This window comes from Littorina saxatilis, linkage group LG16 (genome assembly GCF_037325665.1).
Source record: "Littorina saxatilis isolate snail1 linkage group LG16, US_GU_Lsax_2.0, whole genome shotgun sequence".
Taxonomy (NCBI): domain Eukaryota; kingdom Metazoa; phylum Mollusca; class Gastropoda; order Littorinimorpha; family Littorinidae; genus Littorina; species Littorina saxatilis.
The window spans coordinates 43,176,488-43,442,620 of NC_090260.1; the positions used below are offsets into that span (position 1 = coordinate 43,176,488).

Below are 266,133 nucleotides of genomic sequence, written 5' to 3' on the forward strand. Positions count from 1 at the left end.
GTATCTCTTCAATGTATGTCTCAGGTCCTTTGTACTGGAAACTTGCATTCTCCCAGTAAGGTAATATATTGTACTACGTTGCAAGCCCCTGGAGCAATTTTTTGATTAGTGCTTTTGTTAACAAAAAACAATTGACAAGTGGCTCTATCCCCTCTCCCCCCTTTCGCCGTCGCAATATAACCTTCGTGGTTTAAAACTACGTTAAACACAAAAGAAAAAAAGAAAAAAAGGTTAGGGGGAGTCCCATATTGGTTGGGACGAGAAAGAATTTACCCGATGCTCCCCAGCATGTCGTAAGAGGCGACTAACGGATTCTGTTTCTCCTTTTACCCTTGTTAGGTGTTTCTTGTATAGAATATAGACAAATTTTGTAAAGATTTTAGTCAAGCAGTATGTAAGAAATGTTAAGTCATTTGTACTGGAAACTTGCATTATCCCAGTAAGGTAATATATTGTACTACGTTGCAAGCCCCTGGAGCAATTTTTTGATTAGTGCTTTTGTTAACAAGAAACAATTGACAAGTGGCTCTATCCCCTCTCCCTCCTTTCCCCGTCGCGATATAACCTTCGTGGTTGAAAACGACGTTAAACACCAAATAAAGAAAGAAATAAAGATGGAATCATGTGTCGGAAAGGAAAGCATGATGTTTGGAAATTGTGTGCGGGTTTCATGCTTGGATATTGAACTTTGCTGACTTTTCACAGGTTAATTTACATTTAATATCAGTTTTTAACTGCATCATCCTTCACACATTATGTAAACATCTTAACATTTTCTCCAAATGGTGCAATTTGGTGTCATCTGAGCTTCAAGTTTGCCATTAAAATCTGTTTTTAGAACCATTTTTGCCTCCCCTATTTATTTTTTCGACAGAACAAAAACAATTTCGGCGGAAAATTGCCTTTCGGCGGACAATTCCCATGTCGGGTGCGTGTTTTGTTGTTGTTGTGTGTGTGCGTGTTTTGTGGTTGCGTGTGTGCGTGTTTTGTTGTGTGTGTGCGTGTTTTGTTGTTGTGTATGTGCGTGTTTTGTTGTTGTGTTTGTGTGCGTGTTTTGTGGTTGCGTGTGTGCGTGTTTTGTTGTTGTGTGTGTGCGTGTTTTGTTGTTGTGTATGTGCGTGTTTTGTTGTTGTGTTTGTGTGTTGTTGTTGTTGTGTGTGCATGTTTTGTTGTGTGTGTGCATGTTTTGTTGTTGTTTTGTTTGTGATTGTTTACTTGTGTGTGCGTGGTTTTTTGTTGTGTGTGTGCATGTTTTGTTGTTGTGTGTGCATGTTTTGTTGTGTGTGTGTGCGTGTTTTGTTGTTGTTTTGTTTGTGATTGTTTACTTGTGTGTGCGTGTTTTGTTGTTGTGTGTGTGCGTGTTTTGTTGTTGTGTGTGCATGTTTTGTTGTGTGTGTGTGCATGTTTTGTTGTGTGTGTTTTGTTGTTGTGTGTGTGTTTTGTTGTGTGTGTGCGTGTGTTGTTGTTGTGTGTGTGCGTGTTTTGTTGTTGTGTTTGTTGTGTGCGTGTGTTGTGTGTGTGCGTGGTTTTTTGTTGTGTGTGTGCGTGTTTTAGTGTTGATGTGTGTGTGTGTGTTTGTTTTGTTGTTGTGTGTGTGCGTGTTTTGTTGTTGATGAGGCCTCTGTGGAGGAAAGCGTGCCGCTGAAAGCAACTAACTTTAAGTGTTCACACACACACACACACACACACACACACACACACACAGGCATACGTACCCTGATCATAGCAGTCAAACCGACTGACACACACTCGCGCGCACACACGTACACACACTCATTCACACACCATGCCGTGACACACACAGACACATTGTGCCATGACACACACAGACACAAACCGTGCCGTGACACACACATGCCGTGACACACTCGCACACACACTTCAGACGCTACATGATATGTGTGATGACAATAATCCCAATTGTTGTTACACTTTTACAAAGACAGCTTCGATCAGTACATAACAAATTGAATGACAGACAGATGAACAGTTCAACTGGACATGATTTTGTCTTTTCTTTCATGATCATTGTATCTCATTGCTGGGAAGTGAGGACACAGTGGCGCCCCCTTTTAACACTTGAGAAAATAAGGTCATAAAAAGGGGGGAGTCTTAAAATAAAGGTAAATTTACACAGCTTATAAACAGAAAATCTGAAAGTGAGGTTTAAAAAAAAAAAGGGGTGGAGATCTTATAAAGAGGCTTCCGCTGTAACTTCTTCCCATTGGAAAGCTGGCAGCAACAACACTCGCGTTTAACTCAGCTATCATCAGTCACCTCTGCTTCCAGCAGGGATGACCAAGGTCTTTAAATCAATCTGCCACAGCAGTGACAGGGGTAGGGGACACGGATACCTGAATCACCACAGCAGGTTGATTGGTGTTTCACCCAGCCTGGATTGGAACCCCTGACAATTCCAACAGTCTTGTAAATTTATCAGGTAAATCTCTTTCCCTTTGCCACACCTGTTCTAGGCAGATTGTGTTCAGTGGACACCCCCTTTTAAGACACCCGCCCACCCCCCCCCCCCCGAATTCACGACGTCCTCTATCTTTAAGCAACTACAGGCTTGAACACATTAATTTCCATATAAAATCTATGAGTTTGGTTGTTTTCTAAATCCAAATCTAACGATCAGTGCAGAGAAACTCGCTTTAGATCTCTTATGAGTGCACGCAAACTCCCAAGGCAAGTAACTCTCGTACGACAAGAGTAGTTCTCCTTCCAAATTTTTTGAACTGAGTTGCTTGGACAAAAGACTGCAATCCGACGGTTAGTTTTCGACAATATTTCATTTTATAAACGGATCACACGCAACCAAATGCACAGACATCGCATCAATTTAAAGAACATACAGCGGTTATATACACTATTTTGCTCCAGAAAACTGAACTTCATACAGTTTTTAACGTTGGAACACCGGTGCAAAAGTTTGTTTGTTTGTCCCATTCGAAGAAAGAACATTTCCTAAGCAATACCAGAACACGCCTTTACTGCCACAGCAGAATAACAACATAACTAACTGTGTACTTGATTTTAGTCCAAAACAGGGAAACTGACAAGAAGTGTTAACAGAATTGATTGATTTTCCCTGAACTATACAACCGCGCCTTATTCAATCGCCAGCGCAGGTAGACTGGTTGAGTGATTTGGATTCGATCAAACTTTCGCACAAAAACTCCTCTTTTCTCTGAATAACTGAAGAAAGGAGGAATAAAGAGGTTACATACCCCGTCTCAGTGATTATTAAAAATAATGGTCTCAGTTCGCATTTTTCATGATCCGCTAACTTCGACCATTATTTTTGATAAGCACTGAGACTCGGCATGTAACCCCTACGTAAGTGTCTGAAGCTCCAATACTTTTACACAATCCAAACTATTCGTATGAATCACTGAAGGTTCCATAGGTCGCTGGCATTTATAGTGTTAGAGGCTGTCCTTGAAGCTGACGACTGTCTGTCGAGTCTCTGCGTGTCCATTCTCCTCCCAACATCACCTAAATGACCTGTGCTCACATGACCTTCACCATGACCAGTTCTTACATGATCTTCACTGTGACCAGTTCTTACATGACCTTCACCGTGACCTTGTGTTGTGGGATTTGTCAGGAGGCTGTGTGTCCAAGTCTTCCACTCCGAGGTAGATGCAGGTAGATTGTGTGGCCGCTGTGGTGTGTTTAGTCTCTCTGTCTTCAGCCTCTGGCCACTGTGATGGTTCATTGGTCTGGTCGGCGCAGTTGTCGTCATCACTGATGTCATCTCTGTTGTCGTCACTGATGCACGATGTCGTCGATTTCCTTCGTCCTCGTCCTGGGTTTTTCACGGGTCTCCTCTGCCGCTTGCCTGCCTCTCCTACAACAGGAAAATTACTTTGTGTTGGTTATCAAATAACCAAAGGGAAGTAAGCACTCTAAATGTATATCTTCTTCTTGTCGTTCGCTGTTTATGACATGTGTAATGGAGTAAGCGAGAGTAAGACATAACCAATCTCCTGGCACCTGAGAGATTTTTTATAACAAGAATTGAAATGAACAAGGGACTTTCATCCTCACAAAACAAAAGGATGATCGCTGCAAGCTCATATGTTCATCATTCTCCAAGGCACTGTAACTAACGCTTACAGAAAGTCATACACAAGAACCAGCTTTTATTCCTGACCGGACATCGTCCTCAGATCAAGACTGGTTTTTAAAAGAACAAACGATTGGCGAAATGGCGCAGTGGAAAGACGTCGTGAGTTCGAATCCCGGTCGCTGCCGCCTGGTGGGTTAAGAGTGGATATTTTTCCGATCTTCCAGGTCAACTTATGTGCATGCAGACCTGCTAGTGTCTAAACCCCCTTCGTGTGTACATGCAAGCACAAGACCAAGTGCGCACAGAAAAGATCCTGTAATTCCTGTCGGAGTTCGGTGGGTTATAAAAACACGAAAATACCCAGCATGCCTACCCAACGAAAGCGGAGTGAAGCTGACTATGCTCTCAGAGTATAATGTGGGGAACCCAAATAGGCAAACAAGCTCACACGTCAACAGACATTTCTGGAATGCTGAAGAAGAAGAAAAGAACAAACACATACATTGTTACAGGGTCGTCTTGAAAGTATCTGTGAGAATGTTAAACACATGAGGCAGAGCGCTGTTAAGGGCCTATTCCACACAGACCACGAATCACCACAAATTGATACATTTTAGGATTCGTAGTTGAATCATAATCAGTTCGTGAAATTCTTAAACTGATTCATATATATATTCGTAGTGAGTTCTTGCAATTCTTGAGCAATCAGGAATTCGTGACAAAAGTTTTGAGCCATTCAAAATTTTAGCCACGAATCCCCAAACAGTCAGATATACCTACGAATCGATTAGGATTCAGCTACCAGGCCTAAGAATGTACTACAAATTGATACGAATTAACTACAAGTTTCTGGAATTGTGAGTTTGTGGCCAAAATTTGGATCGTGGGATTTGTGGTCTGTGTGAAATAGTACCATTAGAGATCAGATAACCAAAGGGAAGTGTGGGTCCGTATAACTCTGGCTTACTCCATTACACATGTTGTATACATTTGGAGCGCTTACTTCCCTTTGGTTATTTGATCTCTTGACAGCACTCATTCTTGTTTTCGTCAGCATGAAACTGCCTTCCCATGAAAGCTACCTGCTCCCTTCTACCGCAGTCATTTTTTGTAACATGTTTGCTGACACTCGCTGTACTGTAATGTAGAAACATGATTTGTGTGTTCATGTTTGCGTTACAAATTTTTGACTATTCCTACCTGCTTCACTGCAAGCGCTCCCAGCTGCTCCAACCGCCTCAGATTCTTCCGTCTGAAAATACAAAAAGTTTGATGATGCATTTTATGTAAATGAGCATGTGCACACACACACACACACAGTGACACACACACACACACATTGACACACACACACAGTGACACACACACATACAAAAACACACTCACAAACATGTGCACACACATACACCCCCCTCCACCCACACACACACACTGATTGATTGATATCTGTTGCTTTTTGGGTCCAGCGGACCATATAGGCCAAATCAGGACCCCACACACACACTCAGTACGGTACTGCAATGCAACCCCCATTTTAAGACCTGATTTTCTCAGATTGTTTGAGGTCCTAAGAGAGAGGTTCCACTGTGCTGAGCGATCATTATCACAGACTCACCAGCTGACCAGCCTTATGGCTGTGGGCCACAGACTCACCAGCTGACCAGCCTTATGGCTGTGGGTCACAGACGTTGGCTCAAGACACTGCCCGGCACTGTGACTGGTCTCGAGGGACGCAGACTTGACGCTGGTCACTGCACACTGATTCCAATCGCCATCAGTGTCACCGGCCCCTGGCGGTGAAGAGGGGGAGGAGAAGGCGGTGACATTTCGGTGAATGTCTTTTGACCCGTCTTCAGCTTGACCAGTCAACATAGCTGGACATCTTTTTGCTGATGTCTGGCCGTCAGACCCTGAAATAGAGATATATGGACATGTTAAAGACCAAATCTTCTTCTTTTTCTTTGTTCACGGGCTGAAACTCCCAGGTTCACTTATGTTTTTGCATTAGTGTTTTTTTTACGTGCATGACCGTTTTTACCCCGCCATTCAGGCAGCATACGCCGATTTTGGGGGAAGCATGCTGGGTATTTTCGTGTTTCTATAACCCACCGAATTCTGACATAGATTACAGGATCTTTTCCGTGCACAATTGGTCTTGTGCTTGCGTGTACACACGAAGGGAGGTAAAGCACTAGCAGGTCTGCACATAAGTTGACCTGGGAGATCGGAAAAATCTCCACCCTTAACCCACCAGGCGGCCGCGGCCAGGATTCAAACTAACGACCTTCCGATTAGGAGGCCGTCGTCTTACCACTGCGCCACTTCGCCCGTCAAACACCAAATCGGTTGTATAAAAGCAGACCTGACAACCCGTGTAAAACCTCAAGTGTAAGTGACAAGTGTAACAAATGGGATTTTTTTTATGGAATTTTCAGCGTAGCAAATGGTGCTTAAGTGTAGCATTGCACATCTGCATTTATGCTACAGTGGAACCCCCTTTTAAGACCCCCTCGTTTTTAAGACCCCCTCGTTTTTAAGACCCCCTTGTTTTTAAGACCCCCTAGTTTTTAAGACCCCCTCGTTTTTAAGAACCAATTTTCAGATGTTTGGGGGTCTCAAAAGAGGGATTTCACTGTATCCCACGCAAAAAAAGAGAAAAATTTTGAAAGCAGGAACATTAATTATAATATCCATTAGAGAATGGCTGCAGTTGATACTTTTCCTGATTGGACAACGTTTTCTGACCGGGACACAGAGCGAGAAGCAGAAATGAGTACCAGGACTCACAAGAAAGAAGTAACTGTTGCATACTTGTGATGGTTTGTTTAACACTTTCTACCACACATATGTTGACCACGTTTTTTAATCCGAGACCAGCTGTGCTGCAGCAAATCACTCAGAATTGTAGTAACTGTGTACGGTAACTGTGTATCAACACGCTGGAATGCAGGTGTTAGATAGACGTTATAGGAAGCGACTGAAGCTAACAGTCTGAGCGGATATATCCGTACCTGGTCAGATGGAGCCATATGAAGTAGTCTTTCTGTGATAGTAGTAGTCCAGTGGACGATACCTTCCGCCTGTGATCAAACCTCAACTCACTCAATCAGCTGATGCAAAAAGTAACCAATACACAGCAAAATGATAGTATTATCTAATACACTCGAAGCAATAACATAACGATACACACCTTATGAACGGTTTTGATCTAAAACAGCAAAGTAGTCGAACAGTCTTCGTGATTCATCGGTTGATGAACCAGACGAAAATAATTCAAGTTGATGGAGTTCGCTCCCTTGATATAAGCTCTTCACCAGAAAATCTACTAAATTTTATGTCTTTTTACCAAGATGTCTTGAAATACATAATCAGCGTATCGGTGTTGAGTCACATCTTTCACTTTCAAAAATGTCTGAGCCCCCCAAAAAGCATGTGCAATAAAAACATGTTCTATAAACAACAGAAATGAGCACACACTCAGGCACTGGGTCTCTTCAGTATGTGTCAATACATTATTTGCTTTGTGTCTATTCCTTTCTCATTTGGCAGTTTTGTGCAAAACGACGTTACGGAGGAAATCATTGTTACGACTATCGATCTGATTGCTTGTTTAGGCATGGTGTCTGAAAAGCTTGTAAATCGAAAGATTGTAAAACTGTTGTGTTGAAGCTAGGTTGGTTAAGGTTTAAATGAGTATTTTGATATGCTTTAGTGTGTTAAATTCATAGCTCAGAATTCAGTGGCATTCTTTACTTATTTTTGATACAAGCCAAAGAACATTCATTATTTTGTCGTGAACTTAATTGACGGATTGAGCTCCAAACTTTAGCATAATTGATTAATTTGGTTGTTTGATCGATGAAAATGACGCCAGAAAGCTTACGTTTTCAACAAAGCGACATCATATACACGACAGAGAACTTTATATATCCCCTGTCGGAATTCACGGATAATCATAATTCCGTCTTTGAGTTTGACGCATGTAAACGAAATGCATTTGTACACAAAGATACAGTTCATTCCGTGACATCAAAGGGGTCTAACATGAATTGCTATACTTACAATTGCAGGTTCTGCAAATTTATAGGCTTAGATGCCTCTGAATTCTGAGCTATGAATTTAACACTAAAGTTCAAGATTACCGCTAATTGCTATTGTAGGATGTTGACTTGTGTGTTTTGGAAAATATGATATGTAGCTCTAACTTCTAAGTGTTCCAAAGTGGTGTCGAAAACGCCGGAGTGTATACAGGACTCTGACCCCTGTATACTTCTATACACTCCGAATGCGTATAGCCAGTGCAAAACAATCAAAAAATCTGATGCTCCACGGACTTTAATTATAATATAATGTAGATTTCATTCTCTGAGTGTACATCAAAGACCAGACAACCACATCAACATGCAGATTGTCATTCCGGCAACGCCATTCATTGTCGATTCATTGTATACATATCAAAGTACGCTTGGGACATACACAAACAAAAAACAAACAGTAACACACACAAAAACTGTTGCTCCACGGCAGTTTGGAACACACTTTGTGACCCAGAAGTGGTTGTATACTATGTAAATGTACATTATTTGCCAACCCTCGACACTCCGAAAAAGAGATAGCGGAAGTCAATGCATCATATATATATTGGTTTTTCATTGGCTACTTCCTAATAACCTAATAACTACAATATTATAGGGGGCATTTCATTGACAAAAAAGTTGTAACAGAGCTTTTCATTGTCGGAGTGTATACAGACCTAGCAATCCTGTAAACACTCGGAGTGCGTATAGCTTTTGCCTTGTTTCACCTGTTTATTGCTGATTTCTGCATACAATGACTACGTTGCATATAGTGATATATACTGAGGGGCGCGTGCCATGTTTGTAGTTTGTGAAAACAAAACACTTTTGAAAGACAAGACCACGACTTTTTTCCCTTGAAAAATTGAAAATGGCTGTTCAGATGTTCCTGTGGCGGCTGTGCTATTTTGGTGGTTGTGATGTCATGTGGGAAGAATTACCATAACGACCAGCTGACATAGATTTTTTTTTTGTACTGCAAGTGCAAGCAGAATAACCATTGCACCATTTGATCCTCGTTTTCTTCAAATACATGTACCACATTTTTTGTTCTTTTTCTACAGTAACGCGGTGAACAGTGGGGAACCATCAAGGCCTTCACTAGTGACCAGATAGGTACATGCAGAAGCTTCTCACTGCAGCATGGAGGAAGGAGACACAGCAATTCTGTCTGACATCAAGATAGAGATTGATGTCGCAGAAGAGACACCGCAGTACTGGCACATGACGGAACCAGAGCCATACGGTAAGGTTAACCAAACCTCTCTAACACTAACACTGTAATCACTGACTATGAGACTTTGGTTTCCTTCTACTTTAGTGCCAGAAAACACAGAAACAAAGCGTGTCTAGACCAAAACGACGAGATGCATCAAATTTGTAAGCTATGTTTTTAAAGCAGAAACAGGGCTATTCGCTGTATTTTTCGACCACGAAGGTCCCGTTGCTGTCGATTTTTTTATTGCTACTAACAGCACAATCATTGTCACATACTATGCAGAAACTTTTTACCCAAACTTGTTCACGAGTTTGGCAGTCAGCGACCAAACTGCGAAACCCAGACTGCCCTTCTTCATGAAAATGTCAGTCTCCACAAAAGAAGGGCCGTAACTCCATTCCTAAAAGACCAAATGATCTTATTTTTGCCTCACACTGTCTTCAGACCTGAGTACACCCCTTGAGATTGCTGAACATACCCTCTTTGAACATCAGACATTTTGCCAACAAGTTTCACTGCACCCAGGACCTACAAAAAAGCCATCAAATCAGAGCTGAAAAGCAACATCAAATAAGGCCACCTTAAGTCCTCTTCTGATTGGCTTAGACACTTGTGACTCTGCATCGATATTGGAGGAGAGTAGTTCTAATGACTGCTGTAATTTGGGCCAGATACGCCAAACGGTCTCTGCGAAAATCACATTTGATCGTTCTATACAGTAGAACAGATTTTACCCCACATGCCAAACTCCTACAATAACGCCAGATTCCTTCTGCTGTACTGAGATTTAGAAAATTGCTGCCGTTTTTTTTAAGCGAAAGGTAATATTTGACTAGAGCTGACTTGAAGTCACTGATTGCAGTTGCACACAAGACGCTAACGACTGCAGTAGCCTAGAATAAACTATTGATGCGCCTGTGTGGTTTACATATATGTGCTAATTAGCCACGCAAGAGACCTGTATGCATCATAAAATGGTGTTGAAGGCTATGGGGATATTTATATAGCGCTTGACGTTCCCTAAGCGCTTTACATATTAATTTTTGCCATGTGAGATGGAATTTTTTATACAATATATCACACATTCACATCGGCCAGCAAACCTCAAGCCTATTAGGGCGAGCATTCACCTTTCACGGCCGTTATTCCAAGTCACACGGGTATTTGGTGGACATTTTTACCTGTGCCTGTACAATTTTGCCAGGAAAGACCCTTTTGTCAATCGTGGGATCTTTAACGTGCACACCCCAATGTAGTGTACATGAAGGGACCTCGGGTTTTTGTCTCACCCAAAACTAGCACTTGAACCCACCACCTAGGTTAGGAAAGGGGGGAGAAAATTGCTAACGCCCTGACCCAGGGTCGAACTCGCAACCTCTCGCTTCCGAGGCAAGTGCGTTCACCACTCGGCCACCCAGAGTCGGTTTCTATGACTTTTTTTGTGAAAAGCTTTGTTTCTTTGGGTTTTTATGACTTTTTTGTGAAAAGCTTTACTCATTCTGTAAACCTCCTGGTAGGCGGAGTGGGGCTTTAAACAAGACAGGCAAAGAAAACTGACTGTTTTGGAAGAAAATTGATTGTTTTCTTGACATATAAAATGACGGGTGGGGTGGTAAGATGTCGGCCTCTTAATCGGAAGGTCGTGAGTTCGAATCCCGGCCGCAGCTGCCTGGTGGGTTAGGAGTGGAGATTTTTTCGATCTCCCAGGTCAACTTATGTGCAGACCTGCTAGTGCCTTATCCCCCTTCGTGTGTACACGCAACCACAAGACCAAATGCGCCAGGAAAAGATCCTGTAAGCCATGTCAGAGTTCGATGGGTTATAGAAACACAAAAATACCCAGCATGCTTCCCCCGAAATCGGCGTATGGTGCCTGATTGGCAGGGTAAAAACGGTCATACACGTAAAAACCCACTCATGCAAAACCATGAGTGAACTTGTGAGTTTCAGCCAATGAACAAAGAAGAAGAAGAATAAAAAGAGATATAAAACTTGTTCAGTATTTGCTGCTTCTTTCTGCTACAGTGAAACCCCCTTTTAAGACCTCCAAGAATCTGGGAAAATCAGGTACTGAACTTATTAAATCCAGGTGCACGGAGCCCCTGGTGCTTTTAGTCATACCTCAGGCAGCTATTCGTTGGAAGAACTACCAAGTTTCATTGACTTGCACCCAAAGAGTCAAGAACTGCGATATTTTTACGAATTAATTTTGTACTCGGACCCGGCTGGTCTTGGCCTATTTTGGGATCTAAATTTAGATCAGGTCACCACATCATGCACAAAAAGACACGTCACTAGCAAACTATGTCAGGCGTCATCATGAGTTTGTGTAAAACAAAATGGAGGCCGGAATCACTCAGTTGAATCGAACTCCGACCAAACACCACGTACTAACTAGGTTAATTCCCGTTGCGATATAACCTTGAATGGTTGAAAACGACGTTCAACACCAAATAAAGAAAGACTAGGTTAATTTATGCACTCGCGTGAACAAGAAACTGTCGAGCTTCACAGATGTCGTCGTTGGGTAGTTTTGGGTTTGTTTACCTACCATAGGAGGATTTTTGAACTGTAAATGCACTCAGCTGCAACAAAAACGCAAAATGAAGGCTGTGAGCTGCACTGTGCCTTTAACAAGTCGCGTAAGGCGAAATTACATTTAGTCAATCTGTCGAACTCACAGAATAAAACTGCAAGCACTGCAGTGTTTTCACCAGGACAAGACACCTTCGTCAATCCACGCGGCAAGGAAGTCGCTCAATTTTTGGGTGCAGCAAGAAGGAAACAGACATGCAAGAATAGTAAAATAGCGAACTGAGGTAAGCAGGGAAGCGCGCTTTTCTGTATTCTTTTTAACTGTCAGCTTGTTTCGAATACTTCTTCTTCTTCTTCGGCGTTCCAGGATGTTTCGAATACAAAATGTTATATGTACATGTTTTTGGAATCAGGAAATGATTAGGAATAAAATGATCAATTTCTTGAATAATTATCGAAGTATTAATTAACCTATTGGCAAAAGAGGAAAACAGCTACTTCCGGTTCGAAGAATCACCTTCAGTAGCTTTCCAGCTTTCTCGCCTTTTTGCCAAGCCCGCTCCTTCTGGCATCGGGTTGCCTCCGGCGGCCGTTCCGTTGCTGGTTCCTCATGGTTCAGCTCCGGACCCGGCGCTGGAATACCTTGCCGCTCCTGCGCAGGCTTCCTCCTTCGTGCCCTTAGTGGCTCAGAGGAAGTTGCCTTGGCCCAAGTCGTCACGGAACCTTCTGTCGTCTTTTGCCCTCCCGCGTGCTCCTTTGCCGGTCACGCCGGAACTTCTTCCGCTTCTGACGAAGCCGTTGAGGAAGGATTTTGCTCTGCCTCTCTCTGAGCAGACTCTCCTTTACTCCGAGGAAGTGGGCCGACAGCTGTTGGAACTCAGTTCTATTTCCAAGACTCTCCTCAGATCGCTTTCTCGGGCTCTGACGGATTCCTTGGCGCCCTTTACTCTTAGTAAAGCACGGCTGTTCCTGGCTTGCTTTTAAGGCCCGCGATGGGGAGTGGTAAAAATAGCCAGCGGCGCGATATCACTGCTTGCAGACTGTCAGCCGGCGACTTTGTCTGCGCATCGCCGTTTGCGTTGTGCTGCGAGGCATATCAGCGCAGATCAACGTTGCCAGAGACCAAAGAAGCGCTTTACTCTACCTCGCAGCGGCAGCTTACTGGAGGAATGTTCATTATCTGTGCTCGCCTGCCAGCAGACCACAGGCACACCCAATAAAGTTCGGACTTGTACTGGCAGAGCGCGAATGCAAATTCTTGTAGGCGTACATAGACACAACATAACATGTACAGACAATAACCCCAACAACACTTCAACAGCATATGAATGGAATACAAACAAATCCGCAAATCGGGCACAATACACCAGTTTAAAAAATAAGGATTACCAAAACGGCGTGCAAAAAACACACTGACTCGGAGAGGAGAAACATTTATCACACGATGTGGATAGCAAACATTAAAATAAAACAGACAAGTCAAGCATAAAATAAACACAAATACTGAAAACACAATAAACAAGGGTGAAACAAACAAAAATATATGCTTGCCGACAGTCAGTGTGTGTGTGCGTGGTTTGTGTGTCAGCGGTGCGTGTGTGTGCGGGCGCGTGTTTGTGCGTGCGTACGTTCTTGCCGCGCGTGCGTTTGAATGAGAAAGAAGAGAGAGAGAGAGAGAGAGAGAGGATTGAAGAATGAGGTCACGGTATCTGTCAAATGAATATAGACACACACACACACACATCTGGTATGAAACACTGACTCACCGAAAGCTGAGTTCCGTTATTCTGTAACTACGGGTACGGGAAGTCAAAGGCTACTCCATCCTGGTTAGGTAATCCAATTGATAGAATCCATGTATTAAACACTGGTACACAACCATTAGAGGGTCTCGATTGTCTGCTCCTCTGCTCCAACCAATACTAGTGTCAGTTCTCTGATGATTTTAAGTCATTTTCTGAGGGGATAACACTTGACTTAGAGGGCCCGTTTTGGCGAATACCCGGCGCCACATGATAAAAGCACACGCTTGTAATCTGTATAATACCGTTTGTTTGTCACGCTCTGATCTGTTGCGATGAGACATCAGGTTACCCATACTTGAGTAAAATTAGATAAAGACAACTGAATGGTCTTTTTAGCAATATAAGCACACATATAACAACCACGCTGTGACTAAAACAAAAAAGTGTTTTATCACACACGATACTCGTGTTGGCTGTTTTGATCATCAAAAGATGCGAAGAACAAAGTGAAGATTGTACCACAGCTGAAGTTCAATCAGGAAGTATAGGTGGTGGATGTTATGTGGTTACTTGCTGTCCTACATTTGTTTTGCTCTTTTGGGAGGAGTAGCCTGAAGCATGGGGGACGATCTTGTCAACTGTTCAGTCATTAGGACTCGCAATCTGTCTTCGTCCTTCTTCATTCCCCAGGCTCTCCTTTTCAGCTTCCCGCGGTGGGGCACTGCGGTTATGAAATTAAAGGCCCCTCCTGTTTTTGGAACCGCAGGAGCTTTCTAGTTTGCTGTTAGGTAGATTTTTGGTTCCTCTTTCCTGTCATGCTCTCTTTTTCTTCATGAATTCTTTTCTTTTTTCTGCCTTCTTGCTCATTCACCTGTATTTTTTCCAAAAATCTCTTCTCTTGCCGCTTGTCTCGCGATTCATGTATAGTTTAATCTGTTAGTGTTCTGATGTAAGTCCAGCAGTAGATAGGTTAAGCCTATTTTAACATACTGGAAACTGGTAATCTTCCAGTAGGTATTAATTTAGTTTTACTAAAGCCTGCTGGGACACAAGTAATGGGTTAGTGCATTTGTAAACAGGAATCGCTTGACAAGTGGCCCCCTTCATCCCCCCCTTCCTCGTCCTGATATGGCTCTGCGTAGTCGGCTGGACGTTAAGCAACAAATAAACAAACAAACAAATCCTTTTCAGCTGATTGACTAAGGCGTGAATTTGCTCGCCACCCTGCTCTCCATGAAGACCCAGACCAAACCCCCAGTTCCTGATCCATGGCACACAATGAGACTCGAGAATATGCTGCTTAGGAATAATTCTGACATCAGTAAATGTAGATCTGTAGAATGTCATGTATTCCGTGATGGAGTCCTCAATTGCAGACACATTATTTTCACTGACAGGCTTTGTGTGTGAAACTAGCCTGTGGACAGCTGAAAAGAGCCTGTTCAGTTTGATGAACTTGGTTTTGATGCCTTCTGCGTCGTTGTGAAGATCGTGGTCGTCTGTCACTTGATAGGTCCTTTGAAGTATGCCATGCCCTAAATCGGTTATCACTGCTTCGTCGAGGTACCGGTTGCAGTGATTTCCGATAAAGGATCGGCTGTGGTAGGCTTGTGCGACGATGTTGTGCATGACGAGGATGGTTTCCAGGTTTGCCGTCACAGGTCCACACAATTCAGAGAAAACAGTAACATGTTTCAGCTGCTCCATTTTGTTTTCTCCACGAAGCCTTTGCAGGTACTTTACTGCTTGTGTGAAGTCGGGGTGAAAGCCTGCGTGGTTCACTTCGCTTTCTTTTGACAGAGACAGCGCTATTTGTTTGTCAAGATAGTGACATTCCTTCTCCAGGAGATCGTGGTGCTTCTTGACGACTCCTAACAGAATGTGCAGGTACGGTGGCGCGACATGGTCCAGTTCAATGTCCCATATATGCGGAGTCACCACGTTGTTGTAGGCCTTTGCTGTCGCTTTCTTGCTGCCAGCTTTTCTATATTGCCTGAGGTCACGTTTGATGTTTTTGAGTGACCTCATGGGGTATTCTGGCTGGTCTGATGGCGCTTTCTGTAGCTGCTCTTTGGACGCTTTGCACCATAAGCATGGATGGTAACTCTGAGCCCCTGAGATGCCGAACATTTTCAACAAAAACTCATAGTCCCCAAAAAGAAAAACTCTCAAGTTCTTGCCCTCCCATGTCATGGCATCAAGGTCGCTAATTTGTCTGGTTAAGGGAAACAAAATTCTCTTCATGTTAGCGACGCTGTCCTTGCATTCCACCATGCGGATGAGGTGAGTGTTGTCGCTGGAATTTGGACTGGGCACGTTGGCAATTTGCAGCACCAGTTTAAAACTTTCCCCTCCATGGTCCCCTCCCACTTTAACCCAAACCTCGTCTTCCGGAATATTATCATGCCAGGTCAGCTGTTGCTTTGCTTTGTACTGGTCCAGAAGATTGGTGACAAAGCTGGTTAAGTCATCAACAAATGCAACAGGTATCTCTTTTAGGGATCCTATTCCAGTTCTACTGTCATAAAAGTAAAGGGCATTTTGTTCTACGCAAATATTGCCACACATGATCTCTTTCTGGAACTTTCTCTCTTTTTTTTCACTGGCAATGGTAATGCCGACACTCTTGGACATTTTCCTCAGCTTTCTCTGTTTTGCCCAACTGAGTGAAAGCTGGGCTCTGATCTTTGTTGACAATTTGGAGGAAATGTGTACTTGTGCACAACCAGCCGCCTTCAAAATATCACTTCGTTTTTGTTTTGTAGTTACTGTCAGTTCTGTGCTATGTTGTTTCACGGAGTCGGCAGTTGAAGAACCAGAAAACTTTGCACGCATTTTCTCAAGATATTTTGCGCGTCTCTTTCTTAGAGGAGTGGCTGCAAGGGACGACGTTTTCCTTGGTTTGACAACCTTTTGTAAGACTATTGGTTGTCCTTTTGTCTTACATGTCACTGTGTTCTTGTCATCCGACTGTGCCAGTTTGATACGCACCAAACGGGTTAAGTAGGCCTCTTCTTTTGTCAGGGGAGATTGCAGCTGTTCGACTGGACGAAGTTTATTCCTTTTGATGTTAGCGGGAGATTTGACAGAAACTGACAACACAGGTGTACAAGTAGGATTATCTATCGCCGCTTGTGGTTGTGGCCGGGGCGTTGATGTTTCTGTAATATACACAGGTGTACCGTTGGGAATGTCTTTCGCTGTTTGTGGTTGTGGCCGGGGCGTTGACGCTTCTGGAAAGGTGAAAGAGTCGCTGTCCGTGAAGGACACACATCCACTAATATCACTCTGGTTTGCTTCTTTGCGAGCAGACAGAAAATCAAACAGGCGCTTCTTAACGGTTTTGTGGGGCGATGACGACGCTTGAGCTTTGAAATCAGTATCGTCAGAAACGTTAGTGTGACCAGAACTGGTGGAAGCAATTTGCTGATCGGCAACCGTGTGCACTTGTTTAAATTTCTTGCAAGGTTTCACAGGTCTCCCCCCTTTCAACTCAACTCAACTCAACTCAAATTTTATTGGCTTCAATTTTCATAGAAGAATTTGTCTTGCGCTTGGAATTAAGACATAGGCAGAAAGTAAGAGTATAACATATAAAAACAGCATTGGGTTTCGAACTCACAGCAAACAGAACAGTCAGTAACTTTCAAAGAAGGGTCAAATGGTGTCCAAATATGTTTTGCATTTTCAATTTGGACGATGGCTGCCTGGAGACTAACTTCAGACGGGTTGTCAGACGATCTGAGCTTTGTCAATCGAGTATAACATTTGGAACAGAAAGTCCGTGAGAAAAAATCGGCATTCGTTTCTTCTGCGATGTTTAGGCCGTAAAACCTTGCTAGATCCGACTCATACTTTATGCACAATTTTGCTGGGTTAGAGTCGTACTTTCTCTTCGATCTTTCTCCACATATTCTGCAGAGAGCTTGGAGTCTCTCAAAGTGAAGGCTTTCTACATGCGCCTGTGAAGCCATACTCACAGTACTCCAGCTACGAGAAATGTGGGAAGCGACACACAAGCCAATAAGTACAAGCAGGTTAAACGTCCAGGAAATAAAACACACAATTTCACTTCTGTGTGATAGAACTTTCATTCACACAATAAAATCCAAAGTTTGAAGGTAACTGAAAGTGGGGTTTGGCCACCGGGTAACATTTTATAACAACACACATCGCAGATATGTCCACATCGTACTATAAGTACTAGTATCAAAGAGAGAAACAACACCTGATTAGAAACATCCTCATAGAAATAAAACACAAGGCAGAGCTAGCCCCATTTTCCTTCTGTTGGATAGAAATACCATTCACTCAATGAAATCCAAAGTTTGAAGGTAATTAAAATTTGAATGTTGACGCAGGGTAACATTTTTTAACACCACACATCGTTGATATGTCCAAGTCATATTATGAGTAAAAAATTCAGAAAGAGAGAAGCAACACCTAATCACATCCTCCTAGAAACACAATGGAGAGCGTGCCCCATTTCTCTTTCACTTCAAGGAACAACCATTCAGAGACAAAATTCCAGAGTATGAACACAAACACAACTTGCAGTCCAGAGCGAAGATGATTTAAACACACCAAATTGTGAAAAAAACACACACAGCACTTCCCCGGACACCCGCACGCAAGAAGGAAATAAGAGGGAAAGTTCTCAGATAGGGCTGGGCTGAGGTGTTAGGTTACAGCCTGCAGCTGGAAGCGGTAAGGGCTCGGTGCTATACTTTGCGCGGTCTGCCTGGCCAGCTAAAGCAGCAAAAAAGGGGCCATCGGAACAGCCGTGAAAGAGCAGGACGTGGAGGACGTGTCCACACTCCTCTCCACACTCGCAAGGGTGAACGAGGAACAGATGAGGCTGTCCTCTCTGCATTATTTCCATGCGGTCTTGTGCAGAAGGGACTTGTTCCTCGCCCACTCCCAGGTCTCCGAGGAGTCGACGAGGAACACCCTCAGGTCGTCACCCTTGGTGGACGGTTCTCTCTTCGGCAGCATGGCCTCTGATGCCAGGAAGCAGGAGATTGACACCAACAGAGAACAGCAGTTCTCTTCTTTTGCGCTTCAAGCTCTGAAGCAGCAAAAGCAGGCTGCACCTAAGCAGGCTCAGCCTCAGCAGGCTAAGACCTCAGCTCAGGTGCACCCTGCTTCCCGGAAAAGAGCTCATGCCCCTTCCCGTGGTTCGGGCAAGAGGTCTTCGTCGGGCAGGGGTAGGGGCTCTTCCAGTGGAAAGCCCCACCCCCAATGAAGCGTTCCCGGCTTCACCCCCCCTCCGCCCTCCACCTTGGTGATGGCGGGGGACCTTTCACGGTCACTTTCACATTGGCTGACGTCCACACACAGCCAATGGATAGTGGGTGTTGTGGGGTCGGGATTCCGCTTACTCTGGCAGGAGGACGAGGCACCTCTTACCAGGTGTCCTCCAGCCTTCAAGCCCCCTTTCTCTCAAGAGGCAAGGGCCGTCCTCCAGTCGGAGGCTCTGGTGGAGAAGGGCGTGGTGGAAGCGGTCTCAGACCACAGCTCCCCGGGGTTTTACGGGCGGCTTTTCGCCGTCCCCAAGGCCTCGGGAGCTTGGCGCCCTGTCCTCGACCTATCGTTTCTCAATACCTTCGGTTCAAGATGGAGACGCCTGCCTCAGTCCGAGACGCTCTCCGCCCAGGAGATTGGGTGACCTCCATAGACCTGACGGATGCGTACTTCCACATTCTGGTGCATCCCGCCGACCGGAAATGGCTCCGTTTCCGGTGGGCCGATCAGGTCTACCAGTTCCGCGCACTTCCCTTTGGGCTGTCCCTCGCCCCGTGGGTTTTTACCATGGTGGTGAGGCAGTTCTGCGCGCTGGTGAGGTCACAGGGTGTTCGGCTGAGAGCATACCTCGACGACTGGCTCATCATGGGCCAGAGCGAGGCACTCTGTTCACAGCACACTCAGATGGTTCTCCGAGAGGCCTACTTGCTGGGTTTCTTGGTCAACCATGCGAAGTGAGAGCTAGTACCGTCCCAGGCATTTACGTACCTGGGGATGACGTTCAACGCGGTCTCATGGACTGTCCACCCCTCTCAGAAGCGAGTGGACAAGCTCCAAGCTCTCATACGCTCTACTTCGCTTCTCCTGCGGGCTTCCCTCCGGACTCTGGCCTCCATCCTGGGGCAGATGGAGTCCATGGCCCTTCTGGTTCCACTGGGGAGAGTTCACAAGCGCCCGCTTCAGCACGCGCTGAAACCGTTTGTGGACTCTCCTTGTGTGGATTGGAACGCTCTGGTTCCCCTAGGGGAATGGTTCCAGACTGCAACCCTCCCGTGGCTGGACTCGGGATGGGTATGCATGGGGGTTCCCATTGTTTCCCCCCCTCCCGACACGGACCTCTTTACAGATGCGTCCCTGCTGGGCTGGGGGGCTCACACGGATCGGCTCACGGCCTCCGGCCTGTGGTCTGCGGAACAGAGCACATGGCATATCAACTCTCTGGAGTTGGAGGCCGTGTTTCTTACTCTGGTCGTGTTCCTCCCTTCCCTTCTGGCCAAGCGCGTGCATCTGTTTACAGACAATACGACAGTGGCTGCCTACGTGAACAAGGAGGGAGGTTCGCGGTCCCCCACTCTCTCGCGCAGGACTTGCGAGATCTTGACTTGGTGTGCCCAGCACCAAATCTCCCTCTCAGCACGGCACCTGCCGGGAAGCCTCAACACACTTGCAGACGCACTCAGTCGCTCCGACAAGGTGTTGCAGTCGGAATGGACCATCACGCACGAGGCTTTACTCCGTCTTTGGGCCATTGCTCCGAAGCCTCTGGTGGATCTCTTCGCCACCAGATTTTCCAAGCGCCTTCCGGTGTTTGTCTCTCCCTTCCCCGACCCGGAGGCTTGGGAGACCAATGCACTGGAACTTTCTTGGACAGGCCTAGAGGCTTACGCCTTTCCTCCGTTCCAGCTTCTCAGTCAGGTTCTCAGGAGGGCGGAATTGGAGAGGCCGTCTCTGCTTCTGGTCGCCCCTCTGTGGCCGTCTCAGACTTGGTTTCGAGACCTTCTGAGACTAGCTCACGGCCCTCCAATTTCTCTTTCTCTGGTAAGAGGCGAACTTGTTCAGCCTCGAACCGGAGTTCCTCACGAGGACCCACAGTCTTTGAATCTTCACGTGTGGAGACTGTGCGGTCCGCTCTGAAGCGTTCTGGGGCTTCAGACCGTACTTTGGACTTGGTGCAGCGCTCTCATAGAGCCTCCACCTCTTCAGTGTATTCTTCGCACTGGAGGTCTTGGGTCACTTGGTGTCAGTCTCATGGGCTGGATCCGGTGGCTCCACGCACTATGCATGTTGCCAATCACTTAGCGGATTTGTCTTCCCAAGGAGCCTCCTCCTCCTCTTTGAAGGTCGGTAGATCGGCGATCTCCACGACTCTCAAACAGATCGGTCACTCCATCAAAGTTAGTGGAGTCGTTGCTGGAGTTATTAAGGGCGCGTCCCTCGAGGATGTCAAGCATCGCTCTTCCTTGCCCAAGTGGGACCTCTTCCTGGTCCTAGAGTTTTTACGCTCTGCGGACTTTGAGCCTTTGGGAGATTCCAGTCTCTCTAACCTTACTCGTAAGGTTCTTTTTCTGCTACTCTTGGCCTCTGCACGCAGAGGTAGCGAGATTCACGCTCTTTCCGGCAGTCCTCAGGACATAGCCCGGTAGCAGGATGGTTCCTTGTCCTTGCGTTTTCGCGAGGGTTTTCTGGCCAAGAACCAATCACCAGGCCAACCTTCTCCGTGCGTTCTGGTGAAACCTCTGTCCCACATTGTGGCTCGAGACGACCCCGATATGGATAATTGTCCGGTTAGGGCCCTTGAGGCCTATCTTGCTCGCATTCAACCTATCCGATCAAGCTCTCAGAAGCTCCTGTTCATTTCACTGAACACGTCTCCAGATAAGGATATTACGAGGACTACCTTGGCCAGGTGGGTGTCGGCTCTCATCAAGCAAGCCTACATTTGGAGCCTGTCAAGAAGGGGGGCCCGAGCTCACGAATCCAGGGCCTGGGCCTCCTCCTTGGCCGTTTTACGGTCTCGGAGGTTAGACGATGTCTTGCGCACAGCCTACTGGCGCTCGGACGACGTCTTTATCACTTTCTACCTGAGAGACATTGCTGCTGTTTGCCGAGATGGATCACGGTCCCTCCCTGCCTTGGTGGCAGCTGGGCAATGTCTCTCCAGAATTTAAGAGTGAGTTTGAACTTTTTTGATCTTACCCACCACCTTGTTGGAGTTATCTGCTATTATGTGATTCGGAGTAAGAATATGTAATTTAATCGAAAATTTGTAATTAAATTTTCATTTGATTAATATACTTACCCGTATCACATAGGTAATTCCCTCCCACCTTCCCCGCTCTTTTAGTTTCTATGTATTTTAGAAGTCGAATGAGGATACCACGTGTGGGGCACAGAAGCTGTGACGTAATGCACACTACGGGAGGTAACCCTGTGTGGCAAGCTTGCTACTTTTTTGCATGGGTTGCTTCCCTTATACTATAGACGGGATAGCGTTTTTTCAGACCTTAAGCATCTTTGACTACGTCAATGCTATTATGTGATTCGGGTAAGTATATTAATCAAATGAGAATTTAATTAAAAATTTTCGATTCAACTGTAATACCTGTTATTAATTTTGTAAGAAGGCACATGCAATCCACAATGCTATGCAATCACACACACACAAACTTACACACACATACATACAGCATCACCCTAATCTCACTCCCGCAGTGGGGCACTGCGGTTATGAAATTAAAAGCCCCTCCTGTTTTTGGAACCGCAGGAGCTTTCTAGTTTGCTGTTAGGTAGATTTTTGGTTCCTCTTTCCTGTCATGCTCTCTTTTTCTTCATGAATTCTTTTCCTTTTTCTGCCTTCTTGCTCATTCACCTGTATTTTTTCCAAAAATCTCTTCTCTTGCCGCTTTTCTTGCGATTCATGTATAGTTTAATCTGTTAGTGTTCTGATGTAAGTCCAGCAGTAGATAGGTTAAGCCTATTTTAACATACTGGAAACTGGTAATCTTCCAGTAGGTATTAATTTAGTTTTACTAAAGCCTGCTGGGACACAAGTAATGGGTTAGTGCATTTGTAAACAGGAATCGCTTGACAAGTGGCCCCCTTCATCCCCCCCTTCCTCGTCCTGATATGGCTCTGCGTAGTCGGCTGGACGTTAAGCAACAAATAAACAAACAAACAAACCCTAATCTCACCATCCCAGTCTTCCACAAAACAATTAGTCAAATCTTGACTATATTTCAAAGGTGTATACATAGTTAGAAAACTTACCGCAATCAGTCTAAGATTATTGCAATTTGCATTCAATCAGTTTTGACGTTATGAAGTGCTGCTTTCATAAAGACTCGACATTGATGCCTAATTGTTACTTTCAACGCGCTGTAGCCGGGTGGTAAGACATCGGCCTCATAATCGGAAGGTCGAGGGTTCAAATTCTGGCCGCGGCCGCCAGGTGGCTGGAGATATTTTCGATCTTCTAGGTCAACTTATGTGCAGACCTGCTAGTGGCTTATCCCCCTTCGTGTGTACACGCAAGCCAAAGACCAAGTGCGCACGGAAAAGATCCTGTAATCCATGTCAGAGTTCGGTGGGTTATAGAAATACAAAAATACCTAGCATGCTTCCTCTGAAAGCGGCGTATGGCTGCCTAAATGGCGGGGTAAAAACGGTCATACACGTAAAATTCTACTCGTGCAAAAACACGAGTGTACATGGGAGTTTCAGCCCACGAATGCAGAAGAAGAAGGAGTTACTCTCAAATACCGGTAGATGCAAAGCTAAGTTTCCCCCTCCCCCCATCCGAACACACACACAGAAGTACAAAACAGTCACAAAAGAGATGCATTTATTACTGTAATAGATACCAGAGACTATAGAGTACATAGAGACGCTTCATCCTTCTTTGCACAGCTGTGCGCAAGTGAGACCGGCCGCCAGCGCGCGGGAAAAGAGCAACTCCCTGCCGCACAAGGAAGTTTGCGTATAGCGGCTGCTGTCGGCTGTGTTTATATATCACGTTTGTATTGATCTATCTATTCTGTCCGGCTGACAGTACTGCAAAAAGTAACTGAATGAAAAAATATGTTTGGTTTGTGAACATCCTTTTTAAATGACCATATAAACACCGCAGAAAATGGTGTAGATTGAAATTAAATCAAATTTATTTAGGCAATACCCGCTGCATCGCTCAAGTTATGCAAACATGATTTAAATCAGTGTCTTTTCGTGAACTAACCGTCGTTATTTTTGTGTGTTTTAGTCAAATACAAATACATACTGTATACATGGGCAGTTAAGCCTGAGAAAATATTGTCAGGAATAAATCGTTAACAAAATAGTTCCCGGTTAAATCAGTAACGAAGGCATTTAGTCAACTTTGCGTCGTCCCAGCACCTCAAAACTGATATGGGTAGTCAATTGCACGGAGCTAAGAAATTATCATGTAAGGAAAACTGTACACTACAGCAACTTAAACAACATTCTTCAAGAATCTTGTGACCAAGCTGACTTTAATTAAAGAATCTTGATCGATCGATGATTTTCTTATTTCTTGTTCAGAAAGCTCTCTCTCTCTCTCTCTCTCTCTCTCTCTCTCTCTCTCTCTCTCTCTCTCTCTCTCTCTCTCTCTCTCTCTCTCTCTCTCTCTCTCTCTCTCTCTCTCTCTCTCTCTTTGAGCCAGTTACATAAACACACACACACACACAAAGACCATGCCCCGCTGTGTTTTCTTTATGGTGCGGCTTTGGTTGTGTTCCACGATATCTCTACTGCTGTGGAAAGCGAAAGTAGGTTTTTACATGTGTCCGCGTGGTGGCGCCACAGGGCTTCCTGTTTCAATTTTCAGCGCCGTATGAAGCGTCTCTGTGTACTCTACAGTCTCTGTAGATACTAATTTGCATCACCTATATCACTTGCATTCTTTTCAGTGCCGGACAGGGGGGTCAAAACAGCTACCATGACTGCAGTGCAGTCATTGGGCGGAAAAGCTGCAGTCAACACAGCTACCATGCCTACAGTGCAGTCATTGGACGGAAAAGCTGCAGTCAACACAGCTACCATGACTACAGTGCAGTCATTGGACGGAAAAGCTGCAGTTAATGGGCACAGCGATGCCTGGCTCAAACCAGAGATTCAGACACCAGAAATACAGACTGCAGTCGATAATTGCAGTCATACTTGGCTGAAACAAGAGATACAGACACCAGAAACACATACTGCTGTTAACACTCATAGTGATACCTGGCTGAACCATGAGATACAGACACCAGAAAAACAGACTGCAGTCGACAATTTCAGCGATACTTGGCTGAAACAAGAGATACCGACACCCCAAACACATACTGCAGTCAACACTCATAGTGGTACCTGGCTAAACCAAGAGATGAAGACACCAGAACCACAGACTGCAGTCGACACTCATTGTGATACCTGGCTGAAACGAGGGAGATTGATAACAGAAACTCAAAGCATGGGTAGATTAGAACTAAATGAGAGACATGAACCAGATCCAGTTCCAATGTCTGACACCACATTCCCGAGTTCAGGTCACAAGAATCAGCAGGTTGTGATTACAACACATACAAGGCAGAAAAAGCATGCATGCAATGAGTGTGGTGCCAGGTTTTTACGGTCTGGTCAGTTGAAGCGACACATGTCAACACATACGGGAGAGAAAAAGTATGAGTGTACTGAGTGTGATGCTAGTTTCAAACTGTCTTCTTCTTTAAAGCGACACATGTTAACACATACAGGGGAGAAAAAGCATGCATGCAATGAGTGTAGTGCCATGTTTTTATTGTGTGGTAATTTGAAGCAACACATGTTAACACATACGGGAGAGAAAAAGTATGAGTGCACTGAGTGTGATGCTAGTTTCAAACTGTCTTCTTATTTGAAGCAACACATGTTAACACATACAGGGGAGAAAAAGCATGCATGCAATGAGTGTAGTGCCATGTTTTTATTGTGTGGTAATTTGAAGCAACACATGTTAACACATACAGGGGAGAAAAAGTATGAGTGTACTGAGTGTGATGCTAGTTTCAAACTGTCTTCTTATTTGAAGCAACACATGTTAACACATACAGGGGAGAAAAAGCATGCATGCAATGAGTGTGGTGCCAGGTTTTTACGGTCTGGTCAGTTGAAGCGACACATGTCAACACATACGGGAGAGAAAAAGTATGAGTGTACTGAGTGTGATGCTAGTTTCAAACTGTCTTCTTATTTGAAGCAACACATGTTAACACATACAGGGGAGAAAAAGCATGCATGCAATGAGTGTGGTGCCATGTTTTTACGGTCTGGTAATTTGAAGCAACACATGTCAACACATACGGGAGAGAAAAAGTATGAGTGTACTGAGTGTGATGCTAGTTTCAAACTGTCTTCTTATTTGATGCAACACATGTCAACACATACGGGAGAGAAAAAGTATGAGTGTACTGAGTGTGATGCTAGTTTCAAACTGTCTTCTTACTTGAAGCAACACATGTTAACACATACAGGGGAGAAAAAGCATGCATGCAATGAGTGTATTGCCACGTTTTTACGGTCTTGGCAGTTGAAGCGACACATGTCAACACATACGGGAGAGAGAAAGCATGAGTGTACTGAGTGTAATGCTAGTTTCAAACTGTCTTCTCATTTGAAGCGACACATGTCAACACATACGGGAGAGAAAAAGTATGAGTGTACTGAGTGTGATGCTAGTTTCAAACTGTCTTCTTACTTGAAGCAACACATGTTAACACATACAGGGGAGAAAAAGCATGCATGCAATGAGTGTGGTGCCAGGTTTTTACGGTCTCGTGAATTGAAGCATCACATGTCAACCCATACGGGAAAGAAAAAGTATGAGTGTACTGAGTGTGATGCTAGTTTCAAACTGTCTTCTTATTTGAAGCAACACATGGTAACACATACAGGAGAGAAAAACCATGCATGCAATGAGTGTGGTGCTAGGTTTTTACGGTCTGGTCATTTGAAGCTACACATGGTAACACATACAAAGGAGAAAAAGTATGAGTGTACTGAGTGTGATGCTAGGTTTAAACTGTCTTTTAATTTGACGAAACACATGTTAACACATACAGCGCAGAAAAAGCATGCATGCAATGAGTGTGGTGCTAGGTTTTTATGGTCTGGTCATTTGAAGCAACACATGTCAACACATACGGGAGAGAAAAAGTATGAGTGTACTGAGTGATGCTAATGTCTTCTTATTTGAAGCATGCAATGAGAGTAGTGCCATATTTCTACAGTCTGGTGATTTGAAGCTACACATGTTAACACATACAGCGCAGAAAAACCATGCATGCAATGAGTGTGGTGCTAGGTTTTTACGGTCTGGTAATTTGAAGCGACATATGTTAACACATTCAGGAGAGAAAAAGCATTTCGGTACAGAGTGTTATGCCAGGTTTTTGAGAAGCATCGATGTTGTTGCCGTTTTCTGATCGGAGTCGAGCGACTCAATGTTTACACGTACAGAGCGTGTTAGGGGGAAGAATTTACCCGATGCCCCCCAGCATGTCGTAAGAGGCGACTAACGGATTCTGTTTCTCTTTTTAGCCTTGTTAAGTGTTTCTTGTGTGACGGGATTGCCGTCAACACGATACAGTTTACAGCAGCAAAGACGATTCAGAGTAGAATCTGGATTGTTATTGCTAATGCCAGCTTTTCCCAATGTGTCATAGAATGTAAACAATAATTTGGTCAGAGTTTCTGAAAGAACAGAGTTTGTAGTTTCACTATTGGCAATGGCCGCCATGTTTGTTTACTCGACAAGTTAGATGCTGAAAACAAGATGAAAAGTTGACAAACCTGTTATTGTAGCGTTATTTGACTAGTTGAATGTTTAAAATAGTAGGAGAAGTTATAATAAATATGTTCCCGGGTCATTAGTAACCCGTTTCAATGCTCGGTAGAAAACACGATCGGCCTAGTGACCGTCGTAAGTACCCCCCGCGGGTTAGGGGGAGTCCCATATTGGTTGGGACGAGAAAGAATATACCCGATGCTGTCCAGAATGTCCTAAAAGGCGACTAACGGATTCTGTTTCTTCTTTTACCCTTGTTAAGTGTTTCTTGTATAGAATATAGTCAATGTTTGTAAAGATTTTAGTCAAGCAGTATGTAAGAAATGTCAAGTCCTTTGTACTGGAAACTTGCATTCTCCCAGTAAGGTCATATATTGTACTACGTTGCAAGCCCCTGGAACAATTTTTTTATTAGTGCTTTTGTGAACAAGAAACAATTAACAAGTGGCTCTATCCCATCTGCCCCCTTTCCCCTATCCCATCTCCCCCCTTTCCCCTATCCCATCTCCCCCCTTTCCCCGTTGCGATATAACCTTGAATGGTTGAAAACGACGTTAAACACCAAATAAAGAAAGAAAGACCGTCGTAAGGTGTGTTCTATCGATCAACGGTCCGATGACCGGAATGGACGAAATATTAGTGTAGCCTGTAAGTAAAGTTCTTTTGAAGAGAATGATATGGTAGAATAAGTAAATATGTAAAAATGTTAATGGAACGATGTCTGCGGACATCGTAATTGTAGGGAAGAAATAGATAAAGAGGGATTATATTTTTGCTGCGGATGAGTTCGCGAGAGAGTCTGCCATTGTTGCCATTTTAGCCAATGCAAAACATCCGTACATTGTTTTGGGTTGCTAAGAATGAAGGGGTATAAAAGACTCGGGAGACAAAAGATCGTTAAGGTTTTGCAGAATAAAGTTGTCAGAGTAGGGTAAATTGCTAGCAGTAAAGAATCTAGAGATTCTCTTTCATACAAATAGGCAGAGTAGGAGTACAGATAGCTATAAAAGAAGATCATCACCACTCGGGCCAGTCGAATTGTCTGGTTCCGAGCGATCCAAAAGATAGATAGGAGAAAAAATCGTCGTAGATAGATAGAAAATAAACCAAATCGGACCGGGTAGGTCCGACAAACTTAGACAGTTAGGCGACAGTAAAACTATAGGACGCACACGTGTGTTTGTTAAACCCATTGCAGTCGGGTTTGGACATCTCACTCTGCGTTCATAAATAGGAGTAGAACTTTGAAATTAGGGACAAAAATATCGTGGGCGAAATAAGGGCCGCGGCCTGGGTTTCCATACGATCAAAAATAGCAGTAAGAAGTCTCAGACTATCCTTGTAATAAAATATTTAGCCTGGTGAGGAAAGAACTGTTCTTCCGTTTGTAGCCAGAAGAATAAGTAGCATCCCTTGCAGAATTTTAGCCACCCAAGATTTAGATAGTTGGGGAACAAACATATCCTGTACGGGATCAAAGACATAGTTAGCTAGGCGCCGGACTGCAAAACCTCCTCGTAGATAGATCTGGGGTTGGGAACTTAGGTGTCTTTTTAGATGAACATTTATCGAATGAAAGCGTGAGCAGGCAAATGTGAATTTGGTATTACATGTAGTTTGTATTGATATAATATTTATGCTGGTCATTTGACCTTTTGGTAAATAAACCTGGTTGGAATTATACAATCTAAGTGTGGACTCCCTTTGTGTCTGATTGACGTTCAAGTTGATTGAGTTCCTGTTCTGTTTATAGAATTAGTTGTTGACCAGTTGTAGTGTCTTTAAATGCTAGAGTGTATGTATGAGTGGAACTATCGCTATGTGCTTTCGCTCGCAGCCTTCCAACATGCACACGGATTCCGCCATTAGTCTCCAACTGATTTAATATTCATGAACCACGTGATACACCAGAACCAATCGTGGTGGAACAATATTACATCTCTTCCTTTCTGCCAGGAATAAAACAAGAACATCAGAACAAAACATAACATTCCGAAGAAATAAACAAAAACTTCTGAAGCACAAAGTCAAATCAATGATTAAAACATTTTCGCATCGCTTATCAATTTACTCTCATTTTCTCTCCCCAAGCGCACAGAAGTACAAGAGTTTGTAGGAACAAGAGAAACAAATAATAATCAAAACGCTAATAATGTAGGCTACCAATGCAATACTGAGTCGACAATCTTTGTAGGCTTATAAGAAAACCAAAAACCAAAACAACAGTGAGCATGGAAGATAGAAAATCAATAATCTGGCATTGATAATGCGCTAATACAGTACCACGTCAACGCTGTTTGTTGACAATAAAACAAAAGCAAATATTGTGCACGCACATCTGAGTGCATTACTTAATGCATAATCAGCTAAAGAGAAGAAACAAAAAATGGGGGTTAGTTAGTTAACTTCTGATGTGATAGCGTTTGAATCTCAAAATCAGTCACATAGTCTTTGAAACGAGTTGGGGATTTCTTTTGACGGGTTGACCGCCTTGGATATGAGGTCATAGAGGGGGCAATACTGACAGTCTGTGAGGTGATAGGAGATGTTTGTGTCTGTGGTTGCGTGAGAGAACATGGTTGTGTTGACGATGCTGATGGACCGCATGCTTCTTTCACGCCAGTCTCTGGGACAGTGTTCTGAGGGACAATACTTTCTTGAACGTCTAAGGGAGGTTCATCTACGTCATCAGCAGATTGATGGCGATCTGGTGGCGCATGCTTTAGCTTTTTGAAATATGAGCTGTTGCGGGTGAGTGTGACTGGCTGTCCCTGTGAGGACTGAGCGGTTGTCATGGAACCGTTTGTGGCAGTGACCACCATGGGAGTCGGTTTGAACGGCGGTGTGAGTTTGTTCCTTTTCCTTTGCTTTGCTAGAACAAAATCACCAATGGCGATTTCAGCACGTTTGGCGTGATTTCGTTTGTCTGCATAGAGCTTCATCTTCTGTTTTGCGCAAGCGTCATGCTTTCGGGCAAGCTCTTCAGTTGCTCTGTTTTGGGGATGTGCATATATTGGTGGCTCTGGAAGTTTGGTTTTCGGGTCGCGTCCCAGTAAGAGCCTGAAGGGTGTAAACAGTGTCGAAGTGTGCGGTGTCGCCCTGTATGTGCGAATAAACGAAGTGAGCTCTAATCGCCAATTTTTGTGTAAGTTGTGCGTGTGCCGCACGGATGGCTTTCTCTAGTGGCTTGTTAAAAGCTTCTGCTTGAGCACATATGGCGATAACTTCTTCTTGAGGAGCCAAATTCACTATTATAAACAAAGTGGTCTGTTACTCTTATCGGGGCCTGGAATCTTTTCGCGGCATGCGTCTTGGACAACCCGATAGCGGCAAGCCCCCACCCCCCACCGACCGTCGGCGCGCTGTGTCTGTTACACTAGGCCTTGGCAGAAACAAGATGGGTTAAAATCTAACAGGCCCCTGATCTTAAGACTTTTTTTTAATTGAAATAAAATCGAATTCATTAATATTATGTTGTCTGTGCGCTCGTCTTTACTCATACACTCACAGGTTTCGTACCAGTGTAACATCCCCCCCCCCCCCCCCCCCAGCTTAAAACTCTTTGTTTGGCGACTTACTACTGCAGAACTTAAAACTGTTAACCCTCTAGTGCTCATGCTAGCAGCGTTTCTAAACTTGTTTTTTGTGATGTTTGGTAATTCATTATCTCCAGGCAAATATATGCACTTTTATACAGCCGCGAAGTGTGTTTCGAAGTGGTGTGTGTTGCGTGTGCCTATGCACACTAGCTTGGCTGAGGAGGGTGGAAAGCCATGCAGCTCAGAATCAGATACCGATCAAAGTCACTGTGAAACCTGCGATGAGACCCTCTTTAAAACACATCTCCATAATCCCGTAACTACAATATTCCTACAAAACGCAAAAGGGTTACTGGGTTGGTTGTTTCCAGAAGTTAATTTTAACCTCAAAGAGCAACAGTTTCTAATCATTTACGCATCACGTTGGTCTGCAATTTAGACTGCTTTGTGATCTTCGCAGGTTTCACTATCTCCTTTGGAATTGGGTCTGAATGAAGTTGGTGGCAACGAGTGAATTTGTTTGCCTCAAAGCGAATGTCCGATACCGGTCGTTGTCGTAAAGAAATAGCCTGGTCTCAGTAAATTTGCAAAAAATACACTATCCTCGTTTTCTAAGCCATTTTTCTCAAAGGTTTGGTAAACCGAGGCTTTTTTGTTTTCAAACGCATATGATTCCATCAGAAACATCGAACACGCTTTAAATGTTGCAACAACAACATCATAATCCAAACGCAGGTAAAATACTCTCTAACTATACTGAATTTGTGTTTGTAGTGCTGTAGTACAAGTTCCTTCAGTTTTACACTACATTTTTAGCTTGAAGGGATTGTAGTATGTTATATTTTGCAATATGAATAATTGTACATATCAATATAATGAAAAAACAAGCAAATCGAGTCCAAACTTTTAGGTTTCCAACCTGGCAACTGAATAACAAGATGGCGTACATTTTGTCGTCTGCTTCCCCCTAACCCTTCATAAATGTAGAAAAAGTCCCAGAGTTTCCCCCTTCTTCTTGCCTTGGCTGCAATGTTTACGCGGCTGGGATTTATCACCGCGCGGCTCGCTGACAAGATAAAATAAACAAGCTCCCCCACTGGAATTGGGAGCTAGTGGCCATATGATTAGCCTGTCCCAGCCAGCAAGACATTAGCGGCCGATAATCGGCCGAACACCCTTCAAAAAGTCGGGCCGGTGACGTCAAAACATACGACGCGGGTGTTGGCCCGACTAACTTTTGCAAAGAGGCAACGATGCGGCCGATAGGCGGCCGAACACCTGCACTATGGCGGCACGCATCCGGTCCGATGTTAATCGGCCCGATGACTTGTTTGACCTGCGGTCCGACACCTTATGCCGACATCGGGAAGATATCGATTTCAGCGGGAAGACATCGGGACGATGTCGGCATAAGGTGTCGGGCCGCAGGTCCAACAAGCCATCGGGCCGATTAACATCGGACCGGATGCGTGCCGCCATAGTACAGGTGTTCGGCCGCCTGTCGGCCGCCTCGTTGCCTCTTTGCAAAAGTTAGTCGGGCCAACACCCGCGTCGTATCTTTTGACGTCACCTGCCCGACTTTTTGAAGGGTGTTCGGCCGACTATCGGCCGCTAATGTCTTGCTGGCTGGGTGCAGCTACAGATACAGCAGTATGTACCACCACCACCCCCCCCCCCAAGTGTAACAGTGCAAAATTCACTTACAGCTACAGCAGTATAACCCCCCCTCCCCCCAGTGTTACAGTGGAAAACAAACCTACAGATACAGCAGTGTGTACAACCCCCCCCCCCCCCAGTGTAACAGTGCAAAACAAATCACCAGCTAGAGATACAGCAGTATGTAGAACCCCCCGCCCCTACCGCCCTCACTGTAACAGTACAAAACACACCTACAGCTACAGATACAGCCGTATACACCCCCCCCCCCCCCTCAGTATTACAGTATAAAACACACCTACAGCAACAGATTCAGCAGTATATACAACCCCCCAAGTGTAACAGTGCACAAATTACTTACAGCTACAGCTACAGCAGTATGTACACCTCCCCTCCCCCTTAGTAACAGTGCAAAACACACCTACAGCTACAGCAGTATGTACAACCCCCAACCCCCCCCCCCCCTACCACTGTAACAGTACAAAACTCATTTACAGCTACAGATTCAGAATTATGTACATCCCCCTCCCCCCGCTGCCACCACTGTAACAGTACCAAACATACCTACAGCTTCAGATACAGCAGTATGTACAACACTCAACCGCCTTCCCCCGTGTAGAGTGCAAAACACACTTAGACCTACAGATACAGCAGTATGTACAACCCCCCCACCCCCCACCCCCCCCCCCACCCCCTGTGTGCAAAACACACCTACAGCTACATATACAGCAGTATGTTCAACCCCCCCCCCCCTCCCCGCCTACTGTAACAGTACATAACACACCTACAGCTACATCAGTATGTACAAACCGCCCCCCCCCCCCCCAAGTGTAACAGTACAAAACACGCCTACAGCTACAGATATAGATCAGTATGTACACCCCCCCCCCCCCCCCCCCAAGTGTTACAATGCAATACCTACAGCTACAGATACATCAGTATGTACACCCCACCCCCAAGTGTAACAGTGCAAACCACACTTACAGCTACAGATTCAGCAGTATGTACTCCACCCCCCCCCCCCCCCCCCCCGTGTAACAGTGCAAAAATCACTAACAGCTACAGCAGTATACCCCCCCTCCCCGTACAGCTACAGCAGTATAAACAAGAAGGGCAAAGCCCATACGACTCACATGCTTGACCTTGACCTTTACATGACCTTGGCCTTCAGGGTCAAGGTCAAATAACTAAACCTAGCAATGACATCATACACTAAGAACTGCTTTACACATTTTTCCTACCAAAATACATGTGACCTTGACCCAAGGTCAAGGTCATCCAAGGTCATGCAACACAAAGCTGTTAATTCAAGACATAGGAAGTACAATGGTGCTTATTAGCGAGCTTTAGATTGACCAACGAAACTTAGTTCGTAGCGATCCCTTTCGTTTCCGGTTATGCAATCGGGAAATCCCTGCGAACTTTTCTTCGCGCCTGCGGTTCTGAGGCGGTAGCACCTTTAGAAGCAGACGAAATGTTTGTCGTGCTCATCCAAACCAATGGCTAAAACATTGGATAGTGTTCGTGTGTTGCACCACACTTTGAATTGTTGGGTGTGACGAAAACTCGTGGTGACGATTTTAAACCATGTTGGGTCACGCATGGTCCAATCTTACATGGTCCAATCTTACATGGTCCAACCTTACATGGTCCAACCTTACATGGTCCAATCTTACATGGTCCAATATTACATGGTCCAATAATATATTGGATGTAAGATTGGACCATGTAAGGTTGGACCATGTAAGATTGGACCATGTAAGGTTGGACCATGTAAGGTTGGACCATGCAAGATTGGACCATGTAAGATTGGACCATGTATGGTTGGACCATGTAAGGTTGGACCATGTAAGATTGGACCAATCTTACATGGTCCAATATTACATGGTCCAACCTTACATGGTCCAATCTTACATGGTCCAATATTACATGGTCCAACCTTACATGGTCCAATCTTACATGGTCCAATATTACATGGTCCAATATTACATGGTCCAATAATATATATATGGACCATGTAAGATTGGACCATGTAAGATTGGACCATGTAAGATTGGACCATGTAATATTGGACCACGTAAGATTGGCCCATGTAAGGTTGGACGATGTAATATTGGACCATGTAAGATTGGACCATGTAAGATTGGACCATGCAAGGTTGGACCATGTAAGATTGGACCATGTAAGATTGGACCATGTAAGATTGGACCATGTAATATTGGACCACGTAAGACTGGCCCATGTAAGGTTGGACCATGTAATATTGGACCATGTAAGATTGGACCATGTAAGATTGGACCATGTAAGATTGGACCATGTAAGATTGGACCATGTAAGGTTGGACCATGTATGGTTGGACCATGTAAGATTGGACCATGTAAGGTTGGACCATGTAAGGTTGGACCATGTAAGGTTGGACCATGCAAGATTGGACCATGCAAGATTGGACCATGCAAGATTGGACCATGTAAGATTGGACCATGTAAGGTTGGACCATGTAAGGTTGGACCATGTAAGATTGGACCATGTAAGGTTGGACCATGTAAGGTTGGACCATGTAAGATTGGACCATGCAAGATTGGACCATGCAAGATTGGACCATGTAAGGTTGGACCATGTAAGATTGGACCATGTAAGATTGGACCATGTAGGTTTGGACCATGTAAGGTTGGACCATGTAAGATTGGACCATGTAAGATTGGTGTGCATCAGTGCAAAACACACCACCAGCTACAGATAGATCAGTATGTACCCCCCCCCCCCCCCCCAAGTGTTACAATGCAATACACACACCTACAGCTACAGATACATCAGTATACATACACCCCACCCCCCAAGTGTAACAGTGCAAACCACACTTAAAGCTACAGATTCAGCAGTATCATGAGTATGTACTCCACCCCCCCCCCCCCCCGCCCCACTGTACAGGACAAAACACCTACATCTACATCTACAGATACAGCAGTATGTACTCCCCCCCCCCCCCCCCCACTGTATAACAGCAAAACTAACATTAAAGAAAAAAAACACCAAAATCACTTACTCGCTGGATCCGTCGGTTGTCCTCGAGTTGACGTTAACAGCTTGAACACACCTGTAGGTTTCCATCCGTCCTTGGCTCCACAATTTTAACTTGTCAACTATCACCGCCACCACGTGGCACTGGGACCAGCACTCAGATTGAGATCCCGAGGCGACATTCGTCTCGGATAACATATCATCAATGTGCTGTCCAACATTCGCAAGAATGTCTCTTCTTTCGATATTAACTTGAACTAAGAAAACAAATAAACTTCGCTCACGCGGGAAAGTAGCAGCTAGCCGGCCATGTTCACACTCAATCTTGTTTGTACCGTAAGGAAAGCTATTAGAGTATTTCAAGTATATATGATGGCGTATTTTTAAAATGTAAAACTCATGGTTTGAGCTCATGCTGTATTTGATTGCAAATATACAAACAAAACTTACAATTAATTATCCTACTCCTATGTGAAAAAGTCAACAAATATGAATAATTTAGTTTCGCATTTGCAGAGTCATGTCACGCCGTTCCCGACGCTTGAACAGGGGACGTAACAAATGCTAAAATAATGATAATAAATTCAAGTTGTTATCTCCCGTAACTCTGCATATTTTTATCGACAGCAACATTGCGTCGGGCCGATGTCGGGGTTTATTACGTACATTTGCTGAGTTTTACACACAGTCAAAACGATATCGGCGCGACAACGGACGTCGACACACGACATTTGACGACGTCACCCGACTGAAATCGTCAGTCGGCCGACGAAAGCTTGCTAGCTGGGGTGGCCAAAGTGGCGTGACTCTGCGGTGTTTGACGCCCGATCTTTTCATAAATGACCTCCATTGGTGGCTTTGGAATGGGGGCCCGTTGTCCGTTTTGATCACCTCCGGGTACCCGAACATGGCAAAGGCTTTGTCAACTATTGGAATCACGCAATCCGCTGAAGTGCTGCGAATGATTTCTGCGATTGGATAACGTGAGTATTCATCGACCAGCACAAGGATGTAATCGCCGCTTGGCAGAGGTCCACAGAAATCAAGAGACAATTCAAGCCAAGGGCCTCTTGGAAGGTCGGACATGTTCATGGGTTCTTTCTGACTACGATTTGTGTTGGCCTGACACGGAATGCAACTCTCGACTTCCAGTTCTACTGCTTTGTCCATGCCTGGGAACCAGACTTTGCTGCGTATGAACGATTTCGTTTTCGTTATACCCTGGTGCCCTTCATGGGCCACTTGAACGACCCATTTTCGCAAAGAGGCGGGAATCACGAGCTGCGTACCTTTTAGAATGACATTGTGTTCGGCATTGACGCAGAGATCATCTTTAACGTTGCGAAAACGTATCAAGTCTTCCAAGTTTGCCTCAGGATCTGCGAGTTCTTTGAGTGCATGCCATTTGCCTGTGCTGATGATTTTCATGACTGTTTGCAGTGTGGCGTCTTGTACGGTTTCTGCTTTAATCTCATCAAGCGTGACCGCAGAGAGTGTGTCAGTGTCAGCGAGAAAACTGATGTATGCTTCTGCCATCTTTTCATGTTTTGATGCAGCGACTGCATGCGTTGGGTGTCTGTCTGGACATGTAGTCAGCGGGGTTTTCTTTTCCCGGCTTGTACTTCATCGTAAGTAAGTACGGTTGAAGGCGCAACGACCATCATGCGATCCTAGTGGGAGGTGATGGCTTCTGCCAGATGTTGAGTAGAGGGCGGTGGTCGGTTATGACTGTGAACGGCGCACCACTGACATAAATGTCGAAGTGCTCGCATGCCCAAACGACAGCAAGGGCCTTGCGTTCGGTCTGAGAGTACCTCTGCTCCACTGCGGTGAGAGCACGGCTCGCGTAAGCAATCGTGCGACCTTCCTGACACAAAAGGCCTGCGACGCCAACGGGACTGGCGTCGACGTATATTTCTGTGTGTTTCTTTGGGTCGAAGTATGCGAGAGTGGTTGTCGCTGACAGAGCTTGTTTGATCGTACCAAATGCGGTCTCGTGCGTTTTGATCCACGTCCATGGCGTGTTTTGTTTTGTAAGAGAGCGAAGTGGCTCGGTGATGGTCGCAAAGTTGTTGATGAAACGCGAGCTGTATTGGACCATGCCAAGAAACGAGCGGACCTCGGATGCATTTTGCGGCCTGGGCATGTCATGAAGTGCTTGCACTTTTTTGGGATCTGGGCGGAGGCCTGCAGCGGAGAAGATGAAATCGAAGAATTCGATCTCGTCCTTGTTGAATTCACATTTCTGTCTGTGAACGGTTAGCCCAGCCTGATGGAGCCATTTCAAAATCTCATCAAGGGCCCGATCGTGATCTGCTTGATCTGACCCGAAGACAATGATGTCATCAGAGACATTTCTGGCACCGGAAACGCCAGAGATCACTTCTTGAATAGTGTGCTGGAAAATTTCCGCAGCTGAGTTTCCCAGCCAGCAAGACATTAGCGGCCGATAGTCGGCCGAACACCCTTCAAAAAGTCGGGCCGGTGACGTCAAAACATACGACGCGGGTGTTGGCCCGACTAACTTTTGCAAAGAGGCAACGAGGCGGCCGACAGGCGGCCGAACACCTGCACTATGGCAGCACGCATCCGGTCCGATGTTAATCGGCCCGATGACTTATTGGACCTGCGGCCCGACACCTTATGCCGACATCGGGAAGATATCGATTTCAGCGGGAAGACATCGGGACGATGTCCGCATAAGGTGTCGGGCCGCAGGTCCAACAAGCCATCGGGCCGATTAACATCGGACCGGATGCGTGCCGCCATAGTACAGGTGTTCGGCCGCCTGTCGGCCACCTCGTTGCCTCTTTGCAAAAGTTAGTCGGGCCAACACTCGCGTCGTATCTTTTGACGTCACCTGTCCGACTTTTTGAAGGGTGTTCGGCCGACTATCGGCCGCTAATGTCTTGCTGGCTGGGCCGGGTGCAGCTACAGATACAGCAGTATGTACCACCACCCCCCCCCCCCCAAGTGTAACGGTGCAAAATTCACTTACAGCTACAGCTACAGCAGTACCACCCCCCCCCCTCCCCCCAGTGTTACAGTGGAAAACAAACCTACAGATACAGCAGTGTGTACAACCCCCCCCCCCCCCCAGTGTAACAGTGCAAAACACATCACCAGCTACAGATACAGCAGTATGTAGAACCCCCCGCCCCTACCGCCCTCACTGTAACAGTACAAAACACACCTACACCTACAGATACAGCCGTACACCCCCCCCCCCCTCCCCTCAGTATTACAGTATAAAACACACCAACAGCAACAGATTCAGCAGTATATACAACCCCCCAAGTGTAACAGTGCAAAAATTACTTACAGCTACAGCAGTATGTACACCTCCCCTCCCCCTTAGTAACAGTGCAAAACACACCTACAGCTACAGATACAGCAATATGTACAACCCCCAACCCCCCTTCCCCCCCACCACTGTAACAGTACAAAACTCATTTACAGCTACAGATTCAGAATTATGTACATCCCCCTCCCCCCGATGCCACCACTGTAACAGTACAAAACATACCTACAGCTTCAGATATAGCAGTATGTACAACACTCAACCGCCTTCCCCCGTGTAGAGTGCAAAACACACCTAGACCTACAGATACAGCAGTATGTACAACCCCCCCCCCCCCCTCCTGTGTGCAAAACACACGTACAGCTACATATACAGCAGTATGTTCAACCCCCCCCCCTCCCCGCCTACTGTAACAGTACATAACACACCCACAGCTACAGATACATCAGTATGTACAACCCCCCCCCCCCCCCCAAGTGTAACAGTACAAAACACGCCTACAGCTACAGATAGATCAGTATGTACACCCCCCCCCCCTAAGTGTTACAATGCAATACCTACAGCTACATCAGTATGTACACCCCACCCCCAAGTGTAACAGTGCAAACCACACTTACAGCTACAGATCCAACAGTATGTACTCCACCCCCACCCTCCCCCCCCCCCCCCCCCAGCGTAACAGTGCACAAATCACTAACAGCTACAGCAGTATACCTCCCCTCCCCATACAGCTACAGCAGTATAAACAAGAAGGGCAAAGCCCATACGACTCACATGCTTGACCTTGACCTTTACATGACCTTGACCTTCAGGGTCAAGGCTGAAGGTCAAGGTCAAATAACTAAACCTAGCAATGACATCATACACTAAGAACTGCTTTACACATTTTTCCTACCAAAATACCTTGGGTCAAGGTCATCCAAGGTCATGCAACACAAAGCTGTTAATTCAAGACATAGGAAGTACAATGGTGCTTATTGGCTCTTTCTACCATGAGATATGGTCACTTTTAGTGGTTCACTACCTTATTTTGGTCACATTTCATAAGGGTCAAAGTGACCTTGACCTTGATCATATGTGACCAAATGTGTCTCATGATGAAAGCATAACATGTGCCACACATAATTTTTAAGTTTGAAACAGTTATCTTCCATAGTTCAGGGTCAAGGTCACTTCAAAATATGTATACAATCCAACTTTGAAGAGCTCCTGTGACCTTGACCTTGAAGCAAGGTAAACCAAACTGGTATCAAAAGATGGGGCTTACTTTGCCCTATATATCATATATAGGTGAGGTATTCAATCTCAAAAACTTTTCAGATGTAACAAGGGGAAGGAAAACTCGAACATCTTGTGTAGAGTGTGCATGGGTTTATTCATCACCTCACACCTCACACCTCACACCTCACACCTGGAACATGCCAGTATAAAACAACATAAGAAAATGTACAAGATCAAAGTATAAAAATCAATAGAAAAGTATTTGTCATGACTGTCATAAAGACAGTGAACACACAAATAGTTGCAGAAACACCAACATGTGATGAATCGCAATCATCCAAAAAAGAAATAGTCATAACTATATACAGAGAGATCACAAAGAAAGAAAACACCTCATGAACATTTGTCTAATATTGTTAACCTCGACAAACAATCCCATTAGACACACCTTCCGCCCAATCCGGTGCTTAAATTCTCTTATGAAATCATCACTTTCAATCAGACATCCGTCTGGACTCATATGTGATTTAGGTTTGTAATCACACACACACACAATTAAGTATTTCCAGACATATTATGATAACACAGGCACAACTGTCCTTCCACAATCAACAAAACTAAGCTGACGGATTAACAAGACAAAGTAACCGTAATGTTGTGAATTTGCAGGTAAACAAACCTCAGAGCAGAAAATAAAACAATAAACAGGCGGTCATGGGTCGCCTCACATCATCAGCTGGTACCCGTAGGCATCAGCTTACATACTGAAAATCCAAAGACCTGAGGTCACTAATCCACACAAAAATAAACTAAGTAAAAGAATTTAGAAAAAGAATCTAACCTGACAGAAAGATATAGGGTAAGGGTATCTAATTCCGACCGATTGAGATCATTGTTTTATCCTCAAGGCTCTAAATCGTAAAGTTTAGCAAATATGTCTTGTCTGGTAAGACCGGTGTTTTCCATACGCAATTGGTGTTCTAAATAGGTGCCTGTGTCGTTGCTTTCCGTCGGTAAACATTGGAGGTACATGTAGGTGTGGGAACCTAAATCCGACCGGGGGGTATCTAAATCCGACCGAAATCTACTCGGAACTAAATGACAGTGAACGTAATGTTTCTCTCAGGCTTGTTTTGATCGTGTAGTACACACACAAGCACACAACTTCGGGACTTTCAGTGAGCGAAACACTCTATTAATTACTATTAAGCTTACTGAGGCTTACATGCTCGCAAACACTGACAAGCACCCATCCACGCACTTGCGATGTTGGTGTCGATTCATCAGTTTAGCAAGACAAGAGTGCGCGCACCTGTCATGAAGTGGATGGTGTTGTTGCGGCTTTTACTTTATCAAAACAAGATTCACTGGACATTATAAATACACAATCTGATACCTTCCCCTGTTCATACGATTTTTCAAGAGACATAAACGTAAACAATCAATGCTTTTAATGGGATTTTGTACAGCGTTTTGCATTCTCTGCGAGGTGGTTGGATTTAGATACCCACTCAAAAACTGGGTATCTAAATCCGACCGATAAGATTTTCTCCTTTTCGATTAAAAAGTGCCAGAAGACTTAGTCCGAACTATCAAAATACCCTTCCAAAAACACTTAGTAACATCCATTTTAGTCAAACAGAACTCTGTTCATCAAGTTTTGTGACCTTTTTGTAAGAAATGTATGACGTACTTTTTCGCAACAAAGTTGCAGTTTCGCTCTGCGGGGGATCTGGCAAAGCAGACGACACAAGGCAAATTTTCGCGCCGCGGAGCCGATGACGCAAATCAACTCTCGTGACAAAACGATTGGTCTGTAAACGTAAAGTCGCGTCATCAACCGGTTCATGACTGGCCCGAGTATGAATGGCATTCCTTCTGTTGTGGTGACCCAGCCAGCAAGACATTAGCGGCCGATAATCGGCCGAACACCCTTCAAAAAGTCGGGCCGGTGACGTCAAAACATACGACGCGGGTGTTGGCCCGACTAACTTTTGCAAAGAGGCAACGATGCGGCCGATAGGCGGCCGAACACCTGCACTATGGCGGCACGCATCCGGTCCGATGTTAATCGGCCCGATGACTTGTTTGACCTGCGGTCCGACACCTTATGCCGACATCGGGAAGATATCGATTTCAGCGGGAAGACATCGGGACGATGTCGGCATAAGGTGTCGGGCCGCAGGTCCAACAAGCCATCGGGCCGATTAACATCGGACCGGATGCGTGCCGCCATAGTACAGGTGTTCGGCCGCCTGTCGGCCGCCTCGTTGCCTCTTTGCAAAAGTTAGTCGGGCCAACACCCGCGTCGTATCTTTTGACGTCACCTGCCCGACTTTTTGAAGGGTGTTCGGCCGACTATCGGCCGCTAATGTCTTGCTGGCTGGGTGCAGCTACAGATACAGCAGTATGTACCACCACCACCCCCCCCCCCCCCCCAAGTGTAACAGTGCAAAATTCACTTACAGCTACAGCTACAGCAGTATAACCCCCCCTCCCCCCAGTGTTACAGTGGAAAACAAACCTACAGATACAGCAGTGTGTACAACCCCCCCCCCCCCCCCCCCAGTGTAACAGTGCAAAACAAATCACCAGCTAGAGATACAGCAGTATGTAGAACCTACCGCCCTCACTGTAACAGTACAAAACACACCTACAGCTACAGATACAGCCGTATACACCCCCCCCCCCCCCTCAGTATTACAGTATAAAACACACCTACAGCAACAGATTCAGCAGTATATACTTCTTCTTCTTCTTCTGCGTTTGTGGGCTGAAACTCCCACGTACACTCGTGTTTTTTGCACGAGTGGAATTTTACGTGTATGACCGTTTTTTACCCCGCCATATAGGCAGCCATACGCCGTTTTCGGAGGAAGCGTGCAGGGTATTTTCGTGTTTCTACAACCCACCGAACTCTGACATGGATTACAGGATCTTTTTCGTGCGCACTTGGTCTTGTGCTTGCGTGTACACACGGGGGTGTTCGGACACCGAGCAGAGTCTGCACACAAAGTTGACTCTGAGAAATAAATCTCTCGCCGAACGTGGGGACGAACTGACGCTGACAGCGGCCAACTGGATACAAATCCAGCGCGCTACCGACTGAGCTACATCCCCGCCCCTAGCAGTATATACAACCCCCCAAGTGTAACAGTGCACAAATTACTTACAGCTACAGCTACAGCAGTATGTACACCTCCCCTCCCCCTTAGTAACAGTGCAAAACACACCTACAGCTACAGCAGTATGTACAACCCCCAACCCCCCCCCCCCCCCCCACCACTGTAACAGTACAAAACTCATTTACAGCTACAGATTCAGAATTATGTACATCCCCCTCCCCCCGCTGCCACCACTGTAACAGTACCAAACATACCTACAGCTTCAGATACAGCAGTATGTACAACACTCAACCGCCTTCCCCCGTGTAGAGTGCAAAACACACCTAGACCTACAGATACAGCAGTATGTACAACCCCCCCCCCCACCCCCCCCCCCCACCCCCTGTGTGCAAAACACACCTACAGCTACATATACAGCAGTATGTTCAACCCCCCCCCCTCCCCGCCTACTGTAACAGTACATAACACACCTACAGCTACATCAGTATGTACAAACCGCCCCCCCCCCCCCAAGTGTAACAGTACAAAACACGCCTACAGCTACAGATAGATCAGTATGTACACCCCCCCCCCCCCAAGTGTTACAATGCAATACCTACAGCTACAGATACATCAGTATGTACACCCCACCCCCCAAGTGTAACAGTGCAAACCACACTTACAGCTACAGATTCAGCAGTATGTACTCCACCCCCCCCCCCCCCCCCCATGCAAAAATCACTAACAGCTACAGCAGTATACCCCCCTCCCCGTACAGCTACAGCAGTATAAACAAGAAGGGCAAAGCCCATACGACTCACATGCTTGACCTTGACCTTTACATGACCTTGGCCTTCAGGGTCAAGGTCAAATAACTAAACCTAGCAATGACATCATACACTAAGAACTGCTTTACACATTTTCCTACCAAAATACATGTGACCTTGACCCAAGGTCAAGGTCATCCAAGGTCATGCAACACAAAGCTGTTAATTCAAGACATAGGAAGTACAATGGTGCTTATTAGCGAGCTTTAGATTGACCAACGAAACTTAGTTCGTAGCGATCCCTTTCGTTTCCGGTTATGCAATCGGGAAATCCCTGCGAACTTTTCTTCGCGCCTGCGGTTCTGAGGCGGTAGCACCTTTAGAAGCAGACGAAATGTTTGTCGTGCTCATCCAAACCAATTGCTAAAACATTGGATAGTGTTCGTGTGTTGCACCACACTTTGAATTGTTGGGTGTGACGAAAACTCGTGGTGACGATTTTAAACCATGTTGGGTCACGCATGGTCCAATCTTACATGGTCCAATCTTACATGGTCCAACCTTACATGGTCCAACCTTACATGGTCCAATCTTACATGGTCCAATATTACATGGTCCAATAATATATATATGGACCATGTAAGATTGGACCATGTAAGGTTGGACCATGTAAGGTTGGACCATGTAAGATTGGACCATGTAAGGTTGGACCATGTAAGGTTGGACCATGCAAGGTTGGACCATGCAAGATTGGACCATGTAAGATTGGACCATGTATGGTTGGACCATGTAAGGTTGGACCATGTAATATTGGACCAATCTTACATGGTCCAATATTACATGGTCCAACCTTACATGGTCCAATCTTACATGGTCCAACCTTACATGGTCCAATCTTACATGGTCCAATATATATGGACCATGTAAGATTGGACCATGTAAGATTGGACCATGTAATATTGGACCATGTAAGATTGGCCCATGTAAGGTTGGACCATGTAATATTGGACCATGTAAGATTGGACCATGTAAGATTGGACCATGCAAGGTTGGACCATGTAAGATTGGACCATGTAAGATTGGACCATGTAAGGTTGGACCATGTATGGTTGGACCATGTAAGGTTGGACCATGTAAGGTTGGACCATGTAAGGTTGGACCATGCAAGATTGGACCATGCAAGATTGGACCATGCAAGATTGGACCATGTAAGATTGGACCATGTAAGGTTGGACCATGTAAGGTTGGACCATGTAAGATTGGACCATGTAAGGTTGGACCATGCAAGATTGGACCATGCAAGATTGGACCATGTAAGGTTGGATCATGTAAGATTGGACCATGTAGGTTTGGACCATGTAAGGTTGGACCATGTAAGATTGGACCATGTAAGATTGGACCATGTAAGATTGGACCATGCAAGATTGGACCATGTAAGATTGGACCATGTAAGGTTGGACCATGTAAGATTGGACCATGTAAGATTGGACCATGTAAGGTTGGACCATGTAAGATTGGACCATGTAAGGTTGGACCATGTAAGGTTGGACCATGTAAGATTGGACCATGCAAGATTGGACCATGCAAGATTGGACCATGTAAGGTTGGACCATGTAAGATTGGACCATGTAAGATTGGACCATGTAGGTTTGGACCATGTAAGGTTGGACCATGTAAGATTGGACCATGTAAGATTGGTGTGCATCAGTGCAAAACACACCACCAGCTACAGATAGATCAGTATGTACCCCCCCCCCCCCAAGTGTTACAATGCAATACACACACCTACAGCTACAGATACATCAGTATACATACACCCCACCCCCCAAGTGTAACAGGGCAAACCACACTTAAAGCTACAGATTCAGCAGTATCATGTACTCCACCCCCCCCCCCCCCCCCCCCCCACTGTGCAGGACAAAACACCTACATCTACATCTACAGATACAGCAGTATGTACTCCCCCCCCCCACCCCCCCCCCCCCCCCACTGTATAACAGCAAAACTAACATTAAAGAAAAAAAAACCAAAATCACTTACTCGCTGGATCCGTCGGTTGTCCTCGAGTTGACGTTAACAGCTTGAACACACCTGTAGGTTTCCATCCGTCCTTGGCTCCACAATTTTAACTTGTCAACTATCACCGCCACCACGTGGCACTGGGACCAGCACTCAGATTGAGATCCCGAGGCGACATTCGTCTCGGATAACATATCATCAATGTGCTGTGCAACATTCGCAAGAATGTCTCTTCTTTCGATATTAACTTGAACTAAGAAAACAAATAAACTTCGCTCACGCGGGAAAGTAGCAGCTAGCCGGCCATGTTCACACTCAATCTTGTTTGTACCGTAAGGAAAGCTATTAGAGTACTTCAAGTATATATGATGGCGTATTTTTAAAATGTAAAACTCATGGTTTGAGCTCATGCTGTATTTGATTGCAAATATACAAACAAAACTTACAATTAATTATCCTACTCCTATGTGAAAAAGTCAACAAATATGAATAATTTAGTTTCGCATTTGCAGAGTCATGTCACGCCGTTCCCGACGCTTGAACAGGGGACGTAACAAATGCTAAAATAATGATAATAAATTCAAGTTGTTATCTCCCGTAACTCTGCATATTTTTATCGACAGCAACATTGCGTCGGGCCGATGTCGGGGTTTATTACGTACATTTGCTGAGTTTTACACACAGTCAAAACGATATCGGCGCGACAACGGACGTCGACACACGACATTTGACGACGTCACCCGACTGAAATCGTCAGTCGGCCGACGAAAGCTTGCTAGCTGGGGACTGCACACATCGTCATTGATGTGACTGAGAAAATTGGTCGGATTTAGGTACCCCGAAAATCGGTCGGAATTAGATACCTTTACCCTAATCAATAAACATAGTTTTATCAAAAAGCATCAAAAATAGTTACACAATTATATTCATTATATACAACATATTATAATTTGTTTGCAAAAACAATGCATCAATAAATTAAGTCAAAACAATCCACACAAATCTAAGTCAACTTTCATCTAAATCAGTGCCGGAAATTCCCTAAAGTAACATACAAGAATCAGCTGTAACACTAAACAGAAAGCGGATAAAAACAATTATAATGACAAAAGAAAACCCAAAACTGAAGTTTAAAAAAACCCGGGCCAAGTCAGAGAAGAAGGGGTTCCCTTGTTTACCCTTGAATACCGGAAGTAATGTAAAACTTCCTTATATGGGAGGAGACTCCATATCTCTAGCTAAAAATAGATCTCCAGCGTGAGCTTCAGTGACTGACCGACGGGTTTGACCTAGTTTGGAAACCCACGCTTTGAGAGCGGCCACTTTGAATCGGACCAATTCTAGAAACAATCAAAGTTCTATAAAGACTGATAACAGCAACGTCCCTTCCAAAAGTTACATGAAAATACCCCATGATCAACATCAGCAGTTGAGTTAGACTCGAAAGAGAAATAAACGATTCTGGCACTGATCAGACCCACGCACTGATCACAAGACTAAATCAAACAAGTGTTTGTGAAGAAATCTTAATTCTTCAAAATAAGTATCCTAAACCAAAATAAGGAACATAAAAATCGTCGCATACACAAAGCAACTTTCCACAACAATGAAATTACAACAATAGAGACATACCGGTCCGGGAATCAGATCAAACTGATGAAACGCAGCCAGAAGATAAAAGATGTTGTCACTGGTTCAAGATAGCACAGTGCGTAAGTGGACAGTCTGATGGGAGGTGCGGTTGTAGATGTGCTTGAGTTCCAACAGGTGCTCGTGCCATCTCCTCTTCTGATCTGTTGAAAGGGTTCTGAGAAGGCCGTGCATGGTCCTGTTGAATCTCTCGCATTGTCCATTCCCAGCAGGATGATACGAGGTTGTTCTGGATTTCTCGATACCATAGTGTCTGCATAGTCCCTGGATGAGGTTCGGAGTGGATTCTTTGTGGCACCCCGTAATGGACAAACCAGTGCTTGATCAACGTCTTTGCCACTGTCGCTGCTGTCTGGTCTTTGGTGGCGATGGCTACAGTGTATTTGGTAAAAAAGTCTGTGATTATTAGATCATTCTCCGTGCCATCACTGGCTGGCTCCAACAGCGTAAAATCAACTGCAATGACCTCCAAGGGTTTTGACGCTAGGAGATGCCCCATGGGTGTGTGAGTTTTGGGGCTGGACTCTTTGGCGAGCTGACATCGTTGGCACCGTTGACAATACTCCTCCACGTCCAAGTGGATGTTAGGCCAGTACGCCCGTTGCCGCAGTGTCTGAAGGGTACGGTCAGCTCCCTGGTGCCCGCGCCGTTCCTGTCGTGGGCACTGTCCAGCACGGCAGCACGAAGTGACTGAGGCACGACAAGTTGTCTCACAGGGCTGAACAGTTAGTTATTGTTCACAACTTGCTATTGCGTCGTCTGCTACCTTTCTTTGTTTACCGTTTCGGCTAGTAGGTTAGCTCCCCTGATTCACCAAGACTGACCTCTTTAGAGGCTGACCTAATTACCCAGTCTCATTGGTCCAGCGAGCGATGCATAGCTAGTTGTGAACAATAACTAAGTTCTACTTTGCCTGTTAACATTTGTAATTGATGTTTTTAAAGCAGAAACAGGGCTATTCGCTGTATTTTTTTACCACGAAGGTCCCGTTGCTGTCGATTTTTTTATTGCTACTAACAGCACAGTCATTGTCACATACTATGCAGAAACCATTTTACCCAAACTTATTCACGAGTTTGGCAGTCAGCGACCAAACTGCAAAACCCAGACTGCCCTTCTTCTTCATGAAAAGGTCAGTCTCCACGAAAGAAGGGCCGTAACTCCATTCCTAAAAGACCAAATGATCTTATTTTTGCCTCACACTGTCTTCAGACCTGAGGACACCCCTTGAGATTGCTGAACATACCCTCTTTGAACATCAGACGTTTTGCGAACAAGTTTCACTGCACCCAGGACCTACAAAAAAGCCGTCAAATTAGAGCTGAAAAGCAACCCCAAATAAGGCCACCTTAAGTCCTCTTCTTCCCGGTTGCCTGGTGGGTTAAGAGTGGAGATTTTTCCGATCTCCCAGGTCAACTTATGTGTAGACCTGCTAGTGACTTAACCCCCTTCGTGTGTACACGCAAGCACAAGACCAAGTGCGCACGGAAAAGATCCTCAGTGTAATCCATGTCAGAGTTCGGTGGGTTATAGAAACCCGAAACCCAGCTAGCATGCCTCCCCCGAAATCGGCGTATGCTGCTTGAATGGCAGGGTAAAAACGGTCATACACGTAAAAATCCACTCGTTCTAAAAACATGAGTGAACGTGGGAGTCTAAGCCCATGAACGAAGAAGAAGTCCTCTTCTGATTGGCTTAGACACTTGTGACTCTGCATCGATACTGGAGGAGAGTAGTTCTAATGACCGCTGTAATTTGGGCCAGATACGCCAAACGGTCTCTGCGAAAATCACATTTGATCATTTTGTTTGGATCATACCTCGTATAAGACGTAGTGGCTATGTTGGGCGCAAAGTAAGAATCCGGGGCAGAGTTGGAATAATCGGGATTTCCCGAAACCTCATTTGATTTCCAACAAAGCTCCGCATTTCCGGAAACGAGCTGCCTCGTTCTAGAAATGGCAACCCTTCGACTGGAACAAAAAAGTATACTCTTTTCACAGGTCATGAATAAGGTATATGAAAAAGCAAGGTCTTATACAGGGGAAGTCTTGAATTGGGGGTGTGGGGGGGGGGGGGGTACACTGTGTAGCACTTCTCTGAGTGACACTCAGCGCATGCAGCTAGCTAGTTGCTGCTGTCTCGATCTATTTTGAACACAATGATTTTTTTTTCTCAGAGTAGAGTGTTAGTTTGTTACAACAGGCTGAAATCCTCTTTAATTTGAATCAACATTTTGCAACAATCGATCACATCAATATAGCGCACAGACTTGCACATTACGTTTCAAGAGGCTAGATTACCATGCAGTTACAAGAGCCTACTCACTAAAGGGACGTAATGCTGTCTCTGCAGCCCAGAGAGACTGTGTGAGTTTAATATATATAATCAGTTAAGACTGAGTAAAAACTTATTACAATCGATAGTTACCAGTGAAAAGTTATATCGGAACACTCTTGTTGTGTTTTTGTTGTGGAATGGGTCGTTGAACTGTGTTGTTACAGCCCGCCAAAGTTATCAAAAGTGTTTTTGCTTTTTGTAATTCGGTTGGTTTGATGCGTTATACAATGCATCTGCTTTTTGAAGACTAAGCATTGATCACTTTAAAACACAAGGATCATCATGGGCCATCATGACTTGTGTCATTTTACATCGCATTCTATGAAAGAGCAGAATTCTCACTATGCGCCGAATCCGTGCCTTCTCCTCGGTCCTACCCCCAAATCCATTACCAGCTTCAGACCTCATCTCACCATTCTAACCTCACTGGCGCAAAATGTGTGATTATCCCTTCCTCATGTGTGTGTGTGTGTGTGTGTGTGTGTGTGTGTGTGTGTGTGTGTGTGTGTGTGTTTGTTGTGTGAGTGCGTGCAGGCGGGCAGGGGTGTGTGTGCCCGTGTGTCTTTGTGTCTTGAGTGTGAGAAAGCGAAGCTTTGAGAAATAGTGACAGATAAATAGTGAAAGGAATCTACAAAGTGAGAGTGGGCGTCCATTACGGCATTGCGAAGCGGACCTGTGCATCTACACGCTTTGTTTGTCTGTTTGTTTATGTGTTCGTGTGTGTGTGTGTGTGTGTGTGTGTGTGTGTGTGTGTGTGTGTGTGTGTGTGTGTGTGTGTGTGTGTGTGTCAGAGTTAGTGTGTGTCCATTTGGTTGTATGAGTGTGAAAATGTACGTATTAAGGGAGGGAGGTCCCGCAGTGGGGCACTGCGGTTATGAAATTAAAGGCCCCTCCTGTTTTTGGAACCGCAGGAGCTTTCTAGTTTGCTGTTAGGTAGATTTTTGGTTCCTCTTTCCTGTCATGCTCTCTTTTTCTTCATGAATTCTTTTCTTTTTTCTGCCTTCTTGCTCATTCACCTGTATTTTTTCCAAAAATCTCTTCTCTTGTCGCTTGTCTCGCAATTCATGTATAGTTTAATCTGTTAGTGTTCTGATGTAAGTCCAGCAGTAGATAGGTTAAGCCTATTTTAACATACTGGAAACTGGTAATCTTCCAGTAGGTATTAATTTAGTTTTACTAAAGCCTGCTGGGACACAAGTAATGGGTTAGTGCATTTGTAAACAGGAATCGCTTGACAAGTGGCCCCCTTCATCCCCCCCTTCCTCGTCCTGATATGGCTCTGCGTAGTCGGCTGGACGTTAAGCAACAAATAAACAAACAAACAAAGGGAGGGAGGGGGGGTGGAGGGTGAGGACCTATGCGTTTGGCTTCATAGTACCTTCATACGAGTGACTTTGTTAACAGTTCATTATTCGGACACAGATTAACAAGTTACAGAATGTTCGTGTAGAACAGACACTTAGCCACAAAAAAACACCTGGTTTTGAAATAAATTATTACCTCGATTCCGTTCAAAGGAGCTTTCCCCAAACACCTTTTTTACAATATCCAATTGATCTATGAGGTATGGGTCCATGCGACGCCGAGGTCCCCAATGAGGTACAGAGGATGCCTGTTTGCGGTCAGGGGGCAAATTGGGGGGGGGGGGGGGGTGGGGGAGAGGACCGGTACAGGAACCCCCAACCTTTGTACACATTGCAAAAAAGAGGTAACTAACACGGTCTTGACAACAAGACTTTGTTTTGTTTTGGGAGTTACCTCCCCCTGTTACCAGGGTCTGTACTTCAATGCCTAAGCATCAAACGGAAGTTATATATGTGTGCTATATATGTGAGTTGAGTAAGTACATGTATATTAATTAAATTAAAATTTTCGATTTATTACTGTAATAGATACCAGAGACTATAGAGTACATAGAGACGCTTCATCCTTCTTTGCACTGCGGTGCCCAAGTGAGACCGGCCGCCAGGGCGCGGGAAAAGAGCAACTCCCTGCCGCACAAGGAAGTTCGCGTATAGCGGCTGCTGTCGGCTGTGTTTATATCACGTTTGTATCAACATACTATCTGTTCTGTCCGGCTGACAGTGTAGCGGAATGTGGGGAAGAAAGATTTAGAAAAGTAGAAGTACTTTCAACATCCCACACTTGAGTTTTATTGCTAAAAAAACTCAACAACAAACCATATCAAAACAGTGGAGGCGAATTCAGTATTAGAGCTCACAGTCCTGTGTTATAGCTGCCTTGTTTTGTTTAGCGTGTGCTGACAAAACAAGCCCCTGGTCCGTCAAGTGTTAAACGGTTTGTCTTTCGCCGCTAGCCTGCAGGCGAGTTGGCGTTGTTTATCTCTGGTGGCCACTGTTTATAATTCAGAATCTCGGAACCGAGTCTCAGTAAAAACTCTTGGAGAAGTCTGCAAAGCGAAGACCAGAGCTTTTTTGCTATGTATGTGGGGGTTTTGCAGACGACATTTTGAAGCATACGCGTTGCCATGACTGCATCAAAATGTTGTATTAAAAACTTCGATAAAGTATCTCAGTTGCACATTTTAGCAAGGTCAATCATTATACTAATTTAAAATCGCTTCAAGCACTTATTGATTCAAACCAAAACTGTGAAATATAATCTGCTAACACTTTCTTTTATCTATCTAGAGAGTATTGCCAGGATGGTCACGTGCTTCCGTCTTAAATAAACGGGATTATGTATGGATGAACCGGCCGAGTTGCATTCACTGAAGTGGCCGTAACACAGGTTAAATAGCAATCTGTTAAGCACACAATCTCCCCCCCCCCTCCCCACCCCCCCCCCCCCAAACAGATTAACAAAATAAAAGAAGATGATTTTAGAAACAGCAGCCGGAGAGAGGCCCCGGGGGGGGGGGGGGGGGGATTAAAGATTGGAATTTTAATTATAATTGGATAGATCCGCCGCACTGCCAAGAAAAGTGTACAGTGTTTCACCCACTTTCCCGAAAATATATGCATCTGTGTTAAAATTGTCAAAATGGAGTTCCAACTTATCATCAGTGATCAGACATAATTATGTAGATAGATGATCAATGTAGGCTATATTATATCTCTGTTATCATGCACTACTGACTCAACAACACAAATACTTGCTGAATATAATATCTCTATTTGAAAGCATATCCAAAGGAACCTTTTGTCTCTGTTGATAAATATCGAAGTTCATTGCATTATCTTTACTCTAGACATAGACCTATATTAGAAATATAGGTCCCTGCTCTAGACTTGTATTCAGTTTCTCTGTCAGAGCAAAGTATCGTCTGCTACAGACACCGACCCAGCAGTAAGAAAGCATAGGCTCTAGCTGAATACATTTTATTTTTTTCTCGTCAAAAGTAGAAAATACATTCATTCGTAAAGAAGAACTGGGGTTTAGATGAAAAGGTTAGTCAGTGTAATATCATATATATACCAATAGATTAAGGAAGATTTTTTAAGAAAGTGCCGATTGTGTTTTTTGTGGTTAGGCCTATCTTTTATCGCGAGTTCCGACAGTAGCGGCTCGGTTACTGCGGACCAGCATAACTGAGTTCACACAGAACTATTCTCAGCTGCACTCAACATGGAAAAAACCCTGTGTTAATTGTTTCAAGACAACCACATTTTCAGTGTAACACTACTTTGAAACTTCTGCTTCTTGTCATCATTATAATCATTGCAAGGGCTCCAGGAACTGAGAAATGTTAAACACACTTAAAACCACGTAAATGTTACAGGAAGGCGCCTATGGTGCCACAGATTTCCGAATTCCTGCAGCTCAGCAGCTAGCGGCCGCCGTGACCTTGCAGGGCGGAGCATCGAAATTTGCGCGGAATATTCAAAAAGCTTAAACCACACTCACTTTTTTTTCTTGAAAACAGCATAAATATTGTTTTAAGCGTAATAAGTTTAATCTGTATGTATGCTGGAGGTGTAAATGCACTAACATGCATATTTTGTTGCTTGTAAGATGTAGTGTTCACTTACAAAACTTTGACAAGTTTGGTCTTTCGGTTGGCGGTGTAATGTGATTCTTATGTACCGGTTCGACATGTAGGAAACAGCAGTATTTAACTGATTTCTTCCGCATTGAATCTTTCTTTGTGCAATCAGTATAGAAGATTGCAGAGAGTGTATTCTGATGATTTAAAATGTGTGTATTATTATTAAGCAGCCCTGATAGTACTGACTATGTCTCTTTCTACTAAACTGACTCAGTGTGTGACTTCTTAACTGTGCACATTTTCAGCCAGAAATTCATTTCTCTTCCTTGTCTTGCTTGCAAATTTGTTCTTTCCTGGCCGAGCGATAAGATAAACACCCCTGCCAAGGGTTGTGTTCTGCGATGTTTTAGAGCTCGGAAAGGCAGCAGAGGGCTTGTCATCAGCTTTCTCTAAATGGATTGCTTGAGGGCTAATAAGGAAGGGATACTGCTATATCAGTGGTGGTTGTTGACATCTTGTATATATACAGCTTGCTGAATCCTAATGCATGGGCCAAAGAAGGAAACTCGGCTCCACTGATTTGATATGGCAATTCTTTATAGGTGGATTCTACGAAGTATAAATTTCGGTTTATTTTTCTCCTTCTTTGTTGTCTTTAGAAACCAGATAGACTTTGCATGTTTTTACAAAAGAAAAAAAAGTCTTTCCGATGGATGAATGGTGTATCCAAAAAAGAAAAGATTCGAAAAGTTAGGAAAGTTAGTTCATCGCGCACGATTCATATCACACGAGTTCGAGAGACACAGAACAAGCACGTCTGTTTTTTCTTAGTGTTACTTAAATTAGTTCTGAAGAACTGGTTCGCCTGACGGTCTGAAGATGACGAAAAGGTTGATCCCAGTTGAAACTATGCTTGCTCGTGACTCGTTGGTTTTCCCCATCCAGTTCATGTTCTTTGAAGTGTTCGGTAAATATACTCTGCCTCGACGTCCTTGGACATCTTCACCCAGAACCCGGAACCCGGAACCCGGAACGTCTGCAATTAACAAACCTTGGTTCAGCTCTATAATTGGTTCATACAATCATAGAACTTACTGAGTGGTTTGTTCTGCGGCTGGTCTGGTCCTTCTCCCATCGCAGTGACCAGCTAAACAAAATAAAACAACTGAGCCCAAAGTGCTCTAATCCAAACGTTCAAGTTGCCGCCACATCACGGCTTCTACTTGCACAACAACTACATAACACGATACATGCATCATATTACGATATTACAGAACAACAAGAAAATATTTGCGGTAACGACTTGACCGTTGCGAAATCTCCCGGCTGGCCATTTGGTTACCAGCTGAGTTGACTGCGCAGGCGAAAATCGGAAAGGCTTTGGCAAGCTTGACTTGAATGAGCTACTCACCCTTCGACGTAAGTTATTCTGCTATTAATGTGACACGCGTCGCATGCTGTTTCTTGACCAGCGAATTAAGACGTTCGTCAGCCTGCCCGTGCGCCTGTCCTCGTGTCTCAACGCAGAATCCCAGATCGCTGTTGACCTACCTCCTGATAATTGGCTGCGCTATACGTGACGCGAGAGACTTTTCACACGTCACTAAAGAAGACCCTCACGCGCCGTCTCCTTCTGGTCTCGGTACCTTCATGCGCCGTCTCCTTCCAGTCTCGGTTAAATCGAATAAATATTATTGACTAAACATGACTAAACACTGCAAACCACTGCAATACACAAACTTATTTTCTGAATCGCGTTCCGCGACAGACAGTGCTGCAAAAAGTAACTGAATAAAAAAATATGTTTGGTTTGTGAACATCCTTTTTAAATGACCATATAAACACCGCAGAAAATGGTGTAGATTAAAATTAAATCAAATTTACTAAGGCAATACCCGCTGCATCGCTGTAGTTATGCAAACATGATTTAAATCAGTGTCTTTTCATGAACTAACCGTCGTTATTTTTGTGTGTTTTAGTCAAATACAAATACATACTGTATATACATGGTCAGTTAAGCCTGAGAAAATATTGTCAGGAATAAATCGTTAACAAAATAGTTCCCGGTTAAATCGGTAACTAAGGCATTGAGTTAACTTTGCGTTGTCCCAGCACCTCAAACTGATATGGGTAGTCAATTGCACAGAGCTAAGAAATCATCATGTGAGGAAAACTGAAAAATACAGCAACTTAAACAACATTCTTGTGACCAAGCTGACTTTAATTAAAGAATCTTGATCGATTGATGATTGTTTTATTTCTTATCAGTTGCTTCTTTTTTGTTCAGAAAGCTCTCTCTCTCTCTCTTTTTTTTTCTCTTTTTATCAAATTTTCTACTTAATATTTGAAACTCAAAAATTACAAACACTGATCCCTGACAAGTTGTCTTTCTAAAAATACTAACACACATTTTCCCAATTAATATTACGTGATTTACAAAATGTCTCATCTTTTTACAACAACTTGTGTCTTGATAACCAAATATTATACTGCATCTTAAACTTAACCCTTAATCCAGCCTTTTCCTCTATCCAGTTTTCTATTTTCGTCCAAAACAACTTTACCGGTATGCACTCATAAAAAAAATGTTCAACAAAATCAACTTCCGTACAACATATACAACATCTGTTATTCTCCCTGACTTGCATTTTACATAATAAAATATTTGTTGGATATATGTTATGTAAAATTTTCCATTGCAATTCTCTTAACCTCACTTCTTTGGAAACATATCAGGCAAGGGTCCAAATTTCCTTATCTACTTGTACACCAAACTTCCTCAACCAAAAATTATATACACAAGGTTTTTCTGCTGCAGTATCTACACTTTTCTTTCCTATCACTTTTCGTATTTGGCTTATTTTTATCATATACAGGCTACCATCAAACAATTGCTTATCCATCTGGACATATAATATGTTTATTTTCTCTCTCTCTCTCTCTCTCTCTCTCTCTCTCTCTCTCTCTCTCTCTCTCTCTCTCTCTTTCTCTGAGTCAGTTACATACACACACACACACACACACACACACACACACACACACACACACACACACACACACACATACACACACACACAAAGATCATGCCCCTCTGTGTTTTCTTTATGGTGCGGCTATGGTTGTGCTGCACGATATCGCTACTGCTGTGGAAAGCGAAAGTAGGTTTTTACATTTTTCCGCGTGGTGGCGCCACAGGGCTTCCTGTTTGAATTTTCAGCGCCATAGGAAGCGTCTCTGTGTACTCTACAGTCTCTGTAGATACTAATTTGCATCACCTATATCACTTGCATTCCTTTCAGTGCCGGACAGGGAGGTCAAAACAGCTACCATGACTACAGTGCAGTCATTGGTCGGAAAAGCTGCGGTCAACACAACTACCATGCCTACAGTGCAGTCATTGGACGGAAAAGCTGCAGTCAACACAGCTACCATGCCTACAGTGCAGTCATTGGATGGAAAAGCTGCAGTTAATGGGCACAGCGATACCTGGCTCAAACCAGAGATTCAGACACCAGAAATACAGACTGCAGTCGACAATTCCAGTCATACTTGGCTGAAACAAGAAATACAGACACTAGAAACACAGACTGCAGTCAACACTCACAGTGATACCTGGCTGAAACAAGAGATACAGACACCAGAAACACGGACTGCAGTCGACATTCATAGCGATACCTGGCTGAAACAAGAGATACAGACACCAGAAACACAGGCTGTAGTCGACACTCATAGCGGTATCTGGCTGAAACAAGAGATAGAGAAACCAGAAACACATACTGCAGTTAACACTCATAGTTATACTTGGCTGAACCATGAGATACAGACACCAGAAAAACAGGCTGCAGTCGACAATTTCAGCGATACTTGGCTGAAACAAGAGATACAGACACCCCAAACACATACTGCAGTCAACACTCATAGTGGTACCTGGCTGAAACAAGAGATACAGACACCAGAAACACAGACTGCAGTCAACACTCATAGTGATACCTGGCTGAAACAAGAGATACAGACACAAGAAACACAGGCTGCAGTTGACTTTCATATTAGCAATACATGGCTGAACCAAGAGATACAGACACCAGAAATACAGACTGCAGTCGACACTCATAGCGATATCTGGCTAAACCAAGAGATACAGACACCAGAAACACAGACTGCAGTTGACACTCATAGTGATATCTGGCTAAATCAAGCGATACAGACACCGAAAACACAGACTGCAGTGAACACTCATTGTGATACCTGGCTGAAACGAGGGAGATGTATAACAGAAACTCAAAGCATGGGTAGATTAGAACTAAATGAGAAACGTGAAACAGATCCAGTTCCAATATCTGACACCACATTCCCGTGTTCAGGTCACAAGTATCAGCAGGTTGTGATTAGAACACATACAGGGGAGAAAAAGCATGCATGCAATGAGTGTGGTGCCAGCTTTTTACGGTCTGGTTATTTGAAGCGACACATGTCAACACATACGGGAGCGAAAAAGTATGAGTGTGATGCTAGTTTCAAACTGTCTTCTTATTTGAAGCATCACATGTTAACACATACAGGGGAGAAAAAGCATGCATGCAATGAGTGTGGTGCCAGGTTTTTACGGTCTAGTGTTTTGAAGCAACACATTTTAACACACACAGGGAAGAAAAAGCATGCATGCAATGAGTGTGGTGCCAGGTTTTTACGGTCTGGTTGTTTGAAGAAACACATGTTGACACATACAGGGGAGAAAAAGCATGCATGCAATGAGTGTGGTGCCATGTTTTTGCAGTCTGGTTCTTTGAAGCAACACATGTTAACACATACAGGGGAAAAAAAGCATGCATGCAATGAGTGTGGTGCCATGTTTTTGCGGTTTGGTTCTTTGAAGCGACACATGTTAACACATACAGGGGAGAAAAAGCATGCATGCAATGAGTGTGGTGCCATGTTTTTGCAGTCTGGTTCTTTGAAGCAACACATGTTAACACATACAGGGGAGAAAAAGCATGCATGCAATGAGTGTTGTGCCATGTTTTTACGGTCTGGTGATTTGAAGCGACACATGTCAACACATACAGGGGAAAAGAAGCATGCATGCAATGAGTGTGGTGCCAGGTTTATACGGTCTAGTACTTTGAGTGAACACATGTTAACACATACAGGAGAGAAAAACCATGCATGCAATGAGTGTGGTGCTAGGTTTTTACGGTTTGATAATTTGAAGCAACACATGTTAACACACACAGGGGAGAAAAAGCATGCATGCAAAGAGTGTAGTGCCATGTTTTTACGGTCTGGTTCTTTGAAGAAACACATGGAAACACATACAGGGGAGAAAAAACATGCATGCAATGAGTGTGATGCCAGGTTTTTACGGTCTTGTAATTTGAAGCAACACATGTTAACACATACAGGGGAGAAAAAGCATGCATGCAATGAGTGTAGTGCCATGTTTTTATGGTCTAGTCATTTGAAGCGACACATGTTTACACATACATCGTAGAAAAAGCATGTATGCAGCGATTGTGGTGCCAGGTTCTTGCAATGTGGTTCTTTAAAGCGGCACATGTTAACACATACAGAGGAGAAAAAGCATGATATGAATATCACTGCCCGCCGCATCCTGAACTCCGGTTTAAAAATAGGTCTCATTTTTACCCCCGACACGATGCGTTGAGTTTCCTAGTCTAGCGGGGAAAACGATTTCTTACATACCTAGAGCTTTTCATAATGTGTTATTGATATAAGCAGAGTCGCGATCGTCGATAATGATTTTGTGTAATTTTAAGATTACAAAGGATTGATATGTTAGACAGTTTCAAGCGAGCTATCTTTTGCCGATGTACTTACTGTGCAAACAACTCTAAATATCCGTCGCGATATAACCTTGAATGATTGAAAACGACGTTAAACACCAAATAAAGAAAGAAAGACTCTAAATATGGCAAAAGTGTCACGTGATAATCAACTTTGGCTACGAAGCAGACGATACTTTTTCCGTAACCATTTGGGAGTGATGCAACAATATCGCGGTCTCCTTCCCACAGCCGTCTCAGCATTTCGACTTGTTTTAACCTTAGAACGATGTCTTTATCAGAACTGTGAAGAACATAACAGAGATTACTGTCAAAGTCAGCCGATCTGCAATCACTTTCGTCTCAGTTGGGAGTTAACTGTGTATTCCTGTTGCGATAGATTCGGCGCAAAAACGAAGCATCCAGTCAGAGATAAAACTGGCGCTAGCCGTTGAAGCGATGATGTTCAGTATGTTCCCTCCGCTGACCTTCGCAGTTGCTCTTCCCATAGACCTATATTAGGTCCCTGCTCTTCCCAATCTCAGTTCAAATCAAAACTAAAAACACACCTTTTCCACAAACATTTACCGTGAAATACATTTTCAAGCCTGATCCGTTTCTGATGATCACTTTTGTCCCATGATTGTACTGGACATAGTTTTTCATGTATGTGTTTTGCGCCCGCGTGAGTGCGTATGTTTGTGATAATGTATTATTGTGCAATTTGTTTTATGTGGTGCGCGTGTGTGCCCGTGCGTGTGTTTGTGATAATGTTTTACAGAGCAACGAGTTATTCATTGATTATGTGTGTGATTGCACGTTTCCCCCCGCGGGTTAGGGGGAGTCCCATATTGGTTGGTACAGTGAAAACTGTCAAATACGGTCACTGGACTTAGCGGACACTCGCAGAATACGGACAGTCAGTCTCGGCACGGACTGCTTTACACTGTAAAACACCTGTACGTTACGGCCACCTCGGCATTACGGACGCGGACACGTATTTTGGGTCCATAATAAGTGTGTGCGGCCAGATCAAAGGCATTGTGATAGCTGGGTGGCCTTGTTAAAAGACACGACCTTCTTCCCAGGGGTCAATGACCCAGTTTTTGCCATGAGAGGTGGTTCCCCTGTCATATCTGAGAGAGGAAACACTTCCTGCATGGGGGTCAGTGACCGGTCAGTGACCGAGTTTAACAGAGTGGAAATCTGTGTGTGCGGCCAGATCAAAGGCAGGGCAGTACCTAGTAGCTGAAACATGCATTATCACAAGTTTTTAAACTCAGGCATGGTACTGAAGGAATGGCAGTTTCAGCTGAAATAAAGCCGGGGGTCCAGGGGGCCGCTCAGGCGACTTTTTACTAATTCAAATGTGTTTAGTGCCCTCTCCTTGAAGCTGAGAGGGATATAAGTGAAAGATAACAAGGCTTGAGTAAGAAAAAATAATAATCTCAAGTCAATCAGCAGATTTTTTTTCTTTTTTTTTCGGATTTTCGTTTTTGAGAGTACCATGCCTGAAACTTGTTTTACAACAATCAATATTAAATGTTTCTCTATTTAATCTAAACAGCTTCTGCTTTTCTTATAAATGTACATGTACATGTGCAGTACTCTCTCTCTCTCTCTCTCAACTTGACTTTGTCGCGTTTACTTGCACCTGTCTAATAAGGATACTTGCAGAATAAGGACACTTTTGTCTGGTCCCAAGGGTGTCCTTATTTGACAGGTTTTACTGTACGAGAAAGAATTTACCCGATGCTACCCAGCATGTCGTAAGAGGCGACTAACGGTTCTGTTTCTCCTTTTACCCTTAAGTGTTTCTTGTAAAGAATATAGTCAATGTTTGTAAAGATTTTAGTCAAGCAGTATGTAAGAAATGTTTAGTCCTTTGTACTGGAAACTTGCATTCTCCCAGTAAGGTCATATATTGTACTACGTTGCAAGCCCCTGGAACAATTTTTTTATTAGTGCTTTTGTGAACAAGAAACAATTTACAAGGGCACTATCCCATCTCCCCCCTTTCCCCTGTCCCATCTCCCCCCTTTCCTCGTCGCGATATAACCTTGAATGGTTGAAAACGACGTTAAACACCAAATAAAGAAAGAAAGAAAGAAAGATTAGAAAGGCGATGTGGTGCCAAAAGAAAAATTTCCTTGTTTGTGTAAGATGAAAATGGACATTAAAGTTGTCTTATCTTATCTTATGTTACAGACATGCTGTAACATGCAACACATCAAGTTATGATGGAGTTAAAGCTTTGGTTTAACTCAGTCCAAGTAACCTCATGTTATTGTAGACTTACAAAACTCCTTGTCTTTTGTGAACAAGAAACAATTGACAAGTGGCTATATCCCATCTCCCCCCTTTCCCCGTCGCGATATAACCTTCGTGGTTGAAAACGACGTTAAACACCAAATAAAGAAAGAAAGAAACTCCTTGTGTCGGTGGTGTCACAGCTTGCTTGTAATGTTATTAACATCATGTTATTGCTGGTGTAACATGCAGCACCCCATGTTTCGTTGATGTTACAGCTTGCTCAAATGCCTATTAACACCATATTATGTTGGTGTTACAGCTTGCTCAAATGTCTATTAATACCATGTTTTGTTGGTGTTACAGCTTGCTCAAATGCCTATTAACACCATGTTATGTGTGGGTTCGTAACCCGGCCGGGTCATACCTAAGACTTTAAAATTGGCAATCTAGTGGCTGCTCCGCCTGGCGTCTGGCATTATGGGGTTAGTGCTACGACTAGTTGGTCCGGTGTCAGAATAATGTGACTGGGTGAAACATGAAGCCTGTGCTGCGACTTCTGTCTTGTGTGTGGCGCACGTTATATGTCAAAGCAGCACCGCCCTGATATGGCCCTTCGCGGTCGGCTGGGCGTTAAGCAAACAAACAAACAAACAAACAAACAAACCATGTTATCTTTGTGTTACAGCTTGCTCAAATGTCTATTATTACTGTTTTGTTGGTGTTACAGCTTGCTCAAATGCCTATTAACACCATGTTATCTTGGTGTTACAGCTTGCTCAAATGCCTATTAACACCATGTTTTGTACCTCCCGCGGGTTAGGGGGAAGAATGTACCCGATTCTCCCCAGCATGTCGTAAGAGGCGACAAACGGATTCTGTTTCTCCTTTTACCCTTGTTAAAGGCACAGGCAGGTTTCACAGTATTGTGTTCAGCAATTTACTATTTACACACTCAAATTCTACAAAATAAATGTTGGCACACAATTCAAAGGACATGTTTTTCCAACAAAGTGAGTTTGTTACAACTAAAAACAGTAATTTTTTTATAGTCCTGGTCCTTATTTATATCTAAAAACCAGGCGCAAAGCGGCATACCCTGAAAACGCAAAAAAAGCAATACGGTCATCCTATGCATGCATATAGCTCATATAGCCAAAACCGTTGAAGATAGAAAGACATTTATTGAACAAAAAATATGCAACACATCATCCTTAACAAGTTTTGTTCTTGTATGTATATCAAAATATTGATCCTCAAATGAATGGTTTGAAAAAATACGACTTCCGGCAGACCTAGACCGTTTTGAAGGAAAAAACCGTCTTTTTTTTCAAACCATTCCATGGCCATCAATATTTTCATATACATGTAAGAACAAAACGTGTTAAGACTGGTGTTGTGCATCTAGTTTGTTCAATAAATGTCTTTCTATCTTCAATGGTTTTGGCTAGATGAGGTAACAAGAGAAGGATATGGGCATTGGAATTACGTCAACATTTCGAGCATTGTCACAGATGAAACATTTACTGCAGGGTGCTCCTGATTAACAAACCGAGCAAAACTGAAAATTATTGAAGAGAAGACATGTCTGAACAGTTTATAAAGAGACAAGTTTGCAATCATTTGTAAACACCATTATTGTATGGAGGAGTAACTGTTCCCCTACCCCCTAAGAAGGTATTTCTGTCCGTCAACCACGTGAGCGATCGCCACAAATCGAGGCATCACTCGCATTTCAGTTTGGACACACCGGCTGATTGCAAATGCACAGTACGTGTTTCGACACTGAAACGTGACGATTGAGCGTCAAAATAGTTTCTTAAAACAGTCGAAAATGGAGTTAAATGTGACTTCAACACTCAGTGGCGATCGCTAGAGTAGCGATTGTTACTAGACGGACACTAGAAAACCTCAGAAAATGTAATTACTTTGCGATTTTTTTAACTGAAAAACTGTTGCGGTCTTTTTCTGTCGAGCGCGAGCGTCAACGTAAAACAACGTGACGTCACTTCCTCCCCAAACGGTTAGTTTTTGAATGAAAAGAAAAATGTGGCGATCGCTACATTGTTTAGACGGATTGGATCGCAACTTTGAAACTCGGGTCACCGTGCGTCGATCAAGGGCAAATTGACCTCGGCAACATTATAACTCACTTCAAGGGTGCACAAACTTGTATTTACAGTATACAAAATTAGGTAAACTTGTGTTTTTGTCCTGTGAAATCACAATTAGTTTCGATGCTCTTGATATCGCTATGCCGACGGACAGATCCGAATCCCCATACATTTTTTTTTTGCGGAGCTAGTATAAGTTAGAATTTGTGTTATGGATATCGATTGTTGTTGAAAAACAATCATTTCAATGTGTTCTGGCACTCTCAACCACCACAGCATTGATACTTGTGCATGTGTGTGTTGGAATTTAGTTCTTTGTTTAGTGATGCTGTGGCAAAAGTAAATTCATCCGTCCGTATTTTGACGATCGCCACCATTCACACGCACATAAATAAACACATTATCAAAAATTTCAACTTTTATTTTCAAAAAAGTATTTAAACAACAACTAGTTTGCATGTTAATACAACAAATACAGCAGATTCTCACAGATATGGATTTAAAAGACTAAGCAAATCTGAGACTATCAAAATGGCCTAATACCATGAAACCTGCCCGCAGTAAGCCTCCCGTAAACCATCACAGAGCTCCCCGAGCGTCTTGATACAGTACAAGCATACTTCCATTTGAACGCTCACCGAACGGGAACATCCTGGCTGCTTACTGTCGAGCGTGAGAAATTTTCAAAGAATTTATTTTCGCGGACTTGGTTCTCTGCAACAATGGCGCCTCGTTTTGGTGCTGGACGGCTGTTATGAATATTCAATACCGGAAATCACGCCCGGACAGTAAGCCTCCCGTAAACCATCACAGATACTGTCAGGCTTTTACACACAGTACAAACACCCTTCCATTTGAACGCTCACCAAACGGGAACATCCTAGGTGCCCTACGTAAAGAGCGAGCAATTTTTAAAGAATTAATTTTGCAGATTGTCTCGAACACTTTTTGGATCCATTCTGAACTCAGGTCAACAATGAGTTACTTCCCTTCGGGTTTCATTCTATCGATGTAAACTGGCCATAGCCGTGGATCGATGATTATCAGATTGTTTTTGGACCGTGGTGCGTTTTTGCGCTAGACCTAACTTTTAAAATCAAAATAATAAATTGAAAGCTTGTTACACAAACATTCTTTAATCATAAAAGAATTCTTTTTTTTATAAAGACAAGATCAGTACAATTCGAAGTTGTGAAAGTTTGAAAAAAGAAAAGCCCGGAAGCAGGGTCACGCAAGGGTCGTAGCAGACGACTGTTTATGCATATCGCCGTTCCTCTCAACAGTCAAAAGCCATCGCTAGAGTTCTTGTGAACCACAGCCGTTTGTTTCGTGCATAAAAACGTGCTATTGTAGATAAGCTCACATCGAGTCGATTTCAAATGACTAACTGACGACTACATTGTGAAAAAGAGAAACTGGATCACACGGGTTCACGATGGCTCAGGGGTAAGATAAACCATGCAAAAATAAATTCTATGAAAATTGTTCGCTCTTTACGGAGGGCACCTAGGATGTTCTCAATCGGTGAGTGCTTAAATGAAAGGGTGTTTGTACTGTGTGTAAAAGCCTGACCGTATCTGTGATGCCGGGTTTACGGGAGGTAATTACTGTGCCTTTAAGTGTTTCTTGTATAGAATATAGTCAATTTTTGGCTCACGTAAGTGTAGCCTATGCGATGCTAACTGTTGTCTGTCTGTGCGTGCGTGCGTGCGTATGTATGTATGTATGTATGTCTGTGGTAGAAACTTTAACATTTGAAGACGTCACAACATTTCAGTGAAGACGTCACATTATGACGTAAGAGGGTTAGACGTCACGCGAAGGAATTACTGAAAGTCTCGGTCATTGTTATTTTGAGCGGGCCGAGACTAGTTTTTTCTTCGAAATCGGCCATTCAGATCCAGATCTAGTGTCTCGCTTTCTTGCACAGTGTCACCTATGTCGTGTGTGTGTGTGTGTGTGTGACGAAGTGATTGAGTTTGTGTTACTGTTTGTCGATTTCTTAGTGAGCCTTGAAGGCTTCGCCTCTCAGTTGTTGAAATTTTTTTAGTCAAGCCGTATGTAAGAAATGTTAAGTCCTTTGTACTGGAAGCTTGCATTCTCCCAGTAAGGTAATACATTGTACTGCGTTGCAATCCCCTGGAGCAAATTTTTGATAAGTGCTTTTGTGAACAAGTGTAACACATTCAAAACCTAACTTGTTTTGAACATGTACATAAAGCTAGGTTTGTAGTTAAAGGGAAGAAACTGTTGTTTTTTGGGTAATGTGAACATTGATTGTTACCTCCCTTTAATCAGTCTTTTCAACTTGACTAACTCAGTTTATATTTTTGGATTTAGATAATATTGTTCAAGCTGTTTTAAAAGTGTTTTTGATTAGGTGTTAATTATAAACTTTAATAAGTCGTAAAGATATTTGTTAGAAAATCTCCCAGTTCGGAATTTAGAGTTTTAGCGTCACTTCCGCCCTCTGCTTGAGAAGTCGTCAAGATGGTGTGAAACCTCTGGACAACATTTTGGTTCTAAATCAGGTGAATACTGATTTTTACATTGTCATCTGCTTGGTGTATGATTAGTTATTAGTTTAGCAAGATGAATATTATAAATTGGAGTGGTTATTTTTGTAAACCTGTTCCGAAATTGAAATATTTGAAATTTGACAATGTGGTGGGGTTTTGACAGAAGCACCGGTCACAGAAATGGTGCAGAATATTTGTATTTTTGGTTGTAGTTAGTGTATGAAGTGCATAGACGGAAAGATAAGTGTGTTACTGATGTTTTGAAGTTAAAACTTGAATAGGGTTTAGGTTTTGTAAAGAAATTTGGTTTTGAATTATAATTTGAAGTAAAAGAAAGTTTTGCGCATGCGCGGGAATAACCGAAAGCGCATCGCATAGTTGGAAAGTTGGCTGTTGCTGTTTTATGGAACAGAAGTGTTTGTGACTAGTGTTTTATTTGAGATGTTTGAGGTGAGATTTCATTCCAAGTGATTTAGACATTGTGAATTGAAGAAGTTTGGTCAAAATGGTCAGTTTATCACTGCAGATAAATGTGATTATGTATGGACACTTCTTGTAGCTAGTTTTGAGTTTGTAACAATGGTGGAGTGGAACACATGTGATGTGTGGTATTGTTACAAAGAAGAACAAAGATGGTTAGTCACTGTCTTGTAGGATAACATATAGTCTTTCTGTTTCTGTCAATGAAGATGGGATTGATCACAGTAGGCATAATGTTACTCCTGTGTTAGGAAGAAGATTTTGCTGTTTATAGTTGGTAAATAGTAAATGATGTCTAAATATCAGCTGTTTCTAGTTGATAATGTGGAATGATAGAAAGATAGTGGTGTGTTTGAACACAGTAACTATGTGGTAATTATTAGTCATAATTACTAGCCTCTGGTAACATCTGGTAAATATGATTTGTGTTTTGTTGTGTGCTAATAAGGAAACGTTGTGTTTAATTTCAGAGCCAACCTGTCTGGGTTTCACATTTCATGTCTGACTGAGTAGTTTGTGTTCTTAGATTTTGGTGAAGCACCTTACGAACACTGGGTTTTTTAGGGTTTTTAATTAGGTTTTTTAACTAAGTTCTTTAACTGGTTTTAAGGTTTTGACTTTAAGATTTTGGTCTTTAGGTCTAACACTGTTCTTTAGTCATTGTGTTTGATTTTTGGAAGTTGGGTTTTGTTGAAAAAGAAAACTCAAGAGAATAAAAGAAGTTTGAAACATATTTCTGTATTTGTGTTATTCATTTAACACATAATATCCCCTACCCCCTTTCTTAACATAATTGGTTTTTCTAAATATAACTTGAAGGGTCAAGAGTGTTACACAAGAAACAATTGACAAGTGGCTCTATCCCATCTCCCCCTTTCCCCGTCGCGATATAACCTTCGTGGTTGAAAACGACGTTGAACACCAAATGAAATTTTTTTTTTAAATATATAAAAAACATGTTTTGTTGGTGTTACAGCTTGCTCAAATGCCTATTTATGTTTTGTTGGTACCCCCCGCGGGTTAGGGGGAAGAATTTACCCGATGCTCCCCAGCATGTCGTAAGAGGCGACTGACGGATTGTGTTTTTCCTTTTACCCTTGTTAAGTGTTTCTTGTATAGAATATAGTCAATTTTTGTAAAGATTTTAGTCAAGCAGTATGTAAGAAATGTTAAGTCCTTTGTACTGGAAACTTGCATTCTCCCAGTAAGGTCATATATTGTACTACGTTGCAAGCCCCTGGAGCAAATTTTTGATTAGTGATTTTGTGAACAAGAAACAAGTGACAAGTGGCTCTATCCCATCTCCCCCCCTTCCCCCGTCGCGATATAACTTTCGTGGTTGAAAACGACGTTAAACACCAAATAAAGAAAGAAAGAAAGTTTTGTTGGTGTTAGGCTTGCTTGTAAAAAACAACACACACCATGTTTTGGCGTTCACATCATTGTTTTCACCTGGATGGAATCATGTGTCGGAAAGGAAAGCATGATGTTTGGAAATTGTGTGCGAGTTTCATGCCTGGATATTGCACTTTGCTGACTTGTCACAGGTTAATTTACATTTAATATCAGTTTTTAACTGCATCATCATTCACACATTATGTAAACATCTTAACATTTACACTTTGGTTGTAAAAGTATTGCACTTTATTCAAACAGGACAAAAACAAAAACATGCAGACGGTGATAAACCGAATGACACAAGTAACACTGAACCATGTTGTTTTGTTTTGTTGTGTGTGTGCGTCAGGCATGGGAATTGAAAAAAGTGAAAAAGGCTGAAAATGTTTAAGTAATAGGAAAGTCGACGGCGCGAAGCGCCTAGCCTTACTACTACTACTACTACTACTACATAATATTTCTATAGCGCATATTATCCAGGGTTTAACCCTGCTCAAAGCGCTGTACAATAAAAAAAACCTCACATTCCTCAATAAAACATTATCACAAACACACGCACGGGCACACACGCGCACTACATAAAACAAATTGCACAATACATGTAGTACATTATCACAAACATACGCACTCACGCGCGCGCAAAACACTGACATACGGGAAAAACTATGTACAGTACATGGGACAAAAGTGACCAGCAGGAACGAACCAGGCTTGAAAATGTATTTCACGGTAAATGTGTGCGGAAAAGGTGTGTTTGAAGGTCTGAGGGCATGAACCACCCCCCCCCACCCCCCCCCCCCCCCCCCAGAATTTGTTTTTCTCCAAATAACCCAAATGGTGCAATTTGGTGTCAATGTCATCTGAGCTCCAAGTTTGCCATTAAAATCTGTTTTTAAGAACCATTTTTGCCTCCCCTATTTATTTTTTTTGGCAGAACAAAAACAATTTCTGCGGAAATTTGCCTTTCCGCGGACAATTCCCTTGCCTGGTGCGTAGTTTGTTGTTGTGTGTGTGCGTGTTTTCTTGTGTGTATGAGTGTTTTGTTGTTGTGTGTGTGCGTGTTTTGTTGTGTGTGTGCGTGTTTTTTGTGTGCATGAGTGTGTTGTTGTGTGTGTGCGTGTTTTGTTGTTGTGTGTATGAGTATTGTTGTTGTATGAGTTTTGTTGTTGTGTGTGTGCGTGTTTTGTTGTGTGTATGAGTGTTTTGTTGTTGTGTGTGTGCGTGTTTTGTTGTTGTCTGTGCGTCTTTTGTAGTTGTTGTTTGTGCATGGTGCGTGTTTTGTTGTTGTTGTGTGTGCGTGTTTTGTAGTTGTTGTGTTTGTGCGTGTTTTGTTGTTGTGTGTGCGTGTTTTGTTGTTGTGTGTGTGCGAGTTTTGTTGTTGTGTGTGTGCGTGTTTTGTTGGTGTTGTTTGTGCGTGTTTTGTTGTTGTTGTTGTGTGTGTGCGTGTTTTGTTGTTGTGTGTGTGCATGTTTTGTTGTGTGTGTGCGTGTTTTGTTGTGTGTGTGTGTGTGTTTTGTTGTTGTTGTGTGTGTGCGTGTTTTGTTGTTGTGTGTGTGTGTTTTGTTGTTGTGTGTGTGTGTGTTTTGTTGTGTGTGTGCGTGTTTTGTTGTTGTGTGTATGAGTTTTGTTGTTGTGTGTGCGTGTTTTCTTGGGTGCATGAGTGTGTTGTTGTTGTGTGTGTGTGTGTTTTGTTGTTGTGTGTGTGCGTGTTTTGTTGTTGTGTGTGTTCGTGTTTTCTTGTGTGTATGCTGTTTTGTTGTGTGTGTGCGTGTTTTGTTATTGTGTGTGTGTGTTTTGTTGATGTGTGTGTGTGTGTTTTGTTGTTGTGTGTGTGCGTGTTTTGTTGTTGTGTGTATGAGTTGTGTTGTTGTGTGTGCGTGTTTTTTGTGTGCATGAGTGTGTTGTTGTTGTGTGTGTGCGTGTTTTGTTGTTGTGTGTATGAGTTTTGTTGTTGTGTGTGCGTGTTTTCTTGGGTGCATGAGTGTGTTGTTGTTGTGTGTGTGCGTGTTTTGTTGTTGTGTGTGTGCGTGTTTTGTTGTTGTGTGTGTTCGTGTTTTCTTGTGTGTATGAGTGTGTTGTTGTGTGTGTGCGTGTATTGTTGTTGTTGTTGTGTGTGCGTGTTTTGTTGTGTGTGTGCGTGTTTTGTTGTTGTGTGAATAGAATAGAATAGAATAGAATAGAATAGAATATATTTTATTGTCGGAACCAAATTGGTTATTGACACAAAGAGCGATTAAAACAATCTGAAATAAATTTTCCTAGACGAATTTGTATTCTGTCTTCGCAAAATACTTCACTAGGTTTATTGTTGGAATACTTTATATCTATATTTGATAGATCCTTTATAAAATCATTTCGCAGTTCAGTGAACTTTTGACATCCGTCTAGGAAGTGAATTTCATCTTCAATAACGTTACATTTATTACATAAACGATTTTCTCTTGGTATGTTATTATGTCTTCCAGTTTCAATTTTTAAAGAGTGTGTACTTGTCCTTAATTTACTCAGTAAATGTCTATGCTTGATATTCGTAATGCTTATAAGGTATGGCTGAACTTCGTATGTCTTGCTTACAGAGGAATAAAATTTCAGCCTTGGACGACCTTCACATTTAATTTTCTCCCAAAACTTTATGTAGTTAATCCTTAACTTTTCTTGTATGGCGTTTTGTAGTTTACCGATGTCAAATGTATATTGATTAAGCCATACATGTTTAAAACCTATTTTGTACAAAAGCTCTTTGATGAAAGTTAGCCACGGATTTTTTGGCGCTTGGTTTAACATTTCTTCATATATTTGATGAATAAGTGATTTATTCTCCGTTTTCAAAATATGTGCCCAATACGATATGCTTTGTGATAACATGTTTAGTCCTAAAGGAAATCTTCCTATTTCTGCTAAAACTGTATGTTGTGTGTATGTTTAGTTGTTGTGTGTATGAGTTTTGTTATTGTGTGTGTGCGTGTTTTGTTGTTGTGTGTGCGTGTTTTGTTGTTGTGTGTGCGTGTGTTGTGTGTGTTTTGTTGTTGTGTGTATGAGTGTTTTGTTATTGTGTGTGTGTGTTGTTGTGTGTGTGTTTTGTTGTTGTGTGTATGAGTGTTTTGTTGTTGTGTGTGTGCGTGTGTTGTGTGTGTGTTGTGTGTGTGCGCATGTTTTGTTGTTGTGTGTGTGCGTGTGTTGTTGTGTGTGTGCATGTATTGTTGTGTGTGTGTGTGTGTGCGTGTTTTGTTGTTGCTGAGGCCTCTGTGGAGGAAGGCGTGCTGCCGAAAGCAACTAATTTTAAGTGTTCACACACACACACACACACACACACACGGGCATACCCTGATCATAGCAGTCAAACCGACTAACACACACACAATCACACATACACACACTCACAATCACACACAGTGCCGTGACACACACAGACACACCGTGCTGTGACACACACAGACACACTGTTCCGTGACACACACAGACACATACTGTGCCATGACACACACATGCCGTGAAACACACACACTGGCACACACACTTGAGACGCTACATGATATGATATATGTCATGACAATAATCCCAGTTGTTGTTACACTTTTACAAAGACAGCTTCGATCAGTACATAACAAATTGAATGACAGACAGATGAACAGTTCAACTGGACATGGTTTTGTCTTTTCTTTCATGATCATTGTATCTCAATGACCTACCACAGTCTGTGAAATCAACGGTACGACTTTTCGCAGACGACTGCCTACTATACAGAGAGATACTACCTTCCGGGACCACCTCACTCTCCAAGAGGACCTCAGACAACTGGAGCAGTGGGCACATAAATGGGGGATGAAATTCAACGCAAAGAAGTGCTACATCCTTAGTTCAAAGCCCAGTTCCAACTTCTTCTACAACCTTGATGGAACAATCCTCATGATCAAGCAAGTTGACAAGAGCCCCTATCTCGGTGTCCAAATTTCATCCGACCTAAAGTGGTCACCACATGTGACGACCACCAGCAACAGAACATCATCAACTCTTGGATTCCTCCGCCGAAATCTACGGAACTGCCCACAGACCTGCAGACGCACAGCATACATTGCCCTGGTACGATCAACCCTAGAGTATGCTGCAGTTGTGTGGGATCCCCACCTGAAGCAAGACATTGAACGACTAGAGCGCGTACAACACAGAGCAGCCAGGTTCATCACCAAGGACTATAAGTCTAGAGAGCCTGGCTCTGTCACCAAGATGCTAAAGGACCTCGAGCTCACAACACTCCAAGAACGACGGCGCCAACATAGACTTGCAACACTGTTCAAAATATCCACAGGGCAGATACCAGCACTCCCCCCCGAAAACTTCCTCACCCCTGCAAAACAGACCCGCAGGAGGGTGAAGCCAACACAGTTTAGCGACTACAGTTCCAACAATGTGATCGAGAGGCAGGCCATCAATTAACAACTCTAAAGGCCTAACCATACCACACTGCCGAACTGAACTGTTCAGACACTCATGTTTTGTAAAGACAGCTCAGGAGTGGAACCATCTAAGCGAGGAGGTGATAGGCTGCACATTAGCAAAAGCCTTTTCTACTGCTGTAGGAAACCTCCCTCCTCCCTCCTCCTCTTTTTAGGCCGCTGCGCCCACCAGTCTCGCCGCATATATAGTCAACTTGGCTCCTGCGACGTACCACACCAGAACCAGAACCAGAAGTGAGGGCACAGTGGCGCCCCCTTTAACACTTGAGAAAATAAGGTCATAAGAGGCGACTAACGGATTCTGTTTCTCCTTTTACCCTTGTTAAGTGTTTCTTGTATAGAATATAGTCAATTTTTGTAAAGATTTTAGTCAAGCAGTATGTAAGAAATGTTAAGTTCTTTGTACTGGAAACTTGCATTCTCCCAGTAAGGTCATATATTGTACTACGTTGCAAGCCCCTGGAGCAAAGTTTTGATTAGTGCTTTTGTAAACAAGAAACAATTGACAAGTGGCTCTATCCCATCCCCCCCTTTCCCCGTCGCGATATAACCTTGAATGGTGGAAAAAAATATGTGTGCAGGTACCTGGCTACCAAGGAAAGAGACGAGCGCCAGGTTGTGTGCGTCTTCTGCCGCAGCCCGCTCAGCCCAGTGTGTGATGCTTGCAAAACCAGACGCTCACAGTCCTCCATTCCAGGTCAGAACGGTGTGCTACTACAGTGGAACCCCTGGTATAAGACCCCCCAATTTAAGACTTCCTCAATTTTAAGACTCTGTTTTCTCAGACATTCTGTTCATGACCTCTGCAAATGGACCCCCATTTTAAGACTCCCTCCTTTTAAAGACCTATTTTTTTCAGATTTTTGTAAGTCTTAACTCATTGTCTCCCAGGTACGGATATATCCGTACCCACTCATATTGTCTATATGACCAGGTACGGATATATCCGCTCAGACTGTTAGCTTCAGTCGCTTCCTGTAACGTCTATCTATTACCTGCATTCCAGCGTGTTGATGCACAGTTACTACAATTCTGAGTGACCTGCTGCAGCACAGCTGGTCTGGGCTTAAAAAAATGTGGTCAACATAGGTGGGGTAGAAAGTGTTAAACAAACCATCACAAGTATGCAACAGTTACTTCTTTCTTGTGAGTCTTGGTACTCATTTCTGCTTCTCACTCTGTGTCCCGGTCAGGATATAGGTCAGAAAACAATTTGTTCAATCGTGAAAAGTATCACTGCAGCCATTCTCTAATGGATATTATAATTAATGTTCCTGCTTTCTAAATCATTTTTTAAAAAATGTATCAACTTATGTGCAGACCTGCTAGTGCCTTACCTCCCTTCGTGTGTACATGCAAGCACAAGACCAAGTGTGCACGGAAAAGATCCTGTAATCTATGTCAGAGTTTGGTGTGTTATAGAAACACGAAAATACCCAGCATGCTTCCTCCGAAATCATCGGCGTATGCTGCCTGAATGGCGGGGTAAAAACCCACTCATGCAAAAACATTAGTGAACGTGGGAGTTTCAGCTCATGAAGAAAGAAGAAGAAGAAGATTTGGTCTTTAACATGTCCATATATCTCTATTTCAGGGTCTGACGGCCAGACATCAACAAAGGGGAGATGTCCAGCTTTGTTGACTGCTCAAGCTGAAGACATGTCAAAAGACATTCACCGAAATGTCACCGCCTTCTCCTCCCCCTCCTCACCGCCAGGGGCCGGTGACACTGATGGGGAATGGAATCAGTGTGCTGTGACCAGCATTATATTTTTGTATGTCCTTTTTTTACCAATTATAGAAAACAGTTGTTACGGTGCTATTATTATGCCCGCCCCAATTCAGTTAAATTCAGAGAGCTTTTTTCCACTACAAAAAAGAGTTTATTGCTAAAACTCGCAAAGTTCATGACACTTGTCATGGACTGTTTGAGAAGCGAGTAAAATTTAATTCTCTTTTAGCTTTATACTCCGTTATCTGTTTTGTGTTGTTTGTAATAGTATTTTTGTCCTTATGTTAACTCACCCATCACCCCCCTCCCCCTTCCCCCCATTTCCCATAGTAAAGAAATGTATGTAATTACTTTGTGTGTTTTATTATTATTATTATTATTATTATTATTATTATTATTATTATTATTATTATTATTTAAGTTATTGAGACATCCCAGTGCACTAAGGGATTTATAGAGCAAATCGAGAAAATTCATTATTGAACGAAGCGCATAGCGCTGAGTTCAATAATTATTTTCGAGATTTGCTCTATAAATCCCTTAGTGCACTGGGATTGTTTCAATAACGATATTGTCAGTACCGCCATAGAAAAAAGAAGATTCCAAACGCACACTTTGCTACGCGCATTTGAATAGGTATAACTGTGTGGTCAGGTCGTGTACAGTAAGATCTACTTTTGTGTGGGCCGGTGTCTCAAGTGTGTCGTGCTTTCGTCACACGCATTTTAATTTCTGTTGGTAAATTCCAGTGTAGTGTTAAAGCTGAACAGTGATGATCTTTCAGAGAGACCTCATTTGAACTCTGAGAAAGGACTCTGCTCTTCATTATTTGCGATTCGAAACCTTCAGTCGAGCGTCGATGGATTGACTGTGCGGAGTGACTCCCCTTGAATTGACTACCCCACGAAGTACTCGACTGTTCGCACATTTTCAAAATAAATGTGGCATATATCTCGTGTTGTATCTTCACTCATCGGGGAGTCTGATACTAAATATGAACGGTAAGAATGCTCTGAACCCTACACGTATTATATCCCCATCGTTTTTTCGTTCACATTTGCCCAACATGTTAATTTGCTGAGCGGGGTTTATGTCGTCTGCTACTGCTAGGCAAGAACAATCGAACCACTGCAGTCTGCACTGTCACTGAGTCTGCACGAATAAGGCAGGCTGGTAATAAGTCTTATAATTATATGGTAAGAACGTTCTGAACCCTACACGTTTTCGATTACGATTGTTCTTGCCTTGAAATAATAATTCGGAAACCATTCATTTACTGAACTGATGCAGTCGTATTTCAGTGTAGTCTGCTAGAGTCGATCGAATCAGTCTTCCAAATGCTGTGTACGTTATCGGAATAACACTTGTGTTTTCTGTTAGCCGCTGGGAATTGTATACTAACTCATCATTTGGAAATGTGGATGATAAGCTACATGCCACTAACACGGCATATTATGAGAAGAATCTATGCAAGTCGGCGAAAATGAGATGAAACACAGCGGCTTCTAGTTTTAGATCACTGGCACTGGCACAGGCACATGCAATCTGTCAGAAAAAAACCCACTTCTGCTTTAATTGAGAAGCAGGGAATTTATGGTCATTTGGTATTGTGGAGAATATAAGCTACATGTCATTAATTAATTCTGAGGATGAGAGTACAGTCTCGCTTTGGCAAAGGGCGTAAGAATACGCTCTGTGGAAAAGTTAGCGCACTCCAAGAGTGCGCTAACAGATTTAAGCGCATCGCCATTAGCCAATCAACTGGTTGACATCAGTCATGCGACACCAGTACTTACTGACAATTATTATTATTTAAGTTATTGAGACATCCCAGTGCACTAAGGGATTTATAGAGCAAATCGAGAAAATTCATTATTGAACGAAGCGCATAGCGCTGAGTTCAATAATTATTTTCGAGATTTGCTCTATAAATCCCTTAGTGCACTGGGATTGTTTCAATAACGATATTGTCAGTACCGCCATAGAAAAAAGAAGATTCCAAACGCACACTTTGCTACGCGCATTTGAATAGGCATAACTGTGTGGTCAGGTCGTGTACAGTAAGATCTACTTTTGTGTGGGCCGGTGTCTCAAGTGTGCCGTGCTTTCGTCACACGCATTTTAATTTCTGTTGGTAAATTCCAGTGTAGTGTTAAAGCTGAACAGTGATGATCTTTCAGAGAGACCTCATTTGAACTCTGAGAAAGGACTCTGCTCTTCATTATTTGCGATTCGAAACCTTCAGTCGAGCGTCGATGGATTGACTGTGCGGAGTGACTCCCCTTGAATTGACTACCCCACGAAGAACTCGACTGTTCGCACATTTTCAAAATAAATGTGGCATATATCTCGTGTTGTATCTTCACTCATCGGGGAGTCTGATACTAAATATGAACGGTAAGAATGCTCTGAACCCTACACGTATTATATCCCCATCGTTTTTTCGTTCACATTTGCCCAACATGTTAATTTGCTGAGCGGGGTTTATGTCGTCTGCTACTGCTAGGCTAGAACAATCGAACCACTGCAGTCTGCACTGTCACTGAGTCTGCACGAATAAGGCAGGCTTGTAATCAGTCTTATAATTATATAGTAAGAACGTTCTGAACCCTACACGTTTTCGATTACGATTGTTCTTGCCTTGAAATAATAATTCGGAAACCATTCATTTACTGAACTGATACAGTCGTATTTCAGTGTAGTCTGCTGGAGTCGATCGAATCAGTCTTCCAAATGCTGTGTACGTTATCGGAATAACACTTGTGTTTTCTGTTAGCCGCTGGGAATTGTATACTAACTCATCATTTGGTAATGTGGATGATAAGCTACATGCCACTAACACGGCATATTATGAGAAGAATCTATGCAAGTCGGCGAAAATGAGATGAAACAGCGGCTTCTATTTTTAGATCAGTGCCACTGTGGCATAGGCACATGCAATCTGTCAGAAAAAAAACCCACTTCTGCTTTAATTGAGAAGCAGGGAATTTATGGTCATTTGGTATTGTGGAGAATATAAGCTACATGTCATTAATTAATTCTGAGGATGAGAGTACAGTCTCGCTTTGGCAAAGGGCGTAAGAATACGCTCTGTGGAAAAGTTAGCGCACTCCAAGAGTGCGCTAACAGATTTAAGCGCATCGCCATTAGCCAATCAACTGGTTCACATCAGTCATGTGACACCAGTACTTACTGACAATTATTATTATTATTATTTATTATTATTGTTGAATTGTTTCTTGTATTGTTTTTGCTCTCCCTCACCCCTCAACTCCCTTTTCTGTACATAGCCTGATTTCTTTTTGTTTTAGTTCCTTTTATTTGGTGTTGAATGAAATGTGTTTTTATTGTGTTTTTTAATTTTCCATGTACCCTCACGGGGTTTTATCGGAATAAAACTTGACTTGACTTGACTTGTCAAGTCTGCGTCCCCCGAGACCAGTCACAGTGCTGGGCAGTGTCTTGAGCCAACGTCTGTGACCCACAGCCATAAGGCTGGTCAGCTGGTGAGTCTGTGATAATGATCGCTCAGCACAGTGAAACCTCTCTCATAGGACCTCAAACAATCTGAGAAAATCAGGTTTTGAAATAAGGCTTCAATCAATCAATCAATATGAGGCTTATATCGCGCGTATTCCGTGGGTACAGTTCTAAGCGCAGGGATTTTTTTATTTTTTATTTTTTATTGTTTTTAATGCAATTCATATTGCGCACGTATTCAATGCCGTGTGAGATGGAATTTGTTTACACAATACATCACGCATTCACATCAGCCAGCAGATCGCAGCCATTTCGGCGCATATCCTACTTTTCACGGCCTATTATTCCAAGTCACACGGGTATTTTGGTGGACATTTTTATCTATGCCTATACAATTTTGCCAGGAAAGACCCTTTGGTTGATGTCTGGCCGTCAGGCTTGCACTGCAGTACAGTACTAAGTTTGTGTTTAGGGTGTGTGTGTGTGTGGGTGCCTGTGTGTGTGTGGGTGTGTAGTGTGTGTGTGTGTGTGTGTGTGCGCACATGTGTGTGAGGGTGTTTTTGTATGTGTGTGTGTATCACTGTATGTGTGTGTGTGTCACTGTGTGTGTGTGTGTGTGTGTGTCACTGTGTGTGTGTGCGTGTCACTGTGTGTGTGTCACTGTGTGTCTGTGCGTGTCACTGTGTGTGTGTGTCACTCTGTGTGTGTGTCACTGTATGTGTGTGTGTCACTGTGTGTGTGTGTGTGTGTGTCACTGTGTGTGTGTGTGTGTGTGTGTCACTGTGTGTGTGTGTGTGTCACTGTGTGTGTGTCAGTGTGTGTGTGTGTGTGTCACTGTGTGTGTGTCAGTGTGTGTGTCACTGTGTGTGTGTGTGTCACTGTGTGTGTGTCAGTGTGTGTGTGTCACTGTGTGCGTGTCAGTGTGTGTGTGTCACTGTGTGTGTGTCAGTGTGTGTGTGTCACTGTGTGTGTGTTCACATGCTCATTCACATGAAATGCACCATCAAACTTGTTTTATTTTCAGACGGAAGAGTCTGAGGCAGTTGGAGCAGCTGGGAGTGCTTGCAGTGAGGCAGGTGGGAATTAACCATATCCACATATCGAGGCTCTGGGAGTTACTTCCCTTGTTTTAGGAAGCAAACACACACAAATGCTGCCTAACAAGCGCTGTGCTTGGGGACAATGTAAAACGGATGATAGGTATCCTGAACGCTGTGTTGGCGTGAAATTCATCCCATTTGTGAAACCGGGAAAGCATATGTAATAATAATAATAATGCAAACTTTTATAGCGCTATTCTAGAAAAATGTCTACTCTTAGCGCTTTACAATACATACATCGACCAAGCATACTATACACGCACAGGCGAAGAAACCGACCAAACATAACCAACAAACTATACATGCACAGGCAAAGAAAACGACCAAACATACAATACACGCACAGGCAAGGATAACGACCAAACATAAACAAACATACTATGACCAATCATAACCAACATACTATACGCGCGCAGGCAAAGAGAACAATCAGCACATGTAATAATTACTGACAACTAATGATGCAGGCATACAATGACAATCCAATACACAGCCTAGGCACAAGAACCACATAAGGCTACTGTATAAAAACGTGTCAACAATACTATTTACACACACACAAACAGTGCTGACACAAAGCGCAGAAAATATATATACACGTTATTTTAGGCACTAGGTAGGGGGTGAGGTGGGGCGGGATGGGGTGGGTGGGGAGATGCTGGAGGGAAAATCACTTGCGCTGAAAGAGGTGTGTTTTGAGATTTGTCTTGAATGTAGTGAGAGAATCTGTGTGTCTGAGAGGCAGAGGTAATCTATTCCAGGTCACAGGGGCTTGATAGGCGAAGGACCTCTCGCCACATGTCTTTGTTTGCACTGTGGGGAGTCGGAAGAGTCGAGTGTCGGCGGCGGAGCGAAGCTGACGAGAGGGGGTGTAGAGATTGAGGGTTGTGTGTGTGTGGGGGGGGGGGGTGGACTGCGTGTGCCTAACATACCATCTAGATCGCTGCCTTCGCTGGATAAAAGCCTGCAATCGCCCAGCTTACCAGTTGAACGTCAACACAATCAAGTCGTACACGTACATTTGCAGCAAGGTCAGATCTCGCACGACTTTGATTCAAGGCCTATTGCTAATTTTTTGATGGTTTGGTCTCAGTGTCACAAAAATATGACGATCTAATCAATCACTGATTTAAAAAATAAGTATGTTGCCCTATATCCATTGACATTCATAGTGAAATAGATCTATTTGAAATAGTATTTCACTGCCCCGACCGGCGAACTTGTTGCCGGCTGTATTGAGCTTGTGTGTTCGTGTAGGCTTACTCAAAAAGTCAAAATCACAGTCGTCTCCGAAACAAGCAATAATCAGAGTTGGGGGGAAAACATTTCGTTTGTTCAGTTTTGTTTTGTTCTTGATAGTTTGTTTATCTCACACACACACACACACACACACACACACACACACACACACACACACACACATACATACATACATACATACACAAACACACGCGCGCACGCACACACATTGCACGTACGCGCACATACACACACCTACTGAGATATGCCTAACATACACGCACGCTTGCAAACACACACATAATACTCAAACGCAGTTTAATTTCCTCAATACAAGGCGAAAGGCACACACACACCACACACAAATAAACACACACACGCAGTCCCCCACACACACACACACACACAACCCGGCCTCACACACACAAATAAACCCACACACGCAGTCAACCCCCCCCCCCCCCCACACACACACACACACACACAACCCTCACACACACAAATAAACACACACACGCAGTCCACCCCCCCCCACACACACAACCCTCTCTGACACACACACCCGCCCAACCCCAGCGTCCAACTCAACTTTCACCAACAACCATACTCTACTCTCACTATCGCTCTCTCTCTCTCTCTCTCTCTCTCACACACACACACAAGCTCACGCAAGCACAGCCACACACACACACAGCACGCGCATACACACACACTGACACACATCACACACAGCACGCGCATATACACACACACTGACACACATCACACACACACACCCACACACACCTTTCGCAGTTCGCTCACAGTTCTTCTCTTTTCCATCGTCGCCATCTTCGAAGCTTGCTTCGCTTTTCAGGGGAGATAACCCGTTTATCACATTCGCTGCTGACTTGTGGGTCAAGGCTATAGTCAACAATTTGTTACGAAAACATGAACACACAAATTATGTTTCTACATTACAGTACAGCGAATATCAGCAAACATGTTACAAAAAATGACTGCGGTAGAAGGGAGCAGGTAGCTTTCATGGGAAGGCAGTTTCATGCTTACGAAAACAAGAATGAGCGCTGTCAAGAGATCAAATAACCAAAGGGAAGTAAGCGCTCCAAATGTATACAACATGTGTAATGGAGTAAGCCAGAGTTATACGGACCCACACTTCCCTTTGGTTATCTAATGATCCTATTTCACACAGACCACAAATCCCACGATTCAACATTTTGGCCACGAACTCACGATTCTCTGAGAGCATAGTCATCTTCACTCCGCTTTCGTTGGGTAGGCATGCTGGGTATTTTCGTGTTTTCATAACCCACCTAACTCCGACATGGATTACACGATCTTTTCCGTGCGCACTTGGTCTTGAGCTTGCGTGAACACACGAAGGGGGTTAAGTCACCAGCAGGTCTGCACATAAGTTGACCTGGGAGATCGAAAAAATCTCCACTCTTAACCCACCAGGCGGCAGCGACCGGGATTCGAACTCGACCTCCTGACGTCTTACCACTGCGCCATTTCGCCCGTCGTTTGTTCTTTTAAAAACCAGTCTTTATCTAAGGACGATGTCCGGGAATAAACTTGAGCTGGTTCTTGTGTATGACTAACCGTAAGCGTTAGTTAGAGTGCCTTGGAGAATGATGAACATATGAGCTTGCTGCGATCATCCTTTTGTGAGGATGAAAGTCGCTTGTTCATTTCAATTCTCGTTATTCTCTCAGGTGCCAGGAGATTGGTTATGTATTACTCTCGCTTACTCCATTACACATGTCATATACATTTAGAGCGCTTACTTCCCTTTGGTTATTTGATAACCAACACAAGGTCATGTTCCTGTTGTAGGAGAGGCAGGCCAGCGGCAGACGAGACCCTTGAAAAGACCGGGACGAGGACGAAGGAAATCGATGAAATCGTGCATCAGTGACGACAACAGAGATGACATCAGTGATGACGACAACTGCGCCGACCAGACCAATGAACCATCACAGTGGCCAGAGGCCGGAGACAAGACTAATCTCACCACAGCGGCCACACAATCTACCTGCATCTACCTCGGAGTGGAAGACTTGGACACTGCCTCCTGCAAAAGATCACAAGCATATCCATCGCCAGAAACAGCAGCATCAGAAAAGCTTATCGTCTGGGCAGAAACAGCAGCAGCATCAGAAAATCTCCTCTCAACAGAAACCACAACATCAGCAGCCAAAGCATAAAATCCTCTCCACCCAACAGAAACCACAGCAGCAACAAGACCAGCAGAAACGTGAGAAGCAGCAACAGCAGAAAATCCTCTCCATTCAACAGAAACGACAGCAGCAGCGACAGCAGACAGTCCTACCCATTCCACAGAAACAGCCACAGGTTAAGTTTTGTGCCAACATTGCCTTTATCTGCAAAGTGTGTGGGCGATCTTTTGACAAGCGCCATTGCCTGGTCAGCCACATTCGTTACGTCCACTGCCACTCAGGGCCTAGCATTGGAAAAAGTGAATTCAGCTTACAAAGGCGGGGGTCTGGCCCCTGGTGGGGGAAAAAAAAGAAGAAATATAAATATAAATAGTGGTGAAATAGAAAAAAACTCTGATTATAGAAAATTTGAAGATTTTTTGGGATTTTTTACCTAAAATTACCCCCCCCCCCCCCCCCAGAAGATTGAGCAACTAAATTATGCCTTCACCAACAAGCAAAACACAGACAGAAAACAAGAAAACTGACAATCTTGTGTTATTTGGCCTGAAAGTGCCATTCCCACTTCCAGGAATACCTGGATTCTTTGTCACTGAATGGCTGACCACGTTCAACAATGTTGCTTCGAGACATTATTTCAAGTCTAGAGCCACAAAACACCGGCACAAAGCATGCTCGTGCGATGCCAGAGGAAGTGCGTGCTCAAGCAAACTGTCAAACCGATTGAGAATTGAACCGAACAGCGCACAAAACAAAAGCTGGGACTGTTTGGGTTTACCGTTTGGGAATAACAGGTTTTTACATTTCGGCGTACACCAAATCGAAATCCGCGTACTGGAGATGTTATTTCGGCATAAAGTAAGCCGAACGGCTTACAATGCTAGGCCCTGGTCACTGGCGCCCCTTCGTCTGCGGCCTTTGCCCCGCGATCTTTCAGTCCGAGTCTCGTCTCCAGCGGCACGTCTATGTGACTCACACCAATGAGCGACCGTACAGCTGCGAGGCCTGCGGAGCGTCCTTCGTCGACCGGTTTGCTCTCAACTGTCACAGACGCACCCACGAGGTGGACAGAAAGCACCGATACTTCTGCGAGCTTTGCGGGAAATGTTACCATGGGCTGAACCCGTTAAAAAAACATCTCGCGTCCCATTCAGGGAAGCGGCGAGCGCCGGCGAAAACTGTGCTGTGTTGGGTGTGTGGGAAGGCTGTTGCCAGCACGACATATCTGAAGTTGCATTTGAGAAAACATTCCCCGGAGTCGGCCATTACGTGCGGTGTGTGCTGCAAAACCTTTACCAGTAAACAAGTGTTGGATAAACACCTTAAGTCCAGAGTGCATCGAAAAAAACTGGAGAGGAAAAACTCACCCCTGGAAGTATGCGACTCGGATAGCAATAAGAAGTCTGATGTGACTGCGGCAGGCAAATTATGGGCAACACCCTCATTCTCTACAGTATCTCGGAGGAAGGAGTGCTTCAGAAGCGGGACATTTACTTGTGAAATTTGCGACAAGCCTTTCTCCTCGCCAAAGTCCAAGAAGCGCCACAAGCGACTCATTCACAAGTGTGACGGCAAAGAAAAGAAGATTGTTCTGTACGTTGAAGATGAAGTTGATGAAAAACATTGCGAACTTTCGCAGGAGGTGAGTTTAGACGGGCCGGGAAAACAGAATGATCATGCAGACAAAGAGACACTAGACAACAAAGAGAAAACAAAGGAACGCCTTCCAACAGTTCCAGAAGAACACCCTCTCTCACCGACACACAAAAGACCTTTAAAACCACCCAACAAGTACACGTGCGATATCTGCTTCCAATCCTTTTCGCTACGACAAAGCGTACAGCGGCACAAACGCAACGTTCACATGAAGCGGCGAGACTACGGCTGTGACCTTTGTCACAAAACCTTCACCGACAGCTACTACCTCAAACAGCACCTGCTGGTCTAGCACAATCCGTCGGGCGAAGTTGTGCGGCAGACAGTCAAGTGCGACGTCTGCGACAAAGGTTTCTTGGCGAAGAGCGCCATGACCATGTACACTTGAAGAGAACTGTGCACTACGGTCTCCGACGCCAGAGCTGTGTGAAGTGCGGCAAGAAATTACGCGACAATTTCACGCTGGAGCGTCACCAGAAATCCTGCAGGCGAGAATGAATGAAGAATTCGATAAATTAGACAAAGAGACTGACGTCCAGATTCAGCCTTTGACAGCTCTCCCTCAAGTTAGCCGAACTAATTCTTCAGCCGAGAGTGCAAGTTCTGCTGCTATGTTATCATTAACTTCCGAAACATCTCCTATGACGTGTATTAGCTCAACACCAAACCTCATAGACCCCACATCTTTAGCATCAAATTCCTTAGACGTTTCAGCCAATTCTCCGCTCTTGTCATCTAACACTGTGAGAAAAATGACTCCATTTATCTCGACGATTGCGACAGGTTCCACCATTTTCACGTCAAACTCTTTGACAAATTCCACAACACTAGGCTTTGATGTTCAGTCCCAAGGTCACGGTGAAGGTCATGTGAGAACTGGTTACGGTGAAGGTAATGTGAGAACTGGTCAAGGTGAAGGTCATGTGAACACAGGTCAAGGTGATGTTGGGAGGAGAATCGACACGCAGAGACTGGACAGACAGTCGTCAGCTTCAGGTATATTCTCTAACACTATAAATGCCAGCGACCTATGGAACCTTCAGTGATTCATACGAATAGAATGGCTTGGATTGTGTAAAAGTATTGGAGCTTCAGACACTTAGGCTACACTCTTTTATTTGCGTGTTTATTAAGTTTGTGCACCATATTCATGATCGCAATATTCGGATAGACATCCGTGAAGAATACAGTCTCTTAGTTGTGACATGAAAAACACAGAAATGATTGGGCAGTAAATGGTTGAGTGGGTGCCTGCCTCCCTGAGAGCCATCAGTGAAGGTTACAGTCTCTTAGTTGTGACATGAAAAACACAGAAATGATTGTGCAGTAAATGGTTGAGTGGGTGCCTGCCTCCCTGAGAGCCATCAGTGAAGGTTACAGTCTCTTACAGTTGTGACATGAAAAACACAGAAATGATTGGGCAGTAAATGGTTGAGTGGGTGCCTGCCTCCCTGAGAGCCATCAGTGAAGGTTACAGTCTCTTAGTTGTGACATGAAAAACACAGAAATGATTGTGCAGTAAATGGTTGAGTGGGTGCCTGCCTCCCTGAGAGCCATCAGTGAAGGTTACAGTCTCTTAGTTGTGACATGAAAAACACAGAAATGATTGGGCAGTAAATGGTTGAGTGGGTGCCTGCCTCCCTGAGAGCCATCAGTGAAGGTTACAGTCTCTTAGTTGTGACATGAAAAACACAGAAATGATTGGGCAGTAAATGGTTGAGTGGGTGCCTGCCTCCCTGAGAGCCATCAGTGAAGGTTACAGTCTCTTAGTTGTGACATGAAAAACACAGAAATGATTGGGCAGTAAATGGTTGAGTGGGTGCCTGCCTCCCTGAGAGCCATCAGTGAAGGTTACAGTCTCTTAGTTGTGACATGAAAAACACAGAAATGATTGGGCAGTAAATGGTTGAGTGGGTGCCTGCCTCCCTGAGAGCCATCAGTGAAGGTTACATTAAAAAGTACAGTGGAACCTCCATTTTAAGACCTTCAAGAATCTGAGAAAATCAGGTCTTAAAAAGGAGGGAGTCTTATAATGAATGTAAATTTACACAGGTTAAGAACAGAAAATCTGAAAAAAGGTCTTAAAATGGAGGGCGTCTTAAAAGGAGGTGCCCACTGAACACAATGTGCAGGTGTGGCACAGGGAGAGAGATTTACCTGGTAAACTTACAAGACTGTTGGCCCACAGGGCGGTGGTCCAGTAGCTCACTGGACTGAATTGTCAGGGGCTCCAATCCAGGCTGGGTGAAACACCAGTCAACCTGCTGTGGTGATTCAGGTATCCGTGTCCCATTCTACTGTCATTGCTGTGGCAGGTTGATTTAAAGACCTCGGTCATCCTGCTGGGAGCAGAGGTGACTGATGATACCTGAGTTAAATGGGAGTGTTGTTGCTGCAAGCTTTCCACTGGGAAGAAGTTACAGGGAAAGCCTCTTTATAAGATCTCCCGGTTTAAGACCCCTCCCCCCCCCCCCCTCCCCTGATTTTCTCAAGTCTTAAAAGGGGGCGCCACTGTGCCCTCACTTCCCAGCAATGAGATACAATGATCACGAAAGAAAAGACAAAACCATGTCCAGTTGAACTGTTCATCTGTCTGTCATTCAATTTGTTATGTACTGATCGAAGCTGTCTTTGTAAAAGTGTAACAACAATTGGGATTATTGTCATCACATATATCCTATCATGTAGCGTCTGAAGTGTGTGTGCCAGTGTGTGTCTGTCATGGCACGGTGTGTGTGTGTGTACCGGTGTGTGTGTGTGTGTGTGTGTGTGTACCAGTGTGTGTGTGTAAGTGTGTGTCACAGCATGGTATGTGTCTGTGTGTGTCGGGCACGGTGTGTCTGTGTGTGTGAGTGTGTCACGGCACAGTGTGTGTGTGTGTGTGTGAATGTGTGTGTGTGTATGATTGTGAGTATGTGTGTGTGTGCGTGCGAATGTGTCAGTCGGTTTGACTGCTATGATCAGGGTGTGCCCGCGTGTGTGTGTGAACACTTAAAGTTAGTTGCTTTCGGCGGCACGCCTTCCTCCACAGAGGCCTCATCAACAACAAAACACGCACACACAACAACAAAACACGCACACACACAACAACAAAACACGCACACACACAACAACAAAACACGCACACACACAACAAAACACACAACAACAACAAAACACGCACACACACAACAACAAAACACGCACACACACAATAACAAAACACGCACACACACAACAACAAAACACACACAAACAACAACAAAACACACACAAACAACAACAACAAAACACGCACAAACACAACAACAAAACACGCACACACACAACAAAACACGCGCAAACAACAACAACAAAACACGCACACACAACAAAACACTCATAAACACAACAAAACACGCACACACAGCAAAACATGCACACACACACAACAAAACACCCAACAAAACATGCACACACACACACACACACACAACAACAAAACACGCACAAACAACAACAAAACACGCACACACACAACATCAACAAAACACGCACACACACAACAACTAAACACGCACCAGGCATGGGAATTGTCCGCCGAAAGGCATATTTTCGCCAAAATTGTTTTTGTTCTGCCGAAAAAATAAATAGGGGAGGCAAAAATGGTTCTAAAAACAGATTTTAATGGCAAACTTGGAGCTGAGATGAAACCAAATTGCTCCATTTGGGGTTATTTGGAGAAGAAAAAAATTCCGGGGGGGGGGGGGGGTGTTTATGCCCCTTAGAAACTTAAAACACACCTTTGTGTTGCATGTTACAGCATGTCCGTAACATAAGATAAGATAAGATAAGACAACTTTAATGTCCATTTCCATTTTACACAAACAAGGAAATTTTTCTTTTGGCACCACATCGCCTTTCTAATAAGACAAACACACAATCATTAAGCATATAATCAAACATAAGTACACTACTAAGATTAACTTATAACATGAGCATTTGAAGCAATAAGCATCATCACTGACGCTCATAATCACAGCGCATGCAAACAGTCGCATAAACCTCACACTTACACACACACGCACACGCACACACACATGGTCTAACATGATGTTTTGACTGTCGCAAAATGCGGTGATATTCAAAGCAATATCGCAGCGATGACTTCAACAAAATCCAATCAAAATCTGGTGTTGTCGTGAGCACCAAAATAATAATGCATAATATTTCTATAGCGCATATATCCAGGGTTTAACCCTGCTCAAAGCGCTGTACAATCAAAAAACTACGACAACATAACATTATTTAACGTGCAATCACACACATATCAATGAATAACTCGTTGCTCTGTAAAACATTATCACAAACACACGCACGGGCACACACACGCACTACATAAAACAAATTGCACAATAATACATTATCACAAACATACGCACTCACGCGCGCGCAAAACACATGCATGAAAAACTATGTCCAGTACAATCATGGGACAAAAGTGACTGTTGGGCGCAAAGTAAGAATCCGGGGCAGAGTTAAAATAATCGGGATTTCCCGAAACCTCATTTGATTTCCAACAAAGCGCCGCATTTCCGGAAACGAGCTGCCTCGTTCTAGAAATGGCAACCCTTCGACTGGCACAAAAAAAGTATACCCTTTTCACAGGTCATGAATAAGGTATATGAAAAAGCAAGGTCTTATACAGGGGAAGCATAGTCTTGATTGGGGAGGGGGGTGGGGGGGGGGGTACACTGTGTAACAATTCTCTCAATGACACTCAGCGCATGCAGCTAGGTAGTTGCTGCTGTCTCGATCTATTTTGAACACAATGAATTTTTTTCTCAGAGTAGAGTGTTAGTTTGTTACAACAGGCTGAAATTATCTTTAATTTGAATCAACATTTTGCAACAATCAATCACATCAATACAGCGCACAGACTTGCACATCACGTTTCAAGAGCCCAGATTACCATGCAGTGACAAGAGCCTACTCAGTAAAGGGACGTAATGCTGTCTCTGCAGCCCAGAGAGACTGTGTGAGTTAATATATAATCAGTTTGTTTGTTTGTTTAACGCCCAGCCGACCACGAAGGGCCATATCAGGGCGGTGCTGCTTTGACATTTAACGTGCGTCACACACAAGACAGAAGTCGCAGCACAGGCTCATGTCTCACCCAGTCACATTATTCTGACACCGGACCAACCAGTCCTAGCACAAACCCCATAATGCCAGAAGCCAGGCGGAGCAGCCACTAGATTGCCAATATATAATCAGTTAAGACAGAGAAAAAATTTATTACAATCGATAGTTACCAGTGAAAAGTAATATCGGAACACTCTTGTTGTGTTTTTGTTGATGTAAAATGTAAGATCTGAAACGTTAAAAATTACGTAACTCAGCGCATGAAGCTAGCTAGTTGCTGCTGTCTCGATCTATTTTGAACACAATGATTTTTTTTCTCAGAGTAGAGTGTTAGTTTTTTACAAAGGCTGAAATCATCTTTAATTTGAATCAACATTTTGCAACAATCAATCACATCAATATAGGGGGAAGCAGAACAAGACCGAATATACATTTGCGGACAAGACCGAATATACATATGCGCCTAAGGTCGAATGAAAGTGTTTATACATTTGCGGATAAGACCGAATATACATTTTGCCTAAGACCGAATGTACATTTGTGGACAAGACCGAATATACATTGCAGCGGTGGGTAGAAAATATACGTTGCAGCCTAAGACCGAATATACATTTGCGGACAAGACCGAATATACTTTGTCGCCTGAGGTCGAAAATACATTTCTGGCACGAATTTCAATAGCGGCAAATATGTTGCAATTGATCGAATACACGTGAAAGGGCAAAATCCCAAAGCACGAACAACAACGGATACAATAACATACATAGCGACTAAAGTGTGTGAATGACACGTGAATCATGAACAACGAACAACAATAGCGGCAAACAGCAAACAGTTAGGGGAGGGTGGGGCAGGTAGGGTCAAAAAAATCCTTTTTCACTCTCATTCAAAGATTAACCAGTGAAAACATTTCAAACAACTTTTTAAGAAAACTTTAATCCTTTTGCAATACAATAATTCAACATTCGAAAATAAATCGTTCTAATCATGAGAGATAAACGATAAATAAAAAGGTCACCAAAAATACCCAACCTGCCCCACCACGGGGCAGGTTGGGTACCCCTGTGGGGAAGGTTGGGTCAACTTGAGAAAAACAGCTATTATCCTGCCAAAATAAAGGTAAATTAATAAATTGACTAGCTGAACGATACCACAATTAACCCGTGTATATAATTGAGATATGAAAACAACCAACCAAACAAAGAAGAACAAGAAAATTGCCAATAGTAACAACTTACCAAAAACAAACACGAAGCAAAAAATAATGTTAAAAAACATCAATGGAAAATAACATAACTTCGCATGTCTGTGCGTGTTGTTATTAAAAACATAACTGAAATAAGAGGTCAGGGTTGAATACAAATGGTGCCGTTGCTGTTGCAATAAACAAAACCTGTCATTCTGTAACACAAACAATATTTATAACTCATACACATGAAATACACGCACCCATCAACACACAATCGCGCGCGTACATACAAACAAATTCACCTATGATTCATATTTCATGCAATAACAAATTTATCCTACATACGTGAGAGAGACACTCGTGAGATAATAATCGTTCAAATCACACGTGTGTATATCATGTAAATGAGGTCATGTCAAGCAAGTCTGGCAGGGACCTGTTTTTCCACTGCTTACAGGGCTGAATATTGGCGGTCGCCCGATCGCCCCCGGCGGGTTCAAATCGCGTCGGGCGGGTTCGAAATTCTGCTGAAATCGCCCGCCGTGCGGGTTCAAATTTCGCTGAAGCACAAAGTCGTCTGTCACTTCTCTACTGCCCACTCATCCCTCCCCACTTTGAGAAGGACTCAGGACTACCACCAATCAAGGCCAGACACAGTGGCTAGGCAGCTACCCCTCTCCGCCTCACTTGACCGTGTCACCACCCCTCCAGTGCCACGAGCCGCTGGCGATTGCATCAGCAGTCAAAATAGCTACTACCCCCCCTCCCTCCCCCCTCTTTGCGCTATTCACTTCAACCCCTCTCTTATCTTATTCTGCGCTGACCAATCCTTCAGAGACTTTCCTCTCATATAAAAACTCGGTCATTGACCCCGGGTAAGAAGGTCAGTGTCTGGACAGGCAGCTGTGTTCAGATTGCAAGTACCGATCATTGACCCAGGTCTCAAGGCCAACCAGCTTTTACAATGCCTCGACTGCAGGACATTTTCAGTTAAATACACGTAAGTAAAATATGTAGGATAAACAGAATACTACATGGCTTTCGCTCGCACTTCAATATTAAATTAAGTAGATGTGTACTGCCGGGCAGTACATACCCCAAGCGAAGTCGTCCATCTGTGTGTACATGATTCTCTCTCTCTCTCTCTCTCTCTCTCTCTGTCTTAAAATGTGTCATCGATGACGTGTTTTCATACTTGCTAATGCGGCAGGCTAATCATGACGTCAAATTGAAACTTCTTGAAGTCTCTCAGAAAGGGACATGAAAACCATGTGGGGGTTACTGGTTTGGGCTGAAAAAAAACCCAACTCCACCTAAAATTCAAGCGCCTATGGGGCTGAATTATGCAGCATAAATTGTGAAACATCAGGATATCTCACACTTTCAATTCTGCCATCATGTCAAATCTGACAACAAACCTACCCACAAAATGTCATAAATATCGGTGTAGAATTGAGACTTAACGGTTTTTAACTGCCAAAAATAAGTTTTTTTGACTGGAATAGTTTGTCTTGAAATTCAGTTTGGGACAACGGACCCACCCACTAAATTTCATAAAGATAGGTGAAAATTTAAATGTAACGGTTTTTAACTGCCAAAATTATGTTTTTCTTCTGGAAAAGTATGGAGTGAAAATCAGTTGGGGACAACGAACCTACCCACAAAATTTCATAAATATCGATGAAGAATTGAGATTTAACAGTTTTTAACTGCCAAAAATAAGTTTTTTTGTCTGGAAAAGTATGTCTTAAAATTCAGTTTGGGACAACGGACCCACCCACTAAATTTCATAAAGATAGGTGAAGAATTGAAATTTAACGTTTTTTAACTGCCAAAATTATGTCTTTCTTCTGGAAAAGTATAGAGTGAAAATCAGTTGGGGACAACGAACCTACCCACAAAATTTCATAAATATCGGTGAAGAATTGAAATTTAACGGTTTTTAACTGCCAAAATTATGTTTTTCTTCTGGAAAAGTATGGAGTGAAAATAAGTTGGGGACAACAAACCTACCTTTAAAATTTCATAAGAATCAGTGAAGAAATAGGATTTAACGATTTTTTAACAGCCTTGACACTGAACATTTGATAAATCATTGGTGATGTCATCATAACCCAGTCGTTGTAGTTGTCGTCGTAGTTGTTGGTGTTGTTGTTGTCATGTTCGTTGTCGTGATTGTTGTTGTTCTCGTGTTGTTGTTTTTGTTGTTGTTGTTGTTGTTGTTGTTGTTGTTGTTGTTGTCGTCGTCGTCGTCGATGTCATTTGTTGTTGTTGTTGTTATCGTCGTCGTCGTCGTCGTCATCGTCGTCGTTGTCAGAGGTTATTTCTAAAGATTTCATTGATAGTCTTTGTTCTCGTCACCAAGACTTGCTAAGAACAAGCTTGGAACAGCAAGAGTTCCAAGAACAAGATTAGAACAACTCATTACATCATTACCAGTACGTCATTTGTATTTAGAACACACTTTAGAAAAAAACTCTTCAGCTACAAACCAGTCACCCTCACATGTCGGAGGTGTTTGTCTAAACCACTTACTGAAATGTTTTGAGGTTTAATGACCATACACATGTTGAACCGGTGAGTGTCTTCCGCTGCTTAATTCGCAAATAACTATTTTATTAAAGTCCGCTTGAAACGCTCAAAGATGAAATTCCATGTTAAAAAGTGACAAAAGTTTCACATTTTCCCGTTGTAACAGCTTCCGATGATATTATATGAAAATTCTGATCCTCTGAGAGGATTCCCCGAAACAAAATCAGTTTGTACGCCTAATTTTAATAGAATTGTCCAAACAGTGTCGCTAATATTGTGCTAAAAGATGAATTCTAGAACAATGTTCACAGACAGACACCACTTGGCAAAAAAATGTTCAGTGCTGGGAGATGAAAAAAAAAACTACCTCGCTACGCGCGGGCTTCGCCCGCGCTCCGCTTGGATTAAAAAAACTCGTGTAAATCTGGTACGACACAGCAAGCCATGTAGTATTCTCTATATGTAAAGAAGGGGCAGGTTGGGTAATGACGGGGCAGGTCGAGTCACTGACCCAACCTGCCCATACCCTACCTGCCCCGCACAGGGTGCACAAAGAAATCGGTCTGTTACGTTTCGATTCAATTTAAATACGAATTTAAACAGCACAATTCACTTCTAAAATGAATCAGGTGTGTATACTAAAGATATCATCCATGAGCACCCTGTTAATCCACGTATAGAACAAAAAGTATGAGAGTCAAAAAAGTCACTTACTGTCAAATTTCATGGTGAAACCACCGGATCCATACTTGCACATCACTACCATTCAAACAAATTGGCGATAGGGACGCACTGGGACATTCAAAAACATAGATCGGAAACGAAACGGGAATATCTTTTCAATTGTGAGAGTTATTCAAGGTGACCCAACCTGCCCCTGACCCTACCTGCCCCACCCTCCCCTACGTGAATAACACGTGAATTCCAAAACACGAACATCAATAAAACAACAAACAGGTACTAGTGTGTTAAATTACATGAGGCACGAACAACAAACAGGCACAAACAACAAACAGGTACAAATAAAAATGTACACGAGAATCATGAACAATATATGTCCCATCACGTCATAGATGACAGCAGATTTGAAAACAGCGATTTGAAAACAGCGATTTCCAGCACAGCAGATTTGACACCAGTATCAGTTTGACTTCAGCTATCAACTACTTCAGCTATCAACATGTATCGCATCTTAGAAGGACGCAGACGTGGATCTCAGCTGTACGTCAACAACAACTTTGAGTACAAGCGGAACAAGTCGTCGGAGGATGTCATCTACCTCCAGTGAACAACTCGGACCTGCCCTGGCAAAGCGGTGATCAGGAACGGGACCTGCACGCCGACGACTGACCACACGCATCCAGCGCTACAAGAACAGCATTTCGCCGTATTGAAAGGTAAATAAATAAATTCAACTACCATTTTGTAAGTTCTCCAATGCAATGATATATTCCAACATTTGTTTGTTTGTTTATTTGTTGCTTAACGTCCAGCCGACTACGCAGAGCCATATCAGGACGAGGAAGGGGGGATGAAGGGGGCCACTTGTCAAGCGATTCCTGTTTACAAATGCACTAACCCATTACTTGTGTCCCAGCAGGCTTTAGTAAAACTAAATTAATACCTACTGGAAGATTACCAGTTTCCAGTATGTTAAAATAGGCTTAACCTATCTACTGCTGGACTTACATCAGAACACTAACAGATTAAACTATACATGAATCGCGAGACAAGCGGCAAGAGAAGAGATTTTTGGAAAAAATACAGGTGAATGAGCAAGAAGGCAGAAAAAAGAAAAGAATTCATGAAGAAAAAGAGAGCATGACAGGAAAGAGGAACCAAAAATCTACCTAACAGCAAACTAGAAAGCTCCTGCGGTTCCAAAAACAGGAGGGGCCTTTAATTTCATAACCGCAGTGCCCCACTGCGGGAATATTCCAACATAATATATTGAAAGTGAACTGTTTTTATAGAACAGTATGTGAGGGTTAATAATGTAATCGAAAGAGAGAGCATAATATAGCGATTCGTGCACGACATGTCGAAATAACGAAATTGCGAACTTTACACTTTGCATTGTGTATTGTCGAATCTGTGAACTGTTTTTCTTGAAAGAGATGGTAATATAGCTAACTAACTAACTAAGATGGTTTGGTTTTTGCTCTGGTAACCACGAATTGATGCTTTTGTGTGTTTTTCCCCCTCTTGTACGTAATCACGAACTGTGGAGCGGACACATGTTTTGTGAACCTCGCTCAGTCAATCTCAAGGTTTCTTTTATCATTATTTTATTATCATTTAAAAAAAAATTATATATATATATATAATCGTTTGTCTTGTGCATCAAAAAAAATTCTATTTATTTTATTTTATTTTTTAATATAAACATATAACTTACTGACTGTTTCATTTCAGAAGAAATGAATGATAAAAGGAATATGCGAGGTATGCGAATGCGTTCGTATGCTTCGACCATTTTATCGATTTTTTTATTTTTTATTCTTTCTTGTCGTCTACATTTCTCTTTTTAAATGGAATTCAGAATGCTCTTGGACATTTTGCATTTAAAAGTAAAAACGATACTTATGTTGTACCACACAGGGACAGCCCTATTTTTTATGAACATTTGCACAAACTAATAAAAATGGAATAAAGATGTTTAAAAAAAAAGATGTTGGGAAACAATTAATTTCATCAAAACTAAACCATGAACTGTCTTTAATAATTTATTTTTTATTGTTACAGCCAAGGCTTCCATGAAGCTAAAAGCAGAGAGCACAGCATCTTCGTTGCGGGAGATTTTCGACGAGGAAGCGAGGGCCGAAGGCATGACCGGCAACATCAACTTCCGTTCGATCGAGAGTACCATGCAGAAGAGGCGGCGACTCAACTTCCCTCCACTGCCAAGGACGCCCGATGAAGCGATCAACGTCCTCGAGCAGCGAGCAGAGGCCTTCACGCTGAACTATCTGTGAGTTTCCTTTTGTTTGGGTCACTATTGCATTCTGTGAAGGCTTAACCTAATAAAAGTCAAAGGCAAATTTAATAATATAAAAAAACATGTTGAATTGAATTTTTTTGGAATTGAATTTTTTTTTATATATTCAAGTTCATTTTCCTTTTGTTTGGGTCACTATCGCATTCTGTGAAGGCTTAACATAATGAAGTGAAATTGAAATATATATAAAAAAAAATGTTTCTTTTTGTTTGGGTCACTATGTAAAATGTTATTTTTAAATTGTTTCAGTGACTACGTTCACGTTGGAGCAGGAATCGCACTGATCTTCACGGATTATTCGAGGACTACAACGGGTCGATTTACGTGGACGGCACTTTCTATGTCACGCCGACACTGTTTGATTCCCTGCTCACGCTTCACCTCGCGCGCGACAACCACGTCTTCCCCGTCTTCTACGCGCTGATGACGATGAGAACCGAACAACTTTACGTCGCGACACTATCCAAGATGAAGGGGCACATGCCTGACAACGTGCAGGATCTCAAATGCTGTAAGAATCCGGTCTGCAGGTAGCAACGGCATGGCCATCATCTTCTGCACTAAAAGCTTCAGATCGGCGTTGCGTTTGTACGCTGTGATCAAGCCGATCTTCTTGACTCTCTTCATGATAGCCTGCGAGTAATGAAACCAACATCCTCGAGTCGGACATTCAAAAACGGATCCACACGCGTTCATGAGTCCCAGCTCGTAGTCGGTCATCGAATGTGTGATGTCCACGTTGTCAGGCTGACAGAGAGACATAACTTCGTGGATTTATGTTTTTCTGAGCTACTTTATGACATGTCTGATTCGATCGCATGCGGTCTATTTAATGTATTTTTTTTAAACTTTCCATTATTATATTGTACAAGAGAGAGAGAGAGATTTATGTTTGTATGCGCTACAGTATGAATTCAATAAATGATCATTCATTATTTCAGACCTTCGTATTGGTTTGGTATTGGACAAATCCATTTTAATCTAGGATCTATTTTAACCATGCGCGTTTATTAGCAATACGAAAACGTGCGCTTATCGGATAAACTGTGATCTTAGTTTCTATCGGCCTTAGGCAAAATGTATATTTTCGACCCTGTGCGCAAGTGTATATTCGGTCTTAGGCGACAATGTATATTCGGTCTAAGTCAAAATGTATATTTTCGACCTTAGGTGCAAGTGTATATTCGGTGTTAGGCGACGATGTATATTCGGTCTTCTGCACAATGTATATTTTCGACCTTGGACGATAATGTATATTTTCGGCCTTAGGCACGTATGTATATTCGGTCTTATTCATTACGTTTCAAGAGCCTAGATTACCATGCAGTGACAAGAGCCTACTCAGTAACGGGACGTAATGCTGTCTCTGCAGCCCAGAGAGACTGTGCGAGTTTAATATATAATGAGTAAAAAACGCAGAAATAACGCATGCGTCACGCAGAATCATGCTGGCTGGGGTGTGTCGTTACCCTGCTGAAACGTCAAGGTGGATTGATGATTTTGTTTCTATGATGGACAGAGTATATGCTTTTTCTCCTCTGTATGTGTTAACATGTTGTTGCTTCAAAGAACCATATTGCAAGAACCTGGCACCACAATCGCTGCATTCTTTCTTTATTTGGTGTTTAACGTCGTTTTCAACCACGAAGGTTATATCGCGACGACAATCGCTGCATACAGGCTTTTTCTACCCTGTATGTGTAAACATGTGTCGCTTGACTCCAATCAGAAAACGGCAACAACATTGATTCTTCTCTAAAACGTGGCATTACACTCTGTACCGAAATGGTTTTTCTCTCCTGTATGTGTTAACATTTGTCGCTTCAAATTACCTGACCGTAAAAGCCTAGCACCACACTCATTGCATGCATGGTTTTTCTCTCCTTTCTTTCTTTCTTTATTTGGTGTTTAACGTCGTTTTCAACCGTTCAAGGTTATATTGCGACGGGGAAAGGGGGGAGATGGGATAGAACCACTTGTTAATTGTTTCTTGCTCACAAAAGCACTAATAAAAAAATTGCTCCAGGGGCTTGCAACGTAGTACAATATATGACCTTACTGAGAGAATGCAAGTTTCCAGTACAAAGGACTTAACATTTCTTACATACTGCTTGACTTTTTCTCTCCAAAATGTGTTAACATGTGTTGCTTCAAATAAGACGACAGTTTGAAACTAGCATCACTCAGTACACTCATACTTGTTCTCTCTCGTATGTGTTGACATGTGTCGCTTCAAATCACTAGACCGTAAAAACCTGGCACCACACTCACTGCATGCATGGTTTTTCTCTCCTGAATGTGTTAACATGTGTTGCTTCAAATAAGAAGACAGTTTGAAACTAGCATCACACTCAGTACACTCATACTTTTTGTCTCCCGTATGTGTTAACATGTGTTGCTTTAAATGACCAGACCGTAAAAACCTGGCACCACACTCATTGCATGCATGCTTTTTCTCCCTTGTATGTTTAAACATGTGTTGCTTCAAATCACCAGGCCGTGAAAACATGTCACCACACTCATTGCATGCATGCTTTTTCTCCCTTGTATGTATTAACATGTGTTGCTTCAAATCACCAGACCGTAAAAACATGGCACTACACTCATTGCATGCATGCTTTTTCTCCCCTGTATGTGTTAACATGTGTTGCTTCAAATAAAAAGACCGTTTGAAACTAGCATCACACTCAGTACACTCATACTTTTTCTCTCCCGTATGTGTTAACATGTGTTGCTTTAAATGACCAGACCGTAAAAACCTGGCACCACACTCATTGCATGCATGCTTTTCCTCCCTTGTATGTTTGAACATGTGTTGCTTCAAATCACCAGGCCGTGAAAACATGTCACCACACTCATTGCATGCATGCTTTTTCTCCCTTGTATGTATTAACATGTGTTGCTTCAAATCACTAGACCGTAAAAACATGGCACTACACTCATTGCATGCATGCTTTTTCTCCCCTGTATGTGTTAACATGTGTTTCTTCAAAGAACCGGACTGGAAATACCTGGCACCACACTCATTGCATGCATGCTTTTTCTCCCCTGTATGTGTTAACATGTGTTGCTTCAAATCATTAGACCGTATAAACCTGGCACCACACTCATTGCATGCATGCTTCTTTTCCCCTGTATGTCTTGACATGTGTCGCTTCAAATCACCAGACCGTAAAAACATGGCACAACACTCATTGCATGCATGCTTTTTCTCCCCTGTATGTGTTAACATGTGTTGCTTCAAAGAACGAGATTGGAAAAACCTGGCACCACACTCATTGCATGCATGCTTTTTCTCCCCTGTATGTGTTAACATGTGTTGCTTCAAATTACCACACAATAAAAACATGGCACTACACTCATTGCATGCATGCTTTTTCTCCCCTGTATGTGTGAACATGTGTTGCTTCAAATAAGAAGACAGTTTGAAACTAGCATCACACTCAGTACACTCATACTTGTTCTCTCTCGTATGTGTTGACATGTGTCGCTTCACATCACCAGACCGTAAAAACCTGGCACCACACTCATTGCATGCATGCTTTTTCTCCCCTGTATGTGTTGACATGTGTCGCTTCAAATCACCAGACCGTAAAAACCTGGCACCACACTCACTGCATGCATGGTTTTTCTCTCCTGAATGTGTTACCATGTGTTTCTTTAAATAAGAAGACAGTTTGAAACTAGCATCACACTCAGTACACTCATACTTGTTCTTTCTCGTATGTGTTGACATGTGTCGCTTCAAATCACCAGACCGTAAAAACCTGGCACCACACTCATTGCATGCATGCTTTTTCTTCCCTGTATGTGTTGTAATCAAAACCTGCTTAATCTTGTGACCTGAACACGGGAATGTGGTGTCAGACATTGGAACTGGATCTGTTTCATGTCTCTCATTTAGTTCTAATCTACCCATGCTTTGAGTTTCTGTTATCCATCTCCCTCGTTTCAGCCAAGTATCACAATGAGTGTTGACTGCAGTCTGTATTTCTGGTTTCTGTATCTCTTGGTTTAGCCAGATATCGCTATGAGTGTCGACTGCAGTCTGTGTTTCTGGTGTCTGTATCTCTTGGTTCAGCCAAGTATCGCTGAAATTGTCGACTGCAGTCTGTTTTTCTGGTTTCTGTATCTCTTGTTTCAGCCAGGTATCGCTATGAGTGTCGACTGCAGTCTGTTTTTCTGGTGTCTGTATCTCTTGTTTCAGCCAGGTATCGCTATGAGTGTCGACTGCAGTCTGTGTTTCTGGTGTCTGTATCTCTTGTTTCAGCCAGGTATCACTGTGAGTGTTGACTGCAGGCTGTGTTTCTAGTGTCTGTATTTCTTGTTTCAGCCAAGTATGACTGGAATTGTCGACTGCAGTCTGTATTTCTGGTGTCTGAATCTCTGGTTTGAGCCAGGCATTGCTGTGCCCATTAACTGCAGCTTTTCCGTCCAATGACTGCACTGTGGGCATGGTCGCTGTGTTGACTGCAGCTTTTCCGACCAATGACTGCACTATAGTCATGGTAGCTGTGTTGACTGTAGCTTTTACATCCAATGAGTGCACTGTAGGCATGGTAGCTGTGTTGACTGCAGCTTTTCCGCCCAATGACTGCACTGCAGTCTTGGTAGCTGTTTTGACCTCCCTGTCCGGCACTGAAAGGAATGCAAGTGATATAGGTGATACGAATTAGTATCTACAGAGACTGTAGAGTACACAGAGACGCTTCATACGGCGCTGAAAATTGAAACAGGTAGCCCTGTGGCGCCACCACGCGGAAAAATGTAAAAACCTACTTTCGCTTTCCACAGCAGTAGCGATATCGTGCAGCACAACCATAGCCGCACCATAAAGAAAACACAGCGGGGCATGGTCTTTGTGTGTGTGTGTGGGTGTGTGTGTATGTGTGTGTGTGTGTGTGTGTGTGTGTGTGTAACTGACTCAGAGAGAGAGAGAGAGAGAGAGAGAGAGAGAAAGAGAGAGAGAGAAAGAGAGAGAGAGATAGAGAGAGAGAGAGAGAGAGCTTTCTGAACAAGAAAGAAGCAACTGATAAGAAATAAGACAATCATCAATCGATCAAGATTCTTTAATTAAAGTCAGCTTGGTCCCAAGAATGTTGTTTAAGTTGCTGTATTTTACAGTTTTCCTTACATGATGATTTCTTAGCTCCGTGCAATTGACTACCCATATCAGTTTCGGGGTGCTGGGACAACGCAAAGTTGACTCAATGCCTTAGTTACCGATTTAACAGGGAACTATTTTGTTAACGATTTATTTCTGACAATATTTTCTCAGGCTTAACTGACCATGTATATACAGTATGTATTTGTATTTGACTAAAACACACAAAAATAACGACGGTTAGTTCACAAAAAGACACTGATTTAAATCATGTTTGCATAACTACAGCGATGCAGCGGGTATTGCCTAAGTAAATTTGATTTAATTTTAATGTACACCATTTTCTGTGGTGTTTATATTATCATTTAAAAAAGGATGTTCACAAACCAAACATATTTTTTTCATTCAGTTACTTTTTGCAGCACTGTCAGCCGGACAGAACAGATAGTATGTTGATACAAACGTGATATAAACACAGCCGACAGCAGCCGCTATACGCGAACTTCCTTGTGCGGCAGGGAGTTGCTCTTTTTTCGCGCCCTGGCGGCCGGTCTCACTTGCGCACCGCAGTGCAAAGAAGAATGAAGCGTCTCTATGTACTCTTTAGTCCCTGGTATCTATTAAGTAATAAATCGATATAGAGAATACTACATGGCTTGCTGTGTCGTACCAGATTTACACGAGTTGTTTTTTTAAATATTGAACTGCGAGCGAAAGCGAGCTGTTCACTATTTGAAAAAGCAACGAGTGTAAATCTGGTACGAAACAGCAAGCCATGTAGTATTCTGTTTATCCTACATACTGTACTTAAGTGTATTTGACTGAAAATGTCCTGCATTCGAGGCAGCCAAATTGAAGACGCTTGTTTTGGAACCTCGATCTCTTCAAAAGCCTTGTGCAATCTATTACGTCAAAGCAAAGAAACGTCACTCTGAAAGTGTGGCGTGACGTGTTAGTTCTAAAGATTCATCGAGGGTAATTAGCGAGCGCAATTTGTGTTTCTATAATGACGTTTGTCTCGGTGACTGGCATCATAAGCAGTGGAAAAACAGGTCCCTGTCAGACTTGCTCGACTTGACCTCATTTACATGATATACACACATGTGATTTGAACGATTATTATCTCACGGGTGTCTCTCTCACGTATGTAGGATAAATAGCATTAACTTCCATTTGATGCTTAGACATTGAAGTACAGACCCTGGTAACAGGGGGAGGTAACTCCCAAAACAAGACAAGTATAATCATTCCCACTGAAACACCACCTTCAAAACATTAAAAATGTTTGCGGGGTAGGTAGGGAGGGTATTTACTATGTGAGTTGGGTAAGTATATTAATTAAATGAACATTTTTTTTGAAATTTTCGATTAAATAACATTCTTACGCCAACTCACATATAGCAGATTGCTACTTAAGGTGGCAGGAAACTCACTTAATTTCTGGTAAGAATCCGGCCTGCTTCGACCATGACTGGTAAGCAACTACTCTACTACTGGCGGGTACTAGAGATATCCCGCAGACAGTAGTTTAACAAAGACGTCTCAAGACGTCCAAAACACCGCTCTGAATCCGTCGGAGATTCTGCCTGATCGCAGAACCGCCAAAGAAACGGCCCAAGCTCTGGCCTCATGAGTTCGAGGAGAACGCAGAGGAAGGGCTGAACGTACCCCCCCCCCCCCCCCCCCATCCCCGTTTGACTGCCACCACTCATAAGCTTGTTAAATGAGTGTGGAAGCCCATCTAGCCAGCGCTGTTTTTGCAATATATTTGCTTCTATCCATGTTAAACGAAAAAAACATAAGTTTCTGGTCTGGCACTCCAAAAGGAGCCATGCGAGACGAGTATGTTCGAAGTACTCGAACCGGGCAGTTCGCAATATCTGTGTCACCATGTGGCAGAATAGAGCTAAATGGCTGAATAGAAATGACCATTTGCGCAGCGTTCCATTGCCGTGGCAGCATTCCTTGGTTGGTACGGGAACGGGACAAAGAACGGTTGTGTGGAATGGGGGTATAACTTTTGACACCGACAAACTGAAGAATGAACAGATCTATGAGGTAACCGTCTCAATGGTCCAGGCTCAGGAAACAAAGAGTATATATGGCCTGGGGCGATTGTAGCTTCCCTTCTTCGTGTCCGATAAACAAGCACAATAAATAGTAGAGCATAGTGCAATTTCATGTTGGCATCTTCTCCACTGAAAGCTATAACCCAAAGACTGAAGACCAAAGTGCTTTACCCCACTTCTGACCTGAATCTCCCCCATCCTGCTAGGTACACGTGCACTCAAGTTAACCTCTGCTTTGACCTGTGTGCCAGGAGTCGGATGAGAGAAAGAGAGAGAGAGAGAGCGAGAGAGAGAGACACACACACATAGACAGAGACAGACATAGAAAGACAGAAGCGGAGAGACTCAGAGGGAGACATAGACAAAGACATACATACAGAGAGAGATAGAGAGAGAGAGAGAGAGAGAGAGAGAGAGAGAGAGAGAGAGAGAGAGAGAGAGAGAGAGAGAGAGAGAGAAAACTGTAACTGATCTCGTGAGAACGGTAACAAAACGAGACATGTCACCTCTCCGAATGCATTCCAATAGATGACCGCTCCTGCGGCCATCAATAATCTTAGACTGATTGTGGTAAGTTTTCTAACTACTGTATGTATACACCTTTGAAATATAGTCAAGATTTGACTAATTGTTTTGTGGAAGACTGGGATGGTGAGATTAGGGTGATGCTGTATGTATGTGTGTTATGTAAGTGTGTGTGTGTGTGTGTGATTGCATAGGATTGTGTATTGCATGTGCCTTCTTACAAAATTAATAACAGGTATTACAGTTGAACCCCCCTTTTAAGACTGACCCTCCTTTTTAAGACCCTGTTTTGTCAGACTTATTGCTCATAACCTCTGTCAATTTACCCCCATTTTAAGACTCCCTCCCTTTTAAGACCCTGGTTTGTCAGACATATTGCTCATAACCTCTGTCAATTTACCCCCATTTTAAGACTGACCCTCCCTTTTAAGACCCTGTTTTGTCAAACTTATTGCTCATAACCTCTATCAATTTACCCCCATTTTAAGAATCCCTCCTTTTTACATTTAGTCAAGTAATGACTAAATGTTTTAACATCGAGATGGGGAATCGAGACAAGGGTCGTGGTGTATGTGTGTATGTGTGTGTGTGTGTGTGTCTGTGTGTGTGTGTAGAGCGATTCAGAGTAAACTACTGGACCGATCTTTATGAAATTTTACATGAGAGTTCCTGGGTATGATATCCCCAGACGTTTTTTTTCATTTTTTTGATAAATGCCTTTGATGACGTCATATCCAGCTTTTTGTAAAAGTTGAGGCGGCACTGTCACACCCTCATTGTTCAATCAAATTGATTGAAATTTTGGAAAAGCAATCTTCGACGAAGGCTGGACTTTGGTATTGCATTTCAGCTTGGAGGCCTAAAAATTAATTAATGAGTTGGCTCATTAAAGTTGTCATTAAAATCGATATTTCGCAAACAGATTTAAAATTGAGTGCATCAAATTCTTCATCAAATTTTGAATCTAAAAACATGTACATATGTCATGTTTACTCTTAAAATGTGATCACAATTAACAAAATTAGGTTAATTAGTACTTCGATAATTATTCAAGAAATTGATCCAAAAATGATTTCATCTTATTCCTAATCATTTCCTGATTCCAAAAACATATAAATATAACATTTTGAATTCGAAAGAAGCTCAGACAGTTAAAAAGAATACAGAAAAGCGCGCTTCCCTGCTTACCGCAGTTCGCTATTTTGCTATTCTTGCATGTCTGTTTCCTTCGTGCTGCACGCAAAAATTGAGCGACTTCCTTGCCGCGTGGATTGACGAAGCTGTTTTGTCCTGGTGAAAACACTGCAGTGCGTGCAGTTTTATTCTGTGGGTTCGACAGATTGACTAAATGTTGTAATTTCGCCTTGCGCGACTTGTTAAGACCGGATTATCCAGATTCTTGGAGGTCTTAAAAGGGGGTTTCACCGTAGCAGAAAGAAGCAGCAAATACTGAACAAGTTTTATATGTCAAGAAAACAAACAATCAATTTTCTTCCAAAACAGTCAGTTTTCTTTGCCTGTCTTGTTTAAAGCCCCACTCCGCCTCACAGAATGAGTAAAGCTTTTCACACAAAAGTCATAGAAACCCGAAGAAACAAAACTTTTCACACAAAAGTCATAGAAACCCGAAGAAACAAAGCTTTTCACAAAAAAAAAGTCATAGAAACCTGACGAAACACATTTTGTAAGGCCTTCAACACCATTTTATGACGCATACAGGTCTCTTGAGTGGCTGATTAGCACATATGTAAACCATACAGGCTCTTCAATAGTTTATTCTAGGCTACCGTAGTCGTTAGCGTATTGTGTGCAACTGCAATCAGTGACGTCAAGTCGGCTCCAGTCAAATATTATCTTTGGCTTCGAAAAAACGGCAGCAATTTTCTAAATCTCAGTACAGCAGAAGGAATCTGGCGTTATTGTAGGAGTTTGGCAGGTGTAAAGGGGAACAACTCCATGTGGGGCATGAGTCTCCCCAACGTATGTAGGATAAAATCTGTTCTACTGTATAGCCACTACGTCTTATAAAAGCAATCTGTTCTACTGTATAGCCACTGCGTCTTATAAAAGCAATCTGTTCTACTGTATAGCCACTACGTCTTATAAAAGCAATCTGTTCTACGGAATTATTGGCCTATTCAGTCGATCGTATGTTTCAACATAAACTGCCTTATTGTTGTTACATTTACAATGAGCTGCGCACAAAGGCATTATTCTTTTTCTTAGTGATGTGCTGTATACAAAGCTTCACTTCCCGTAAACTATTATGTCTACAAGCTTGCTCTGTAGTGTCAGCCTGGTTTAAATTTATTTATTTTATCTCTCTCTGCTTTTTCTTCAAAAGACAAAATTATCTTTACATAGGTTTTGTTAACACTTACAGTAACACACCAAAAAGATGTCACTTTAACAATTAAAGCTAGCAGTCTTCAGCAAGGCACATTGCTTCAGCAGGTTGCAGATTGAGGATGTTGCATTTGCATGGGTGGGAGCCCAAAATGTTGCTGGGACTGAACATTTTGGAAGGCCGGGGTCCAGGGGCTGCTAAGGCTCCGGCGGGAGGCAGGGGCAGCGCCCTTGCTGGGGGGTCTAGGGGGGCAGCGCCCCCCAGCCGAAAGTGAATTTTAGCATTTTAGGGAGAGTTTAGGTGGCTTCTCCTGACTTTAAATTTTAGAACAAGCTTTTTGGAGATGCATATGGCCAACAACAAAAAGTCTGTTTACGGTATCCCGACCGACCCTATTTTTTCGCGCGACCCTAGACTTTTTTTGGCATTTGGGGGGGGGAGAAAAAAAATCTTTGTTTTTTGGCAAAATAACTTAAAAATATGTTTTGGGGAAAAAAAAAAAAAAAGATCCCGATCTACCGACTTTATTTGTTTTGCCTATGTTACCGTAAAAAGACTTTTTTTTTTTTTTGGGGGGGGGGGGGGGGGGGCCTAATATATATATATATATACATCTTGTAACCTTGAAGGTTTTTGTAACTGACCAGCTGAAAATTAATTTTAGCATTTGATGAGGGGGCCTCTGCTGGCTTTAAAACTGGCAACAGCTAACAAACAACAACAATATGGGGGCGGGAGGGAGTGGGGGGGGGGGGGGGAGAGAATGCACAAAATCAAAAACCTCTATACTTGAAAATGTTTGGTTGTACATGTGAACAGCTCAGATCATGGGTAATTTTAACACCTTCACATTTAAATGCTTATTTTATAGCCATCCATTGAATTGAGAAGAAAACAAAGCATACTAAACTGCTAAGCATGAATCAAACAATAAGAAAATAAAAAGAACCAACAACATCGTTTTGTATGTGTGGGTAGTAAACATGTTTTATTTACAAAACACGGCGGAAAATGGCGACAAATTTGTTGCACAGCGACAGGTCACTTTCTTCAACCAAGGCCAGTACTTTCATACATGACAAAGGAAAGCAAATATGGCCTGAATAATAAAGTTATAGTGTTCCTTTGCGTGTCTGAGTGATAAACTGTTTTAACCAACTATCTTCTGAAACGTAATTGCACTCAGCAGATTTGTCTTCCGCTCATAACTTTCGTGTCACACGGTCTTTGCGACAAACAGATAGATCGCATTCTCGCAGAAAATCATTGACAACACAGACCAGTCATTTTTAGCATTGCATTTGGGAAGGGCTACTATTATAGTGTGTTTTAAGAAAGAAAAACATTACAGTATCGGCAGAACACGACCAAATGAGTTTTCGTGTCACAGCGTTATGGGCGTGAGATTGTTTAGACTTTTTGTTCTCACACTGTAGCAAAATCATTGACAACACAGACAAGTCAGTTTTAGCATAGACATTGGGAAAGGCTACTATTATCGTGTGTTTTAGGAAAGAAAAACATTATAGTATCGGCAGAACACGACCAAATCATGACAAATGAGTTTACGTTTTGGGCGTTATGGGCGTTTTTTCACACTGCAGATCATATCTCAAAAACTACGGAGTGGATCTTTATGAAATTTGATATGGATATTTTTGACTGGATTTTCTCATAGGTTTTTCCGTTTATTGATAGGATAGTTTGATGACGTCATATTTTACCGTTTGCCAAAAGGTCGAGGCAGCACTTTCACAGTTACAGTTTTTCATCAATTTGATCGAATTTCTTATCACACAATCTCAGATCTAGGCCGGATTATGGGATTGCATTTCAGTTTGGTCACTTAAAGTTTTGTTATTGAAATGTTTGTTCGAAATATGTCATTTTTTCAAATTTTTAAAAACTAATATTTGAAAAAAAAAATTTATATTGGTGTATTCCCTATTGCGTCCTGTATCTAAAACTATATAGTTTTGTTGTTTTGCATTGATAATTATGCTTACAAATGAAGAAAACCGATAAATAACCACTATCTTTATTTATGAAAAAAGACACTTAAAAACAACTTCTATCTATTCCTTACCATTTTCTGATTCCAAATATATATAGTTTCATGGTGTTTGACGTTGAAAATAGGCTAAAACTTAACAAACTCGGATCGTTGAATGGAAATTATACTTCCAAGCTCCGTGCAGCTGACAACATGATAAAAACACGTCATTTCAAGTGCGGAACACGCTCATGACGTCATACTGAAAGGTGATGAATTGTGGCTTCACCTTGCGATGTTTCATTTCAAACATGGTAACATTTTTAAAGGGGTTTCTTTCTCAGATTTCTGTTTGCCCTCTGTCTGTCTCTCTATGTCTCCGTCTGTCTGACTGATTCAATTAAATGTGTAATTACTTAGTTTTGCAAAAGTCAAACTAAGTATGATATACCTAATTGATTCAGGGCCGGTATGTGACAAACGGATTTGCACAAAATTTTATATTGGAGTTATGTGACGCAGGTGTACAAAATTTCATGGGCCACAAACTTTGAGTAGGCATCGCACGGTGAAATATTGTCCGTGCAGTGCAGTGCTGTCACGTGTGAGATGTAACCAATCAAAGAAGAATATTGACTGAGGTCGCGTTTTCACAGACCTTAGAGGACAGAGCTTTACAGACCACTGAAGGGGAAAGACAGGTCTCTTCTTTGGTAAAGTTTCTCACCGGGCGCTAGAGGTCGTTGGACTCGTGCCGCGGTATTGAATCGTTGGATTCAACTGCTGTGTTTACAGGTATTTATTGAATTGATATTTTGCTCGGAGATATTATTTTGCTCGGAAATATTGACTTGAGAAATGACCGGGAGAGTCATGAGTGAATTGGCTGAAAAGCGTGCGCTGTTGTCAGCCATTGTTGAAAAGGGAATGTTTACATGTTTTTTCGGAAATGAAGTCGCTTAGGAGTAAGCGGGTGTATATACTGTAACCGCATAAGTTAGTTGACGGTAGTGATAAAGAATGTCAGAAAAGTTTATTCAAGTATGGAGACTTATGGTAGTTTAAACTTGTGTATTTTAGCATCCCGGGCCGAGTGGGTCGCGGAAGTGGGGAGACGAGACGGGAGGTTCCGCCCTTACGTCCCGAGCCGTGAGTTGCGGGAGCGCAGGAGGGAGTCAGCGTGAAGCGCTGTAGAATGGGGACCCCGTCCCATTCCACCACGCGAAGACAGTTTGCGTGGGTGGTATGGATCAGTACGTGCCACTGAATGTGTGAGTACGACTGGGAAAAAGTAACCAGCGAGATAGCTGTACGGAGATACGTTCCCCAAGTAAACAAACACGAGACGTAGAGCGTTCGTGGTTTTGTTATCTGTGTGTAACAGAAATGACAATTGACAGAAGTATTGCCTGAGACAATGACTTCGTGTGTAGTGAGACAGACAGGCTCTCACGGAACAAAGCTTGAAGTGTTCTACGTGTGTGCACGTGAATTATAGACTGCATGAGAAAGTAACATGTGTGTATTTCTGTGCAGCTAGATTTCTGTATATTGACAGAAATAGAACTTTCATGTTGAGTGAGAGTGATTTGTAGAATGAATGGGAAATAATATGTTTATGTTGTGTTGATTATTTCAATAGAGGTACATGGGCAAAGGGCTGTAACCATGTTCTTGTCTTTGTGCCTGGTTGGAGTGTTGTGTGTGTGTGTGAAGGCTAGGTAGTAAACAGAGAGAAGCACGCACAATTTCTGATAGGAGTAAATATACATACATACAGACATACACACGTAAATTCCAGCCGTAACACCGTATTCTTGAAAAAGCTGCAACATTGTGTCCTGTAAAGTCAAACTGTCGTTTAACTACCGCCCGGTATTTATTTTTACTGCCCAGTAATTATTTATTTTCCCCCGGTATTAATGTGTGTCTGGCGGAAGGTCGGCCGCAGCTACCAGAATTGGTTATTTTTAGAATAGGAGATTCCTCATGCTTGCTCCTCTCTACAAACAATATTTGAACAAGATTTATTCTTGAAAAAGCTGCAAGTCATATACTGGCCTGTAAAACTCAATAAGTCCGCCAACTGCTAAGTGTTATTTATGAAACACCGGTAACTCCTTACCGGGTTGTCTCCGAGCTGTAAAGTTAGAGGACCTATCCCCCTCCTGTAAAGTCGCTACCTGTCAGTAACTTCACCAACACTGTCCATTAAAACCGTCAAGTTCGAATAAATCTTGTTCAAATATTGTTCGTAGATTTATGTCCCTCATGGACACACATTGGTGTCATTTAAGCACCGATGCCTTGCGGTCAAATACGAGCTTCTGCTCGCGAAAGATTTCAACCGATGCTCGATCATAACGGCGTGTTGCGAAAGCGTGCTTGCGTCTTGTTTACTGCATTACAGTGGCGAGAATTTGGTGTCTGATTCCGTAGCCGAACGGTTATCGAATTCGCCTGATGCGCGATTGAGTCGAGTTCAAATCGCCATCAGGCCTTACTTTTTAAAAAAAAAATTTCTTACTCTTTGTCATTAATTTTGTTTGTTTTTGTTTAGTTCCTTCGTGTGCAAAAGAGTACGTTGTAATATCAAAATTGATTTAAAAAATTAATTTTAGGCGAGAATGAGTTGTTTTTTTAAATTGATGGTTAACATGATATTACCGTTAACTACCCTGTATACGCCCACCCACCCTATGTACCAGTTTTGCCCAAAAGTGGGGGGTGGGCGTTTACTAGGTACTATACCCTTGGCAGGAGCGGGTCCTTAGCTAGAAAAACGATATTTTGGTCATTTGTCATAGAAGTGTTCAAAGGATGCATTATTGCACAACCCCCCCCCTCTCTCTCTCTCTCTCTCTCTCTCTCTCTCTCTCTCTCTCACACACACACACACACACACACACACACACACACACACACACTAACACTAACACACAAAATGAACCTCTTCAGACATCACTTCTCGCCAAAAATGAAGCTTTGAAGATGAAGACCATTGTTGGAACAGTCCGCGGTACAAGCCATCAACAACTGTACGACGAGTCAGGCTTTATTTCACTTTAAGAGAGGCGTAAACGTCAAAAATTTATATTATTTCACAAGATTGTACACCGTAAGGTGCCAAACTACTTTCATGCAATATTGCCACCATTAATATCAACTAATAATCCATATCGCCAGCGCAGACCTTTAGATAGGAAAGTTCCATCGTTTAACACTGAATTATACAAAAACTCATTTCTCCCATCTACAACACAACTCTGGAATTCTTCACCAGACTACATAAAACTTAGTAAGTTTGTTTGTTTGTTTATTTGTTGCTTAACGTCCAGCCGACTACGCAGAGCCATATCAGGACGAGGAAGGGGGGGATGAAGGGGGCCACTTGTCAAGCGATTCCTGTTTACAAATGCACTAACCCATTACTTGTGTCCCAGCAGGCTTTAGTAAAACTAAATTAATACCTACTGGAAGATTACCAGTTTCCAGTGTGTTAAAATAGGCTTAACCTATCTACTGCTGGACTTACATCAGAACACTAACAGATTAAACTATACATGAATCGCGAGACAAGCGGCAAGAGAAGAGATTTTTGGAAAAAATACAGGTGATTGAGCAAGAAGGCAGAAAAAGGAAAAGAATTCATGAAGAAAAAGAGAGCATGACAGGAAAGAGGAACCAAAAATCTACCTAACAGCAAACTAAAAAAGCTCCTGCGGTTCCAAAAACAGGAGGGGCCTTTAATTTCATAACCGCAGTGCCCCACTGCGGGAAACTTAGTAAGTCCCTCAAGCACTTTTTGTCAAAAAACTATTTAAGTCCGCCGTGTTATTGGTATTCTGGAGATCGCATATCACAAACAATTCACTGTAAGCTCAGGCTATATATGAGTGATCTTAATAACGATCTAGTGAGACGACACGTTGCTACAGATGCATCTTGTGACTGCGGATTCCCGTCCGAAACCGTAAAATACTTCATATTAGATTGTCCAAATTATCGCGAAGCACGTCAAGAAACCATACATACCCTCCCTAACCACAGTATTCACCTCCCCCACCTTCTAAATGGAGACAGACAGTATTCTCTAGATTTGAACAGGAACATTTTTTCCAGAGTACACTCGTTCATTGAACGTTCAGGCCGCTTTGGGCAAACCAGAATCAATGCTCCACAAGCCGGACAACAACTTTAATTTCTGCACAACTCCTACCCATCCCTCTTCTTTTTATTCCTTTTCTTCCTCTCCTTCCTTCCTCTTACTGTCTTTCTTTATAATGATTATGCAACGTTTATTATGTTATTATAATTTTGGATGATTATTGAGATGAGGATGATTATAATGATGATGCTTTGGATTTCCAATTTGGTTTATTTAGACAAATTGTTCAGCCGTTACCGCCTTACGTTATAATATCCATGCAGGAACACCACTTTAAGCTTCTAGCTTGTTGCTGTTACCTGTGTCTTTTGTATACATGTCATGATTGTAACATTTGTTGAAATAAACTTATGTTTAAACCAAAGATGAAGCTTTCGTTTCTTCTTTTTCCTCCCCGTCAAAAATGTATTGCGATTCTCTAGCCACTCCAGAAACCTTTTTCTGTCCAATCCCCGAAGCATGTCTAAGGAAAGGAAACAGCAGACTGAATAATCTTTATTTATTTTCCTTGTCTACTAGTCCACTGGTCGAAACTGGGGGTGGGCGTTTACTAGGTACTGTACCATGTACACCTGCATGCAACTGAGGTTTATAAAAAAAAAATTAAAAAAAATCTCCCCGTGTTTTTATTTCATTCAGTTTGTTTGGGTTGTTGCTATTGACTTTGAAACTGACACGCCGGCAAAAACGCCAGTAACGCGTGCGCAGAGAAGAGCAAGCATCGGGAATCTTCAATTCTAAAAATAACCAACTGGTAGCTGCCGACCATCCGCAAGACACACATGAATACCGGAGAAAAATAAATAATTACTGGGCAGTAAAAATAAATACTGGGCGGTAGTTAAACGACAGTTTGACTTTGACGGACACAATGTTGCAGCTTTTTAGCCAGCGTGTCAGTTTCAAAGTCAATAGCAACTACCCAAACAAACTGAATGAAATAAAAACACGGAGAGACCCTTTATTATTTATTTCTTATTTTTTTGTTTTTAATCTCAGTTGCATGCAGGTGGCTGCTACCGCATTTTAAAAGTTTTTTTTTCTCTCTCACCTTTGTTTTTTTTAAGCGGGAAGCATCCTTCTTCATGGTTATTTATTTAATTTTTTTAATCAAATGTTTACATGTTTAACACTTTCGTGACGGGATGCGACTATATTAGTAATAGCGCTGCAACGCCCACGGACGGGAAGCGACTATTTTAGTATTAGACATACAAGGTACACGACTCGTGATTGCTTCCCGGTTTTTGAAGCTTGCAAATAAATTGAGTTGTTTCCCTTGATACACTTGGCGTCCCCTTCTGCCATTTGCAAATCCGCCTGATTTGTGTGCGTTTTTGAGGAAAAAAAATGAATCAAAGGCGAGCCTTGTCTCGGGAGGAGATTCTTCGGATGTTGGACCTAGAGGATCCCGTAGAGCATGATTCGGACGTATCGTTTTCGCCTCACGAAAGCGATACAAGCAGTGAAAGTGAGGAAGAAACAGTCCCGTTGTTGCTAGTACGAGTCGGCAAACTACACGTGGTTGGCGGTGATACTGCTAGACGAACATGTATCTCGGAATCGTGCAGGAGCTATGGGGGCGTGGCAGCACTGATAACAATGGATGGCTGGAGCCTTCAAATCCTTTTGGAATTGTTCATAGGTGTACAGTTGGTACTTTGTTGTGAAAATGTGACTTATATTCAATATGGATTACCTAGACATCATTTGGTGAGTGTTAGATCTACAGTTTTGTTTCATTTGAGTCAGGATGCTGTGAGTGAATGCGTGATTTGCTTGTTTTTTTCTTTGTACTGTCTCCTTATTTCTGTGTACAATGTTAACAATATTTCAGCTAATTCATAGGTTTTACACCTTGTTTGGTTATAACATTATTTATAATACTTTCTGTTAAAAAATAACTTTTAAAAAAAGCAGTAGAAAATAAAACACACACAAAAAAACGTTAAAAAACACAAATTATCCCCCTTTCACCCCCCTTTCACCCCCCTTTGCTAAAACAAATCGCGTGACAAACTTATAAATAGCACGACTGAACTGGGCATCCATTTTTGAATTAGTACACACAATTTGGTGGTGATTGGACTTAATTCAAGCTTGCTAGACAGATTTCTTTACAGTTACTGATTTTTGGGAAGTTTCTTGGTGGCAAGCTTGGGCAGGCAGGACGTAAACGCCGTGGCAGTGCTAGTCACAATAGTGTTAAGTTAACAAACTTTATCAATAAACTAATATCATGTTAACCAAAGATTTTAAAAAAAAACTTCCAGCCTAAAATTATTTTTTTTAAATCAATTTTGCTATTATAACGTACTCTTTTGCACATGAAGAAAATAAACAAAAATGAACAAATGCCAAAGAGTAAAAAAAAAATTACGGGGAGATGGAGATTTGAACTCGACTCGATCACGCATCAGGCGAACATGAGAACCGTTCGACCACGGAATCAGTTGAATATACTGACACTGTAATGCATTAAAGAAGACGCTAGCACGCTTTCACCACAAGCCGGTATGATCGAGCGTCGGTTGAAATCTTTCGCGAGCGGTAAGCTTATCTCGTATTTGTCCACAATGCATTGGTGCTTAAATGACACCAATGTGTGTCCATGAGGGACATAAATCTACAAATAATATTTTAACAAGATTTATTCAAAATTGACGGTTTTAGAGGAGGGGGATGGGTCCTCTAACTTTACAGCTCGGAGACACCCGGGTAAGTCTTTACCGGAGTTTCATGAATAACACTTAGCGGACTTATCGAGAGGAAGTGGTTTTACAGGCCGGTATATGAGTTGCAGCTTTTTCAAGAATACGGGCCCAGGTCTCTAAATTCTTATTGTAAAATTGCGAGTTTTATTCAAAACAAATTTAATTGGTGTTTTAAACTCAATAATGGGGCATGCTGTGATGAGCAGAAGAATGTGTGTTTACGAGCAGAAAAAGCCCATCAAAGTCAAGAATCGTGTTTTTCTTTTTCTATTTTCACTGTGTAGCTTCCTACAGACACTAAGCAACAGTGTGGTACCACTTACAGTGCTATATCTTGTACAGTACTTTGTTTTTGACGTCTGTGCAACACTTCATTGACCCATGATCTGAGCTGTTCACACATGTATCACTCTTGCTTAGGGGGTCTACAAAAACAAGTGGTAAACACATTTCAAGAAGGTTTTTGAGAAACCCCTATGAGCTTAAACAAAATCTTAAAATTGGTGATGCACAAAAGTAACAAATCTTGTAAACTTGAAGGTATTTTTCACTAACCGCCTGAAAAAGTTTTTGTTTTAGCAATTCAAGAGTTGCTATTTGAGCCTCTTCTAGCTTTAAAACTGAAAACGGCACACACTTTTTTTTTTGGGGGGGGGGGGGGGGGGGATTAATGCACAAAATTAAAAAAAATCTTTACTTGAAGGTATTTGGTTGCATCACTCTTGCTAGGGGGTCTACAAAAACAAGTCGTAAACAAATTTCAAGAAGGGTTTTAGAAGCGGCTTGAACAAAAACTTAAAATTGGAGATGAACATAAGCCCAAAAAGAAAAATATGTCTGTTTCCGGTAACATTGCCGAAAAAAATAGGGTCGTCGATCAGTTTTTTTAATTTTATTTTTTATTTTATTTTTTTATTTTTTTTTACCTTTTCCTTACGTTTTGTAAACGTCTTTTTACGTGTTTTTATTTTTATTTTTTAAACGCTTCCTTAGTTTACTTACAATTATTTAGCACATGTTTTTGACCTAGAAATATTGAAACTAAATAAAGTATACTTGACTTCATTTTTTTAATTTTTGTTGTTGTTGCGAAAAGCGAAAAAAAACTTTTGGGTCGGCGCTTAAAAATAGGGTCGGTCGGGTTACCGGAAACAGACATTTTTCTTTTTGGCCCAATTAGAAATGTTTGTAAACTTGAAGGTATCTGATTTCATCACCTAGTTTTGTCTTTGTTTAAATCAAATGTTTACTGCATTAAAGGAAAATCGCCATGCAAACAAAGCAAACAGAAAATAATAGTCACCTCCCTTGTACTACACATTTTTACGTGTAGCTTATGATTTTATCATTGCAGGTGGTATTTTCTCAAATAATTGTTGAACCATAGCTTGAACCAAATGAGAAACAAGTTTCAAGTCAGTTTGTTTCAATTTAACACCTTCAAAAGGGCTAACTGCTCAGGTTAAAAAAGAAGGTTTAGACAAAAACAGAAATCCCCAGAGTTATATCCCTTGCTAATGCTATACACAGTCTTCTGATGCTACTTTTCAATTCATCATTTCAGGAGTTATATTCTAAAATTATTGTTGAATCATAGCTTGAATTAAAAGAGAAATATGTTTAAATTAAGTGTGTTTCACTTGCAAACTTTCTATAGGGCTCAATGTATCAGAAGGTAAATACCACTGTTCTTTATTTGGTGTTTAACGTCGTTTTCAACCGTTCAAGGTTATATCGCGACGGGGAAAAGGGGGAGGGGGGAGGGGGATGGGATAGAGCCACTTGTTAATTGTTTCTTGTTCACAAAAGCACTAATAAAAAAATTGCTCCAGGGGCTTGCAACGTAGTACAATATATGACCTTACTGGGAGAATGCAAGTTTCCAGTACAAAGGACTTAACATTTCTTACATACTGCTTGACTAAAATCTTTACAAACATTGACTAAATTCTATACAAGAAACACTTAACAAGGGTAAAAGAAGAAACAGAATCCGTTAGTCGCCTCTTACGACATGCTGGGGAGCATCGGGTAAATTCTTCCCCCAAACCTGCGGGGGGTAAATACCGCTGGTTCACAGATCAGGAATGCAATTTTTTTTTCTACCACACCACTAAAGGTCTCTAAATCCCTGCAAGAGGGGTATATCAAGTTGTGAGTGAGCAGAGATTTTAGCGAGAGCGTGCGGGAGGCGGGAGGGTGGTGAACCACTGTACATAAAGGGAAAGTTTGTGTGAGCGCCTGTGTGTGTTTTTAATCTAAGACAAATGTCGCCAATGTTTTTACAGAGTGATGTTAAATAAACGATTTTATCATCAGAGATTTGAAATAGATAGCAACTAAGATGCCACATTGGCAAGGATGACATGACATAACTGCTCCCCTACATGTCAATCAATCAATCAATATGAGGCTTATATTGCGCGTATTCCGTGGGTACAGTTCTAAGCGCAGGGATTTATTTATTTTCTATTTTATTTTTATTTTATGCAATTTATATCGCGCACATATTCAAGGCGCAGGAATTTATTTATGCCGTGTGAGATGGATTTTTTTTTTTACACAATACATCACGCATTGACATCGGCCAGCAGATCGCAGCCATTTCGGCGCATATCCTACTTTTCACGGCCAATTATTCCAAGTCACACGGGTATTTTGGTGGACATTTTTATCTATGCCTATACAATTTTGCCAGGAAAGACCCTTTTGTCAATCGTGGGATCTTTAACGTGCACACCCCAATGTAGTGTACACGAAGGGACCTCGGTTTTTCGTCTCATCCGAAAGACTAGCACTTGAACCCACCACCTAGGTTAGGAAAGGGGGGAGAAAATTGCTAACGCCCTGACCCATGGTCGAACTCCCAACCTCTCGCTTCCGAGCGCAAGTGCGTTACCACTCGGCCACCCAGTCCCCCACCCAGTCACTCAATTTGGTTATGGTGACCTTCTGTTGACTGAGTGAAAACAGCAGCTACCAGGGATAAAAGGTATAAAAAAAAAATTGCCAACATTCTTCCTGGGACGGAAATCTGTCCGTCGTCAGGGACGGAAGAAATCCCTCCCCTGCATTTGTTGTTTTAGTGTTAGAGAGGTTTGGTTAACCTTACCGTATGGCTGTGGTTCCGTCATGAGCCAGTACTGCGGTGTCTCTTCTGCGACATCAATCTCTATCTTGATGTCAGACAGAATTGCTGTGTCCCCTTCCTCCATGCTGCAGTGAGAAGCTTCTGCATGTACCTGTCTGGTAACTGGTGAAGGCCTTGATGGTTCCCCACTAGCACTGTTCACAGTTCAAGGCGTTACTGTAGAAAAAGAACAAAAAATATGGTACATGTACATGAGGAAAACGAGGATGAAATGGTGCAATGGTTATTCTGCTTGCACTTGCAGTAAAAACAAATCCATGGCAGCTGGTCGTTATGGTAATTCTTCCCACACCACATCACAACCACTAAAATAGCACAGGAACATCTGAACAGCCATTTTTAATTTTTCAAGGGAAAAAAGTCGTACTTGTCTTTCAAAAGTTGTTTGTATTCACAAACTACAAACATGGCAGTCGCGCCCCTCAGTATCTATATATATACGACTTGTGTCTGTGTGTCTGTGTGTGTGTGTGTGTTCGCGATGCACGGCCAAAGTTCTCGATGGATCTGCTTCAAATTTGGTGGGCATATTCAGGTAGACCCCGGACACAACCTGGTTGATGAGAATTTTCAACACGTGCTCTCAGCACGCAGCACTGAATCGATTTTGGTTTTTCTGTTCATCTTCCCAGATCCATTCCCAGTAACTCTTCCTTATCTTCTCCAGTGTTTTGCGTTTATCTCCCTTCCTTTGTGTGGCGTCAATCCATATTCCCGTTACTATTTTTTAGAACACAACGCTCAATCCATATTCCCGTTACTATTTTTAGAAGGTCACTGTCCCGGCAAAGCCGGGTATGTATTACTCTTCCTTATCTTCTCCAGTGTTTTGCGCGTTTATCTCCCTTCCTTTGTATGGTGCGCCGGCTTCCCGGCAAAGCCGGGTCCCCGGTGAAGCCGGGTATTCGGCTCTACTTTTTCCAGGCGAAGCGGGTATTCATCTAGTATCACTATATGCAAAGTAATCATTGTATGCAGAAATCAGCGATAAACAGGTGAAATAAGGCAAAAGCTATACGCACTCCGAGTGTTTGCAGGATTGCTGGGTCTGTATACACTGCGACAATTAAAAGTTCTGTTAAAACTCTTTTGTCATTGAAATGCCCCCTAACTAGTCGTTAGGAAGTAGCCAATGAAAAACCAATATGATGTATTGACTTCCGCTATCTCTTTTTCGGAGTGTCGAGGGTTGGCAAATAATGTACATTTACATAGTATACAACCACTTCTGGGTCACAAAGTGTGTTCCAAACTGCTGTGCAGCAACAGTTTTTGGGTGTTGGTTTTTTGTTTGTGAATGTCCCAAGCGTACTTTGATACGTGTACTATGAATCGAAAGTGCACTGCGTTCCTTCGCAAAATGGCGTCGCTGGAATGACAATCTGCATGTTGATGTTCTTGTCTGGTCTTTGATGTGCACTCGGAGAATGAAATCTACATTATATTTTCATTAAAGGCCGTGGAGCATCAGTTTTTTAATTGTTTTGCACAGCTGCTCCGCGTTCCTCTTGCAAAGTTGCTTTGGCAAATTCGCTTCGAGACTGGAAGTTAACGCCGGAGTTTAAAATTATACAGGAGCAGAATCGTGTATCCAGGTTTCCCAATTGCTTCGTTTCCGGCTGATTTATGTGGAGCACGTGATGCGCACAAAAAATATTGGCGGTCTAGAAGTGTCGTCTGCACACGTTGTGAGATGTCATTCGTTAGACCTCAATACACTCGGAGTGCGTATAACCAGTGTGACCGCACTGGCTATATGCACTCGGAGTGTATAGTAGTATACAGGGGTTAGAATCTTGTATACACTCCGGCGTTTTCGACACCACTTTGCAACAATTAGAGCTACATATCATATTTTCCAAAACACACAAGTCAACATCCCACAATAGCAATTAGCGGTAATCTTGAACTTAGTCATAGCTCAGATTTCAGAGGCATCTAAGCCTCCAAATTTGCAGAACCTGCACTTGTAAGTATAACAATTCATTTTAGATCCCTTTGATGTCACGGAATGAACTGATCTTTGTGTACAAATGTCCCCCGAAATCGGCGTATGGCTGCCTGAATGGCGGGGTAAAAACGGTCATACACGTAAAAATCCACTCGTCCTGAAAACATGAGTGAACGTGGGAGTCTAAGCCCATGAACGAAGAAGAAGAAGAAGTGTACAAATGCATTTCGTTTACATGCGTCAAACTCAAAGACGGAATTATGATTATCCGTGAATTCCGACAGGGGATATATAAAGTTCTCTGTCGTGTATATGATGTCGCTTGGTTGAAAACGTAAGCTTTCTGGCGTCATTTTCATCGATCAAACAACCAAATTAATCAATTATGCTAAAGTTTGGAGCTCAATCCGTCACTTAATTTCACGACAAAATAATGTTCTTTGGCTTGTATCAAAAATAAGTAAAGAATGCCACTGAATTCTGATCTATGAATTTAACACACTAAAGCATATCAAAACACTCATTTAAACCAACCTAGTTTCAACAAAACATTGTTTTACAATCTTTCGATTTACAAGCTTTTCAGGTACCATGCTAAAACTAGCAATCATAACAATGATCTACCTTGTAACGTCGTTTTGCACAAAACTGCCAAATGACAAAGGAATAGACACGACACAAAACAAATAATGTATTGAAACATACTGAACAGACCCAGTGCCTGAGTGTGTTTTTGTCCATGTTTTTACTGCACACGCTTTTTTGAGGGCTCAGACTTTTTGTAAAGTTACAGATGTGACTCAACACCGACTACAACTACGCCGATTATATATTTTAAGACATCTTGGTAAAAAGACACACAATTTAGTAGATTTTCTGGTAAAGAGCTTATACCAAGGGAGCGGTCTGACTAATTACTATGCGACCGCACGCGACCTTGCACTACCTTGCGCGACCTCAAACTAAAGCATGTACATGTAATATTTTTATATATATAGTATCTTCACAACATTATCTGACTTTATACCAAGTTTTAAGTCAAAGACATTAAAATAACGGAGATATAATGTATTTTGCGACGAGCTATCGAGCGAAAGTGAAAGCATCGTGGTTCAGCGTCCGACCATGTTCGCACCTCAAACTAAATAATGTTCATGTAATATATTTATATATCTAGTATCTTCACAACATTATCATACTTTGTACTAAGTTTTAAGTCAGAGATATAAAACATAAGGAAGTTATGATGTATTTTCGAAGAGCTAGCGAGGCAAAAGTGCAAGCATCGGATATCTGCGTCCGACCATGTTCGCATTGTTTTTAGAATCGCAGGCACGACCGTAAACTAAAGTATGGTTTTGAATATTCTTACATATTTAGTATCTGCACAACATCATCTGCCTTTACACAGAGTTTTAAGTCACAGAAATAAAACATTATGGAGTTATGATGTATTTTTGAAGAGCTAGCCAACGAAAGGGCAAGCCAAGCCGGACTGCCTCGGATCTTTCTTTCTTTCTTTCTTTCTTTCTTTCTTTATTTGGTGTTTAACGTCGTTTTCAACCACGAAGGTTATATCGCGACGGGGAAAGGAGGGAGATGGGATAGAGCCACTTGTCAATTGTTTCTTGTTTACAAAAGCACTAATCAAAAGTTTGCTCCAGGGGCTTGCAACGTAGAACAATATATTACCTTACTGGGAGAATGCAAGTTTCCAGTACAAAGGACCTGCCTCGGATCAAGTCCGCATTGTTTTTAGAAGCGCAGGCGCGAACTCAAACTTAAAGTATGTTAACGTAATATTCTTATATGTCCAGTATCGTCACAACACTATGATGATAATTATGATAATCATGATTATGATAATGATGATGTTAATCAGTGATGGTGATGATGATAATAGGCTACTCGAACGATGGGAGCAAAAGAGAGCGATAACTAGGAGAAAAAAAGAACTAGCATATACAACAACAACAACAACAACAGTCGGCGTGTGTGTGCGTGTGTGTGGATGTGTGTAAGTGTTTATTTGTGTATACGTGAGTGTTTGTGTGTGTGTGTGTACGTGTACTGTGTGCGGTGTGTGTGTGTGTAAGTGTGTGTGTGTGCCCGGTGTTTCAGTGTGTGTGTGTGTGAGTGTTTGTGTGCGTGTGTGTGTTTGTGTGCGTGGGTGTGTATGTATGTGTGTGTGTGTGTGTGTGTGTGTGTGTGTTAGTGTTTGTATATGTGTTTGTGTGTGCGTATGTATTTGAGGTTTGAGTGTGCGTGAGTGTGTGTGTTTGTGCGTGTGTGTGTGTGTGTGTGTGTGTGTGTGTGTGTGTGTTTGTGTGTGTGAGCCTTGTTTGTTTGCGTGTGTGTGTGTGTGTGCATGTGTGTGTGTGTGTGTGTGTGTGTGTGTGTGTGTGTGTGTGTGTGTGCTAGTGTTTGTGTTAGTATTTGTGTTTGTGTGTGCGTCTGTATTTGATGTTTGAGTGTGCGTAAGTGTGTGTATATGTGTGTGTGTATATGTGTGTGTGCTGCTTTCCGAATCCTCCCTCTGTGTTTGTACGGGCTTGGGACCGTTTTGACAAGACACGTCAAAGCCACATTAGGGACTTGGATTATTTATAAAAGGAGACAGATTGAATTAAACATTAAGTTAAACGAGTGAGTCCCTTAATTAGAGGTCGCGCGCTCTCGAAACAGGTCGTGCGCTGTTTTAATTTGTTGTTGGACATGGTCTGGTTAGACAAATATCCGCTACTTTTTCAGTTAAAGATGCCTGATATTGACACGCTCATAAGATTGAAGCTCATAAGATAATTGCCTATGTGATTTTGTTTATGTTTTGAGCAAGGAGCTCTCTATACAGTACTCCTTGGTTTTGAGACAAACGCACAACACTTTCTTTGGTTTCTGAACAATTTCATTTTATTTATAAGTTGTAGCCTACACTGCCTATCTCAAGCAGAGACAGCTGATACACGTGAGATAAACACGGCTGACAGCAACATTTTTAATCAGCAAAACTGCATAACAACCCGCAAAGAGCTTTTGCATACTTTGACATTCTCAAAACAAATCTTCTTGTATCTTGATGAAAAGAAACGATATCGGCAGTTTCAAGTTACTGACGTTACTGTGGCAATGGTTTTCGATGTACCCTTGCCGGCTGCTTGCTTCTCTCTTCCCAAATAGTTTTGACTAATGTGTAACGGCCTAAGTGCTATAAGATGCAAGCGCCTTGCAAGTCACCCAATGTACCCTTGCCGGCTGCTTGCTTCTCTCTTCCCAAATAGCTTTATAATTGATGTTACGTGTAACGGCCTACTGCATGCTATAAGATGCAAGCGCCTTGAAGTCACCCAATGTACCCTTGCCGTCTGCTTGCTTCTCTCTTCCACATTAGTTTTGACTGATGTATAAAGGCCAACTCATATAAGGTGCCAGCGCCACGTGACGCAAGCCCCCCACATTTTGTTGACTCATAACGTGCATCTAATTTAATGGTGCCAGCTTCAATCACCAACGTAACTCCCTATACCCAGGCCAACCAGAACTTTCATTGTTAACGGTTACTCGCTTCTTACTCCCCTAATTGTTTATCGCAAACGCCCACGTAGAAGAATTAAGCACAAATCAGTTACAATTCACTGCGCATCGGTCACTTCTTTGATGGGGTGCAACTCCACTTCACGGACTTCGTGGAACGAACGCGGGTACGCTGGCCTGGCTTCTTGGCAGTGGGTGCCGCCGTCTTTTTTTTTATGGAAAATTAGTGTCCTACAGGCATGGTTTGTCAGCCTCTTAAGGACATGACATTAATATGATATTAAAAAAAAATTATAAAAAAATAAAAAAAGAGGAAAGGAATAGGGTAAGGCCGAGCAAGCAAGCCCCCCGGCGGTTGGGACCTGGGACCCACTCTCCATAGGGATGGGGGTGGGGGTATAATAAGATGTATATGTTAAGATCCTTGTAAAAAGAATGATTGTAGTCATATGCGTTGTCTAACTTACGGGGGGGGGGGGGGGGCATTAAAAGTGTAATCTTTAATTCATATATTTTTTTTAAAAGATGTTAAAATCTCAGGACCACCTTTGTTAAAAAACTTTAATAGTGAAACATTATGTGAAGAATAAGAAATAATCTGTGCTACCACGTAAAAATCGGACATACACATTCACACTCGCCCGCATGTGTCCTGTGCCATACGGCACCTTTCCATCAAAATTGGTATAGTTAAGATCTGCTTTGTCCGCCAGCCCTCCTGCCACGTACTGCAATAGTCGCAGTTGAGCCGTCAGTACACTAGCAGTGTTCGTTTAAAAAGGATGCATAAGTTTTACTTAAAAGATTGTTTAATAATAACACATAATAATTCTAATACTTTAATTAGTAAAAAGCAGTCTGCTAAGTCAATGCTTACACGGTCACTATCACTTATAGTCCAGGCATCTTAGCCACTTTAGTGAAGGGAACGTTGAAGTGACAATGACTAGGTTTAAAATGTCCCTTATCAGAAAGTTCAACCTCAGTCCTTTGATGTTTATTAAACACATTTTCATATAAAGTTGGCTCTTCATATGGAAAAGTGGCTTTGAAATTGACCCTAATCCTTCTTTGGGCTCTGTAAATGTCGTTTGGGGCTATGGTTGTAAAACGGTATCTACTGGTCACCCCAATGTATAAACTGAAAACTCTTTCTGCACCAGAACACGCAGAAAGGATTGTATCTGCCTGATGTCTGATGCTTTTCAAAATCCCCAACCACTAACACCTTCAAAACGGACATTAACTGACACTGTTGTTTTTCCCTATATAATCCTTACTATTTTTCCGAGACGTCGTCGTGTTGTGTATTTAGCTTGCCACAACCTCATACATGGTCCTAAAAGTTAAAGTTGAAGAAAATACTAAAGATAAATGAACAAGCTGACGCAGTGTCATTCGCACCGTGAATCCCCCCATGGGAACATACTAAAGTCTGGTTCCAAATAGGCTCAATTTCCTTCTATTTCTTTGTATTTCTGCCTCGTAGGGGTAGGGGTGTTCAAACCAAAGGCACCTTTAAACCAAAATTAAAATCACACATCTTACGATACTAAGACACTCAGCAGTGAATTAATGTGGTCTAAAAACTGCAAAATTTCACATTGTGCCAGTTTTCTGGAAAACAAATTAAAAACAGCGGGCTTAGTTTTGTATGGTATACAAGAAAAAGAAAGCCTTATCTTCTGATACCATTTTGGTTGACCTCGCTTCAATGCCAAGGTCAGAGGAGCCCTTCAAAGTTGAATTGTAGACATATTTTTTGATGTGAGCTTGCCACTTTAACTTTACTATGGACGATATCTCTTACAAACTTAAACACTGAGTGGGGCGTTTGTTAGAATTTCATAGTGAGCAACATCTGGTCACATATCGTTAGGGTCAAGGTCACATTGACCCCTATGAAAAATGTGACCAAGCCGGGCAAAGAAATCCACACACACACACACACACACACACACACACACACACACACACACACACACACAGACCATGCCCCGCTATGGTTTCTTTATGGTGCGGCTATGGTTATGCTGCACGATATCGCTACTGCTGTGGAAAGCGAAAGTAGGTTTTTTTTGTGTCCGCGTGGTGGCGCCACAGGGCTTCCTGTTTCAATTTTCAGCGCCGTATGAAGTGTCTCTGTGTACTCTACAGTCTCTGTAGATACTAATTTGCACCACCTATATCACTTGCATTCCTTTCAGTGCCGGACAGGGAGGTCAAAACAGCTACCATGACTGCAGTGCAGTCATTGGGCGGAAAAGCTGCAGTCAACACAGCTACCATGCCTACAGTGCAGTCATTGGACGAAAAAGCTGCAGTCAACACAGCTACCATGCCTACAGTGCAGTCATTAGACGGAAAAGCTGCAGTAAATGGGCACAGCGATGCCTGGATAAAACCAGAGATTCAGACACCAGAAATACAGACTGCAGTCGACAATTGCAGTCATACTTGGCTGAAACAAGAAATACAAACACTAGAAACACAGACTGCAGTCAACACTCACAGTGATACCTGGCTGAAACAAGAGATACAGACACCAGAAACACGAACTGCAGTGGACACTCATAGCGATACCTGGCTGAAACAAGAGATACAGACACCAGAAACACAGACTGTAGTCGACACTCATAGCGGTACCTGGCTGAAACAAGAGATAGAGACACCAGAAACACATACTGCAGTTAACACTCATAGTTATACCTGGCTGAACCATGAGATACAGACACCAGAAAAAGAGACTGCAGTCGATAATTTCAGCGATACTTGGCTGAAACAAGAGATACAGCCACCCCAAACACATACTGCAGTCAACACTTATAGTGGTACCTGGCTGAAACAAGAGATACAGACACCAGAAACACAGACTGCAGTCGGCACTCATATTAGCTATACATGGCTGTACCAAGAGATGCAGACACCAGAAACACAGACTGCAGTTGACACTCATGGCGATATCTGGCTAAATCAAGAGATACAGACACCGAAAACACAGACTGCAGTGAACAATCATTGTGATACCTGGCTGAAACGAGGGAAATGGATAACAGAAACTCAAAGCATGGGTAGATTAGAACTAAATGAGAGACATGAACCAGATCCAGTTCCAATGTCTGACACCACATTCCCGTGTTCAAGTCACAAGAATCAGCAGGTTGTGATTACAACACATACAGGGCAGAAAAAGCATGCATGCAATGAGTGTGGTGCCAGGTTTTTACGGTCTGGTCAGTTGAAGCGACACATGTCAACACATACGAGAGAGAAAAAGTATGAGTGTACTGAGTGTGATGCTAGTTTTAAACTGTCTTCTTCTTTGAAGCAACACATGTTAACACATACGGGAGAGAAAAAGTATGAGTGTACTGAGTGTGATGTTAGTTTCAAACTGTCTTCTTCTTTGAAGCGACACATGTTAACACATACAGGGGAAAAAAAGCATGCATGCAATGAGTGTAATGCCAGGTTTTCCCAGTCTGATACTTTGAAGCGACACATGTTAACACATACAGGGGAGAAAAAGCATGCATGCAATGAGTGTGGTGCCAGGTTTACACAGTATGGTCATTTGAAGCAACACGTGTCAACACATACGGAAGAGAAAAAGTATGAGTGTACTGTGTGTGATGCTAGTTTCAAACTGTCTTCTTATTTGAAGAAACACATGTTAACACATACAGGGGAGAAAAAGCATGCATGCAATGAGTGTAGTGCCAGGTTTTCCCAGTCAGGTACTTTGAAGCAACACATGTTAACACATACAGGGGAGAAAAAGCATGCATGCAATGAGTGTGGTGCCAGGTTTTTACGGTCTGGTCAGTGGAAGCGACACATGTCAACGCATACGGAAGAGAAAAAGTATGAGTGTCCTGAGTGTGGTGCTAGTTTCACCCTGTCTTCTTATTTGAAGCAACACATGTTAATACATACAGGGGAGAAAAAGCATGCATGCAATGAGTGTAGTGCCAGGTTTTTACGGCCTAGTGATTTGAAGCAACATATGTTAACACATACGGGAAAAAAAAAGTATGAGTGTCCTGAGTGTGGTGCTTGTTTCAACCTGTCTTCTTATTTGAAGCGACACATGTTTACACATACAGGGGTGAAAAAGCATGCATGCAATGAGTGTAGTGCCATGTTTTTACGGCCTGGTCAGTTGAAGCAACACATGTTAATACATACAGGGGAGAAAAAGCATGTATGCAGTGAGTGTAGTGCCATGTTTTTACGGCCTGGTCAGTTGAAGCAACATAAGTTAATACACAAAGGGCAGAAAAAGCATGCATGCAATGAGTGTAGTGCCAGGTTTTTACGGCCTGGTGATTTGAAGAAACACATGTTAATACATACAGGGGAGAAAAAGCATGCATGCAATGAGTGTGGTGCCATGTTTTTACGGCCTGGTCAGTTGAAGCAACATAAGTTAATACACAAAGGGGTGAAAAAGCATGCATGCAATGAGTGTAGTGCCAGGTTTTACCAGTCTGGTACTTTGAAGCAACACATGCTATTACATACAGGGGAGAAAAAGCATGCATGCAATGAGTGTGGTGCCAGGTTTTTACGGTCTGGTCAGTTGAAGCAACACATGTCAACACATACGAGAGAGAAAAAGTATGAGTGTACTGAGTGTGATGCTAGTTTCAAACTGTCTTCTTCTTTAAAGGGACACATTTCAACACATACGGGAAAGAAAAAAGTATGAGTGTACTGAGTGTGATGCTACACTACTCACAAAAAGTTAAGGATCACTATGAGAAAACAGGTGCTCAATAAAATCAGTTCGCTACTGTTATTTCTTTCTCAGTCAAACCAAATTGTTATGAATTCTTGTTCAGCTGTAAGTGGGCGATGTTGTATTAGTGGGAACATTGCATGAGATTCTCTACTACTGAGCTTGGTAGCAAAAGAAAAAGCGGAAACTTGCGAAAAAGGACCTTGTTTTGGATCGTTCAGCCCGAACACATTGCACAAGCCACATGGAAAAACCATTATGCACGTGCAAGCATTGCTGTTTATGTGTGAGATGCTGTCACTTGCTTGGCTTTTTGAGAAGCCATACCACCAGTATTAGGCATTATCTGACAATGCCTCCACGACGAAAATTGAACGAGTTTGAGAAGGGACGAGCTGTTGCATGGTTCCAAGATGGTGTCCCCAAGCGAGAAGTGGCCAGGCGACTTCACGTGTCCTTCTCGGTCATTGTCAGACTGATTCAACGTTTCACAGCCACTGAGAGGGTCCAGGAAAGATGCAGACCTGGGCGACCAAAGAAGACAACTCCACGTGAAGATCGTCTCATTGTACGACTAGCCTTGCAAACAAGAACAGCCTCTTCCAGCATTATTCGAAGGCAGCTGAGGGTGGCTACTAACACCAACATCAGCCAGCAGACCATACGGAATCGCCTTCATGGGTTTAACCTCCGTTCTCGTCGCCCAGCTGTACGGCCACGCTTAACTCCAGCCCATAGGGCAGCACTACAGACGTCACGTGAGGTGGACACGTCAGCAATGGTCCCAGGTCCTGTTCAGTGATGAATCACACTTCACCCTGAACCACAACGACGACCGACTGAGGGTCTGGGGGCGCCAAGGGGAACGCTACATTGACGCCACTGTCCAAGAAAAGGTAGCCTTTGGTGGAGGTTCTGTAATGGTCTGGGGGGCCTTCAGCCTTCACCACAGAACACCCTTGTTTCATGTACAGGGTAACCTGACTGGCCTCCGATACCGGGATGAGATCCTTCGACCGCTGGCTGTGCCTACACTGCAGCAGATGGGACCGCAGGCTGTCTACCAGGATGACAACGCTCGCCCCCACAGGGCAAGGGTGGTCAACGACTTCCTGCAGCAGTCTGGAGTCAACAGAATGGAGTGGCCAGCATGCAGTCCCGGTCTCAACCCGATTGAGAACCTCTGGGATGAGTTGGATCGCAAAGTGAGGAGCAATCACCTCCCTCTCAGGGATGTCCAGCACCTCTACCAGCTGCTGCAGGCAGAGTGGCAGGCGCTTCCACAGAGGATCTTCACCACCCTGGTCAACTCTATGAGGACTCGCTGCGTCGAGTGCCAGAACAGCCAGGGCGGTTACACGCATTACTGAATTTTTGGGAGCATCTGAATGCCATGTCTTGTGATTTCAACGACTTTGTGAAATTACATTTTGATACGTACACACTTTGATAAAATGTACAGACCAAACGATTGCTCGAAATTAAAGGAAATGTTGTATCGTTATCACTAAAGCATTGAATTAAACGTGTGCCAAATACCAACGCATTGGCTTTCTTATTTGGAAAGTTATGAATTTGTGTGCAAGTGATCCTTAACTTTTTGTGAGTAGCTTAGTTTCACCCTGTCTTTTTATTTGAAGCGACACATGTTAACACATACAGGGGAGAAAAATCATGCATGCAATGAGTGTGGTGCTAGGTTTTTACGGTCTGGTAATTTGAAGCGATATATGTTAACATATGCAGGAGAGTAAAAGCATTTGTGGTTGAAAACGACGTTAAACACGAAATAAAGAAAGAGAAAAAGCATTTCGGTACAGAGTGTAATGCAAGGTTTTAGAGAAGCATCGATGTTGTTGCCGTTTTCTGATCGGGGTCAAGCTCAGTTGGCGTTCTTTAATATCAGATTTTTGTCAAATTTTATACCAATTTGCATTTGGGAAAGTTTCTGAAGAGAATTGGGTTGAGAACCAAAAGGTCCGAGGACATTTGGTCAAGAGTCAAAAGGTCGAGGGTGACAAAAGGTCATCAGCGAAACGTCTAAAGAAAAAAAAATTGATTTTATTGTCAGTGTCCATTCGTGAAGAAAATTCTGCTTCGAGTGTCTATTGGATTTTATTTTCTGTGATTTGCAGAGCTCCATTCTGTGTCTGTGTCCCTGTCCGAATGTCACTTTCTCTCCGCTTGGAAATGCTTTTAAAGTTTGAATATGGAAGAAAAAGAAGAGAAAACAACTCAAGCTTTTAGCGTATCAGTGACATGTTTCACCAAACAATCTGTTGAGTATCGAGCTGTGTTCACCGTTGACCACACTACGTTTCATTTACCGACAAAGCCGTGGGTCCGTGAACACAAACAAACACACGTCACTCAATGCACTGTTAGTACGAACACTGTTCTGAATGACCCGATCGTGACGAGTGCCTGTGCTCTGTTCCTTCTGGTGTCCCCTCAACCCTCCTCAGCCGCCTCCAAAAGGTTCAGAACTGTGCTGCTAGAGTTGTGCTTCGTAAGCGCAAAACACATGGCGCCACGCCGGCCTTTCCTTAATAAGCTCCATTGGCTTCCCGTTGATGCCAGGGTGGAGTACAAAATTGCATGTCTCGCTTGTAGGCACTTTGAGAACACCCTTCCCCCATACCTATCATCAGTACTGAGCATCTACGAGCCCTCTCGCTGTCTCAGGCCCAGCTCTGAAAAACTCCCCAAAGTACCAATGAAAACGTACGGAAAAAAATCCTTTAAGTATCAGGCCCCTTCTGTTTGAATATCACTGCCCGCCGCATCCTGAACTCAGGTTTAAAAATAGGTCTCATTTTTTACCCCTGACACGATGCGTTGAGTTTCCTAGTCTAGCGAGGAAAACGATTGTTTACATACCTGGAGCTTTTCATGTCTTATTCATTTAATCAAATTCGCGATCGTCGATAATGATTTTTCATGGTGTTGTTTAATTTTAAAATTACAAAGGAATTGATATGTAAGACAGTTTCAAGCGAGCTATCTTTCGCGGATGTACTTACTGTGCAAACAACTCTACATATGGCAAAAGTGTCACGTGATAATCAACTTTGGCTACGAAGCAGACAATACTTTGTCCGTAACCATTTGGAAGTGATGCAACAATAGTTCCCACAGCCGTCTCAGCATTTCGACTTAACCTTAGAACGATGTCTTTATCATAACTGTGAAGAATATAACGGAGATTACTGTCAAAGCCGGCCGATCTGCAATCACTTTCGTCTCGGTTGGGAGTTAACTGTGTATTCCTGTTGTAATAGATTCGGCGCACAAACGAAGCATCCAGTCAGAGATAAAACTGGCGCTAGCCGTTGAAGCGATGATGTTCAGTATGTGCCCGCCGCTGACCTTCGCAGTTGCTCTTCCCAATCTCAGTTCAAATCCAAATTAAAAACACACTTTTTCCACAAACATTTACCGTTAAATACATTTTCAAGCCTGATCCGTTTCTGATGGTCACTTTTGTCCCATGATTGTATGTACATAGTTTTTCATGGATGTGTTTTGCGCGCGCGTGAGTGCGTATGTTTGTGATAATGTATTATTGTGCAATTTGTTTTATGTAGTGCGCGTGTGTGCCCCTGCGTGTGTTTGTGATAATGTTTTACAGAGCAACGAGTTATTCATTGATATGTGTGTGATTGCACGTTAAATAATGTTATGTTGTCGTAGTTTTTTGATTGTACAGCGCTTTAAGCAGGGTTAAACCCTGGATATATGCGCTATAGAAATATTATGCATTATTTTTTTAGTGCTCACGACAACACCAAATTTTGATTGGATTTTGTTGAAGTCATCGCTGCGATATTGCTTTGAATATCACCGCATTTTGCGACAGTCAAAACATCATGTTACACCATGTGTGTGTGTGTGTGTAAGTGTGAGGTTTATGCGACTGTTTGCATGCGCTTTGATTATGAGCGTCAGTGATGATGCTTATTGCTTCAAATGCTCATATGTTATAAGTTAATCTTAGTAGTGTACTTATGTTTGATTATATGCTGAATGATTATGTGTTTGTCTTATTAGAAAGGCGATGTGGTGCCAAAAGAAAAATTTCCTTGTTTGTGTAAAATGAAAATGGACATTAAAGTTGTCTTATCTTATTTTTTGTTACAGACATGCTGTAACATGCAACACATCAAGTTATGATGGAGTTAAAGCTTTGGTTTAACTCAGTCCAAGTAACCTCATGTATAGACTTACAAAACTCCTTGTGTTGGTGGTGTCACAGCTTGCTTGTAATGTTATTAACATCATGTTATTGCTGGTGTAACATGCAGCACCCCATGTTTTGTTGGTGTTACAGCTTGCTCAAATGCCTATTAACACCATGTTATGTTGGTGTTACAGCTTGCTCAAATGCCTATTAACACCGTCCATGTTATGTTGGTGTTACAGCTTGCTCAAATGCCTATTAACACTATGTTATGTTGGTGTTCCGTCGCGATATAACCTTCGTGGTTGAAAACGACGTTAAACACCAAATAAAGAAAGAAAGAAAGATGTTGGTGTTACGGCTTGCTCAAATGCCTATTAACACCGTGTTATGTTGGTGTTACAGCTTGCTTAAATGTCTATTAACACCATGTTTTGTTGGTGTTACAGCTTTCTCAAATGCCTATTAACACCATATTATGTTGGTGTTACAGCTTGCTCAAATACCTATTAACACCATGTTTTGTTGGTGTTAGGCTTGCTTGTAAAAATCAACAACCCCACCATGTTTTGGCGTTCACATCATTGTTTTCACCTGGATGGAATCATGTGTCGGAAAGGAAAGCATGATGTTTGGAAATTGTGTGCGGGTTTCATGCTTGGATATTGCACTTTGCTGACTTGTCACAGGTTAATTTACATTTAATATCAGTTTTTAACTGTGTGACGGGATTGCCGTCAACACGATAAAGTTTGCAGCAGCAAAGACAAGTCAGAGTAGAATCTGGGTTGTTAATGCTAATGCCCTCGTCGCGATATAACCTTCGTGGTTGAAAACGACGTTAAACACCAAATAAAGAAAGGAAATGCTAATGCCAGCTTTTCCCGACATGTTATAGTACGTAAGCAATAATGTAGTTAAGATTTCCGTAAGGACTGATCATGAGTTCGTAGTTTCGCTATTGGCAATCAGTGCATGGCCGCCATGTTTGTTTACTCAACAAGTTAGATGCTGGGAATAAGAGGAAATGTTAACAAACCTGTTATTATAGTGTTAAGTTGAACGTTTGAAATTAGAGGAAAAGTTATAATAAATGTGTTACCGGGTCATCAGTAACCCGTTTTGACGCTCGGTAGAAGACGCGAACGGCCTATTGACCATCGTAAGTTGTGCCCTACCGGTCAACGGTCCGACGACCAGAATGGATAGAATAGTAATGTAGCGTGCGATTGAAGCTCTTTTGAAGAGAATAATATTGCAAAGTAAGTAAATATGTTGAAATGTTAATGAAACGATGTCTGCGGACATCGTAATCGTAAGGAAAAGAGAGATAAAGAGGGATTATATTTTTGCTGTGGACGAGTTCGCGAGAGAGTCGGCCATTGCTGCCATTTAGCCTATGCGAGTGTTGCGGCCCTATGCTCCACAGGGAGTCTACAGGAATAAGTCAAGTAAGTCAAGCCTATGCGAGACATTCTTACATTATTTTGTGTTGCTAGGCAGGAAGGGGTATAAAACACTCAGGAGCGAGATGACGGGAGGCTTGATAGGTTTTTGCAGAATAAAGACGACTCGAGTAGGGTAAATTGCTAGCAGTAAAGGATCTTGAGATTCTCTTTTCATCTAAATAGGCAGAGTAGGAGTACAGTTAGTTCTAAAGGACGATCCACAACATTCGGGCCGGCCAAATTGTCTGGTTCCGAACGATCCAAAAGAAAGTTAGGAGAAGAATCGAGTCATCGTAGATAGATAGAAATAAACCAAATCGGACCGGTTAGGTCCGACAAACTTAGATAGCTAGGTGGGAATCAAACTAGAGGACCTACACGTGCGATTGTTAAACCCATTGCAGTCAGTCGGGTTTGGACATCGCATTGTGCGTTCATAAATAGGAGTAGAACTTTATAATTAGGGTCAAACCGTCGTTGGTGAGATAGGGCTGCGGCCTTGGTTTCCCAATGATGAAAAATAGCACTTAGAAGTCTCAGATTACTGAAGTAATAAATTCTTAGCCTGGTGAGGAAAGAACCGTTCTTTCGTTTGTAGCCAGAAAAACAAGTAGCATCCTTTTCGGAATTTTAGTCATCCAAACTTTAGCCAGTTAAGGAGCAAACATATCCTGTACGGGATCAAGACATAGCTAGCCAGGCGTTGGACTGCAAAACCTCCTCGTAGTTAGTATTGCGGGTTGGGAGATTATGTGTCTTTTTAAATAACCTTTTACCTGAATGAAAGCGTGTGCCGGCAATGTGAATTTGTATAACATGTAGTTTGTATTTGACATACGATGTTATGCTGGTCACTTGACCTTTTGGTAAAATAAACTGTTGTTTAGAATTATACAATCGAAGTGTGGACTCCCTTTGTGTCTGATTGACGTTCAGGTTGATTGAGTTCTTGTTCAGTTATTGTAGAATTAGTTATTGACCAGTCAAGCCGGAATCTTAGGAAAAGCGAAGAGTTAGCAGTAGACTAGGATTAGATTTGCATTGCACTAGGGAATAGAGAAAACACAACGCGAGGTAACATCACATAAAATAACATCGACTGCATGCATTAGTCTGCAACGCTGGGCAGAGAGAAACATATAGGCAAATTATCTCTCTCTCTGGTCCTCTTTACAACTTTCACTAGTTCTCGCCGGCAATTAGCTTAGAAATAATAACGTAGTAACCTGTAGAATTAGGAGAACTGCCACAACTGTATCATCCTTCACACATTATGTAAACATCTTAACATTAACACTTTGGTTGTAAAAGTATTGCACTTTATTCAAACAGGACAAAAACAAAAACATGCAGACGGTGATAAACCGAATGACACACGTAACAACCATGTTGTTTTGTTTTGTTGTGTGTGTGCGTCAGGCATGGGAATTGAAACAAAAGTAACAAGTCGCGTAAAGCGAAAATACAATATTTAGTCAAGTAGCTGTCGAACTCACAGAATGAAACTGAACGCAATGCCATTTTTCAGCAAGACCGTATACTCGTAGCATCGTCAGTCCACCGCTCATGGCAAAGGCAGTGAAATTGACAAGAAGAGCGGGGTAGTAGTTGCGCTAAGAAGGATAGCACGCTTTTCTGTACCTCTCTTCGTTTTAACTTTCTGAGCGTGTCTATATCTATATGTTTTTGGAATCAGGAACCGACAAGGAATAAGATGAAAGTGTTTTTAAATTGATTTGGACAATTTAATTTTGATAATAATTTTTATATATTTAATTTTCAGAGCTTGTTTTTAATCCGAATATAACATATTTATATGTTTTTGGAATCAGCAAATGATGGAGAATAAGATAAACGTAATTTTTGATCGTTTTATAAATTTTTATTTTTTTTTTACAATTTTCAGATTTTTAATGACCAAAGTCATTAATTAATTTTTAAGCCACCAAGCTGAAATGCAATACCGAAGTCCGGGCTTCGTCGAAGATTACTTGACCAAAATTTCAACCAATTTGGTTGAAAAATGAGGGCGTGACAGTGCCGCCTCAACTTTCACGAAAAGCCGGATATGACGTCATCAAAGACATTTATCAAAAAAAAGAAAAAAACGTTCGGGGATTTCATACCCAGGAACTCTCATGTCAAATTTCATAAAGATCGGTCCAGTAGTTTAGTCTGAATCGCTCTACACACACACACACACACACAGACACACAGACACACGCACATACACCACGACCCTCGTTTCGATTCCCCCTCGATGTTAAAATATTTAGTCAAAACTTGACTAAATATAAAAAGGGCTGAAAATGTTTAAGTAATAGCAAAGTCGACGGCGCAAAGCGCCTAGCCTTACTACTACTACATGTACTACATAATATTTCTATAGCGCATATATCCAGGGTTTAACCCTGCTCAAAGCGCTGTACAATAAAAAAAAACTACGACAACATAACATATTTTAACGTGCAAACACACACATATCAATGAATAACACATTGCTCAAAAATACATTATCACAAACACACGCACGGGCACACACGCGCACTACATAAAACAAATGGCACAATAATCACAAACATACGCACTCACGCGCGCGCAAAACGCTGACATACGTGAAAAACTATGTACAGTACATGGGACAAAAGTGACCAGCAGGAACGGACCAGGCTTGAAAATGTATTTCACGTTAAATGTTTGCGGAAAAGGTGTGTTTTAAGTTAGTAAGGGGGTCCGGGGGCATGACCCCCCCCTCCCCCCCCGGAATGTTTTTCCTCCAAATAACCCAAATGGTGCAATTTGGTGTCATCTGAGCTCCAAGTTTGCCATTAAAATCTGTTTTTAGAACCATTTTTGCCTCCCCTATTTAATTTTCGGCTGAACTAAAACAATTTCGGTGGAAATTTGCCTTTCGGCGGACAATTCCCATGTCTGGTGTGTGTTTTGTTGTTGTGTGTGTGTGTGTGTATTGTTGTGTGTGTGCGTGTTTTGTTGTTGTGTGTGTGCGTGTTTTGTTGTTGTGGGTGTGTGCATGTTGTTGTTGTGTGTGTGCTTGTTTTGTTCTTGTTGTGTTTGTGCGTGTTTTGTTGTTGTGTGTGCATGTTTTGTTGTGTGTGTGCGTGTTTTGTTGTTGTGTGTACGTGTTTTGTTGTGTGTGTGTGCGTGTTTTGTTATTGATGTGTATGTGCTTTGTTGTTGTTGTGTGTGTGGGTGTGTTGTTGTGTGTGTGCGCGTGTTGTTGTGTGTGTGCGCGTGTTGTGTGTGTGCGTGTTTTGTTGTGTGTGTGTGTGCGTGTTTTGTTGTTGTGTGTGTGCGTGTTTTGTTGTGTGTGTTTGTGTGTTTTGTTGTTGTGTGTGTGTTTCGTTGTGGTTGTGTGTGCGTGTTTTGTTGTGTGTGTGCGTGTTTTGTTGTTGTGTGTGTGCGTGTTTTGTTGTTGTGTGTGTGCGTGTTTTGTTGTTGATGAGGCCTCTGTGGAGGAAGGCGTGCTGCCGAAAGCAACTAATTTTAAGTGTTCACACACACACACACACACACACACACACACACACACACACACACACACACACGGGCATACCCTGATCATAGCAGTCAAACCGACTGACACACACTCGCACGCACACACACACACGTACACGACACACACTCACACACACAGACACACTGTGCCGTGACACACACAGACACAAACCGTGCCGGGACACACACACACTCGCACTCACACTTGAGACGCTACATGATAGGATATATGTGATGACAATAATCCCAATTGTTGTTACACTTTTACAAAGACAGCTTTGATCAGTACATCACAAATTGAATGACAGACAGATGAACAGTTCAACTGGACATGATTTTGTCTTTTCTGTCATGATCATTGTATCTCATTGCTGGGAAGTGAGGGCACAGTGGCGCCCCCTTTTAACACTTGAGAAAATAAGGTCATAAAAAGGGGGAGTCTTAAAATAAAGGTAAATTTACACAGCTTATAAACAGAAAATCTGAAAGAGCGAGGTTTAAAAAAAAAAGGTCTTAAACCGGGAGATCTTATAAAGAGGCTTCCGCTGTAACTTCTTCCCAGTGGAAAGCTGGCAGCAACAACTCTCGCGTTTAACTCAGGTATCATCAGTCACCTCTGCTTCCAGCAGGATGACCGAGGTCTTTAAATCAACCTGCCACAGCAGTGACAGGGGGATGGGACACGGATACCTGAATCACCACAGCAGGTCAATTGACTGGTGTTTCACCCAGCCTGGATTGGAGCCCCTGACCCGAGGATGACAATTCAGTCCAATGAGCTACTGGACCAGCACCCAGTGGGCCAACAGTCTTGTAAGTTTACCAGGTAAATCTCTCTCCCTTTGCCACACCTGCTCTAGGCAGATTGTGTTCAGTGGACACCCCCTTTTAAGACCCCCCCCCCCCCCAATTCAAGACGTCCTCCATTTTAAGACCTTTTTTCAGATTTTCTGTTCTTAACCTGTGTAAATTTACCTTCATTATAAGACTCCCTCCTTTTTAAGACCTGATTTTCTCAGATTCTTGAAGGTCTTAAAATGGAGGTTCCACTGTACTTTTTAATGTAACCTTCACTGATGGCTCTCAGGGAGGCAGGCACCCACTCAACCATTTACTGCCCAATCATTTCTGTGTTTTTCATGTCACAACTAAGAGACTGTAACCATCACAGATGGTTCTCAGGGAGGCAGGCACCCACTCAGACATTTACTGCCCAATCATTTCTGTGTTTTTCATGTCACAACTAAGAGACTGTATTCTTCACGGATGTCTATCCGAATATTGCGATCATGAATATGGTGCACAAACTTAATAAACACGCAAATAAAAGAGTGTAAGTGTCTGAAGCTCCAATACTTGTACACAATCCAAGCCATTCGTATGAATCACTGAAGGTTCCATGGGTCGCTGGCATTTGTAGTGTTAGAGGCTGTACCTGAAGCTGACGACTGTCTGTCCAGTCTCTGCGTGTCCATTCTCCTCCCAACATCACCTTGACCTGTGCTCACATGACCTTCACCTTGACCAGTTCGCACATGACCTTCACCGTGACCAGTTCTCACATGACCTTCACCGTGACCTTGGGACTGAACATCAAAGCCTAGTGTTGTGGAATTTCGGTCAAAAGAGTTTGACGTGAAAATGGTGGAACTTGGCGCAATCGTCAAGATAAATGGAGTCGTTTTTCTCACAGTGTTGAATGACAAGAGCGGAGAATTGGCTAAAACGTCTAAGGAATTTGATGCTAAAGATGTGGGCTCTATAAGGTTTGGTGTTGAGCTAATACACGTCATAGGAGATGTTTCGGAAGTTAATGATAACGTAGCTGCAGAACTTGCACTCTCGGCTGAAGAATTAGTCCGGCTAACTTGAGGGAGAGCTGCCAAGGCTGAATCTGAACGTCAGTCTCTTTGTCTAATTTATCGAATTCTTCATTCACCTGTGATGAAGCGCCTTAATCCCGCCTGCAGGATTTCTGGTGACGCTCCAGCGTGAACTTGTCGCGTAGTTTCTTGCCGCACTTCGCACAGCTCTGGCGTCGGAGACCGTAGTGCACAGTTCTCTTGTGCATGGTCATAGCGCTCTTCGCCAAGAAACCTTTGTCGCACACATCGCACTTGACTGTCTGCCGCACAACTTCGCCCGACGGGTTGTGATAGACCTGCTGGTGCTGTTTGAGGTAGTAGCTGTCGGTGAAGGTTTTGTGACAAAGGTCACAGCCGTAGTCTCGCCGCTTCATGTGAACGTTGCGTTTGTGCCGCTGTACGCTTTGTCGTAGCGAAAAGGATTGGAAGCAGATATCGCACGTGTACTTCTTGGGTGGTTTTTAAGGTCTTTTGTGTGTCATTGAGAGAGGATGTTCTTCTGGAACTGTTGGAAGGCGTTCCTTTGTTTTCTCTTTGTTGTCTAGTACGTGTCTCTTTGTCTGCATGATCATTCTGTTTTCCCGGCCCGTCTAAACTCACCTCCTGCGAAAGTTCGCAATGTTTTTCATCAACTTCATCTTCAACGTACAGAACAATCTTCTTTTCTTTGCCGTCACACTTGTGAATGAGTCGCTTGTGGCGCTGGCTTGGACTTTGGCGAGGAGAAAGGCTTGTCGCAAATTTCACACGTAAATATCCCGTTTCTGAAGCACTCCTTCCTCCGAGATACTGTAGAGAATGAGGGTGTTGCCCATAATTTGCCTGCCGCAGTCACATCAGACTTCTTATTGCTATCCGAGTCGCATACTTCCAGGGGTGAGTTTTTCCTCTCCAGTTTTTTCCGATGCACTCTGGACTTAAGGTGTTTATCCAACAATTGTTTACTGGTAAAGGTTTTGCAGCACACACCGCACGTAATGGCCGACTCCGGCGAATGTTTTCTCAAATGCAACTTCAGATACGTCGTGCTGGCAACAGCCTTTCCGCACATCCAACACTGCACAGTTTTCGCCGGCGCTCGCCGCTTCCCTGAATGGGACGCGAGATGTTTTTTTTAACGGGTTCAGCCCATGGTAACCTTTCCCGCAAAGCTCGCAGAAGTATCGGTGCTTTCTGTCCACCTCGTGGGTGCGTCTGAGACAGTTGAGAGCGAACCGGTCGACGAAGGACGCTCCGCAGGCCTCGCAGCGGTAAGGTCGCTCATTGGTGTGAGCAACATAGACGTGCCGCTGGAGACGAGACTTAGACTGAAAGGTCGCGGGGCAAAGGTCGCAGACGAAGGGGCGCCAGTGGCAGTATACGTATCGAATGTGGCTGACCAGGCGATGGCGCTTGTCAAAAGATCGTCCACACACTTTGCAGATAAAGGCGATGTTGGCACAAAACATTGACTGATTCTGTGGAATGGGTCGGATTTTCTGCTGTGGCTGCTGCTGTTGTTTCTGTTGAGTTGAGAGGATTTTCTGCTGTTGCTGCTTCTCACGTTTCTGCTGGTCTTGTTGCTGCTGTGGTTTCTGTTGAGAGGATAACATATTTTGCTGCTGCTGTTTCTCAGTGTTGGGTGGAGAGGATTTTATGCTGTGGCTGCTGCTGCTCTGGTTTCTGTTGAGAGGAGATTTCCTGATGCTGCTGCTGTTTCTGCCCAGACGATAAGCCTTTCTGCTGCTGCTGTTTCTGGCGATGGATATGCTTGTGATCTTTTGCAGGAGGCTGTGTCCAAGTCTTCCACTACGAGGTAGATGGAGATAGATTGTGTGGCCGCTGTGGTGTGTTTAGTCTCTGTCTTCAGCCTCTGGCCACTGTGATGGTTCATTGGTCTGGTCGGCGCAGTTGTCGTCATCACTGATGTCATCTCTGTTGTCGTCACTGATGCACAATTTTGTCGATTTCCTTCGTCCTCGTCTTTTCACGGGTCTCGTCTGCCGCTTGCCTGCCTCTCCTAAAACAGGAAAATGACCTTGTGTTGGTTATCAAATAACCAAAGGGAAGTAAGCGCTCTAAATGTATATGACATGTGTAATGGAGTAAGCGAGAGTAAGACATAACCAATCTCCTGGCACCTGAGAGAATAACAAGCATTGAAATGAACAAGCGACTTTCATCCTCGCACGCCATTAAAAATAGGTAACATGCGCCTTGAGCTTCGGAAAAGGCGCTATATAAATACCCGTTATTATTTATTATTATAAAGGATGATCGCCGCAAGCTCATATGTTCATCATTCTCCAAGGCACTTTAACTTAGGCTTACAGTCAGTCATACACAAGAACCAGCTTTTATTCCTGACCGTACCGGCATAGTCCTTAGATCAAGACTGGTTTTTAAAAGAACAAATGACCGTACATAGTCCTTAGATCAAGACTGGTTTCTAAAAGAACAAATGACGGGCGAAATGGCGCAGTGGTAAGACGTCGGGAGGTCGTGAGTTCGAATCCCGGTCGCTGCCGCCCGGTGGGTTAAGAGTGGATATTTTTCCGATCTCCCAGGTCAACTTATGTGCATACAGACCTGCTAGTGATTTAACCCCCTTCGTGTGTACATGCAAGCCAAGTGCACACGGAAAAGATCCTGTAATCCCTGTCGGAGTTCGGTGGGTTATAGAAACACAAAAATACCCAGCATGCCTACCCAACGAAAGCGGAGTGAAGATGACTATGCTCTCAGAGTATAGTGTGGGGAACCCAAATGGGCAAACAAGCTCACACATCAACAGAAATTTCTGGAACGCTGAAGAAGAAGAAAAGAACAAACACACACATTGTTACAGGGTCGCCTTGAAAGTATCTGTGAGAATGTTAAACACATGAGGCAGAACGCTGTTAACGGCCTATTCCACACAGACCACGAATCACCACAAATTGATACATTTTAGGATTCGTAGTTGAATCATAATCAGTTCGTGAAGTTTTGAAACTGATTCATATATATATTTGTAGTCAGTTCTTGCAATTCTTGAGCAATCGGGAATTCGTGACAAAAGTTTTGAGCCATTCAAAATTTTAGCCACGAATCCCCAAACAGTCAGATATACCTACGAATTGATTAGGATTCAGTTACCAGGCCTAAGAATGTACTACAAATTTGTTACGAATTAACTACAAGTTTTTGGAATTGTGAGTTTGTGGCCAAAATAATATTTGGATCGTGGGATTTATGGTCTGTGTGGAATAGGACCGTTAGAGATCAAATAACCAAAGGGAAGTGTGGGTCCGTATAACTCTGGCTTACTCCATTACACATGTTGTATACATTTGGAGCGCTTACTTCCCTTTGGTTATTTGATCTCTTGACAGCACTCATTCTTGTTTTCGTTAGCATGAAACTGCCTTGCCATGAAAGCTACCTTCTCCCTTCTACCGCAGTCATTTATTGTAACATGTTTGCTGACACTCGCTGTACTGTAATGTAGAAACATGATTTGTGTGTTCATGTTTGCGTTACAAATTTTTGACTATTCCTACCTGCTTCACTGCAAGCGCTCCCAGCTGCTCCAACCGCCTCAGATTCTTCCGTCTGAAAATACAAAAAGTTTGATGATGCATTTTATGTGAATGAGCACGTGCACACACACACAGTGACACACACTGACACACACACATACAAAAACACACTCACAAACATGTGCACACACATACACCCCCCCTCCACCCACACACACACACTGATTGATTGATATCTGTTGCTGTTTGGGTCCAGCGGACCATATAGGCCAAATCAGGACCCCACACACACACTCAGTACGGTACTGCAGTGCAACCCCCATTTTAAGACCTGATTTTCTCAGATTGTTTGAGGTCCTAAGAGAGAGGTTCCACTGTGCTGAGCGATCATTATCACAGACTCACCAGCTGACCAGCTTTATGGCTGTGGGTCACAGACGTTGGCTCAAGACACTGCCCGGCACTGTGACTGGTCTCGAGGGACGCAGACTTGACACTGGTCACTGCACACTGATTCCAATCGCCATCAGTGTCACCGGCCCCTGGCGGTGAAGAGGGGGAGGAGAAGGCGGTGACATTTCGGTGAATGTCTTTTGACCCGTCTTCAGCTTGACCAGTCAACATAGCTGGACATCTTTTTGCTGATGTCTGGCCGTCAGACCCTGAAATAGAGATATATGGACATGTTAAAGACCAAATCTTCTTCTTTTTCTTTGTTCACGGGCTGAAACTCCCAGGTTCACTTATGTTTTTGCATTAGTGTTTTTTTTACGTGCATGACCGTTTTTACCCCGCCATTCAGGCAGCATACGCCGATTTTGGGGGAAGCATGCTGGGTATTTTCGTGTTTCTATAACCCACCGAATTCTGACATAGATTACAGGATCTTTTCCGTGCACAATTGGTCTTGTGCTTGCGTGTACGCACGAAGGGAGGTAAAGCACTAGCAGGTCTGCACATAAGTTGACCTGGGAGATCGGAAAAATCTCCACCCTTAACCCACCAGGCGGCCGCGGCCAGGATTCAAACTAACGACCTTCCGATTAGGAGGCCGACGTCTTACCACTGCGCCACTTCGCCCGTCAAACACCAAATCGGTTGTATAAAAGCAGACCTGACAACCCGTGTAAAACCTCAAGTGTAAGTGACAAGTGTAACAAATGGGATTTTTTTTTATGGAATTTTCAGCGTTGCAAATGGTGCTTAAGTGTAGCATTGCACATCTGCATTTATGCTACAGTGGAACCCCCTTTTAAGACCCCCTCGTTTTTAAGACCCCCTCGTTTTTAAGACCCCCTAGTTTTTAAGACCCCCTCGTTTTTAAGACCCCCTCGTTTTTAAGACCCAATTTTCAGATGTTTGGGGGTCTCAAAAGAGGGGTTTCACTGTATCCCACGCAAAAAAAAGAGAAAAATTTTGAAAGCAGGAACATTAATTATAATATCCATTAGAGAATGGCTGCAGTTGATACTTTTCCTCATTGGACAACGTTTTCTGACCGGGACACAGAGCGAGAAGCAGAAATGAGTACCAGGACTCACAAGAAAGAAGTAACTGTTGCATACTTGTGATGGTTTGTTTAACACTTTCTACCACACATATGTTGACCACGTTTTTTAATCCGAGACCAGCTGTGCTGCAGCAAATCACTCAGAATTGTAGTAACTGTGTACGGTAACTGTGTATCAACACGCTGGAATGCAGGTGTTAGATAGACGTTATAGGAAGCGACTGAAGCTAACAGTCTGAGCGGATATATCCGTACCTGGTCAGATAGAGCCATATGAAGTAGTCTTTCTGTGATAGTAGTAGTCCAGTGGACGATACCTTCCGCCTGTGATCAAACCTCAACTCACTCAATCAGCTGATGGAAAAAGTAACCAATACACAGCAAAATGATAGTATTATCTAATACACTCGAAGCAATAACATAACGATACACACCTTATGAACGGTTTTGATCTAAAACAGCAAAGTAGTCGAACAGTCTTCGTGATTCATCGGTTGATGAACCAGACGAAAATAATTCAAGTTGATGGAGTTCGCTCCCTTGATATAAGCTCTTCACAAGAAAATCTACTAAATTTTATGTCTTTTTACCAAGATGTCTTGAAATACATAATCAGCGTAGTTGTAGTCGGTGTTGAGTCACATCTTTCACTTTCAAAAATGTCTGAGCCCCCCAAAAGCGTGTGCAATAAAAACATGTTCTATAAACAACAGAAATGAGCACACACTCAGGCACTGAGTCTGTTCAGTATGTGTCAATACATTATTTGCTTTGTGTCTATTCCTTTCTCATTTGGCAGTTTTGTGCAAAACGACGTTACGGAGGAAATCATTGTTACGACTATCGATCTGATTGCTTGTTTAGGCATGGTGTCTGAAAAGCTTGTAAATCGAAAGATTGTAAAACTGTTGTGTTGAAGCTAGGTTGGTTAAGGTTTAAATGAGTATTTTGATATGCTTTAGTGTGTTAAATTCATAGCTCAGAATTCAGTGGCATTCTTTACTTATTTTTGATACAAGCCAAAGAACATTCATTATTTTGTCGTGAACTTAATTGACGGATTGAGCTCCAAACTTTAGCATAATTGATTAATTTGGTTGTTTGATCGATGAAAATGACGCCAGAAAGCTTACGTTTTCAACAAAGCGACATCATATACACGACAGAGAACTTTATATATCCCCTGTCGGAATTCACGGATAATCATAATTCCGTCTTTGAGTTTGACGCATGTAAACGAAATGCATTTGTACACAAAGATACAGTTCATTCCGTGACATCAAAGGGGTCTAACATGAATTGCTATACTTACAATTGCAGGTTCTGCAAATTTATAGGCTTAGATGCCTCTGAATTCTGAGCTATGAATTTAACACTAAAGTTCAAGATTACCGCTAATTGCTATTGTGGGATGTTAACTTGTGTGTTTTGGAAAATATGATATGTAGCTCTAAGTGTTCCAAAGTGGTGTCGAAAACGCCGGAGTGTATACAGGACTCTGACCCCTGCATACTACTATACACTCCGAATGCGTATAGCCAGTGCAAAACAATCAAAAAATCTGATGCTCCACGGACTTTAATTATAATATAATGTAGATTTCATTCTCTAAGTGTACATCAAAGATCAGACAACCACATCAACATGCAGATTGTCATTCCGGCGACGCCATTCATTGTCGATTCATTGTATACATATCAAAGTACGCTTGGGACATACACAAACAAAAAACAAACAGTAACACACACAAAAACTGTTGCTCCACGGCAGTTTGGAACACACTTTGTGACCCAGAAGTGGTTGTATACTATGTAAATGTACATTATTTGCCAACCCTCGACACTCCGAAAAAGAGATAGCGGAAGTCAATGCATCATATATATTGGTTTTTCATTGGCTACTTCCTAATAACCTAATAACTACAATATTATAGGGGGCATTTCATTGACAAAAAAGTTGTAACAGAGCTTTTCATTGTCGGAGTGTATACAGACCTAGCAATCCTGTAAACACTCGGAGTGCGTATAGCTTTTGCCTTGTTTCACCTGTTTATTGCTGATTTCTGCATACAATGATTACGTTGCATATAGTGATATATACTGAGGGGCGCGTGCCATGTTTGTAGTTTGTGAAAACAAAACACTTTTGAAAGACAAGACCACGACTTTTTTCCCTTGAAAAATTGAAAATGGCTGTTCAGATGTTCCTGTGGCGGCTGTGCTATTTTGGTGGTTGTGATGTCATGTGGGAAGAATTACCATAACGACCAGCTGACATAGATTTTTTTTTTTGTACTGCAAGTGCAAGCAGAATAACCATTGCACCATTTGATCCTCGTTTTTTTCAAATACATGTACCACATTTTTTGTTCTTTTTCTACAGTAACGCGGTGAACAGTGGGGAACCATCAAGGCCTTCACTAGTGACCAGATAGGTACATGCAGAAGCTTCTCACTGCAGCATGGAGGAAGGAGACACAGCAATTCTGTCTGACATCAAGATAGAGATTGATGTCGCAGAAGAGACACCGCAGTACTGGCACATGACGGAACCAGAGCCATACGGTAAGGTTAACCAAACCTCTCTAACACTAACACTGTAATCACTGACTATGAGACTTTGGTTTCCTTCTACTTTAGTGCCAGAAAACACAGAAACAAAGCGTGTCTAGACCAAAACGACGAGATGCATCAAATTTGTAAGCTATGTTTTTAAAGCAGAAACAGGGCTATTCGCTGTATTTTTCGACCACGAAGGTCCCGTTGCTGTCGATTTTTTTATTGCTACTAACAGCACAATCATTGTCACATACTATGCAGAAACTTTTTACCCAAACTTGTTCACGAGTTTGGCAGTCAGCGACCAAACTGCGAAACCCAGACTGCCCTTCTTCATGAAAATGTCAGTCTCCACAAAAGAAGGGCCGTAACTCCATTCCTAAAAGACCAAATGATCTTATTTTTGCCTCACACTGTCTTCAGACCTGAGTACACCCCTTGAGATTGCTGAACATACCCTCTTTGAACATCAGACATTTTGCCAACAAGTTTCACTGCACCCAGGACCTACAAAAAAGCCATCAAATCAGAGCTGAAAAGCAACATCAAATAAGGCCACCTTAAGTCCTCTTCTGATTGGCTTAGACACTTGTGACTCTGCATCGATATTGGAGGAGAGTAGTTCTAATGACTGCTGTAATTTGGGCCAGATACGCCAAACGGTCTCTGCGAAAATCACATTTGATCGTTCTATACAGTAGAACAGATTTTACCCCACATGCCAAACTCCTACAATAACGCCAGATTCCTTCTGCTGTACTGAGATTTAGAAAATTGCTGCCGTTTTTTTTAAGCGAAAGGTAATATTTGACTAGAGCTGACTTGAAGTCACTGATTGCAGTTGCACACAAGACGCTAACGACTGCAGTAGCCTAGAATAAACTATTGATGCGCCTGTGTGGTTTACATATATGTGCTAATTAGCCACGCAAGAGACCTGTATGCATCATAAAATGGTGTTGAAGGCTATGGGGATATTTATATAGCGCTTGACGTTCCCTAAGCGCTTTACATATTAATTTTTGCCATGTGAGATGGAATTTTTTATACAATATATCACGCATTCACATCGGCCAGCAAACCTCAAGCCTATTAGGGCGAGCATTCACCTTTCACGGCCTTTATTCCAAGTCACACGGGTATTTGGTGGACATTTTTATCTATGCCTATACAATTTTGCCAGGAAAGACCCTTTTGTCAATCGTGGGATCTTTAACGTGCACACCCCAATGTAGTGTACACGAAGGGACCTCGGTTTTTTGTCTCATCCGAAAGACTAGCACTTGAACCCACCACCTAGGTTAGGAAAGGGGGGAGAAAATTGCTAACGCCCTGACCCAGGATCGAACGCGCAACCTCTCGCTTCCGAGGCAAGTGCATTTACCACTCGGCCACCCAGAGTCGGTTTCTATGACTTTTTTTGTTTGAAAAGCTTTGTTTCTTCGGGTTCCTATGATTTGTTTGTGAAAAGCTTTACTCATTTCTGTAAACCTCCAGTTAGGCGGAGTGGGGCAAGACAGGCAAAGAAAACTGACTGTTTTGGAAGAAAATTGATTGTTTGTTTTCTTGACATAAGATATGAGATTTTTTCGATCTCCCAGGTCAGCTTATGTGCAGACCTGCTAGTGGCTTATCCCCCTTCGTGTGTACACGCAAGCCAAAGACCAAGTGCGTGTAGCGGAATGTGGGGAAGAAAGATTTAGAAAAGTAAAAGTACTTTCAAACTCCCACACTTGAGTTTTATTGCTAAAAAAACTCAACAACAAACGCAATTCTTTATAGGTGGATTCTACGAAGTATAAATTCAGGTTTATTTTTTTTCCTTCTTTGTTGTCTTTAGAAACCAGATAGACTTTGCATGTTTTTACAAAAAAAAGTCTTTCCGATGGATGAATGGTGTATCAAAAAAAAAGATTAGGAAAGTTAGTTCATCGCGCACGATTCATATCACACGAGTTCGAGACACACAGAACAAGCACGTCTGTTTTTCTCCTTAGTGTTACTTAAATTAGTTCTGAAGAACTGGTTCGCCTGACGGTCTGAAGATGACGAAAAGGTCGATCCCAGTTGAAACCATGCTTGCTCGTGACTCGTTGGTTTTTTTCATCCAGTTCATGTTCTTTGAAATGTTCGGTAAATATACTCTGCCTCGACGTCCTAGGACATCTTAACCCGGAACCCGGAACGTCTGCAATTAACAAACCTTGGTTCAGCTCTATAATTGGTTCATACAATCATAGAACTTACTGAGTGGTTTGTTCTGCGGCTGGTCTGGTCCTTCTCCCATCGCAGTGACCAGCTAAACAAAATAAAACAACTGAGCCCAAAGTGCTCTAATCCAAACGTTCAAGTTGCCGCCACATCACGGCTTCCACTTGCACAACAACTACATAACACGATACATGCATCATATTACGATATTACAGAACAACAAGAAAATATTTGCGGTAACGACTTGACCGTTGCGAAATCTCCCGGCTGGCCATTTGGTTACCAGCTGAGTTGACTGCGCAGGCGAAAATCGGAAAGGCTTTGGCAAGCTTGACTTGAATGAGCTACTCACCCTTCGACGTAAGTTATTCTGCTATTAATGTGACACGCGTCGCATGCTGTTTCTTGACCAGCGAATTAAGACGTTCGTCTGCCTGCCCGTCCGCCTGTCCTCGTGTCTCAACGCAGAATGCCAGATCGCCGTTTTCCTGCCTCCTGATAATTGGCTGCGCTATACGTGACGCGAGAGACTTTTCACACGTCACTAAAGAAGACCCTCACGCGCCGTCTCCTTCTGGTCTCGGTACCTTCATGCGTCGTCTCCTTCCGGTCTCGGTTAAATCGGATAAATATTATTGATTAAACATGACTAAACACTGCAAACCACTGCAATACACAAATTTATTTTCTGAATCGCGTTCCGCGACAAAGGCCCCCCCTTCTGAAGCGAAAACTAGTTTTAGCTCTTTCTCAGACAATAAGTTTTATTTCATTTAACCCTGAAAATACTTCACCTCCTTTCCACTTGCTATCCTATTCATCTCTGGAAGCTCACCACCTCTCAGTTTACTACTACTCCTCTACTGATAATTGGCTCTGCTCAAAAAGTCAGCTCCGACATTGTCTTTGCCTGGAATCACTTTGAGGGTGAAACTGAAAGAGTGTTGCTGGAGCTGCAAAGCCCATCTCATAAGCCTGCCGTTTTCAGTTTTTGACTTCTGCAAGTACTGGAGTGGTTGGTGATCAGTTTCAATCACGAACTGCTCGGCGTACAAATACTGCTCGAATCTTTTCACTCCCCAAACCACCCCGAGACACTCCTTTTCTATGGTCGAGTAGTTTCTTTCGGCACTGTTCAGTTTTTTGCTTGCGTAAGCCACCGGGTGCAAGTTGCCACCTTGCTCTTGCAGTAGAACTGCTCCTAACGCTTCGTTGGATGCGTCTGTACGTAACACGTACTGTTTGCTATTGTCCGGCAGTATCAGAATGGGTTTGCTGATCAGACACTGTTTCAGAGTCGTGAAAGCAGTTTCACACTCTTTGGTCCAGACTATCTTCTCTGGCTGATCTTTCTTTGTGAGGTCTGTGAGGGGCGCACTCACGCGAGCAAAGTCAGGCACAAACTTCCGATAATACCCCGCTAGGCCCAAGAAAGAACGCACCTCTTTCTTTGTACGAGGTTTTTCCGCCCTTCTGATTTTCTCGGTTTTGTCATCGTCTGGGCTTATTTTCCCATGACCGATCCGGTGACCGAGGTATAAGGATAAGGATAAAGGATTTTATATAGTCCATGAGGGTAACCTCACAGAAATTCGGGCTGCTTTCTCCCTGGGGAAAGCGAGCTGCCATACAGTATACGGCGCTACCCATTTTTTAAAATTTTTTCCTGCATGCGTGTATACATGTTTCCAAGCCCTGAGACTTAATGCCGTGTGAGTCAAGTTCGCTGAATCCTAGGTGGCACTTGGAGGGTTTGGCGGTGAGGCCGACCTCCTCAAGCCTCGCCAACACTGCGTTCAAAGCCTCCAGATGTTGTTCCCAGGTTTTGGTTGCTATCAGGATGTCATCCATGAAGAATTCTATGTCCTCCCTGCCTAACGGATCGAGCAGTTTTCTGACACACCTAGTGAATATGGCACTGGCCGTTTTCAGTCCAAATGGCATTTTTGTCCACTGGTACTGGCCCCCTGGAGTAGAGAAGCTGGTTTTGGCTCTGTCTTTTTCTTTAACGCCCACTTGCCAGTAACCCTTACTCAAATCCAATTTTGAGAAGTACTCTGCCTGCTGCAGACGAGCAAAGATTTGCTCAGCATCCGGAATTGGCTCAGAATCAAACTCGGTGACCTTGTTCAATTTTCTGTAGTCTATACAGAATCTCACTGTACCGTCACGCTTTTGCGTCAGTACAACCGGACTGCTATACGGAGACACGCTAGGTTCGATGACCCCCATCTTTTCCATAGTTTGCACTTCCTTCTTTATTGTTTCCCTATGTGAGTGAGGAATTGGGTACTGTTTCACACGCACCGGCTCATAGGTAGACATTTTGATTTCACATTCTTCTAGCTGGCATGAGCCTGGCACGTACAACTTCAGCAAGTTGGCGTGGTACACCTTGACCTTGTTTCCCATTTGTACCCTATAGTTGCAAGATCCCACTCTATCAACTATCTTGTAAGGTCCTTTCCAAGTCAGCTGAAGCTTGTTGTGCTTTACTGGTAACAAAATCAAAACTTTGTCACCCTTTGCCAGATGCCTTTGGCGTGTGTTTTTATCGTATGCCCGTGCGTGTCTGAGCGAGGCTTTGCTCAGGTTTTCCCTGGCTAGAGTGCACGTTTGTTCTATTTTGTTCGAGAGATCGACAATGTGACCTATTGTCGTCCTCAACTCTTCACTGGACTCGTCATCAGTCCAAATCTGCCTGAGTACCTGCATGGGTCCTCGGACCTCTCTCCCGTACAAGAGTTCGAACGGAGAGAACATCAGGCTTTCTTGGGGCACCTCGCGGTATGCAAACAGTAGAGCGGGAATAAATTTATCCCACTCCTTGGGCTGCTCTTGGCACATACGCTTCATCATTGACTTGAGAGTAGAGTTCAGTTTCTCTGTTAACCCATTGGTTTGAGCATGAAACGGACTGGTGCGCAATCCTTTCACCCCTAGCAACCTGTTGACTTCAGTCATGTATCCACCTACAAACTGTCCCCCCTGATCAGTCAACACTTCTTTGGGTAGTCCGAAACGCGTCCACATCTCAAACAGAGCATCCGCGACCGTCTCAGAGCTGATGTCTTTCAGCGGAACGGCCTCCGCGTACCTAGTCGCGTGATCGATCATGGTAAGGATGTACCGATGCCCCCGCGTCGAAGCAGGTAGGATGGGGCCGATGATATCAACACCAACGCGTTCGAAAGGGGTGTTCATCAGCGGGACTTTCTGGAGGGGTACCTTCCTAGTTGCTCCCTTAGGAGTACTTCTTTGGCAGGCATCACACGATGCACAGTAGCGTCTCACATCTCCGCAGATGCCTGGCCAGAAAAAGTCTCGCCAGATTCTGTCTCTGGTTTTCCTAGCGCCTAAGTGACCTGACATGGGTGAATCATGCGCCAAACCCATCACTTCGTCCCTAAACTTTTTAGGCACCACCACCTGCTTGTATTCTATATCTTTGGACGAGTAGACCCTGTACAGAATATCCTTCTTCCATACGTAACGAGTCCCTGTTTTGAGCTTCTGGTCTGCGACCGCGCGAGCCTTGACCAAGTCAGGGTCGTTTCGTTGCTCAGCTTTCAGATCATCAGGTTTGATCTGCCCTATCAGAGTTTCCTTGGGAATAACCTTCACTGGCTTTTCCTTGCTTTTTGCTTCTTGCTGTCGAGTGACTACGGGAGTACAAGTCTCCGCTCTTGCTCGGAACAAAGGCACCCCTGTCTCGACATTTTGACTATCGGTCCTCACGTTACCGATCAACACCGGATGCACCGGCTATCCATCACCAACACCTTGGTAATGCCACTGAAAAATGGAGTTCGCATCTCCACTTCAGCTATCGGGAGCTCTCTAGTCACACGGGAATCGGCTAACACTACTCTCTTTGCTTCGCCCGTATACTTCTCCCTTGGAACTATCTCGCTGTCCACAATGATAGCGGAAGCTCCCGTATCCCTTATCGCTCTCACCGTCTTGCCTTCGACGGTAGCATCACACTGCGGCTCAAACACGAGGTTACAGCATTTATCACATACTGTGGGTGGTCCCTGAACGTCCACCGCTGCCAATGTGATCGTTGATGCAGAGCTAGGCTTATTGTTGGGTTTGCTCTTAGGACACTGACGCGCCAGGTGAGGTCCGCCACATAGAAAACAACCGCTGGGACCCGACCTCTGTCCCTCCGATGCGTTGCCGAACCTGAAGTTATCTGTTCTCACGTTCGCGGGTGGTTTGGATCCACCGTTGGGTTGGTTATGCACTGTTTTGGGTGTATTAGGGATCGCCCGGCGATGTTCCGATTCGCGCGACTCCTCGTACACGCGCGCGTGTTTGAGCGCCTCATCGACATTGATCGGGTTACGCTCCCGCACGAACCGAGCTTGTTCAAAGGGTAGCCATTCTAGAAACCTTTCCATGATGATCAGACTTTTTGGGTCATGTGCTTTACCCTCTCTCTTTGCTAGCTCCACCCACCTGTCAAAATACAGTTGAATCCTCGTCAACCCTTCCTTTGCGCTTTCCCCAGCCTCTTTCTTGGCGCCCCTAAACTTTTTCCGGTACGCCTCTGATGTCAGCTGGAACTTTTCTAGAATAGCGGCCTTTACCGTGTTGTAGACCTTTGCCTCTTCATCTGACAATCTAGCATACGCCTCGCGTGCTTTGCCTTTGAGTTGGCAGCCTAGCCGCGCTCCCCAATCATCATCATCCCATTTCGAGATTTTTGCTACCCTTTCGAACTGACGAAAGTATGCCTCGAGATCATCTTTATCATCCAGATATGGTAGCTTCAATTTGATTGATTTTTCATGCCCGGGACCTGCATCGTTGCCTAACTCGCGAGCGTTCTGGTTGCGGTTGCTTTCGGCTTGATTCTGCAACTTGATACGACGCAGTTCGAAGTCTCGCTCCTCGCGCCTCCTTCTATCTTCTCTCTCTGCTGCGATCCTACGCTCTTCAGCCTGGAGAGCTTCTCTCCGTCTCCTCTCCTCCAACTCCAGGTTATCTGTTCTCTTCTTCTCCTCCAGCTCCTCGAGCCGGCGTTTTTCGATATACTCTGCTAAGGGTTTACCCGATAAGCCTAGTACGTTGCCGTCACGCTGGTATGCCACTAGAGGCGAGTCCACCTCTGCTACCTGACGTGGGCGGGGCATGTTTACTCTACTCTAGAATAAATATCACTAAGGTTTACCTGTAGGAGAAAAAAAAATCACTAGATACCTTGCCTCAGTCAATCTTAGTTCGTCCCAGACGATACAAGGTTTGACTGTTGTAGCCGTAGACTAGCCTCGACACTCTGTTAGACAATACCCTACTTCTAACGAAAGTGACCTTGACTCCAAGCCAAGCTGCTAACTACTGCTACTTATGTTGATTGTGACCCCGACCCTGTCGTAGATTACCAATACAACATCTCAGCTGCACTAATTCACACTGATTAGTTACAACCGCCACGGATTATAGACTTTACTTTGAACCTTTGAACAAAGAAGCTAAACACCGTCCTCGATTTAAATTAGTCCTAACACCACCTCACTCTGGTTAAGTTGACTCAATTTAAATCAATACTCTACTAGGTTAGTCGTAGTCTCAACTACTCCGAATTGGTACGACCTAACTTAGTTCACTGATCTAACTTCTACTCAAGTTAGATCCAGTTACCTGTTGAACCTCGTTCAACCTAAAAGAGCTTGGGTTCAGTTCGACTAGTACTTTACCGTTATCTTCAAAAGATGTAGGGTGAAAGAAATATAATCTAGAATGCTGCTGTTGCCGTCCAATCCTCGCCCGAGCAGTCGCCGCTTTCTTGTGTTAGCTTACTAATCTACTCAAGATTAACTAACATACATGTATAGCTTCTCTAGTCTACTCCAGACTAACTATCATGCATAAGAAACAGACGTGCTGTGCTGCGATGGGGTAAGGATAGACAACCTCCGCGCACCTACAAAAATTTGCGTTGTTGGCCACACAGAAAAAAAATAAGATCTAGCTCATAAAATCGTATCCCGGACACGAGCCCCCACTGTAGCGGAATGTGGGGAAGAAAGATTTAGAAAAGTAAAAGTACTTTCAAACTCCCACACTTGAGTTTTATTGCTAAAAAAACTCAACAACAAACGCAATTCTTTATAGGTGGATTCTACGAAGTATAAATTCCGGTTTATTTTTTTTCCTTCTTTGTTGTCTTTAGAAACCAGATAGACTTTGCATGTTTTTACAAAAAAAAGTCTTTCCGATGGATGAATGGTGTATCAAAAAAAAAGATTCGAAAAGTTAGGAAAGTTAGTTCATCGCGCACGATTCATATCACACGAGTTCGAGACACACAGAACAAGCACGTCTGTTTTTCTCCTTAGTGTTACTTAAATTAGTTCTGAAGAACTGGTTCGCCTGACGGTCTGAAGATGACGAAAAGGTCGATCCCAGTTGAAACCATGCTTGCTCGTGACTCGTTGGTTTTCCCCATCCAGTTCATGTTCTTTGAAATGTTCGGTAAATATACTCTGCCTCGACGTCCTTGGACATCTTCACCCAGAACCCGTAACCCGGAACCCGGAACGTCTGCAATTAACAAACCTTGGTTCAGCTCTATAATTGGTTCATACAATCATAGAACTTACTGAGTGGTTTGTTCTGCGGCTGGTCTGGTCCTTCTCCCATCGCAGTGACCAGCTAAACAAAATAAAACAACTGAGCCCAAAGTGCTCTAATCCAAACGTTCAAGTTGCCGCCACATCACGGCTTCCACTTGCACAACAACTACATAACACGATACATGCATCATATTACGATATTACAGAACAACAAGAAAATATTTGCGGTAACGACTTGACCGTTGCGAAATCTCCCGGCTGGCCATTTGGTTACCAGCTGAGTTGACTGCGCAGGCGAAAATCGGAAAGGCTTTGGCAAGCTTGACTTGAATGAGCTACTCACCCTTCGACGTAAGTTATTCTGCTATTAATGTGACACGCGTCACATGCTGTTTCTTGACCAGCGAATTAAGACGTTCGTCTGCCTGCCCGTCCGCCTGTCCTCGTGTCTCAACGCAGAATGCCAGATCGCCGTTTTCCTGCCTCCTGATAATTGGCTGCGCTATACGTGACGCGAGAGACTTTTCACACGTCACTAAAGAAGACCCTCACGCGCCGTCTCCTTCTGGTCTCGGTACCTTCATGCGCCGTCTCCTTCCGGTCTCGGTTAAATCGGATAAATATTATTGATTAAACATGACTAAACACTGCAAACCACTGCAATACACAAACTTATTTTCTGAATCGCGTTCCGCGACAGTGCGCACGGAAAAGATCCTGTAATCCATGTCAGAGTTCGGTGGGTTATAGAAACACAAAAATACCCAGCATGCTTCCTCCGAAAGCGGCGTATGGCTGCCTAAATCTTTCTTTCTTTATTTGGTGTATAACGTTGTTTTCAACCACGAAGGTTATATCGCGACGGGGAAAGGGGGGGGGGGGGGGAGATGGGATAGAGCCACTTGTTAATCGTTTCTTGTTCACAAAAGCACTAATCAAAAAATTGCTCCAGGGGCCTGCAACGTAGTACAATATATCACCTTACTGGGAGAATGCAAGTTTCCAGTACAAAGGACTTAACATTTCTTACATACCGCCCGACTAAAATCTTTACAAACATTGACCATATTCTATACAAGAAACACTTAACAAGGGTAAAAGGAGAAACAGAATCCGTTAGTCGCCTCTTACGACATGCTGGGGAGCATTGGGTAAATTCTTCCCCCTAACCCGCGGGGGGTGGCTGCCTAAATGGCGGGGTAAAAACGGTCATACACGTAAAATTCCAATCGTGCAAAAACACGAGTGTACATGGGAGTTTCAGCCCACGAATGCAGAAGAAGAAGGAGTTACTCTCCAATACTGGTAGATGCAAAGCTAAGTCTCCCCCCCCCCCTTCGAACACACACACAGAAGTACAAAACAGTCACAAAGGAGATGCATTTATTACTGTAATAGATACCAGAGACTACAGAGGACATAGAGACGCTTCATCCTTCTTTGCACTGCGGTGCGCAAGTGAGACCGGCCGCCAGCGCGCGGGAAAAGAGCAACTCCCTGCCGCACAAGGAAGTTCGCGTATAGCGGCTGCTGTCGGCTGTGTTTATATATCACGTTTGTATTGATCTATCTATTCTGTCCGGCTGACAGTGCTGCAAAAAGTAACTGAATGGTTTGTGAACATCCTTTTTAAATGACCATATAAACACCGCAGAAAATGGTGTAGATTGAAATTAAATCAAATTTGCTTAGGCAATACCCGCTGCATCGTTTAAGTTATGCAAACATGATTAAAATCAGTGTCTTTTCATGAACTAACCGTCGTTATTTTTGTGTGTTTTAGTCAAATACAAATACATACTGTATACATGATCAGTTAAGCCTGAGAAAATATTGTCAGGAATAAATCGTTAACAAAATAGTTCCCGGTTAAATCGGTAACGAAGGCATTTAGTCAACTTTGCGTCGACCCAGCACCTCAAAACTGATATGGGTAGTTAATTGCACGGAAAACTGTACACTACAACATTCTTGCATGGGTGCAACTTTTCCGTCTAAGACGGAATTTCCGTTTTTCTCAGGATGCTGCAGACGGATTTTCCGTTTTTGTGAAAATTCTGAAGCAAGGTCATTGTGTTTGCGTGGGGGGTTGCTTGAGAGGTCAGCCACCCTTGACCATGCCTGATAGGGACGGTTGTGTAAAGGTGCCAAGAAAGGAGGAGGAGGATGTCATGTCATACTGGTGAATGTGACATCTTAAGTACTGTGTATACCCCTCGCGGGTTGGGGGAAGAATTTACCCGATGCTCCCCAGCATGTCGTAAGAGGTGACTAACGGATTCTGTTTCTCCTTTTACCCTTGTTAAGTGTTTCTTGTATAGAATATAGTCAATTTTTGTAAAGATTTTAGTCAAGCAGTATGTAAGAAATGTTAAGTCCTTTGTACTGGAAACTTGCATTCTCCCAGTAAGGTAATATATTGTACTACGTTGCAAGCCCCTGGAGCAAATTTTTGATTGGTGCTTTTGTGAACAAGAAACAATTGACAAGTGGCTCTATCCCATCTCCCCCCTTTCCCCGTCGCGATATAACCTTGAATGGTTGAAAACGACGTTAAACACCAAATAAAGAAAGAAAGTGCTGGGTATTTAGCCTTCCTTATATACCCCACTTTCAGGGATTCAGAGACCTTCAATGGTAGAGAAATTTGCATTCCTGATCTATGAACCAGTGGTATTTCGCTTCAGATACATTGACTCTTTTGTGACCAAGCTGGCTTTAATTAAAGAATCTTGATCGCTCGATGATTTTCTTATTTCTTGTTCAGAAAGCTCTCTCTCTCTCTCTCTCTCTCTCTCTCTCTCTCTCTCTCTCTCTCTCTCTCTCTCTCTCTCTCTCTCTTGAGCCAGTTACATAAAAAAACACACACACACACACACACACACACACACAAAGACCATGCCCCGCTGTGTTTTCTTTATGGTGCGGCTTTGGTTGTGCTGCACGATATCGCTACTGCTGTGGAAAGCGAAAGTAGGTTTTTACATGTGTCCGCGTGGTGGCGCCACAGGGCTTCCTGTTTCAATTTTCAGCGCCATATGAAGCGTCTCTGTGTTACTCTACACTCTCTGTAGATACTAATTTGCATCACCTATATATATATCACTTGCATTCTTTTCAGTGCCGGACAGGGGGGTCAAAACAGCTACCATGACTGCAGTGCAGTCATTGGGCGGAGAAGCTGCAGTCAACACAGCTACCATGACTACAGTGCAGTCATTGGATGGAAAAGCTGCAGTCAACACAGCTACCATGCCTACAGTGCAGTCATTGGACGGAAAAGCTGCCGTCAACACAGCTACCATGACTACAGTGCAGTCATTGGACGGAAAAGCTGCAGTTAATGGGCACAGCGATGCCTGGCTCAAACCAGAGATTCAGACACCAGAAATACAGACTGCAGTCGATAATTGCAGTCATACTTGGCTGAAACAAGAAATACAAACACTAGAAACACAGACTGCAGTCAACACTCACAGTGATACCTGGCTGAAACAAGAGATAGAGACACCAGAAACACATACTGCTGTTAACACTCATAGTGATACCTGGCTGAACCATGAGATACAGACACCAGAAAAACAGACTGCAGTCGACAATTTCAGCGATACTTGGCTGAAACAAGAGATACAGACACCCCAAACACATACTGCAGTCAACACTCATAGTGGTACCTGGCTAAACCAAGAGATGAAGACACCAGAAACACAGACTGCAGTCGACACTCATAGCCATATCTGGCTAAACCAAGAGATACAGACACCGAAAACACAGACTGCAGTGAACACTCATTGTGATACCTGGCTGAAACGAGGGAGATTGATAACAGAAACTCAAAGCATGGGTAGATTAGAACTAAATGAGAGACATGAACCAGATCCAGTTCCAATGTCTGACACCACATTCCCGAGTTCAGGTCACAAGAATCAGCAGGTTGTGATTACAACACATACAAGGCAGAAAAAGCATGCATGCAATGAGTGTGGTGCCAGGTTTTTACGGTCTGGTCAGTTGAAGCGACACATGTCAACACATACGAGAGAGAAAAAGTATGAGTGTACTGAGTGTGATGCTAGTTTCAAACTGTCTTCTTCTTTAAAGCGACACATGTTAACACATACAGGGGAGAAAAAGCATGCATGCAATGAGTGTAGTGCCATGTTTTTATTGTGTGGTAATTTGAAGCAACACATGTTAACACATACAGGGGAGAAAAAGTATGAGTGTACTGAGTGTGATGCTAGTTTCAAACTGTCTTCTTATTTGAAGCAACACATGTTAACACATACAGGGGAGAAAAAGCATTTATGCAATGAGTGTGGTGCCAGGTTTTTACGGTCTGGTGATTTGAAGCAACACATGTCAACACATACGGGAGAGAAAAAGTATGAGTGTACTGAGTGTGATGCTAGTTTCAAACTGTCTTCTTATTTGAAGCAACACATGTCAACACATACGGGAGAGAAAAAGTATGAGTGTACTGAGTGTGATGCTAGTTTCAAACTGTCTTCTTATTTGAAGCGACACATGTCAACACATACGGGAGAGAAAAAGTATGAGTGTACTGTGTGTGATGCTAGTTTCAAACTGTCTTCTTATTTGAAGCGACACATGTTAACACATACAGGGGAAAAAAAGCATGCATGCAATGAGTGTATTGCCATGTTTTCACGGTCTGGTCAGTTGAAGCGACACATGTCAACACATACGGGAGAGAGAAAGTATGAGTGTACTGAGTGTAATGCTAGTTTCAAACTGTCTTCTCGTTTGAAGCGACACATGTCAACACATACGGAAGAGAAAAAGTATGAGTGTACTGAGTGTGATGCTAGTTTCAAACTGTCTTCTTACTTGAAGCAACACATGTTAACACATACAGGGGAGAAAAAGCATGCATGCAATGAGTGTGGTGCCAGGTTTTTACGGTCTCGTGAATTGAAGCATCACATGTCAACCCATACGGGAAAGAAAAAGTATGAGTGTACTGAGTGTGATGCTAGTTTCAAACTGTCTTCTCATTTGAAGCAACACATGGTAACACATACAGGAGAGAAAAACCATGCATGCAATGAGTGTGGTGCTAGGTTTTTACGGTATGGTCATTTGAAGCAACACATGGTAACACATACAAAGGAGAGAAAGTATGAGTGTACTGAGTGTGATGCTAGTTTTAAACTGTCTTTTAATTTGAAGAAACACATGTTAACACATACAGCGCAGAAAAAGCATGCATGCAATGAGTGTGGTGCTAGGTTTTTATGGTCTGGTCATTTGAAGCAACACATGTCAACACATACGGGAGAGAAAAAGTATGAGTGTACTGAGTGATGCTAGTTTCAAACTGTCTTCTTATTTGAAGCATGCAATGAGAGTAGTGCCATATTTCTACAGTCTGGTGATTTGAAGCAACACATGTTAACACATACAGCGCAGAGAAACCATGCATGCAATGAGTGTGGTGCTAGGTTTTTACGTTCTGGTAATTTGAAGCGACATATGTTAACACATTCAGGAGAGAAAAAGCATTTCGGTACAGAGTGTAATGCCAGGTTTTTGAGAAGTATCGATGTTGTTGCCGTTTTCTGATCGGAGTCAAGCGACACATGTTTACACGTACAGGGCGTGTTAGGAGGAAGAATTTACCCGATGCTCCCCAGCAGTAAGAGGCGACTAACGGATTCTGTTTCTCTTTTTACCCTTGTTAAGTGTTTCTTGTGTGACGGGATTGCCGTCAACACGATACAGTTTACAGCAGCAAAGACGATTCAGAGTAGAATCTGGATTGTTATTGCTAATGCCAGCTTTTCCCAATGTGTCATAGAACGTAAACAATAATTTGGTCAGAGTTTCTGAAAGAACGGAGTTTGTAGTTTCACTATTGGCAATGGCCGCCATGTTTGTTTACTCGACAAGTTAGATGCTGAAAACAAGATGAAAAGTTGACAAACCTGTTATTGTAGCGTTATTTGACTAGTTGAATGTTTGAAATAGGAGAAGTTATAATAAATATGTTCCCGGGTCATTAGTAACCCGTTTCAATGATCGGTAGAAGACACGATCGGCCTAGTGACCGTCGTAAGTACCCCCCGTGGGTTAGGGGGAGTCCCATATTGGTTGGAACGAGAAAGAATATACCCGATGCTGTCCAGCATGTCGTAAAAGGCGACTAACGCATTCTGTTTCTCCTTTTACCCTTGTTAAGTGTTTCTTGTATAGAATATAGTCAATGTTTGTAAAGATTTTAGTCAAGCAGTATGTAAGAAATGTCAAGTCCTTTGTACTGGAAACTTGCATTCTCCCAGTAAGGTCATATATTGTACTACGTTGCAAGCCCCTGGAACAATTTTTTGATTAGTGCTTTTGTGAACAAGAAACAATTAACAAGTGGCTCTATCCCATCTCCCCCCTTTCCCCTATCCCATCTCCACCCTTTCCCCGTTGCGATATAACCTTGAATGGTTGAAAACGACGTTAAACACCAAATAAAGAAAAAAAGACCGTCGTAAGTTGTGTTCTATCGATCAACGGTCCGATGACCGGAATGGACGAAATATTAGTGTAGCGTGTAAGTAAAGTTCTTTTGAAGAGAATAATATGGTAGAATAAGTAAATATGTAAAAATGTTAATGGAACGATGTCTGCGGACATCGTAATTGTAGGGAAGAAATAGATAAAGAGGGATTATATTTTTGCTGCGGATGAGTTCGCGAGAGAGTCTGCCATTGTTGCCATTTTCAATGCAAAACATCCGTACATTGTTTTGGGTTGCTAAGAATGAAGGGGTATAAAAGACTCGGGAGACAAAAGATCGTTAGGTTTTGCAGAATAAAGTTGTCAGAGTAGGGTAAATTGCTAGCAGTAAAGAATCTAGAGATTCTCTTTCATCCAAATAGGCAGAGTAGGAGTACAGATAGCTATAAAGGAAGATCATCACCACTCGGGCCAGTCGAATTGTCTGGTTCCGAGCGATCCAAAAGATAGATAGGAGAAAAATCGTCGTAGATAGATAGAAAATAAACCAAATCGGACCGGGTAGGTCCGACAAACTTAGACAGTTAGGCGAAAGTAAAACTATAGGACGAACACGTGTGTTTGTTAAACCCATTGCAGTCGGGTTTGGACATCTCACTGTGCGTTCATAAATAGGAGTAGAACTTGGAAATTAGGGACAAAAATATCGTGGGCGAAATAAGGGCCGCGGCCTGGGTTTCCATACGATCAAAAATAGCAGTAAGAAGTCTCAGACTATCCTTGTAATAAAGTATTAGCCTGGTGAGGAAAGAACTGTTCTTCCGTTTGTAGCCAGAAAAATAAGTAGCATCCCTTGAGGAATTTTAGCCACCCAAGATTTAGCTAGTTAGGGAACAAACATATCCTGTACGGGATCAAAGACATAGTTAGCTAGGCGCCGGACTCGTAGTTAGATCTGGGGTTGGGAACTTAGGTGTCTTTTTGGATGAACATTTATCGAATGAAAGCGTGAGCCGGCAATGTGAATTTGGTATTACATGTAGTTTGTATTGATATAATATTTATGCTGGTCATTTGACCTTTTGGTAAATAAACTTGTTTGGAATTATACAATCTAAGTGTGGACTCCCTTTGTGTCTGATTGACGTTCAAGTTGATTGAGTTCCTGTTCTGTTTGTAGAATTAGTTGTTGACCAGTCAAGCCGGAATCTTAGGAAAAGCAAAGAGTTAGCAGTAGACTAGGGTAGATTTGCATTGCACTAGGAAATAGGGAAAAACACAACGCGAGGTAAGATCACATAAAAATAACATCAACTGCATGCATTAGTCTGCAACGCTGTGCAGAGAGAAACAAATAGGCAAATTATCTCTCTCTGTTCCCCTTCGCAACTTTTACTAGTTCTCGCCGGCAATTAGCTTAGAAATAACAACATAGAGTAAGCTGTAGAATTAGGAGAACTGCCACACTTGTATAGAATATAGTCAATGTTTGTAAAGATTTTAGTCAAGCAGTATGTAAGAAATGTTAAGTCCTTTGTACTGGAAACTTGCATTCTCCCAGTAAGGTAATATATTGTACTACGTTGCAAGCCCCTGGAGCAAATTTTTGATTAGTGCTTTTGTGAACAAGAAACAATTGACAAGTGGCTCTATCCCATCTTCCCCCTTCCCCCGTCGCGATATAACCTTCGTGGTTGAAAACGACGTTAAACACCAAATAAAGAAAGAAAGAAAGTACACATAGCCCAACCATTTCGCTACCGTTTATTCTTTCAATATCACACAAGCGCGCTACCCACACGACTTACAACGGTTTTCCCGAAGCAAGTGACAAAAATGAGGCTGTATGAACGGACACACCCTGCGGATGAACGGAAACATCCGGTGGATGAACGGAATCATTTGACACACCGTGAAATTGGCAATCTATAGTGGCTGCTCCGCCTGGCGTCTGGCATTATGGGGTTAGTGCTAGGACTGGTTGGTCCGGTGTCAGAATAATGTGACTGGGTGAGACATGAAGCCTGTGCTGCGACTTCTGTCTTGTGTGTGGCGCACGTTATATGTCAAAGCAGTACCGCCCTGATATGGCCCTTCGTGGTCGGCTGGGCGTTAGGCAAACAAACAAACAACAAAAAAGCGTGGAGGATATCACTGTCAAACTTTGCCTGTTAGTGTTATTCGTGATTTCCTTCACAAATACATGACTCATAACACATGACTGATAATACATAACTGATAATACATAACCGATTATACATGACTGACTAGAGGGTGAATCGCGAGACTGAGACAGCCAGCGTGGCGGTTCACCACAATCACCTTTGAAGGCGAAGTCCTGTCAAACGGGATTGAGAATTTTAGAGCTTATTTCTAAGCCCTATATTATCTGTTATGGCTTCTCAAATACCAGAACATACAGACAGACGAAAGTCGCCAGACCCCATCACAAACAGAACTTTACAATCCACAGGTGTTGCCTCCACACACACACACACATAGACACAGACACAGAAACCGTATATATCTTTCTATATCTATAAATATATAGACATAGATGACAGTGGATTTTTCGCGTGGCTATAAATTGATTCGACCTTTTCACTTTTACAGTAAGGACAACTTACGGGTACATGCAAGGAAAGCCCACAACTTCTAAGACGAACAACTCTGCAGAGTCTGCTGTGAAGGGCGACGGTAGTCTCCCTGTCACACTCGACCCCCTTTGAATGAACTTAGGTCACTCCCAGGTGGAATGGGAATAGCACGAAAATGATTCAGTGGCCTGAACATTTCATGTCGAGTCCCATCGCTGTCGACGACGCCAAATGTAACCAAGTGCCTAACCACCACAATCACCTTGAAGGCGAAATCCACTCAAACGGGATTGAGATTAACTGTTATGGCTTCTCGAAGGAAGGCCTGAACATACTGACATACCAATTCCGCTAGACCACATCACAAACAGAACTCTACAATCCACAGGTGTTGCCCACACACACACACACACACAAACACACACACACACAAACACACACACACACACACACACACACACACACACACACACACACACACACACACACACACACACAGAGAAAAGCCGTATATAAGCTACTCACAAAAAGTTAAGGATCACTTGCACACAAATTCATAACTTTCCAAATAAGAAAGTCAATGCGTTGCTATTTGGCAAACGTTTAATTCAATGCTTTAGTGATAATGATACAACATTTCCTTCAATTTCGAGCAATCGTTTGGTCTGTACATTTTATTAAAGTGTGTACGTATCAAAATTTAATTTCACAAAGTCGTTGAAATCACAAGACATGGCATTCAGATGCTCCCAAAAGTTAAGTAATGCATGTAACTGCCCTGGCTGTTCTGGCACTCGACGCAGCGAGTCCTCATAGAATTAACCAGGGTGGTGAAGATCCTCTGTGGAAGCGCCTGCCACTCAGCCTGCTGCATCTGGTAGAGGTGCTGGACATCCCTGGGAGGGGGGTGGTTGCTCCTCACTTTGTGATCCAACTCATCCCAGAGGTTCTCAATCGGGTTGAGATCGGGACTGCATGCTGGCCACTTCATTCTGTTGACTCCAGACTGCTGCAGGAAGTCGTTGACCACCCTTGCCCTGTGGGGGCGAGCGTTGTCATCCTGGTAGACAGCCTGCGGTCCATCTGCTACAGTGTAGGCACAGCCAGCGGTCAAAGGATCTCATCCCGGTATCGGAGGCCAGTCAGGTTACCCTGTACATGAGACAAGGGTGTTCTGTGGTGAAGGCTGAAGGCCCCCCAGACCATTACAGAACCTCCACCAAAGGCCACCTTTTCTTGGACAGTGGCGTCAAAGTAGCGTTCCCCTTGGCGCCTCCAGACCCTCAGTCGGTCGTCGTTGTGGTTCAGGGTGAAGCATGATTCATCACTGAACAGGGCCTGGGGCCATTGCTGACGTGTCCACCTCACGTGACGTCTGCAGAAGGCGCGGCGTGCTGCCCTATGGGATGGAGTTAAGCATGGCCGTACAGCTGGGCGACGAGAACGGAGGTTAAACCCATGAAGGCGATTCCGTATGGTCTGCTGGCTGATGTTGGTGTTAGTAGCCACCCTCAGCTGCCTTCGAATAATGCTAGAAGAGGCTGTTCCTATTTACAAGGCTAGTTGTTCAATGAGACAATCTTCACGTGGAGTTGTCTTCTTTGGTCGCCCAGATCTGCGTCTTTCCTGGACCCTCCCAGTGGCTGTGAAACGTTGAATCAGTCTGACAATGACCGAGATGGACACGTGAAGTCGCCTGGCCACTTCTCGCTTGGGGACACCATCTTGGAACCATGCAACAGCTCGTCCCCTCTCAAACTCGTTCAATTTTCGTCGTGGAGGCATTGTCAGATAATGCCTAATACTGGTGGTATGTCTTCTCAAAAAGCCAAGCAAGTGACAGAATCTCACAAATAAACAGCAGTGCTTGCACGTGCATAAAGGGTTTTCCATGTGGCTTGTGCAATGTGTTCGGGCTGAACGGTCCAAAACAAGGCCCTTTTTCGCAAGTTTCCGCTTTTTCTTTTGCTACCAAGCTCAGTAGTAGAGAATCCCGTGCAATTTTCCCACTAACACAACATCGCCCACTTACAGCTGAACAAAAATTCATAACAATTTGGTTTGACTGAAAAATAAATAACAGTAGCGAACTGATTTTATTGAGCACCTGTTTTCTCATACTGATCCTTAACTTTTTGTGAGTAGTGTATATATGTATATCTATATCTATAAATATATAGAGATAGATGACAGTGTATTTTTCGCGTGGCTATAAATTGATTTGACCTTTTTACTTTTACAGTAAGAACAACTTACGGGTGCAATCGTGACATTTTAAAAATAGTAACGTAGTAACGGGAATATGGATTGACGCCACACGGAGGAAGGGAGATAATCGCGGCTGAAAACACTGGAGAAGATAAGGAAGAGTTATTGGTAGTGGATCCTGACAACAACAACAACAACAACAAAAATCGGTTCAGCGCGCACAGCGCTGCGCGCCGAGAGCACGTGTTGAAATATCTCATCGATGAGGTTGTGTCCGGGGTGTAGTTGAATACGCAGGGCCGGACCCAGGGGGGGGTTCCAGGGGTTCCGGAACCCCACCCCTGGAAAAAGCATGTACCTTGCTTTGAGTGGTTTTTAAAAAAAAAAAATTTTAATAAATTTTGTGTGTGTCTCTAACTAATTTTATTCAATGTGAAATCCGATGAGAAAAAGGTACCCCCCGCCCCCACCAACTCACACTGACAGGCCTTAACCCTCAAAACAAGGCCCAGAATGCACCAGATTGCACAGATTTTAACCGTTTTTCAAAAATTTTCCGGGGGAGCATGCCCCCGGACCCCCCTAGTTCGCGCGCCTGCTTTGCAGGTGCGCGCTTGTGGCTTCGCCACTTCGCTGATTTGCCCCCCCAAAAAAGGAGGAACCCCCCCCCTTACAACTCATTTGGTCCGGCCCTGATACGGTGTCCAAATTTGAAAAAGATCCACCGAGAACTTTGGCCGTGCATCGCAAACAGACAGACAGACAGACAGACAGACAGACACTGGTCATATATATATATAGATAGTACATGACTGATTATACACGTGTCAAAGTTTGGCTAAGAGATGAACCGATCTAAAACTGTGTCATTTTGACAATGACTAAAATGGTGGTGTTTTCAACTGACTCAGTGGGGGAGTTTGGAATTCGCCAGCCAAGAAGACCCAACCGTCGCTAGCTGCTAACGGGCTGGTGTAGCACGATAGCTGACCATCTGAAACATTCACAATAAATGCATTAAAGTAAAGGTAAGGTATGGTAAGGTAAGGTTAGGTTAGGTAAGGTTAGGTAAGGTTAGGTAAGGTAAGGTAAGGTGAGGTAAGGTAAGGTGATGTAGGGTAAGGTAAGGTAAGGTGATGTAGGGTAAGGTAAGGTTAGGACAGGTGAGGTAAGGTAAGGTTAGGTAAGGTAAGGTGATGTAGGGTAAGGTAAGGTTAGGACAGGTGAGGTAGGGTAAGGTTAGGTAAGGTGATGTAGGGTAAGGTAAGGTTAGGACAGGTGAGGTAGGGTAAGGTGATGTAGGGTAGGGTAAGGTGTTGTAAGGTTAGGTAAGGTGATGTAGGGTAAGGTAAGGTTAGGACAGGTGATGTAGGGTAAGGTTAGGACAGGTGATGTAGGGTAAGGTAAGGTAAGGTAAGGTAAGGTGATGTAGGGTAAGGTGATGTTAGGTAAGGTGAGGTAGGGTAAGGTAAGGTGATGTAGAGTAAGGTAAGGTAAGTTGATGTAGGGTAAGGTGAGGTGATGTAGGGTAAGGTAAGGTTAGGACAGATGAGGTAGGGTAAGGTAAGGACAGGAGATGTAGGATAAGGTAAGGTTAGGACAGGTGATGTAGGGTAAGGTAAGGTTAGGACAGATGAGGTAGGGTAAGGTTAGGACAGGTGATGTAGGGTAAGGTAAGGTTAGGACAGGTGATGTAGGGTAAGGTAAGGTTAGGACAGGTGATGTAGGGTAAGGTTAGGACAGGTGATGTAGGGTAAGGTAAGGTTAGGACAGGTGATGTAGGGTAAGGTAAAGTTAGGACAGGTGATGTAAGGTAAGGTTAGGACAGGTGATGTAGGGTAAGGTAAGGTTAGGACAGGTGATGTAGGGTAAGGTAAGGTTAGGACAGATGAGGTAGGGTAAGGTTAGGACAGGTGATGTAGGGTAAGGTAAGGTTAGGACAGGTGATGTAGGGTAAGGTAAGGTTAGGACAGGTGATGTAGGGTAAGGTAAGGTTAGGACAGGTGATGTAGGGTAAGGTAAAGTTAGGACAGGTGATGTAAGGTAAGGTTAGGACAGGTGATGTAGGGTAAGGTAAGGTTAGGACAGGTGATGTAAGGTAAGGTTAGGACAGGTGATGTAGGGTAAGGTAAGGTTAGGACAGGTGATTTAGGGTAAGGTAAGGTTAGGACAGGTGATGTAGGGTAAGGTAAGGTTAGGACAGGTGATGTAGGGTAAGGTAAGGTTAGGACAGGTGATTTAGGGTAAGGTAAGGTTAGGACAGGTGATGTAGGGTAAGGTAAAGTTAGGACAGGTGATGTAAGGTAAGGTTAGGACAGGTGATGTAGGGTAAGGTTAGGACAGGTGATGTAGGGTAAGGTAAGGTTAGGACAGGTGATGTAGGGTAAGGTAAGGTTAGGACAGGTGAGGTGGGGTAAGGTTAGGGCAGGTGAGGTAGGGTAAGGTAAGGTTAGGTAAGGTGATGTAGGGTAAGGTAAGGTTAGGACAGGTGAGGTAAGGTAAGGTTAGGACAGGTGAGGTAGGGTAAGGTAAGGTTATGACAGGTCAGGTAGGGTAAGGTAAGGTTAGGACAGGTGAGGTAGGATAAGGTAAGGTAGGGTAAGGTTAGGTAATGTAGGGTAATGTTAGGTTAGGTAAGGTAGGGTAAGGTTAGGTAATGTAGGGTAATGTTAGGTTAGGTAAGGTAGGGTAAGGTTAGGACAGGTGAGGTAGGGTAAGGTAAGGTGATGTAGGGTAAGGTAAGGTTAGGACAGGTGATGTAAGGTAAGGTTAGGACAGGTGAGGTAAGGTAAAGTAAGGTTAGGATAGGTGAGGTAGGGTAAGGTAAGGTAAGGTAGGGTAAGGTTAAGTTAGGTAATGTAGGGTAATGTTAGGTTAGGTAAGGTAGGGTAAGGTTAGGACAAGTGAGGTAGGGTAAGGTAAGGTAGGGTTAGGTCAGGTTAGGTAATGTAGGGTAATGTTAGGTTAGGTAAGGTAGGGTAAGGTTAGGACAGGTGAGGTAGGGTAAGGTAAGGTGATGTAGGGTAAGGTTAGGACAGGTGAGGTAGGGTAAGGTAAGGTTATGACAGGTCAGGTAGGGTAAGGTAAGGTTAGGACAGGTGAGGTAGGGTAAAGTAAGGTTAGGACAGGTGAGGTAGGGTAAGGTAAGGTTAGGACAGATGAGGTAGGGTAAGGGAAGGTTAGGACAGGTGAGGTAGGGTAAGGTAAGGTGATGTAGGGTAAGGTTAGGACAGGTGAGGTAGGGTAAGGTAAGGTGATGTAGGGTAAGGTGAGGTAAGGTAAGGTGAGGTAGGGTAAGGTAAGGTTAGGACAGATGAGGTAGGGTAAGGTAAGGTGATGTAGGGTAAGGTTAGGACAGGTGAGGTAGGGTAAGGTAAGGTGATGTAGGGTAAGGTAAGGTAAGGTAAGGTGAGGTAAGGTTAGGACAGGTGAGGTAGGGTAAGGTAAGGTTAGGACAGGTGAGGTAAGGTAAGGTTAGGACAGGTGAGGTAGGGTAAGGTTATGTTAGGTAAGGTGATGTAGGGTAAGGTTAGGTTAGGTAAGGTGATGTAGGGTAAGGTTAGGTAAGGTAGGGTAAGATTAGGAAAGGTGAGGTAGGGTAAGGTAAGGTAGGGTAAGGTGAGGTAATGTAGGGTAATGTTAGGTTAGGTAAGGTAGGGTAAGGTTAGGACAGGTGAGGTAAGGTTAGGTTAGGTAAGGTGATGTAGGGTAAGGTTAGGTAAGGTAGTGTAAGGTAAGGTTAGGACAGGTGAGGTAGGGTAAGGTAAGGAAATGTAGGGTAAGTTAAGGTTAGGACATGTGAGGTAGGGTAAGGTAAGGTAAGGTAAGGTAAGGTTAGGTAAGGTACGGTTAGGTAAGGTTAGGTTAGGTAAGGTGAGGCAATAAACAAAAAGTGGTCCATATTAGGGGCCCTTCCCCTACTTAGGGGAAGGGCTCCTAATATGGACCACTTTTTGTTTCATGCTGATAACTAGCTCGTTTTCTTGCGAAGAAGTTTCATCAGTTTTGTGTTTGGTAGTCCTTCTCTCTTAGGTAAACCGTTAGGCCTAATTAGAGTGAAATAGCTTTGATATACATTCAGCAAAAATTAAATACAAAAAAAATCACAAATGATCCATATTAGGAGCCTGTTCGCCTAATATGGACCAGTGAAGCGGCCTTCACAAATCACTGTAAAAAGCCCCCTATACTTCAAAATAACATGATACAACTTAGTGTACAAGTCAGACTAATTCAAATATGCTCTAGATTTATCTGTGTCGGGTTGATGAGAGCATTATTTGAAGCACACCAGGAAACTGAAGAAGCTTATCAAAAACAGAGTGAAAATAAGTGAAATTATCAACTTCCACGAAAAATACCTTTTTGTTATATTTTTTTTAAATATCGAGGGCTAGTTTTAGGTTATTTCCAGAAAGCTTCTTAATGAATTAATGAAAATAGCCTTTAGCTTTTATTTTCTTCGATTTGTTGAAGGTGGTCCATATTAGGGGACTCACACATATTTTGAGATTTTGCTATTATTTTTTGTTTGCAGTAGAAACTCGGGGTCAAAACTGCTAAAATGTAACTAATGCGGTCTTAGCTGTCATATATAGCAATTATTGTGTGATAAAAGCTTTGGTTGTGGACAGAAACGAGTCTGTTTTAGGCGGCAAATTTAGAGTGAACGCTTCCAAAAGTGAAAAACAAGTCGCGTAAGGCGAAAATACAATATTTAGTCAAGTAGCTGTCGAACTCACAGAATGAAACTGAACGCAATGCCATTTTTCAGCAAGACCGTATACTCGTAGCATCGTCAGTCCACCGCTCATGGCAAAGGCAGTGAAATTGACAAGAAGAGCGGGGTAGTAGTTGCGCTAAGAAGGATAGCACGCTTTTCTGTACCTCTCTTTGTTTTAACTTTCTGAGCGTGTTTTTAATCCAAACATATCATATCTATATGTTTTTGGAATCAGGAACCGACAAGGAATAAGATGAAAGTGTTTTTAAATTGATTTGGACAATTTAATTTTGATAATAATTTTTATATATTTAATTTTCAGAGCTTGTTTTTAATCCGAATATAACATACTTATATGTTTTTGGAATCAGCAAATGATGGACAATAAGATGAACGTAAATTGGGATCGTTTTAGAAAAAAATAATTTTTTTTACAATTTTCAGATTTTTAATGACCAAAGTCATCAATTAATTTTTAAGCCACCAAGCTGAAATGCAATACCGAAGTCCGGGCTTCGTCGAAGACTACTTGATCAAAATTTCAACCAATTTGGTTGAAAAATGAGAGCGTGACAGTGCCGCCTCAACTTTCACGAAAAGCCGGATATGACGTCATCAAAGACATTTATCAAAAAAAAGGAAAAAAACGTTCGGGGATATCATATCCAGGAACTCTCATGTCAAATTTCATAAAGATCGGTCCAGTAGTTTGGTCTGAATCGCACACACACACGCACGCACGCACGCACACACGCACGCACACACATACACCACGACCCTCGTTTCGATTCCCCCTCGATGTTAAAATATTTAGTCAAAACTTGACTAAATATAAAAAGAAAAAAAGCCTAACGGTTTTGAGATGTGTGTTTCTGCAACTGTTTTGACATGTGCAAGTTATTCAGAGAATACAGCGAATAAAACTTTTTTGAGCGCTCTAGCGCCGTTAGTTTGTCAGAACAGGAGGTGGTCCATATTAGGAGCCTGTTCATATTAGGAGCCCTTCCCCTACGTGTATTTTACTGAAAATGTCCTGCAGTCGAGGCAGCTAACTTGAAGACGCTTGTTTTTGAACCTCGATCTCTTCTAAAGCCGGGGTCCTGATTTGGCCTATTATGGTCCGCTGGACCCGAAAAGCAACAGCTAACTAACTATTTTCTAAAGCCTCGTGCAATCCAGGCTATTACGTCAAAGTAAAGAAACGTCACCCTGAAAGTGTGGCCGCGTGACGTGTAAGTTCTAAAATTCCATCGAGGGTAATTAGCGAGCGCAATTTTTATCTTCTATAATGACGTTTGTCTCGGTGACTTTGGCATCATAAGCAGTGGAAAAACAGGTCCCTGCACAGACTTGTTTGACATGACCTCATTACATGATATATACTGACACGTGTGATTTGAATGATTATTATCTCACGAGTGTCTCTCTCACTTACATATATGTAGGATAGACATAGATACGAATTTTTTTGGTCAGGAAAACAAGTAGACAACGAGAATGACAGTACTGAGACAGCGAGAAGCCGATTGTGCAGAACATGAAGATTCCAAACTGTAACGATAACACAGATACCATTAGTTTTCTTGTCAGGAAAACAAGTGTGAAAACATCCATCCAAAGGGTCACAAGACACCATTTCAAGTCACAGTAGTTTATTTAGGACTAGATGTATACTGACCCGGAAGTGCCAAGACGTGTTTGGAAAGTGGCTCTCAAAAACATCGTTTCAAACTGGATATTTTGTGATATTAAGTGACATAAATCAGCCAAAAAGTGTTATAACGTACTTTAGAAGACCTGCGTGAACTCTTTGTGAAGTACACCGCCGAAGAACCGCAGCTAAGTGCCAAAATTAATGACTGAAACTTGCGCTGTAGTTGGCGCCATTTCCTTGGCCTTCCCACTTCACATTTCGGCCTCGTTACTTTGTGACTTTTTGTAGTGTCGACACACTAGGTGTCATAGTGTAGTCTTATTACTAATAGGGGTTGCACCACGACAGTCACTCTCGCTTATTTCTCCTGTACCTGTCTCCCAAAATCTCTATTCTTGTGACACTCACACTGTGACTTTCGCCGACATGCCAGCTGTGCTAAACAGCAGTACCTGCACCATGGATTAAACCCCAGATTGCCAGGCGCCAGCCCTAATACACCACCTTGCCACCACCACCACCACCTAACCCCACGCTGTCCCTAGTGCATGACCTCCCCCAACCATGCTGAAAGGCCTCCTCATCCTGCCTTACATCTGTGCTGTGCTGAACAGACTTGCCTCCTCCCAATCCCCCACCCCATGGTCCCTCACACCCCAACCACCTGAAAGACTACCACCACCATGGACCCAGAACCCGGACAGTACGGATGTACTATTACTCCGTAACCGTCGTCAGTACTCGTCAGTACTCGCCCAGGCAAGTGTAGACAAGCCAGGTGTTATCTACACCATCCTCCTCCTAGCGGGCGACATCCACAGCAACCCAGGACCTGCCACTGGTAGTGCCAGCTTCTGTGGCTTCTGCGACCTAGAGGTAACATGGGACTGTAAGGGCATCTGTTGTGACTCTTGCGACAGCTGGTTCCACCACACATGTGTGGACGTGGGATCTGCAGAATACGATGCTATCAGCCGCCCCAACGTCGCGTGGATTTGCCCCAGGTGCGACAGCACCAACTGTGATAGCTTTACCTTCCGCAGCTATGAACTTGACTGCACGAACTATTTTGCCCCTCTGCAGAATGCTTCAATCGTCGACTCCATAGTATCTGGTGACCCTTTCTCCCCGCCCCGTACTAGTAGCCCTAAAGTCACCAGCCGCCCCTCCTCCCTATCCTCCCCGCAGCAAGATCAACAACGATCTCAAGCAAGATCAACCAGCTCACTTACCTACGGTCTACCGAAGAAATCTAACCTGCGCGTCTTCAATGTAAACTGTCAGTGCGCCAACGCCAAGAAACAGGAGCTTGCTACGGTACTCCAGTACACCAAGCCCGATATTGTCTGCGGCACTGAATCCTGGTTACGAGGCATCCAGCCAGGGAAACCACCATCACCAGACCACATCAAGTCAGCTGAAATATTCCCAGACTACTTCGACATATTCAGGAATGACCGCCTGGGCAGAAGCGGCGGTGGCGTGTTCGTCCTTGTGCACAAGTCCTTGACTACCGTCGAGCAGCCCCAGCTTGTCACCGACTGTGAACTGGAGTGGGTCAAGGTCAAGTTGAAGAACCGCAAAGACCTGTATGTGGGAGCATTTTACATGCCCGAACGGAATCAACGTGTCGTGACCTGGACGAACTCCAGAAGTCCCTGAACAAGCTGACTGAAGACGGCAAGAAACAGCGAGAGATCATCCTTGCCGGAGACTTCAATTGCCCAGACATCAACTGGACGACGCACACCGCCCACTCCTCAGGGAAAGACAGTCGCGAGATACAAGAGCACCTCATCAACATCACATCAAACGCACTCCTCACCCAAGTACACCACACCCCCAACCGAGGCCTCAACCTACTAGACCTTGTGTTCACCTCCAACCCCACACTGGTGAAATCGACTGCCAGCATACCTGGCGTCTCAGACCACGACATTGTCGCTGCGGACTTTGACGTCCGACCACAGATCACGCGCCAGAAGCCCCGTAAATGCTACAAGTTCAAGAAGGCTAACTGGGACCAGATGAGAAGTGACCTTGTCAGCGCTGCCCAAACCGTGGCTGATGAACACAAGGAGGGAAAAGACGTCGACACCCTATGGTCCACATTCAAGAACCTACTTCTGAACACCATGGAAACCAACATCCCATCCTTTACACTAAAACCATCGCAGACCCTACCCTGGCTAACCATCCCCCTGAAACGCATGCTGAAACGCAAGAAACGCCTCTTCCACCGAGCGAGATCCTCCAACAACTGGTCCCCTTACCGCCGATTCCAAAAACACTGCAAAAGAGAGTTACGCCGAGCTGAGTGGAAGTACATCAACGGCACCATTCAAGAAGGGCTAGATAGGAACGACACCAAGCCATTCTGGCGGTTCATCAAGGCCAGGAAACAGGACAATGTCGGAGTAGCCCCCCTCAAAACCAAAGGCCAACTCCACAGTGACAGCCAGTCAAAAGCGGACATCCTCCTTAACCAGTTCAAATCTGTCTTCACCAAAACTTCCTCCCAACCCCTCCCCCACCTACAATCCACCGCCCCTGACATCCCACCCATTACCATCACAGTCCCCGGAGTCACCAAGCTGTTACGACAACTGAAAGTCGACAAGGCGTCCGGACCAGACGGCATCCCGAACACCGTCCTCAAGACACTCGCTGACAGCGTCGGCCCAGCGCTGGCACTGATCTTCCAGACCTCTGTCGACAGCGGACGTCTACCCAAGGACTGGTTGTCGGCCAACGTGTCGTGTGCCTTTAAGAAAGGGGACCGCCACGAACCCGCCAACTATCGCCCAATCTCCCTTACCTCTGTCCCCTGCAAACTCCTTGAACACATTATCTTCCGCCACATTATGTCCCATTTCCAAGCCCACAAAATCCTTACAAACCTGAACCACGGCTTTCGATCTGGCTACTCCACTGAAACCCAACTACTAACCACCACCAACGACCTACTACAATCTTTTGATCAAGGCAAACAAATTGACATGGCCATACTAGACTTTTCCAAAGCATTCGACACCGTCCCCCATGACCGGCTCCTCCTCAAGTTGGCCAACTATGGCATTACAGGCCCCCTCCACGCATGGCTTCACTGCTTCCTCACGGAACGCAGCATGCAAGTCGTCGTTGAAGGCAGTACGTCCCAGCCCACTACCGTCGACTCAGGCGTCCCACAAGGCACCGTGCTGGGCCCACTCCTTTTTCTCAGCCACATCAACGATCTCCCGCAGGCAGTCAGATCCCAGGTTAGGCTGTTCGCCGACGACTGTCTCGTCTACAGAGAGATCAACACCTTCAACGACCACCACACCCTACAAGAGGACCTGAAGTGTCTAGAAGGCTGGGCAGAGAAATGGGGAATGCGCTTCAACGCCACCAAGTGCTATGTCATGAGCATCTCCCACAAACCACCCTCCACCTTCATGTACTCCCTCAACAACACCATCCTCAAAACTGTCCCTTCCAACCCATACCTAGGCATCCTATTCTCGGACAACCTCAAGTGGAGAAACCACATCAGCAGCATCACCAAGAAAGCAAACTGCACTCTTGGCTTCCTACGCAGAAACCTCCGCCACTGCCCGGCAGCCTGCAGACGAAATGCCTACCTGGCCCTCGTCCGACCCCTCCTTGAGTACGGAGCAGTAGTCTGGGACCCGTACCAAGCGCAGGACATCGATAGGATGGAACGCATACAGCGCACAGCAGCACGTTTCATCGCCAACGACTACCGATCAAGACGTCCTGGCTTTGTTACGGGCCTCCTGACACGCCACAACCTCCCAACTCTCCAGGAACGTCGAGTAAACCTCCGCCTGACTTTCTACTACAAGGTGGTTGAGGGGCTGGTGCCGGCAATGCCTCCAGACAAATTCCTGACCCCTCAAGGTGCTGGCCGCATGATTCGACCCAGAAGACAAACAGCAGACTACGTTGGTAGCAACCCCATAGACAGTTATATAAAAAATAACAACAGGTGTTTCGCTGTACCACGCTGCAACACTGAACAATACAAGCAGTCGTTCTTCCCACGATCCACAATAGAGTGGAATCACCTGGACAACACAGTTGTCCACTCAGCCTCTATTGAGGCATTCAAGGCGGCGCTGACTACCAGCCGCCGATAAACGACGTCGCTGCGCACACCCACCCGTCGCGCCAAAGCCAGCAATCTGGATGCTAGCGACGTAATCTACAGATACAGAGACCCGCTTCGCCGGGTACGGCTGCGCCGGGAAGAAGTCGGTCCGAATACCCGGCTGCGACGGGGACCCGGCTATGCAAGGTGTACGCCGGCGCACCGCACGGAGGAAGGGAGATAATCGCGGCTGAAAACACTGGAGAAGATAAGGAAGAGTTACTGGTAGTGGATCCAGACAACAAAAAAAAACAAAATCGGTTCAGCGCTGCGCGCTGAGAGCACATGTTGAAATATCTCATCGACCAGGTTGTGTCCTGTCCCGGGTGTACCTGAATATGCCCACCAAATTTGAAACAGATCCATCGAGAACCTTGGCCAAGACACACAGACACACAGACACAAGTCGTATATATTTATAGATGCACTGAGGATAACACCTCAGTAACCAAAAACCTGTAACATAATACAATGCAAATAAGTCATGACAGCAAGTAACCATCATTATAATTATACAAAGAAAGTGTCAAGCAATGAATGCAAAAACAATAGCATGTAGTAAACAATGAATGCACAAATAGCATGTAGTCTTATCAGAATACAGGAAAAATGGATCATCAATGGTGATGACTAACACATCACCAGTGAAATTACACAACTGCATGGAAAATGCAATCAAGTACTGCATAAAAACGGGTTTAATAACAGATCTAAGTTCAGAGGCATGTAACTCAATAATAAAGTAAACATGTTACCATCAAAGTGCACATCATACTAAACGTCAGACTAAAACACACCTCAAGGCAATTTAGGCATCACCAGCCTCTCAGCTATGGCCTCAGCAACATGACAGCAATTGACAACCGTACAGCTGAAAATATACATTGTAATGTCATAAAACATACTACATTGCTGCAAGCATTCCTTAAACATTCTTTCATGTTGAAGCAAAACGAACAACCACAAGAAAATAACCTAAGTTCAAAACCAAGAAAAACTTCCAATCAAATAATATCAAATATCAGAAAAACTACAAATTACACAAGAATAACACACCACATATGTGCATTCCACTCAAAGGTAGGAGAAACCACACCAGAAAAAGTGACAAAGATTGAATAAAACATTTTCTGAATCTGTTGTCGTCTGCTTTGTTTACACCGGAAACACTCTTACAACCTTGACCCGGCAGCGAATTTGCGATTCCTAAACGCCCCACTGAACGACTGACGTCACATGTCGCTTCGGTCTTTTCCGGAGGAACACCGCGTGTACATAATACACACTTCGATCGCGTAGCACTACCATTGCACATTTTCGCAACGTAAACCGTGCCACTGTTTCATTCATCTTGGTGTGTTAAATCTGAAAGCAATATAAGTGAACGAACAATTGAAAACATAATTATCACGTTACTAAACTGTAGCTCAGTGTTTCAGTGTGACGTGGAAGTGTTCAAATATCTGCTGTATCAGGCAAGCCGATTTTGTTTCACCTGAACGACTGCGAGAGGCGAGCGTTGTGTTGTTCAGAAATGGTGTTCCCTTTAATATTTTAGTGGACATTTAACTTCAAATGCAACCTTTGTTAGCCGTAGAGTTGGTAACAGAACCTTCATGCGCGAGAAACGCCACATACGACGGAGTAACCCTGAAATGCCTTCACTTTTGTAGCCCTTTCTGTCAGTTGCTGTCGTAGCCTAGTGGTTTGTGCTCCAGCTTGAAGGTCGGCTGACTCGGGTTCGACTCCCTTCCTGGTTACAGTTTTTCTTGTTTGCTTTATTTTTGTCATCTATTTTGTGTCCTTATCTTTTCAACCCTGATGCATTCCGTTTATTTTTTGTATTTATTTTTGTATTTTTTTTTAAACCATTTCCCCCAAAGCGGTTTAGCACGGTGGTATGTTATGATGAAAACCCGATTACACAAAGCTCACATGTGCACAGTCTGCAAACTAAACGGCGTGGGCTCACCGTATTAGTCACTAACAAGCACACATATTAAACCGCAGCGCAAAGCATAAACATTAGTACAACTTGAAGAAATCAATATAGTTACCAGAAACAAAACCGTGCTTCGCACCGAACAGTTCGACAGTGACTGACCTACTGACCGAACCGCACCTCTCGCTTGTGACAGTCGCTCATGATACAACCATTCTTTTGCCGAGTCTGAAATTGATCTTCATAAAACTATGTGTAAGCGTAACAAAAGAAATAACTAATTTCTTTCATATTGCCTGAATAATAACTGTATTAACTGATAATCAAGGTGGCATCGCCGAATGACTGCAAGTCACAACGCGATCGAAGTGGCACGCAGTGTTCCTCCGGAAAAGGCCGAAGCGGCTGTGACGTCAGTCGTTCAGTGGGGCGTTTAGGAATCGCAAATTCGCGCCCCGGCAATGCTAAAACCGTCTGCTTATGAGTCTAAAAATAGACACAGCTCTATGGCGGGAAATCTTCCTTCTCCAGACAGCCATAGAATTCTCAGTAAAACTCGAAATTCACCACATAATTTGCCAAACAATAGAATCCTTCCAAAGAAAATATTTCTGTTCATAATAGGAATAAAAGAGACCATAGTTTGTGAACAAAATAACTTTGTCCACTTTCTGTTGTCTGGAAACTACCAAGCATGCAGACCTTCCAGAAAACCTAGGCAAATACATTATTAAAATCCTAAAAACACAGTCCTAAACAACAATTTCATACATAATTACCAGAATGAATAAAAGCACACAAACATACCTTAAATTCTGTCATAGCGGACATATGGAAAAAGTTATGTCAGATCATCATCACTAAGCCATGATCCTCTCTTGGAGTCAAAGGAAAAATGGAGGGAAAATTTCCAGAATTGCAGGATAAGCACTGTCTTATCCTGTAGCCAGAAGAAACTAGTTCTTTGCACTCAACTACTTTCAGTGCCCAGGGCCGGACCAAATGAGTTGTAAGGGGGGGTTCCTCCTTTTTGGGGGGGGCAAATCAGCGAAGTGGCGAAGCCACAAGCACGCGCCTGCAAAGCAGGCGCACGAACTAGGGGGGTCCGGGGGCATGCTCCCCCGAGAAATTTTTGAAAAACGGTTAAAATCTGTGCAATCTGGTGCATTCTGGGCCTTGTTTTGAGGGTTAAGAGCAGCATTGTTTTGGTGCTAAAACTAGTAAAAAAAAAAACCCACTCAAAGCAAGGTACATGCTTTTTCCAGGGGTGGGGTTCCGGAACCCCTGGAACCCCCCCCCCCCCCCTGGGTCCGGCCCTGGTGCCTCAAAATACTATAATTATTCATTAATAACATAGGAGAAGATTCCAAAATATTAACTTTAAATATTTTAATACAAAAAGTACATTATTGCTTAAATTGTTTGTATCCCTACACAAGACAGATATTTTCAGGGGCAGGGGAAGACAAGCACACTGGTCACACCAGAGTTATCCTCAACACAGAAGTGTAGACAAAGGAGTAGTGCAGGGGAGATAATCAAAATTTTGATTTAAGGGACTCTCTTTGCAAAGTGACTGCACCACTGCAAATGAAAATACATCTCAAGATTTAAACAGTATCATGTACACATGTAAATGTGAACCTCTTACACAAGTATGCAACAAGTATATGACAGTACTGAGACTGGGTCGGCCAAAGACTGACAATATGCAGAAGGAAGGACATAATGTTTCACATCGATCTCTCGCTTTCTCTCTCTGTCTGTGTGTGCGTCCGGGTGTGCGAGAGTTCGGCGAGCACGCGCGCGCGTGCCGTGTGTGTGTGTGTGTGTGTGTGAGTGTGAGTGTGCGCGCGTGTGTGTGCGAGGGTTGTGGCGGTGTGTGTGTGTGACCGTGAGTGTGTGTGGTGTGTGTATGTATGTGCTGGCGCGGCGCCGCGTCACCGCCGTGCGTGCGAGTGTGTGGCAGTGTGTGTGTGTGTGTGCATGTGCACCGGTTTGCGTGTGTGTGTGTGAGTGTGTGTGTGTGTGTGTGTGTGTGTGTGTGTGATTGTGTGACTGTGTGTGCGTGCAAGTGTGTGTCATTGTAAGACGTCTGCTTGTACACTTTCCCTCTTTTTTTCTGTAGTCTTTTCCCTCTCTCTGTCTTCGTCCTGCGTGCCTATTCTCAACCTTCATGTTTCTTTACACTAAAATCAATCATGCGATTTGATGAATTGTTTTCATGATGAAACATTTACACATCAAATTATTCTTAATTCTTGACTCCCTTTTTTTGTTTTGACCTCAGTTGCATGCAGGCTGCTTCTATCTTACATTTTTGCCTTGTTTGTGTGTGTGGCGGGGAGCATCCTTCTTCACTGGCACGGTCTTTTTTTCACTCCGTTTTTTTTCAAATAGCGGGCAATATTAAAACCACTACTGCTAGACATACCTGAAAGACGACTGAACTGCATCTTTGCAAACAGCATGAAAGCCGATGCCCCGAGGGTGGTGCAAGCGCCAGAAAACACCGAGATACCCATCCTTTCCAGGGCTGATTGCAGACGACCTTTTCGGTCCGATTCCTGCGCCATGTGATATCCCTCCACCAGATGCACAACGTAGTCCACTGCCAGACCCATCGCTAGACACATGTTGAGTGACACCAGCAACTGCAGGATCAAACAAGTCGCGTGAAGCGATATAAAAACATTTAGTCAAGCTGTCGGAGGGCGTGACAGCCGTGCCGTCTCAACGTTTACAAAAAGCAGGATATGACGTCATCAAAGACATTTATCGAAAAAATGAAGAATATATTTCTGGGGATATCCTTCCCAGGAACTCTCGTGTAAAGTTTCATGAAGATCGGTCCAGTAGTTTACTCTGAATCGCTCTACACACACACACACACCACGACCCTCGTCTCGATTCCCCCTCTATGTTAAAACATTTAGTCAAAACTTGACCAAATGTAAAAAGAAGACAAAGGACGACACATTGTCCACCCACTCCCAGTCTCCATCCTGCCAGCAGGATGACGCCGATGACGCAGACAGTGACGCAACAGATGGTCAGAGTGGCCAGAAGACCGTTGATGACGTTACATGTGGACACCACCAGTACAGGGAAGGCCAGTGACACCCCCAGTGCGACGCCCAGTATAGCGTTGTCCACCAGAGACTGACAAAATAAAGAAAGATCTGCTACTGTACACTGACATAAAACATAAGATGATTTATTGTCCATACAATTAAACAATGGATGGAAAAGCGTGGTTAGTCTGCTCCTAAAACGACCTAACAACATATGACAACAACCATAAACATAAAAACAATAAAACATACGAAGTAAGAACACCCAATGTACTCCAGACAGGCACGTCCGCCCACATCCATGACCACACACACACACACACACACACACACACACACACACACATATCGGGGGGGGGGGGGGTCCTGTTGCCCGGTAGGTTCGGGTGCTTTGCCCTCCCCGCCCCTCCCCCCCTCACCCTACTTAGGTCCAGCCCTGATCACGTGACACTTTTGCCATATTTAGAGTTGTTTGGCACAGTAAATACAGCCGCGAAAAATAGCTCGCTTAAAACTGTCTTACATATCAATTCCTTTGTAATTTGGGGCGGGGATATAGCTCAGTTGGTAGCGCGCTGGATTTGTATTCACTGAGTTGGCCGCTGTCAGCGTGAGTTCGATCCCAGGTTCGGCGGAAATTTATTTCACAGAGTCAACTTTGTGTGCAGACTCTCTTCGGTGTCCGAACCTCCCCCCGTGTACACTACATTGGGTGTGCACGTTAAAGATCCCACGATTGACAAAAGGGTCTTTCCTGGCAAAATTGCTTAGGCACAGTTAATAATTGTCTACCTATACCCGTGTGACTTGGAATAATAGGCCGTGAAAGGTAAATATGCGCCGAAATGGCTGCAATCTACTGGCCGTATAAAATTTCATCTCACACGGCATCACTGCAGAGCGCCTAGAACTGTACCCACGGAATATGCGCGATATAAGACTCATTGATTGATTGATTAAAAATTACACAACACCATGAAAAATTATTATCGACGATCGCGAATCTGCTTACATCCATAACACATACATTACGAAAAGATCTAAATAATGTAAAAAATCGATTTCCTCGCCAGACAAGGAAAACCATCTTGGCAAACGCGTGGTCGACGTAAAAACAAGATTTGATGACGTTACCCGCACACGTGCTGACAAGTTCCACATCTAGATCTGTCGGCGTGTATTTGTCCGGAGATTTTTTTTCACAGTTGATTTCAAATCTTACTTATAAAGCAGGTTTCAGTGTGTTTGTGTGTGCGTGTGTGTGCAGAGGCAGATTGGGGGGGGGGGGGGGGGTATGTTACCGGAAACCCCCCCCCCCCCCGGGCTCTTAACACACACACACACAAATATTCTGTCTGTAAAAAAACCAAATACTTTTTTCCTGTCTGTAAATTACCATTATCTAATACTAACTTTAAAAGAAATAATGAGTGGCAGCTGACACCAGTTGATCATGTTTAAAATCAAGGATAAGCCATATTGTTTATAAAATAGCTAAACTTCTTCTACCCCCCCCCCCCCCTCTGGCTTCACTGCTCCGCCCCTAATGTCTGTGTGTGTGTGTGTGTGTGTGTGTGTGTGTGTGTGTGTGTGTGTGTGTGTGTGTGTATGCAGGGGCGGATCACATCTTTTTGAAGAGGGGGTTTCAACATTTATTTTAGGGACAGCACGACGAGGCTAAAGTCTCGTCATTTGTCTAAGCATATAACCACCAGGGCCGGATCCATGGGGGGTCCTGTTGCCCGGTAGGTTCGGGTGCTTCGTCCCCCCCCCCCCCCTCCCCGCCCCCCCCCCCCCTCATCCTACTTAGGTCCGGCCCTGACCACGTTAGGTCCCAAATAGTCTCTAGTACTATATAGATATACCGACCCTATCTTTTTTTGGTCACGTTACCCTAAACCAACATATATTTTTCTTTGGCCTTAGCGTGATTCAAATGATACCTGGATAATGTTGAAGGGTGGAAGGGGGTTCTGCATGGTTTCAGTTCAGTGTTGGTTGACTCAGTTATTGTGTGATATGTACTGCATGTCATTCGACATGCACGACTGAATACTTGACTTGGAGACTGCAAAATGAATAAGTCAATCGCTGAGTGAACGCGAGGAGAGTTGCCCGGTATGGCATTCCATTTGTCAAATACTTATTTGAATACTTTTTCATGTTTTTTTCACCAGTTTTAGCTAAATAATCATTATTTAGAAGCTCATGTGCTAAATAAGTTATTGTTTATAAACAATGTAAAACAATTCTAAATAATTTTTTGTTGACGTAAACCATTCATTATTTACCTAAACAATTCATTGTTTACGTAAATGATTCATTGTTTACGTAAATAATGATTTATTTAGCAACATTGCTGATTGTTTACAAACAATGTAAAATACGTCTAAATAATATATTGTTTACGTAAACAATATATTATTTAGACTTATATTACATTGTTTATAAAACTTGACTAAATGTAAAAATGAAGCTTAGAAGTCAATTCTTGATTCCCCTAAATAATGAAAACAGTTTTCATTATTTAGCGAATCTGCTAAATAATTCATTATATAGGTAAACAATGATTTATTTAGCAACTGCTCACTTTATCCACCCAACAAATATTATTTTGTGAAATAAGTGATTATTTGTGTAAACAATACATTATTTACATAAACAATGAATTATTTACGTAAACAATGAATTGTTTAGGTAAACAATGAATGGTTTACGTAAAAAAAAAATTATTTAGAATTTTTTTACATTGTTTATAAACAATTACTTATTTAGCACATGAGCTTCTAAATAATGATTATTTAGCTAAAACTGGTGAAAAAAAACCATGAAAAAGTTATTTGACAAACGGAATGCCAAAGCCCGGGTCCCATTTTTTCTGCTTTCCTTTTATTTGTCACGCGCCTCTGGTAATATGATGCTGTGAGCTCTACTTTCGCTTTCCCATTTCCGGTTCATTTTGTCCCTTTTCCCTTTTTGGTTTATTTATTTGTAGCAAAGTAGTTTCACATGGAACAAAGACTTCAAAAAAGGATATTCCCGTTTGGAAAATCATATAAAAGAAGAGGAAAAACAAAGAAAATAGCGGGCGACTGCATTCATACGAAACTCTGTCTGTAAACTTGTTACCAAAAAGAAGCTTCCGGCGATTTCCGTTAGTTTGAGAACTGTGTCAACTTTGGATTGAAATCAGATAGAAACTACGCGAGGGGGTTGTGTCGCGTAATGCGTCGCTTTGAATTTACAATGCGCTGCTGGACAGCTTTCGACGAGTAGGAAGCACAAATAGAAATACCCTTTGGATTCCGACGCTCTGCTTTGAGATCTTCAAATCAAGCAAGCAAGTATCCCCACGGTCTTGTGTGGTGTAAACTGAAAAATGAAATGATGTGCGGAAAGTTCTAAACCTGTTATCTGATGTAGATGTGATTTTCATATCAAAATTGGGGTAATGTTGAACTTTAAGGTTAAATTAATAGCTCAGAATCCAGTGACATTCTTGTCTTATTTTTTGATACAAGTCCATGTAAGCAAACCAAAGAACATTTGTCGTGAAATTAAGCCTGAGCCATCACACTATCCGCCACCTGTGAACGCGCCTGGTTGGGGGTGGTCGCCCCTACTGTCCCCTACTCTGTTCAACGACTAGGCTAAAGTCTCGTCATTTGTCTAAGCATATATAATCACCAGGGCCGGATCCAGGGGGGGTCCTGTTGCCCGGTAGGTTCGGGTGCTTTGCATACATACATGTACCCATACCACGATTGGGACACGTCATTGTGGTTGTGAACAGAAAATCTGAGAAAACAAGGTCTTAAAAAGGAGGGAGTCTTAAATTGGGGGGTCTTAAATGGGGGTTCCACTGTATACACTACAATCTACATGCACAGTATTTGGCCCAACAGTGGGAGGTGTTGTGTTTGTTTATTAAGGCACTTACATTGCAAGGTACTTTACAGTCACTGTTACTCATTCATGCTGCGGCGCTCAAGAGGCAAGTCTGCTTGCCAGTGCCTTACCAGTGATAACTGAAAGGTCTCTTGTGACGAGAGAGAGAGACGTGACACGCGAGTTTAATTTGCCTCCAAAAAAAAAATGAAACGTACTTTTATTTAATGCATTGCTTACTGTTTCTTGGATGCAATTGAAGTTGAGTTTTAGTTTTACTCATCTAGTGTAAAAACGTAAACAAAATTAAGGAAAATATGGTAAAAATTAAAGTAAGCGACCCCAATCCCCGTTCTGTGACCAGCAGCATAGAAGAACGTATACAAATTATTCTGTATCTTAAATGGTAGTAATGACATCTGTCCAGTTTGGTTTCTGGTGTTGATCAAAATCAGGAATACTAAGGCAAAAAAAAAAGAAAGTGTGGTTAAGGTAACATAGCCCCAAAAAATAGGGTAGGAAGGTAGGCAATCACTTTTTTTTATTTTTACTTTTTTTTCTAATGTGTACAAATTAAACCTACTTGACAGGGAAATAAGTGTGCGACTCGACTCTCGAGCGCTTTCGCTTTCATTGCGTTTTCTGCACTCGTTTTCTTGTTTTTCTGTGTATTTTTTTGACAAATCTAATAAAAAGTTATAGGATCGGCCCCTAAAAATAGGGTAGATCGGGTTACCGTAACCACACCTATTTTTTTTTTAGGCCTAAGATAACTCATTTCCCTTGTGTGATTAATTTACAAAATTTACATAATTTCTGTTTTCCTTTTCAGGACAAGAACCATGGAGACGAGGCGCCGTGCCAAACAAGCGTCGGCAGCTTCCCCATCAATCTCCTCCAATCAATACGCTGCAACTTTTTTGCCAGTCTCATCAGAGGAAACATTAGGAGTTTTACCATCAGTCTTCTCCAAACGTAAGGCTGCAGTACCGCCGCCAATCTCGTCCAAACTTATAGCTGCAGCTTCAGCGTCAACCTCATCAAAACGTAAGGCTGCCGTTTCCACGTCAGTTTCATCAAAACGGCCGTCCGAAGGTTCTGCTTCGGTCTCGTCTAATCAGACGGCTGACACACCAGTCGCAGTAAAAGACGAGATGGCTCCGTCATTCCCGCTGATCCTGCCCAAGGGTCTCCATTGTCTGATGTTTGACAGCGAAACCTATGGCGACTGGAAGGATTTGGTGCAAAAACTGTCCCTAAAGAGCCACTCTCAGCTTGCCGCACTTCTAATTCAACAGTGAGAATTTGACTTTTTTTTTTCTTTGGAGAATTCAGTCTTTATAGCTAAAGAAGAAATTTTTTAAACTCTGTTTTCGTCTTTCTTTTTATCTGGTTTTTATTTCTTTTCTAGTTCAGCAGTGAGGATTGAACAACTGATTTAATCTGGTAGATTCAGACTCAGAGACTCATTTTTACATAGAAGGGGGAATCGAGACGAGGGTCGTGGTGTGTGTGTGTGTGTGTGTGTGTGTGTGTGTGTGTGTGTGTGTGTGTAGAGCGATTCAGAGTAAACCACTGGACCGATCTTTGTGAAATTTTTCATGAGAGTTCCTGGGTATGATTTCCCCAGACGTTTTTTTAATTTTTTTGATAAATGTCTTTGATGACGTCATATCCGGCATTTTGTAAAAGTTGAGGCGGCACTGTCACACCCTCATTTTGTAATCAAATTGATTGAAATTTTGGCCAAGCAATCTTCGACGAAGCGTCGAAGGCCAGACTTTGGTATCGCATTTCAGTTTGGAGGCTTAAAAATTAATTAATGACTTTGGTCATTAAAAATCTGAAAATTGTAATTAAAAGTATTTTTTTATGAAACGATCCAAAATTACGTTTATCGTATTCTTCATCATTTTCTGATTCCAAAAACATATAAATATGTTATATTCGGACTAAAAACAAGCTCTAAAAATTAAAAATATAAAAATTATGATTAAAATTAAATTTCCGAAATCAATTTAAAAACAATTTCATCTTATGCCTTTTGCGTTCCTGATTCCAAAAACATATAGATATGATATGTTTGGATTAAAAACACGTTCAGAGAGTTAAAAAGAATAGAGATATAGAAAAGCGTGCTATCCGCCTCAGCGCAACCGCTACCGCGCTTTTCTGGATTGTTGATTTCACTGCCTTTGCCACGAGCGGTGGACAGACGATGCTACGAGTGTACGGTCTTGCGGAAAAAATGCAGTGCGTTCAGTTTCATTCTGTGAGTTCGACTAAGCTTGACTAAATGTTGTATTTTCGCCTTACGCGACTTGTTTAATTTTTTTATTTTTTTAAAATTTCTTTCCTTTTATTCTGCTGCTGTGTGTGCGATTGTGACTCACTGAGTGTCTGTGTTTTGTGTAAATAGCTGAGTTCACCCTGAAAGTGTGTGTGTGTGCAAGTGTATAATTCTGTGTCTGTGAACAAGACAAGGGAGGTAACAGTGTATTTCCAGTGTCATTTGTCAGAACCTTTTTCTAAGCTTGGTGAATTTTTGCTCTTTTGATAAAAAAATGTTACAATCTAAGTCAAATTCCTTTAGCAACTTTCATCAAATATAAACAGGGATTAAAAGTTTTGTTGTTGTTGTCTTTTCGTTGAAAAGAGAACTGTGAGCAACAACAAAAATACTTGTGAACATGTATGTGAACTTCCTGAAGGAGACCTGCCAGTGCCATCCATGAGGTGTGATGTGACTTTGTGTAGCTGAAGGGCAACCTGGATTGATTGCATACAGTGGAACTCCCGCAGTGGGAACCGACTGCGGTTATGAAATTAAAGGCCCCTCCTGTTTTTGGAACCGCACGAGCTTTCTAGTTTGCTGTTAGGTAGATTTTTGGTTCCTCTTTCCTGTCATGCTATCTTTTTCTTCATGAATTCTTTTCTTTTTTCTGCCTTCTTGCTCATTCACCTGCGGTTATGAAATTAAAGGCCCCTCCTGTTTTTGGAACCGCAGGAGCTTTCTAGTTTGCTGTTAGGTAGATTTTTGGTTCCTCTTTCCTGTCATGCTATCTTTTTCTTCATGAATTCTTTTCTTTTTTCTGCCTTCTTGCTCATTCACCTGTATTTTTTCCAAAAATCTCTTCTCTTGCCGCTTGTCTCGCGATTCATGTATAGTTTAATCTGTTAGTGTTCTGATGTAAGTCCAGCAGTAGATAGGTTAAGCCTATTTTAACATACTGGAAACTGGTAATCTTCCAGTAGGTATTAATTTAGTTTTACTAAAGCCTGCTGGGACACAAGTAATGGGTTAGTGCATTTGTAAAGAGGAATCGCTTGACAAGTGGCCCCCTTCATCCCCCCCTTCCTCGTCCTGATATGGCTCTGCGTAGTCGGCTGGACGTTAAGCAACAAATAAACAAACAAACAAATACAGTGGAACCCCCCTTTTAAGATCTTCAAAAGTCAGAAAACAGGGTCTTAAAAAGGAGGGAGTCTTAAAATGGGGGTACATTTACAGAGATTATGAACAGAGAGTCTGAGAAAACACCGTCTTAAAAGGGAGGGAGTCTTAAATTGGGGGGTCTTAAAAGGGGGGTTCCACTGTAATGTGTTGTTCAACTCTCTGATGTAAGGTTGTGTGTATGGACTACATCCCTGTTGTATGAGAGCTGTCCACAGGAAAAATGGGTGTCTGCTTCTTATTCTTGATTAATTGATATGCCTTCAATCAATCAATCAATCAATATGAGGCTTATATCGCGCGTATTCCGTGGGTACAGTTCTAAGCGCAGGGATTTGATATGTTCAGTCGCATCTCTGATAGGAATGGTAACTGTCTGCCATGGATTTGTATGAAAAGGAACACAAAGCACAAAATTGAGCTAAAGATCCAGACTGGGAATGCGGTTTGGAAGAAATATCGTCAGACTTTTGATGCTGACATTTTAGATTGTAGTGTGTCCTTTAATTGCGTCATTGCCAGCCAGCCAATCAGCATTGACTGCGGGATACACACCTTTCTAGCGCTCAAAGCAAGAATTTTGCAGCGAAAGTGTCTGCGCAAACCCAATGTTAAGAAAGGGCTTAACAGAGTGCATACAATGGCTATTCAGAGGGTCCTGTGGGGCGGGGATGTAGCTCAGTCGGTAGCGCGCTGGATTTGTATCCAGTTGGCCGCTGTCAGCGTGAGTTCGTCCCCACGGTTGGTGAGAAATTTATTTCTCAGAGTCAACTTTGTGTGCAGACTCTCCTCGGTGTCCGAACACCTCCGTGTGTACACGCAAGCACAAGACCAAGTGTGCACAAAAAAGATCCTGTAATCCATGTCAGAGTCCGGTGGGTTATAGAAACTTGAAAATACCCAGCATGCTTCCTCCGAAAACGGCGTATGGCTGCCTAAATGGCGGGGTAAAAAAACAGTCATACACGTAAAATTCCACTCATGCAAAAAACACGAGTGTACGTGGGAGTTTCAGCCCACGAACGCAGAAGAAGAAGAATAGGGTCCTGAAGTCTCTCTCTCTCTCTCTCTCTCTCTCTCTCTCTCTCTCTCTCTCTCTCTCTCTCTCTCTCTCTCTCTCTCTCTCTCTCTCTCTCTCTCTCTCTCTCTCTCTCTCTGTGTAAAACAAGAATAACATGGATGTTTGTGTGTGTTCTCCACCCAGTTACAACAAGACCAGCAGCTTGGCGGCTCTGACGGAGTGTATACAGTGCAGGGGTCCCCTGAGTCAGTGCTGCAGGAAGTGCGACATCTACATCAGCCAGTCGCTCAGCTCGGCCATGGAGAAATCGGCCACCAGTCTGGAGGAGCTACGCAGAGACGTCGGGCCAGCATCGGAAGAAGACACCGTCATGGACTTTGACCCTGTGGAAGATGATGAGACGTCAAAAGCAGGTTCCTGGCAGGTACAGTGAAACACGCACACACACACCCCGGGGGTTAGGGGGAGTCCCATATTGGTTGGGACGAGAAAGAATTTACCCGATGCTACCCAGCATGTCGTAAGAGGCGACTAACGGTTCTGTTTCTCCTTTTACCCTTGTTAAGTGTTTCTTGTATAGAATATAGTCAATGTTTGTAAAGATTTTAGTCAAGCAGTATGTAAGAAATGTTAAGTCCTTTGTACTGGAAACTTGCATTCTCCCAGTAAGGTCATATATTGTACTACATTGCAAGCCCCTGGAGCAAATTTTTGATTAGTGCTTTTGTGAACAAGAAACAATTAACAAGTGGCTCTATCCCATCTCCCCCCTTTCCCCTATCCCATCTCCCCCCTTTCCCCGTCGCGATATAACCTTGAATGGTTGAAAACGACGTTAAACACCAAAGAAAGAAAGAACACGCATGCACACACGCACACACACACACACACACACACACACACACACACACACACAAACTCCCCGCCCCCCGGATCGCTATTTTAGTTTTAAGACATCCAAAAATCTGAGAAGATCAGATCCTAAAAATGGAAGTGAATTGACAGATGTTCTGTACCTCAATTACCCTACGACTTGCTGGTCAAGGCCGAAGAGAAAAAAAGCGCATTGCTTTGGTGATCTTGTCAATGCCATGAGATCGCGCAATGCAGAGCTGTCTTTGATCATCTCCTCTGAATGCAAGACCAAAGCGCCGTACCCCACTCCTGACTCCAATCAACCCCCCTCCTAGTCCTACTGGGTACATGTGCACTCAAGTTAAAACGAGACTAACATCACTCCTTTTTCCCCTGCTGCTGTGACCTTTACGAGGAGCGGGACTAGCCATAGTGTTCGATTTGGTTACTAAATCTGAAATGTCACATCACAATTTGCGTCAGTGCGTCAAAGGGCGCATTGAGATACGACGTTCCACTGCGCCAGCAAATGTACACTGTACATCGGATCACACACACACACACACACACACACACACACACACACACACACACACACACACACACACACACACACACACACACACAGAGATAACACGATATAGCGGCTAATTCTCAGATGGCACCATATTGCACTATTTTGTATCTTTGGTCAAAATGCGTACAGGCCTCTTTGGCGCTTCTTGCCTTTGAGTATGTCCCATCGGAATTTGGTTGAGGGGGACAAATGTCCCATTGCCTTTTTCTCCCAGGTTAAACCCTGTTACTGCGACATTCCATGACGGTCTGTCCGCACATTACAGGTTTGGCCTGCAGTTTGTACTGAAAGTGCATTCAGGTTAAGAGGGTGCATATGTCATGCCGAATTCACGTAATTGCCAACTTCACGGAATCGGCAACATTTTTGCCCATTTTGCGTAATCGGCAAAACGCTGCCCATTACGCGAAATCTGCAGTGTTTTGCCGAAAACGCGGAAAAGCTTCTAAAATGTGCACATTTTGCTAAATCGGCAGCCACTTTTTGGTTTTAAAGTTCTCAAATGCCTGGGAGATCATCACACTTAGACAACTAGATACTTGAATGGATAGATACATTGCAATAATCGATAAGTTATGACAAGTTATTGCAGAAAGTGTAGTTTTCGTGCATTTCCGGAGTTATGCTCGACACAGAACAACTTAGACCATACAAAAAATAGTAGGGAGGTATAGCAATGTTAATGCAATGTTCTGGTGACACAAAAAGGAACAGACTGGCTGTCGCTTTTGCGAAATGGGCAAATTTTAGAAGCCTTTCCACATTTTGGGCAAAACGCTTCCGATTTCACGTAAAGGGCAGCGTTTTGCCGATTACGCGACATGGGCAAAATCTGCAATTCCGTGAATTCGGCATGACACATATATGGTTGAAAAACCCTCCGTGCTGAGCATGTCGTCAGGTGTCAATTGGATGCTCATGTCGCAGGGCGTACATTGCAGTGACTTCTGTATACAGTAAAACCTGCGAGCAAAGGACGCTCTTGGGGAGCCTTGCCACTGTCCTTTGTAGCAAGATGCCTTTCTTATGAATATGAATGCGCCAACATTTTTTGGGGGAAAAAAAACCAACAGTCACTGATTCTTTTTTGCCACAGTGATTATTAAAACTCAAAGTTTTGAAGCCCTCAAGTTTTTTTGTTTTTTGTTTTTTTGTTCCAAAAAAAAGGAGAGAGAGAGAGAGAGAGAGAGAGAGAGAGAGAGAGAGAGAGAGAGAGAGAGAGAGAGAGAGAGAGAGAGAGAGAGAGAGAGAGAGCGAACGAGCGAGAGCGAGCGAGAGCGAACGAGCAAGAGCGAACGAGCGAGAGCGAACGAGCGAGACGGAAAGAAAGAGAGAGAGAGAGAGGTGCAATCGGTTTCTTATCTGAAGCAATGGGCCATTCACTGGAAGATTCTTTGATCGAGCTGTTGAAAACCACTCGAAGAGTTCTTCGTTCAACTCATCAAAGGTTGTTTTTCTTCTCTTAACACATTTTGCCGTCGATCTGGCACCGGAGTCCCACTGACTGAGAATTTGTGTTCGATCAGCTTTTATGTTGGAAAACTTGAGTTTTTCCACAATTCAGCTCATCAGCAACTTTTTGAACGGTCTTTATGACATCGACTCTCTCTTCTAAAGTCAAAATTTTTTGTTTTGGCATGATGAGACGAAGACGAAGGATGAGACGAAGATGCATCACAGTACAGAAAGTAGAAACCCGAAATGTTTGTGAGTTCACGGCATCGACCAATGAGCGTGCACCATACAAAAATCAACTTCTTTCAAGTGCTGTCATTGGCTTACAAAATAAGCTTCTCGCGCGTTCACATCGCCGGCGAGATTGCAGAACCAAGATGGCGGACCAGCTGTCTGCTTCAAGGGTTTGTCCGTTGTTGACAAGTAACGAACCCAATCGGGACCAAAAAAGGGTGTCCGCGTCCGCGCCTTGAGGTGTTCGCTCTTTTAAGGTGTTTTTGAGAGTAAAATACATCCGTCCTCACTTGAATTGTCTGTTATGCAAAGGTGTCCGCCGAAATAAGGGTCCGCTAGATGCGGGTTTTACTGTACATATTTTCAAACTGGGTCCAACTGACCTGTTGCCCTCTAATTTGTAATGCTGTGGGGCAAAACTGCTAAGTATCAAGGCAGTCAGCATAGGGTCAGAAAAAAGAAGAATTTGGGATAATATTTCTTTTAACTTTTAAGTTTGTACCTACACTATTTGCCATCTGTTGAGGTGTTTAGAACCCCCCGCGGGTTAGGGGGAAGAATTTACCCGATGCTCCCCAGCATGTCGTAAGAGGCGACTAACTGATTCTGTTTCTCCTTTTACCCTTGTTAAGTGTTTCTTGTATAGAATATAGTCAATGTTTGTAAAGATTTTAGTCAAGCAGTATGTAAGAAATGTTATGTCCTTTGTACTGGAAACTTGCATTCTCCCAGTCAGGTCATATATTGTACTACGTTGCAAGCCCCAGGAGCAAATTTTTGATTAGTGCTTTTGTGAACAAGAAACAATTGACAAGTGGCTCTATCCCATCTCCCCCCTTTCCCCGTCGCGATATAACCTTGAATGGTTGAAAACGACGTTAAACACCAAATAAAGAAAGAAAGAAAGAGGTGTTTAGAAAGTTGTTAATGTGATGTTCAGGCACTGTGTTCCATTTCAGGCACTGTGAGCTGCAGACTGGCTCCAGCTAAAAATAACTGGCAACAACCACTCCCCTCCCGCCTATCTACCCTTTCCTCCCCCATTTCCCTCCAACACCTCCCACCCACAGTGGCGCCTGAAATTGGGCCAGACCACTCTTTTTTGTCTGCAGCGAGCGTGCATTGCCCGCTCTCTGTAAGCTGTGTTGATAAGAATGCCGCCGAGCAGAGAGATAGCAGTGGTTCAGTGCGCCCTCCCTGCCTTTTGGAACTGATGTTTTTAGTGTTTTGCCGGGCATCTCTCAATAGTTGTATTTATTGCAATGCATGCCACAATTCACAAGACAGAAGAAAGGATAAATGAGTGCATGCTGCATTTAATGAAACACCTTGAAACAACGCAGTAAACAAAACATCCTAAATGTTCCACAATAAAAGAACACAAAATAATGAAAGATAAAGACAAAGGTAATCCCCAAGTACATAATACATATATACAACACTTTACGAAATATATACAAACAGTAGAGTATATACAGTCGTATATTTACATACATATTATGCCAAGGACTACTAGTAGAAGTCATTGATGGTGCGCATGTAAAATTTGTTTTGCGTTTGTATAAGTATATAATTCAAAATAGTGTAGATAATGTCAGTAACATATAAGAAAGAAAAAAGATCTTACGGTAGTTCATGTTCATGTTACAGTGTTAGCTGCATGTGAATAAAACAAAAAAGCTTACCTCACGGCCCTCCTATACAAGTCTCACAAACTTGTATATATAATATACCACAGGAGAAAAAAAAACGTAGCTCGCGCGCGCTCACCCAAATCCGCGCGAAGTGCCACATGATATTATACCCCGACAACACATAGGCGGATAATACATGTATGTCAATAGTATGAAACAAAACATGCCACAATTTTCAAGACAGAAGAAAGGGTAAATGAGAGAATTAGAAAAAGTGTTTGCTCCTCAAGTATATAATTATGCCACTCTTTACACTCTGAAAAACATGTGCATGTTGCATTTAAAGAAACAGGAACGGCACAGTATGTAAGACGGCAGAAGACAACACAGTAAACAAAACATCCTAAATGTGCCACAAAAAAAGAACACTAATTAATGTCGTATTTAAAAACATATTATAGGCATGCGTATGGTGCGCATGTGAAATTTGTTTTGCGTTTATATAATTCAAAATAGTGCAATTAATGCCTGTAATATAAAAGAAAGAAAAAACGGTCTTTCAATACATGTTCATGCAAATTGTTAGCTGCATGTGAAGAAAACAAAAAGCCTACCTGATGTCTCCTCCTACATGAGTAATCCAATAGCAGCACACAAGTCGATTTGAAAGTTTTTCAACACAGTTTTTCACTCGTATTGTTCTCACAAACTTGTATATATACCACAGGAAAGAAAACTCGTCGATCCGACGACAATTTAACGTTTGTTTCATTATCGCAAACAAAACAGAACAGACAAAACGAAACAAAACAACACAGCCGAACAGTTGGGGTTGTTATTTCTCTGAGATGCTGAAGAAAAAAAAGATGACGTGCATTGTAATGGAATAGAGTGGGTGTAATTTCAAACTAAACGGTTCAAATGTGAGTGTAAACACACTCTTTACGCGGGATCACATTCCCTCACACGCATATGAACACACACACACAGGTCGAACAGACGTTTTTTGACCACACGGCTTGCGGTTTTTGTTTCAGGTGTTGAAGAACACTGTGGCTGAAAGGTTTCAACAATAGAAGTGCTTGTACAGGCATCAGTACTGTCAACACATGTGCCTTTTCTTTGCGGGCTAGCAGCTTTTTCACTGGCTTTTCTTGGTTTCTTACGACTACCAGCCATTTGTTCGGCAAACGTTCTACACACACTACAGTCAGCTACTTCCACTTTGGAGTTGTATTGTGTCCACAACACCTTTGTTTTTTCAAGGTTATTATTCATTGCTTTTGACACACCTTGAGTTGGAATGTTAGTTTTTTTTAGTTGGCTGAGACGAGCAAAGCATGATGTACATAGTGTACTTGAGAAAGTGGTGCCATTGGCTTCTTCAGAAACGTGAATACCGTGAAACTGAAACAACACTGATGCGTAGCTTTTGCAATGCCTAATGGTATGATTTTTGTCCTTCGCTGTCTTTGATCTTCTGCCACACGTTCTGCACATAGCATTTAGCCTAAATATGTGGAGATCTTCCGTATGTTGCACTGCCGCCATTCTTAACTGAGACACCTTAAATCAATAAATAGAGTGACTACAAATTAAAAGAAAATGACACAAATAAACAAGCAAAACCATGTACACACATACAGACAGGCAAGAACATAAGCACAACTACAGTCACAACATTAATTTAAGAATAAACACGTCACATGCTTAAGAACAAAAAAGAAGGGGGAAAACACAAAACAAAACAAACAAGATGAAATGCACGACAGTCAACAGAGCTGCATATAATAGCGTACTGTAGCGAGTGCCTGTTCCGAGAACCTGCGCGTGGGTTAATTCACACAACTTACCCCACAAAAGTGCTTCAGAAATCATACACAAACACCTTTAACCTAACTTGTTTTCACTCTATCACACAGTTAAGACTAAGTACTTACTGATGGCAAAATAAAAACACAGTCGGTTGGGCTGTTATCAGTATTCAGTGTGATTATAAACTGATATACAACGCGCAAATTCTGTTTCTTTTAACAGGAACAAAGAACAAGAGCTGAGTGCCAGTGATATTAGTATTACCACAAAATCAAACAAAACGAGTCGAATGAATAAACTCCAGTTTGCACCAACACAATGCCTGTATATTCAAGTAACAAAATACACAAGATGAACATAATCCCAGGTGTAAGTCACTGAAACGATCCCTTTTTCACACCAAGAATCACGTATTTTTTTCAAACTGGCGCCATCGCACACAAGCTCCATAGAGCCTTTGTGTGCTAGAGACAGCGCGCGAAAGGGAATCAAGGTCACTGGCCGCGCCGCGGCACGCTATAAGTGAGCCAACGAGCTCTAAGCGAGTTCAGCTGAAAGTGCAAATCTCGCACCAAATAGAACAGTGTGCAGGCCATGCACCCAGGACATTGATTGACCTGTAGACTGGCGCAGTGGCGTGGTGGTAAGACGTCGGCCTCCTAATCGGGAGGTCGTGAGTTCGAATCTCAGTCGCTGCCGCCTGGTGGGTTAAGACTGGAGATTTTTTTTATCCTAAAATGATCCTGTAATCCATGTCTGAGTTCGGTGGGTTATGGAAACACAAAAATACCCAGCATGCCTACTCAACGAAAGCGGAGTGAAGCTGACTGTGCTCTCAGAGTATAGTTTGAGGAACCCAAAGGGGCAAACAAGCTCACAGGTAACCAGAAAATTCTGGAACACAGAAGATTGACCTGTGTTTGATGCATTTCATGACAAACTTTGACAATTTTGGAATGTTTAGTGCGCTGTTCAAATACGTACAAATAAGTAAATATGAGATTAGTGTAAGCTTATTGACCATTGTACTTGGGTATTTATATTGCGCAAATCCTGATGTATTCTAAGCGCCTTTCAATCAATCTTCATTATAATAATCTTCATTACAGCAACAATACAATATAAAGAATCTTCAAATAAATAAAAACACAACCACATACACAATGCACATTCAAATAAATCGATCACTGTCAACTACAATCACAGATCACCGCTACACATAATGACGTAACACCATCGCACACGCAAGTTTACACACACAGAGGGCACGCACAAACGCTGACCAGAGCGAAATACCAATATGAAACGTCTTAAAATATGCCAGGCTATTTACAAGGCTACACAGTATAAGTAGGGGAAGAATAGGTTTTTTTAGTTGCAGTGAAGACTGAAAAGATGAGTTTTTAACTGGTTTTTGAAAGAAGGGAATGAGGGGGCGTGTCGAATCTGAGTGGGCAACTTGTCTGGGTTCTCAAATGCCCTCTCGGTCTCGGAATCAATCAGACCATCTCGCTCTTTTGTTCACATGTGCAGTGAAGTAAGTACACGTACTCTTGTGTGACTGTGTGTACGCAAACTTGTGTGTGTCAAAGTTTTAGCACTTTGGCTTGAATGACTTTTTTGTGTGTGTGCAATACAGTGGAACCGACTTTTATCACACATACATGTATGAGAATCTTCAGACTTTGGGCTGAAATCAGACTTTTTCTCTGAGCAGGAGGGATGCAATTTCAGAACAATTGTATGTGTGTTGGATGCTGTAGTTTCACTTCATACTACTAACACAGCAAGACTTTAGTTTAGTTAGGCGTGAGGTTTATTATCTTTCTGGAACCACTCAGTTACATCAGTGTACGTGCTAGGCTGGTGACACAAGATGGCAGACAGTCCCGCGTTGTTTTACACATGTGACCAATATTAATATTAATTAGATGACGTCATGGAATTTCCCAAACAGTATGGTTCATGTAGTCTTGAGTCCAGTGTTTGAAAATGCCTGAGCCTAAAGATGGGTGTAACTTACAGCCCTTGGTATCAGTCTGCCTTAGAGATGAGGACGACAATCGGCCAGATGGCCAGAATAGTGCACTGCATTTTCCTGCATGGAACTAAGGCGTGTCTGGCGCGACAGTGCCTGAGCTAAACTTTGGCGGGCACTGTTCCCAGCCCGGCACACAGCACTGTAAACATTCCCCATCCCTTCACTTCTCTCGCCACCATCCGCCCTACCCTTGGTCTCTCGCCACCACCCGCCCTACCCTTGGTCTCTCGCCACCACCCGCCCTACCCTTGGTCTCTCGCCACCACCCGCCCTACCCTTGGTCTCTCGCCACCACCCGCCCTACCCTTGGTCTCTCGCCACCACCCGCCCTACCCTTGGTCTCTCGCCACCACCCGCCCTACCCTTGGTCTCTCGCCACCACCCGCCCTACCCTTGGTCTCTCGCCACCACCCGCTCTACCCTTGGTCTCACGCCACCACCTGCCCTACCCTTGGTCTCTCGCCACCACCCGCCCTACCCTTGGTCTCTCGCCACCACCTGCCCTACTCTTGGTCTCTCGCCACCACCCGATTGCCTGCATACCCAGAATTTCTACATCCTACTGTAAATGCTTCTACAAATGTAAGGCTTACATGTTCAATTTCTCTGTTTTCAGGTAGACAGAAGCCCCAAGTCCTCACCTGCTGCTGAAAGGAAACCAGCGCCAGCCAGCAGCCATGATGTTCAGAGCAGCAGCATCAACACCACTATTGAACACAATTATATGAAAACCAGCCACAGCACATGCCAGGCGCAAGAAAAGAACAGTACAGCGCCTGCCACAAGACAGACCACTAACAGTTCCGTTGCTGGTATCAGCCAAACCAGTATCCGTACAGGAGTTGGTATGAGCCAGACCAGTATGAGTACAAGTGTTGGAGCAAGTAACAGCCCTGCAATCGCAGGATCCAGCAGAGAATTATTGGAAACTGGGACTCAGGGGAGCAAGGATCTTGATGATCAAATCACTATCATCACTGACGAGAAAACGGCAGACGCCATCAGGGTGCAGATGTCCACTTTGCCTGTACTATCGCCACGGAAAAAAGTCAGACGAGAAACAACAGGCTTGCCGTCTCGGGATGACCTTGAAAACAAGGTCACGGTCATGCTGGCGGCTGGAGCGTCGTGGGATAGCGACGGAGGACAGGGAAGTGACCTTGCGATCAAAGTGAGCCTAGCTGGAGGGGAAGAAGATGTTGCTGCTACGATGCTTGTGAAGGAAGAGTTAAGAGAGGGAGGTGACAGAGAGTTTGGAGAAGAAGAGTTTGGAGACGAAGAGTTTGAGTGGTCAGATGGTGGAGAGTGGGAGGGTGCAGATGACGGAAATGTGGAGGACGACGATTCCGGAGAGCTAGGGGGTGCCAGTGCTGGTGAGGAAGGAGGAACGGAAACAGTGACCACAAACGAAACAGAGAGTTCGGCTGCAAATACAACAACAATAAAGAAATTCACAGCACAATCGCTCAAACCCTTCATCAAAGTGAGAACATGGACTGACCTTCCCCGACCTTACAAGAAAAAGTATAGCAAATATCCCTGTGAACAGTGTGGCAAACAGGTGTACGGCAAGGGTGGCATGGAACGTCACCTGCGAACTCACTATGAGGAAGAACAGTTCCCTTGCCAACTGTGCCCAGGCAGATTTTTATGCCAGCGTGACTTGGACCGTCACATCTCCATTCACAGTGAGGAGCCGCGCTACCCTTGCCGGGACTGCGATGAAAAATTCTTCCGATCCGTCGACCTCGCTCAACATGTCAAGGCAGTGGATCATTCGCAGGGTGAACCCTGTGTTTGCGAGAAGTGCGGCTTTGTGGCCGACAGCATGTCCGAGCTCAAGACGCACAAGCGAAAACACAAGGAGAGACGGAACTTTGCCTGCCCGGTGTGCGGGCTGATCATGCGCACGCAGGACGGCTACAACAACCACAAGCTGATCCACGAAAACGCTCGCCGCTTCCTCTGCCCCCACTGTCCCCAGCGGTTCAACCAGCCGCGTACCATGCAGCAGCACGTAGAACGCAAGCACACAAAGAATCGGACTCGCACCCACGTGTGTGAGATCTGCGGAGCCGCTCGCTACAGCAAAGCCCAGTTGGACAAGCACATGATGATCCACACGGGGCTCAAACCCCACAAGTGTGGTGTGTGCGGCGCCGCCTTTATTCAAGCCAGTGCACTGAGAGGCCACATGAAGATTCACACGGAGACGGCGGGGAAAGACAACTGGTGTAGTTTGTGTGGTGCTGCCTTCAAGCGTTTGTCGAGCATCAAGGTTCACATGAGAAAGGCACACAGCGATGTAACGGACTTTAGCATCCAGACCGTGGAAATTCAGGTCGGGGAGGATCCGGTTTCGTCTCATGCGGACACTGAAAGTGCTACAATGGAAATTGTTTGATAAATGATAGACTGTGCTGGACTTGCACAGTGACATACATGTACAGTTGTGTGTGTGTGTGTGTGTGTGTGTGTGTGTGTGTGTGTGTGTGTGTGTGTGTGTGACAGGTAGATTGTGCAAGTGTGTGTGTGTGTGTGCAAAAGAGATTGTGTGTGTGTGTGTGTGTGTGTGTGTGTGTGTGTGTGTGTGTTTTCAAGAGAGATTGATTGTGTGTGTGTGTGTGTTTTTGTGTGTGTGCAACTGCAATAGAGGTTGATGGTATGTAGATGCGTTTGTGTGTGTGTGTGTGTGTATGTGTAAGTGCAAGAGAGATAGATTGGGTCTGCATGAGTTTGTGTGTGTGTACAAGAGAGAGTTTTTGTGTGTCATTTTAGTATTTTTTACTAAGAGTAAGAATTGCAAGAGAGATGGATTGTGTATGTAGAGTGTGTGTTGTTTTGTTTTCGGGCACACTTGGCGTGACTTGCATGCTAAAACAAGTTATAAATCCAAATCCAAACTAGTTATCTTTATAATGTGCACAAACAATTATTTGTATTTTGCATAAACTGCTGCGTTTTAGGGGGGGCCCCAGAGATACATTTTTTTTTTTTTTAAAGCAGCAATGTTTTGTTTGTTTTTGGCAGCAAGGTTTTGTTTGATTTTAGAGGAAAAGTAATGTAAACAGGTACATGTACCAAGTCTGTTACCCCCCGCGGGTTAGGGGGAAGAAATTACCCGATGCTCCCCAGCATGTCGTAAGAGGCGATTAACGGATTCTGTTTCTCTTTTTACCCTTGTTAAGTGTTTCTTGTATAGAATATAGTCAATTTTTGTAAAGATTTTAGTCAAGCAGTATGTAAGAAATGTTAGTCCTTTGTACTGGAAACTTGCATTCTCCCAGTAAGGTAATACATTGTACTACGTTGCAAGCCCCTGGAGCAAATTTTTGATTAGTGCTTTTGTGAACAAGAAAGAATTGACAAGTGGCTCTATCCCATCTCCCCCCTTTCCCCGTCGCGATATAACCTTCGTGGTTGAAAACGACGTTAAACACCAAATAAAGAAAGAAAGACTAAGTCTGAACAAAAACATTAGTATAGCTGTATTTTGTCATACCTGTATTGAACGAGGGTAAATTCAAGGTTAAATTTATTGATGGGAATTGAAAGCATAGTGTGTCAGAATGTGTAGCATTTCAAGTGTCCTTCATTTGATGAATCAAGCTGTAGTATGCTTGAGTAGCGCGTCTGTTACACAGAGCTGCCAACTGCTACCTTTTAAGCGCAATTGCTAGGCCAAGCTTAAGATGGCTATATATGCTCAAACAAATAATCACAAGCATGCTATCGGCGTTAGTTTGACCCTCCAATTTCGCGAGAGATTTATTTCCAATAGTCAACTGTGTATCCAAACACCGCCGTGTGCACGCATGCGCACGATAAATATCCCAAGGTCACAGCGAAAGTCTCATGGAGTCATGGCCGGCTTGGGGAAACAATGAATACACGCATGCAGCAAAACAAAAACAAAATTGGGTAGCGCCGTACTATATATGGGAGCTCGATTTCCGCAGTGAGAATTATGCAGCCGGAATTGCCATGAGGGTACCCAACCACACAGGACTGTACATAGAGATTACACAACGTCATCGAGTGAGGGACCGAAAAATATTGAAACTCGAGGATGATTTTTTTGTGGTATCAACTGAGACCGTAGGTCGAGGTTGATACCACACAAAAAAATCATCCGAGAGTTTCAATATTTTTTGGTCCCTCACAAGATGACGTTTGTGTAATTTGTGTATACAATGATAAATTGATTGTATACAATGATCAATCTCTATACCTTCCTGTCACTGGAAGCAGCAACACTTGAAAGCATAAGTTCCCTTGACAAACCGGTCATTTATGATTGGCGTCATCTATGAATGACGTCACTGTCTAGACAAGACAAGTGCCGGTATCGGCAAACCTTGTCGCGGCAAAGGGCTATGACCCGTGCCTTGATACCATTGAGATCATAGGAGATGCACAGCAGTGCCGATACCAGGTTTCTTTAGCTTCACTTTAAAATGATATCAGAACGATAGTTATTCACTTGAAAGTGAACACAGGAGAGTTGTATACAATACCTTATCCTTATCGTTGCAGCACAGTTGTTCTCAGGCCTCTTGTCATACTTTTGATCTGATGCATTTTTCTGACCCAAGGCTGGTCGACCCATTGAACGTCGAATAGTTTTGAAGTGCACGTCTTCTGATAGAACACTGGTTTTTTTCTTGTGTTATTTTGTTTTGTAGCCAGGACATTTGGTTTTTCAGTATAAGTCCAAATGACCTATTTTCCTCTGAGTCTGGGAACAAGACAGCTACAGGTAAAGTGTACACTGTGTAACTTTCACTTCCGTGAATATTCTATAAAGTGAAAATTAAATTCAGAGATGTATGTCTGCATGAAGCCACTATATCTATATATATATTTGAGGAGATTGTTTTTAAATATTTGCATATATATATATATAGTTGCTTTGTATTTTGCGATATAAAGTTGAAAATAAAAGTTCTGAATGGCCTTGTTTTTTTTCTGTGCCGCAAGTATGAGCGTGTGTGTGTGTGTGTGGGCGTGCGTGCGCATGTGTGCGTGTGTGCGTTATGGTAAATATTTTTAATGTAAAATGGGTTGAATCGAAATGATAGCTTCATAAAATGAAATCCAAATTATTGTTTTTGTTGTGTGGTTACACTTGTACTGAAGATTTATTTCATGTATTTGAACAGCTGTTGGTTATGTTTGAGATGTGACAACATATTTTAATTCTCTTCATTGTTAACAAAGTTGTTTGAACGGAAAAAAATTGAACTTTTTGTGCCAATAACTCTTCTGACCTGGTGGAAGGGGGGGTGGGGGCCTTATCTCATAAAGGTATCAATCCAAACAACACTTCTCCGATCTCGTCCTTTGCCTTTCACCCCATTGCCGCTTCACTTCGCCGTTGCCCTGAGTTTACCCAACTTTTAGCTTAGTATGCTGCAATTTAAGATCAATTGCTTTGCCAAGTTAAATATTGCTACAGTGGAACCCCCCTTGTAAGGCCTCAAAAAATCTGAAAAAATCAGGTCTTAAAAAGGAGGGAGTCTTAAAGGTGCTCGTCTACATTTTTGCTTTTTTTTTTAATAATCTTATGGTTAGATTTCGATACAAAATTATGTCAAATGATGAATGAACCATGGGGAAAAAAGTTATAGAAAAAAAAATATGTAAAAAAAGATTTTATTTTTGGGTAGCGTGACTCACGCTTCCAATATTTTGTTTTCTGTTTGCTGAGAACATGTGCTTTGCCTAAAAATACTGACCAATCAAATTCATGTCACTATGCTTATAGCCACGCCCAAACAAGTGCAGCAACAGTTTGACACTGGAGCGCTGTCCACGCTTTTTTTTAAACGCACGAAATGCACGGGATTTGAGAGGAGTTTTGCGCTTGGCATTTTCCAAATAAGGATATCCTACTATGAGTACTACGCTGGAATACTACAATGAATTTTCAAACGGCTACACTGGCTTTGTCTTTCCTGATCGAAAGGGGGTGTATTGTTGATATTTGTAGACTCTGCATTTTAATGGTCAAATGGCGATTTCGGTATAAAAATGTAGACAAGGACCTTTAAAATGGGGTTAAATTTACAGAGGTTATGGTGGGCGGGGATGTAGCTCAGTCGGTAGTGCGCTGGATTTGTATCCAGTTGGCCGCTGTCAGCGTGAGTTCGTCCCCACGTTCGGCGAGAGATTTATTTCTCAGAGTCAACTTTGTGTGCAGACTCTCCTCGGTGTCCGAACACCCCCGTGTGTACACGCAAGCACAAGACCAAGTGCGCACGAAAAAGATCCTGTAATCCATGTCAGAGTTCGGTGGGTTATAGAAACACGAAAATACCCAGCATGCTTCCTCCGAAAGCGGCGTATGGCTGCCTAAATGGCGGGGTAAAAACGGTCATACACGTACAATTCCACTCGTGCAAAAAACACGAGTGTACATGGGAGTTTCAGCCCACAAACGCAGAAGAAGAAGAAGAAGAAGATACAGAGGTTATGAACCAAAAATGTGAGTGAAGAGGGTCTTAATTAAAAGGGTGGAAGTCGTAAATTGGAGTGTCTTTAAAGGGGGGTTCCACTGTACACTGGAACAAATGATCACAAACGTGCAACAGTTCCCTGCCCCCCGCGGGTTAGGGGGAAGAATTTACCCGATGCTCCCCAGCATGTCGTAAGAGGCGACTAACGGATTCTGTTTCTCCTTTTACCCTTGTTAAGTGTTTCTTGTATAGAATATAGTCAATTTTTGTAAAGATTTTAGTCAAGCAGTATGTAAGAAATGTTAAGTCCTTTGTACTGGAAACTTGCATTCTCCCAGTAAGGTCATATATTGTACTACGTTGCAAGCTCCTGGAGCAAATTTGTTATTAGTGCTTTTGTGAACAAGAAACAATTGACATCTCCCCCCCTTTCCCCGTCGCGATATAACCTTGAATGGTTGAAAACGACGTTAAACACCAAATAAAGAAAGAAAGAAAAGAACAGTTCCCTCTTTTTGTGTGAGTCCAAGTACTTATTTCCACTCCCTGTAGCATGAAGTCACAAAATGAGTCAATAAACATTGTCTACACTGAAAAGTGGCAATGCATGCAGATACTCTCTAATGGGCATTTTATGTTCCTGCATTCTCATGGAACTTTAAATTATTAAAAATGTCTATTTTTCAATTTTTTGTGCAAGATGGCATAACTGCGGATGTGGGAATACATCTGAAATACAGCTACGCTAAAAATTCACAAATATTCTGAATTGCTACGCTTGAGGCTTCACAATTAGGGTTGGCTGGTTGAGTTTTTCACATATACATAATATACCCCATGTTAATTCAGACCTCTATCTGTGCGCTTATGCCATGGTAAAGTTAACACAATCTTGGCTTAATTTCTCATGGTGTTTTTTTTGCGTTACCCTGGTTTGACGTGGAGTGAAAGACTGCGCTTACTTAGTTAGGCCGGCAAATTCCAAGGCAGCGGCGAAGTGGTAAAAGCTTTGATGTAAAAGGGTAAAACCTGATAAAAAATGCTGGCGCTGGACCCGAGTACGCTCCCCCAGTATGAAAGTTTTTGTCTTGTGCACGTGGATTAAAAAAAAAAAAATTATTTATTTATTTTACACAATTAAAAAAATTATTAGAGTAAAACAAGAATTAAAAAAATCACTTGGATTAAAAAAAAATATATATTATTTATTTATTTTACACAATTAAATAAAAAAAACTATTACAGTAAAATAAAACATTAAAACGTTCATAATAAACAATAGTAAACAAGAATTAAAAAAAAAATAGACCGCCCATGCCGGGAATCGAACCCGGATCACTTTGGTCACTGTGTGTCCCTGTCGCTCTCTCTCGTGCTCTCTTGTCTCTCTTTCAGTCTCACCGAGACAAACACTGCATTGTTGTTTCTTTGCCGAGACCAAATCCTCGCACCCGCTGGCTGGCTTGTAAATCACGCTTTTCTTGTCACTCCCACGCAAAAACTCCCACCGTAAAGAGTGGCTTTTGTGTTTTTTTGGGCATTTAGGTCCCAGGTAACATTATGAAGTTTTAATACGATCAATCGGACCTATTATCAAGTTAGTGTATCAACTTTTGAAAGAACTGCGCCCAGTAGTTTCCCAGCAATAAGCTGTTAAGTTGAGACGAACAGACAGACAGACACACAATTAAAGTCTGCAGGACCCTAGTACTGCGTACTCGGGGATTAATTTTGGGATTTAACCTAATTAATTTTGGGCTAAATGCCTAAAAACGTGGAGCGAAAGGAAAATGGTGCGAAAGGTAAGTTGGGCAATGTGGATGTAAACCTCCCATAACTCACTTCTCAAGTAACGTCTTTATGCATATTTATGTGTGTGTTTGTCTGAATCTGTGTGTGTATGCAAGTATAAGCTGTGTGCATGCATGTGTGTGTGTGCTTTTCTGTTTGTTGTGTCAACACACACACACACACACACACACACACACATAGTGAAGTTTAGTCATTTTCACGATTTAAATTTCAATATGTACAGCGCAGCAGAGTCGTCCCTCGTTGCAGAAACAAGCATCACAGGATGTTTCGTTTTCTACTTTCGCTATCTCACTTTCTGTTTAGCTGGTTTTTCTGAGGGAAAGTGAGGGTGGGAGGCGCTGTTGTACTTCGATCTTCGTACACCTTTTATTACATTTTGTTTGAAAACAACAGAGTATAAAGATGTATTTTTTAAATCGACTTCGCAAACAAATTCATACGAAACTGTGTCTTAATAATCGTTATCTATCAGTATGTGGTTCTTTGCAAGTTTGGCAGACGACGCGTAACTTTGGTTGACAATCAGGTGAACATGAGATGAAATGTGTGAGTTTTAAGCAGTGCATCTGTTGTAGTTGATGAAATAGAGCTGTTGGCTGCTTTTTGACGTGTAACGAGTGCGCACAAACTCAGCTTTCACTTTTGTTATCTTTGTGTGTGTGTGATCTTGCAAGTAGCCATTTTGTATGCGCACGGCAGGCTGCGGAAGTTTTACTTTGAAGAAGGGAGGCTCGGGATGGGAAGGGGATGCCAAAGTTTTGAGATTTTAGAAGAGAAGTTCATCAAGCGGTAATCTTGAACTTTAGCGTGTTAAATTCACAGCTCAGAATCCAGTGACATTCTTTACTTATTTTTGATAAAAGTCCATGTAAGCAAGCCATAGATAGAACATTTGTCGTGAAATTAATTGACGGATTGAGCTCCAAACTTAAGCATAATTAATTAATTTGGTTGTTCAATCGATCGACGAAAATGCACCGAAAATGGCGTACGTTGTCAACCATGTTCACCCCTCCCCACCCCCCACCCTCCCCCCGCCCCTGATCCTCCCCACCTCCCTCTTCTATTTCTACCCCCCACTAGCTATCACTGAACCCCCGGGCAGTCTTGTCTTGTCTTTCCATTACTGCCCACAATCAACAGTAGTGATTATTTCGGCACTTGATGGGATGTTGCGCAAGTCCAGTAAAGCAGCGTTTCCAGCATCCAAAAGTCCATTAAAGTTCACAGGTTGGGGAGTATGGGGGGGAGGGGACATGAGTCACAGTGGCTGCTGGTTTAGTGCGAGGCGCGCGACACAAAGGTGTCGACAGTGCGGGCCTCGACGACAGCTGCTGGTAGAGAGTTCCAGTCCTTCACTGTGCTGGGTAGGAAAGCGGCACTCCGATACTGAGTGCGGCAGGTGATGAGGCCGAACTGCTGGCAATGGCCTCTTCGCTGGCGTGGTGGTAAGGGGGCCAGCTTCGACTTGATGCCCGGACAGTGGACGATGCTGTTCTTGATCTTATAGAGCATCGAGAGGCGGGCAAGCTTCCTGCGCTCCTCCAGAGACTGCCACCCAAGGGAGTCCAGCATCCGGCTGACACTTGACGTGTTGTGGTAGCGGTTGCAGACGAATCGGGCAGCTCGTCTCTGGACGGCCTCAAGCTTGTCGATGTTCTTCTGGGTGTGCGGGTCCCATACTGACGAGGCGTACTCCAGGATAGGCCTGACAAAGGCCTTGTACGCCTGCTCTTTCACGGATCTTGATGAGATCTTCAGATTGCGCCGCAGGAACCCCAGGGTCATGTTTGCCTTGCTGACGATGTTGTTGATATGGTCGTCCCAGCACAGGTCACTCTGAATGGTCACACCCAGGTACTTGACCGCCTTCACTGTCTCCAGTTCTGATAACACCAGCTGCAAATCATCTTCGCAACTCTCTCCAAGTCTGCAGAATCTTCACTTTGATGAAGGCGGCAGTCTGAAGAAAGAAGAAGAAGAAGACTCGTACGGATAATTCCTTCTTTGACCCATGTAAACGAAATGCATTTGTACAGTTCATCGGAGTTCATTCCGTAACTTCAAAGGGATCTAAAATGACTTGTTATGATTACAAGTGCAGTTTCTACAAATTTGGAGACTTAAATGCCTCTGAATTATGAGCTATGAATTTAACACGCTAAAGTTCAAGATTACCCATCAAGCCATATTTTATACATCAGATTTGAGGTGTAATTGTATGGAATTGGAAGTACAATGCCTTCCCCTTTCTACTTTTCCTACATGTATATTATTTTGATGAAATAGTGGGCTTTTTTTACCGGATAACCACTGGGTTAAATGTTAAAGGCACAGTAAGCCTCCCGTAAACCATCACATATACTGTCAGGCTTTTACACGGGACAGTACAAACACCCTTCCATTTGAACGCTCACCAAACGGGAACATCCTAGGTGCCCTACGTAAAGAGCGAGCAATTTTAAAGAATTAATTTTGCGGATTTTATCCTACATACGTGAGAGAGACACCCGTGAGATAATAATCGTTCAAATCACACGTGTGTATATCATGTAAATGAGGTCATGTCAAGCAAGTCTGGCAGGGACCTGTTTTTCCACTGCTTCTGATGCCAAAGTCACCGAGACAAACGTCATTATAGAAACAAAAATTGCGCTCGCTAATTACCCTCAATGAATCTTTAGAACTAACACGTCACGCCACACTTTGAGAGTGACGTTTCTTTGCTTTGACGTAATAGATTGCACGAGGCTTTAGAAGAGATCGAGGTTCCAAAACAAGCGTCTTCATTTTAGCTGCCTCGACTGCAAGACATTTTCAGTAATATATGAAGTCTTATATCGCGCGCGTATCTCCAGACTCGGACTCAAGGCGCAAGGATCTATTTTTTATGCCGTGTGAGATGGAATTTTTTACACAATACATCACGCATTCACATCGACCAGCAGATCGCAGCCTATTGGGCGCATATCCTACTTTTCACGGCCTATTATTCCAAGTCACACGGGTATTTTGGGGGACATTTTTTTATCTATGCCTATACAATTTTGCCAGGAAAGACCCTTTTGTCAATCGTGGGATCTTTAACGTGCACTCCCCAATGTAGTGTACACGAAGGGACCTCGGTTTTTCGTCTCATCCGAAAGATTAGCACTTGAACCCACCACCTAGGTTAGGAAAGGGGGGAGAAAATTGCTAACGCCCTGACCCAGGGTCGAACTCGCAACCTCTCGCTTCCGAGCGCAAGTGCGTTACCACTCGGCCACCCAGTCCACAATATATAAAATATACACGTAAATACAGTATGTAGGATAAACAGAATACTACATGGCTTGCTGTGTCGTACCAGATTTACACTCGTTGCTTTTTCAAATAGTGAACAGCTCGCTTTCGCTCGCAGTTCAATATTAAAAAAAACACCTCGTGTAAATCTGGTACGACACAGCAAGCCATGTAGTATTCTCTATGTGTAAATCTGGTACGACACAGCAAGCCATGTAGTATTCTCTGTGTCTCCAACACAATCAGACCGTGGTGCGTTTTGGCGCTATAGACCTAACTTTTAAAATCTAAATGATAAATTGACAGCTTGTTACACAAACATTCTTAAATCATAAAAGAATTCTTTTTTCATCAAGACAAGATCCGTCCCCTGTTTCTTACAGGCGAGATTGGTGAGTGGGCTGAGGAAGTACCATTTCTTGGGCACACCTCACCGCGAGTGACACTAGCCGACGCTAGGTAGCTTTGGGCTTGCTCGCTTGGCGAGAAAACATGGCGGCCAAGCAGTTGCCCATCCGATTGACTGTCCATGGTTTTTTACCGACCAGTGCAGACGACCTTTTCGGAATCAACCAATGGTGTTTAATTCTTGCGTAGCTAGCCATTAAACCGTTTCATAGACAATCTCGCCTCTTAGCTTCACGAGCGGCTAGCCGAAAGAATATCTCGCCTGAAAGAAACACGCGTCAGTACAATTCGAAGTTTTGAAAGTTTAAAAAAAGAAAAGCCCGGAAGCAGGGTCACGCAAGGTCGTGGTTCTCGTAGCAGACAATGGTTTATCGCCAGTTCCTCTGAACAGTCAAAAGCTATCGATCGCTAGAGTTCTTGTGAGTACCACATCCGTTTGTTTCGTGCATAGTCAGAGGAACATAACGTGCTATTGCAGATAAGCTCACATCGAGTCGCATTCAAATTACTAACTGACGACTACATTGTGAAAAAGGGAAACTGGATCACACGGATTCACGATGGCTCAGGGGTAGGATAAACTACGCAATAATAAATTCTTTGAAAATTGCTCTCTCTTTACGGAGGGCACCTGGGATGTTCTCAAGCGGTGAGTGTTTAAATGAAAGGGTGTTTGTACTGTGTGTAACAGCCTGACAGTATCTGTGATGGTTTACGGGAGGCTTACTGTGCCTTTAAATCTATACATGTATATATATAAATTAAGTTAATACCAGGTGTGGGACTTTTCCGCGAATCCGCGGATTTCCGCGGACACAATTAACTTACAAATTCCGCTGGAGTAATCTATTTTTTCCACGTCCCATTTCATCACAGTATCCCTATAACTTGTTGACTGAATGATATGGAGAGAAGTGAAAATGAAACAGAACACTGGAGGCTTGAGAGTTAAATTGTGCTGAATGAAAACTCCTGATAACTAATAGTAATTTTGAGCTTCAATGCATTGGGGCGTCACTTGGATCATAAGATATGCGCTGAAATGGTTGCGATCTGCTGGTCGATGTGAATGCGTGATGTATTGCCAGTATTGGATTATGGATACATGGTTCATTACGTAAATATGCACCATTACAATGTTACCATTCGCGGAAAAGTCCCATCCCTGGTATTAAACAGGACTGGGTGGCCGAGTGGTAACGCACTTGCGCTCGGAAGAGAGAGGTTGCGAGTTCGACCCCGGGTCAGGGCGTTAGCAATTTTCTTCCCCCTTTCCTAACCTAGGTGGTGGGTTCAAGTGCTAGTCTTTCGGATGAGATGAAAAACCGAGGTCCCTTCGTGTACACTACATTGGGGTGTGCACGTTAAAGATCCCACGATTGACAAAAGGGTCTTTCTTGGCAAAATTGTATAGGCATAGATAAATAATGTCCACCAAAATACCCGTGTGATTTGGAATAATAGGCCGTGAAAAGTAAGATATGCGCCGAAATGGTTGCGATCTGCTGGTCGATGTGAATGCGTGATGTATTGTCATTTGTGTAAAAAATTCCATCTCACACGGCATAAATAGATCCCTGCGCCTTGAGTCCGAGTCTGGAGATACGCGCGCGATATAAGACTTCATAATAATGATAACCATGGTTGTGTGAAAGGTTTTTTTGGTGTTTTTTTGTGTGTGTGTGGAGAATGTCTTTTTTACCCGATCCAAACGAGTTGAATTTTAGTCTCAGAATGCACCAGATTGCACAGATTTTAATGTACCATTTAAACAAAATTCGGGGGAACATGCCCCCGAACCCCCCTAGAAAAAGGGATTTCCTCTTTTTTCATCACAAGAGATTCCCACCCCTGTAATACTTATGTTATAAGTATGAAAAAAGGGTTCTAAAGTAGTAAAAACCAATGACAGAGCTACCTCCCTCGATGATTTGATCAGTTAATGTGAGAACAAATACTAAATGTATTTGACCAATGAATTCATAAGCCTAATTAACAAATGAATGTTGAATGACCGCTAATTTAATCCAATGCTATGGAAAAATTCTGTTGCAGATTTGTTGCTGTGTCTTGGGGTTATTTTGTGGTTTACACTTGTTCAAATGAGAAAAGGGTCTCCAACAGTTTTGCTAATGATTACATAGCTGCACATATCTGGCACTGTTGAAGTGTTCAGCTTTGTGATCTAAAAAGATGGCAATCAAAATGTTATTGGACTCTTGTCTGCTCTCTTTGAAGTACATGATAGGACATCTTGGACCGACACCTGACTATATGCATCAGACACTTGAGGCAGTTTATCGGACCTCATATATGAGTGATGTCTGACGTTTAACGACATCCGTGCGAGTTATGGAATTAGCTTTTTTTCTTGCTTTTTTTCCGTTCATCACTTCATCAAGTTCATGGGCTGAAACTCCCACGTTTACTCATGCTTTTTGCACAGGTGGGTTTTGACCCTGCCATTTAGGCACTTTCGGGGGAAGCATGCAGGGTGTTGTTGGCAGGTCTGCATGTTTACCAGGCGTCCCCATGCAAACAGGAGAACCCCATCAGCTTTTTCTCTCTATACTTCCCCTTCCAATAACAACCTTTGAGTGGTCGTTACAGACAGGTTCAACTCTGTATTTGGGCTGTTCCATTTTATTTATTTTTTATTTGTGCAGGTCTGCATGCATACCAGGCGTCACCATGGAAAGAGGAGAGCCCCATCAGGAGGTGACCTACACAGTAACTCAGGGAGTGGTACCCAAGACAGAGAGCCTGCATTACCTGATTGTAGACGACGACACGTTTTGCGCCTGGAAGAGTTTGGCTCACAGGCTGTCACTGCCCACTGACTCTCTGGTTGCCGACTTTCTTCTTCAGCAGTGAGGCTCCGCAGTTTTCAATTTTATGCTGGAAACTTTCTTTCATTGTTTATGCTTAATTAGACAATGGAGCCCACCTTTCAAGGCCTAAACAAAAAAACACTGAGAAAAATCAGGTCTAAAAAAGGAGGGAGGGGTAAAGTTACAGAGGTTATGATCAGAAATTCTCTGGAAAAAAAGGGTCTTCGGGCAGGGATGTAGCTCAGTCGGTAGCGCGCTGGGGGGGGGGGGGGGGGGGGCAGGAATGGGGGAGGTCTACAGTACTTTATTTTTTTCAGGGAGGGGGAGGGGAGGGGGATTGCAGGCAAATTCAGAAGTGCTGTTAGTCAAACTGATTTTAACCAGCCCTCCCCCCAAACCCTGGATTAGGGTAGCCCAATCATCCCTTATTTTTCTACCAACCCTAAAGTGCTGTTCACATGGCAGATTTGCAACCAACTTTGGAGCGATTATAGTCGGTGGCAAGTCAAATCAAAATAATTTTTCATTTTCATTACTTTATTGTCCCATCGCTGGGAAATTCGGGTCGCTTCCTCCCAGTGGAAAGCTAGCAGCAACGGAGTCGCGCTACCCAGGTGTCTGCGTGTTTAGGTGTATTCAGCCACCTGCACTTATGGCAGAATGACCAAGGTCTTTTGCGTGCCATTGTGATGACACGGGGGTGGGACATGGCTTCCGTCTCTGGGTCTGCACATAAAGTTGACCCGTTTCCGTCCCGGCCCGAATTCGAACCTGCGACCTTCCGATCACAAGTCCAGTGCTCTACCAACTGAGCTACCCGGGGCCCCGTGCCCACGTGAACAGCACAGACGAGTTTTAAGCGGTGATTCTCGTCAGACTGTACCATCCGGGATTGTCCTGTCGTCTTCGTTGTTTTCTGGAAAAGGGAAGTTTAAGCTTGGGTTGGCTAGAGCAAACCTATCAGTAAGCGCGATAAGAAAAGTCTGCGTAAAATCTTTGACAAGTTACGACCGAGTCGAGCAGTGCTCAACTGAGTTTTGGAGTCGCTGCTGAATCTGGCCTAAATCGTACCTAAACCGCTGGGGCTGTTCACATGGCAGACTTTTCGCCGACTTGGCCTCAACGGCTCGGGAAAGATTTTCAAACGACTAAAGTTAGGGAAAAGTTGGTTGCATTTAAGTCTGCCATACCACCTACTCTGAACAAACCCTCTGTAAGGTTCACAGAAGGCAGTTCTTATTGCAACCTAAATTTGGAAGGGTTTGGCTAACATAATGTGGGTACATGTATCTCCGTACTGACTCCCTACTTGCTGACCTTCTTCTTCAACAGTGAGGGTTCAGTTTTAAGATAAATTAACATTTTCAGTCTAGGTTCTAAAAGGGGGATTCCAGTATTTCCACTGTACATTACAAGGTTGTCGTCACCAAGACTGAGACTGGTCTCAAAAACCGGGAAATCTTTAGATGATGCAGTTGTTTTTTATTTCAAACCCTCGAAGTATTCTCCCTTAGCGGCTACACACAGTTTAAGTCGTTGGACCCAGTCAAGAAATGACCGTTTGAAGTCGTTTTTTGGCACCTGGTTCAGACACTGGAAAACAGCCGATCCGAGGGCTGATCGACTGTCAAATCGACGCCCAGCCAATTGTCTTTTCAGATGAGGAAACAAAAAAAAGTCACAGGGTGCAAGATCAGGAGAGTAGGGAGGATGTGGCAAAGTTTCAAAGTTTTCTACCTCCAGGTACTCTTTCACCACCTTGGATTTGTGAGCAGGTGCGTTATCATGAAGTAATTTGATCCCTTTCAATCCTGTAGTTGGTCTGGCTCTCTTGTAGTAACGAACGATGCCAGCAAGAACTTTTTCCTTGCAGTACACCCCAGTGATGCTTCTGCCTTTTTCGCGTGGTTTTTGAAAAATGACGCCCTTTGTGTTATAAAATATTGTGTATAAAACCTTCTTGCCGGAGCGACTTTTTCGCACGATCCGAGGGGCATTGGCACCTTTTTTTTATCCATGCTTTGTTTTGAGCTTTTCTTTTTGGCTCAAAGAAGTACACCCAAGTTTCGTCTCCAGTCACGATCTCATCCAAGCGTTTTTGATCACATCCGTCGTATATCTTGAGTAGCCGTTGGGCAAACGTAACCCTACACCTCTTGTTCTCTTCAGTGAGGAAATGTGGTACCCATCGCGCGCACACCTTTGTGTATCCAAGTTTGTGTTTTAAAATTCTCAAGACAGACGACGACGAAATGTCCAGTGTTTCGGCGATAAAATGACTGCTCACTCGGGGATCTTCATCAACTAACCGTTGCACATGGGACACCATTTTATTGTCGGTTACAGGTGGTTTCTTCACTTTTCCCCTTGCATCTTCCACAGACGTTTTCCCTGTTGAGAAATGCTTTGCCCACCGAAAAACTGTCGCGCGAGATGGTGCTGTGCCTGGGCTTACAGTTCTCAGCTCTTCAAGTATGTCACCGGCCGTTTTACCAAGTGCCATTCTTATTTTGATGTAGGATCGAAAATCCTTCTCTGAAAATGTGCTTTTTGCCGCCATTTTTTAGGCCAGTGTCTCTCGCTTACATGACTAAATACACTGTATCTTTACGAAAACACAACGGATCACAAAGAAATTATGCACAATAAAACGTTATGTACCAATCTTGATAATGACGTCATTTGTTATAAATGTCGTCATTTGATTCTGTGCAAAAAAGACCAGTCTCAGTCTTGGTGACGACAACCTTGTAATTACATGAAGAAATCATCAATGTTGGAAACAAAAAAACTGATCATCTTAACCCTGTGCTTGTTCTCCCTTTCTGTAGCTAGTACGTGTGTGTGTGTGTGTGTGTGTGTGTGTGTGTGTTTGGTGCTACACTTTACTGTACAATCTCAAGAACTCATAAGAATATGGGCCATTAATAAGTGATCATTATCATTGTCCTTAGCTACAACAAGACGAGCGCTTTGACCTTGACCCAGTGCGTACAGTGCAACGGATCCCTCACGCAGTACTGCGTCCAATGCAACATCTACATCGGACAGCCCCAGGCCTTGACGTCGCTGGGAGACATTGAGAGGTCTTCGTGCAGCTTGGAGGAACTGTGCGGGGTTGGAAGTATGGCCACCGGTGGGCCGATCATCTTGAACGTCACTGAGGCTGTGGGGGACCCGTCTGTTAACGCGGTTTGTTCTCAGGTATGGCTATGGTACAGGTATGGGGAACCGGAAACTCTAAATCTCATTTTTTGTTGAAGCCTAATAGACTATTTTCGGAAATAACTAAACTAAAAGAGTGAGTACGTGGGGGACCAGTCTCTAAACGCTTGTGTGTGGTGGGGGAGGGGGGGCAGCCTGGAGGAACTGTGTGGTGCCTGCAGTTTGTTGTGAAACACTGAAAGTACACCTGCAATGTAGGGCCAGTTTGTTGTCATGGTTAACAGATGACAAGACCAGAATACAAATCGTCAACCCAATGCGGACTATAGGATTGCATATCAGCATGAAACCTTAAACAAGTCGCTTAAGGCGAAATTACTACATTTAGTCAAGCTGTGGAACTCACAGAATGAAATTGAACGTAGTCCGCCGCTAGTGCAAAAGGCAGTGAAATTGACGAGCCTGTTTGGCGCGGTAGCGGTTGCGCTGTGCTTCATAGCACGCTTTACTGTACCTCTCTTCGTTTTAACTTTCTGAGCGTGTTTTTAATCCAAACATATCATATCTATATGTTTTTGGAATCAGGAACCGACAAGGAAACCGGCACGGTTGGCCTAGTGGTAAGGCGTCCGCCCCGTGATCGGGAGGTCGTGGGTTCGAACCCCGGCCGGGTCATACCTAAGACTTTAAAATTGGCAATCTAGTGGCTGCTCCGCCTGGCGTCTGGCATTATGGGGTTAGTGCTAGGACTGGTTGGTCCGGTGTCAGAATAATGTGACTGGGTGAGACATGAAGCCTGTGCTGCGACTTCTGTCTTGTGTGTGGCGCACGTTATATGTCAAAGCAGCACCGCCCTGATATGGCCCTTCGTGGTCGGCTGGGCGTTAAGCAAACAAACAAACAAACAAACAAGGAATAAGATGAAAGTGTTTTTAAATTGATTTAGAAAATTTAATTTTGATAATAATTTTATTTTTTTTTAATTTTCAGAGCTTGTTTTTAATCCAAATATAACATGTTTATATGTTTTTGGAATCACAAAATGATGAAGAATAAGATGAACGTAAATTTGGATCGTTTTATACAAAAAATATTGTTTTTACAATTTTCAGATTTTTAATGACCAAAGTCATTAATTAATTTTTAAGCCACCAAGCTGAAATGCAATACCGAAGTCCGGCCTTCGTCGAAGATTGCTTGGCCAAAATTTCAATCAATTTGATTGAAAAATGAGGGTGTGACAGTGCCGCCTCAACTTTTACAAAAAGCCGGATATGACGTCATCAAAGACATTTATCGAAAAAAAGAAAAAAACGTCCGGGGATATCATACCCATGAACTCTCATGTCAAATTTCATAAAGATCGGTCCAGTAGTTTACTCTGAATTGCTCTACACACACACACACACACACACACACACACACACACACACACACACACATACACCATGACCCTCGTCTCGATTCCCCCTCTATGTTAAAACATTTAGTCAAAACTTGACTAAATGTAAAAATAATGAATAATTCAATAAGTTTGTTCGTCAAAATTGTCATTAAAATCAAATTTTCGTTAACAAATTTGAAATGGAGTTGCGAATCATAAATATGCATACCAAAAACATAATTTGCTTGATAATATGAAATCGTTGGTCAGTGCTACTAATAGCACTTAGAATATATAGATCCCTTTTTAACTAAAGACTGGCAAAAGCTTAACAGAAGAATACCTGCCAAATGCAGCACTGCTGATAAAAAAAAGGTAGTGGCCCAGGCCCTGTTGCAAGGAGCAGGGGAGGTAACTATTGAGCTGTCATGACAAGGGAACTACTGCATCAGCCAAACAAGCACTGATTTTGTATTTAGCTTCAACATCATTGTTTATCTTGCGCCTTAACATTTCTTACATACTGCTTGACTAAAATCTTACAAACATTGACTATATTCTATACAAGAAACACTTAACAAGGGTAAAAGGAGAAACAGAATCCGTTAGTCGCCTCTTACGACATGCTGGGGAGCATCGGGTAAATTCTTCCCCCTAACCCGCGGGGGGACTGCATCAGCCAAACAAGCACTGATTTTGTATTTGGCTTCAACATCGTTGTTTATCTTGCGCCTTATGGAGTGACAGTGCCGAGTGTAATTTGTTGTTGTTGGTTTTTATTAAAATGGAGGGGCCTTATAGAACAGAGCGCCTTTTAGTCCTGAAAATACGGTACCGAGCTGTCATGACAAGCGAACAACTGCATAAGCCAAATACGCACTGTTCAGTATTGAACTTTCTTCCCACTGTCTTAATTACTATTTCATTGTGGGATTCTTTTCAAATTATACAGATTTCTGTATCCAAAGTTTTATTTAAATTTTTTTATTGGGGGGGGTTGTTACCTGAAGTCCGGATCAATATTTCCTGAGTTCACTGTTGGAGCAAATATGCGCTCCGACCCATGTTATTTTGTGCATAGATCACCACCCCTGAATCTATATCCTGTCTTCTTGTCACCAGCTAGTTTTGTTTGACATTATCTTTACGGCCGTATGTATGTATTTCTGTTTTGACAGATTTCTGAGGATGATGGAGAGGAAGATGACAGTGTGACCGAACTTGTGATGCCTCCTGTCTCACAGTCCTCAGCTGTCTCACAGTCCTCAGCTGTCTCACAGTCCTCAGCTGTCTCACAGTCCTCAGCTGTCTCACAGTCCTCAGCTGTCTCACAGTCCTCAGCTGTCTCACAGTCCTCAGCTGTGAGTTCCTCTGCAGCCCTTGTACAAGTTAGTTTGGTCATTTTGCTTTAAATGCTTTTTTGTGCATGACCTGTACACTGCACCTTGCGTGTGTGTGTCTGTGTGTGTGTGTGTGTGTTTAGGTGTGTATGTGTGGTTGTATACATGTACACAGTCATGTGTGTGTGTGTGTGTGTGTACATGTGTGTGTGTGTGTGTTTAGGTGTGTGTGTGTGTATGTGTGGTTGTATACATGTACACAGTCATGTGTGTGTGTGTGTGTGTGTGTGTACATGTGTGTGTGTGTGTGTGTGTGTGTGTGTGTACATGTGTGTGTGTGTTTAGGTGTGTGTGTGTGCACAGTGTGGTTGTATGTATTCCACTTCCATTCCAGCTTCTGCACTAAAACAAGAAACACAGTAAACTCCTATCTTTCCTAAGCTTACACAACATTGTTTACAAACAGTAATTGTGATTAGCTGGTGCCTTATTTCCTGACTTTTCTTTTAATATTGAAAACAAAAAATGGTTCATTGGATGTATTTTTTCCCTCACAGATTACTAGCAGTGCGGCAGCAAGGGATGAAGACAACAGCCTCTCTCAGTCTCACGTTTTCACTGCAGGTTCTTCCCCAGTAAGTCTTGCTCATATCTCTATAGTTTGGGGGAAGATCAGTTTGTTTAAAGAATAAATAAATAATTGTCAATTGCTAAAAAAAAAGAAAAAAAAAGAAAAGAAAGTCTCGCTTATCACAGTCACCCACACTTGTTTTATCTATTATCCACAATTTTAACTTATTGAAGGTCCAGAGATACCCTCAGGGGAACTTTTGAGAGTCCCGAGATCAGGAGGGTCTTTTGAAGTTCTGTGAGACCTTCACAGAAGTGTTATTTGTGATGTTGGTAAGATTTACTCCGTAAGTTTGCGTCAGAACAGATCTGACAGAAAGTATTCTAGTCTTCAAAATCCAGCCAACAAGTGTACGTTCTTGACCGTTCTGTATGGAGACTAGCAAACAAGTAATCAAAGGCACTGGTCTAAGGACTATGTCCGGTCAGGAACACAAGCTGCTTCTTGTGTGTGACTGTGTACGTAAGCGACTGTGTACGTAAGCGTTAGTTAGAGTGCCTTGGACAATGATGAACATAAAACGATGAGCTTGCGGCAACCACCCTTTGTTGAGGATGAAAGTCGCTTGTTATTCTCTCAGGTGCCAGGAGATGGGTGCCGTATAACTCTTGCTTACTCCATTACACAAGTCGTAGGCAGTTGGAGCCCTTTGCAGACCTGGGAACCCATACGATGTCGCCGTATTTTGTACGCATGATTATCTAGAATACGATCAGTACTGTCATGCGGTGGGGAACTAACCTCTCTTTTTTTTCTCTCTTTTTTTCTCTTTTTTTTCGGGGGGGGGGGGGGGGGGGGGGGGAGGGTTGTTGGTTGGTTGAGGTTCGGGATTCATGACATTTTTCAGTCCCACCCGTGTAGACTACTTTTCTTCCCAAGCGCATCCCGAAGCCGATTCAATTATTTTGACACATGATTACAGTTTTTGTAAGTAAACATTGGAAAAAGCATTTGTTTTAAATGTTTTGGTTAACACAATTAGCGTGCGACGGACGCGTGTGAAGCATGTTTCAATCATGGAGATTCAAATGTTGTGTGGAGTACGCTCATTTTTCTGAAAATACACCAAGTTTGTCTGAGCACACTCACAGTGCAAAACAGGGCTTCCCAGGTGTGGCTTTGGGTATTTGATCTTGCAAACAAGTATAGTCTGAAAACCAGCGTCAGCAGTACACATGATAACACAAGTTTAGTGCATTCAAGTAAAGGGTATCGCAGAACCCCTTCAAGAATTTCTAGTACGTTTTTTTTTTTTAATTCTAGTGCGTAAAGGAAGTAGGGACGCACAGTTTTGGGAGCTCTGCTCATATTTTGTTTGATTGCGCCCTTGAATGGCTGTTCAGCTTGTTTGATTGCGCCCTTGAATGGCTGTTAAGCTTGTTTGATTGCGCCCTTGAATGGCTGTTAAGCTTGTTTGATTGCGCCCTTGAATGGCTGTTAAGCTTGTTTGATTGCGCCCTTGAATGGCTGTTAAGCTTGTTTGATTGCGCCCTTGAATGGCTGTTAAGCTTGTTTGATTGCGCCCTTGAATGGCTGTTAAGCTTGTTTGATTGCGCTCCTTGAATGGCTGTTAAGCTTGTTTGATTGCGCCCTTGAATGGCTGTTAAGCTTGTTTGATTGCGCCCTTGAATGGCTGTTAAGCTTGTTTGATTGCGCCCTTGAATGGCTGTTAAGCTTGTTTGATTGCGCCCTTGAATGGCTGTTAAGCTTGTTTGATTGCGCCCTTGAATGGCTGTTAAGCTTGTTTGATTGCGCCCTTGAATGGCTGTTAAGCTTGTGTGATTGCGCCCTTGAATGGCTGTTAAGCTTGTTTGATTGCGCCCTTGAATGGCTGTTAAGCTTGTTTGATTGCGCCCTTGAATGGCTGTCAAGCTTGTTTGATTGCGCCCTTGAATGGCTGTTAAGCTTGTTTGATTGCGCCCTTGAATGGCTGTTAAGCTTGTTTGATTGCGCCCTTGAATGGCTGTTAAGCTTGTTTGATTGCGCCCTTGAATGGCTGTCAAGCTTGTTTGATTGCGCCCTTGAATGGCTGTTAAGCTTGTTTGATTGCGCCCTTGAATGGCTGTCAAGCTTGTTTGATTGCGCCCTTGAATGGCTGTCAAGCTTGTTTGATTGCGCCCTTGAATGGCTGTCAAGCTTGTTTGATTGCGCACAAATCCGGAGTTCAAGTCACTTGTTTGTTTTCTCATTCATGGGCTGAAACTCCCACGGCTTTTACGTGTATGACCGTTTTTACCCCGCCATCTAGGCAGCCATACGCCGATTTTGGAGGAAGCATGCTGTGTATTTTCGTGTTTCTATAACCCACCGAACTCTGACATGGATTACAGGATCTTTTTCGTGCGCACTTGGTCTTGTGCTTGCGTGTACACACGGGGGTGTTCGGACACCGAGGAGAGTCTGCACACAAAGTTGACTCTGAGAAATAAATCTCTCGCCGAACGTGGGGACGAACTCACGCTGACAGCGGCCAACTGGATACAAATCCAGCGCGCTACCGACTGAGCTACATCTCCGCCCGCGTTTAAGTCACTAAACATATGTCTCTCTTTTCGGGTCAGCACAAATCCGGAGTTTTAGTCGTACACTATTCACTAACAGACCTGTTTACCCTTCCGGATTGTCTGGAATTATTACGGATTTGGGGTTTAAATTCCGGTATTACGGAAATCTACCAAAACTTCCGTAAATTCCGGATGAGAGGACCTTTTCCGCGCGCGAAAATTCGAAGTCAAAGTTGTGGTAGTCACCAGGATTGTGATTTCAAGGCTGACCGGAACAGCCTTGTCTGCGCATGTGCACAGCAAGGTATTTGTCGGATTCCGCGCGGTTTTGAGATCGACAAAATGCCAACCAAAAAAGCGAAAGTTGTACAGAAATATCGGCAAAACTATCAAGTCAGGTGGCGGTGTCTGGCGAAATCTTGACTTACTTGACTTATTCCTGTAGACTCCCTGTGGAGCATAGGGCCGCAAAAACTTTTTGTTGCGGTTTCTGTAGCAAGTTGGTTTTTTTTGGCGGGGTGGAGTTGCTAACCCCACGCCCAACCCTCCTCCTTTATCCGGGCTTGGGACCGGCTGACAGACCTTTAGGGTGCATCCAGGCGGAGTTCTGGCGAAATCTAAGAAGAGCGAATCACATGCATTTTGGTGATCGACTTGAGATCAGTGCAACAACAAAGCTAGTCAGTCAGGAGTCACGTCGCGGCACATATTCCCGAGGTTAGACGCAGCATTAGTTTTAAATGCAGTACACAAATGAACATGGAAACACCAAACTATGTTTGGCAAAACATGAGCCTGCTTCGCATCGAGTTTATTTGACCTAGGTCTCTACTTTGACAGAATCTCTCAGACCTGCAAACCGATCTCTCGCTACGGTCAGTCACGCCAGAGACATAGATGTAGGTCTATGGTCACGCTCATCAGTGACTTTCGCTGTTGCCGAAATTCAAGTCTTTCTGAGTCTAAAACTGATCTCCATTAATAATTCTCCAATATAGCAAAGATCACAGTTCTTTGAATAAAAAAACTTACAAGAAAATATTTAAATGAAATAAACGATTCGGTCCTCTAAAATTAAAGGTTCAGCTTCTGGAGAGATTGTTATTATGACTGGATTTAATGCAGGATGTCTGATGTGACAGAATGTAAGGTGGTTTTGTTCACATGCACCTTGACTGTAAATAGTTGGGGGGGGGGGGTGTTACGGGGGTTTCTCCGCCCCCCCCCCCCCCCCCTCTGCTGTCAAAAAAAAGAATAGTTGTCTGTGGAAAAAAAACCATTATTTAATACTAACTTTAAAAGAAATAATGAGTGGCTGCTGACACCAGTTGATCATGTTTAAAATCAAGGATAAGCCACAAATTGTTTATAAAATAGCTAAAATTCTTCAGCTCCAACCCCTGTACCCCAGGTTGTAAACCCCCCCCCTCTGGCTCTCTTGCTCTGCCCCTGAATACTGTGTGTGGTGTTTTTTTTAGATAAAGTAAACTTGTCTTTGTTAACTTGTTGTGGGTTTGTGTGTGTGTGTGTGTGTGTGTGATCAAGCTTCTGTGTGTGTAATACAATGCTGTTAAACATGGTTATCATCAATTTCGTACTTGTTTTGCATGGTAAGCGTATCGTTTTTGAGCTGGTTTAAGGTCGATAAAATAGATACAGGCAAATCCGGATAAGACGAAATTGAAGGGACCGAATTGTTATTGTGTCCTATCCGAAATTTCGACTTGGTCATAGTACAGTGGAACCCCTCTCTAGCGACCTTGAAAATGTTGACAAAAATCGGTCCTTATGGAGGGGGGTCTTTACAGAGGGAGGGGGCGGGGCCACAAAGAAAGTCACCTCAGATTTTCTTAAAAAACGAAAACAGAGAAGTTTGAGTTGCTGACGACCGTTTCCTCAAGCAAACTGCTTCGATTTCATGTTTGACATTGTCGATGGTGTCCACCAGTTCTGGTGCATGTTTCAATGCAAAAAGAGTTAGTTTCTGAGCAAGCATTTCTTTACAGCAGTCCCTGCAATGATGAAGGCCCTCCGAGAAAGAGAGTGAAAAATCGGCCACCGTTCTCGGCATCGCGTATCTGTGTGTAACCTCTTTCATTGACAAGATACTCTTGTTTCCCTGCAGCCTTGACCAGTGAGTCGGTTACCTAATCTGTGAACCCTTCAGTTGTGTTGCTTTGTCAAAAGTTAGACACAGTCAACTAGTTTTGCTCTGAGTGAACAGCACCAAACAGTACATGGCTGGGGGGAGAGAGAGAGAGAGAGGGGGGGGGGGGGGTAGCTGGCTAAACTCAGTGGGGTGTCCGGTGTCACTGAAGTCAGCAGGAAGAGCATTGGAGAGAAATAGAGAGGTGTACTCTTCCAAACAATTTCCAAGGATCAGTTGTCAGGGCTTAGGGTAGTCAGTGAGAGCGGTTTGTGTACAGTCCGACTGAAGAGTGAAAAGTCACTGCCACAAGATCGGCATGCAGTCAATAAAGCCAGACAAGAAGAATGATTATGACATGCGGCTCTATCTGCTGTTTTTTTTTTTTTAATTCAAACTGGTTTTCAACGCTTATTCTCACAAAGCATCTGCACACCTGCCTCTGCCTCTGTGCTGTGTTTGTGTGGCTGCTTTCGTATGATGTCAGTGCATGGTGAGTGCGTTCACTGCCTTGTCACCACTTCCCCACCTTTTTCAGAATGTTTTCTTGGAGTTGGATAATTCTCCTTACTCCTCGCCCCCTCCTTACTCCTCGCCCCCTTCTAACTTCAGTTCATACTTTATTGCGTGCCGACTGACCAGTCGGTGTGGCGTCCGTGTAGAGAAGAAGGGAATAAGGTTACACAATGCGCTTGTGTGAGACGCCAAGTTTCGTGTTTCGAGTTGCTGTAGTAAATATAGAGTAAACTTTGTCTTTGGGACTGACTTTCTGTTGTGTGCTATCCGTCTTTCGACTTACGTAAGAGAAATCCCATTTCGAGCTCAGGGTACTTTGTACACATAGATAAAGAGGGATAATTCCGGACCAGAATTTCTTTGTGTGCTAAGCGAATTTTTGACTTAACCGTTTGTGAGTTAGCTGGATTTGCCTGTAACTGAAAGATGCCTCAAATTACTGGAAAGTACCAGTTGCATTCCTGATTTTCATTTGGTCTGCTCTAAACACGTCTCTCTTTTCAGGTCAGCACAAAGCCGGAGTTTTCAGCAACTACAGTGAGTGATGTCGGAGTTGTCTTGAAGGTCACGGACACCAACAAAACCGTGACTGACCCCGTGCTTCCAACCAACCGTCAACTTGTTGAAGGTGATCTTCAATCTCAAACTGACAATATTACTGCAGAAAGCTGTGACAAAGTCACCCGCAGTGAAGATCTGGGCAGTGCAAGAGAAAACCAGGCTCAAAACTGTACAGCAGCAAATGTGCAACTTCCATTGCCTAGGAAAGGAGTACGAACGCGGGCACAGAAAAACAGCAGCCGAACTTTTGCCGACCGTATCATCATCGTTACCGACGAAGCAAAACACAGAAGAGTTCAGACGCTCACACAACCTCACTCATCAGTGCGGCAGGCAGCGAAACAGCAAGCAAGCTCTTCACCTCAAGGTGACCTTGCTGCCAAGGTGAAGGTCATCATGGCTGAAGAGTCAGCAGCGGAGGCAGAATCTAGTCAAGCATGGAGTTCACCCGTGAAACTGAAAAACAAAGCAAACGTTGGAAAGCGGAAGAAGAAAGAAGCGCTGACTTGTGAGGTGTGCGGTAAACAGATTCGGTCGAAATACGAGCTAGAAGGACATTTGAGGATACACAGCGGTGAAAGACCCTATGCGTGCCCGCAGTGTCCGGCCCGCTACACTCGCTCGTACCACCTGACGTGTCACCTCAAAACACATGACCCGGTGAAGCCGTTCCGATGCCAACAGTGCCCCAAACAGTACGTCAGGGCGTGGGACCTTAAAGAACACGAGACCTCACACTTGGAAGTCCGGCCCCACGTTTGTGAAACATGCGGCTTTGCCTCCAAGAGTGAAACCAACCTCAAGCACCACAAACGCGTCCACGTGAAAACCACCAACAAAACCTACGTCTGCGCTCAGTGCGGAGCAGGCTTTCGTTGGCGGTCAAACTTTGTCAACCACGTGAGGATCCACACAGACGAACGAGCGTTCGCGTGCCCCCACTGTCCCAGGAAGTACGCCCAGTCGGGAAGCTTGAAGAAGCATCTGCAACGGAAACACGTGGCGAACCGACCGCGGCCGTTTGTGTGTGAAATCTGCGGCGCAGCTCGCTACGAGAAATGCCAGTTTGAGAAGCACATGAGGATCCACACAGGCGAGAAACCGTACAAGTGTTGTGTGTGCGGAGCGGCGTTCATCCAAGACAACGCGTTAAAAGGCCACATGAAGATTCACACGGAGACGGCAGGGAAGAACAACTGGTGCAGTTTGTGCGGCGCGGCCTTCAAACGGTTCGCCAGCATCAAGACTCACATCAGAAAAGTGCATAAGGATGTGTCAGAGTTTTCCATACAAACTGTGGAGATTCAGATACAATAAGGTGACACGCTGCAATATATGTGTGATTAGGAGTGTAGTATTTGAAGGCGAGTCCATAGTATTGGCAAAACTTCAGCTGTTTTGGAGGTTGGTGTTTGATGATGTGTCGAAGCTTACCACCTTAGAAAAAGAACTTTAGGTATAAGACACTATTCAACTCCATTTTGTGATAACTGGCAAAACTTCAGCTGTTTTGGAGGTTGGTGTTTGATGATGTGTCCAAGTTTACCATCTTAGAATAAGAAGTTTAGGCATAAGACACTATTCAACTCCATTTTGTGAAAACAATTCGGCCCACTCTCTCCGATGTGGCCAGGTCTTTACACAGGATAAGATCATCCCTCCATTTGGTCACATACCAAAAATCAACACCCCAACAGCGACTGATTGCGGTGGTGAATTCGATAATTTATTTTAATGAATCAATTTCTTAGCCAGTCATGGCTTTTATGAAATTAATTCTTAAAAATATCCCCATTGCGCTCAGAGCGCATCCAGGTTGGTCTTGTTTGGTATGTGACCAAGTGGAGGTATAATCTCATCCCATGTAAGGCCAAAAAAAAAAATAGGTGTGGTTACGGTAACATAGCCAACAAAAATAGGGTAGGAAGGTAGGCAATCACTTTTTTTTTTAAACTTTCTAATGTGTACAAATTAAACCTACTTGACAGGGAAATAAGTGTGCGACTCGGGCGCTTTCGCTTTCATTGCATTTTCTGCACTCGTTTTCTAAGTTTCTTGTGTGTGTTTTTGTTGTTGTTGACAAATGTAATAAAAAGTTATAGGGTCGGCCCCTAAAAATAGGGTAGGTCGGGTTACCGTAACCACACCTATTTTTTTTTTAGGCCTAAGACTTGAACAAGTTAGTAAGATTAGTAAGAGCCTAGGCTTTCAGAGATAGTGAGCTAAACACAAGAAGAAGTGTGACTAAATGTGTTCCTTGTACTTTTTCTAAACTGTTAAAAGACTGGACACTCAGCTGTTAAGGCCAATAACAACAAAATGTTGGTTTAGGGTAAAGTGACCACCAAAAAAAAGGGTCGATAGGTACATGTAGGCTTTTACATGTAGGCTTTTTATTTATTTATTTATTTTTTAATTTAGTCAAGTTTCGAAGAAGGTTACTTCCCTTAGTCTCAGTATGGTTCGCAAAATGTGCCAAAAACTTTGTTGTTTTGTTTTTAGAAATGAAAAAAAAGTGTTAGAGTCGGCGGGAAAAAAAGTTGCAGTCGGGTTACCCTAAACAGACATGGGATTCTTCCGTAAATTTACGGAATTCCGTAAATTTTTAGGCTCCAGGGATCATTCTTGAGATTCGTGCAAATCCGCTGAGAAAATTTTGGGGTATATGTAGGTATAGACCCAAGTTTTTCGGCCGGTCCGCTGATCGCGACGCTCTATTCCATACTATTCTTGAACGGTTGGTTCCTAAAACGGTCAGACTGTTGCTGGTCGATCCGTATGGAAACGCGCTCTTTGACTTTGTCTCCTACAGTCACCGTTTCAACGTAGCTATCGGGGATTCAGTATAAGCATACCGTATGAGAATGATTCGGCGCCATTTTTACATCGCTTCGAGCCACCTGCCAAAATGATGAGGAAGCTAAAGCGAGACGAAACCGTTCTAGCCCGGGAAATTGACCAGCAGAAGTACAAGAAAAATCTCTGGAGATTCGACTGGCTCGATGAAGTTGTATCATTGAGCTGGAAATACGAGAAAGGCCAGAAGACACAAGACGTGAAACTGAAAGTTGGCGATGCTTTTGCTAAAATCAACTTGCCGGGAAAAGCTCAGTGCACTTTGTGCAACGATGTTAATGTTATCAACTACGGCTCCAATGGAAAGACTGCCCTCAAAAGCCACTTGAAAAGCAACAAGCACTTGACTATCCTGAAAACCCAGTCGGGTAATCAGTCACTGGGGTCGTTTGGCACCGACAAGGTAAGAACATTGAAACCACACCATCACACGCCACCACCCCCCCCCCCCCCCCCCACCCCCGCCTCTCTCTCTCTCTCTCTCCTCCTTATTTTGAGTCTTAGCGTAAAATTAATTTGAGAAACATGGGAAGGAAGAGAAAGGGGGGGGGGGGGGGGGGGGGGGCTATGATTAAGCTGAAATATGCATTTCAGGGCCATTTTTGTGTGTCTAAAACACTAAAAACCTTCAGCTTTTGGGGGCGAAGCCCCCAGACCCCGACCAGGGGCGTTGCCCCTGGACCCTACTGGGGGCCTTCTGCGGCCCCCAGACCCCCACCTTCTTTTTCCTTAATTATCACTTTTTCTGAATCCCATGTCTGCTAAACCAACATTTTTATGACATAAGACATAAGATAATTTATTGTCCATACAATTAGTTACAATGGATGGAAAAGTGTGGTTCATCTGCTCTTAAAACAATGTGGCCTAAGCGAATACTATTGACAGATGTGTCTTTTCCCATAACCAATATTGACCATGGGAAATCCAGCTATGATGAGGGTGGCTGTGTGTTGTCCATAGTAACAGAGAAAATTCAGCTTTGCACTTGCACTTTTTGCAGGCATTAGTGTTTGGAGGTGTTTTCAAGCATTTCCCATAGCAACACCAGGGATGTTGCTACACATTCATACATGTATGTAGGACTAATGTCCTGAGCTCTTCAGCATCAATAGGACATTTGACCGCTTTCACAAAATGTCAATAGGACATCATGATTTTGTGCAAAACACTGTCCATGGAATGGCTCCAACATCATGTGCACACACACACACACACACACACACACACACACACACACACACACACACACACACACACACACACACACACACAGTAACCTTGAATGGTTGAAAACAACGTTAAACACCAAATAAAGAAAGAAAGAACACACACACAGGATATACACAGAACATTAGTGCGTATATTGTTTTAATTGTTTAGTTTCAAACAGGACAAAAACTAGGTGGGTGTCTGAGTTTTCCATGGTAACAGCAGACTTTTATCTATGAGGGAGAATTCTATCCCTGGGAGCTTTGTGTGTAAATGCACCAAATGTTTTGAGGGGGGGGGGGGGGGGGTTAGATGATTGTTAAATACAGTTTAATTTGTTAAAGTTGTTAAACATTTTCCATTAATGTTTGTTTCTTTGTTTTACTTTCTTTGAGTTATAGTTAAAATATTCCATGCAGTACAATACAAAATGGCTTGAGTCAATACAGTTCGGGATGATTTTTTTTAAGTTGTTACTTTTTCCAATTGTTTGAATTTTTTTGAGTTAAAGTTTAACTGTTGTTCTCTGTTAAAGTTAATCAAGTCAATAAATTTCAGGATGACAGCTGTATTCACATATATATGCATGTATACATGAAAAGAAACATGTGTACTTGCAAATTACGTTTTAATTTATGTTGAAGGTACCGTCCTTATTGTGATTGTGATTGTGGTCGCCAACTGAGATTCTCTAATGTGACCAGGACGTAGGATGAGAGCATTGCTCCACTCACACACACACCCAACATCAAGAGATTCTCTAATGTGACCAGGACGTAGGATGAGAGCATTCCTCCACTCGCACACACACCCAACATCAAGAGATTCTCTAATGTGACCAGGACGTAGGATGAGAGCATCCCTCCACTCGCACACACACCCAACATCAAGAGATTCTCTAATGTGACCAGGACGTAGGATGAGAGTATTCCTCCACTCACACACATAACCAACATCAAGAGATTCTCTAATCTGACCAGGACATAGGATGAGATCATTCCTCCACTCACACACATACCCAACATCAAGAGATTCTCTAATGTGACCAGGACGTAGGATGAGATCATTCCTCCACTCGCACACATACCCAACATCAAGAGATTGAAAGTTTCCTATGCAGATAAGAATTTTTTTTTAATTTTTTGCTGAATTAATTATTGCAGATTGATGTAAGTGTCAGTTAAGAAATGAATTCATCACAACTTTGCCTCTCAGAACCGCGATAGCACACATGTACCGTAGATGCACTGAACTGGTCAAAGGGAGACGACTGCATGCCAGCCATTATATCTGTTACTAGTGGTACCCGTGCTACGCACTTTGTGTGCTGCGCATGCGATGTCATTTTGTTGGTTATGTGCTTGTGAAAATGTTGTTTGCACCCCTCCCCCCCCCCCCCCCGCACATTATCCCGCATATAATGAATTATATTCTCTTGGTGAAAAATAAAATGTTAACCCTTACACCGGTGCAATTCTGTAACGCATGTTACATAGCCACTGGTGAATTAACAGAGAGAAAAATAACAAAAAACAGTCATATAGGTTTTCGCATCAATGGGAGGTAATCGGAACTGACCAAAAAGACTGCGCGACCGCACGCGACTATACAAACAAACAAAATAAAATACAGCAGGTATGGCGTTTGCATGAATCCATGATTACGTCTACATGAACAACAGTGATAAAAGTGCGCATCTCTTCCCAGCCGTGCAGCGCTTTGAAAGTTGGAAGCATTAAAATTTAAACGGGTAAAAAGCCATCGTGAAGATACGAAAAAAAGTATGACGTGTAAAATACTTAATGATTCAAACGCATAGTATAACATATGTAACTGACAACAGAAAATATATACATGGTTCACACACACAATCGAGTGCACACATCCATGCTTATTTAAAGTCATGTACACACATACACACATACATACATGGCATCAAGCAACACACAATTAAATGACACATATGGAATATGGAAAACGTATAATGGACATGAACATGGCAAGTAATTTACACTGTTACCTACTATAAAATTGATGATATATATATACCACTCACTTGCTATTCGCCTAAAAGCTTGCAGTGTGCTGTGACACATATAAGAAACCAGAAGAAAAAAGGACTTTACTTTGGCGAAAAGAGCATATGCTGCTTATTTTTGTACATAACTGCTATAACTGTATTTTTTCCGAACACTTACATGTAAAAAACATAGAGATATATCTTACCATTTCACTAAGACAGCCAAAATAACGGTCAAATTAAGGGGAGATCATGATGACGTACATGTCTATGGTTGCACCGGGGGAAAATATTTAGTCGCTGGAACCTATAAGGTTATACGGCGACTTATCAGGTGATAATGTTTCGAACTTATCTTTTAAAAATTAAGTAAACAAATCTATGGAATATTTTGGAGTTCCATTAACAGATAAACAGATCTATCTATCTTCTTATATAGGTTTTCGCATCAATGGGAGGTAATCGGAACTGACCAAAAAGACTGCGCGACCGCACGCGACTATACAAACAAACAAAATAAAATACAGCAGGTATGACGTTTGCATGAATCCATGATTACGTCTACATGAACAACAGTGATAAAAGTGCGCATCTCTTCCCAGCCGTGCAGCGCTTTGAAAGTTGGAAGCATTAAAATTTAAACGGGTAAAAAGCCATCGTGAAGATACGAAAAAAAGTATGACGTCTAAAATACTTAATGATTCAAACGCATAGTATAACATATGTAATTGACAACATTGACAACAAAAAATATATACATGGTTCACACACACAATCGAGTGCACACATCCATGCTTATTTAAAGTCATGTACACACACACACACACACACACATACATACATGGCATCAAGCAACACACAATTAAATGACACATATGGAATATGGAAAACGTATAATGGACATGAACATGGCAAGTAATTTACACCGTTACCTACTATAAAATTGATGATATATATATACCACTCACTTGCTATTCGCCTAAAAGCTTGCGGTGTGCTGTGACACATATAAGAAACCAGAAGAAAAAAGGACTTTACTTTGGCGAAAAGAGCATATGCTGCTTATTTTTGTACATAACTGCTATAACTGTATTTTTTCCGAACACTTACATGTAAACAACATAGAGATATATCTTACCATTTCACTAAGACAGCCAAAATAACGGTCAAATTAAGGGGAGATCATGATGACGTACATGTCTATGGTTGCACCGGGGGAAAATATTTAGTCGCTGGAACCTATAAGGTTGTGAAAATGTTGTTTGCACCCCCCCCCCCCCCCCCCCCCCGCACATTATCCCGCATATAATGAATTATATTCTCTTGGTGAAAAATAAAATGTTAACCCTTACACCGGTGCAATTCTGTAACACATGTTACATAGCCACTGGTGAATTAACAGAGAGAAAAATAACAAAAAACAGTCATATAGGTTTTCGCATCAATGGGAGGTAATCGGAACTGACCAAAAAGACTGCGCGACCGCACGCGACTATACAAACAAACAAAATAAAATACAGCAGGTATGACGTTTGCATAAATCCATGATTACGTCTACATGAACAACAGTGATAAAAGTGCGCATCTCTTCCCAGCCGTGCAGCGCTTTGAAAGTTGGAAGCATTAAAATTTAAACGGGTAAAAAGCCATCGTGAAGATACGAAAAAAAGTATGACGTCTAAAATACTTAATGATTCAAACGCATAGTATAACATATGTAATTGACAACAGAAAATATATACATGGTTCACACACACAAGCGAGTGCACACATCCAATCCATGCTTATTTAAAGTCATGTACACACACACACACATACATACATGGCATCAAGCAACACACAATTAAATGACACATATGGAATATGGAAAACGTATAATGGACATGAACATGGCAACTAATCTACACCGTTACCTACTATAAAATTGATGATATATATATACCACTCACTTGCTATTCGCCTAAAAGCTTGCGGTGTGCTGTGACACATATAAGAAACCAGAAGAAAAAAGGACTTTACTTTGGCGAAAAGAGCATATGCTGCTTATTTTTGTACATAACTGCTATAACTGTATTTTTTCCGAACACTTACATGTAAAAAACATAGAGATATATCTTACCATTTCACTAAGACAGCCAAAATAACGGTCAAATTAAGGGGAGATCATGATGACGTACATGTCTATGGTTGCACCGGGGGAAAATATTTAGTCGCTGGAACCTATAAGGTTATACGGCGACTTATCAGGTGATAATGTTTCGAACTATTTAGTAAACAAATCTATGGAATATTTTGGAGTTCCATTAACAGATAAACAGATCTATCTATCTTCTTATTATTTTAGGTTCGTCTGGGGTAGAGAAATAAAACACACAGCTAGGTTCGTCTGAGGTGCGGTCGCGTGTTTAGTCGAACCGAAAGTTGAAGAAGAACCAATCACAGATCTCTTTCGCCGCGATGTCAAAGTTCAGGTCAAAGTTCACTGTTGTCTGCTCAAATTTGCGAGACAAACCTCTTCAAACTTTGTTCGTGGACAAAATTGGAAGTCGGGACCTAGCGGAATCGATTTCCTGGGTCACGTTGGCATAGCAACCGAAGGAGAAGGCACAAATCCGCGCGGTTTGGTCACAGGAATCGAAAAACCACCGAACTGAATCCTACCAGTATTATGTAAGAGATTTGAAATAAAGAAGATCCGTAGTTATCCTTATTAATCTCCTTCCAGATTCTTTATATGTGCACACACACACACACAGTCAATCATCTGACTCCCGCTCAGAAGTTTAGGAAAGCAGAGAGAAGATTAGAAGAATTTGTAGTCTTTCACCAACTCATTCTTTCCAAACAATAGCCAATGGTTTAATTAGAACATACAAATTGGTTTGTTTCTGACATAGCAATTATCAACTCATTCCTCAAATTCTCAAATATTTTCTTGCTTACAATAATCAATTCATGACCTTTTGAAACTCATTCATTCATTGTCCACGACCTTTTGAAACTCACTCATTCATTGTCAACGTCATAACATATTTACAAGGACAAGAAAGCAAATAAACAAAACATAACTTTTACGTTATGTAGAGGTGACGATGTAGCTAGCCTTCAACCTTACGGCCTCCATCGCACCCTCGCCACTCTGGCACCACCCCGCACAAGTCAGACTGGGGCGGCCTGTTACAAAATATAACACCCTACTGTAACAACTAACAATATTCAAAAAACACACCAACCGAGCACAAGAAAATTATACGATTCCGAAATTATTCAAGTACACAAGTCATGTCCGCGCATACAAAAGACATGTTCAAGTTCACACAAAACTAACAAGTACCTCATCTTCCAATATGGCGGCACCCATACAAAAGTCCAAGTCATCCCGGCAATGTTTCCCGGTTCCAAGGTTGACATCAAGATCAAATGTTTTCTTGCAAAGTTGACATCAAAACCAAGAGCAGGTTTTCTCATCCGAGAGCCCAGGTCGAATGACTTCCAATTGTCAGGCAGTTTACAATCACAACTCACAAAATCAGGCGGTTGCGATTATAACGTGAACAACTCGCACAGTTGTAAATTCACGTGCCGCGAACCCAGTTTGACCGTCCGTAGCTAACCATGGAATTTTACTGAACTGTTAAAAGTTTCCACTCTCAAAGTTAAACAACTCCTGACAACCTCTTTGTATTACAAAAAAGCACTAGTTATATCCCTTCAACTATAAACACCATAACCGCCATTCATTACATCACCCCTTTCCCCGATTAAAAAAAAATGTGAACCCAAAATGAACAATTTTTTTTTCAAAAACTGTACAAGTATAAGTATTCCAGTAACAAGAACAATTTTTAAATACATAAAAAAAAATACATAAATAGATTAATACATAATCAAAGCATAAGGAAAACATTTATTAAATACTCTGTCCGTTCCCAAAGAGTGCAATCAGTTTACAACCAAAAGACAGTGCCATCCACCAAAAAAGTGACGAAAGCCACGAGGCTGTCCTTAAACATGAGCAACAATGGCAAGCATAATAAACCACATTTACGCCGCCGTGTAGATAATCACCCACTGTGTTAATCCACAATAGTTATACTCATGGACATTCAGCAATTTTCGCCTATTACTGAATGCAATAACATTGACGTTCTTGGTACCAAAGATCGCCAATAAAGTTTGAGTAGCCCCCGCTAAACTCAATACAGTAAACCTCGACTACAACACAAATTGGTACTAGCATCAAAATATCCAAACAAATTTTTCCAGCCAGATTAAAAAAAATAATCACAATGTGAAAAAAAAACAAGAACAAAATTAAATTAGTTCTTAACACATACACAGCATATCAACACTCACAGCACAAAAAGTATTGTCCTTGTTGATTGCAGAAAGTCTTTTCACTGTCCTTTCAATCATCATGTTCCATTCACTTCGTCAAGCGTGACAACACATCAGCTTCAAAATTCCTGACTCCAGGAATTGGCACTACTGTGAATGAATACTCTTGGAGAGACAGAGCCCATCGCAACAGTCGTCCGTTGGCAGTTTTGGACTGTCGTAAGTACGTCAACGGTCTGTGATCAGTCTCAACAAAGAAATGTGAGCCAAACAAATAGCGATGGAATTTGTCAACTGCCCACACCAACGCTAGGCACTCTCTCTCCACAGTAGAGTATCTGGTTTCTCTTTCCAGCAGTTTTCTGCTGGCATACAGAACTGGATGAAGGACGTCGTCATCATCAGGCTGCATCAGGGCTGCTCCAATCCCCGTGGAGGATGCATCCGACCGCACTGTGAACGGCCTGGAAAAGTCTGGCAATCTCACCAGTGGTTCAGACGACAAAATTTCTTTGACCCTGTGTGACAAACGGATTTGCACATAGATGTATATTGGAGTTATGTGACTCAGGTGTACAAAATTTCATGGGCCACGAACTTTGAGTAGGCACCGTGCGGTGAAATATTGTCCGTACAGTGCAGTGATGTCACGTGTGAGATGTGACCAATCAGAGAAGAGTAGTGACTGAGGTCACGTTTGTAGATAGATTAGACAGCAGAGCTTTGCAGACTATCGACAGGAGAAGAAGTGTCTCCTGATTGTAAAGTTTCTCACCGGGCGCTGGAGGTCGTTTGGGGACTCGTGCCGCGGTATTGAATCGGTAGATTCAGCTGCTGTGTTTACAGGTATTTATTGAATTGATATTTTGCTCGGAGATATTATTTTGCTCGGAAATATTGACTTGAGAAATGACCGGGAGAGTCATGTGTGAATTAGCTGAAAAGTGTGCGTTGATGTCAGCCATTGTTGAAAAGGGAATGTTTACATGTTTTTCGGAAATGAAGTCGCTTATGAGTAAGCGGGTGTATATACTGTAACCGCATAAGTTAGTTGACGGTAGTGATAAAGAATGTCATAAAAGTTTATTCAAGTATGGAGACTTATGGTAGTTTAAACTTGTGTATTTTAGCATCCCGGGCCGAGTGGGTCGCGGAAGTATCCCGGGCCGAGAGGGGTCGCGGAAGGGGAACGAGACGGGAGGTTCTACCCTCACGCTCCAGCCGTGAGCTGTGGGAACGCAGAAGGGGAGACAGCGTGAAGCGCTGCAAAACGGGAACCCCGTCCCATTCCACCACACGAGACAGTTGTGTGGGTGGGGTGAAGCAGTGCGTGCCACTGTATATTGTGAGTACGACTGAGAGCAATTAACCAGCGTGATAGCTGTACAGAGATACGTTTCCCGAGTGAATAACCATGAGACGTCGAGCGTCGTGGTTTTTGTCATCTGTGTGTAACAGAAGTGAATATTGACAGAAGTATTGCTTGAGGCAATGACTTCGTGTGTATTGAGACAGACAGGTTCTCACGGAACAAAGCTTAAAGTGTTTTACGTGTGTGCACGGGAATTGTAGACTGCATGACAAAATAACATGTATGTAATTTTGTGCAGTTAGATTTCTGTGTGTTAACAGAAATAGAACTTTCATGTGGAGTGAAAGTGATCTGTAGAATGGATGTATAATAATATGTTTATGTTGTGTTATTGAACATTCTAATAGAGGTGCAGGGGCAAAGGGCTATACTGTGTTCTTGTCTTTGTGCCTGGTTGGAGTGTTGTGTGTGTGTGTGTGTGTGAAGGCTAGATAGTAAACAGAGAGTAGCACGCACAATTTCTGATAGGAGTAGATATACATACATACAGACATACACACCGAAATTCCAGCCGTAACATTTGGTGACCCCGATAACTCTGTGTTAGCTAAAATTTGTAGTTGTTTCCTTGCTTTGCTAAATTTAATTTTGTCCCCTGCGTTGGGTTTTTAGAACATTTGGCAGTAGGTCACGCAGACAGAGATTTTTCAGATTCAATAGTTGTGTCGTTCATGTCCTGTTTTGTATTTGTTACCGTCTCCAGTTTTACGGTAGTGCTTACTGTACAGTTCTAAGCACTGAGGGATTAGCTTCATTTTTCTTCCTGTGGGGTCTTTCATTTCTCTTTCCTTGCTCTTTTCTGTGCTTTCAATTTTGTAAAATATTTGGTAAATTTTTTTTGTTTTTCTTTCTGCTTTGGAATAGGGATCTATCTGTTGTTTATTGCCCTTTGCCTTTGTTGATTAACTTTGATTAATTTTGTTCTTTTGATTTTGAAATTTTTTAATTTGATTTTGAAAATTTTTTTTTGTTATTGTGATTGATTAGGTTTATTGATTTTGTGGCATTGATTTTGTTGAGTTTGTAAGTTTGTTGTAAGTAATTAAGGTAATTAGTTGTGATATTTTGTTATAGACTTTCATTAGTTTAAGTTTTAGTTTATTTTTGGTTTGTTATTTGCTATGGTAGTAGATTAGGTACTTTGAATTTTTTTGGTTTAATTTAGTCTGTTGTTTGGAGTGATTGGGTCACTTTTAAAAATTTTTTTTTGGAATTTGTTGTATTTGCCTCCAACTACATTTTTTGTTGTTGTCTTGTTAATTTAGATTAAGTTAATCTCATTAGTAGTGTCCCAGCAAACACACAACGTAAATACGACGTTGCGAAAATGTGAATTTTTCGTGTCATTAGCAACGTTGCGAACTTTACGTGAAATTTACGTTGAGCCAACCAAAAAACGCAACGTAAAACCAACGTTGTGTCATTGTGAGATTTTGGTGTTCTTTCGACGTTGTAATACAACGTAAATTTTACGTGAATTTCACGTTGCATTTTGGTGTCTTACAAATGTTGCGAAGATTACGTGAAATTTACGTGGATCCAACCAAAAAACACAACGTGAAAGCAACGTTGCGTTACAGTTGTGTTTTTTTGTTTTTTACACGTTGGTACATAACGTAAATTTCACGTGGATTCCACCTTAAAAAGCAACGTAAAATCGACGTTGTATTATTGTGATTTTCTGGTGTTCGAACAACGTTGGTATACTCACGTGATTTTCACGTGAAATTCACGTGATTTAAAAACAAAAGTTAGTTTGATACAACAAACGTTCCTACAACGTAGTTTCAACGTAAACACACAACGTTGGGGTTTGATTGATCGCCAACGTGCCCTCAACGTGAAATCCACAACGTAAATCCTACGTCAGTCATTACCAATTTTTCACCTGCACGGTTTCGTATCGTTTATCAATATATATAAAGCCTTTGAAAATTACGTAAGGTGAACAGATTTTCAAATACAGGAGATAGATATACATGTGCGAAACTATCACCGAATAACAAATGACTCAGTCAGACGTTATGAAATTAAGCGCCGATGTACCGCGCAATGTATTTGATTGCTTTGGCGTTCCAAATGCGTCCGGTTACATTTTCTGGCATCATTAATGCATCAACGAGAATTTAAAAGTAATGCTAAAAATATAATTGTGTACGTTTAAAGTTGATCTACTGTGCTCATCAAACCTCTTGTTGTATTTTGTAAATTGGCGAGAGGGGGGCAGAATACATGAACCTAATCTCTGTGATTGTCTATACGTGCGTGTGTTTGTGTGTGTGTGTGTGTGTGTGTGTGTGATTACACGTGTTAGTGTGTGTGTGCGTGTGTGTGTACACATGTATAGTGTGTGTGTGTGTGTGTGTGTGTGTGTATGTGTGTGTGTGTGTGTGTGATTACACGTGTTAGTGTGTGTGTGCGTGTGTGTGTACACATGTATAGTGTGTGTGTGTGTGTGTGTGCGTGCGTACGTGTGTGTGTGTGTGTGTGCGTGTGTGTGTGTGTGTGTGTGTGTTTGTGTCCCTCGGCGCGTGACAATATATCTGCCAATAAGTTGAACTAAAACAGGGTTCAAGTGGGAATTACACCTGAAAAAGCAGGAAGGGAGCAGAATACATGTTATGAACTCCGTTATTTATTGTTTGAAATGTTATAACCTGGGAGAAGTCACCCTCGCACCCCGTCCTTAGTTTCTCTTGACCTACCTTTGAAGTATTCTTGAGGACATGACTAGACTACCCGATTGCGCCCATTGCACGGCATAAGAGAGCGCCGTTCCACCCGGCCGATTCCGCTATAGACGTCACGCGTCCAAGGGAGGTAATTTTCGAGCCAGCTGCATTGACTCGGCCAAGAACGCAAACTTTCTTCGATTAAAGGCATTGTAGCATGTCTAAAATCATGGGACTTGTGTCATCAAGCTTTTAAAATCACCAAGTAACTTTTAAGAATAGTTTCAGTTACATGCGAACTCATTCTGCTGAACGGATTTTGAGAGCCAGTACCCAACAGCCTTTAAATGCACCTCTTTCCTTTTTTCATGTTCTTTTATGGTTTGCCGATTTTGTTAACATTTTTGCATTCATGATGAAGATTTTATGGTGACTGTACAGAAATGTACGTCCTCTAGTTTCTAACCTTCCAAAAATTGGGGCTGGGGGTCGGGGGAGAGAGAGACAGACAGACAGACAGACAGACAGAGAGACAGACAGACAGAGAGACAGACAGACAGAGAGACAGACAGACAGACAGACAGAGACAGAGAGGGAGAGAGAGAGACAGAGACAGAGACAGAGAGGGAGACAGAGGGGAGAGAGGGAGACAGAGAGAGTCAGAGAGAGACAGAGAGAGACAACGTCGAAACTTTGTCAATCATTTCGGTTTTTTCACCTGCATTTTTAGTTTCGTAATATTCTATTCAATTAATGTTCGGTCAAACATAGAGGTTCACTAATTGTGTAAGACGAAAAGAGTATAACATAAATGCATATTGTTTCAAGGAATTTGCTGAGTTAAATGGATTTGCGAGTGCGAAACTTTCCCTCCCAAAAAAAGACGCGTTACTAACCGACAGTGTTCTCCGGTGATGGCCACGGTCGACTTTGTGTATCCCAAATTTGGTTTTCAACTTTGATGAACACTTTCAGGACTAAAATATTCATCGTAATCAACTCGAAGGTAAGTTGTTTTCAGTTGTTCCACATGAGACGTTATCACTTATTGTACTCCATGTACACATGCACAGATTACTTGATTGTCGAGACCATGATTGGAAACGGACCGGCCAAAGATGGCGGGTCTTTCCAATAGTCACAATGTCAGCCCTAACTCAGTTCAAGGGATACACATTCTTTTAGACTTAACTTTTGAGTCAGTATAGCGAAACAATGGGTCACAAGCAGTGGAACACAAAGGAAAAACACGTTTCACATAGACGGACGCAATCTTTAGAAAGCTGTTTAATCAGACTAGCTCAGTGCATGAGACTGAAAGCGGGGGCGGCCATTGATATCTCAAGTACTTAATTGGGCATTTTACGATCTTGAGGGAGGACGATGTATCCAGACAAGCTGCTTCAAGTTCAAGTGAATCTGCCCAGCGGACAGTGTTATGAGAAGAATTCAGAACTTGACACATTGGCTCATTACATACTTGACTGTCTTTTGTCGACCTGTTCTGTTACTCACTCAAGTAGGCAGCCGAGATACCCTGCCGGTCACGATTTCATCTTTCGCCTGAGGACATATTTCCCCCTCGACATATACTCAAGACTGAAATGTTGTTTCCTGGTAAAATTAAGAAGTGAAACTATTTAAGGACAAAAAGCATGTCAGTTTCTTGCATGTGAAGAAAATTGGTGGTAAAATTTAATAGATTTCAACCCCAAAATCGAATTCTTCGAAAACGTGTACTGAGTGGTTACGTCCCTTAAGTAAGAAGGAAATATTTTAGGATGAATCAAATTTCTAAGTTAAATAAAACAAATTGGTTGGACAAAATTGGCTCCATGAATGTAAGGTACACAAGGTCGCTCCTCAGTACTATCGAAGGGTGTTTTTTTGTTCAGTGTAGAGTTTATACTAGATCAACGAGGCCGAGAAGCGAAATATCAACACGGCGAAAGATGAAAACGTCACACCGGGGGAGAGAGCGAGACAAAGAGGAGCTATCGGGTGGAGAATGGGGAGGTGATTCGGGGAGGGGGGTGGATTAAAGATGAACGTATCAAATTGTTATTTGTAAGGAGGAGAGAGTGAGACAAAGAGGAGCTAGCGGGTAGAGAATGGGGGAGGGGATTCGGGAGGGGGGATTATAATGTGTGTGTGTGTGTGTGTGTGTGTGTGTGTGTGTGGGCAGCAGGTTGGGACGGCATTTTATCAACGAACGTACGAAATAACAAAACAAAATAAAGAAAGAACAAACAAACAAAAATTAAAACCTGACACATGCAGGTTTGTGTAGTCATTCGTTAGACTGATTTTAACCTGTCTTAAACGACTACCCATAGTCTTTTCACATTCACTGATTCAATCAATCAATCAATCAATATGAGGCTTATATCGCGCGTATTCCGTGGGTACAGTTCTAAGCGCAGGGATTTATTTATTTATTTTTGTATTTTTATTTTGTACAATTTATATCGCGCACATATTCAAGGCGCAGGGATTTTTATCTATGCCGTGTGAGATGGTTTTATTTTACAAAATACATCACGCATTCACATCGGCCAGCAGATCGCAGCCATTTCGGCGCATATCCTACTTTTCACGGCCTATTATTCCAAGTCACACGGGTATTTTGGTGGACATTTTTATCTATGCCAATACACTTTTGCCAGGAAAGACCCTTTTGTCAATCGTGGGATCTTTAACGTGCATACCCCATTCAAGTAATGACACACTCGGACTGTGTGTGTGTGTGTGTGTGTGTGTGTGTGTGTGTGTGTGTGTGTGTGTGTGTGTGTGTGTTACCTGACGGATTTTGATGAACATTGGTTTACATATTCTTGAGAGCATTCGATTGTGTGGCTGTTCTCCGATATTTGATAGCGGTATTTGATGTCATATTTTCCCGTTTGTAAAAGTTGAGCCCGCACTGTCAGAGAGAAGAACACAGGAATATAATATGTAGAAATCGCAAACCCGGCCAGAAGGCAGACACGGACAAAATGTAGGATGCTGATACATGTAAAATATGTGTCTGATGCGAGTATAGGCTTAATTACTATGTTTACAAAAATCGTGAATAATATCTAGCCGAGATGAATCGCAACCTTTGTACCTCTCCCTTTATTTAAGATTTTTTCCCATTCTTCTTCGTGTTAGTTGGACGGTATTCTTTCTTTTTCTTTTTTCTTCCAGCCACAACACAGATAGCGTAATAGCGGCTGTTTTATTCATTCTTCTGTCTCGTTCCCTCATATTCGCATGTGATAGTATGTCACTCCTTATGAGATTACACCCCCCAAACTTTGTTGCTAGACCTTTGTTGAGGAGAGAAGAGGCGAAAAAAACTGGTATGAAGTACAAGTCAAAAATCGCACCTTGATCTTACCTGACTCATTTACGGCACTTGGCAGTCTTTTGTCGGGCTTTTGTCGATCGCTTGTCCACTTGGATAATAAAATTACGGACATGCTCCCCCATCCCCCCCCTCCCCCTCCTCTAAACTTTGCCAAAATGGGTCCTCTTGAGACATCTCGCGTATGAGAACAAAAGAAAACCGAACGGGCAAATCATATGGACAACACATGTTGGATTTCTTCTTAGGGTACGCTCACCAGTAAAAAAAAAATGCAGCCAATGTTTTCTCGAAAAGTTGTGTTTGTGTGTGTGTGCGCGTGCGCAGGTTTTTTAATGTACTGTTTCGTTGAGAGGATCGTGGGTAGTGATTTTCCTCTTCATTTTAAAATGTTCATTACAGACATATAAGACAAAATAAAGAAAAAGAGAGAAAAATACAGCAAAAAACAAGTCGCGTAAGGCGAAAATACAACATTTAGTCAAGCTGTCGAACTCACAGAATGTCCATAGAGGGGGAATCGAGACGAGGGTCGTAGTGTATGTGTGTGTGTGTGTGTGTATGTGTGTGTGTGTGTGTGTGTGTGTGTGTGGTGTGTGTGTGTGTGTCTGTGTGTGTCTGTGTGTGTCTGTGCGTGTCTGTGCGTGTGTGTGTAGAGCGATTCAGACTAAACTACTGGACCGATCTTTATGAAATTTTACATGAGAGTTCCTGGGTATGATATCCCCGGACGTTTTTTTTTCTTTTTTTCGATTAATACCTTTGATGACGTTATATCCGGCTTTTTGTAAAAGTTGAGGCGGCACTGTCACACCCTCATTTTTCAATCAAATTGATTGAAATTTTGGCCACGCAATCTTCGACAAAGGCCGGACTTCGGTATTGCATTTCAGCTTGGTGGCTTAAAAACTAATGAGTGAGTTTGGTCGTTAAAAATCGGAAACTTGTAATTAAATTTTTTTTTTATCAAACGTTCCAAAAACAATTCCATCTTATTCTGCGTCATTATCTGATTCAAAAAACATATAAATATGTAATATTTGGATTAAAAACAAGCTCTGAAAATTAAAAATATAAAAATAATTATCAAAATCAAATTTCCGAAATCGATTTAAAAACAATTTCGTCTGATTCCTTGTCGGTTCCTGATTCAAAAAAACATGTAGATATGATATGTTTGGATTAAAAACACGCTCACAAAGTTAAAACGAAAAATATAATATATGTATTCTTAAACGGATTTTTGTTTTGATGTAATATTTATTCATTCAATTTTCTTTTCATGTTTGCTAGCTCTTCATTTAAACTGTACAATAGCCGCCATTTATATGTATTTTTCTAGAAAACTGTAAACACCACTATAAGCATTATGCTTGTGTTGTTTACTCTATATGCGTTTTTTATTTGTAAATAATGCACAAACATTGAATAAAACAGTTTAAACCAAACGAAGAGAGGTACAGAAAAGCGTGCTATGCAGCACAGCGAAACCACTACACACAGCGCTGAACAGGCTCGTCAGTTTCACTCCGTTTTGCACAAGCGGCGGACTAAGGTCATTGTGAAAATGCAGTGCGTTCAGTTTCATTCTGTGAGTTCGACTGAGCTTGACTAAATGTTGTATTTTCGCCTCACGCGACTTGTTGTTGTTGTCCTCAGTTGCATGCAGGCTGCTTCAACCCTGAGTTGTTTTGCCTTATTACATTTAGTCAAGTTTTGATTAAATGTTTTAACATAGAGGGGGAATCGAGACGAGGGTCGTGGTGTGTGTGTGTGTGTGTGTGTGTGTGTGTGTGTGTCTGTGTGTCTGTGCGTGTGTGTGTGTGTAGAGCGATTCAGACTAAACTACTGGACCGATCTTTATGAAATTTTACATGAGAGTTCCTGGGAATGATATCCTCGGAAGTTTTGTTTCATTTTTTCAATAAATACCTTCGATGACGTCATATCCGGCTTTTTGTAAAAGTTGAGGCGGCACTGTCACACCCTCATTTTTCAATCAAATTGATTGAAAATTTGGCAAAGCAATCTTCGACGAAGGCCGGACTTTGGTATTGCATTTCAGCTTGATGGCTTAAAAACTAATTAATGGCTTTGGTCATTAAAAATCGGAAACTTGTAATTAAAATTATTTTTTTTATCAAACGATCCAAAAACATTTTCATCTTTTTTTTCGTCATTTTCTGATTCCAAAAACGTATAAATATGTTATATTTGGATTACAAACAAGCTCTAAACATTAAAAATATAAAAATTATGATTAAAGTTAATTTTCCGAAATCGATCTAAAAACAATTTCATCTTATTCCCTGTCGATTCCTGATTTCTTGGCAAAACCAAGAAAGCACTAAGTCTCCTCAAAGTATTAAAACGAGAGACCTGGGCCTCAAATAAAGACAGCCTGCTTCACGTTACGAAAGCCATTATAAGATCCCGTTTAACATATGGTCAAGAAGCATTTTTTGCTGCATCAAAATCGAATCTAAAACTATTGGAAAGAGCCGAAATGGCTGCCCTCAAAATCATCTTTGATCTCCCAAAACACTCCATAAACAAATTAGTGTATCAAGAGGCTGGCTGGCTGCCCCTCAATGAAGAAAGAAGACTAAAATCGGCGCAGTATGTATCAAGAGCCAGTACAGTTGATAATGCTGTAAACGAAGAGCTCACTGCTGATTTCGACACGATAACCTCGGCCCCTTACCAAAACCTAACAAGTCGCGTAAGGCGAAAATACAATATTTAGTCAAGTAGCTGTCGAACTCGCAGAATGAAACTGAACGCAATGCCATTTTTCAGCAAGACCGTATACTCGTAGCATCGTCAGTCCACCGCTCATGACAAAGGCAGTGAAATTGACAAGAAGAGCGGGGTAGTAGTTGCGCTAAGAAGGATAGCACGCTTTTCTGTACTTCTCTTTGTTTTAACTTTCTGAGCGTGTTTTTAATCCAAACATATCATATCTATATGTTTTTGGAATCAGGAACCGACAAGGAATAAGGTGAAAGTGTTTTTAAATTGATTTGGACAATTTAATTTTGATAATAATTTTTATATATTTAATTTTCAGAGCTTGTTTTTAATCCGAATATAACATATTTATGTTTTTGGAATCAGAAAATGATGGAGAATAAGATGAACGTAAATTTGGATCGTTTGATAAATTTTTATTTTTTTTTACAATTTTCAGATTTTTAATGACCAAAGTCATAAATTAATTTTTAAGCCACCAAGCTGAAATGCAATACCGACGTCCGGGCTTTGTCGAAGATTACTTGACCAAAATTTCAACCAATTTGGTTGAAAAATGAGGGCGTGACAGTGCCGCCTCAACTTTCACGAAAAGCCGGATATGACGTCATCAAAGACATTTATCAAAACAATGAAAAAAATGTTCGGGGATTTGATACCCAGGAACTCTCATGTCAAATTTCATAAAGATCGGTCCAGTATTTTAGTCTGAATCGCTCTACACACACACACAGACAGACAGACAGACAGACACACGCACATACACCACGACCCTCGTTTCGATTCCCCCTCGATGTTAAAATATTTAGTCAAAACTTGACTAAATATAAAAAGAAAAACACCCACAATATACGAAGCAACAATCCCACTAGCAGACTATGTTCAACCGATATTTCAAGAAAGTGGGGTGAACCCAGGTAGGATGGCCCAAATTCCCATTTACCCCTTCCCCTTTTGGTTCATGGAGTCCCCCATTATCATCCCTGATCACGATCTGGGTATAACAAAGAAAGATAACCCTGTGCTTGTCTCATCAATAGTAAGAGAAATAATCTCAAACAGTTACAAAGATCACCTACAAATATTTACTGACGGCTCAAAACTTGCCACATTCATTTCTTGCCTCATGATTAGCATATGCATCGTTCACTGCTTGTTGTTGTTGTTGTTTAGAAATCAGTGCGCGCGCGCGCAAGTTTGTATGAATGTGTTCGTGCGTGAGTGTGTGAGTGTGTGTGTGTGGTGTCGGTGTGTGTGTGTGGTGTCAGTGTGTGTGTGGTGTGCCAGTGTGTTTGTTTGAGTTCGTGCCTGTGTGTGTGTGTGTGTGTGTGTGTGTGTGTGTGTGTGTGTGTGTGTGTGTGTGTTATAGTGTCAGTTATTCTTTCTTTTGTCCCGAATCCTTGCTTTCCAGAAACCTGTGATGTCATTCTTCCTTGAAAATTTCTTCCAAAACTTGGTTGTCCAACTTTTGTCCAAGAGATGAGGTCGGAACGGTGGTATGAGAAGAATTCAGAACTTGACACCTTGATGTCATCTGACTGATTGGCTAATTACACACTTGACTGTCTTTTGTCGACCTGGATCATAAAATTGCCGACCATGTTGATTTACCCACCCCCTTATGAACGTGAGTCTACTTGAGACATCAGCGTAGCCAACACACACCAAACCCAAAGTCGGACCGTAACAAGTTTTCATTATCTTATGCCTGTCACCCCACCCTTTTACCCCCCCCCCCTCCGCTTACCCCTTCTCAGTTCACAGTTAATTGTCTGCAGCCTCAAACCCCCCCCCCCCCCCCCCGTGGGTAATAAATCACTCGACTATCGTCGCCTGCTTCTGATGACCGCTCTAAATAATTTGTCAGATAGCAGTGTGCAAAAGACACCGTTGAGTGTACATGTATTACCTTTCCTATATGCTTAGGACACGTGCCTTTTCAAGTCATTGTCAATTACAAAATGTAGGTCTTACAACACAGCCACTGATTTTCAGGTGACGGTATCAATGCCGGGTCCCTGCTCTGCGAAAAATAAAGTGTTTGTATTAATCGGAAGAAACATACTGCATAAGCGTAATTTATGCAGAGGTATGATGTTCTTAAGTTGTGAGATTTTTTAATGATCACGATGCCTTCAGTGCTTACTAAATTCATTGATTAGATTGATTTTATATAATGAAGTTAGAATTCTGCTGCTCTGATTAGTGAAATATTCAAAAATGCTATCATTCTATTTTGGCACCGTCATGGCTTTGTAGACTTATAATATATCTGCGTAATTGATTTCAACTCTCAGAAATCAAAATTATAACAAATTATATTGTGTCTCCTCTTGTCGTTAAATAATCACAACAACTGTAAAACAAATTTGCTTTGATAAAGCTCCCGTTTTTCTCTCAGAATTTTGCTCATTTTTGTTTTGTTTACATGCCCCAGACACAAAAACTACAAAACGATTCATAAAAGTTCCGTTCCATGCATTCCGTCTCCTCTCAATCTAAGATCCCCCCTCCCCCCCCCCCCCCCATAGACCCTCCCCCCAAAGTTTTCCGCTAGCCTCTTCGACTTTTCCCAACGAAGCGTACAGGAGCGGGGCAATTAGGAGCCTTTGCAATTTTATGACCCGTCTGAAAGAAGTGATTGACTGGACACTAGCTGCACTGTCAAGTGCTCTTAAAGAAGCGATCAGATACGTGAGAATCACAGTGTGACATTTGACAAGAGTTTGACGGAAGTCTGGCAACCAGATGTTAGAGGGAAAAAATAACTCACTGAAAAAGTGAGATCGCACGTGTCGGACAGATGAAGGTTAGAAAACTTTTCGAAGAAGGGACATAATGCTTTATTTCATATATTAAAAAGAAATACATGTAGTGTCAACACTCAGTTGGCAGTAGGCCAGAGACATAGTAGGCAGTGGAAAGTTACTAAAAAGTGACCTAAGTTGAAAAGATGTGTATTTCTACTCCAGACATTATAGAGGCTCTGGTGTCACTAATATCAATGTGCTGTCTTTGCTTTGTTTAGCGACCAGCATCAAAGAGGCGCATAGAGGACTGCCTGGGAGAAGAGGACCACCAGGACAAAGAATGAAATCGATTGAATATGCTGTGCTGTTGCCCTGCAAAGCTGCGTGCATTTTTAGTTTCTCCGCAACATAATATGCATGTTTTTGTTATGAAATAAAATTGTTGATCGTATCTTGAGTTTATGGTGTTACACGTAATAGTCCTTATGATCTGTGACTGAGTGTGAAAGTTGGTGTGTGTGCGTGTATACATTTACCAAAGTTGCATTCACGTCGAAATCAAACCAAACCACAACCACAACCACAACCAAAAATTCACGTTGTGTCGACGTGTAATTCACGTCAATTTTATCAGAAAAAAATGCACCAAAACACAACTTTTACGTTGTGTCAACGTAGAATTCACGTAATTTTTCATCTAAATTTTGACCTAAAATTTACGTTCCATTCACGTGGACATTACGTAAAAATGCAACGCAATTTCAACCAAACCACAACCACAACCAAAAATTCACGTTGTGACAACGTAAAATTCACGTAATGTTTTTACGAACAATCCACCTCCACCAATAATTCACGTTGCATTCACGTTGGTGTCACGTAAAATGCAACGTTGTTTTCCAACGTTATTCCCACGTGATTTCGTCCATACAAATCTACGTAAAAAAACGTTGAAACGCAACGTAAACCCAACGTAACCCAACGTGAATATAACGTGAATACAACGTAAAATTGTTTGCTGGGGTATACATAGTTATTTTAAGTTACTATTTAAAACTTTGATTGTTATGGGTTGTTTTACTTCATAAATTTTTTGTTGGAACTTTGTTTTTATTTTGCTTCCAACTGCGTTTCCTTTAGTTGGACTTTACTTATTTTGGGTTTAATTTTCTGATTTAGTATTTAGATTGTTGATTAGTCTTAAGTATTTACTTGTGTTTGTATTTTTGAACTTTGAATTTTTCCTCCTATTTGTGGTTTGGGTTTGTTGTTTTGTTTGTACTTGTATATATATGTTTTGAACCAAGATTCGTTTTTGACTTCATTAACTGAGTATCTGACTTTAATTAAAATTGTTGGATATTGTTGCGTGAGATTTACGCCAAAACGTGTTTGGATATGGTCTTGTATTGACTATTGGTTTTGGTGCCAGATTTTCTTGTGGTACTTGACAGTTTTCAAGTAGATTGCTTGAACTTGCATTATTTTTTGAAACTTTTTCAAATTTGTTGTTTCTCTAAACTTGGACATATTTTGGTGTGATTTTGAAAGTTCAAAACTTACACAATGGAGAGCGATGATGATTATGATGCGTTGTTTGAAAAGTTCGTTAAACAGGCAGAGACTTTGGGTCTGGCTGCAGATAAACGTGAGAAATACGTGAAAGAGAGTTTTGATCGTTTGGAGAGAAAACGAGAAAAAGATGAGAAGCAAAAAGAAAGGGAAGAAAGACAAAAAGCATTAGAAATGGAAGAAAGTCGAAGACAAAAAGAATTTGATCGACAAAAAGAAAGGGAAGATGCACAAATTGAAGAAAGTCGAAGACAAAAAGAATTGGAAATGGAAGAAAGTCGAAGACAAAAAGAATTGGACCGGGAAGAAAGAGACAAAGAGAGAGAACACCAGTTAAAGCAAAGAGAGCTTGAGATTAGGCAGGCTGAAATTAGTGCTGGGTCGCGTGCACCACAAAATGGTCGGGATTCTCACACTAATGTAGGTGCTCGCCCTGTTTACCCCAGACTCCCTGCATTCAGAGAACAGCAAGATGATATAGACTCTTACTTGTTCAGATTTGAAACTCATGCAAAATCTCTGGGATGGGAAGAGACAAGGTGGATCACGTACTTGTCTGCTCTTTTAGAGGGCAATGCATTAAACCTATACCATAGCCTTGCTGCTGCTGGTGAACTAACATACCAATGTTTGAAAGAAAACTTGCTGAAGAAATTTCAGTGCACGTCTGAAACATTTAGACAAAAGCTCCGAAATATCCGTCCAAGTGAAAAGGAACCGTTCCAAACTTTTGGGATTGAGTTACGACGATTGTTTGATCGTTGGGTTGCGCTATCTGACATAACCACAGATGTTGAAGGTCTAGTGAACTTGATCCTGGGAGAACAATTCCTTGAAAGCGTATCAGCTGACTTAGCAACTTTCATTCGAGAACGAGGTCTAGTGACTTTGGATGAAATGGTCAAAGCCGCCGAAAGCTATCGCTTAGCGAGACCTGGGAAAAACTTGTCACGAAAGTCGGGACCAACCATTTTTTCTGCAGGTTCTTGTAGTCACGAAGAGTATGCTGCAGCTGCTTTTTCACAAAGCAATAATCGGAGAGGTGGTCCGCAGTCTCGGAGGTATGGTTCTAGTTTTGCTGGTCGTAGACAAGGTAACTGGAGCTATGGCAGAGGTACGTCTGATGCACAGGCACAGTCACAAGGTGATACATACTATCCTCGTGGAAGTAGACGCAGTCGTACTGGTGGTCGCAGAGGCGGTTCATTCCGACAGAGTGGAGATGATTGTTGGTCGTGTGGAAAAAAAGGCCATTGGCGTCGACATTGTCCTTTGCGGACAGATCATGGCTTTGGGGGCCAAGACCAGAAGGTGCATGAAGTGTCGGGAAATTCTGCTGTTGCGGAAGTCGTTTCACCAATTACGCAGGAAGTTGGGTGTTTGAAGTTAGAACATGGTAGTGTCAACGGGAGTGAGTGTACAGTACTCCGTGACACGGGTTCTACGATTTCTGGAGTGCGTAGAGGATTGGTGTCAAAAGACCAGATGGTCAGTAGAAAGGTCACCTGTAAGACATTTGGTGGAGAGGTCCTTACTTATCCTCAGGCGAAAGTTAAAGTTGAGACACCTTATGTGTCGGGAGAAATGGTTTGTTGCGTCCTGAATGATCCTGTCGCTGATTTGATAATAGGCAACATTCCGGGGATTTCAGGGAGTGCAGACTGTTTTCCTGATGTTGAGGGGGTTACAGCTAGTACAAATCGTGTGCAGGAAAAGAGAAGAAACCCTCCTAGTAAACCTTTGGTTCGGACTCCAGATCAGAAGGTTGGGTGTTCGAATCAGGACTTGGCAGTTGTACGAGAACAACTCATTCAGTTGCAAGCAGATATGAACAGATTGAAGTCCAGGTTAATTGAGACTACTGCTGCTGTAGGCCATGGTGGCAATCGCAGAAAGAGGTCAAGAAAATGGTTTTCATGATATTTTGACTACTTGTCGGTTTAGCATCAGAAACATGAGTCGTAGTACTATGTTGAAAGAGTCGTGGACTCAGGATAAGTAAACTGATGATGCTAAAGAAAGACTTTGTATGGTCGAGCTAGAAAGCAACATGACTGGAAATTGCGAGTTAAAAGAAAAACTCAGTGGAATCTTCCTAGAGAAGGAAGAAGTACTTTATCAGACATAAAGTAGTGTTGTTACACATATGTGATCAGTGGAAAGTTTGTTTCTTATGTCAGCTAAGACAAGTTTGTTCCGTAGTGAATTGCGATATAGACATTGTATTATAGTGAAGTAGTTACCCTCTTTTACCTGGTATCCTAAAGAAAAAATAACCTCGGTCGGTCATTTTTTTTCTGGGAGGAGGGGGTAATGTGACAAACGGATTTGCACATAGATGTATATTGGAGTTATGTGACTCAGGTGTACAAAATTTCATGGGCCACGAACTTTGAGTAGGCACCGTGCGGTGAAATATTGTCCGTACAGTGCAGTGATGTCACGTGTGAGATGTGACCAATCAGAGAAGAGTAGTGACTGAGGTCACGTTTGTAGATAGATTAGACAGCAGAGCTTTGCAGACTATCGACAGGAGAAGAAGTGTCTCCTGATTGTAAAGTTTCTCACCGGGCGCTGGAGGTCGTTTGGGGACTCGTGCCGCGGTATTGAATCGGTAGATTCAGCTGCTGTGTTTACAGGTATTTATTGAATTGATATTTTGCTCGGAGATATTATTTTGCTCGGAAATATTGACTTGAGAAATGACCGGGAGAGTCATGTGTGAATTAGCTGAAAAGTGTGCGTTGATGTCAGCCATTGTTGAAAAGGGAATGTTTACATGTTTTTCGGAAATGAAGTCGCTTATGAGTAAGCGGGTGTATATACTGTAACCGCATAAGTTAGTTGACGGTAGTGATAAAGAATGTCATAAAAGTTTATTCAAGTATGGAGACTTATGGTAGTTTAAACTTGTGTATTTTAGCATCCCGGGCCGAGTGGGTCGCGGAAGTATCCCGGGCCGAGAGGGGTCGCGGAAGGGGAACGAGACGGGAGGTTCTACCCTCACGCTCCAGCCGTGAGCTGTGGGAACGCAGAAGGGGAGACAGCGTGAAGCGCTGCAAAACGGGAACCCCGTCCCATTCCACCACACGAGACAGTTGTGTGGGTGGGGTGAAGCAGTGCGTGCCACTGTATATTGTGAGTACGACTGAGAGCAATTAACCAGCGTGATAGCTGTACAGAGATACGTTTCCCGAGTGAATAACCATGAGACGTCGAGCGTCGTGGTTTTTGTCATCTGTGTGTAACAGAAGTGAATATTGACAGAAGTATTGCTTGAGGCAATGACTTCGTGTGTATTGAGACAGACAGGTTCTCACGGAACAAAGCTTAAAGTGTTTTACGTGTGTGCACGGGAATTGTAGACTGCATGACAAAATAACATGTATGTAATTTTGTGCAGTTAGATTTCTGTGTGTTAACAGAAATAGAACTTTCATGTGGAGTGAAAGTGATCTGTAGAATGGATGTATAATAATATGTTTATGTTGTGTTATTGAACATTCTAATAGAGGTGCAGGGGCAAAGGGCTATACTGTGTTCTTGTCTTTGTGCCTGGTTGGAGTGTTGTGTGTGTGTGTGTGTGTGAAGGCTAGATAGTAAACAGAGAGTAGCACGCACAATTTCTGATAGGAGTAGATATACATACATACAGACATACACACCGAAATTCCAGCCGTAACACCCTGTCAAAAGCCATCTGACACTCTTTTGACCAACGAACTTTGTTTGGTTGGTTCTTCTTTGTGAGTTCTACCAGGGGGGACAATCCTGGCAAGCTCGCCAATGTAAGAGATTTGAAATAAAGAAGATCCGTAGTTATCCTTATTAATCTCCTTCCAGATTCTTTATATGTGCACACACACACACACAGTCAATCATCTGACTCCCGCTCAGAAGTTTAGGAAAGCAGAGAGAAGATTAGAAGAATTTGTAGTCTTTCACCAACTCATTCTTTCCAAACAATAGCCAATGGTTTAATTAGAACATACAAATTGGTTTGTTTCTGACATAGCAATTATCAACTCATTCCTCAAATTCTCAAATATTTTCTTGCTTACAATAATCAATTCATGACCTTTTGAAACTCATTCATTCATTGTCCACGACCTTTTGAAACTCACTCATTCATTGTCAACGTCATAACATATTTACAAGGACAAGAAAGCAAATAAACAAAACATAACTTTTACGTTATGTAGAGGTGACGATGTAGCTAGCCTTCAACCTTACGGCCTCCATCGCACCCTCGCCACTCTGGCACCACCCCGCACAAGTCAGACTGGGGCGGCCTGTTACAAAATATAACACCCTACTGTAACAACTAACAATATTCAAAAAACACACCAACCGAGCACAAGAAAATTATACGATTCCGAAATTATTCAAGTACACAAGTCATGTCCGCGCATACAAAAGAAATGTTCAAGTTCACACAAAACTAGCAAAGTACCTCATCTTCCAATATGGCGGCACCCATACAAAAGTCCAAGTCATCCCGGCAATGTTTCCCGGTTCCAAGGTTGACATCAAGATCAAATGTTTTCTTGCAAAGTTGACATCAAAACCAAGAGCAGGTTTTCTCATCCGAGAGCCCAGGTCGAATGACTTCCAATTGTCAGGCAGTTTACAATCACAACTCACAAAATCAAGCGGTTGCGATTATAACGTGAACAACTCGCACAGTTGTAAATTCACGTGCCGCGAACCCAGTTTGACCGTCCGTAGCTAACCATGGAATTTTACTGAACTGTTAAAAGTTTCCACTCTCAAAGTTAAACAACTCCTGACAAACTCTTTGTATTACAAAAAAAGCACTAGTCATATCCCTTCAACTATAAACACCATAACCGCCATTCATTACATATCCTATAGTAGATTGATCGAATTTTTGAACAATAAACCATGTTTTTGAAAGGGTAATTTCCATGTTCACATATTAGTTAGTATAATGGATGAAAGAACTTATGGGAAAATGAAAGAGAAAATATTCAAAGCAAAAGTGTAATGAAACATACTAAGAAGAGACAAGTGTCTGTGTGTCTATGTTTTTGGGTTTGTCCGTGGGTACCAGTGTATATATGCATGTCTGCGTGTGTGTGTCTGCGTGTATATGTGTGTGTATGTGTCACTGTGTCACTGTGTGTGTGTGTGTGTGTGTGTGTTCTGCATTCTCGACCATTGTTAGGGTACATTTCATTTTGCAAATAAAAAAAGGGGTTATTCATATCTTTCGTCACAAAAAAAAGTACGAGCTATGCAATTTGAACTACTATTTCAGCAAACAACTTTCTAAATTACGACACAGTGAACACAATAAGCCACAACGATTTTTTCTTCAGAATTTATTTATAGCTTCTGAAAAAGTGTGAATGACGCAAATGTGCAATTGTTCATTTTATACTAACAAGAGACGGCCGCAGTGCAGGGCCGGACTGGGGGGGGGGGGGGGTGGTTACAGGGGTTGCGCACCCCCCTCCCCCCCTGGCTTAAGCATGTACCTTGGTGGGGGAGGGAGGGGGGGTTGCATTGCTTATACAGCTTGCTGTCGAATTTACCTTTTTTGTTCAAGGAGAGGCTTCCTTTTCCTCCAGAAACATAAAAAAACGTTCAGCTTCATGGGGGCTTCGCTTGAAAATGACTTTCAAAAATGATACAAAGGTGGTGTTTTTTTTCTCCATATTACCAGGACAGTAACTATGTTGTATGCTTTATTTTGTTCCTATATTAGTCATCTGGAATTTTGATCAATTAATTCACAGTAAAATGTAAACAAATCTTCAGTAGTAATTGCATAAAAAAGTCTGATATATATCAATTATCATGTTATTTTTATCTTAAAATGGGCGCGTTAAATCCTAATCTGTTTGTTTTAATGGACTAAGCAATCCTTGGACTGACAGAAAAGTTGTATTTTAAAAATGTCCAGTTACTATTACTTATTTTTCTAATGTGAAGAGAATATGCACTCTTTTTTGTTCAAATGGGGAGGGGGCCGGGGTAGTAAAAGCATCACAGTTCAAGATTTTGCGCGACAAGAGGTGTGTTTCTTTTAACTGTGATGAAGAGGGATAACTCAACTTGGTATCTAACACTATTTCTAAACACTGTAAGCACTTTAGCACTTTTAATTTATGTTTTCTATCTTCCAAACTTCTAATTCAGCTTCAAAAATGAGAAAAAAAGTGTGTGTTTTCTGAATTCACCAGTTAAATCACTATGTTCGATGTTCTATTTTGCTTCCCTATTTATCTTCTGAAGTTTTTGATCATCTGATTACCTTGCTTTTCTATTTAGAAAATAATATGCATTTTTTTTTGTTGAAAAAATGGGTAGGGGGTGGGGGTAGTAAAAGCATCACAGTTCAAGATGTTGCGCGACAAGAGGTGTATTTCTTTTAAAATTTATGAAGAGGGATAACTCTTGTTATTTAACATCATTTCTGAACACTGTAACCACTTTAACGCTGTGTTCCATGCTTCAAATTGGGCTTCAAAAATGGATACATAACGGGTTTTTTTCCAAATTCACCTGTAAAATCACCATGTTTGATGTTCTATTTTGCTTCCCTATTTCTCTTCTTCAGTTTGTGATCATCCGATTGTTTTTTGTTTACATATTCACAATACAATATCACATTTTCTTCAGTAGGGTTTACGTGACAAAATCTCATACCTAGGCTCAAACTTCAGTCGTTATCTCAAAATGTTGCGCGACAAGCACTATTCATTCTGTTATTTCCTGATAAACCAAACATTGAACTAACATAAAAAGAAACCTTTAAAACTGCCTAACCACTTTGAAATTTGGCCTCAGGTGTATACTCCAGCCTTAAGGAGAAGTGAAATGACAAGGACAAATCTCTCTCACACACACACACACACACATAGCCTTACAACCACACACACACACACTGTGACACACACACACACACACACACACCCTGTGACACACACTGTGACACACACGACATACGCTCAATCACTCACATTTACTCACTCACACAAACTTAAAACACACTCATGCGCACATATAATCATACGGACACATACACACTTTTACAAACATACACACAAACTCCGGAACACACTCACGCACAGCCACTCTTTCTCTTTCGAACACACTCACATACACACACACACATAACCACACTCACACACTCTCCCTCTCTTACACACTAACACTGACACATGCACAAAGTGCACACACACATCGCGCGAGAGAAAGACCAAAGAGTGGGGATTTCTTTCTTTCTTTATTTGGTGTTTACCGTAAAGTACCGAGTATAAGCCCATAACATTGTAAACGCCCATCCCCCACCTTGGAGCAAAATCCGTGCAAAAGGTGAAGTACCGAGTAAACGCCCACCCCCCACTTTTGCATGGCTAAAAAAACCAACGAAAAATCGAGAACAGGGAGAGAAAAAAGGAATGCCGAAGAATGTCGTGTCAGAGTTTCTTCCCCTTGCTTTTGGCGCTTCTTTTCAAGAAAATGCCGAAGCGAAAATCTTACTCAGTAGATTTCAAGAGTTTGGTGTGGACAGAAAACAAATTAGGATGTGGCGAGCTAACAGAGATGTCCTTCTGCAGCATGAAACTGGCAGAGAAAAGCGAAAGTTGAAACTGCACCCTTGTCGGACTGTGAAGTCGGAGGAGTTGGAGGTGATACTTTTTGAGTTTCTACAAGAAGAAAGAAGCGAAGGGCGAGTTGTTAGAAAAAAAAGACTTGCAGAGAAAAGCGCGACAGTTAGGGGCGGGTCTGAAACTTCAAGACTTTGATGCGTCAAACATGTGGCTACAAAGGTGGAAAAAAACGGCACCATGTATCCATTCGCCTCTGTACGTCCAGTAACCAGAAGGTGCCGGCAGATTTTGAGGATTTCAGGTTTTTCAAATTGTTTTTAAATAAAAGCCGTTTTTGTCGAATAGACATGCTTTCAATGTGTTCATTTACGAGTGATGGTGTGTAAGCCTTACGTGTGTCTGTCTGCGAGTTTAACAATTTTATAATACACAAAATATCTTCATGTTGTTTCACATTAATATTGCTTTAGTTTGAACAAACATAACACTTTACATACCAGATGGTATCATTATATGAATCATGTCTCCATTGCAATGAAAAATATGTTCGTGCATAGGGTCAAGTACCGAGTATAAGCCCACCCCCCACTTTTGTCCGAAATTCGTGCAGAGGGGGGGGGGGGGGGGGGGGGGCTTATACTTGGTACTTTACGGTAATTTTGTTTTCAACACACAAGACAGAAGTCGCAGCACAGGCTTCATGTCTCACCCAGTTACATTATTCTGACATCGGACCAACCAGTCCTAGCATGCACTAACCCCATAATGCCAGACGCCAGGCGGAGCAGCCACTAGATTGCCAATTTTAAAGTCTTAGGTATGACCCGGCCGGGGTTCGAACCCACGACCTCCCGATCACGGGGTGGACGCCTTACCACTAGGCCACCGTGCCGGTCTAGAACACGCGTGCTTCCGGTAAATCGGAAAACGTCTTTTCAGCGCAACGGCCAACTAATTGGTCAAAACATCTTAAAAGAGAAAAAAAGTACAAACAATATTTTTTGGAGTACAACATCGGATTTTCGGAATTTTAATCAAAGACCCGTAGCACCGTATTCTGCATATAAAAATCGAAGAAATTACGGAGAAACCGTAGATGTGCACAGGTCTGGATGTATCAGGACCTTCAAATAAAGTGGTATGCCAGGGATGCTGATGTGAGTTGCTCAGTCTTGCTGGTGAAACCTATACTATAAGACAATATTTGCAATTTGGTCATAAATACGAACTGACAGGTTTGGTAGTATATTCGGTGGTGTTGCCAATTTTGCGCAGTTAACAGTTCTGGGTTGAAGTCTGAGCATACTTTATTTTCCAGAGATGAGGGGCGGGGTGGGGGGGGGGGGGATATATGCGTCAGCAGATATTCGAAATTAGGGCTTCTTGAGGCCGATGTCTTTATTGCTTGGCCACCCCACCAGTTTTAACCAAGAAAACCAATTCAGAATGTTATTTCAATACATTCTTTCTTTCTTTATTTGGTGTTTAACATCGTTTTCAACCATTCAATGTTATATCGCGACGGGGAAAGGGGGGAGATGGGATAGAGCCACTTGTTAATTGTTTCTTGTTCACAAAAGCACTAATCAAAAAATTGCTCCAGGGGCTTGCAACGTAGTACAATATATGACCTTACTGGGAGAATGCAAGTTTCCAGTACAAAGGACTTAACATTTCTTACATGTCCTATACAAGAAACACTTAACAAGGGTAAAAGGAGAAACAGAACCGTTAGTCACCTCTTACGACATGCTGGGTAGCATCGGGTAAATTCTTTCTCGTCCCAACCAATATGGGACTCCCCCTAACCAGCGGGGGGTATTTCAACACATGCGTTGCAAAAACGTCACCAATCACCGTTTTTGGTGCAAACATGTTTCACGAAATCGCAGGCTACACGACATAAGGGCCATGTGATGGCTGCGATATTTCTATTCAACATGCAAAAAAGTAGAAGAACTGTAACCGGATCACTCCAAATGTCTGCGCAGTTACAACAAACTATCAACGAAATAGTTTTATTCACTTCTGAACAATAGAGGTTTAAACCAGATACTGCTCCAAAAATAACGCAAAATACATTCATAACTTTTTCATCAATTCCTGTTTGTTGCCTCCCACACTCCCCTCCCTCTTTCTCTCCCTCTCCCCTCTCCAACACCCTCCTCTCTCTCTCTCATTGGGTAAAAGCATCTGTTGAGTGTGCATAGTGTTACGGGCTTCCAACGAGACTCGAGAAAACCTTCAGATAATAATAATAATAAGAAGAAGAACATTTATATAGCGCTAAATCAAAAACTTTCGTTAAAAAGGCTTGCTCTAAGCGCTTGACATCTAAACTAAAACGTCATTCACACTCTTTACAATGATGTACAAGAACTTCATGTCACACTCTTTCATTCAGTATAGCACCATTCACACAGTTGTTATTCTGTACAAGACAATAAGTTAGTCTAACATTTAGAATGTTCATAAGATGAAAACAAGAGAAAACCAGACTGATTAAAACAACTGCTTAGTGCTAACAAAGCATGAATCTTAATGATAACGTAATACATGTTTAACTGTTAAGACCATAAAAAAACCTATATGCTAAAATAACTTCGAACTTTTAAGAACTTCTTATAAGATACACAGCACATCTAGATAAACACCAGAATGATAAAACAAAAGGCAACTCGTTAAAACTATTAAATGCATCAATGTCTAAAACACGAAAGACTCAAATATAAGATACACAATTCTCTAGAATTGTTTATTAAAACTGAAACCGACCTGCTCAAAGTAAACCATACCCACCCCCTCCCTACCCACCCCCAACCCTCCTCCTACACTAAATACTAATTCCATTTCACGTAGTTTAGCCGAAACTACAGGAAATGTGAGAGAGCGCATGTCCGGAAGAGCCATATCCGTATTTCCGGCGCCATTAGCGCACGTCTGAAACCGATGCTCCGCTTTTTTCGGTTGTTTATCGTGATTCATCTTGGTTTACGATCGAATTTTTCGGTCTCAAAGTACATCTTTCGATTCCGCGAACCTTGCTGCGTTGTTCTTTCAAAGAATTTGGAATGGAGAGCGAAGAAAACTTGCTCAAATCTGATTCCGAGGGTGAAGACTCTTCCCCTCCATGCTCACAGAGACCCCACAAAACCATGGTTGAAATCACAAAAGTGAAACAAAAAGAAAAACCTCGACCCGAGGTAGTACAATTACCGACAAAGGATTGGGATGACATGAAAAAGCAGAATGAACGAATCCTGCGTGCACTAAAGAAATGGGCTGCAGACGAAGGGGAAATTGTGGAAGACAAAGATTCAGAATGTGTTCAACTTCGGAGTAGTTCCCCTTTGAAGTCTAAGAAAAGACGCAGAGAAGAAGACAGTACCGTATCTTTTTTGGTGGACAATTCTGATGAAGATTTGGACTACCAAATTGAAAATCTTACTCGTGTGAGATCTTGTGGCGATCAGACAGAGAATCGCAGTGATGAAAATGCTGAAAGTGACACACTGACAGGGATTCAGCAAGATTATGAGGCTGATGAGGAGCTTGGCGATGATATTTCGGAACAGCTAGCCAAAATAGTCAACATGATGGCAAAAGGCAAAATGAACAAAGCAAAAATGAAAAACAAGATTTCGGAACACAAGCGCCCGAAAAACGTCGAACTAAAAGTTCTTCGAGTGAACCATGAAGTGTGGGACACAATGGACCATAACCAGAAAAGTGCAGATTTGCGTACTCAAAGAATTCAACACATTTTGCTTACAGCAGTGAACGCTCTTGTGTGTGCAGCGAACGAGTGTGTTGGGAAAACAAACATTGATGTGAAAAAACAAATGAAATCTCTGACCGATTCAATGGGGCTCATTCTCAAAGCGACTCACGAAATGTCAATGGACAGAAGAGTGTCGATTATGTCTGCACCGCAATTCAACAAGAAATACAAGAAACTCGTTTCTTCAGAAATCCCAGTGACAACAGAACTGTTTGGGGATGATTTGCGATCTGTGTTCGCCTCCATTGATTCGTCGTCCAAGCTTGGCATGGCAATCACTCGGTCATCAAGGGGAGACAAGTTTTTTCCATTCAGAGGAGGCAGGACAAAAAACTGGGACTACGACCAGAGAAGAGGCCGAGGCTGGACAAGCGGCCGAGCAAGAGGTTACTATCCACGCTACCGGGGGAGAAGCTTCCGAGGGCAGAACAACACGACATTCAAATCGGCATAAATGAGGATGCACAGCCAGACCTGACCGGTAAGGTACGCTATCCAATAAACAAAAGTGTTCAGATACCATTTATTGCGGGTAGAATACAATACTTTATTGAAGAATGGAGAAAGCTGACATCAGATCCGTTTATTTTGAAAATGGTGACAGGGGCTGAAATTCCACTGAGGGATTTATCAGAATTAGAAGTAGGAAAAGTGCCTACAACTCAAATCAAAGGTTATCAATTTTTTGAGATGGACAATGAAGTTCAGAAGTTACTGAAAATGAAAGTAATCGAAAAATGTGAAAGTGAAGATGGAGAAATAATATCCCCTGTATTCCTGGTGATGAAACCAGATGGAACATATCGAATGATTCTAAACCTGAAAGAGTTTAATCAGTCAGTGACATATTTGCTTCAGTTGACTTGAGGCATGCATATTATTCTGTCTCAATCAAGCCAGATTTCAGGAAATTTTTGAAATTCATTTGGAGAGAACAGTTGTATGAATACACCTGCTTCCCAAACGGGTTGTGTAACTGCCCAAGATATTTTACAAAGTTACTGAAACCAGTGTATGCTTGTCTGAGAAAAAGGGGCTTTTTGTCAGCATCATTCGATGATGATTGCTATCTTCAGGGACAAACTTATGAGAGTTGTCTGCAGAATGTTCAGGAAACAGAACACTTGTTTGAAGCCCTTGGATTTATCATCCATGAAGAAAAGTCAGAACTTACCCCACTCAAAAAGATAAAGTATCTGGGGTTTTGGCTAGATTCAGAAAATATGTCTGTCTGTCTGACTGAAGAGAAAATTCAGAAACTGAAAAATACTTGCAGAAGTGTAAAAAACAGGAAAAGGATTACCATTCGGGAGCTAGCGCAAGTGATTGGTCAGCTTGTTGCTTCATTCCCAGCTGTGCTTTGGGGTCAGTTGTTCTATAGACAACTCGATAAGGTTAAGGTTGAAGCATTGAAAGTGAAAAAAGGGGATTTTGATGCATTGGTAGTTATATCAAAAGAAGCTGAAGAAGAGCTAGACTGGTGGCTACAGAACATAGATTCAGCTTTTTTCCCCATAGAAAGATCTGAACCTGAAATGGTAATAACAACAGATGCCTCCACTTTGGGTTGGGGTGCAGTTTGCCACCCAAAGCAAACAGGTGGCTGTTGGTCTGTTTTAGAAAGAAACAACAATATCAATGTTCTAGAGCTGATGGCGATTGAGCATGCTCTGAAAAGCTTTAGTAAGGATATTGATGGTAAACATATCAAAGTGCTGACAGACAACTCATGTGCGGTGTCATACATTGAAAAAATGGGTGGTTCACATTCTGCAGATTGCAATGATGTAGCAAAACGAATCTGGATCTGGTGTAAAGACAGGAATATTTGGCTGACAGTAGCTCACATTCCTGGCAAGCTAAATACACAAGCTGATGCACGGTCCAGAAAATTCAATGATAATACAGAATGGATGCTGGACAGACAGATTCTCAAAAGAATCTGTGAGCTAGTTGGAAAACCTGAAATTGATCTTTTTGCATCAAGACTAAATCGCCAGTTGGCAACTTTTGTGTCTTGGCAACCAGATCCAGAATCGTTTGCAGTGGATGCATTTAAGATGAGTTGGACTAACTGGTTCTTTTATGCTTTTCCACCATTCAGCCTGATTCAGAGGGTCCTGGTCAAACTGGAGAAGGACAACGCAGAAGGGGTTGTCATAGTCCCAGACTGGCCTACAGCAACTTGGTATCCTCAACTATTGCGGCTCCTCGTCAGGAAACCTCTTCTGCTACCCAAGGGGAGGACTGTTCTACGTCTGGCCCACGCGCAGACACCACATCCTCTGCACAGCAAGCTTCAGTTGATGGCAGTGATGTTATCAGGGATGCAGTTGAAGCACAAGGAATTCATGGACAAGCTTGCAGCATCATCTGTGCATCATGGAGGGAAAGAACACACAGACAGTATTCCAGCTACTTGTCACGGTGGAAAGTTTTCTGTGTTGAACGGAACTGTGATCCATTTCATGCATCTGTAAAGCAAGTTTTGGAATTTTTGACTGGGCTGTTTAGCCTTGGATTAGGCTACAGTGCTATTAACACAGCCAGGAGTGCTATTTCTGCTGTAGTACAAACAGATGGCAACAAGAAAATGGGAGAACACCCATTGATATGTCATTTTGTAAGAGGTGTGTTTCAGCTGAGAACACCATTGCCCCGCCAAAAGAACACTTGGGATGTGGCTGTGCTATTGGATTTTTTCAGAAATAGTGAGGACAATAGCAAACTCTCCTTGAAAGAAATAACATTAAAATTGTGTGCTTTACTTTTGATTGTTTCGGCACAGAGAGTGCAGACAATTCATTTATTGAAACTATCATGTGTTCAGTTTTTAAACCAGGGATCATGCAAGATTCATGTAGTTGATAAACTCAAGCATAGTAGACCTGGTTATCACCAAGCGCCAATACATCTCCAAAAGTATGAGGAGGAAAAACAACTGTGTGTTGTAAGCTGTTTAAAAGAATACATTGCAAGGACTGCAGTGGTGCGTGGAGACTGTGACAAACTTATTTTGTGTTAGGCCAAAAAAAAAAAAGGTCTGTTTACGGTAACCCGACCGACCCTAGTTTTTTCGCGCGACCCTAGACTTTTTTTTGGCATTTGGAAAAA

The 266,133-nt window shown here is 42.8% G+C and overlaps 7 protein-coding genes and 4 long non-coding RNA genes across 15 annotated transcripts in view; 7 read left to right on the forward strand and 4 right to left on the reverse strand.

Moving 5' to 3' along the window:
• The window catches only part of LOC138949675 (uncharacterized), a 349,293-nt gene extending 348,450 nt beyond the window's left edge, over positions 1-843 (forward strand). The window contains exon 2 of the long non-coding RNA XR_011450393.1: positions 1-843. This exon is cut by the window's left edge and continues 355 nt beyond it. This is a non-coding gene — a long non-coding RNA (uncharacterized lncRNA).
• A 1,690-nt stretch (positions 844-2,533) lies between these two features.
• LOC138949657 (uncharacterized) lies at positions 2,534-7,376 on the reverse strand. Of its 3 annotated transcripts, XM_070321452.1 has the most exons (5): positions 7,266-7,365; positions 7,087-7,155; positions 5,729-5,985; positions 5,276-5,327; positions 2,534-3,853 (listed from the first exon to the last, which is right to left on the reverse strand). In XM_070321452.1, exons 3-5 carry the CDS (start codon positions 5,945-5,947, stop codon positions 3,579-3,581), a joined length of 546 nt encoding a protein of 181 aa, XP_070177553.1. In that variant the 5' UTR covers positions 5,948-5,985; positions 7,087-7,155; positions 7,266-7,365; the 3' UTR covers positions 2,534-3,578. The 3 variants fall into 3 exon arrangements, 2 of the variants coding, with proteins under 2 accessions (XP_070177553.1, XP_070177552.1); XR_011450378.1 differs by lacking the exon at positions 7,087-7,155 and having other exon boundaries at positions 5,691-5,985; positions 7,266-7,376; XM_070321451.1 differs by lacking the exon at positions 7,087-7,155 and having other exon boundaries at positions 7,266-7,376.
• A 260-nt stretch (positions 7,377-7,636) lies between these two features.
• LOC138949638 (zinc finger protein 665-like) lies at positions 7,637-51,433 on the forward strand. Of its 2 annotated transcripts, XR_011450377.1 has the most exons (4): positions 7,637-7,748; positions 9,216-9,397; positions 24,597-27,851; positions 50,955-51,433. XR_011450377.1 is itself a non-coding variant. In XM_070321429.1 (3 exons), exons 2-3 carry the CDS (start codon positions 9,295-9,297, stop codon positions 26,876-26,878), a joined length of 2,385 nt encoding a protein of 794 aa, XP_070177530.1. In that variant the 5' UTR covers positions 7,637-7,748; positions 9,216-9,294; the 3' UTR covers positions 26,879-29,176. The 2 variants fall into 2 exon arrangements, 1 of the variants encoding a protein (XP_070177530.1); XM_070321429.1 differs by lacking the exon at positions 50,955-51,433 and having other exon boundaries at positions 24,597-29,176.
• Positions 51,434-54,647: 3,214 nt separating this feature from the next.
• LOC138949676 (uncharacterized) lies at positions 54,648-120,924 on the reverse strand. Its single transcript, XR_011450394.1, has 3 exons — positions 120,817-120,924; positions 118,293-118,487; positions 54,648-55,089 (listed from the first exon to the last, which is right to left on the reverse strand). It is a non-coding gene; the product is annotated as an uncharacterized lncRNA (long non-coding RNA).
• On the reverse strand, positions 96,394-101,479 carry LOC138949639 (zinc finger protein 420-like). The gene has a single exon (XM_070321430.1). The coding sequence runs from the start codon at positions 100,816-100,818 to the stop codon at positions 98,440-98,442; it is 2,379 nt and encodes a 792-aa protein (XP_070177531.1). The 5' UTR covers positions 100,819-101,479; the 3' UTR covers positions 96,394-98,439.
• A 5,117-nt stretch (positions 120,925-126,041) lies between the features above and the next one.
• On the forward strand, positions 126,042-128,538 carry LOC138949636 (zinc finger protein 665-like). Its single transcript, XM_070321427.1, has one exon. The coding sequence runs from the start codon at positions 126,050-126,052 to the stop codon at positions 128,522-128,524; it is 2,475 nt and encodes an 824-aa protein (XP_070177528.1). The 5' UTR covers positions 126,042-126,049; the 3' UTR covers positions 128,525-128,538.
• Positions 128,539-137,571: 9,033 nt separating this feature from the next.
• Positions 137,572-145,113, reverse strand: LOC138949660 (uncharacterized). 2 transcript variants are annotated; one of them, XM_070321458.1, is made up of 4 exons: positions 144,829-145,000; positions 143,469-143,725; positions 143,085-143,136; positions 137,572-141,562 (listed from the first exon to the last, which is right to left on the reverse strand). In XM_070321458.1, the coding sequence occupies exons 2-4, from the start codon at positions 143,685-143,687 to the stop codon at positions 141,396-141,398; spliced, it is 438 nt and encodes a 145-aa protein (XP_070177559.1). In that variant the 5' UTR covers positions 143,688-143,725; positions 144,829-145,000; the 3' UTR covers positions 137,572-141,395. The 2 variants fall into 2 exon arrangements, with proteins under 2 accessions (XP_070177559.1, XP_070177558.1); XM_070321457.1 differs by lacking the exon at positions 144,829-145,000 and adding an exon at positions 145,008-145,113 and having other exon boundaries at positions 137,573-141,562.
• Positions 145,114-145,382: 269 nt separating this feature from the next.
• On the forward strand, positions 145,383-163,695 carry LOC138949641 (zinc finger protein 665-like). Its single transcript, XM_070321431.1, has 3 exons — positions 145,383-145,496; positions 146,956-147,137; positions 159,048-163,695. Exons 2-3 carry the CDS (start codon positions 147,035-147,037, stop codon positions 161,252-161,254), a joined length of 2,310 nt encoding a protein of 769 aa, XP_070177532.1. The 5' UTR covers positions 145,383-145,496; positions 146,956-147,034; the 3' UTR covers positions 161,255-163,695.
• A 22,247-nt stretch (positions 163,696-185,942) lies between these two features.
• On the forward strand, positions 185,943-230,066 carry LOC138950015 (zinc finger protein 721-like). The gene is made up of 9 exons (XM_070321799.1): positions 185,943-186,088; positions 187,469-187,933; positions 191,295-191,535; positions 200,339-202,125; positions 214,352-214,555; positions 217,471-217,720; positions 220,244-220,453; positions 220,963-221,040; positions 226,707-230,066. The coding sequence occupies exons 2-9, from the start codon at positions 187,479-187,481 to the stop codon at positions 228,078-228,080; spliced, it is 4,599 nt and encodes a 1,532-aa protein (XP_070177900.1). The 5' UTR covers positions 185,943-186,088; positions 187,469-187,478; the 3' UTR covers positions 228,081-230,066.
• Positions 230,067-237,086: 7,020 nt separating this feature from the next.
• Positions 237,087-238,927, forward strand: LOC138949669 (uncharacterized). Its single transcript, XR_011450386.1, has 2 exons — positions 237,087-238,035; positions 238,320-238,927. It is a non-coding gene; the product is annotated as an uncharacterized lncRNA (long non-coding RNA).
• A 12,565-nt stretch (positions 238,928-251,492) lies between these two features.
• Positions 251,493-255,186, forward strand: LOC138949668 (uncharacterized). The gene is made up of 2 exons (XR_011450385.1): positions 251,493-254,294; positions 254,579-255,186. It is a non-coding gene; the product is annotated as an uncharacterized lncRNA (long non-coding RNA).
• Positions 255,187-266,133: the final 10,947 nt, after the last annotated feature.

Coding starts and splice junctions, on each gene's coding strand:
- LOC138949638 (XM_070321429.1), top strand. CDS start 9,295: ATGGAGGAAGGAGACACAGCAATTCTGTCTGACATCAAGATAGAGATT. Junction 9,398..24,596: donor GACGGAACCAGAGCCATACG/GTAAGGTTAACC, acceptor CATTCTTTTCAG/TGCCGGACAGGGGGGTCAAA.
- LOC138949657 (XM_070321451.1), bottom strand. CDS start 5,947: ATGTTGACTGGTCAAGCTGAAGACGGGTCAAAAGACATTCACCGAAAT. Junction 5,328..5,728: donor GCCATAAGGCTGGTCAGCTG/GTGAGTCTGTGG, acceptor TTGTATTTTCAG/ACGGAAGAATCTGAGGCGGT. Junction 3,854..5,275: donor GAGCGCTTGCAGTGAAGCAG/GTAGGAATAGTC, acceptor TTCCTGTTGTAG/GAGAGGCAGGCAAGCGGCAG.
- LOC138949660 (XM_070321458.1), bottom strand. CDS start 143,687: ATGTTGACTGGTCAAGCTGAAGACGGGTCAAAAGACATTCACCGAAAT. Junction 143,137..143,468: donor GCCATAAAGCTGGTCAGCTG/GTGAGTCTGTGA, acceptor TTGTATTTTCAG/ACGGAAGAATCTGAGGCGGT. Junction 141,563..143,084: donor GAGCGCTTGCAGTGAAGCAG/GTAGGAATAGTC, acceptor TTCCTGTTTTAG/GAGAGGCAGGCAAGCGGCAG.
- LOC138949641 (XM_070321431.1), top strand. CDS start 147,035: ATGGAGGAAGGAGACACAGCAATTCTGTCTGACATCAAGATAGAGATT. Junction 147,138..159,047: donor GACGGAACCAGAGCCATACG/GTAAGGTTAACC, acceptor CATTCTTTTCAG/TGCCGGACAGGGGGGTCAAA.
- LOC138950015 (XM_070321799.1), top strand. CDS start 187,479: ATGGAGACGAGGCGCCGTGCCAAACAAGCGTCGGCAGCTTCCCCATCA. Junction 191,536..200,338: donor CAAAAGCAGGTTCCTGGCAG/GTACAGTGAAAC, acceptor CTCTGTTTTCAG/GTAGACAGAAGCCCCAAGTC. Junction 202,126..214,351: donor GCTACAATGGAAATTGTTTG/ATAAATGATAGA, acceptor TTATTTGTGCAG/GTCTGCATGCATACCAGGCG.
- LOC138949636 (XM_070321427.1), top strand. CDS start 126,050: ATGACTGCAGTGCAGTCATTGGGCGGAAAAGCTGCAGTCAACACAGCT.
- LOC138949639 (XM_070321430.1), bottom strand. CDS start 100,818: ATGCCTACAGTGCACTCATTGGATGTAAAAGCTACAGTCAACACAGCT.